Source organism: Heterocephalus glaber, unplaced genomic scaffold, assembly GCF_053883595.1.
Source record: "Heterocephalus glaber isolate CG9 unplaced genomic scaffold, H.glaber_assembly_v1.0 deba00001688, whole genome shotgun sequence".
In the NCBI taxonomy this organism is placed as follows: Eukaryota; Metazoa; Chordata; class Mammalia; order Rodentia; family Bathyergidae; genus Heterocephalus; species Heterocephalus glaber.
Window position 1 is genome coordinate 10018068 of NW_028258413.1, and position 288358 is coordinate 10306425.

Genomic DNA, 288358 nt, shown 5'->3' on the forward strand with positions numbered 1-288358 from the left:
CCTAAACTTCATCATTATTTATAATGATACTAAACCAATAATCAGAATGTGTTTTGACATTTTTCTTGCTTCTTTAAAATTAAGATGTGCTTCTAGACTAATAATCTTTTCTTGGATTTTTCTTTTTGTAGGAGCAAGACAGAAATACGGACTATCCCCCTTTGATCTGAAAGTTGTGTCATGATAAGAATTCATCTGGAAAACTTCTTTCACATGTATAATTCTTAGTATTTGCTTCTCATAAGCTGTGTGTAAATTTATATATTTTCCTGAACAATTCTCTTAAGTCAGTTTTTGTTATTGCAGTTTTAGGAAGGTGATTGATTGTATCAGCCATTTCTTTTGATACTTGAATGCAGGATCTAGGTTTCCACTCCCTCCCCCTCCTGGACTGCTAGGTGGAGACCCCTCCGGGGTCCTCACGGCCCAGCCATGCAACCATGCAACAGAATGAGATGAGTTTTGTTCAAACCAAGACAGCAGGTCAGGCATTTGGATCACAAGTCGCCTTATAGGTTCTGGGACTCAGTCAAACCTGGCCTGCAGAGTTGTCACACAAAGTAGGCACTCTGAGTCGAATATCAGCCAAAGCTCCTCCTTCTCTTGGTTGTGCTCTATCTGTCCTTTTATCTGGTTTAGTGTGATTTCACATATAATTGTGAAAATCAGTGGTTTTAGCTTTTGTGCTCTGTTTTAATTTTTCCTGTTTGTCCATTGCCATGACACTATTTGTTGCCTTAAAATAGAATGGCTTGAGATAGTGAAGAGACAGTGCTTGCACTTAAAATTACATTCTTGGTCTGAGAGAGGTACAAGTATTGTTTTTTCCCTTCAGAATCCAACCTTTGTCGTGACTGTGGAGGTTTATCTTCTTCAGTAGGTCCCTTGGGTTGCGTCTCCCATCCCTCAGGTCATCTGGGGTTGGGTTTGCACACAGTCTGCAGCAGCAGAGTGTGGGCTGGTTCAGGTCCCGGCTCACCCTGCCCCTTTGTCCCAGCAGCAGTGACATAGAATGGCTCCTCACGAGGCAGGCCTGTGAGTCCAGACCCGGGAGTTTTTGCTGACACTGGGTACTGCCTCTGTCATAACCCTCTGAGGGCTCTCTGAGTGCTCCCAGTGCATCCTGAAGAGTTGGTTGAACAGATTCCTACTTAACCTGTCATGATGAATAATTTTGTAGATATATACTCAGCCAACATTATCGAAATACTCTTAATTATTTTCTGAAGGAACAGCCCTTTAAAACCTGAACATTTTCCTAAGAATTCTTCATGGAACTCTTATTTGTTTAAAGCATTCTAATAATTTTTGAAAAGCATTGTTTTGATTTTAGTGATCATCAACGTTTGGTTTCTGCTTAAAATTTCTCCTTGAAGCCACAGAATTTTATGCTACTCCTAAGAGTGAGTTTTGTATGGTTTATATCATTTTATTACTTTGTAATCAGGCTGGCCATCCAGGCTCTTTAAAAAAAAATACTCAGTTTCACTTCCAGGGCCTTCTTTATGGGATATCGCCCTTTAAAACAAACCAAGTCCTCCTGGGTAACGAGAAAGCTCTGAGCAGGAGGAGTCAGCTCTGGTTAGGCCAAGGAGCTCTGACACAGGGCAGAGGTTTACAGAGACGTGAAACACAGTGCTTCATCTCTGTGGGTGGAAAAGATGCCCCTGTGCCGTGTTCAGGAGCACATTCTTTCTTTAGCCTAGAGGTCTTAGCCGGGCACATGAATAGATTCACTCCAGGACGTCCTTGATTTTTCACCACTACTGAACAGCTTTTCCAGCATCAGCATATCCTCATTTTGGAGAGAGATGGGCTGGGTGTAAGGTTACTTCATATTGAAACAGGAAAGTAGAATCCACTGCAGAGATCCTAAACCCATGCCATTCAAACAGCAAGATGAAATCTCAGGTATCTGAACGTGACTCTTGGAACTGTTATAGGGTGAACAGCACTTGAAGTATTAAGTCTGGTTTAAAATCCAGGTCACTTTGGGAAACTCCAGTGGCCATGCTGAGCCCCTTCCTTGCCTAGAAAATGTGGGAGAGTTGAGGGTTTAGGGGCCCATAGGCTATTTATCAGTGTCTATCACCAGCAGATCAGAGCCTTAAATTCTCACACTGAGGTAAACTAGGATAGAAATCAGGAAAGAACTTTCCATTTCTTGGTTTTATCTAAGAGTCTGAGCCCTCTGGGAAGTTGCCAAGTATATAGAAAATGTCCAAGTGGTGAAAAATGTAACTTTAAAAGAGTGTTGTATGTTCTGTGGCAGCTATTGGTATTTTTTCATGGTTCTCTGTACCATCAAACCGTGCAAAGCTGCTAGGCCACTTACTTCCTCAGTCCACAGGGAAGAGCACATTCATGGCCATGAGGTAAATTTCAGTCTCGTTTATCACCTTGTCATTTCTTGAGGCTGCATGGACATTTGAACAAAATAGTTATACCTTCTTTTTTCAGCCAGACCAGAATAAAACAAGTTGATGAAGCCCTGTGACAAAACTATTACCTCAACAATGTTCCTTTCACTACTGAGCTACCCTTTTATGATCTATGTACATAAAACTCTTAAACAAGCATGTCCTCAGTGAGCCTGGAGCTTGAATCTAATCAGATTGCAGAATCCGGTTTTTGTTATTTCCTCTGAGGGATACCTGGGCAGATCAGTCTGCCTAAGAACCACAGGACACTCTGTAGAAATCTTGACCTGTTTTCTCTTTTTCACTAGTGGTAAAAGGTTTATGTTTAAGTAGGCCCTGGTGAGTTTTTCTGGAAAACTGAACACGTGTAACTAGGATGAACATTCAATTCACTGGAGTGTACTTTCTTGAAAATACTCACCAAGATCACCCTCAGGATTTAATGAAGCACAGATATGCAGATAATGACTTAGCATACAAGCTCTTGAGAAACTTGTTGCTGAGTAAATAAGCTAAAACAAATTATACTTTGACAACTTTATGATAACCCTCAAATATTAAACCTGCATTTCAGATCCATCTTTATTTCACTAGGACATAGCTAGTGATACCAAACTCCTTTTTCTTAATTTCAAATTTGACTTTGTCATACTTGCCTCTAAAAAGGCCTAATGTATTTTGAGTCTCTTCTATCATAGAAATGAACATCTGTGTTTGCTCTAAGTAGAATGCTCGTGCTACCTGAAATAATTCTTTGCACTGCAGGACAGTACTGATGCCTAAGTAGGTTGACTGCATGACTCCCATGATAAATATGTATATGTGCACAAGGAAACACATTCAATAATAGTCTGCATTTAAAAGTACCATAGTATACATTTTCCTGTGTGGTGCTTCGGAAGTTTCATTCTACGGTTTACAAAGTGTAGATTTGCACTCCAAATTCTCAGGGTACATTATTTTACCCAAATACTTGAAAGAAAAAGGTGCCCTATATTTTATCAGTACTGTTGAGGGGAAATGTTATGTGTAAGTTTGACAAAACTAGTTACAAAAATCCAAGCCATAAGCTATGTTAGGCTGTTACATAATTTATAAAAAGATATATATAAATAAGATATATTTTCAAGAGAGTGCTTTTATTCTGTAACTCCTCAGTCCTAAGTAGACTTCACAGGTGCATAAACTCATGAGCAAAGCATGTATCATTTGCTAAATGGTGACTTGAGCTTGAATCTAATCAGGACTACAGACTCTGGTCCTCTGGAAAGAAACTGTCTGTCTGTGACATGTGTGACGATAGGGCCCAGAGGAGGATTCTGACAATTGCTCTCCTTTGCGTGGCCCGTGTCTCAAAAGAGAATCGAATGTTCACAGGTTCATTTGTAAGCTGTTGGCATTCAGCGTTTCACGTTGTGACAGGAGTACATTATTAGACTTATTCCTGTTCAATTCATAATGGTGCAGAATAACACACACACACACACACACACACACACACACACCTGGTTTGATTTTTTCTAAGTTTCTGAATTGTTTTTTACAAGCTAGTGTTAATGGCAGAAAGCCCTTCCCAGGGCTCCCTGAAATCCCTACCATACCCATTTTCTAGGAGGTGGTCCCTTTTTTCCCACATCCTTTTGAAGATGTTTGTCCCTGTACCTACATACAGATTATATTATTGTATGGCAGAGTGGTGGCTGAAAAGAATGTGAAGACAGTAGAAGTTATGTATGAGTAGAAGAGAATATATTGTGTGACAAATAATGAAGGACAATGGATAATGCTGAATTCTGTCTCTGACTATGAACAGGGCTGGTGGTGTATGGAGAGAATGTGAAATTTTTAACAGCAGTTAGCATAAAAATTGGTGGAAAAGTCTTTAACTGGCTTTGACATGATTCAGTAATAAACTGCAGCAAGCTTGACTAAGGAAACTTTGGATCCAGCCCACCAACTCTGGAATTGCATTTTCAGGGTGTTGCATATGGAGAAACTACTTAGACAAGGGTTCTGTGAGACTAGCCTACTGAACTTTAATTGCCAACATTTGTAAAGTGATTGTGCAATCTTGTGTACTGGTTTTTTTATTTTGATTGTTTTGAATAAAAGTTTTGTTTTTTCCAATAAAAGTAACTACAAAGAAATCGTTTGTCTTTATTTTGACAAAAAAACAAGCTTCTGAAATTTTCATTTTCTTCTGACTTCCACTTAAAGTCTTTTGTTTAAAATATTCTATTAATGATTACACATCCAGGTACTACTTGTTTTCTATTGTCAACAAATTTAGTGGCTTAAGACAATACAAATCTATCACCCTGTAGCTCTGGAGATCAGAAGTCTGGTGTAAGTTCTTACCTGTACTGAATATCTGACCTGGCTCACCTCTCCCTGGACTCAGAGTGCCTCATGAAATACACTATGAGGAGCATAGTTATGGTTTGCATCTATATGTCCCTCCCCAAAACCTCATGTGCTCAGAGGCTTATGGGAGGTGCTTGGATCATGAGGATGTGATACTCAAAATAGGTCAGCTCATTCATGAGTTTATAGCCAAATGTGACGTTGGGAGGTGAAGTCTGGCTGGAGAAAGTGGAGCAGTGGGGGTGTGGCCTGGAAGGTCTATCTCCCTCCTCCTCCCTTGATCTCTCTGCTCCCCACTGCCATGTGATGAGCTATTCATGCCCCTCTGCCATGCTGCACTGTCTTGGAGCCAGTTGACTCTGGACCAAAACCTCAAACTGTGAGCCAAAATAAATCTTTCCTCCTTTAAGTTGTGTATGTCAGGTATTGTGTCTCAGCAGTAAGAAAGTAAGATGGTCACCACTAAGAGCACACTTCAGTGACAGAATGGGTCATAAAACTTGCTTACTTCCATGACATATTCAATATGCTCAGTAAATTCAATCTGTCACTTCAGGGAAGAGCAACCACTGTGTTCAAGTCCGCAGACAAAGTGGATGCATTCAAAGCCACACTGGAATTATGGAGGTGATCAGTGAATGTGGGGTTTTTTGATATGTTTAGAACAGCTGAGATTTTGGGAGAGACTGAACCAGGCCCTTCTCCCACCTGGTGCATGATCACCTATCTCGGCTTTCAGAAGAGTTTAAACATTCTTCCCAACCACAAAAGACCTCAGAACTAGGAAAGAATGGATCCATGACACATTTGTGATTGCTCCAGGTGAATCAACTTTTGTCTGTGCTAGAGAAGGAGCAACAGCTTGAGGTTACAAGTACTGATAGCCTTCAAAATATGTTTGAGACAATTTCAAATCTCTATATGTTCAGGATTAAAGTTAAGGCAGTGCAATTCTGAGATTGCCACAAAAGCACTGAAAAATCTGCTCCCATTTCCAGCATTCTATCTTTGTGAAGCAAGTTTTCCACAATAACAGAACCAAAACAGGAGTACGGAGTAGACTGGACATCAGCAATGCATTTTGGGTGTCACTGTCTCCTATCAACCCAGATAGGACCAGCTAGTTGTAAGAAAACCAGCTCAGGGCTCCCACTGATTCTGCATTATGCTGATTTGTACAGTTATTTCCTTATATATTACAATGTAAAATAATAGAAATAAATGTACTATCAATGTAATATGCCTGAAACCCCTAACCCAGTCCGTGGAAAAAAATGTCTTCCACAAAATCAGTCCCTGGTGCCAAGAAAGGTTGGGGACTGCTATTTTAAAACCATCATATTCATTAAGGGATATTTCTAAACAAATACTTCGAAAAAAAATTCTATAGTCAGTTGCTGAATTAAGGTAGGCTCAAACATTCCATGAAAAAAAATCTAGAATAAGAATAATCTATAAAAGGCTGGTTGGTGTGTTTTCCGAGGGTGCTGGGCAGTATGTTGGAGTCTAGGGGGCAGAAATCAGCGTTGTGCTTACAGTCCACTTTGGGATTCTCTCCACGTGCTCTATGCTGGGTGGTCTGATTTGTGAGGAGGTGAGGATTTCAGGAAGCTTTACAGCTGGTGCAGATGCCAGAGGTGCTGATGAAGCTGTCTAGTCTAAGTCTTGCCAAAGGCATGGAGATTGGGAGAGGAAATTGGCCAACAGCCAGAAGAAGAGCTCTGTGTAAAGGACCCAGCATGGGATGAGCAGAGGAGTAAAGAGGTCTGGGTGTGGGCAGGACCAGGAAAGCAAGGGGCTGTTTGGTTGTTTAGGAGCAGGGCAGCTACTGAAGGACAGTAAGGGGACAGGTAGGATGATCAGAGTCCTTTGATAGGAGTTCACCCAACAGAGTGGTATGAAAAGATGGTCATTGGAAAACGTACCAGAAACTAATTGTTTTCTTACCCTTGAAGTCATAGCCTGACCCACAGACCATCCCGGAGTATAGTTTACCCTGAAGGGCTGTCTACCATGGGCACTGCTAGACAGAGAGAAAGGATAGGCATAGTCAAGCCAGGAATGCCTGGGTTCAAAACTCACTTTTATTCCTTGCTTTCAAATTGCTTTGATTCCTTAAGCCGGAATCACCCCTTTGTAAAGTTAGCATAATCATAGTACATCCAAATATAACACATCTATCACATATACACACTGAACTATGGCAGTGTAACACACTCACATTATGTATAGTATGTGACATATTGGATATTTGTGTAATATGAGGAGTATAACGAGATAGTACATATTACCTTTAGCTTGTAGTTATCACTCAAGACATAGCAACTACTATGACACACTTCTCTATTTTTGCACTTCTGTTCCTGAAATATTCAAATTCACTTCTACACACGTTGCTTAAAAATAGTGAAAGCATTCATTGGGATTTCTTGTATTCACAAATACAAATTCATGGAAGGAAATTTGGAAAATATTTTTAAAATTGAAAAATAAGAGAATTCTTGTGTGTTTTTTTGTTTTTTGTGTGTTTTTTTTGGTACTGGGGATTGAACTCGGGACCTTGTGCTTGCAAGGCAGGCCGTGGAACCACTGAGCTAAATCCCCAGCCCCAAATAAGAGAATTCTTAAGCAATCAGAGAGACCCACTATGCAAACTGCCTCTAAGAAAATATAGGTATCTGTAAGTGTATTTGATTCTTCACATGTTAGTTTGTAACCTATTTGGCTTCATAATATTGTAAACCTACCTCCATTTTCCCCTCCCCTTAGACAGATGACTTTTAATGGTTGTATCTTGTTTCTTCATATGGCTATATCATAATGTGTTTAAGCATAGTTTTTATAGTTTGGGGCTATGAAAATAATGCTGCAATGAACATATTTGAAAAGAAATCTCTGCAGGCATTTCTGATTATTTCCATGAGATAAAGTTCCCCTTTAGAAGTACTGAATAAAGTGCATGTGCATTCTTAAGCTTTCAATACATACAATTTTGAAACATCTCCCTCTCTCCACCTGCCAATTCCATTGTCCTCAAAACACCTAAGGCACCAATTCTTTAGAAATACTCTATTCTAATGAGGAAATACTGTGTGACACCCTAGTTACAGACCTCTTCCTCAGCACCTCAGTTGTTTGAAACTGTAGTGAAAATGGTAAGGTGAGAGGAATACGGACTTCACGCTCACTTTACATCTGCTTCCTTCCCCTCTGGGTTATAGACTGCAGAAAAGACTATGTTCTTAGGATTTTCCAAGTCTTCCTACTCCCCGGGTCTTGAGCAGGTCCCCACACCATCACTGGGGCCTCAACAGGGACCTGTACCTGTTGCAGCAAGAGCCCTCAGCCCACCCGGGCCTGCAGTTGGAGTGGAGGGCAGGGGCAGCCTGTCTCAGCAGCCCTCTGCCATGCTGCAGCTTGTGAGCAGCTGGGGCCCTGAGCCCTCCTGTCAGTGTGAGGCACCCAGGGAGGCCTCCACTCCTTGCTGTCCAAAAGGACTTTTTTATTGGAAGCTATAAGTGCCTGTCTCAAAGCTTTTGTGAACATTTTTTAAAGATGCTGCATACCAAATAGTGTTTTCTTTCCTTTTTCTGCAAAGTTAATCAAGGCTTTGCTGTTTAAATTTTTTTTATTAGTGTATGCTTGCAAAACCTAGTGATCACATTCAGCTTGGAGATGGATAGACACAGATCACACCTCGCTCACCTGTTCGCTCTAACTCTAAGCCTTTGTGTTGTGACACTTCACTATGAAAGCACTGTGCTGGCCAGATGTGGGGTGCACACCTGTGAACCCAGCACTCTGGAAGGCTGAGGCAGGAGAATCATAAGTTGGAGCCAAGTGTGGGCAACTTAGTGACTTGGATCCTAGCTCAAGAAAAAAAACTTTAATTTTAAAAACATCTGAGGATGTAGCTCAGTGTAAAGACCCTGTAGCACAGGGTCTCTACTGTAGTACTGTACTGCACTGTACTGCACTGAATCCACAGTACCTCAAAGATACACGGTGAAAAAGAGTGCTGTGCTGTCAGCTCAGAGTAAATTTGCTGTGGTGGCTATGGCCCAAACCTGTGCCCGTCGATGGCACCTCGGCTGTCCCCAGGGCACAGGAGATTAGGGACAGGGATGCCTGGCATCCTCAGGGAGTGGGTGAGTAGGCACCAGACATCAACCACCTACTGCTTGGAGGACACTGAAGACAAGACAGTGTTCACCAGCCTGTCTCAAGAAGCTTACATCTTAGGAAGTAAAATATGAAGATAAGAAAAATGAATGCAAACTTAAAGTATACCACACTGGCATGAGGCAGCAGAGAAGGGAAGTCTTGCGGTTGGCTACTTCCCAGGTGGACACTGTTGTGACATTAGTTCCTAGGTGTCTCATGGCACAGGGGTGCGAGGGAGCAGTTTGGGCAGCATGGCCAGCATGGCCAGCTGGCAGGGGAGATCAGAGCGCCTTCTCCTGGGAGAGTGACTGCAGGGCAGAAGGGGCTGATCATGAAGAGTCTGCAGAACCTAACTTTCTCACAGCCCAGTTCTCCATACACAGAGGGTATGGCCACAGTTCCTAACCTGATAGGCTTGTATGGGCAAGGACTTATTTGGCATCTATGGAGTACCCAGAACTGACCACAGCACTTAAACACAATATAAAATGTCTACTAAATGATAAACGTAAAGGGAATCTTTGGTTAGGTATAAATGATTTTAACTTGAGGGACATTTCTAACAATGAAAGTGCTCTGTGTTTTCCATGGTCCCTCAGATCTTGCTAAAGAGTGAATGTTTTCTTTCTTAGTTGAAGAACACATGAGAATCTCCCTATCTTTATATATCCCTGAGTACTGCAATCATTTGAAACTGACTTCTCATACTGAATTGTTGCTCTATGTTTACAGTTACTCTTTAGGCACATGTCAGGGGAAAGTATAAAATGTGGGGGTAGATATTTCAAAACAGAATGGAGTTGACTCACTTTTACTAACAAAAGAAGTCAGGTAATTTACACTTTATGCCCACTCTGGAGAGAGAATGCCTGCACTTATACATGTAATCCTAGAAGATTATGGCCAGCATCTTTCTAGTAAAAATAGAAAGGTGAAGATAGTTTATAGGGTAATATGATATCCAGTTCAACTGTGAATAAATTAAACTTTTATTAATAGGATGGTGGCAAAGGCTGCCATTCTAGACTAAGTATAATTACTGGAAGGTAAATAATTAGCTAAAAGCCCCCACTGCTATCCCACGCTCCTAGGGCAGAGAAGATGAGCCACGCAGGTGCCAGAAGCACTCTCCCTCACCGTGGAAATGAGAAGACACTTAAAGAAGCCTCAAAAACAGACTTCCAGATCACCTACAGCAACCCCAAAGGGAAATGAGATGGAACAATCTGATAACCACCTGGACTCTCTGAACTGGCAACAAAAGAGGATCTGGGAAAAATGAAATCAGAAATAATTACTTAGATAACAGCAAAGATTGTGCTCATAGTGCAAGACATGATTAATAAATCTAGAGAGGACACAGGTGAAAAAAATAGAGGATTTGAGGAACATGATGGAATCCCAACATAGGAAACAAATGGAATCCATGAAACAGATGCAAACAGATTTCCAGGAAATTAAAAACTCCATCAAAAGTCTGTACAGCAGAATGAACCAGTGTGAGGTTAGAATTTCAGATATAGAAGATAAGATTGCAATTAGTGACCAGGAAAAGCAAAATTGCTTTAAAATTGTAAGGGACCATGAGAAATCAATCCAGCAGCTGCTAGACGATGCAAAGAAGAATAACATAAGACTGATTGGAGTCAATGAAGAAAGAGGAGAGAGTGCAGATGACATAAAAAAAACTGTTCACAGAAGTGATGGCAGAAAACTTCCCAAGGAGGGGAAAAGAACTTGACATACAGATAAGTGAGGCATGTAGGACTCCAGCTAGGCTTGATCAAAAAAAAAAATCTACACATAGGCATATAATAGTTAGGATTCCAGAAATCCAACGAAAGAACAAAATTCTACAAGCAGTGAGAGAAAAGAAACAAATCACATACAAAGGAAAGCCCATCAGAATCACAGCAGACTTCTCAATGCAAACCCTCAAGGCAAGAAGAGCTTGGAGTGATGTATTTCAAGCCCTAAAGGAAAACAGCCTCCAACCCAGATTGATGTGCCCTGCAAAACTTTCTTTCAAAATTGATGGAGAAATAAGATACTTTCATGATAAAGAGCACTTCAGGAACTTCGTGAACACCAAACTATCACTCCAAAAAATTTTAGACAATATCCTAGGAAAAGACAATGAGGATCACAACCCCAGGAAGCCCAGGAGAATGAATCCATTGGGTATGACAAATTAAATGCAAAGGAGGAGAATCCAACAAAAAGAAAACGTCATGACAAGGCTTTTAAAACTTTTGACCTCATCTCCCTAATGAGTGTATAATTCAATCTTGTTATTGTACTGATTAGTATTTTTCTGATTCTAGAGTTGCACACCTTTCCTTGTGCTGTACTGGCTATTTATCATCTTCTTGTGTCTACTTTTTAATTGGGTTGTCTGTTAATGAGCTCTAAAACTTCTTTATATATTCTGGTCATAGGTTATATGCATTATAAATATGATCAGTTTAAGGAAGGACTAATTTTCATTTTAACAATGTCATTTAAAATTCTAAATTTTAATGGAATCTCATTTATTGATTTTTCTTTTATACATCATGTTTTTTGTATCCTAGGAAATTCTTGCCTACCCTAAATTCATAAACATTTTCCCTTATAATTTCTTCTTAAAGTTTTATATTTTTAGGCTTTCATATTTAGGTTCATAGATCCCTTCAAGTTATTTTTATGTATGGAAATAAAAGGTTGAGGTTAATTTTTTTATATACAGATACCAGGCGTCCTAGTGCCATTTGCTGAAAACACTATCTCTTCCTCGGCTCTTGAATTGAGTTTATATTCTATAAAATGCTAATGTTAAATAATCTTTCAAAACTCAGTGGACCATATATGTGTGGTTCTATTTCTAGATTCTCTGTTTTATACCAATGATCTATATATCTTTCCTTACACCAATGCTGCCTTGATTACTATAGCTTTAGAAAAAGTCTTAAAATTAGGTACTAAACGTCTTCCAACACTTTTTAAAAGACTTTTCTAGGTCCTTTGTACTCCTACATAACTTTTAAATTTCAATATCCAATTCTTCATTTAGAACAAGTATACATAGATCTGAATTTTTATATATACCTTGTGTTTTCTAATTCTGCTAAATTCAAATATAAGTTCTAGGGGCTCCTAGAGATTTCTTAGTATTTTCTCTGTAGATGATCATTTCATCTACATATAAAGATTTTGCTTCTGCCTTGCCAATCCCATCCAAATTGTGTCATTTTATTGCCAGACTATTTTGGTTGGGCCTAGATTTCAAAGTTTAATGGACAGATAAAGAGTAAGCATATCTGCCCTTGTTCCCCACCTTAAGGAGAAAGCATTGTATCTTCTCCATTCATATAAGGCATTCTCACTGGAAGTATGGAGTACATGTCTTTAATCTGTTGAGAAGGTTCTATTCTACTTCTAGTCTCCTGTTAGCTTTTATCATGAACAGCTGTAGAATTTAGTCCAATACTTTTTCTGTAACTACTGACAGGATCATATGGCTTTTTCCTTTCCTCTCTTTAAATGATGACTTTTGGGGGTGGATCTTCCCATGCTGAACCAACACTGCCATCCCTATAATAAAACCACTTTCTACATACTGCCAGAGCTGACTTCTAATAGTTTGCTTTATTAAACAAATTTCTATCTATGTTCCTACTTTTTTCTTCTATTATCTTTATCCAGTTTTAGGATTAGCACAATGTTGATTTCCTAAAATGAGGGGAGAAGTGTTCCTTCTTTTTTCTGCTTTAATTGTTTGATAGAATTTATCAGTTAAAATGTATATGAGCCTGCTGTTGTCATATAGGTAGGTTTTCAAGCTAGGAATATACTTTCTTTAATAGGTGCTATTCAAATTTTATATTTCCTCCAGAGTTAGTTTCATTAATTTGTCTTCCAAGTTACTTCTTAGAAGTTGTCAAATTTATTTCAAAAAAGATTTTTGTAATATGCTTCCTATATCCTTTTAAATTCTGTAAAATCTGTGGTAATGCCTCCTAGATCTTGATGTTGTAATTTTAAAAATGTATAATTGATATTGTGTAACAGGAAGAAAAGGTCTAAAGGTGCAGGGGAAGTGGGAGGGGTAGGGGAAAGGAAAGAAGGGAAAAGAAAAAATATGAGAAAAGGAAAAAAATGGAAACAAAGTCTTTGCAAATAGGGAAGGGTGGAGGGGGTGAAGGGAGGGCAAGGGAAGGGGGAAAAAATAAGAACCAAGATACTCGTGTAATGGTACAAGTTCCCAATGATGAATGTAACTGTATTTCATACCTAAAATGTACCAATAAATTTAATGGGAAAAAATTAGCTGATATATTTTAATGGTAAAATTTTTATGAATCTAAATTTTTATATTATTTTTTAATCTCAACAAATAGAATTTGCATTTGCACCACAAGCTTTCTTGGAATACAAATTGTTTGTACATTCAAGCTAAAGACAGAGAAGACCCTACCCTGAGATTTTACAGGCCACGAGTATGGAAGGCCAATATCAGCAAAATCAAGAGCCCAGTTCAATGCAAACAGTGTCTGGGTGGGGGTAGAGAACTCATGGGACCTTGTTCAGCATTTCCTCCATGATGTGTTCTTAGTCTTTCCTGCCTGCATGCTCTCTTAGGATTTGGAACATATTTCTTTGATAACATTGTGCCAAATTTCACTTTACTGTTGAGGTGAGGCAACATATCTTGATCTAGCAGACCTTCCCTCTTGTGTGAGACAGATGATTAAATGCATCAACACATTATCCCACTGAGTATGACACTGCATCCAGTGGACCCATCCCTTCCTTTTCTACTGTAAATTTGTACTTTAGCATAATAGTAGCTGGCTGTGCATCTCAGTACCTTTCCCTGAGGGATACTGGAAGCAATCTATGTGTTTACCCACTTGGTATGATGAACAGCAAGGTGTATGTACTTGTGCAAAAGTGGCAAAATGGAATTTTTACCCATTTTATGCTCCATCTAACTGGTTTTGCACGTGTTTTTCCAAGCATCACAGAGGGTCCAATAGATCCACACCACTCCAGAATTGATTTTTTTAAAAGTTTTCTTTTGGTTTTTCTGGTAGAAGTAGCCCAATTCAGTACAATGCCACATGAAAAAACAAATTTGCAAGTTTTGAAGGAGGTCAAAGGTGAATCATCAGATTATTAATGCATGGATGATGAAGATGATCCATTATGGTAAAATACATGTTTTCATAACAGAAGAGCAGTTTGAGTGGATGATGATGACAATGGGATGATGATGATGATGATAACTTTGACATTGGCCACATGGGCCAAAGTTCCTATGACAGTGATGGAGCAAGAATCGACTGATACAGACCAAGGAATGCAGGCTTCCTTGATTCTGATGATGAAGAAAACAGTAATGTGAATACATATTTGACTAGTTGAAATGGTCACACAACCAAATGGAACAATCCAACGTTAGAACTAAGTCTGAAAATATAGTGAGGGTCTTGGCGGGTTGAAAAGTATTAAACAGAGCACCAAAACTGCCATTCAGTGTTGGAAACTGTAATAGACAAAATGCTACATGATGCTGTGAAACACATAAAGGTTGAGATGCAAGTAAAGTGTTCTGTATGCACCAATAGCCGTATTTTAAAATGTATTTATTATGACACCTCACTGACTGAACTGAAAGCATTCATAGGTTTGGTGTACTTAGCAAGAATTTCTCATGGTAATCGTAGGAATGTAAAAGATTTAAGGAAAAATGATGGGTCAAAATAGGGCATAAAAATTTATGCCCTTGTAGATGCAAAGACTTATTATGCTTTCAATTTAGGCATTTATCTGGAACTCAGCCATTAGGTCCTTATTCATATAGTAATAAACCAAATTATGTTGTGAACAAACTTGCTATCCTCTCCCAAACTAATTGGAATGTGACATTCAAGAGTTGGTTTACCCTTGATTGAAGATAATGATGACTTCTGTGCCCCTAATGTGAGACCAGAGCTGCACATAATTTGTGCTCTCTGGCTGCCAACAGCCAGAGATGGTCTCAGGACCATCCAGGTTCTTTGACAACATGAACCTTAAGAAGCCACAACATTCCTGAGGCGTCCCTATACCCTGCCTCTTTATAAAGTTTATTGAGTTCTCAAATTATCTGACTTTGCTTCCAGACAGTGACCTTATATCCTAGATGGATCTTTAAATAAAAAATAAGCTGAGAGCGAGGGAAATGATGACCAGGAATAGGCAGAAGCTTGTACACATCACGGCTATCTTCTGAAGTCCCAAGGAAGGGCAGCAGAAGGGCTGGAAGGCAGCCTTGTCATATTTTCTTCCCTTTCAAAAATGCTACCATTTCCCTATGTCGAAGAGTCTTCTTACTGTCTGCTCCAAGAACTTTCTCTTAGGAATTGTCTATTTTGTGATTGGATTTTAGAATCATCTATGTTTTTTCATGGAGGTATTTATTCTTTCCTCTTAGTAATTATTGGAGACATAAGACAGAGCAAAAGAATTTGGTAGAGAAAAGATCGATGAAATCTGAAGTTGCTTTGGTCGTTTGGGAAAATGCATAGTAGTCTTGTGTTTCACAAAATGGGAAAAATTTTGTAATGGAAAAATAATATTTTCATGATAAACAAAGGAATCAATAAACCTGATAAACTTCTCAGAACCCAAGATGCTCATGAGTAAAAGCATGGAAAATACTTTCACTTTGTGGAGACAGAATATGAACTGTTGCTTTATTCTCAAGTTCTATAGGGCTGTGTATTAAAAGTTGATAGTTGTGAGGACTTTGGGGGTGCCAGATACTTGCTTTTTACCTTACTTCAACTTCACAACAACCTATGTTTTGCAGCTTGTTATGGTTTAAATCTAGAGTGGCCTTTTAAAAGGTGATTGGATTATGAGGTGCTGTACTCAACTGTGCATGGATCTGCTGAGCTAAATATCTGTTAGGAGATGGGCCTTGTTAGAAGAGGTGTGGAGGGCACATCTCTCCCACCCTGCTCCTCACCTCCCTGCTTTCTGGCTGCTATGTGGTGAGCAGTTGTCCTCTGGCAGGCCACTGTGCCATGTAATTTCTGCCTTGGAACCAGCTTACCATGGACTGAATCTGCTGAAACCATGAACCAAAATAAACCTTCCCTCTTTTGAGTTGTGAGTATCAGGAATTTTGTCCTGGGAAAATGATGAATACATTGCTTGTTGTACCAATGCAGAAGCCAAGAGGTTTAAAGGTTTATATAGCAACAGTATGAGGAAGAGGTAAGATTTTAGATATGTAGGAGCAGGAGATAAAGCTCCCTTCATCTCTGTACTTCCCTCCTCTAGTTGCTGGAAGCTGAATGTGAACTGTGTGAATGTTGCACAGCACTAGCCCTGAGCTTTCGAGAAGAGACCACTGTGCTGTGTAGTTATTTACAAGGAGGAAGGACATACAAAATGCAGACAAACCCCTTTACCACCCGACCACCAATAAAAGCACTTCTCAGCAGTCTCCAGAGTTATAAACACCAGTGAAAGCTCCTATGTGGGCATCTGCATCACACACTTCATGTCCAAAAACCTTTACAACAGCACAGTGAAGAGGGTCATCAGACCCATCGGGAAATGACAGTTGAGTCACAGGCCCAAGAGCCCTTGCCCCCTTGGCAGTGGAACTGCAATTCCAGGCCAGATCTCTGTCTTCCTCCCCTTCCCTCCCACCAGGACAAGGACATTGATAAGGAGAACTGAATATGGGGCAGATTCTGAACACCAGGTCTGTGTTCTTTCCTCATGCCAGGAGCATTTAGACTACTTTAAATGTATCAAGCTTTCAAGTAAATTCTCATTAGTTTTTAAGTATGTTACCTAGCAAAAAGAGAGCTACAGCCACAGTCAAGTGATCTGGGCCTCTTTCCTTTTCTGTGGTCCCCAGTGCCTAAATATGTCCCAGCTCTGCCATCCTGGCCATAATCATTCTACCATATCTGTTCACACTGCACAGGAGAGTCCACACCAGCATTAGGCAATGGAATGAAATAAATACATCCAGACCAGAAAGGAAGAAGTAAAACTACCTCTACTCACAAGTAACACAATTTTTTACTCTCACAAAAGATATTAGAACTAAAAAATGAGTTCAGCTGGGTTGTAGGATACAAACATGACAAATATACAAAAACAAATTATACTTTTATACATTTGCAGTGAAGAAACCAAAAACCTCACAATTCCATGTATTATAGCATGAAAATGTGTAAAATATTTGGAATAAATTTAACAAAAGAACTGCAAAGCTTATACTCTGCAAATTACAAAACATCACTAAAAGAAAGATTGAAGTCAATGGAAAGATGTCACGTTTATGGATGAAAAGATAATATAATTAAGATGACTGTAGTCCCCAAATTTATGCACAGATTCAACACCATCCCTAGCGTCAGTCACAGCTGGCTCTGTAGAAATTGACAAGCTGATTTTAAAATTCATATGGATACTTAAGAGTCTAAGAATTACCAGTACAATCTTGAGAAAGAACGAAATATGTGAATTCAGACTTCTCAACTACAAAACTTATTGGAAAGCAACAGTAAGTGAGATGGTATAAGCCCATAAAGATGATATAGATTGAGGAAATAAATGATCATCCAGAAATGAGCTGCCTTTGTCATGGTCAACTGAGTGTTTAATAAGGGTTCCAGAACAATTCAATGGACAAAGAACAAAGTTCAGGATTTCTACTAGGACAGCAGAATGCCCATATTCAAAGGAATGAATTTGGACTCTCTAGTATAGTCATATATAAAAATGAAACGTATGGGTGTGGGACAGGGTGTAAAGTAACAATCATTTGCTTGTCCCCAGAATCTGTTCAGAGCAGTGTGCAGAACGTAATGTTCTTTTGTAAGAAACTTTTTATGATTTTTGAAATAAATTTAGTGAACCGAAAATTTAAAAAAGAAGAAGTTCATCAATAGTCATAGGAAAAAAACAAATCAAGGTCATAGTGCAGTACCAGTTTATACCCATTAGGACAACTATAATAAAATAGAAACCCATGGATTCATAGATGTTGATGAGGATGTGGGAATATTAGAACCCTCACGCACTGTGTTGGGTAATGTTAAATGGCTTGGTTGTTTAACATAGTGCTACCATTTGACTCAGCAATTCTATTCCTAAAGTAGACATTTAAGAGAAATGAAAACATACACCAGGCCAAAAATTTGTACACAAGTATTTAGAGCAGACTCGTATTTATTCATACTAGTCAAAGGTAGAAATAAACCAAATGTCCATTGGCTAAGGAAAGGATATCCAGAGGGCACATGTGTAGAATGGAATATTATTTGACCATAAACAGGAACAGAGTACTGCTACATGGCTACAGCACAGACAAACTTTGAAAACATGGAGGGAACTGGCTCCACTGCTGGGCCAGCTGCTGGGGTAGGCATTCAATCCTTCTACTCTCCCCACTGGGAAGAGGAACATGGAAAGTGAGATATTTGCCAAGCGAAGAATCAGAGAAACTGAAAGCCTGCAAGCAGTACAGGAGAGGACACCAGCAGGCCCTAGAGAAAGTTAAAGACAAGGTCATCACCCTGATCAAGGTCTGAGTGCCAAGAAAACTGTGGCGCAGGGGTTGCGTGAGTGAGCAGTGTCTGAGCAGCAGGATGGAGAGAAGACACCATACTGACCAGAAAGAAGTACATGCCTGTCCCCTCCCCAACAGGAAGCCTGCATGCTGCCCATGGCTACCAGCTGTGCCCAAATGGGAGCATACACCCCCACACACACCTGCTGGGGGCTGCTGACCCCAGGGAGCCCTGGGGCTGCATCAAGCTCTCAGGTTAGAGAATGATGCTGTGAGGAGAGCTAAGGAAAGACCAAGACAGAGTGGTGGCCTAGCCAGTGGGTGGCTGGTGATGCACTAAGAAGAGGGCTGACAGAGGTGACTGCAGGATTTGCCATGGAGGGAAAGAAGTGGGGATTGAGGGTCTTGGCAGAAGTCAGTGGAGAACTGGGTGTGAGCCAGTTACACTGCACCCCCTACCCATGAACTGAGCTTGCTGGATCTTGAGATAGAGAGAAAGGCCTATGGCTAACCCTGCCTGGGCCACCCATTTGGACAAGCTCCCTATGCAAATCACAGGGAGGGGCCCAGAGCAGAAACCTGCAGGTGGAACTCAGACTGCCATGTAAGTGGGACCGCAAGGATGCTTGGATTTAGGGTGTTTGTTTTGGGGGGTTTTTTTTATTGTTAGTTTCTTTTTTCTTTTTGCTCTCTCTTCTTTTTCTTCTCTCTTTCTCTTTTTCTTATCCTTTTATTTTCCCTCCCATCTTTTCCTCCTTTCATCTGCAGTATATATAGGAGGTATGTGTATATGTGCAAAGGAGAATAAAAATTAAGCAGTGCTTTAATTTAAATTGAACCTTCCATGAGCAATTCAGGGCAACCCTCGCCAAAACTGTGCAGAGAAGAATCCAAGCTTAAGCTAAACACCAGCATATCCACAGTTTCTGGGGTTCTCACAGCCTCCCTCCATCTCCAATTACCCTTCCCTCCCTCTGCGTTCCTTCCACCACTCTAACAAATATTCCCGCAGACCCCTTCAACACTAGCCCTTACTCCAGCTATGAAAATAAGTCCAACAGAGTCTGATCTCCTGTCTGCTTTTCACTTATTAGTATTTCTCTTCTCTTCTTACTGACTCATCCCTCTCCTGTTTTCTTTCCCCTGTCCCTCCACACCCACTGTTAGTAGTATAGAGCTATCTACATGGGGCATTAATAAAAGTGTGAAATTGTTAGAACAAGTTTCCATGTACAGGACTGCTGTATGTTTGGAACTGCTGATGTTGATATATCTGGGAGGGATCTCTCCTTTTCAGACAGTAACCTGGTCCCATCTGATTAAAGTCAGTAAGGAGAAGTAGATAAATACAAAAACATAAAGTCAAGATCTCATCACTAACTAAAGAGAACTGCATATTAGCAACAAAGGGTTTAACAGTCTAGTTGATTGTCAACCCTCAGCATATACACAAAACATTAGAAACATGAGAAAACAAGAACACAAAAATGTCTCCAAAAACTCTCAAAGTTCGCAAAGGTGATCCAAAGGAGGAAATAATCAATAGGGAGGAAATCAAAACCCAAAATGATAAAAGGAGAAACAGAAAAACCAGCTCTGTAAGGTGCTCAGCCAACTCAAAGATGATATAACTAAACAGATAATCGATGGAATAAACAAAAAGGTCAGTGAGCTTAAGGAAAATACAAATAAAAACCTAGTTGAACTAACCAAAATGGTTCAAACTGTGAATGATCAGTTTAGCAAAGAATTAGAATCCATGGAAATGCACCAAACAGAAACCTAGGAGATAAAAAATTATCGTGAACTGTGGGTAGCAGAAGTGATGACTGTGAGGAGAGAGCACGAGAATAGGAAGATGGGCCAGTAGTTGGCCACATACTCAGAAATAAAATTTTAAAAAGAGATTATGGAAAATGGAGCCAGCAGTTGCTAGATGGCACAAATAAGAGCAACCTAAGATTAATTGGAGTTAGTGAGAAATCAGAAGACAACGCAAAAGATATAAATAATCTGTTTACAGAAATCATAGCAGAAGACATTTCAAGTATGGGAAACAAACAACACACAAGTAAGTTGGGCATATACAACCCCAAGTGGCTACAAGCAGAAAAGAATCTCTCCATGACACATCATAGTAAAAATCCCAGAATTTCAACACAGGGACAGCATCTGAAGTGCTATTAAAGAAAAGCAACAAAAAATTTGTAAAGGTAAAACCAATAGAATTACATCAGACTTCTCAACACAAAGCTCAAAGGCCAAGAGAGCGTGGAATAAAGTGTTTCAAGCTCTAAATGAAAACAACTTTCATCCCAGATCAATGTGTCCTGCAAAGCTATGTTTCAAAATTGGTGGAGAAATAAGGACTTTCCTTGGCAAAGAACTCCTTGAGAAATTTATGACTCCCAAACCAGACTCCAGAAACTTCTCAAGGACACCCTAGACAGAGATGAGGAAGCCTATCATGCCAAAGATCCTAAAGGAATGAATACATCAAACAGGGTGACTGGTTAAACAAAAGGAAAGAAGGAAGGAATACACAACAAAAAATAATGCAGTGACAGGAATACATCAATGCTGTTTAGTAATAACTCTCCTCGTAAATCATCTGAACTCCCCAGGCAAAAACATAGACATCAGGGCCGGGGATGCAGCTTAGTAGCATAGCGCCTGCCTTGCAAGCACAAAATCCTGAGTTCGATCCCCGGTACCAAAAATAAACAAACAAACAAAAAAACAAAACATAGATATCAATGCAATTATAAATGAAAAGAGGAAATCACAACTGACACTGCTAAAATCTAGAAGACTGTTAGTAACTAAGTATGAAGTACATATTCCATTATGTTGGAGAATCTCGAAGTAACGGATAGAGACCTAGACACATATGAATTATCAAATTTAACCCAGAAGTTATAAAAACCCTGAACAGTTCAATAACAGGCAAGGAAATTAGGCAGTAAAAACAAAAAACAAAGCTACCAACTATGAAAAGTCCAGGACCTGATAGAATCTGCAGAATTCTACAAGTACTTCAGGGAAGAACTAATGCAATATTCCTCAAAATCTTTAATAGAATTGAAAGGGAAGGAACATTGCCAAAATCACCCCTGGAGGCTAGAATTGCATTAATTCCAAAATCAAAGACCCAACTGAAAAAGAAAACTACTGGTTCAGTAAAAACTATTGCTTCAATGAACATACATACCAAAATCCTCAACAAGATACTGGCAAATAGAATGCAACAAGTCATTGAAAAGATCGTAGGTCATGATCAAGTATATTTCATTCCAGACATGCAGAGATGGTTCAACATTCACAAATCAATAAAAGTAACACATTGCCCAGATAGAAGCAATGACAAATATCGCACGATCATCTTAATAGATAGAGAAAAAGCCTTTGACAAAATCCAACATCCATTCATGATAAGAACTCCAAAGAAAATAGGTACAGACAGGCATTATCTCAATTAGACAAAAGCCATTTATAACAAAGTAAAGGCCAACATTATATTAAATGGAGGAAAGCTGAAACTCTAAAATCAGGAACAAGACAAAGATGCCCACTATCACCACTCCTGTTCAATATAGTACTTCGAACTTTAGCCAAACAATCAGGCAAGAGAAAGAAATAAATGGGATACATCTAGGAGAGAAAAAAGTGAAAGTATCTTTATTTGCAGACCACATGAAAGAATCAAAAAATTTCACCAAAAGACTCCTAGAGCTAATAAACAACTCCAGCACGTAGAAGATAGAAAATGAACACATAAAGGGCCAGGAATTTAGCTCAGTGTTTCCACCGGCTGCCTTGCAAGTGCAAGGTCCCGAGTTCGATGCCTGGTACCAAAAAAACAAAACAAAAAGAAAATGAACACATAAAAATCAATAACATTGTTGTATACCAGTAATGAATGCACCGATAGGAAAATGATAGCATTTACAATAGCTTCAAAAAATTACTTAGGAATTAATCTAACCAAGGAAGTGAAAGACCTCTATAATGAAAACTATAGAACTCTGAAAAAGGACACCAAAGAGGACATTAAAATGTTATTGGGTAGCTTGCTTCTAAAAAGTGGTGCCTAACTAAACATTATTGGGTTTGGGGTTGCTCACCTCTCCTTCCAGAGTTGGATTCCAGGTTCTTCTCATCTCAAACAAAGAATTGGATGAAATGAGCAAAAAACAGTCGCAAAGTTTATTCAAGAAAGTAAAAGTGAAGAGTGGGAGAGAAACTGGCTCTGCAGAGTGAGCTTGGGCTGAGGAGATACAAAAAGAGAGTAAGAGGAAAAGATTAAGCACATGCTGCATCTGGGAAACAGTGCGGTCTACTGTGGAAGGCTATGGTAGCACTTCTCCTCTTGGCTGCCTTTCTTTTACACTGTCCAAATCTTGAGGAAACCTGTGAGAACTTCTTCATACAGGTCCTGAGAGGCAGTGCTGAGACCCCGTGCCTCAGGCCTTCATCAGGTCCGAGCTATCTTCTTGAAAACCTGTTTAAGTTCTCACAAGGAGTCCACGTGCAGGGTTTTGGGAACTATTCTGTGCATGTGTCCAGGATCTTGTAGTTAACAGGTCAAGCCTACTTCCTCAGCCAACTTTTCCCACACCCTAAGCTTCCATCTCAGAAAGATATTCCCTTTTCCTGGACAGGCAGAACCAATATTGTCAAAATTGTCATACTACCAATAGTGACATATACAATCAAAATAGTAACAGGGTTCCTCCCATAACTTGAAAAGTAATTCTAAAATGTATATGGAACCAGAAGAGACCCAGCATTGCAAAAGCAATCCTGGGCAACAAGAGCAAAGCAGAAGTCATCGCAATCCCAGATTTCAAGTTATGTTAAAAAGCTAGAGTGACAAAAACACCTGGTACCAGCATAAACCAGACATGCCAATCAGTGGAACAGAACAGTGGATGAAGAAACAACTTCAGGCACATTCAGACATGTGAGCATTGACAAAGGTGCCAAAAACATGCCCTGGGAAAAAGACAGCCTCTGTAACACATGGTGCAAGGAGAGGTAACTATATACATGCAGAAAACTGAATCCAGACCGACCTCTCTCATGTCCTAAAGTAAAAGCAAAATGGATTAAAGACCCAGATATTAAAACAGAAAACCTGAATCTGCTGGAAGATAAAATAGGTAAACATTTTTTGTTTTATTTCGTTTTGTTTTGTTGTTTTTTAAGACAGTCTCGCTATGTAGTTCAGACTGGCCTTGAACTCACTATGTAGCCCAAGCTGGCCTGAAATTCACAGCAATTCTCCTGCCTCAGCCTCATGAGTGCTGGGATTACAGGTGTGAGACAACATGCCCAGCTAAAATAGGTAAACTTTTGAAAACATTGGCATAGGTAAAGACTTTTTGAACAGAGCTCCAATTGCACAAGAAACATCAAGAATTAACAAATGGGATTATATCAATTTAAAAAGCTCTTACACAGCAAAGGAAACAACAAGTAATACACAACCTACAGAATGGGGAAAGTGTTGCCAGCTACTCACTCCAAGGTGGGACCGTTGTGGCAGAAGGATAGGGTAGGGCAAAGCTACTTAGCTCCTGGTGACCAAAACAGAGCAGGGCAACAGTGGCAGAGAGGATGGGACGAGGGACCTGACATAGACCCCAAGGCCACGCTTCCATGGCCCACCAGACACACCCAGAGTGTGCTCTTCCAATCCCTGGCCCAGATCCCGGGCCTGCCAAGTTGGCCCTCCACTCTAACTGCCACATCCCACCCTGGCCACATCCCAGCACAGCCAACACTGGACTGAGAACTTAAGCCAAATTACACCTCCCCTCCTGTAAGTTGTGTGGTGTGGGTATTGTGCCCCAGCAAGGCACTTATATTTGAATCCCAGTTAATTCTGTCCAGGAAGTTACATGTTTTCTGTGCCTCAGTTTCTCCATTGATGTGTTTTGTGTAGTAGCTGCTAAGCCATGTTCCTGGAGCTGGTTAGTCCAAACTGAGAAGTGCTGTGTGGATTAAGGTATGCCACACTTGGAAGGCTCACTACTTCCCCAAAAGTAAAACATTCCACTAATAATTTTGCGTTAGTTACATGTTATATAATACACATTGAGTTAAATATGATACATTATTAAAATTCATTTAACCTGTTTCTGCTTACTTTTTAATGTAGCTATTAGAAATTAAAAACTATTTGGATCACATTATATTTCTCTTGGACACTGCTGATCTATAATGTAAAAATAATACTGCCTGTTAAATATGATTGTTGTGAGGGTTAACTTAGCCTCTGTAAAATGCTTAAAAATACCTAGCATATAATAAGCACTAAATAAGTGTGAGCTTAACAATGCTCGAAGGTGACTGGATTTGGAGAAGCAGGGAGCCACCTGCCCGGGAAGAACTGCAGCTTGGGACAGGGAATGACAGGAGAGAAGTTAGGCTGGGTTCTGAGGGCCTGTGATAAGGAGCGGCCTCAGAGGCCCAGGGACGCACTCAGTGGGCCAACGGTTTCCAGACAGAAAATCCATCTTTGCAGAGGACAGCGGCTGTCTGATGCTCAGAACTGGAGTGGTCAGAACTTGAGGACAGCAGCAAGCAAGGTTTACAGTTACTTTTTTGGCTTCAGTATCTCTTTGCAAATGTGCAATGCGGTCCATCGCTGTTACGTGTCTCCTTTATGTACTTGTTTTGTCCTAGGCTCCTGGTCTCTTCCTTCTCTGTGGCTAAGTCCTCCCAGTCTCCAAGGATGGGCAGACTTTTCGCAGGGGAGGAAGTGGCAAAGTGCTACGTGTAGGGCACCCTGGTTGTCACTTTTATGGAAATGATCATCTTACACTCCACAGAGCCAGTGATTTGCTCAGGACCCAGGCTGAGGCCCTCAGTTTGTGCCCTGGATCAGCCCATCCTCCCTGACCCCTCACCATGTCCAGCCTCCCCGTCCCTCCTCAGGGACGCAGCAGTGAGCACCGGCCTGGCTCTCTCAGGAGACTGGAGCATGGCCTTGAGAGTCGTGCACCTGGCCAGCCCTCCAGCGCATGCTCAGCCACCCAGCTGCCTGGGTCTGGATGGGGCAAGAGAGGACTCGAGAAGCTCAATGCTCCAGGAATGAAAGGCGGGACGGAGTCCAGTAAGATTTCCACACCTTTATTTCATCACACGTCATCTCGGTGTACAGTGTGATTCCTGGGTGGCTACATTTCCACGTGGTGTGTGTGTGTCTCATGGGCAAAGGAGCACCTGTCATTGATTTTGGGGTTTTATCACAGTGAACACATTCGTTTCATTAATAAGTATTTTAAAATATCCAACATGGCTTTTAATTCATACAAATAAAGAGACTCTTTATTTGAGTACATAGTTTTAAAGCCCAAATTCACCTGTTTGTAAAAAACACTGTGTTCTGGCTATCGTGCCACAAAGAGAAAGTGGGGGACTGTGGGGCGTCCCTTATAAAGCCAGTGACCACACTGAAGTCCAAAAGATTCAGCATAAGGACGAGCACACAGTGGTTCTGGAGTCAGGTGTTCTCACCTCTATTTGCCAAGGCCGGCCGAGGCTTCATTGCATGGCCATGTCTGTGTGCCTCTCCCTTAATGCTTGACAAAACCAATAACAGAAGTATAAATACTAATTCTTGAGGTTGGCTAACAAAATCCTTTTAAAAGTCATAGCCACCCTCTCCCTGCACTCACTACCCCCAAGAAAAAGAAGAGAAGAAAAACATGGCCTTTCCCCCCTAATTAGGCAATGTTTCATAGAAAGCGAGCCATACTCAAGGTTCCACCAAAGGCTTTCTATACATTGACTGAAAGTTATTCAGACAAAATCAGATTCTCCTGAGTGTGTGGCTCTGTTTTTCAGCAAACACTGGTTTCTTCCCAGAGCAGCACTACATTCCCTGTGTTAACGGGAGTTGAAAGAGGAACAGGGAAACTAAGTGTCGCATCACATCTTGGAGGTGTCACGAGATGCCTCAAAGGGACACCGCCCAAATCTAATCAACGGACGTTTCTCCTAGCTCTTTACAAAACTCTTAAATATGGGTAAACATGTAAACACCGTGCTCTCAGGGAGCAAGTACTTAGGCAGTTCACATCGTATCCCTGTCAGGGAAAACTGCAAGTGAAACATCACAGGCCGGCCTTAAAACCATCCACTGGAAGAGCTCTCCGGCTGCGGGGCAAACACCATGTTGCACATGTCGGAGTTCTCCTGATGCAGCGGCAGCTCACAGCCCGCCAGCAGCCTCTCTCTTTGCTTCCGGGACACATAGCCTCTGCCGGTGGACAGCCTCTCGTACTTCATCTCAAATTGCCTGAGTGACCACAACATCACATACGTTAAGTCATCCACACCAACACCTGTTCCAAGAAACTCCAGAAAGGGTCCAGTGCCAAAGACCCCAGAGCCACCGCAAGGGTGGTGGCCCTCTTTCCCCTTCTCCCCTGCTAACAGGCAGAGGAGAACATCAAATGCCCAGGAATGGGAATGGGTCTGACTTAGTTTTCTAGGGACAAAGGCTGAATTCTTTTCATCTCTGTTCAGCTCTGCAGGCCTGGCTGTTTTCCACCCCTCTTTCCAGAAGCCTGGCTCAGGCCTCTGCTGAGAATGTGGTCAGGGAAACGATTCCAGGGCTGTGGATCAAGCCACAGTGTCCCGGCATTTTGACCACTGGAAGGTTGATTTTTCTTCTCTTGTCCCTCCCCGCTCCCCCCCTTTTTTTTAAACAAGAAATGCATTTATGGAAGTTGGTTCTAGATATAAGTTAATGTAAGCTAGTGACAACTCCACATAGATTCTGTGAAAAATATAACCTATGTGTAACTTGTATTATTGATGCCTTTCTTATATGCATCACAAAATGTCAGCAAAATTTAAGGAGTATTCAACTCTAGCCTGGCGATCACAGGACATGATGTGAGAAGCGACTTCCTGTTCCTTATGGTTAGATAGTGTCAAGGAGACCTCTGCAGCTACTACGGAAGAGGCAGTGCCACCTGGACTGAAAGGATTCTGTCTCCATGGGGTAGCACTGCTACCCATGAGGGTTACAAGAGCCACAGGACATAGTGTGAATAGAACAGATGTTGGGAAGTTACATGGATAATAATGTATTTGGTTTTTAAGACCCTGAGCATTGAGTTCAAACTTAAACCAAAGGTCAAGTTGTTGTTGTACACAATACATAAGAATTATAAATTCATTGGGCCCTTAGGCCACGGTATGTGGGTGGCCAGGTGTTTTATTTTGAACTTTCTGAATAGCAGACAACTGTGTGAAGATACAGACAGCAAATGAGCAATTCCTATAGTCAAACAAATCCCTTTGTTTCCTTGGAAAGTTATCTCTGGGTTAAATATGATTTGATTCAGTGGAAAATGATCTAGTCATTGGATTTGCATGGTGTCCTAGGAACTTATTTTTCTTGGTTTTATTGATTATTCTTCTACTCTTTTAAAGAAAATTCATCATTTATTTGTTGTTGTCTTTTTAATTCTGAAACTGAATGCAATTTCCTGCTGAGCTGGGTGCTGTCCTGGGCCATCCCCTGAATTACAACTCACCTGAGCGGAGCATCAGCCTTGTCCATCTGCAGGCAGACCAAGAAGGGGTACTGGGAGAACTGCACCGTGGAGACAAACTCCAGGCCTGCCTCCGACTCTGCCCTGGCTTCCAGGCCAGCCTTCACAAAAGAGGAGTCCACCGTGACATCTGCATTTATCACCACAGCCACCCTAAAGATTGAGAAAAACACCTGTTGATGTCGCATCTCACTGGGCTGGACTAATTGATATAATTTCACAGAGCTTCAATCTGTGACACTGACAGCTGGAAGGGAACACTCAGAAATGCAGAGATGACCCCACTGTGCTCAGGGCTGTTGTAATCAGGCCTGTTTGGAGCTAGGGGGCCAGGAAGGAGCCAGGGCTCCTCCTTTCTCTGCCTCCATGGAAACAAAGTGTCTATTAGATATGCATGGCACACAAAGGATCAGCAAGAAAACATGCCTAGAACCTCTTCCTCTCAGGAGGCCAGAAGGACTGAGCTATCTTGAAAAGAAGTATGAACTTATCAAGATGACAACTGCTGTTACTAACAAGTTTCTTGCTAACTATCTCTGATGGGTTTCAGGTAGCTGTTTCTATTCCATTTTATTACATACTAGAGGTGTGTGGCTATTGAGCTACTGGAAGAACCATTCCCACAGGGAGGCATGCACAGCGGGCGCCCCATGAGGGGTGGGGAGGGTGGGTTCGCCCATGTCATCTAGAGAACTGGACAGATAGGACTAGTTGGGGGAATGCAGCTTGAATGACAATGAAGAGGAAGAAGGTTCACCTTTAGGGTCACTCTAAGTAATCCTTTATAACAAAGAAAAGACTTTAACTCAAACTGTGGGAAATTACTTCCACGATTAAATTAGAGTTACAGGTTCAGACTTTTTAAGGTACTGATTTTTGCTGTGCAAACTAAAAACCCCTCTGCTGTTTTTGAAAGTATAAAAGGAGGGTAGAGTTTGTTTTAATTTCTGGATCCCTTATAGTACATTCTAATGTCTTCTAGTCAATGAAAGCTTGAGATATTTTTTTAAACAAATGAGTGAGTAATGAAATGGAAGATAGACTAGTTCCAGTATGGATAATGGTAAATTCCTAAGGATGTTGTGTCCCTTTAGAATACCTAGATTTTGGGGGGGTCAGTGTTGTTGATTTCTCTCTACAGAGAATTCAATATAATCTGGAGAAATTTCTGTCCAGAAAATACTTTAAAAAGAGAAGAAAGAGGATAGATTCAGTGGAAAGCTTCAAATTTATTACTGACTTTGATGTCCAGTACCATTTCTCATTTTTTGGTTTCTTTTAGTCTTACTTTGTGTAATCTTTCACATTAAATATGCCATCTTTTGAGTGTTCTGCTGGTTCACACATAGTTGAAAATAAGTAAGAATTTAAATTTTATCACTATCTCATCATATATGGATATTTTTAAATATCCAGAAGGTAAGAATAAATTATATTTTATTTCATTTTCTTCAGTTCTATAACAAAGAAAAGAATAATTATCTTGATTATCTGTAGCTCCGAGACATTGTTTTATGTTCAAAATAAAACATTTTCATTGGACCTCATGGGCTGATTAGAAAAACTAAAGAGGCCCAGAAAAAGTGAGGCTCATAAAAAACACATAAGAACTCTGACTACTTAAGGTTTTGATTCTGCACAGATGAGATTATCTTTTTATTTTAATCCACTGAAGACAGCAAAAGAGGAAAGGTTTTAAACTCTGACAAGAGGGGTAGGCTGAAAATTTTACTTCAGAGTAAAATTTCCTGATAGTACTGTTAACCACTAAAGTGAGATACCAAGAGAACATGGCCCTTACTCTTCGGCACAAGGTCTATGGGTGTCTCTGGAAGCAGGAAGATTCTCAGTTGACTTGGATTCAATAACTGACCTGCTCCTAAGAAGCTATGTCAGAATGGCTTCCCATGATCACTTCCAACTCTATGATTTCATGATGACAAATAGAAAACATAGACTTTGAAAATCCCAACGGTTAAACAATTCCTAGAGCATATCTCTGTAGGTCTATGCATAGAGTATTGAACATGATATGCTTACCGATTTTTCACTCGGGTTTTTGACTCACGGTACCACAGACTAAACTCCATTGAGCCTGAAATGTCAATAGCTAGACCACCCTGGACCTCTATGTTGGCCTTTAGTCCAGATTGCAACTGAAGCTCCTAGAGGCAAAAAAAAAAGTCACAATAGTAAGTACAATACAGTTGCTATGGATATATCAATGACTTGGGTGGATGTGGGAGCCTTTTCCTAGGCTTGGAAAATTGTGCTCATTTTAATCACCAGAAGTAGACTCTGCAAATTTGACAAGTTAATTAAGACACTAGAGAAGTGAAGGTGCAATTGTGAAGGCCATTTTCCTTCAGGGATTGTGGGCCAAATGGTCCTGGATGTCTGGTCCTCTGAGAAGTAGCGTCAGCATAACCAGGAACCTGCCTGTTCCAAGCGCAGGTTCACAGGCCCTCCAACGCCTACCAGGACTGGCCCAGCAACCTGTGCTACCCTGAGTCCTCATGTGATCCAAACTCCTCTAAAACTGAGGACCATGGCACCAGAGAAAATGAGGGCCCCTCCATCAGAGGTCCCCCTGTGGCTTTTACTTTGTGGGTGGGGGTTGGAGTAGGTTGATCTTCAGCATTCTTCAAATACAGACCACTGCATCCTTCTGACAAATAAAAGGCAACACAATGACCCCTGCTGCAGCGTACAAGTTCTAGGAGCTGCCCAGACCAGGGCAGGAGGGGAGGCAAGCATTCACCTAGGCCTTGCACCCTGCAGTTTGACATCTGAAATGGCTCTGGCTTAATGGTCAGGTCCAACACGAGCTAGACTGAATTTTTCAGGAGCACAGGAATGATTAGCAGACATCGTCCATCCTGAGCAATTTTATGATTGTCTGAAACTCATTGATTCAAATCAGGTTGCCTAGGGATGGTGTTCAGGTGGTAATGATCTGAGGAAAAGCTCAGCATCTTTACTTTTGATATTCCTCCAAAGATCTTAAGTTCTTGGCAATGGCAGCGCAGCAGCGCAATGCTTAAGACCCGTTAGGAGGCACCACTAAGGGTACTGAGAGTCACATGCAGTGTAGAAGAGAAATGTAGGTGCCGTGGACACAGGGGTTGTGTCATGAATCACAGCTAACGTGAAGGGACACAGCTCACCCGGAGAAAACCACAACATCCACACTCAAATGCTAACCCACGCCGATGAATTACCGGGCCTGGATAATCAGAGGCTGCATGTGAACTGCAACTGGGACCGTGTGCTCTGCCTCTCCTCCTCTCACAACTTGAAAATCATAATCTTGGTAGACTCATCAGGGACCTGAGATGCAGACCTTAACTTTCTCATTGATAAAACTTTAAGTAGATGTCAAAATACCTTAAAGTTCACAGAAAGGGCACTTTATAGTATCAGACAATATATCTTTGCAAAAAGTATTTACATTGCAAGGTGCTTTTGAGGAGTCCTTTGACTCTCTTGGAAAATTCCTTTTCTTTCACGCAAAGGGAGCATGGGAGAAATTTTATACAAAGCTACAAAGGAATTTTTTGAACCACATTATGAAGATAGATCACTGACCCATGTAGAAGAACAAACCACTCTTTACCTTATGAAAAGAACTAAACCACATGGTACAGTGGTTCTAATTTTTGAGAGGCATAAAGTAAAATTTTAAAGCACTTACTGTATGCCTAAAGCTCTGCACTGGGTAACTCATTTAATCCTCACACCAATCTTCCATTGTAAATGTTATATTTGAAGATTGAAAAGAAAAATCAGGTTTAGAGGATACACATAAAGCTGGAATAAATATCCAGTGACTTTTCTGCAGTATGAGATGTGATCAAAGTATATGGAGAAGTTTAATTTAAAAATATTTATTACAGCAAAGACACGCTGCCCTCAATCTCCCTTAAAAATAAGTCCCTCTCCCTTTGAACATACTTATCCCATCATTCTTGCCTTTTTCTGAAGCAATTCTAGAACTCATTCATGAGTGTCTTTATGAAGTGTGATTTAAAAACAATACAAGGAGAGGAGCTGCCAAGCGCCATTCAGTGGAAAGGCAGCTCATAAAAACACAACTGTGTCCTCCTCCACCTTATTTACTGGATCTGGTGCTGTGCAACTTCTGGATCTTCCCCAAAGTCAAAATGACCATGAAAAGGAAATATTTTAAATCAATTCAGGACATCAAAGTAGCTATGGTAGCACAACTAAAGACACTCACAAAAAATAGACTTCCAGAATTACTTCAGGAAGTGGCAAGAATGGTGGGATTAATGTATTGGAAATGAATGTCTTTTACTGTAATAAAAAAATTTTTAAATTTAAACATTCACTGTAGTTTTCAATCACACCTTACATATGGCTACCACAAACTCCTAACTCTCTTCTGTGTTCTCTTGTGCAGGAAAGCCTCTGCTGAAAAATTTTGTAAAATGTAAGAGTATAAGCTAATAGACTTGTTTGATTCAGAGCACATTTTGGTTTAAATGTTTACCTGAGAACTAGAGAAACAAGATACTAGGACCTAGCATCTGTAGCTCACATGACCCCTTTGATCTTTCACTTTTGGTCCCAAAGGTTTTTCTTACAGCTCAGATACTGACCCCTGACAACTCATCCCAGTGCAGCCATTTAGGAAGATGGGATCTTCAGTAGCTAAAAAGGATCCCCTTATTAAACTGACTTTATCAGACATCTCTGATGAGTAACCCCATGACAGGGAGAGAGAGAGAGAGAAGTAATTCCACCTTCCCCAGTGCTGAGACAGGCCACCCACGGCCAGCATTTCCTTCCATGGCAGCATGAGACCTCCAGCACATGTGCCTGGAGCTGGGATGGCTTAGCAGAGCTTGTTTGTGCAGTAGCATCAGATCTCCCAAGCACTCCATGCGGACACACACAGACACCGGTTTTACACACAGACAGTGGTTGTGTTCACAGACACTGGCTCTGTTTAACAGCCAGGTGACAATGTTTCTCATAAACTACATCTTTCTGGAGGTGCCTCACTTAATGAACAGAAAAACCATGTAAGGTCATCTAAATCAGGGGTTGGTAAGCGGTGGCCTGCAGCAGAGTCTGGCCCATGAGCTATTTTTGCAAATAAAATTTCCAAAAAATTGTAGGCTGTTCACCCTGCAGTAGAAGAATTGAGTGGTTGCACAGAAACCATGTGGCCCTTAAGGCCTAAAATGTTTACTTTCTGCCCTTTACAGAACCAATCTGCCAACCCAGGTTTAGATTATGACTTATGTTTGCATCTAGTTTTGCACCCTGACCCAAACCATCAAACATTGCTAATGGGTAGCTGAGCACATGCAGGTGGTGCTATCTTGTGCCTTAAAATATGGACTATTCATCAGCACTTTCAGGCTGCATTTAGAGGTCTCCTCCATTAACAGTGGAATAGGATCATGCAGTGAAAACTTCTGCTATAATTTGAGAACTGTTTGTCATGTGTGACTTGAGGGTTAAAGGATTGAGAGCCACTACTCCTTTGCCTCTTTGTCTTGGTTTGCATGAACAGGAACACATTTCTGTTTGCAGTGTGTCTACACCGACAGCAAAACTACATTCACCAGCTTCCCTTGCAGCTAGAAACAGCCATGAGACAGTTTTTGCCAATAACATTCCAGACAAGGCTTCTAAAAGTGTTCTTGAAAAAGAGTAAGACTTTCCCCTTCCCTCCTTCCTCCCTGGGATGAGGAGGCAGTGCTGGAAATGGAGTGGCCATCAGCTTCACAAGGTGACAAGCTTGAGGTCTAAAGCCCCTAGTAAGAGTCACTGAGTGGAAGGAAAAGAGCTTGGATCCTCATATTTTAGAGTTTCCATATTAGCCCGGGGCCACCTACTTCTACATATTTATTACATGACAAAAATCAAACTACTTGGTTAAGTCACTCTTAATTGTTTTTTGTTTTTGTTATATATGGTTATCCTGAACTGATATGAGAAATAATAGAGAACTAATAATATTTAGTTGCAGCTATTCATGCTCTGGGGTGGTTTTAATAAAATCTGATACCTAAGGTCTCTCCAGATCTTAAAAACTATAACTTTATAACCAGAACCTAACAAATGAGAAGCTTAAAATTGTCTGACAAAGAAAGACAAAGTTGGTAAAATCTTTGGATCATCTTTTCCAAATGCTTCAGTTTATTAGCAGGAAATCATGGTTCAAAGCAATGTAACTGACCAAGAGCCTACAGGAAAGATGTAATAAAGGCAAAATTCAAACCTAGGCTATTGACCATGAATTTACTAATCCACAAAAGCAAACATACCAAGTAAGTTCTATAGTCTATAAATTTAAAATTCAATCTCCTTCTATATCTTCAAAATAATAAGATGAATTAGAGTGCACAGTGATTCACCACAAGGTCCTTATTTAGCAACTCACTCTCTCTTCCTTGCTTCCTTCTTTTCTTGTCATTCTGGGGATCAAACCCAGAACCTTGTGCACACTGGGGAAGTGCTCTACCACTAAACTATACCTTCCGCTCACAAATTTTTATAGTTTAGTGTTACTATGCTTATTAAAACAGAAAGTAAATCAAGCCATTAAAGAACAAAATTTTAAGCATGACACATTCACACTCGGGGGCTCTTCAGATTAACCCTCTTCTGCTTCTCAGACAATCCAAATACAAAGATCACTCCTGCCTCTTGTATCTTGGTCACTTGAAACTCTGTGCACAAAAGATAGCATTCCCAGACCTTTGCACAGCATAGTGAGGTTGGGGTCAAGACAAACTGAAAATTACAGTGGACCCACAAGTTACGACTGGCCTGACATTTGAACAACTTGGGTTATGACCAGAATTTTAGTTTTTAACTTACAACCAAAGTCTTGAGTTATGATCTGAATGCCAGCCACTTGTTCTTCCACTCAGATATAGATTTAACCCTTAAAGAGTTCTGGAAGGAACATTACAACATCCTTACCTGTGTGGGGTTAATTGAGAAATCCTGGGCCAATGTCTCTCTAAGGACACTGAGATCTGCCTGTGTAGAGGAGGGAGACTTTGAAGGCTGTGTAGAGGAGCCTGTGCCTTCATTTGATCAGCTTGAGTTACACCCAGCCCTCACGATTGAATTGAGTTTGTAAGTCAAGGGTCCACTGTATTCTGAAGAAGGAGATTTAAGTGAGTGCAAGTACTCCTGTTTTCTAAGAATGGACACACCTTTCTAAGATTCTACAAGGATGAGAATTTGAGGCAGAGTCTCCATGAAACTCCTGGAAATTCATGGCTGGTGACACTGGTTGCTTGTCCTCCACTAATCTGGCAGGGTCAAAATGATACACTTTATAAGTCTTGGTCATCATTGTCAAATGTCACTGAGAACTTATGGAAGCCATGCATTTTGGCTCCTGTGTCCAGGGAAGCCAAGTAAGGTGGCAGTGTCACCTCTGTGCTGCCACACCCTCGACACTCTCTCAACTGGTGTTTCTGTTTATTAGCATCTGCATTTGTTTGCCTCCCAGTAAGGAGATCCTGAATCAGCTAACAAGTGCACAAGGAAATGCTGCTTATTCAAAATAAAGGAGAACAGGACAACAGGCAACAGTACCAAGAGGGTCAAATGCAGAGAAGGTGAGCTCCAAGATAGGCAGAACTTTATCCTGCATCCCCTGGGCATAGAGTACATTTGAGGGACTAATAAATACATGCAGACAGAGTGCAATACCTGAGAATGGTCTATTAGCAGAATAAGTCCTTTCACCACACTGACAGGGTCACTGGTTGCAGACAGCATTTTGGACATCAAATCACTGTAGCCATTGAAGAACGTGACAGGTCTGAGCTGAATGTCGAAGAGGATGGCAGACAGGCCGGCGTAGGAGTCCAGGTCCTCCTCGCCCTCATCCGGAGTGGCTGCGATCAAGGCCTCCAGCCCTTGGGCTTCTATGACCACCTAGGGGAAAACATGAGAACTTGGGGATTATTCTGGCACACGGTCCTGCCTGCTCTGGGTGATGCCGGGCTTCTGGAACCTGCCTAGGGCTCAAAACTTAAAATATCTGCAGCAGCGAGGCAAAACCCAAACCAAACCAAAACAAAACACAAACCTTTCTCCTGAATAAAAGGCAAGTCGGTTTTCTACAGGTCATCTTCACAACCAAGGTTTAGGTACAGATGATTTCACCCATTTTGAGGGCAAGACAATTTAAAAAGCTCCAAGCTTGCTCAGCCAGTGAATGGCAGGGGAGGAGTCAAACCCCTGCAGTGTGTCTACGTGGACCAGGAGCTTTCCGTTATACAACGATGCTGATCCAGAGTCAGTCTCCCCAGGGCACCCCACATAGAATGGACCTGCTATTTCAGGGTGCTCTGAGAGGAGGTAAAGAGGCAGGTGCGGTTCTAAGGCTGCTGCTATCCGTAGATCCAGGACTCTGCACATGTTGAGGTCAAATTCCTCTTCCTTGCCCAAAAGAAGAATGATGACAAGCACCATGGTGGACACCACGAGAACCTCATGCCCTGACTTCTACCACCCAGAGGAATTGCTGCTCATTCCCTGTCCTCTGTACCCAGCCCTGAACCACAGAGTGCCTGGCATTTCAGAGCACGCATCAGAAAACAGATGACGACTGCTGGGGACAGAAGGACCGTGATGGCAGCACTGCCAAAGGGTGTGGTGATGCTGCACTGCTGAGAGCTCAAGTTTCTATAGCACAGGGTGACCCTTTAAAGTTAAAAGACTTCAGTTACACAGAAGGTCAGAATGGGATCTTCATATAAACTAACAAGAAAATGCATTTCATAATAAGGAAGCTTAATAGAACATCACTTAAGTTTTGATAAAACTAAAGGAATGGAAGTTAGCTAGTTGTCAAATGATTGCCCTTTATTCTCTCTCCTCGCAGCACTGAAGCCATGCAGATTGGCTCTTTAGAGCCAATTCTTTTATGCCATTTCTCTTATGGGGACTTTGTAGAGACACTCCGAAAAGACAAATATATCACAGAATGAAATACTTGGGTGGCCCTAAAGAATATCTCTGAATAAAAATAAAATGTCATAAAATGTTTAAGTGAGAAATACTGGCGTTTCAACTTTGTGGATATGTGTACTTTTGAAAAGACAAATGTATACCCAGCAAGCTAGGCAAATCAGGTTATTGAGGTTTCCAACCTGAAGCTTTCTCTGAGACCATAAACCACACAGCCTCTTGCAGTTGATGGACTCATGGGCAACATGTGACAGAGGCCACCATTAATTTGCACCTTCTACACAGCTACCATCCATATACACGTGTACATATTCCACTTTAGGCTGACTTCTTGCATCCTTTATGAAGCAAAATCCGAAGGAAATTGTTACCTGGCTACCATGGAGATCAGCCTTCCCGATGTACTGGAAGACATTCAGGTTGCTCCTCCTTAGAATGCCAGAACCAGAGTAAAGGATGTCGAGGCTGTAAGTGGAAGCTGAGTGGGGGCTACCTAAGAACAAAACAGCTAGGTCACTCAACAGTAGTTCCCCTGTGCCCACTGGGAAGGGGCGGGAGAACGCTTTCAGGTTACGTACGGTCTATGTAGCCAGTAAAGGCAGAAGAGGATCCACTCTTGGAGAATCGGTCATAATTGTGAGGGACCATTTCCTTGAGCACTCGGCGAACCATTTTGCTGCAACATGTAAAAAGAAATGGGTGCACATTCATTGCAATGGCTGTGTCACAAGTCAATTTTGGAAAGAAACCAAATTCTCAGTGAAAAAAAAGAGGGAGCCAAATTTTCCTCATGCCAGTCCGAGACAGGAGAAGGTGCTGGCTGCAGATCAGCACTGCAGTGATGGCTTTCTTTTTCATTCCTCGGATATCTGCAGGCAGCTTGGTCTCAAAATGCCAAGGCAAGGATGCCAGCTGTTACATGCTTCAGCTGACTGTGGCCGCATCTCAGGAGCCTAAAGGACATGGGCTTGGAGGCACGGAGTTCTACTGAAGACTCATCACAAGTAAGAAAAGCTGCACCAAATCAGGAGGCTGTGCAGTGTTTCTTCAAACATTTTCCTACACCCACTAATGTCATCATTGGCTAAAGACGTGTAACAGTCAACTTCCAGGATTTCTTCTATATCTGTGTGGCTTTCAGTTGTACAAACAGCTCAATAAAACCCAGAAAGGAGCCACTGTCTCCTCTAAGTAACAAGTTTTAACTTTTACCCCATACCTGTACAGTATGCCTATGTTTTAATCTTGAGATCTTTCCCTTTCTCATTACATAATCCTAACCTTGTCAGTAATAATAAAATTACAGCAACATAGCAAAAGAGAGAAATAATTAAAGTAAACTGAACTAAGATCTAAGACAAAATTTTTGAGAAGAGGGAGCAGTAATTTTATAAGCCCCCTCAGCCACCATCTTCTGCTGCCACAGGTGCTTGGACTGTAGCCTAGAAAAGTGAGGAGGTCCTGGTCTTGGCAGCTGACCCCCAACTTCCACAGGGCATTCGTGTGAATGGGTGACTAGACTTGGCTTTGCTTTGTTCCAGAGATGGAACCAAGGCTACGCAGAGCTTTCTGTTATACAAAGACATGATGCTGAGACACTGAATACCTGCACAGGATTCCCCAAGGAGGTGAGCTTCCTGTCACCAGAGAAGGCAAGTGAAGCATGACACCACTTGCCGGAGACCAGACCCCCACACAGGGAAGAGACGCAAACCAAGGCAGCCTTCCACATCCCTTCCAGCTCAGAGGGTTTGGTTCTGAGCATCTGTCGGTGATGGCTTCCTTTCTGGGCTGTTCTCTGCCCTCACCCTCTCTCTCCTGTCCCTGAGACTCCAAGAGCACAAGATGAAGGCAGCACAGACACCCAGGGCCTGCCGGAGTCCCAGAAGAGCCACAGAGAAGAAGGAAAATCAATCCAGTCACCTAAGGAACACGAGGCTGCACAGAGGGCTGACTTGCTGCCTCTCTCCCCACTTACCTGCTTCTTTCTCTTTTTTCCTCCTCTACCTGGCTCTTCTCTTGGTTCTACTGACTCCCTGGCTTTTGTTCCTTCAGGCTACTTAGCTCTGTTTCCCTTGGATTCAAGCTTTCACTGTCCTGTCTTCTCATCCTCCCCTGTGCCTGTTTTCCTTTCCTATGGGGGAGACACGAGTTTGAACTTTGGTGCTCTGCATGCAGAGAAAATGTGAATTCCTTCTCTGGCCCTCTCACTCTGGTGAGGAGGGGCTTTGGGGGCATCCTGAAGAGTGGCATCCATGGATTTGGGGCCAAGGACTTGGGAACAGGGAGGGAGGCAGCAAGAGTGGCAGAGAGCGATGTGGATTGCACTTCAGCCTGTGACCTGCCCTCTGTGTGGGCCCCCGCCAGAGGTCTCACTCACAGGCAGATGCACGGAAGCTGTGATGAATGAGCTTTCAAAGATTCCTAACACTTGGAAAGTGAAAGTGAAAGACATCTGATGTGCACTTACATCATTCTGTTGTGCTATTTATAAACGTAGTCCCATTCCAAATGCAATTTTAAAAGGTTACTAACATTTGGTAATAGTGGTGCCTCGCTTCATGAACTTAATTTGCCCCACAATTCTTGAAAAGAGGGCTATGGTCATGTTTGTCACCTGAGGCAGCATTCATGAAGGGAAGCAAAATTTTGCTAAACATTTCTGTTTGTGAACTGAATTGTTTATGACCACAAGTGTTCATGAATTGAAGTATTACTATATATATTTACTAGACTGAACAAAATGCCACAGTAAAGATCATACCCAGAGTTCCAAGCCACAAGTAGCCAAAGTAAAGCTATTTTATCTGGCTCCATAAACAGCCCTCTACAGTTTGTAATACCTAAAAGTTGGAAACAGCCCAATTGCCTATCAACTGGAGACTGGATAAAGAAGATCTGTTGTTGTTTTTTTTATATAAAATGGAGTACTGCTCAGCCATAAAGAATGAGAAACTAGAGACATTTATAGCTAAATGGGAGCACACTGAGGCCATACTGTTAAGTGAAATAAATAGGACACACATGTATAAATACTGAATAGTTTCTCTGGTGTGAAAAACTAAAAGTGTAAATAAGGATCAAAATGTATAATCGATAATGTGAAATAGGAAGAAAAGGTCTAAAGGAGTAGAAGAGGTGGGAGGGGTAGCGGGAAGGAAAGAAGGGAAAAGAAAAATATGAGACAAGAAAAAAATGGAAACAAAGTCTTTGTAAATAGGAAAGGGTGGAGAGGGTGAAGGGAGGGCAGGGGAATGGGGAAAAAAAAGAACTAAGATACATCATGTACAGGTACAAGATCCCAATGATGAATGTAACTGCAGTGTATACCTAAAATGTAACAATAAACTTCATGAAACAAACAAACAAAAAACAGCCCTCTGATGGGAAATTTGTTACTGATTTTATGCAGCACAAGGACCACATCATTATTATATAACAAGTAGAGGCGCCATGTGATGTATCATACCTTGCAGGCATTTCAAAGCGCAGAATGTCTTGAATCACAGCGAGCATGTATTTATTCATTTCTTTGGGAAGCTCCCCGATAGAAAGCAGGATGTTTTTTACCTCCATGTAGGATGGATTGTTCTTTAAAATGACAGCAGCTGCCGTAGTGCGCACAGTCTTTTCGTGAACTTTATGATTCTGATGATATATCCTGTTCAAGGTCTTCTTAACCTGTTTATAAGACATTAGACTTAGTGCACATCTAGATTTTAAGAACTGATACTGTAGCAGGAATAGTGGGTATTTATAATGATGTGCATGTGTTACTATTTTTTCAGGGTCTGTTGCCATTAGTCAGAGCCATGTGACTGGACCATAAACAGAATCAATGTGGATCACCTCTAGGTGGAAGTAATGGAGAGGTAGTCACCTTCCCCATGTTCTCCCATGACTACTATGAACTTGCAGCCACATGCCTCTCACTTACATTAGACACAGCACGAAACATAAACTTTTGATAATCTGCTGAGATTTTTGAGTCCACTTGTCACTGCAGCACAGCCTGGCCTAATTTTCGATCTGTAGGATTCAGGGACACTACTGCCATGTGGCAAACTGGGGAGAGAAGGCTCTCTGAGCAACCAAGGAAGTACTCAGAATTTTTCAACTCCTTTTTAAACATGAATACACCTTATTTTTAGAGCAGCTTTAGGTTCACAGAAAAACTGAGTGGGTAGCACAACCTTCCCTGTGTCACTGGCCTGTGCTATGGTTGCTGGGGTCTGGACGTGAATGTGCTTCTCAGAGGCCTTGTGGAAGGAAATGAGGTGCTAGAAACATCACCCTCCAGAAGGGGTGATTATATGCGCTGGATCGGTGCTTCTAAGAATGGGTTGTTGGGCCAGGGATTTAGCTCAGTGGTTTCGCCGCCTGCTGCACAAGCGCAAGGACCTGAGTTCGATCCCCGGTACCAAAAAAAAAAAAAAAGAATGGGTTGTTGAAGGGGAAGCACACCACGAGCCACCCTTGCCTGTATTTCCTGCCATTTGATACCATTGGTATAAGAGAACGTCAGCACCATGCGCCCTAACCTCTAGAACTTTGAGCTAAATAGATGTCTTTATAAAGTACTCAGCCTCAGTTGTTCTGTTATAGCAACAGAAAACAGACTACAATAAACATCCCTAGTACATCTGCTACCTTTGATGGTCCTAGTTGACACACCATTATCAATCATAGGGCCCATTAGGGCTTCTTTTCTAAAAAAACATTGGCACAAAAGAAAATATGCCATAATAATTGCAATCTGTGGCCAAAAGTAATTTTAGTGGTGGCTGCCACTGTGCAACAATATGTAATGTGTGAGATTCTATAGGAGGCATTTCTAAATATTTCTTTTAATTCTATTTCCTTCCACCTTTTTCTGTCTCCTTCAAATCTCAGCCTTGTTCTCAGGCAGATAGGAGTTAAGTATCTCATCCAAGAACAAACAACGAGGAAAAGACAACCAGAATTTATTGTTAGGCCTGTGTTTTTCAAAATCTTATACCTCTAACCATCATGCCTTATAGCCTATCAACTGCGACACAAAACTGGAATGGTGGGTGCCTTAGTGCAAACTAAAAAAACAAAACAAAACAAAAATTCTCAGTGTTAAACACTCTTCACAGAAAGTTTATCTTGAGGTTTATAAACTTTATCTGCTCTGTGAACATTTTAATTTAGTTGGCTTCCTGAAAATAAAGTTTTGTGAACAAACAAGATCGTCCTTAAATCAGGATATTTACTAAGTGTTGAAAAATTTAACAGCATCTTAAAATTTGTAATAGACAATATGTTTCTGAAAAGAATCTGTTTCTTAGAGTAAGATAATATGCTTCACTCTTTATGTTTCAGGACACAGGACATTATTCAAAGTGTGAGGCACTATGGAATAGCCATAAATATAATTTGAGAGTTATCTCATTCAGGAGATAGAGATCATTGCGGGGAAAGTAGAGAGACTTGGGAGGAGTTTGCTTTTGACTGTTAATGTTGCCAGCGTTTCTGGAGATGCTACCTCATCTGTGATGAAGAGGACATCGTATCTCTGGAGGGTGGTGGTGGCCAGGTGGCTGATGGGCCCTCTGCCGGCCTCTGCATACTTCAGCAAGAGCGGGATGCCTTCCGGGAGCAGGGCGTTCTTCAGGGCCAGCAGGTACATCTTCGTGTCTTCTTTTTTCGCTGGCTTTTCAAGTCCTCCCAGGATTAACTTCTTGGCTTCAACTACTGCCTAAAACATCACATCCCTTAGGCATATGTGACTACACACAAAATTAAACTTGGGGAAGAGAACAAGAGTTTCACAAAACCTTTGCATTGGCTGCCTGGTTGAAATAAACAAGTAAAGTTGGCTAAAGGTGTTGTGTTCTTTTTAAAAATACATAGAGTAACACCTTTTCAAGAGACGGTGAATGTTGTTAATAACAGGCATATTTCATTTTGAACATATCCTGAATGCATACAGCCATTTAAAAAAATCCCTTTGTGAGTGATTATTTAAAAAAACTTCCCATTTATTGAATTTCTGAATGTCTTCATACAACTTTTTTTTTTGTACTGGGGATCGAACTCAGGATCGTGTGCTTTCAAGGCAGGCAGCAGAACCACTGAGCTAAATCCCTGGCCCCATACAACTTTTAAGTAAAAATTTAAGTAAAAGTCCTTAGAGCCCAACATATAAAGTCCAGTTGTTTTATTTTCTATTTATTTTATTTTATTTTTTAAAGTCCATTTGTTTTAAAAGTGTTTATTTTCATTTGACTGTAAATTTAATTAACATTGTCACACAGTTCAAAAATATTTTTAAAATGCCTTTTATGTGGCAAGCCCTTTGCTAGGTACTTTTCAAATATGTTCTGCAATTATCAAAGGCCTTTTCCTGACCCAGACAAAGAAAGAGAAAAAGAAAATAAAAAATAAATAGAAGACAAGTTAATAGTTTAATAGAAAACCAAATTAGATAGAGAGGTATCCAAGTTTTGGTCTTATCTTTGCCACTGTATATGTTTTATGGGCTTGTTTCATCTTTAAACTAGAAGATTCTGGGCTGTGGTTCAGCTATAGGATTTATGAACTCTGAAAGTGAGAGACAGGTACATCCCCCCATCCCCCCCCCCCCACAGGGCCAATGTACTTCAATGGAGCTATGCAGTTCTAAAAGTAATAAATATGCTCAAGAAATAAAATTCAATCAGCTAGAATATAAAATTACTAAAATTCATTTCAAACATAAACTAATGGACACAAATATATATCAAAATGAGAATATAACTTAACAGAAAAGGATAGAAAAGAATTAACTCCAGCAACTTTTGAGCATGAAACTCAGATTATAGGTACTGTCGATGGAAAGTACCCTAAGAACAAAAAGAGCTGCATTGAAGTCTTGAACTGCACTTTGTCTTTGAAGTGACATTGGTGCAGCCCTTCTAAAAAGCATCCTGTGTGTGCTTTAGATGGATCAAGTGAATCAATATACTGACATTCTTGGAAACAAGGACATTCACTGTGGGAGAAAGAGATGCATCTATGTATCACTAAGAAGAGAAAGTACCCAGTTGTGCTGGATTAGCATTAGAAGTAGTAGTTTGAACACACACTTTTGTAAACATGTGTACTTTGTCTACTATAAGTGCTTAGATACAATGGCACACAAGTAACAAGATGTAAAAGTAACAGGGAATAAAATGGTACATGTCTACGACTCACTCCCATGTGGTTAGATTGAAATAAAGCAGAATGAAGCCATGGAAAAAGGTCAATAGATAAAGAATTGGTGAATCTAGATATAGACTACACAAATGTCCATGGCAGAAGGGCTCATTGTTCCCAGGCAGATACTCATGTTGGACCTTTGCATACAATATACTTCTAGACTATCCTTCACTCCATACTATGATCTCTTGACCTAAAAAGTTCTAAACTAAGGTCACATATCATGATTTTGGCAAAACCTTTCCCAGCTCCCTCGAACAGAAAAGGCTGCTGCAGTTTCTGTGTTCTCATTTTGCTTATGTTTCAGTGGTACAGTCATGTTCACTAGAGGTGCAGGAAATTCTGTCATTCACAAAAATATGGATGGACCCAGAAGACATTGTGCTAAGTGAAATAAGCCAGACACAGATGGATAAATACTGCACAATCTCACTTACGGGTGGAATGTATAAAAGTCAAAATCGTGCAAGCATGAAGAGAAGAGAATGGGGGTTACCTGAGGCTGGGGTGGGACAGAGGAGATTTGATCAGGAAAGGGAGATGGGTACAAAGGCTTAGTTAGGCAGAACGTACAGGTTCTGGTGGTCATACAGCATCGTGACCACAGTTAATAAAATCATATTGCATATTTCAAACTACCTAGAAGATTGGATTGTAAATGTTTTCACCACAAAGAAACAATAAGTATTTGAGGGATGGCTATGTTAAAAACCCAATTTGATCATTCCACAATGTGTAAATGTATGGCAATATCACATTTTACCTCACAATTTATCATTTATCAATTGATAATCAAACAAAGACAAAAAATCTGAGTACATAATGAGTACTCAATGAATATAAATTGGGAGAAAGATTAATGGACCATTCACTTTCTAGCAAGTGTTTATGGAGCATCATCTAGCACCAGGCTTCATTTTAAACAATTGGTACTGGACAAAGCAAAGACTTGTTCCTGCATGGGGCACACAAACTATGGCAAGAGAGAAGTAAACAATGAGTCTAATGGAACCCGGATGGCAATAATTGCTACACGAATAGGAAAGCAGGGCAGGGTAGGTGGACTGGGAGAGCCACTGGGCAGTGTGATGAGTACCATGTAGGGTGGTCTGGGAAGACCACATCTCAGGCTAGGCTTGCACTTACTTTGAGTTTGCAGCCTCCATTCTGGCACAGTTTCCTGACAAGGGCGCCGATTATGATCATAGCAGTCTCTCTGATGTCATTGCTCCCAAAAGAACCTTTGAACTTCCCCTGTAAGCCAAGCAGAGATAGCTAAGGTCATCTAGACATTTAAACATTTCCAAGGGGCGCTTATAAAGAAGAAGGAAGGAACCAATACCAGGGCAAAAGGTTTTCACATTCATTACTGTTTATCAGATTCTCAAATAGGCTTATTTTCCAGAAAGTATATGAGCTATTCAATAGCTCACGAATGGATAAGAGTACTTAAAGCATCATGGATTCAAGAGAAATGTAGCTCTTGGTTCCAATATAACATTTAAATATTGGAACAACTGTATCCTTTCAATGTATATGTATAGACACCATGAAAATTTTAAAATCAAAACAAATTTTTAAAAATTGCTCACTAAAGTATAACCTACGCTTCTCCTCTGAAGTGTTGTTCCATGCCACGTGATATGATGGGCAACAATCTTTAAGTTTCCACAAGGTCTGTTTTATGTTAGTTGGTAGGATTGTAAAGACACTAGTGAAGTAATGTACTGCAAACTAGTGATTGATGAATATAAATCAATCTGATAAAATTTGAGTGTGGCTGGCCAGGGATTTAGCTCAGTGGTTCCGGCACCTGCCTCGAAAGCACAAGGTCCAGAGTTCAATCCCCGGTACAAAAAAAAAAATGTAGTGTGGCTAATCAGAAGGCTTCAGTTCACAGCCTTAATTCCGATCAAACACCTTTTAATTACTGCTGATATTCTTGAGAGGTGTTTCGATTCATCATTATCAGCTGAGAGTCTATTTTCCCAAGGTTCCCTTGACTTACGATGAGGGCTCTCAGGAGTTCTTCATCAGGATGGGAGGCAAATCCACAGGCGTAGAGAAACCTCTCCTGGAGGATAATGCTGCTGTCACTTTTGAAATCCAAAAAGTCCAAAATGGCTTCTAGTGAGTCCGGGGTTTGCGCGGAGGTGATGGCATCTACAAGCTGCGGGCTGAGAAGGGCACAGTCCCTCTAATCAGCGCACAGGGCCCTTAGGTGTGCTAACACCTCTGACACCCAACTTTCCACTGCCTTGAGTTTCCTGGAGAAGCATTCCTTTTTTTAAAATGGAACAACAACAGTAAAAAAAGAGTAAGACTTTCCCTCCCTATTTTATTTAAACCTGTCTCTTCACTCTTCTCTCTCTCTGACTTAAACAATGTATAAACAGAATATACAAATTCATTTCACCATTTTAACCTATGCCAAATATAATTTGATATTTAAAATTAAACGAAATTATATGAAAATTATAAAATTAAATGAAATTATAAATTAGGCTTAAATTCTTTTCTATATGAGCAATACACAAAAGGTAGGGTCCCTAAAATTGAATTTTTTCTCTAATTAGCTTTCCAAGTACACATATTTCTCAAATGATAATTTAATTAGAGCAGCATCATTTGATTTAAAAATTATTTTAACTTTACATCCAAGAGAGAAGACTTTGCTATTTTTAAATTGGAAACATTGTGGTATAGTTTTATGTTTAATCACAGTAAATATGTGTGATCAGAAAACAACTCCTAGGGCGCGGGATTTAGCTCAGTGGCTCTGCCGCCTGGTGCATAAGTGCAAGGACCCAAGTTCGATCTCCGGTACCAAAAACAAAAACAAAAAAAAAAAGAAAGGAATTCTTACAGAAAAATTCTAGTTCAATATTCTGGTCATGGAAGATCTTTTGTTGATTGAGTTTGGAACAGTAAAATTTCTGAAACTAGCTGTTACACTAATGAATATCTGTATTTAAATTCTATACACTTCCTCCATGTAAACAGGTCAAAACTATGCTTAATACTTTAAAAATTACATACTTGCACTCTTTTACTTTGATCCTAACAAAACTAATAAATAAAGCAAAGATGGAGAGACAGCGTATTTATGAAATGACCACAGGCTAAGTGCGGCACTAGAAATTTTAGATGGGTAGCCTCTTTTTAATTTCTTCATCTTTAAATGGAGCTAAAAAATTAGTATTTTAGGATTGTTGGGAGGATCGAATTACATAATCAAGGCAAAATTTAGAAGATTGCTTGATATAACTCTAAATGATTAATAAATATTAGCTGTTAACACTGCCACCTCATTAATTCACTGAATATCCTGGCAGTTTAATTCTAATTTCCCCTTACAACTGAGGACACAGAGTCACAGATACCAAGTCATTTGTTCAAGGTCACATAGTGACACAAATAGTGTAGCTGAGATTGCAGCCCAGCCTTTTGTGACTCTGTAGCCCATGAATTCATGCTACACATGCTTGAAAAAGGGATGGGCGACCTCAAAGTCATGTAAGTCTAGAAAATATTCAAGGAGGCTGATAAAGAACATTATCAGATTAAAGATGGTTACAATGCCTGCAGCAATGATAACTATGTAACTTGGCTTCATCCCATATTTTCCAGCCTAGTGACTTAGAATCTTTTGTTCTTGGTATACCTGTTACTGTCTTGCCACTTACTGGAGGGGCGACATAGGCAGCTCAGGAAATGTCACATTACTCCATTCATGCCTCTGACTGTCCTACTGTATAAAGGAGTTATTATACTGTTTCATACATGTTAAAGTGACGCTGAGAGAAATGAACAGGAAATGACTTGCTTAAAGGATACGCAATTGCTGCAAGTCAGAAAATTTAAAACCAGGTCATCTAATTTTAGTTCATTCTGGTCTCTTTACACCACGCTACATGTATATCACATATGATATTGTACAGCACTGGGTAAATCTTTACAAAATACTCCGTGGAGTCATCCAAAGTATTGTCATTTGACAATTTTTTTTTTTTTTTTTTTTGGTATTAGGGATCAAACTCAAGACCTTGCCCTTGTGAACCAGGAGGCGAAACCACTGAGTTAAATCCCTGGCCCCCGTCATCTGACAATTTTTACAGATAAGGTTAAAGGTTAGTGCAATCCCTGTTCTCAATTGATACCTAAATCCTGGACTTCTTAGTATTTTTGCCTTGATATTAAGACAAGTCTCTCTACCAATTTAGTTAAGAGTCTATGATTACAACAGACTTGTTAATTTATACTTTTGCTTTATCTTCCAACTTCTGATTTAAATATTTATTTTCGAGGAAAGTAGCCAATTTGTGATTAATCATATGAATTTCTACCAATTTTTTTTTTTGGTACTGGGGTTCAAACTCAGGTCCTTGGGCTTGCAAAGCAGGCGGCGGAAACACTGAGCTAAATCCCCGGCCCTCTACCAATTTTTTTTTAGCATTCTAAAGGCAAGTTTACAATCACAAGCAAGAATAAATGGGCTTTTCAGAAAAATAGTTAAATTCTCTTCTTCTTGAGAAATTGAGTCTTTTGAATCTGACTACTATTGCTGCTGGGCTCATGAACATGTGTTTGTGTGTGTGTGTGTGTGTGTGTGTGTGTGTGTGTGTGTGTGTGTAACTTGGCCAGTTTCCACTTTCCCATATGTTAGTGACTAATTTTCACTGTTTGTCAAATTAAGTGAGACATGAACTATATGATTAATTAGAGTAATTGGTATCTTGCAGCTAAGTTTGTATTCGCAGACAAATTCTGTATTAATGCAAAAAATCTTCTGTATTTTTTTAAAAAGGAATTTTAGAATTGAATCAATTCTCTTCAGTACACATGAAAATGAATCACACTTTGACCAAATGTAAAATAATATAAGGATTTCTTTTCTCTAAATTCCTTTAGCTACTTAGCTCAGTTTTCAATTTTCTATATAAAATGTGACTTAATTGGATCTTTAGTGAAATCACTTTTCAGTGAAAGTCATACCTTTTTTGTTTACTTTAATCAACTCTGAAATATTTTCCAGTGTGAATTAACAGCTAGGAATACAATGTAAAGCACAGTGAAGCAGCCCTTGGTCCAGGTGCCATGGGAAGCCCTAGCCTGGCCTCTTTGTACCGATGTGGCATCATTTAAACTTGTAAGCACAGAAATGTATACGTGAGTCACTGTTAGAAACACTCTTGGATTTCTAGCCCAGTGACCATCCAGTAACTACACATGGCACAACTGTGGATAAAGATGCAAACAGCAGGATGGCTGAGTTGGAGACAGGGCAGTTGGCATTAAAGGAATCTTTATTTAATAAGAATAGCAACCCAGAGCATTTCCTAACCCCACGTACAGCTGGGGGACTTACAGGACATCTTGACTTGAGGTTTTTAGGACTTGCAGGATGTCTTCTCTCTTTGCATTCCTGAGTTGCTGGACGAAGGCCAGGAAGCTCCTGACGGCCTCAGCCTTGGAGAGGTTGTCCGGCTGCAGGTGTTTCATGACCGACTGCCAATGCTCCGAGAGCTGCAAAACAGGCCACAATCCTGCTCTACCCACAGCACTGAGTACACTGCTTATTACTCTTATTTCCAAGGAATAAAATCATCCTCATATGTGACAAACAGGAGACACCTTTGTATCTTAGCTTGATGTGACTCCTGTCTCCCTGGCCACATCCCAGCCTTTCTGACACCCAGGGGCCACAGAGAGGCCTGCTGACCCCAGTGCCTTCCTGGGAAGGAGGACCACTTTTACCCTTTAGCATGTCCCTGAGGGCCCTGCCAACCATTAACTGAGTCTGGACATATAGGTCCCAGGGTCTTATACCTGACACAAGGCTTTCACTACCCTAGTGGAATTATGCAGAATTTTAATTAACAGCAGGATATTTTAGAGGGGGAAAAATCAGAACTGCTGAAAAGTTGCATGGTTTCTAATTTACCTGTACCTTCCTGAAAATCAATTTCATAAGTTTGAGCTCCCTACCCTGTCTTTGTATTGCATTGTTTGTATGAAATTCAATGTTTTGCTGTTGCAGATGTGTTACTTCATCATTGTTTATATCTGTCTGGTAGAGTAGCAGTTAAATAAAGATAATTTACAAGCAACAGCAATTGTTCTATAATAGTTTTAAAATTAATAATTGTAACTGATGACTTCTCTTGGCTTTGAAACAAACTAAAGAACTTACTTTTCATACTTTACTACTTGTTGCCCAGTTGTACAGAGCACGTTAAATTCCACCAGAGACCTGCACCTGTCAGACTGCAGTAATCGCCACACCTCCAGCTTCTGAATGATTCATCCCTTCTAGGAAGCCATGAGCACTTCTGTTTTCTGTGCTGCAAATCTCCTCTATCTATCTGATCTTAAGAAGACATTCTGGTGCAAAATTCCACCTGTATTTAGCTTGATATTTACTGAGTCCTTTCTGTAAGCAAAACCTACATCGAGATGAATTCAGATCCTCTTACAGTTTCAAGAGTGCCATTGTACCAAAACAGAAGAAGCAAGTTCTCAGTGATATAAACTCTTCTTGTGATAATTAAGAAATAATTATCAAAAATCTTAGATGGCTCACAATGTTTAAAATGATGGGGAGAGGAATGAATAGTTCACAGCGTAAGGAAAATATGTAGTTTCATTAGTCACTTTCCTAAATAGCTTCAGTCTCATTAGAAAAATTATGTTAGAACATTACATGACACATGAAAGAAAAACAAACCAGAAAAGAAATAAAGTTTAAAAATGATGATTTTGTGTATCAGAATGTTTTGGTTCCCCTCTAATTCAGTTTGGTAAAGTTTAGAAATTAATAAGGAATTAGTGTGTGGCACTTTAAGCAAATTGTGGTATCAGTTGCTTATGATTCCAGCTTTCTGAACACCCATAATGCCCATGGGAAGATCATTTTTGAGTAGCTACACATGGAGCTTGAAGCCAAGCGTTTGCTCTCCTGACGAGTGATTAAATATTAGGAAATACTGGCCCTAAAGGCATTTTTATGATCATACATCCAACTGACTCAATCAATGAAATTCTTTTTGTGGAACTGAAAATGTTATGAGATGATCTATACTTTGCCTTGTGGGAAGGGATATCTCATTTCTGGCTGCACTGGTAGGGCACACTGAAGTATGGTGAGAAAGAGTATCCTAGTTTAAGCAAAGAACTTGAAATCCTCTTTTAGTCCTCAACAGCAAAACTCAAAACATTAAGATCAGTAAAGTATTCTACCTATGGAGAATCACTAGGAAGTGGTAGAATGTTCAAGATTCAGACCCTTGTCCCTGCTCTTGGCATAGTATACTTCCCCTGGTTTCATAGGCCCTTTATTTCCTCTGAATTCTAGATGTGATTTTCAAAGGTCTATCCTTAAGTCAGAACATTTTTTATTAGAGATGAGGGAGTGGTAATTATTGTTGTATTATGCATCATCTCACGTTTTTAAGGCTATGATCATCGTAACTGGTGGCTAGCAGCTCTTCAGAAACTTTCACCACAGAATTAGTTGGTGTTTTCACTGGAGACAAAAGGAAAATAAAATTTTAAGCACTATTAGTCCTGTATTCGTTCACACTTACAGAAGGACATTTTTTACATGCGCTCTGGAAGACCTGCCCCACAATGGGGATGGATGTGTACTTTGAATCAACTGCTTTAATTACAGTGGCAACCTGCTTGCCAGGGATCAGTCTGGGGCCTGCTTCAGTTGTCTTCAGCTCTAATTTCTGCCTGCATAACACCAAAGAGAAATAACATCATAAGGATTCATTCTTTTGAGTGAACAAGATACTAATTGCCATTTTGATAGCAAAAACCCTGTATATTATCATATTCAAGTAGTATGAGTTCAAGCTTTGGCATCTCCAGAGGTAACTAAAACTTTGATATAACTGTGAAGACTTCCTGAACAACAATTTTATTGAAAGATTTGAAAATTTAAATCTTAGCTTTCAAAATATTATGACAAGAGAATATTAGAAAGAAAATTTTCCTGGATGCTGAACAAGATATGGGATGTCAGCCCTTCTGAATTTAGCCTAGCTCTCTGGAAACAATATTTCAATACAACCACACATCACTTATTAACCAAGACTGATAGGGGAGCTTAATTTCCAAACTGGCCTCAATATTATTATTGTCTGACACGCTCTTCCAAATTTTGTCTCTCTTTAAAAGGTAGGATCTGGATTCCTCCCCTTGGAACTGGACAGGACTCTGTGATTGCCCCAACTGGCAGAGGAGTGCAGGAGTTAGTTACTCTATGATGTGGAGGCTATGTCATGCAAAGGAATTCAGCTTTCATCTGCAAGCTGGCAGCACAAGTGCCTTTGGAATTTTGACTGCCAGATGAGAAGCCTGGCTGCCTGAGGGGCCAGGGAGAGAGGACACAAAGAGGAGATGCAGAGGAGCTACCTGTGTTTGAGCTACTTAGCTCAAGCACCAGGCAAGTAAGGGACAACCTTTGAATAATTCCAACCTGGCCAGTGACTGCAGCTGCTTAGCAGACATGAGCCAAGGTCAAGTTGGGCCAAGCAAGGCCAGAAATATAAGAAACAATACTACAGTGATCGTAGTGTTTTACACCCTGAGTTGGGGTGGTATAGAAATGGAAACCCAATAGACTTGATAAGTAATTAAATTTTCATTTTGTATAAAAATATATGAAAACAATATATACTGTGAAGTACGGTGTAAAATTCTACTCCAGATGAGAAATTTCAAGTTTTTATGGTTTGAGGAACTTCTCCCATAATTGTGCATTCATTTGGTTCTGACACTAGGGCAACTTCACAGGAAATATTGGGGAGGAAGTGGCATAAGATATACCACATCCAGTGATGAGAAGTGTTCTTCTAGAATTAAAATCGCAAAACAACTTTTAAATCCAGTTCTTCATTCTGTAGGACTATTCTGGACACAGAAATGGTCTCAAGTTGGCACAACAGAATTAAATACTTAAATGCTCCACCAAAAATCACCAAAAATTTATTTCACCAAAAATTCTGTCACATCTCTTTACTATGGAACTTTTGATGTTTCTTAATGATAATTTTTTTTAAACCCCCAAGGAAAGAAAATACACATGCTACTACGTTTTAACCTTAATATTAAAAACATTTGACACAGAAATTAGAAAATAAACTGTAATAAATGAAACAATTGTCATCTTAAAATTTCAATTCAACAAATCACTCATTTTAATGAAATTTTGTTAAAATGGTATTTACTGTATTATAAATGATTGAAGACTAAAGATGAACAGGATATAATCACTACAATATTTCAAGGAACTCACACTTGAAACAAGAAAGCACTGTGTGCACACACACACCCATTTACTAATCAAATATAATCATATATCAACAAACAGCAAAGAAAGTAAACATTTCAGCAATATCTTACTGTGATACTATTCTTCCTTTTATGGTGTTTAGGAAATTCAGCACAAAAGTATGGATTTCTTCTGAAACCACAGCTAACACAAAGCTGTCTTCTATTTTATAGGTAGTAACAGAGGTAGCTTTCGAACTGACACCTAAGACCTAAATAAATAAATAAATGGGTATCTTTTAAACAAATGATCAGTCAGATTTTAGTGTTTGAAATGAGTCAAATAACAAATTATCTTCCTGACCCTCTTCACCCATCCCCACACTTACAACATGTTTAAATGTGTGTTCATATGACACGTGTGAAACTAGAATCTAAGCTAACATTTTTAAATGTTTCCCAAATCTACCACTATTTTATTTTTCTCCTATTTTAAATTAATCTGTACAAGACATAATTATTCAAATGCCTCAAAGAGACTAATACCAATCATACCTGATTTTGGGTTGTAAATCCAGACCTCTCTATTTTACATGAATCTAAGGCCTTAATTTTGACCACTTTATCCTGCTGAGCCTGGTAGGTCACTTTACAATGACCAGAAGCATCTACCTAAAAAAGAAAAGCAAGAACATAATGGGAGCAGGCCTGGATTATTTGAATTTCACTAGGAGGTGGCTTTGAAATTGAGGTCCCTAACACGCCCTTAGGGAATGCTTCTATTTCTCCCCAGGGCTGACAAACCAGACCGAAAGAACTCAAGGTTTCCAATAGCAGACAATTCTTTCTCATCTTCTTTGGTTTAGTCTTATGCAGTTTTCACATTGCCCCACTTTTCTCTCCACCCAAAAAGAGCTGGGCAAATGGGTAATTACAAGTCAAGGAGTGTTGATTCTTAAGGCTGTAGCTACAGTGTGTGCATGTTACTTTGAAGAGCTGAGTATGATTAGACTTTTCAGAAAAAAACTGTAGGATTAATTAAACTCATTATTAGCTACCTCAGCAGTCTGAGTTTAGGCTAATGCATCCATGTGGGTGCTGCTTAGCTTCCCTGAGATTTCCCTTGGGCTTCGGCCAGGACCATCCCTGTCTTATTTCAGCAAGCTAGCCAACATTAGCTATCAGACATTCTCATCCCTTCATGGGCTGGCTGGAAAGGTTGGACTCTAGCCTTAGCCCCAGGTGTGATACTGGGAGAACTGCTCAACTTCTCTGATTAACTTAAGTTCCTGAATTTGCAAAATGAGGGCCACCGGTATAGCTTAGTGGTACCCCATACTGATAATGCATCCAAATTATCTGAGAAGAGGGTTACAGATTCTTGAATAGAGGGGATACAGATTCTTGAATCCAGGGAATCCATTTTTTCCTAAGCTCCCCAATAGGATAATGGTGTCTGGCGATGTCTAGGAACTACTAGAATGATCCCTAAGGTTTTGTGCATATCTAACAATTATCCAAAGCCTCCCTAATAAAACTGATTCTAATTCTCTTTACCCTGAATTTAAATAATAAAACATTGGCATAAATGGCAGTTATTTCATATGTTAATGAGATTTGACCACCCAACTTAACTTGTCTGAGCAATACCATATGAGTAACTCTTCTACCAGAGTTGGATAAGTTAGAATTCTCAAAACAATTTTGCTAACCCTACTGACCAATACAATGCTGAAACCTTAGTAATGTTAGCAAGTACCTCATTGGTGGTTCCAGAGCTTAATTGCATCTGAAACAGGCTGGCCAGGCCTCTCTTGAGATTTTCTATGGCCACTGGCTCGTTCTGATATGAGTAGAACTCTTTGACCTAAGGGAGGAAAAAGAGAAACATAAAGAAGCACAAATGCCTCATTCATCAGATTTGGTTAAATATGTGGTTGGAAAGCTCATATTCTTGCCCCATTAACTCTGGGAGAACGTGATTTGTTACTACAAAACTGTGACTTCTTTTTATTGAAAAGAAACTAAATTTCTCAGAAGCTAGATCATCAGGATGTGAAATTCAGGGGGCTGATGATGAAGGTTCTGACTGTGATCAGCACTGATAAAAATGGAAAGAGCCCTGACAAAGGCTGAGATTTCTATGAAAACAAGAATTGTCCACAGAAGAAAATTTAGGAACATTCTCTTTGAACATATCTCCCTGTTCTTTACCTGTTACCACGCTTGAAACAGAAACTAACCAGCATATAAAGTAACAGAAAATAGGAGGACTCTTAGAAAATCACAACCCTGCAGACTTCTGAACAGCTCATGCTCTATAGGCTCTGACAAGGGCCAGGCAGCCCATGTACCCAGGGGCAAAACTCCTCAGGGGCAACATTTTCCCACTGCATTCACCTGGATTTGGGTAATTGGAGACGCATAGGCTGGAAGACTGGAGGTTGAGATTGTGACCCCAGGTACTGCTGTAAGGTGCCCTTTAGAAGGTGGAAAAAGGTCAAAATGGTGAGGGTGGCTATGGTTTGGCGGCAATAATAAGTGACTCGGCTTTGTTTTATCCCTGACATCTTAGCCACAGTGCCTTTCATCATTTTGATAGGTTAGCTCATGTATAAAAAATAGGATGAAAATACAAAGAGAATTTTCTGGAAGGTGGCTGCTGGTTTTCACTCCATATTTACTCTAAACTTTTCACACAGTTTAGAAATAGGAGATAGATACATCTTCCCTGTAAAAATTCCCAAGGTCTCTGATAATTATAGCTGAGCATTTCTACCAAAATATCTTGAATATTTCTATTTCTATTTCTCTTTAAATACAACTATGACTTTTCAAGTAAAACAGAAAGTTCAGTAATTATGCAATGAATTTAATTAATATCACTATGAATAATTTGGCCTACGCAAAAGTCTCTCATGCCTTAGAAGAAGAAAATATTTTGTCTGCATTACTCAAACAAGTGTCTCGAATCTCTATTTTTACTTCCTTCCATACACTCTGCCTAGTGACAGATTTACTAGATACTTTATTTGGCAATCAATTTTAGCTATTACACTGGACAAACCTATAAATGTTGGAATAGTGCTGTTTGTCCCAGTTAAAAAGGAACTGGAATAATGACCTCAGTGTCTGAAAATCCTTGGGGTCATATTCTCAAACAGATCACCAGCAATTTTCTCAGAAAAGGCTGAGTTCGTGATGTTCTCTATGGTAAACAGGGCCCAATTTCCTTTAGCAGTGAGTGTCACGTCTGTTGCAGATATTTGACGGGAGGCTCTGTCCAGATAGGGTGCCTATCAGGGTTTATAACTGGGTTACTTGAGCCCAGTGCACACATGGGTATGGCCTGTAACTTTTTGGTCTTAGATATTTTAGAAAGCAAGTGAGGAAAATACTATCCTGTCATCATTAGCTTCAATTTCCTTCTAGATTACAGAATATACCTACTTAAAATGTTTCACCTAAAATTTCAGGAAACCCAGTTCTTGGATTTAATTTGGACTATGCAAGTACTCTCCTGTTAGTGACTCACTTCTATGGTGAAGTTTTGATCTTGATCTCTAGATTCGTAAGAAAATGATGTTTGAACATTATTTTTTCCTGACAGGCTGAAAAATGTAAACAAGGAGACACAAAGAAAATTCTTTGTAATTTGTTTCTTTCTCTAGAACTAGAAAATGGACCAGACTTTTTTTTGGGGGGGGGCGGGTACCGGGGATCAAACTTGGGACCTTTTGCTTGAAAGGTAGGAGGTGGAACCACTGAGCTAAATCCCTGGCCCTCAGACTTTTATTTTATATGACTGCTATACCCAGGGCCAGAATTCTGTTTCTTTAGAGCAGAAAAGTGAGATCCAGGGCTGGAGATTTAGCTCAGTGGTTGCGCCACCTGCCTTGCAAGTGCAAGGACTGGAGTTCGATCCCCAGTACCAAAAAAAAGGAAGAAAAGTGAGATCCAAAGTGAAGACAGTTCTTGTGTGTATATTAGCTGTGCATAGCTTATAATAATAAATCTGAACTTTGCAGTTCAATCCATGTGACCATTGCAGCAATAATCTTAAATTCATTGTTTCACAATAGGAGCTGAGTAAGTTTTGTTATACTCAAGCCATAAAGCTGATTACTTCATTCAGTAGTGAATGAGCTCTGAACACCTGAGAGGACACAGCTCTTATCTGAACTCACACTCAGCCTCCACAGAGCAGCACTGGGCACAACCTGGTTACAGACTAAGCTCTTAATGAAAGGAAAGCAAGTCTAGAGGTGTTGGTGTAGGTGCAGGTCAATTTGGAATACAGAGGCCCCACTCATCCGTGGCTCTTAGGAAGGAAATGTTTCTCTACTTGCTCCCTTCATTATGTATATTCTTTAATAAGAGGAGGCAAAGTTACATGAAGTGGACAAACAGCAAAATGAATTAAAAAGATCCCAGCAAAGAATGATAGTCATTTTATCTCTGATATGAACCTAAGACAGAACATAGCTAGGAAATGTCACATTTGGATACAAATGGTGAAGAAAATTCTAAAGCTTTCAAAGTGAGTTTGAAAGATATCATTTGCCCTGTTGGAGATTCAGTGTGTACAGAAGTCACACAGGAGATTCAGAGAGCCAATCGATGGCTGGAAACAGCACAAAACAAGAGGCCCACTCAGAAGCCATTTGGTTAATTTAATTGACACAGACAGTCAAAACCAGAACAGAAAATCTGGTAATTATCTAGTTAATTGGATGAGCATTTCAGGCCCAGTGAGAATTTATGCTATAATTGGAAGTACCTTTCCCTTGTCAGTGTTGATTTAACCAGATAATTGTCACATTTCCAACTTAGTTTGTGATTTTTTAGACAAAACTAGAGTCCTATCCAAAAAATAAAATGTGCAATGATATGTATCCAAGTAACTTGATAAGTTCTCTTTCATGATGTCAACATGGGAGCTTCAAATGGGAGGGGAGAAAGGACCTCTGGAAGTACACTGATACATACAGACAAGCATCCTTGCAATCACAGGACGTTTAAGTAACATTTAAATTCAGCCTAGGATAAAATGCTCTCAAAGACAATTGCCATCAGCAGTTTACCCTGTCTTTGAATAATTTCTGTCACAGTAAGCAGAAACAACAGTTAAAGTGATGATACTCCTGACAACAATGTGGCCAAAAAGTCTACTTGGCTTCTCCATCTCCAGGGTCAAGTTTTTCCAAGGACTTCTTGTATAGTTAAGAGTTACGATGATGTACTTTAGCCTGTGGCTACAGGAAGCCACCCCACATCATAGCTCCTCTACAACTGGCCCATTAATACCCTGAAATAATGATGTGGCAGCTCCATCCCAGCCTTTGAACAGTGAGGGCACCAAGTCCTTTCATGTGTGTAACAAAAGACTTTGTACTCAACTGCCAGTGAAGGAGCTATAAAATGATTTGTTGTCACTAAGATTATAAATGTAACTAATATTTAATGGACTCAAGTGTCTTGCCACATTGCAAGCCCAGACCAAAAAAATAAGTGTTTCACATTGTTAATAAAGTACAGCCATATGCAAATCAAGTAAATGAACACAGATGGTAAAGAATAAAATAAGGAACACGTAAGTCAACTGAAGACAGCATTTTACCAAGTACTTTTCAGGCAGAACACAGTAGCACATAGAAGCTTGAGCATAGACTCTATTTCAAATACCAGCTTTTCTACTTGCCAGTTATGTGACCCTATTCAAGTTTCTTAAGATCTCTTAACCTTGTTCCTCATCTATCACAAGAGGATGATAAAGCACATGGTTCCTAGGGTAATCCCTGGGATAAGAGACTAATACAGGTAAAGACTTCAGTCAGTGCCTCACAATAGTAAGTGTCTGATACACTTTAGCTACAGTTAAATAAACAATAAGCAAACACTCTCTGGAATTCTGAGAATTATTTTAGCTTCAGATAACCTTATCAGTTCATGCTTTGATTTTCATCAGCCCACATACATAGTGCCCAATACTTCACAGAGTATACATGCTTCTCAATTCCAAATATATTAAGACCATTTAAAATAAACTGAACTCAAACCATAAATAGTGCATACTTACAGAACTTTCTGATCAGATTTCCAATGAAATTACAGTGTTCATTCATTATTTCGATATATTAAATGCATTTTCAGTTCAGAGTTCAAAGAATCTCTAATTTTAAAAGAATGAACCTTACCTTAGACATGCCATGCCTTTCTAAAGCTTGAACTTTGTACTTTAGCCAGATCTCAATATCCTCATAAGAGTTTAAAATCACTTATCTAAATTATCATTGCATTGTAATTTGTCTGCATTCTTGAATTTATCTAATTATCCAGTTGACTAGGATTTATCCAGTAGATTTATCCAATAGTTTCTGTGGATAACTTGCTCTGTTACACTATCTTTGTAACCCTTCCTAATTTAATAAGGGATGTGCTGTTTAAATTAAGCCTCTCATCAATAAAGAAATACTTGATTTTCCTAAAAAGATTTTTACAAAAATAGAAAACAAATTGGCTAGAATATATAAAAGAATTTGGGACACTGGTTTACTGTAGAAACATTTAAATTTCAGCTTCTGCTTATTAATTCTTGAAATAATTCCATTTACCATGAAATCAGTGAAAACACTATTACCTTAAAATAATATGTACACAGGAGGGAATTAAATAGGGAATTGGAGAAAAGACCCCCTCAAAGGCTCCTCACCTTTCCACGGATTAGATGAAGGAGTATGGGTCTTTGCAGAGCCTCCAAGTTTTGCTTTCCTAGGATTTTAGGTGAATTTTTTCCTTTGAAGATGCTCTTCTCCCCTCTCTGCTGATTCACATCTTCAACTTTTACATCTGTCATCTACAGTCATGGAGAGAAGCCTATTAGAAAAACTTCTCGAGTCTGTCTCCATCAGAGTTTCTTAGAAAATAAAATGGTAAAGAAATAGACCAACTGAGATTATCATTTTTTTATCCATGATCGTAGGACATTGCCACTCCCTTCAAAAGAATGGAGATGGTATTTAAAAAATTAGATTTTCTAATTAGGCAAAAATACTGTACTTAAAGAACTCTGTGATTTTGGGTTTACAATAACTGACTTAAAGATGGCTCTTTTATGTCATTGTTGAACAGGTGCTGTTCTCTCTGTACAATAGTATTTGTCTGAATGCACTTCTGCTCCATTCAGCTGTATATGGAGCACTGGAAGTAAAGAGTCTAGTTACCGAGAAAGACTGGACGCAGTGTTTTCTGCAAGTTATCTTACTGTTCTGTTGAGAAAAGCCTCAGAGTAGTGGATGATGACTATGGGAGCCAACTTGGGGAAAGAAATGTTAAAGACATCTAGGAAACAAAGATCACTTGTAAATGTTCTGCAATGGACCTCATTATAAAGAACAGCAGTTATTACTTGTTCCAAGTTCTTGGTCCTGCACTGCTATTTCATGCTAACACAAGAAAGAATAACTGACTTTGCTAAAGGAATCTATTGCCTTTAGGTTCTTGAGAAACAAATATGGAACCACCATATATAAAAGTGGAAAATCTTTATAGATTATCTAACTTGGTCTCTATTCCTAATGCATGAATCTAAACCATCATAGCTGACCAAATACTGCCATGAAAGGGAGCAGTTGGTTCTTCCTCAGGGAGAATACGAAATAGGTTCACTCCCTCCTTGGTAACTTCCTGTTCAATCAAGGAACTTCTAATTCACCTTCCCTTTCAGTTACAGCAATATCAGTTGTTTTCAACAGGACATGGAGTGCAGATCCCTCTCTCCTAGAACATTTTGAATGGATTCCAGTTTAATGTCCCTACTAATATTACATATGGAACGGGACACCTTACTCCGGCTACTCACCAACATATACTGTCTACTTGCCTGCTTCAATGATTTGGAAAACTCAGATTGCTTTTGATGAGCAAAAACTTAAAAACTGTGGATCCAGTACTTAAAATTTTATGTCAAAATATAAACTAAATGATTTTATAAACAAGTGCACAGAAGTGCTGTCAAATGTCACATTTCTCAGAGACTTTGCTGACATCCAATCCTATGTGGGGACATTGTTGTCATTTTTGTAGTTGGAAGAAAATGCCCACCTTGATTTGGATTAGTTGGTCGTCATCACCGTCAGGGCTCCTCCACAGCAAGACAGCATCCACACTGGATGAAATTCGGTAGCCCACATTGTCTTGGGGTTTTCCTTTGCCTCCATCAAGAAAAACTTCAGTGGAATATGTGAGCTTATATATCTGGTCATTATTTAGTGAAAGGCCAGTTGTGTGACCTGCATAAAGACAGGGACACAACCACATTTTAACTGGAAGACATCTGTCAGGCTGGGGAGCACACAGTCATTCCACAATTGCTTTCCTCTAGCTTGCAGGGGGCCTCACTGGGAGCTGAGTGTCTGCTGACTTGAGGAAAGTGCTGAAATCAGTAGCTTGAAAAACATAAATAAACTGAGGAACTAGCAGACAAATAAGCTATCACTTCAGAAAACATTAATGTATCTGTCTAATCAATTATTACATTATCCAGTATTACCCTGGTTGAACAATAGGACATTTTGAAAGAGAAATAGCATTGCTTCACATTTTTTCCCCTTGGTGGTACTGGGAATTGAGCCCCAGGACCTTCACATTGAGCTACATCCTCAGCCCTTTTATTTTACAGGGTTTCTTTTTTTTTTTTTGGTACTGGGGATCAAACTCGGGTCCCTGTGCTTGCGCAGTAGGCAGTGAAACCACTGAGCTAAAATCGCCGGCCCTCAGCCCATTTTATAAAGATTTTCTTTTCGAGACAGAGTCTCACTAAGTTGCCCATGCTGGGATTGAACTTGTGATCCTTCTGTCTCATCCACCTGGAGTGCTGGGATTACAGGCATGGGCTACCATGCCTGGCTGTATAGCTTTTCATTGTGTGAATAGGATGAGTTTAAGTAGAGGTCCTGCCAGAAATTGTTTTATAAATTTAATAAGAAAAATTTGTAATTCATAAGAACCATTTGTAATCAACATATTGTTAACACCAACAGTTAGATGCCAATGTAGTTATAGAAGTTAGATAGACAGTTTCCTAATTTGATATTTAAAGAATAGCCTCTAGTGTACTTTATTAATTAAGCAAACTTTTAGTACAAAGGTACATTTCAGGGCTACCCATAGGTAAATTTAAATTAGCTGTGCCCAAATAAAATTATATTTTACTACATAAAATCTCAGCACAGGCTTAAATTTGTCAGGCCAGTTTAGCACCAAATAGAATACAAGAAAAACTGGCATATGGACACATTCACCCAGTTTCCATTTCAGTTCAATTTATCCCAAGAAACTGAAGAAGTAGAATCGAGACTTTTCCAGAACTGACTTGAAGTTTACGCTCAGGTAAATCCTTTGTCTATACTTTCTACACATGGCTCTCTGGAGGGTCGAGGAAGACTTGGTGCACACATTTTTCCTCTGGGTTAAGGGGGCTGCACTGTCGAGGTAACTACTGGTTGACCATTGTGGACAACCATAGCTTTTTCCTTCAGAAAGTGTAGATATAGAAAGAGGAACGGGAGGGATTAAGGTGACTTACTCAAAAGTGAGGAAACTGAAAAAGGGAGAAAAATTACTTTGAAAACAACACATCTGAAACGTTGCTTCCATCTACACAGTGACAAACTATTCCCCCAGCTCTGCCAGCTGCTAAAGGCCCCACTGTTCCAAGGAAAGGATGGTCAGACTGTATCGTCTCTAAGTTATTTGATTGACACTCAAAAATCCAATGAAGATGGACCTATTTTTACTCATTGCATAGATGAGGAAACGGAGGAGTGCAGAGATCATGCAATTCTCATCAGGTCATTAGTGGTGGAAACATGATTTGTACCGTGGCTTAGAAATAACTTATGCTGTATACTTGTAAGCTTTTAGATTGAATTCTTTTCCATTCCTAGGGAGTAAACTAGGAATTAATTCAATCAACAAGATGTTTTGAGTAACTACTATGTTGGGTGGTAGGGTATTTTGTAGACTTAGGCTAAAAACAAAAGAAGACAAAATTTATACCCTCATGAAGTTTATATTTAAGTGAGGTGATGGTGGGCCATAAAAATATAAGCAAATTATACAGCATATGAAAATGCTAATGAAGAAAACTGAGCTGGGAAAGACAGCAGGGTTCTGAGGGAACTGAAAGACTTCCATGAGATGGTGACAGTTTAGGTGGCCACCTAGACCCTTATGGAAAGAACATCTCCTGCCCCTGCTCTAGAAGATGCAGGTGGAGAAAATGTGAGCGCGGGTATCCAACACCACATCACATAGAACCTGAGGTGCAAGGATGAGAAGGCAGAGTCAGGACAAGGTCTGAAGGTTAGGAAATCTGGGGTCCTCCAGCCTCCCCTTCTGCACCCGCTGTGCATTCTGATGCGGGCTCTGCAGCAGGTTCAAACAACGGCTTTTTGGCTGGGAATGATGTTTTGGGCGGGAAGGCCTTTTTCACGCGTCTACGAAATTCCGCATGGGACATAAAGGAAGTATACATTGTCTTTGTCAGTCTTCACAGCAATTCTGAAAGGTGAGCATTGAACAAGAGCTGATAGAAGCCGACTCCGTGTCCAACCCAACAAAGCAGGTATGAAGCAGAATTTGATATGTAAATTTACTGAAATCCAAGCTGTGAACTACATGAAAGTGCTTTTGATTTAAAAAAAACTATGAAAATGTTGCAGGAAGGTAGTCAAATTCCAAAGCTTTTGAAATTTTTGTTAATTTTTTTCTTTTTTCTCTTTCTTTTTTTTTTTTTTGTACCAGGGATCAAACTCGGGACCTTGTGCTTGCACGGCAGGCGCTGGAACCACTGAGCTAAATCCCTGGCCCTGTTAATTTTTTTCTTAGTGTTACTCTACGGGTCAAAGGAATATGAAAAGGTACACAAAAAGATCAGTTCTTAACTAGAACTTGGAGGTGACAAAGCTAGGGGCAGAAAGGGCCTTGTTCATTCAAAGCTTTTTCCTTCCTTGTTCTACAGACCTAATATGCACTCTTTTGCCTAATTCTCACCTTAAGTGGTTCACATAGGTAGTGCATGATAGTGTTGTCCCTGGCATCCGTCCCCTTTGATAAGTATTTCTCTGCTTGCATCATTCAAGGAGCTCAAAACACTGGGGTACTGGGCACATGTTCCATTTCATTAATGACTTAGTTTCCTTTTAGGGTCTTTGGAGCATGGCCTTTTCTTTTCTTTTCTTTTTTGGTAGGGGGACTGATGTTAGATGACACCAAAAGAGAAAGTGATTTTATTCAAAAATGTCAGTACCTCTTCATTTTGATGCTTTAAGCATATTTAGAATTTTAAATGACCGAAAAACAATGACTTCTTAGTTTTGAATGTTTTAAAAAATATTTAGAGATACTGTACTCATCTGTAAAATTTAGATGGTACACTAGCACTGTCAATGGGATTAAGCAAGAAGACAAAACAGAGGGAAGTTGGTGTGTGCTGTAGTGAGGAATGCAATGGTACTAAGAATGAGAGCAGTGGAGATTAATGAATCCAGATAAGAAGGTCAGACGTAAAAGGTTGGGAGGCCAGTCAATGGGCTATAAAGTAAGGAGAGGTTCAGGGACTAAGACTGGAAGTGAAGGAACATTCAGGCTCAGAGGTGACAAAGCTGAAGGCACTAGATTCAGAAAATCTGCACACAGCCCTGAGGACAGACTCACCATGACAATAAAAAACAAACAAACAAACAAAACAGGGCAAACTTCTCTTGAGAAAGTTCACACGCAGCAAGTCATACAAACCCTGTTCCACACTCATCTTCATCCTAAGCCCTCCACCACTGGCCATAACTTCCTACCTGCCCTCAACACTTACCCAGGTCTTAGGATTTCCTAGACAGTTGCATTGGTAATCTAAACTAGACCCCCGGGAGTCCAAAATTTAGAATGGCCTGATTTTAAGGCAGAGTTTTCACATATAATTCACTAGTTAAATGTCAATCGTTATAAGGGCAAAAAAAAAAATCTATCTATCATCAAATCATGCCCCTGTGATCCCAAATGCTATCCCATCTAGGTAGAGAGAACTGTCTTGTACTTTTTATTCATAATATTCAGCACAAGGAATTTAAACTATGAAGCTCATGATGCTTATGATTTGGGGCCCTTCATTCGCCCAGACTACTTCCAAGACTTTGGAAGAAGACACTGCAATGTGTTCATACACCTCAACCTGTGTGTGGAACCTCTGGAAATGTAAGATGTTTTGTGGTCTTCTCTCAAAGACAGCCTCCTAATCATAGGAGCTTCAGGTTCTAGATAACTGGATTTGTTCCTGAGCTTGTATACAAGTTTACTTGTCACTTTCTGAACCACACTTTCCCTCTGTGGCTTTCTCTTGTGTGTGTGTTTGAATTTTTTGTAAGCATATTTGCAGTTTTCTAGTTTATATAATGGGAAAAAAGAAGCCCATAGCAACTGCTACAGCTCAGTTATTTTTCTAAAAATTATCAGGGTATTATGTTATTATGTTATTTATATCACTTGTATTTCAAATAGTCAACATTTTGACAGATAATAAAGTAGTATGTTTTCTATATAACAATTCTTAGATACAATTTACAAATCTACTTTTTCCTCATTGTTTTTCATCCAAGTAAAGATGTATCTTTATCCTTAAATACTAACTATTTTAGGCCCCGGGGATTTAGATCAGTGGTTCTGCTGCCTGCCCTGCAAGCACAAGGACCTGAGTTCGATCCCAGGTACCAAAAAAAAAAATACTAACCATTTTAGAAGATGATGAAAGTATTACCTTTTAAAGTGTGATTTGCTTAGGTGAAATAATTTAAATTCAGTCCTCTATTTATTGTTTCAATAATAAAATTTCCCCTTTCTCTTCATGTAGATATTTTCCACACAAAAAACCTTGAGACAAATTTTATGATCAAAAGCCACATTTACCTAAAACAGGTTTTTAAAATTTAAAGTGAATTGCTTCATATCAGTTGCTTAGAGTTTTAAAAACTGGACCCTATCATGCTAAATTGTTTGTTAAATCAGTAGGTTTTGACAGCATGCCTTAAAAGACTCTACAAAGTGATAATTGTATATAGGGCAACATCCAGAAATCCAGCGACTTTATAATCTAGATGATTTAAGATTCCACATCAGTATATTTCTGCATACAGCCCTCTGAAATCACTCCTCATAAAATATGGGGTTTCTCCTGCTTTTTTTCTAGTATCAATTCATATATTTTAAAATCAATTTCATCTTAAAATGGAAACTGTTACTAGCAACACTATTTTTCAAAGATAATGTCTTATTTCTTAAATCTATACCATGTACTTCTACTTTCTTTAATTCATCAGCTAGGGTTATTCTATTGGTTTTGAATGGTAAGAGAATTAAATACATTTCATTAATAATTCTTTAGCAATTTAAATGCCTTTTTATTGGGTCTAATTCTTGATGTTACATTGCTAAGCAACCAGAAAGAAATTTAAGAGCTGGGATTTTTCAATCCTCTTTTACAATTCAAATGAAGGAGTTGCATTCAGCATGACCAACAGCAGCAGGTAACAATAGCTGGCATCTTTATCCTCCCTTTAAAAATACACTATGATCGAAAAACTGAAGCAAGAAATACACTGGTTTGAGGATCTGAAATGAAAAGAAACTTCTATTTTCATAAAATAGAGTTGGAAATTTGAATTTGGTTTTCATTTCAACATGGTCATGCTTGCACAAACATTCCAAAGTTACATGGTTTTGAAGAGGGTTTAGTTAGATCTCTCCCCGCCCCCACTCTCTCTCTCATACTTCCGCCCAAAGTCTGAAATTAAAGTTTAGGGAAAGGCAAGACAAACTCACCTTTAACAGAAGCTGAGTAGGAGGAGATGAAGCAGAGGAAGAGCACAGCCAGGAGGATCATGCTGAGCAGCTGCCCTCCCTGCACTGGGAGCCAGAAGGGGCCTCTTCCGATGCAGCCAGCAAGGGAGTGAGCTCTCCAACCTGTGACGATAATGTTTATCTCTGGGGAAAGGTCAGATTCCAAATTCCAAAATCAGGACTTGGGTTCACTGAAGGGCTCCTTATTAATGATTAAACACAGGTGGGCTTTAGCTTTCAGTCTCTCACTCTTTTTAATTTTTTTTTTCACTGAAGAAGGAAATCAAGAAAGTTTTCAATTTTGAGAGCTAAGTAGCTTACCTGCCTATAACTGCAGAAGTACTCAGGGATATTCCAAGAGAACCAGTGGTGGACACTCTTCTGCTTACTATCTCGTCATCCTCATGGATACATTAATTGCCTATCTTTACATCTTACCACTGCACGTGAGAGAGTGGCGGAGATTCTTAAACTCAGCTACACCTAATTGAATTTTAATATGCCTTAAATGTTCCTTTTTGAATTTTGCACACTGTATGCCATTACAAAAGAATCACTCTAAATTTTAGACTGTAAATAGAAACTAAGTCATGCCACCACCAATTATTTTAAAATAATACTAAAGTGACTAGAACTTCCGTAGGTGATGCTTCTCCTGTGGGAAACTGTAGGGGGCAGAAGGAAATCCGCCCTGTCTGCCTGCCTGTGCTTTGGACCAATGGAGGATGCTCTAGCCGACCCTCATTGGTCCTGGTGAAGAAAGACACTTGCTTGGGCCCGCAGTTTAGCTGGCTGACCGGGCTCTGGTGCTTTCTGAATTCCATTACCAGGAAGAGTTTCAGAGGGAAAATCCCAGGTCTTTCTCAATTAGGAAGCTCCTCTAAAGTGACCACTCTAGCAGGGCTGAAGCCATGCTAATGGCACCAACCCTTATCCCTGGAGAGCCCCCACCCCAGAGGGACTTGATAGAAACAAAACCTAGGAAGTGCCCTGGGGAGGTGGGACATGGGGCTGCTTTGGCAAAGAAGGTGAACATTGATTTGAATGTACTTGAAAATACTTATGGCCATGTTTCAGTATAAAATGGGCTCTTAAATTTATCCTAGTTTTTCTCAAACCTTTTTTAAGAATCCTGACTTGGAAATTAAATTTTATTTTACTATTTGAGTTATAATCCAATATTGTTATTTTTCATTATTTATTAGTATAGGTTTGTTATCCTAATAATTGCATTCATCTTGGGGAATTGATACATACACATGTCACATCTTGGTTATTTTTTTCTCTTCCTTCCCATCTTTGCCCATTCCCAGGGACAATGAAATTTGTAAGTTAAAAATGTCCAAAGTTTAGCATATTTCCTCTGGAAGTACATTTTCATATAAAGAATTGAAGGCTAAAGTTATTTATCTTCTACTGAGACTACAATTTCATTTGCTATGTATACAAATCAGACTAGATAACAAAATTAGATTAGGAATGTCACATTAAAGTTATAATTACTAAGCTTTTCTGGGTTAAATAAAAAAGGCCACTTTTAGAAAAGCATAGCTTTGTTGGAAAAATATAAGGATTTATGAATAATAAGGATTATGAATACAAGGTAATGTGAAAGTCCTCATTGCTTTCCATTTAAACAAATATCTAAATGTGCCCACAATTTCTTAATTACATACATAGGGATAAGAAACCATTATAACTAACTACTTAAACTTCCCTTACCCATCCTTTTAAATTAAGTGCACTTATTTAATTCTATAACATAAGAAGTGTTGTCATATGTTCATTCGCGTCAGGTACCTAGACTTTTGTTTTCTGATACTGGAGGTGAGTTACATCAGAGACCTTTTCCCTTTCTTATTTTCTTTTCTGGCTTTTTTAAAAAAAAATTTGAGCAGGGTCTAAGTTACTATATTTCCCAGGATGGGCTGAACTTGTGAACCTCTTGCCCCAGCTCCCCAGGGTACTGGGATTACAGGCTTACACAACCACATCCACATAGATACATAGACTTCCAGTTTGTGGTCAGACTGTGTGGTGTGTGATACGTGTCTCCTTGGGTAAAGTACGGCTCGGTGTCAGGTATGTGCCATAGTCCAACCAATAAAGGACGTATCACTATTGCCTAATACAACAAGTGCTGTTTCATTTGAGCATGCGATTTGCACTAGGAAGCTTCTGAGTCCCCATATGAAGTAGTCATTTCAGCAATATTATGTTTAAATAAGACACTTTCTATTGGTTATAATAGTGGCACCCTTTTTAATTTTGCTTATAAATTTTTTCTTTTTTACAAAGACACTTGTAAAAAGACTTCTTAGATTGCTTCCCTGAGATGTAGTAAGACTGCCAAAGCCTTTTCGCATGCAATGAACTCAGTGTTCTTCTGCTGCCCTGTGGACCAGTCTAAACAGGGGACCCCTCTGAAGGTGTAAGAGCTATTTCACAAGGCATGAAAACATGGCAGAAGCACAGTGTACCACAGTGTAAAAATAATCTATAGAACAATTACTATGTAAAATACACTATTTTAAATGTTTTACATTTTTATAGTGTATCGTGCCAACAATCATCTTACATAAAACTTAGGCTCAGATTAATTTATCAAAGTTATTTAAGGAATATAGAAAAATAAACCTTAAAACCTAGGTCTAAATGTTCTTCTTTGCTTAAAAACACTAAAGGTGGGAAGTGCGAAAATTAACCTATACATGAGATGAAATTGTCATTAATTGAAACTTTTTTATTAAGTCTGTCAAAATTTTATGTGGAAACTAAACAAGCACTTGGATTTGTGGTTAGATGTTCCAGGCTGACAATACAGGTGGGAAAATTGATTTGTGCTAGCTAGAATGAAAATCAAATAATACATTTTAAAACAATGCTATTGGCATGAAATCTCTTTGTGGGACATAACACTGAAATATTTGCTGTACTACCACTTTGCCTTGATAAATAAGGGCACTATGAAACAAAGATAGATGCTAATTCCAAAGTACAGCTGTGTTTGTGCTGAATATCATAAGTTGTTAACAGGAGTTAAATCATTTTCCTAGATTAGAATGATAAATGAACTTTACCCCACTAAAGATTGAAAGGAAATGTATGACTTTACTAGATTCAGATATAGTAAGTCAGGATGTATAACTAAATGAGAAGACCAGAAAACTTTGCTCTGTTCTTAGAAGTATAACATAGTTTAAAATTTTTTTTTTAAGGACACTATAAATTATCCTTAAAAGGTCATAATATTTTGAAGTCTAATAGTATTTTCAATTCAAAAAGGGACTGGCATTTTGAAGGAATCCTCTTAACATAAGACTATTTTTATAATATGGTGACATACCAAGACAAAACCATAAAACACTACACACACTATTTTAATAGGTAGTCTAGAAGAATTCTCATCGAGAAAAATAGACTCATTAAATTCTTTCCTTAACAAAAGAAAATGAGGTGGGAATGGTGGTGCATACTTGCAATTCCAGCTACTTAGGAGGCTAAAGTAGGAGGAACATAAGCTCAAGCCCAGGATCATAAGCCCACCTGGGCAACTTGGTGAAACCCTGTCTCAAAAAAATAAAAGGGGATGGGGTTGTAGCTTAGTGGTGGAGGCCTGGGTTCAATCTCTTCCTATTTCTCTGTCACACACACACACACACACACACACACACACACACACACACAGAGTTAACAAGTTTAGGTATAAACCATTTGGAATCTCAGCTCCAAAAGTTCTTTTTTCACAATAGATTTATTAAGCACACTTTTATCATCTCATACATGTACACATGTTTTTGATGACAACAACCAAAAATTCCTTTTGCATCATGTTAGTCAACCTAAGAGGATTCTAATTTAATATTATCTTTGGCCACTCAAATCTGAGTTGCTAGCACTTAAAAGAGAGAATTGATGAAAGCTTTTTCAGAACCCATTGTAAAAAAGAATAAAATTTTAATTTTGATCAAATTAATTTTATTGACATTTTTATAAAAAGCTTTAGAGCCTAAAATAAAATATCAAATATAAATATAATTTTCTTTTTAAATTGTTTATATAACACAGATTAATGGACTAATGATAAATATATACCCACATTTACCTGAGACTAATACCTACCCAGAAAATAAGTTCTATCATGATTTTAGAGGCAACATCCCTTGAAAATGAGCACTATCTGCATCTCAATATTTTATTCTAAAATGTGCAATAGGGCTCATTTTCAGAGAGTGTCTCTTCTAAAATCATGCTAGAAGGGCCAGGGATTTATCTCAGTAGTTCTGCCACCTGCCTCTCAAGCGCAAGGATCCAAGTTTGATCCCCGGTAGCAAAAAAAAAAAAATAGTAACTAGTTTTGGGCCGGGGATTTAGCTTAGTGGTTCTGCTGCCTGCCTTGTAAGCGCAAGGTTCCGAGTTCAATCCTCGGTACCAAAAAACTAACTAACTAAAATAAAATAAAATAAAATATAAAATCATGCTAGAACTTATTTTCTAGGTAGGTCTTATTTTTGGGAAAATGTGGTAGATACAAAAATATAAGTTTATTTGAAGTAGAACCAGAAGCCTACTGTTTTTCAGTAACCACAAAAATAAGAAGATACAAAACATTGAAGAAAAGTCAAGAGGGCCGGGGATGTAGCTCAGTGGTTCCACCACCTGCCTTGCAAGTGCAAGGTCCCGAGTTCGATCCCAGATACCAAAAAAAAGAAAGAAAGAAAGAAAGAAAAAAGTCAAGAGATATAGAAGATAGAGTACAGTAGGGTGAGGGCAATATTTGAAGAAACAATGTGAAGAATTTGCCAAAACTGCTGAAAAATACTGTATGTTATCTGTAGCAGGTGTAATAAATTACTACAAAATTAATGGCTTACCACAAGAAATTTATTCTCTTACTAGGCTGGATGTCAGACTTCTCACAATGGTCTTACTGGGCTGAAATTAAGCTGTTGGCAGGGTACATTCCTCTCTGCAGACTTTAGTGGACAGTCTGTTTCCTCCTGTTTCCAGCTTTTAGCAGCTGCTTGCACTTTTCCCCCATGGAGCCTTTCTCCACCTTCAAAACCTACAAGAGTAGGTCAAGTCCTTCTCACAGCATAGTACCTTGAACACCTTTCCTTCTTTCCCAGTTTATAAACACTTTGGATCACACAGGGTCCACCCGGATAATTCAGGGTAATTTTTCTATCTTGAGGTGAGTTATTTAGTAACCTTAATTTCATCTACAACCATAACATAGATAGTCACAGGTTCTGGGGATTAAGACAGGACATTTTTGGGACAAATTTTTCTGGCCACTAAGGATACCAATCCACAGACTTAGAGGCTCAATAAACTTTAGGGAGGATAATTAAAAGAAACTCACATATAGACACAAAATAATGGAAGTCCAGAATACCAAACAGAAAGAGAAGATATTTAAAGCCAGATAAATAAGACAGATTGCCTTAAAAGAATAAGAGCTATAGATAACCGCTAGTTTATTAATAGCAACAACATAAACTAAAGACTATAATGATGTCTTTACTGCACCACGAGAAAATGATTGCCAATTTGTAAGACATCTTCAAAACCTTACTTCAAGCCAGAAAAAATGTCACTGGCTAGAATCTGAAATTCAAGAAGGAATGAAGACTGAAGAAAAAGTTAAATATGTGAGGAAACACAATGAGTCTGTAATCTTAATAATATTGTCTTGTGGAGTTGAGCCGAATCCTAAGTACACAAGGATAACCTGAAAATGCTGTCACATCATTTTGTGGTATAATGAAAATTTGGAAATTATAATGTTTATTCAACAACAAAAATTAGTTCAATAAATTATGCTACATGAATTCAACTCAAAGCCATTTAACATAATGCAAGTATGTGTATATACGTGTTTACCACATCTTGCAAGCAGACACAGATAAAGTCTGAGATCATTTTTGTTTGAGCACAGGTACACATATATGGGCATAGAAAGGATTAGAATAGTCATTGAACACAGTGATTGTCTCTGAGAGATGGAAGTATGGTTTATTTGCACCTGCATTTTCTTTTTTGCTCTTATTTATAGTTTCTAACATTCTATTATACATCTTATTTTAAAAATAGATTTTATTGTTTATAATAGTTTCACATTTACAGAAAATTTGCTAAGATAGCATAAAGATTTCTCACGTAATCTGTACCCAGTGTCTCTATTGTTAATATCTTATATTAGTGTGGCAGATTTGATAACATTGATAAAGCAATATTGACTTATTGTTGATTAAAAATCATATTTCATTTAGGTTACTTTGTTTGTAGCTGGAGATCCCATCCAGAGCACAACACCTCACGCTGCCTTCATGGCACCTTAGGCTCCTCTTGGCTGGGGCAGCTTCAAGTAATGCTGGTTGGTGTTTTCTCAGATGCTCTTTTATTGGAATTTCTGGGATATTTTTTCTTGCGCTTTGATAGGTAAGTTTTTAGGTGGTAATTTTATTTCTTTCATCAAGCTTTTTAAACTTTCTTTATATAGATCCTGTACAAATGTTATTAGATTTATACCTATTTCTTTTCTTGGGGATCTTGTTTTCAGTTTCAAGTTCCAATTATGCATTGATGGTATATAGGATAACAATTGAATTTTGTATATTAACTTTGTATCCTAACTTTGCTCTAATTGCTCATTAGTTTAGCAAGGGTTTGGGGGTGATTTTTTTTTGACAGCCACAGGTGATTTGGAAACAGTTATTTCTTCTCTCCTTTCATTATCTTATTGCACTGGCTAGGACTTCCAGTATAACGTTGAATATATATGCACCCTTTTATATCTTCATACTGTTTTCTGAGTTGCTACTCTTTTAGAAAAATCTTTTCTTGAGTCATTTTTTTTGAGTTTTGGTTTCTTTCATATCATCCATCACTTAGAAATTTATTCAAATTTGTTTTGAAATGTTAGGTACAGTTTTTCATCTGCTTTCCCTTCTGCTTCATTGCCCCTTTTTTATTACTACCCTAAATGGAATTCAACCACAATCCTTTTCCGTGGTGTAAGTCATTCTGCATGTTTAGGAAAAAGTGAGGATAGCTTCTCTGGCCTCAGGCTTCTAGATCCATTTTCTGATACTTTTATAAAATGACACATATTTCTCTCTCCTCTTCCACTTTCACTGGGACCTGCTTTTTCCCTCTGCCTCTATGGTCCCCATCCTTTGCAATTTGAAATCCATTCCTAGCAGTTTCTCCTTAATCCTGGGCTTGGTCTAAGAATGGAGCACCAGTTGGTTGAGTTTCAGTTTCTAAATGACCCATCACTCTGGTGACTTTAGAACTTCCTGCTCATCCCTTACACTTACATTTTCGGATCTTAAGAGTCAGTGACTTCCTGATCTCATATTGTTCTCCCCTGCTTTTCAGCAAATATTTGGCAGGTCTGGGGTCCTCCCATTCTCAGGGCCTTCCAATGTTCTGTTGCTTTCCCTTCCTTTTCTCCCACAAAGATGCTATTGTTAGTTTCTTCCCACCTGCTCATATTGTGAAGTTCAGTATTCTTTATTTTTTTTAACCTAGTTACTTTGTGATCAGGAAGGGGGTTGTTGTCGCTTGGCTATCCAAGGGGTTCTGTTTTCATTAGGGTATTCTGGAGATTCAGAGACTACATTACCTCCCCAGTCATCTTCCTAGAGTCTTCAATACTAATGTATTACTTGGAAGGATAATTTAAAATACATTTTAAGCCAGGCATGATGGCAGATGCCTGAAATCCCAGCCCTCTGGGAGGCTGAGGCTGGAGGAGTGCAAGGTTGAGCCCAGCTGGGTAACTTAGTGACTGAGTGAGATTCTGTCTCAAAATAATTTAAAAAAAATTTTTTTTAAGGGTTAAGGATGTAGCTTCGTGCAAAGATCCTGGATTTAATCCCTAGTATTGGAAACACACACACACACACACACACGGGTTAAACTTTATTTTTAAAGTCAATCAAAATGCACATCAAAATGAATATAGATGAGAAGCTGAGTCTTCTTTTTGGAAACCTTTCAGGTCATGTTTTAAAATGTCATGTTCTTTTTTGGCTTAGTCTGAAATTAACATACCCACAAATGTTACTCTGCCACGCCCCCACCTCCCCACTCCCACTTGAAGAATACGCTCAGACTTAGTCAGGATTCAATTTACAATAGTTGAATTTGTGATGATTGCCCAATATGGCTAAACATATGGAGAAGTTTTGAGAGTTTGAGTTGTGTTTATTCTCCTGTTTGTGTGTCCTTCCATTTTGATTCTATCTGTAACCTCTTCTTGTTTGACAGTCTGCAGTCCAATTTAACTGGCTGCCAACTGTCTGCATGTGGTTAATAGTGAGTTTTTTTTAAGCTGCTTGGTATTTTTTGTGATTAACTCAGATACTTTATTTCTATTTTTTACATAAATTTTATTTTGTGTATTTAAAAGCATACAACATGATGTTATGGGGCACATACAAGTAAACTGACACATTCTCATTTACCTCCTTTTTATTTTTTTTTTTTGTGGCAAGAGCAACTAAAATGTACTCATTTAATATGAACGCCATCTATAGAACAGTTTCATGACTGACAGCCCTCATGGTGTGCATCAGCTCTCTAGACTATTCACCCTATATATCTGCCACTTCTTTGCTGTCATTGTGGCCAAGGTTTTAAACCTCTTTCCCTTCCTGACATATGGAAAACTATTTACTTTCCAAGATGGATCAAAATTACTAAGTACCTTAAACTATGTCCTCTGCCTCAAGAAGCAGTTAGTTTTGCTAGCAGGATTCCAACTACATTATATATTGGATAGTATTTATTTACTTCTGGCTCCACTAGACCAAGGATTTCTTAAGGATAGGAATAATGATTCAGTCATCTTTGTATCACCAGTAGTAAGAGAAGTAGTAAGACAAGAAGCATCAAATTTACCAAATGTATTTAATAAACATGAATTTTACACGTCAATGAGGATTTTTGTATCACATGATTTCACCTTAAACATTTTATACGTTTTAATCTTTTGCGAAACAAATTTTTTTGACGCTGTTTTGTTGGTGACTCTAGATTGAGTCTAGAATCTTAAAAATTTTGACCATATGACTATAAAATGGCTAAGTCAAAAGTGAATTTGACTCCCTTATTAAAATGTAAGGATTTCTTTGTAACTTAAAATTTGTCTAAATACCTAAGGATGCCAGGTTATTACTTCTCAAAAATGTGTAATTATTTATAATTCAGATCCCACAGGACCAACTGAACAGCTGTTGAGATCTGGTACATCACTGTGCCAGCCTGAATTTAATGACCTACATGTGAAGGGCTACATATCCAATTACTAATCCTCTCTCAGCTACTCTGCCCTGATATGGAGGCAGCTGAAAAAAGATGCCCTACTAATAAATCAGAAATGGATCCAGACTTCATTGCCAATGCTCAATTAAGTGAGACCATTTAGATTTGAAATGAGGTAGAAACAGAGGGGGACCTACAAGTGTTACAGCTCACATAGTTTTTCAAATAAAATTTGAGTTTAAAGCAAGAGTGATTTCAGTTTTGATTAGTTTCAATTCTTTTAGAGACTCTCAAATTATGAATTTAATTTTCTTTTCACGGACTCCTCTAAACATGCTCAAATGTCTTCTACACTGAATAGACTTTTACTCAAAGATTCAAAACTTATTTTTATCTTCAAATTCTACAATAATGACCTGTTAGAAATATGGCCAAATGAGAAACCAAACAGAAAGGAGTCTACAGGATTGTGTTTCATTTCTTTCTCAGTTGACTTGGTCTATATATAGCAAAAGATTACATAAGGTCAGGCGTTGCAAACAATGAAACGTCACTTAAATGTTTTGCAAAAAAGCACTGGAAAAACTGCTCAAGAATGAAGGGACGACGTGTACAGCTGTTATTTAAGCCACAAAAAGACTTAGAAACACCAAATTTTAAATGTACATTTATTTTGAATTTGACTCCTTAAATCTTCCCCTTGAGTTAGGTCAACTCATGGATACTGGTACTCTTTTCTCCGTATAAACCAGAAACGATTTGGCAGGAAACGTTTTCTTGCCTTCAACTGAAGAATTGACCCTTCCGTGTGCTTCGCGTTTTTAACTTTTAAGAGCCGGAACATCTTAGTGCTCTTGCCCTCTCCCACTCGGACACACGAACGAACAAACGCCCGCAGGCGGACGTTCACCTCCTGACGGGGAAAAAACCAACGCCACTGCAGCCCAGACCCCAAACCCAAGACGCCATCTCCACTCAGTACGTAAACCCCACCTTCAGGCCCCGCCCCCTCAAAAAACCCCTACGGAGTCCGGCGTCTGCGCAGGGCGATGACGTCAGGAGCAGTCGCCCAAATCTCGAAAGAGGAGTTTCCGCCTCTGCCTCTGGGAGTTGAAGTTTCCGAAGGAAGACTCGGGAGCGGGATCAAGACCACTTCAGGAAGGCTTTCTGAGCTTGTTGTACATTTCCCATTCATTCCTAAGATCGGTAAATCTCTTGGTTCTCTGGCTTGGTTTCTCCTTGGTATCCTTCGGGGCAAAAGGGGAACATGCATGCCGCCGTCCACTGACAATAAGGGTTTCCGGGGTAGAGGGCAGTGGATCGGAGTGAAGAGCTGCAGCCATCTTGCTCCGGAGGGAAGTGACGTTCAAGGCCCACCCCCGCCCGCCTCTGATTGGTGTACTGCGGTTTAATCCCGCCTCTGGGCTGCGCACGCAGACGAGAGGCGTGGAAGTGACGGCGTTCGTGGCTCTGTCCCTGCACTGAGAACGCTTTCCGTGGCCTGTGAAGAATGTAATTCCGTAGAGGACTTCAGGAGGGCGGAGGGCGGAGGGCAGAGCGCGAGTCGCGCCGTACCACTTGGCGCTCTCCTCCTTCTTGGGGCCCACAACGTGGAGCAAGAGTGATTTCAGGAAGGATGAGGAGGTGCTGCAGTTTACGAAATGCCTGTTTAAAACTTGGCAGTTCCTGCGAGAAATAGAAAAGGGATCGCGTCCCCTCGCCCCCAGCCCAGCCCTCCTTGCTGCAGATTCGGCCGCGCAGTGGTCGCGGTCGGGTCCCTGGTCCCGCCCGGCGGCCGGCGGCGTCTTCCGGCAGGGCAGGCAGTGTCCTGACTGACCAGGACGTGTGTTGTAGGCCGCTTGGTAAAACTGGTTGCGGTTTTTCTTCTGCTTTCTTTTTCTGGCCTTTCCTGGTTTAGGATGTGTCCTCCCTGCCTTGAGCTGTAGTGAGAAACAAATACGTATAAGGAATTTGAGAGGCTGTTCTACCTCTTCGTCTCACACAAAGTGACCTTAGTATTTTCATCCAGTTCTTAGTTTCATAAGCCCACCAGATAACCTGTATCTGAGAATGAGCCCTGGTCCCAGGTTAATTTTATGTTTGAGCAAAATTTCAAACAAACATAGCTGTAAAATACGTTTTTTAATATTTGTTGAATTTGGCTTAATGAATGAAAATGTACTCTGACAACATGCATATCAGAGAGGAAGACAAAACTGCATAGAGACTGAAGTGTGATCCAAACTAAAGCAATTAGCAAGCATACTGAGTTAAGTGCAGTATTTTGTGTAACAGGTAATCCGTATAAGTCCGTCATGAAGTGTTTATGGCATAGATGGTCGGAGTTGTTAGATGGCTTTGTAAAGTGTACTGTGCACAGTAGTTTATATCAAGCTTGTATCATTTTTGCTGCACTCCACTTTGGTCTCAATGACTGGCTTATTTAAAGGTTAGAAAATTCACTTGGTAAAATTCATATTCTTGAGAATAACTTTAAAAATTAACTACTTTGGTCTTTACCTGTACTATTTGATAGGCTGTTAAAAAACACTACCATGCTGTGACAGGTCAACTTAAATTCATCTCTTAGATCGGAAAGGCAAGTGCGTCCCCTGGTGTAGAGCAGGTGTAAAATACTGCTTTACACTGCTTTTTAAATACTAACCTTATAGAGCTAATCAACACTTGCAGTTTTTGTTCTAGCCATAAATGTTGCTACAAATGAAGAGAAATATGCTTTCTTGAAATATTAGTTATTTAATGAAAAGAGCATTTTCCCTCTGAATCGTTTTTTTTTAATTTAAGGGGCTGTATGTCTTCTCCACCCTGTATTGTTTTGGATGCGTTGCTGAATTTTATTTCATGTACCGTGTATGGAAAGGAAGTAAAATAAAATTGATTCTAGGGATCACTATATATATTTTATAAAATTTTCTTCCTTCTGAACTTGTTAAGCTGTTTCTCCCGCCTCCAATTTCTTGAATGCTAACCTTATTTTCTAGCTTAAAAAAATTAATCGAGGGCCATAGGAATAGAACTGGAGCTATTTTTTCTTATGCTTCAGTGGCACAGATCTCAGAGCCCTCTCTCGTCAGGGTTGAAGCAACGCGACTCTGAGGCACCTTGAGGTTCCTGTTTTAAAATAAATGTTTCGTCCTGGCAGTTAGTAGAGTTGGATGTGGGTTTGAATCTTAACTCCATTACTTCATTCATGTATTTTGAGTATCAACTTTGTGCTATATTTGTTTGAGGTAGATTTGTTTGTTTCTTAGGAATTATTTGGTAGCTTTGTAATTCTAGGCAAGTTATTTAGCCTCACTCTTCATTCTTTTTAAAATGGGCATAATGCTTTCAGAGTTGTTTTAAAGATTAAAATAGATAATAAATTCTTTATTAAGCACAAAAAATTAGTAAATGTTCCACTACTTTAAAAAATATTTTGTACTGCCATATTTACTCATTTATTTGTTCTGCCAATATCTAATAAGCATCAAACTAAATACTAGCCACTGTATTAGTACTGACACATTGCAACATTTCTCTTTCAAAGAAAGCAAGAACCATATTATAAAACTACTGCTTAAATTGTATTCGGTAAAGGTTTTGTCCGCTTATTACTTAAATTTTGGGATTTTTCTTCTTTTATTAGTAGCTTCTGTATACAGATTTATTTAGGTAATTCTATGGGAAGGAAAACTCAAAAGAATTTTTCTTAAGGCCAGTAAACATTTAGTAGCATCATGCTTTTGTAGGAATAAATAACAAATATATTTTAAAGCTTTGGTATAATTTATTATAGAGAAAAGAAATTCAGTATTTCTAGTCTTTCCCTAATCTAAAGACAAAGTTGAGTTCTAGTCAGTAGGCTTGAAGATGTGTGTGGTTAAATTCAAACGAAGATATGTTTGAGATGACCCTAAGTATTCTACAAAGCCAGACTGATTACAGAATCAACTTTCATGTTTCATTTTTCAGTCATGACTAAAGTGAAATATTCATATATTTACAATGAAATATACTAGAGGGGAAAACCAAATGTGTTGTCTACTGTCCAAAATCTGTAAATCCCATAGCATCTTTTGTTAAAAGTCTATTGTTAGTGTACAACTAGATAATGAAATGTTCATTCTTCCCTCTTTCTGCTGCATTAAAGATTACAGAAAAGGTGCTTTTCCACCTCTCTCGTTTGTTTTGTTTCCCGACCATGGCTGTGCCTGTCCTGGGCGAGTGCTTCATCTCTGAGCCACAACGTCATCAGTCCTTCTCTTTCTTTTTATTTTGAGATAGTCTTGCTAGATTGCCCAGGCTGGCCTCAGACTTGCAATTCTCAGGCTTAGTCTCTTGAGCAGCTGGGATTACAGGCATGTGCCACCATGCCCAGCTTGCATCTCTTTTTTTTAAAAAGCTTTTTTCTTTTACAAAAAGTGTTTTTATTATGTAAAATAGAAAATGAAGAAAACCATGAGTAAGGCTGAAACATGTTTGTGTGTATACCTTTTAAATAATTGGTGTAATGGATATATTGTTTTTAAATAATTGGAGTAATGAATATATTTATTCAAAATATAACCATTTCCCCTATCATTAATTTTGGAAATATGATTTTCGCTTAATTGCTTAGTATTTTTGGTGCCTGTTATAGATGAACCATAATTTATTTACTCTCCTTTTGCTGACATTTAATTAGTTTCTAACTTTTCATTGCTAAAAATAACATTACAGTGTATATATTCTGGTGCATTTTCCATGTTCATTGCTGATTCATAGGAATTTATTGTAAGAAAATAATTTGGTCAGTGTTTTAAAGTTTTGTTTAAAAATGTTTGAAGCAAAAAATTTTGCTGCTTTCTGAAAAAATTGTATGATGACCACCAATAGTATATGAAAACATCCTGTTTGCTCAGACCTTTACCATCATTGCCAATGTTTGATATTTAATTGGTATTAAATGATAGTAAGGTGATCTTTGGCAACAAATGACGTTGTTTTAATTAACATTTATATTTATTAATGGTGTAGTTGGCCATTAATCACATCTGTTGGTCATTTCAAGTTATTTTACATTATGTGTTTGTAAATTATCTGTTTATGTCAAAAATTGTTTTTCAGGTTTTCAGATACAACAAACAATGTCATCTGAAATGTTACTAGATTTTAGTGAGACTTCTGGTGCTGAAAGAAAGCAAGACTTAAGTGAAGATCAAGAGGAGAAACAGAAACCAAGAGTGAATGAAGGGATTGAGCCAGTATCTAAACGACGAATGAAGAAGCTAAGGAAACAGAAACAATGGGAAGAACAGCGAGAACTCCGCAAGTATGTATTTCAATATATACATTTACCCTGTCCTATTCAGAAGTAATGGAATGTTGGACCTTGCATGGCATTTTGATATATTAAAAGTAATTGCGCTAATTAAATTGAGGTTATCCATATTGTTAGCTAACACTGTCAGTTGGCTGTTAAAGCTGTATGTAGTTTGAATTATTACTTTTTCTTTAAGCAGTGTTGATAAACTTACACTCAACATGTTTCATTTCTGAAACAACTTAGATAAGGGATATAGTTAGTATGTCCTAGGTATGGAATAAAAATAACCAACTCAGATCAGATTTTAGCCTAACATGGATTTTGCTAGAATGGGTTTTTATGAGAACATTTAGGGTGCAGCAATTATTGTATGATGCCGAAATTTATAAGAGAAAATAAACTATAGGTGGTACAGGTAGGAAAAAGTGAGTTTAAAAATAAGTATTTTTCTTTCTTTTTATACCTTATGAATACCGCTTGAAAACTATGTGAGGAATGAATGATGAAAGTAATATCCATCAGGGCTAGGGTTTAGTTCAGTGATGCCGCCGCCTGCTTTGCAAGTGCAAGGTCCTGAGTTCGATCTCCGGTACCAAAAAAAAAGTAAAATCCAGCATAGTCAGATTTAGTATTGTAAAGTTTTCTTAGGCATAGTGTGATGCCAACAGTAAATGAAACTGTTGAGGAGTATCATTAGAATTTAAATAGAAAGCTGTAGATTACTTTGCAAAGCCATTTGTTTCCTCTGTAAAACTACTAGATAAACTGAAAAGAATTGCTAATACTTGACCATTTTTGAGCCACAGAAGTGACAAATCTCATATGGTTCAGCTTTTTTAAAAAGTAATTTTGTTGTTTTATTGAGAAGAGTGTTACAAATATCTAAATATAGAAATAACAAAAAGTTATTTCAATTACTAATTTCAGACAAAAGCGGAAAGAAAAACACAAGAGAAAGAAATTAGAACGACAGTGTCAACTGGAATCAAACTCAGATGGAAATGACAGAAAACGTGTTCGAAGACAAGTTGTCCATAGCACACTCCGCCTTATCATTGACTGTAGTTTTGATGATTTGATGGTCTTAAAGGTATCATGAATCGTTGTCACAAAACTCCAGTAGGTGAACAAGGCTGAATCACTCGTTTTAATTTGTAATGCATGTATTAAAATACGTCTTTAGTCAAAGAAAGCAGAATCTCTGTTCCCTATATTAGTTAATAAATTGCTTTGATATATGCGTGCAATTTATATGTATGTATGTGTGTTTATATATCTTTAGATGGAGAAAGACCACATACATTCCATAATTAGATGATAAAATTCAGTAACTGCATATTAATCATAAAGATCTATAGAGTTTTACCAGTGCCATTGGTAAAGCATGAAAACAGTAATAATATGTCACTAAAAGAGTTTTATTTGTTGTCTCTTAAGTAGATGTTTTTCCTGAGCTAGCATTTTATTTTTTTTGGTTTTTTTTGGTACCGGGAATCGAACTCAGGACCTTGTGCTTGCAAGGCAGGTGCTGGAACCACTGAGCTAAATCCCCGGCCGTAGAGCTAGCATTTTAAATGGATACAAAATATGAAATAGTGGGCTAGATACAGAGTATTAACTTACAGTGACCCTGTTAGTATGTAAGGAAGTCAATGAGAATTATCAGAGTAGTACTTAAGCAAAATTTGTCCTATCTATCCAGTGCTTAGCTTATTTTGTTTTTTTAATGTCCTGGGATGTCCATAGATAATTTCATGTTTTAAAAATTAACACTTTTATAGGATATTAAGAAACTTCATAAGCAGATTCAGCGATGCTATGCAGAAAACCGAAGAGCACTGCATCCTGTGCAGGTATGGCTGAGGAATTGAAAACAGAGCCTCATTTCCTTTTCTATCTTTCATGACAAAAAAACGTAGACAGTTCCATTTGTCTTTGCAGATCATCATTTTGGTTTTTTTTTGTTTGTTTGTTTTGGTACCGGGGATCGAACTCGGGACCTTGCGCTTGTGAGGCAGTCGCCAGAACCACTGAGCTAAATCCCCAGCCCTGGATCATCATTTTGAATGAATATTTGAACGATGTTTCCTTTTTCTACAAAAGTAAAGAGAAATACTTTGAACACGTTTTCTCCCATGTCACTCTCAGGAACACTTGTCCCAGTCATCGTCGGTCTTGTCCAGAGTGCCCTTTCCACCGCCGTCTTGTTGAACGTCTTCATTGCAGGATGTACATGGGTTTTCATTCCACTTCTCAGCTCTCAATCCCATCCAGTGCTGGGAGGTGGGAAAGGGTGGTGGGAGCGCGGGGGCCTCCTTGCCTGGTGGATAGTCTAGTACCTGTTCCATGAGTTTTGTCTGCATAAAGGACTTTAGTTTCCTTTTGGGTCAGTCATAGTTTGAAAAGTGTTTCATAAGCAGGGGTGGGGAACACAGGCTCATTTATGTTAAGATACTTTGTTTTTACCAAGTGATAGTTTTAATTTTTTTGTATTTTATAATGTTATATTACACTTCCATGATAGTCTTTTTTTTTGGTACTGGGGATCAAACTAGGGACCTTGCACTTGCAAGGCAGGTGGCAGAACCACTGAGCTAAATTCCCGGCCCTCCATGATAGTCTTTAAATCCTCATTTTTATCTACAGCCCCTTATAACCTGTGAATCAGATTTAAAATAAGTGTTGGGTTTAAAATCAAAGAAAATTTTAAAGACTTTGGACCAGTAAAGAAAATGGCAGTGGTGGCCAAAAAGAATGGGGACAGTGAAAACTTGTCCTCGAGGCAGTGTTTGCAGAGACGTGATCATTGTGGAGAGCAGATCACAGTGACTTCAAAGTAGGACTAAATGTAGAGGAGCTCTGATGTTAGTGGGTCTTTTTTTTTTCTTCTAGTACTGGAGATAAAACTCAGGACCTTGCGCTTGCCAGCGAGGTGCCAGTGAGCCACATCCCTTTAGATGCACCCACAAAACATGTCATTTCTACCTCACATTTCTTGTATGCTCAAAGTAGCCACAAATTATTTTTTTTCCAGGTCAATGAGAATATATTTTGTGCCCCATTGATGATCAAATGCGTGTACAAGGGAAATGAAACACTGGACTTAAGTGATCATTTTCTCTTTTTCTGTGCCTACCAATCCCTTACCAGTTTTATTTGACGAGCCACGGAGGCCAGCTGAAAAAGAACATGGATGACAATGACAAAGGATGGGTCAACTGGAAGGTAATGAAACAGCCCAGCTGTCCTGTAATCCCAAGTATCTCCACCCGTGGAAAGGCCTACATTTGTACCTGCATTCTAAATAAAGCTACTAAATACAGCACTCTCCACATCCCGTATGTGGCTGTGCCTAAGTGTAAAGTTATATATCAGAAGAGCTGGAGAATGAAATATCTGTTAATTTGTACCTGTTCTCATTAAATCTTACTTGCTGTTTTACTGTCAATTTTAAAACATGCTTTAAAAAAGGAAACATTTTAAAGGCTTTGCTTTTCTCCTTAGTGAACTAGCTATATGGTACATAGAATTAAAATTCGGAAGTGTGTCTGCATTCTGTTTCTTCTAAAGCAGTGCTGTCCAGTATGTGGCCCCTTGGCACATGTGGCTGTTGAACTCTTGAAATGTGATAGTCTGAAATGTTAATTGAGATGTGCTATAAATGTGAAACAGTGGATTTCAGGGATAGCGGGGAAGGTAGACAGAGGGAGAGATAAATCTTTTAACTAACTTAAAACATTTATTATATGTTTAAGTGATATTATGGGCATGTGGCATGAATAAAATATATTATTAAAATTATTTTCGGGCCAGGGATTTAGCTCAGTGGTTTTGCCGCCTGCTGTGCAAGCGGAAGGACCTGAGTTCGATCCCTGGTACCAAAAAAAAAAAAAAATTATTTTTACTGTTTTCTCCCCTGCTTTTTAAATGTAACTACTAGAAGATTTAAATTATAAATGTTGCTTATAGTTTCTTCTTGCTCTGACGGTTCTCCGTCACTTGCATAAATGTAAATAAACTGGCTCAGGACCAACCCCTGAGGGATTCTTCTTGCCAGAGAAGTAGCAGATTCTTACTTCTCACACAAAAACCATTATGGCTATATTATTTTATTAATAACTTATAATATTAACAGTTTCAAAGGCCTTTTAAGTTTACAAGTACAGTGTATTGCCCAAATCTTTTATGCTTGTGCCTTTTTCTAAGAATTATAGTGGTACCTTGGTTCACAAACTTAATTTGTTCCACGATTCTGGGGAGAATGGCCACATTTGTGATCCGTGCAAAGAAGAGGCCATGGTTGTGTTTGTTACCTGATGCACGTTCACAAACAAAAACAAAATTTTGCCAAACCAAAAGGTTGGCAAATAAAAGCATTCATAAACCGAGCCACCACTGTAATGTAGTAAGAATAGGCATACTTTGAGTTATTTTATGTCTTGCTCAATTTATACTTTGTATCATCAGTTTCCCAGAGAAAGAGAAGATTCACTGCTCTCTAGTTATTTATGACCCTGTTGAGGCCCTTGTTAAGTGTAGGGGTAAAATTTATAGTATACTATCTTCCAGAAAAGTGGCTGTTTATTAATAAGTAACTGATGCATTTTATGTATCTATTTCTTTATTGATTTCCTTAAAAATTATTGAGTAGTAGTCACCTGAGCCTGGTCCTACTTCTTGCAAAATCCTGGCTGCCAACTGTTGTCCGATCTTATACCTCCAACCTTATGGTTTTGATAAAGAAGCTTTCAAATACGTATCCATATAAAAATTGACACATTTAAAATTAAATTTATAAGCAGTTTCTTTTTGATGATTCCAGCAGATGGAGAGGAAGTAATTAATTAACTGGAGAAGGAATTTCTTGGCTAGAAACCAGTATGAGCAAATAGAGAATTAAAAATGCATTTGTTTTGGTCAAACACATAAAGTTGTAAAGGTGCCTTAGGAAAGATTTGCTTAAGTTAAAGAGTTTGGATTTTACCTGTCAGAAAAAGGACATTGAAAGTAATATTTTTAGAAATTAGTTCACCATCAACATGTAGAAGTAGATTGGAAGGGTCTAAGGCCAGAGACAGAATGAAACTAGCAGGCTGGTAAGTAACTGAAGTATAAACTGATAAGCATTAAAGGAGAATATTTTAAATAAAGATACTATAGTGATATTCTTTCGAACTTCCTTTCAGATGTTTTTATATGGGTTTGTTTTGGGAAAAGAGGATAATCATTTTTGGCCAACTTTCACAAAATCCTAAGAAATAACGTTTTCTGCCTTGTTCTTTAAAGGATATCCACATCAAACCAGAGCACTATAGTGAACTCATAAAAAAAGAAGACCTGGTATATCTTACATCAGATTCCCCTAATGTACTGCAGGAATTAGATGAGTCAAAGGCCTATGTGATTGGAGGATTGGTAGATCACAACCATCATAAGGTACTACTAAGTTTTCTTATTTTGTTCATACATATGTAACATTTGTATTTCAGCAGTTCCTTATATTTATTGAGCACCTACTACTTTAATGACCCCTCAAGTTACACAAAGAACTTAGGGGTGTTAACTTCCTGACCTCAGTATAACCCAGTGAGGTCAGTGAGGTTACTGTGTTCATTTCACAGATGAGGACTCTGAGGCCAAAAGAAATTAAGCTTAAAATCTACAATGGTAGGTGACAGATCACATTGTTTGAAACAAGGCAAGGTGCTCCCAAGTCCCTATATTTAAGCACTCAGCTTTATTGATGCAAGATGCTGCGCTAATGAATTGCTAAGCCATTGAAATTTATACCAGGTTTTCGTTTGTTTGTTTTGAACCAGGGTCTTGCTATGTAGTTCAAGCTGGCCTTCAAATCACTACGGAGCCCAGGCTGGCCTCAAACTCGCTGTGATCCTCTTGCCTCAGCTCCTGAGTGCTGGGATTACATGAATGTGCCACCATACCTGGCTTATACCAGTTCTTAAGTATAAGATTTTCATGAGATGTTTTTCTAGTCCCTTATACAATATTTGTACCTTTCTCTCTTCCCATCCCACACTTACTCAAATGAAGTTACGGAAATGCACTTTTTAAAAGGAGACATCATCTTGTACTTTGTCAGCTACTCAGCAGCCTGCTGAGTTCACCCCAGCTAAGGAAAAAGCGTGTTTTGTCAGGAGAGTAGTAAGTAGTTCCTTCCACCTGTGCGGGTAGAGCTTCCTGCAGTGCTGTGAGGTTTGCATCTGCCTGAGCGTGGGGGAACCCTGAGCCTTGAGCTTGAGATGTGCACAGTCAGACCGAGAAGCTGAGTTTAAAAATGATAATCAGTTTCAATTTAAGCCTTCAGATGTGCTTCCAGCTGGGACATGTGCAGAACCAGACTTTTTGTCACCTTGTGTGTTTCTCTGAACTAACACAATTTTGTTTCCAAGAGCACTCCTTTGACCTATTATTTGCCTCTAAGTATGTAAGCTCGTAGATAAGAAATACAGCTCTCTTTTCTTTATGCTGTCTTTTGGCCATGTCAGTCCTAGTTAGATGTAGGCTTGAAGGATTTTATTTTTGAGAAGAGATGAAATTCCTGTTCAACAGCTTTTAATTGACAGAAAGGGGAAAAATTTTTATAGTCAAGTTTTTAAATTTTTCCATTCAGGTTGTCATTAATCTGTTTTTATCATTTGTGCCTCTTACTGTTAAGTAATTGAAACTTAATTTTCTTTATATTCACAGGAAGAGTGATAGTGCTTCTTTTAGAATTCAGTTTCAGTTATTTATTTATATCTTGCAGTGCTGGGAATTGAACCCATGGCCTTCACACTGAGCTACCTTCACACTGAGCTACCTTCACAGCCGCCTTTTAAAATTTTGAAATGATAATTTGTATTTTGAGACAGGGTCTCTCTAAGTTGCCAGGGCTGGGCTCCAGCCCTGCTTTGAACCTCCTGCCTCAGCCTCCCTGAGTACTGGGCTTCTATGTGTGCTGAGCAACTACACCAAGCTAAATTTGAATATTTTAAACAGAGAAATGCAGGAGGTAATGGAGAAAACATTCTTTAATCAAAAGGCAAGGGAGCTAGATTTTCTTATAGTTTTCCACTAAGGACCTCTATAAATGGCTGGGAATAGAATTGATTTGGCCTCAGTATTTGTGAATTGAAGAAGTTAAAACAAATGCTCTACACATTCTAATTGTCAAAAGAATGTTTCCAAACTAGCAGTTGCACACATACACACACATCACTTTTTTCAGATAATACCCTCTGAACTAAAAACTTTTTTATAAAAATTATTCATACTGTCATAGAATTTGCAGTAGTCTAATGTTCTTGTCTAAGCCCCAGCATCCTTGTTTTAGGGATTCACGTATAAACAAGCATCGGATTATGGGATTGATCATGCCCAGCTCCCCCTCGGAAATTTTGTGAAGATGAATAGTCGGAAAGTTCTGGCAGTTAATCATGGTAAGCTGTAATAGGGCACCCTGAAAACACACCTGTGAGAAATGTGGACAGATAGAAAATATTACACCTACTGGAGAAACAAAACTATAGAGAGCATTTATAATTCATTCAAATAACAAATAATAGCACATATTTTGGAAAATTTCGAAAATGTACAAAAGTATGAAAATAAATAGGTATAATCTCACTGTTCAGAGATACTTAGTTTTTATTTTTTAGTGTGTTTCCTTTAGTTCTTTTCCCATGCTTATATATTTGTATAATTGGATTCTTACTCTATTACATACAATATTATCAGACAGGGGTGTTTTACCCCCATTTATCATGTTTTTCCCTATAGTTGAATAACTGATTATTAGTGGCTTATGTAACAGTCCATCGTGTAAATACAGATATTCCTCATTTAACAACTGATTTCCAGTACTGCAGTTAGATCATTAATTGAATTGGTAGCTTAATGAGTTGTGTGGAGTATGTACATTGCAATATTCAGAACAAAGAAATAGTCAGAGGAAACTCCAAGTTAATGACTCTGCTTGTATTTGCATAACTTACATGATGCACTGTAATGTATAACGGAACATAAAACTACAGTACCGTACAGTACTATCAGCAAAAATTATACTACTGTATAAACAAGGGGTACTGTACAAAAAAGACATCAAGGCTCTATATCCAAGGTGCACAGAACCGTCCCCCAAAAATCCCAGATGAGTCATAAGTCTGAACAGCGCACCTCTGTCATAAGTTCTGTTATTAAACAGGTAGATTATTAAATGAGAAATATCTGTATTCAATAACCATCTTCCTTTTACTGAAAATTGTTTTTGCTGTCATGAACAACATTGTAATGGACTTTCTTGGACCTAATTCTTTGACCGGAGTTTGACTTTCTGAAACATTTTTAAGGAAAGGTTTTAGTCAGTACACAACCACTTGCTGAACCTTGAATACTTTCTATATAGCAGGCTTTAGGGAATTACAGAAATTATTGATTCAAGGGATGAACAACTTCTCAAACATTTTATATATAGTAGAAATTATTTTTCCACAAAATAATCCAAAATAGCCCTTTGGCACTGTGTTAAAATGAAAGTACGTTAGAGATAGTATTGATAATATTTACTCTTTAATATTAAAACAAATGAAAACAGCTGATAAGCTGCTCAGAGTGAGTGGCTTGTTACAGGAAAGGTAGAAGAAAATTAGATGAATACTAACCATGTGTCTTATATGTTAGTACATAGAGAATAAAGAAATGAAAGGAATAAAAACAGGAAACTGAAAAGCTCTCTGTCCGTTGATCACAGTTGACGAGTGGTAGTAGTGTCTGTGGCTCGAGAGCTGCCTTGAGAAGCTCGTGAGCCTTGGGGCAGGCTGACCTTGACTTTAGAAGACAATACAGTGTTGGGATGAACTTGACCAAGCAATGTATGGAGTGTGTCTTTATTGCAGTATTTGAGATTATTCTGGAATACCTGCAAACAAGAGACTGGCAAGAAGCATTTTTTACTATCTTACCCCAGCGGAAAGGAGCTGTCCCCACAGACAAAGCCTGTGATAGCTCTTCCCAGGACCAGCAGGCTGCTGGGGCAGAAGGTGGATTGGACAGTGAGGCGGAATGCTGCAGGAATCAACTGGATTCACCACATCCAGAGGAAGCGCAGGATGAGGAAACCCACTGAGTCCACATGAGTCTGCCCTGCTAACACTACCTGGTTCCCTTTGAGCTTAGGGACACATTAGGAGGAAGTGGCGAGTGAGGTGCTTCACACAACAGTCAGATTGGAAAAGAATGTTATTTTCTCTTATTTATATTGTGAATTTAAAGCTTTTTTTGAACTAAATAACAAAAAGCCCTTTATACTTTTAAAGACTTTTTTTGTATTTGTGTAAGATTTAAACGTGTATATCTTTGTTGTTGTTTAGCTTTGAATAAGAGTTTTAGAAGATTTTACTTTATTACTGGTAGTATACCTTCATTCTCTTTCATTTACTGGAAAGTATTCTCCAGATGTGCCTTCTGACCTCTCAGTTTTATTATTTTATGTTTAGATCAACACCTTTCTGATCTATGGCCTGTTTATTTGCAGAGGCAGATAATCATAAACATTCTGTAAGTATACTAGAATGTTGTATAGGAGTATTACCCACCATTTGCAGCTTTCATTTTCAACTTGAGTATTGCAAAGAAATACCATAACTGGGAAGAAATGCAATTTGCTGGACTCAACGTCTTCTCTTCTGGGCCGTGGAGCCCTAACCTCTGCCTCCTTTGTAATGTCACCGTGGAAATAATCACGCAGAGCTGAGAATCTTTAATACATTCTCTCAGTTTCTATAATGGTAATAAGTCAGTTGTGCAACTGTTTGCAGGCTTGATTATTGTATAAGGCTGTTATTTTTGAAGGATTTTATCTTTACTGAATTTAAAATAGCTCTTAGCTATCCTTTCTGTACATTTTTAAAATAAAATATTTGTTGGCTTTTAAGGTGACTATTGTAGAGCTTCCTTATCATATACTAAGATTCAAACTAATGTAAATATTTCTATTTCTGTAAATAACAGACATGTATGAAAGTGGACACATGGTTGTATGTACATGTTTGTCCCCGTCACATATAGTTCTCAATTATTAGGTTGTGATACCTACCAGGACTTGTATTGTTTGTGTGAATGGTTGTGTCAGACTCACTAAGAACAACTTGAATTTCATGAAATGTAAACATCTGTTACTGAACATTTGTTTGGAATTGTTGGCAGGGGAGGATGGGATAAAAAGGAAGCTATTTTAGTTTCAAATCAGTAACTAGAGAATTACGTTTAATATAAGGTGATTGTCCTTAGACACAGCTGAAGTAATATTTCAGGAGCCTTTAGAGTTTTGTGAAAATAAATTTCTGTTCTTTTGTATTTTCTTTCTTTAAAAAATACTTGAAAGTTATATTTAAATAGATAAGTTTTAGTACATACATGTTATATACAACTTACATATACACATTTAATACAAAGTTTATTGAGTTTACTATTGATGTTTAACAGCTTCATTTTTGTTCCTTTTTTCTTGGTACCTTACAGTTACCCATTTTAAAGTAAGGTCTGTAAGCCAACTAACTAGCCCTACATTTCTCAAAGAAGAAACCTTGTTGTAAGTTTTATTTTTCAAAGGTTCAGACTTTTGTGAGTATGGTTTACTAGCGTGGAATAATGCCTTTTACTTAAATTATTTTATGTATAATAGGGCACTGTATAATTATGAAAAGTGAAGGGCATCACATAATTTGATTTTCATTAAATATGAAAAGTGCCGTATTAGTTTCTTAACGTTGGCATAAGAAATTACCAAAAGCTGGGTGGCTTAAAAACAAGAGAAATTTATTCTCTCAACAGTTCTGGAGACTAAAAGCCCAGAATCAGGTGTCGCAGGGCCACGCTCCTCCAGATACCCTGGGAAGAGCCTGTCCTGCCGGCTGGCTTTGGCTTGCAGGTCCATCCGCTCTCTGCTGTGTCGTCGCACGGTCTGGCCTCTGTTTCCCACATCTGTGCCCAGATTTCCCTCTTCACCACCATCCAGTGTGACCTCATCCTAGCCTGACTGCATCTGTGAACCTCCTATTTCCAAATAAGGCACATTCATAGGTGCCAGATGTCAGCACCTGATTTGTCTTCAGGGGATACTGTCCCCCCTCTACAAGCCCATACCTTGTGAGAGTGTTGATGACAAGAAGCCAGTGACCACCACCTCTTTTAAAAGAATTTCTGAAGGATTTTTTAATTGGTTAACTTTTCAGTGGTTAACTTTAATTTCAATTGGTATAGAGATGCTTATGTGTTGTCCAGCTTATGACCAGAGACCAGACACTCAGGCTTGGGCGTGAGAGAGACCAGGTCAGCACTGAGGAAAGAGGAGGAAATGGGGCCCTGCTGCATGTTAGTCATGAAACTTCAGGCAGTTTATGGTTGCAGCCTCTCTAACACGGCAGAGAAGAGCGCTTCTGTGAATTTGGACGTAGTCTTTGTATTAGTGGCATCTAGTGCCAGCTGCATTTCAAGCCAGTCACTAAGGCTTTTAGCTGTTTTTCCATAGAATGTAACTAGGTGTAATATGGTTCCTGTGCAAACTCTTTATGAGCTTTCCTTCCAGCTTGAACTCAGTTGTGGGATGTGACTAGGAGCGACTTTTACCATTTCAAGGCTGACTTTAAGCAGATGTACCCTCCTTGTAGAAAGCAGAATAATGCTCCCCAATGATCCAGACCCCTGGGAGCAATGTGCATGTTACATGATGTGGTAAGGTGAAATTTGTGGTAAGATGGAACTGAATTGCTAATCAGCTGAGGGGAAAATCTGATTACTCTGGATAATAGGCTGGCCCTGTGTAATCACCAGCGTCCTCCAAGTGGAAGAGGCAGAAGAGTCAGCATGAGAGTCTCTAGCAACTCCACTGGCCTTTGCTGTCATTGGAAACAAGAAAGCCACAAGCTAAGGAGTGTGGATCACCTCTAGAGGATGGGAAGGTGAGGAAACAGATTTGCCCCTAGAGCCTGCAAAAGGACTGCTGCCCCGCCATGCCTTCACGTTAGCTCAGTGTGCTCCTTTCCAGACCTCCGCCTTCAGAGCTGGAGGAGGATGAATGTGTTGCAGTAAGTCACTAAGTTTGTGGTAATTAGTTGCATTAACAACAGGAACTAATACTTTCCTCTCCTCAGTTTCCCTTTTTCCCAGCTGGATACAAAGGCAGCCCTAGGTATTGGTTGAGCCAGGGGATGGAAGGCTCCTGGGCCTCTCAGTCACCAAGTAAAGAAAGCAGCCAGTTACCGATGATGAGCACACCCTTGGACCCTTAAGTGAGAAATAGACCCTGATGGTGTTTGTTTCAGCTTGTCCCACCCCAATGAGTACAGCTCTGCAACTGTCTTCTTATTCTTAAAATGAGAAGTGATAGTAGCTATCACAATAGTGATTTTGGAAATTGCTACTCTTATCTAAAATGTTTATAATGATTCCTGTCACATAATAAGTATGATATAAATGTTACTGAGATAACATGCACATAGATGGACACACATATACAAGCACATGAAGTTTGTTCTGTTTCTTTTGATTATCAACACAAACATTCTAAATAAAAGACCGATTAGTGGATAGAATCCAGCCCACATAACAATAGCAGCTATGGCCCATAGAGGAGTTAATTTAAAAAATAGGAAAAAATTCAATATTAGCAAACCTGTTAATACCCACCATTACAGCATGGAGTGGAGCCAGCTCCTTTCTGGGTCAAGAGGTAAGGATGATTTTTATCTTTTCTCTTTTGGAAGGAGGGGAGGATTTTTTCACAATAGTCCAACAACATTTAAACCCTGTCAATTGCAAGTCAGCTCAAACGTTAAACTTCTCAGGCTGTTTTCCCTGCCCCCTCTCCATTCCTGCTTTATTCTGATTATGGGTGATTTTTTTATATCAGGGCCCCCTTGCTTAGGTACAAATACTAATAGTGCAAGACTGGAAACAGTGTTTAAATAAACCTTCCTCATTTACATGTAGTAACATTAACTACAAATAGAAATATTATCTCCATTAATATTTATTTGTAATTATATACGGGTGTTGGGAAATTTGTATGTGCCACCAGAACGAGGGCCACTCGATTCTTTGAAAAAACGGTTTGATGTTGTAGCAGTGTGCAGCTCTTGTGTGGCAGATTGGACCTGCCTGCAGTTTCGACCTTTAGTGAGTTAAAGGGCGAGACACTCTTGGAGGACAGAGACTAAATCCTTGTTGCACACTCCTTGCTGACACTGGCTTCACTGACCTGCAGTCCCAAGTGTGAGGCCTGAGAGGAGACTTCGGTTTGCTGAAGTACTCGGTAGCAGATATTTTCATCTTGCTGCTTCTTAGATACAGTGGGGGCTTGTGCTCAGCCCCTGAAATGGAAAGAAATCTGAGTGAGACCATAATTGAAACATTGAGGACAGCTTCTGCCTTGTTTTGTAGCAAATGATATTTTTAAAAATATGAAGTTTAGGTGAATCAGAAACACCCTAAATTCATAAAAGAATATTCTCGTCTTAATTTCTTACCACTTGCTCATCTTCAATGAGTTATTTGTTCTAAATCATACAGCACACATTGTTTCACTCTGAGAAGCAAACGTGTTGGTCAGAGTGATTTAGAACTGGCAAAGGGTAAGGACGATGAGCGAGGAGGGGGGCAGGGAGAAAAAAGAGAAAAATCTGGTTCTGAGAGACAAAATGAAGAAAAACAAGGAAGGTAAAACAAATGAATTGTACTCATAAGACCTTCCCAAAGCCTACAGGGTGGGGATTTGGGAAGATGCTGAAGGTGGAATTAACAATAAAGAGAAAAAGGCATAGTTTGGGGGGATTCTCACACAGAAATCTTCCAGGCATCTAGAGAGGGTAAAATATGCGTGGGGCCACAGGTAAGGCAAGGTTGACTGGAAACCTCCACTGTGGTGATTTTACACTCCTAGGGTGAGGGGTTTGTAGGAGAGACCAGGCCAATAGACTGTGCTCAGAGTCCCAGGGAGGGTGTGGGTGCACTCTCATTTCTAAACTGTACCAGTGCTGGTCAGCACCTAGAGTCATTTTGGGGTATGGTTAAGCCCAGTGGAAACAGCTGGGGTCCAGAGTGGCTTTAAGGAGCTCTGATTACCACATCATTCCTGGTATAAAGTGAACTTGGGGAAACAGGATGGAGTTTGCTTTGAGGCTCCTCTCCAACATTATTGCTAGCTTGTTTTACAGCTAGAAGCTTTTGAACCTATAGGGATGCTTCCATTGGGCTATTTTGGGCCAATGTAGGACTTTCCGGTCATTGATTCTTTTTTTATTCCAAAGACGTATCTATTTATTTATTCATTTGTTTGTTGTTTATTGGTACACTGGCCCAAATTGTAGGCTGGTACCCAGCCTCTGGTGGGGCAGTAAAACTGCTCCTTCCTATTGTATTTCAGCTGCCCCTTAGGGCACCGTCTTGTGGCTGATCCGCTTGACTGTTTTCTCTGGATGACTTTGTTTCCAGCCCCATGACAGTTAAGCAAAGCTCTGAGATGATTGTCCTTTTCTCTGCCAGTGCAGGGCTCCCTTTCTTCGAATTGGCAAGACTGCACCTGTATTTCAAGCTGTCCTGCTGCCTTGCTTCTCAAGGTGTGCGTCCCAGAAGAGGCACTTGCCTTTCAAAATGATGGCGAATTTATGCCAATTTATGTCTATGAGAAATTCTGCAAGTGCTGTCCCTTAAGAGTTGAATTAGAAATCACTTTTTGTGTTTTACTGTTTTTCTTTTAAAAGCACAGATTCTTAAAGTCTATGCCACTAAGTGGTTAGTACTTACTGGTTTCTTATACTGACTCAGTATTTATATCACAAACTGTACTTAACCTTTGGGTAATTCCTTATTTCCTTCTGATCCTTGACTTGACAGTCTAAATCAATTGGAGAAAGAGAAAAAATGAATTTCACAGACACATATTAAAATACATTATCCACAAGCTCTGTGTCCATGTATATTTAATGGGCTATCCTAATTATTTACTTTACATGTATACAGAATTAAATTTACCTCCCAATTAAAGCTTCTTCTTACTTTCAGTAATCATATGCTGATCACTAAACGGGGGGAGACTGACCTTTCTTATCTCCTAGTTTCGGATTTTATGGAAATGTTATGGTAGAGACAAATAACCAAATAAGATTCTCTCTCATAATGCTCCTTAAAGTGACATATTATTTTTTAAATATTAATTTTATTTAAATTTTACCCAACTTTTAATTTTAAAGCAAGGAGATTTTCTTTCCTAGCATTCTTTTATCTTGATGTTATAAACACATATGTATGTTTCTTCTGTTATTGAAATTACATTGTTTAAGGAAAATTTCTTCTGAAATAATTTCCAATTTCCTTAGTGGTTATTTTTTCCTCTCTGAAAACTCCCAGGGCTCTGCCAGAAAAATTTAAGTGAAGCAATTTTTTTATCTTCACTTTTCTACACAAAAAGTTATATTTGTGCAATATGCATTTAATAGAATATGTAAAATATTTACAACTATAACACTACAGTTTGTTTCTTTATGGCTTCTATTTTTAGTTTTTAAAAAATCCCTATTTTATTAGATTTCTAGGTGGCCGCTCTTGCTTTGTCCTTAGTGGGAAGGGGCTTTTTCTCAAAAGAAAAGTTACTGGACAAGGAAGACATGGCTCCTCCCAAAATGTTCTGAACAGTTGAAGTGAAAATAATTCTCATACTACATTTATGAACATGAAAGAAAACATTGCAAACATTTACTGAATAGAGACATGTTTAGCATTTTGGAAGACAGATGATAGAGTTAGAAGTTTTTAATGTTCTGTAGGTTCTCCAGGTAGCCATGTAATTACCTGGCCGGCTCCCTCACTGCTGCCTGCACTTTGGATTCTGCAGATGAATTTGTAGGAGATTTGACAGCAGGAGGGGATTTGGCCTCGAGTGGCTTTGCAGTCCCCACTGTCGGTTCCACTGCCATGTTCCTTCTGCGGCAAGGTAAGTTTATCTCAGCCAACTCAGAGTGAACCAATGCCCAGACCCACTCTTTTTCTGATTAAAAAAAAAAAAAAAAAAGGGTGGGGAGAGGCAAGTTGTCCTTATCAAGTTGGCTGGAAACAAAGATTGGTTCTGTTATTCAGAAAGCCCCCAGGGGCCAGGGATTTAGCTCAGTGGTACTACTGCTTGCCTCCCAAGTGCAAGGTCCTGCGTTCGATCCCCGGTACCCAAAACAAAAACCCCAAAAAATCCCCGTGTAAAAGGCTGTGAGTGTTCTCTGGTAGGCATCTATGGGAGTGGACGTGTTTCTGCTGCCCTGTGATGCTGTAGGTGCCCTGGGCAGGTAAATCACAGAGATGCTCATCCCGAAGGGCAGTGCAATAGCTTTAGAATATGGAGAATAAAAGCCAGCCCTGTACCCTGCTGCTGAAAATGTAAGGACGTGATAGCCAACCCGATTCCATCTTGTGCCTCAATGCCATTTTGTACCTGTGCTTGAACAAAGTGCTTGTGCTTGAACAAAGCACCCAAAACCCCCACATCCTGCTTGGCAGTAAACTTGCTGCAGTTGCAGGATGTTGTGTAGCTTACCTGGTGTGTAAAACTTCCTTGTACCCCCACTAACCTGGCACGGCTCTGCTTCGGTAAGATTCTGCTTGGTCTCCCCTGAGCCCTCCCCAACTGAAAGTGTGATTTAAAAGGAGAGATCAAACTGCTTCCCATTGCCGAGGAAACTTTCTGGGTGCTAGCCCCCCTCAGCCGCCGGCTGTACTAAACGGTCTTGAATCTGGCACGGAGTGTGGCTATCTCTATTGTCCGAACTCACTTGTCCACAACAAGGATTCCCATGCAACATAAAGGTAGCTGCACCAAAATAAGTATGATATGATCCCATTAAAATACAGACTGATAGATAAAAATAGTTATAAGCATATCTAAAAAGATATGCATTAAAATATTCACTGGATATGTGTCCATGATAATTTTACTGATTATTCTGTTATCTTTTTTTTCTGGTTCATTTGTCCTTTTCTTTCAACAGTAAGCATTCATTACCCACATAATTTATTAATTGATATTCTTTAAAATGAGAAAAATAACTACAAAGAATAAAGATCCATTGCCCCCAAGTACAGTACTTGTCAATTACTGGCAAAGGAGCCTTGAGTTCCTGAGGTAAGGTGCTATTTCCAAAGTGGTCCCCATTTTAAAATAATCTGTCCCTAACATGTTGATAGTTACATAGATTAGTGCAGTGATTCTGAAAGAGGGGTCCCTAGACCAGCATCACCAGTGTCACCTGGTACCATATTAGAAGTGCAGTGTGTGATGACCAGCTGAGTTTGAGAATATGTATGTCACTTATGGTTGTCCTGCTTGGGAATGGCAAGTATATTCATAGACCAGGTTGGAAGACCCCAAAGGAGGTGGAGAGGAGACTGAGTTGATGGATTTGGTGGTACGTGGCAGAGTTGTTAGAATCTGGAATGTGGAAGGCTGTGTTACTGCCATCCAAAGGAAATAAATGGGCTCTGTGTTCAGGGTTCAGAGAAAGCCAGAGAACATGCTCAGGGAGGACCTCAGCTGTGTGGAGCAGGAGGAGAAGCACAAACCAGCTCTAGCTCAGAATAAGGCCTTGTCTGGACATGAGGATCACTCCAGTGAGTTCAGTCTGAGGCATACTGCATTTTGGGTTCATTGAATGAGCAGCATGCATATGGTTGGATATATAGGACTACGTGATTCTGATATAGAAACAGTAGGGAAATGATAGTGCAACATTATCCTTCCAAATCCAAGGATTTTGGCAGATTCTTAATTTCTGACAATAACCTGAGATCAGTAGCTACAAATGTTTGCCTCAAGCTCACCTTTTGTACTTGCATGAAGCAGCCACTGTAGAACTTCTGCCAAGGAATCAGTGTGTAAAATGTCACAGAGCTTTGCCAGGATCTGACAGAGAAGAGTAAAGTTATATAGTGAGTATGGAAATGTTACAGGGCTTACAAGGTTTCCTTCACCTTCAGGATCTCATCTCCCCAACATTTGCTCTGTAAGTGACACTCAGGTTTCAAAGTACACAGTGGAATCTTAGCAAAGTGCCACCTGTACAATAACAGTTTAGGCAATGCCGTGTGCATTTCTTGTGTTGCGTCTGTTCCATTTCAGGTCTTCAGACAGGAGAAGTTCACTGCATTTGGGAAATGGATCCTTCACCCTGCATCACGGTCACAGCACAGTTCTGCTAGTCACAGAACTGGCCCTATCTGTACTGCTTCTTTCCATTACATGGATAAGAGTGATGTATCTGAGCTGGATTCATCATTGCACCTCATTTCTTCAAACCTCAGGAATTGATCCAGTGGGGTAGGAATGTAAATCTCTTTAGCCAATCAGAATATATATATATATATATGGCTAGTATGTATAGCTAGAATATATATTATAGCTTAAGTGTGGGTGACAGAGCTGAGAATATGAACTAATTAATAAAAGTGGATTATAAATAAGCATTAACATGAAAGTACAGAATATTAAGCACATGTAATGTAGATTCCAGTTTGAACCTTAATTGTATCTGCTATTAGACATATCTGGGATTCATATCTGTCTCCTAAATTCCAGTCCTGCCTTTTAAATGTATCCACTTAGGTATACTATAGGTACTTTGAACCCAAAATATTTAAAACTGCTGGGGATTTAGCTCAGTGGTTCCACTGCCTGCCTTGCAAGCGGAAGGACCCGGGTTTGATCTCTGGTACCAAAAAAAAAAAAAAAAAGATTGAGTAGGGCAAGGGATTTAGCTCAGTGGTTCTGCTGCCTGCCTGGCAAGCACAAGGTCCTGAGTTCAATCCCTGGTACCAAAAAAAAAAATGTAAAACTAAACCCATATTTCTCTTTCTAAAACCTACTCCAAACTTGCTCTTGCTCCTGATTCCCCTATTTCATCCAGCACACAGTGAACTCTCCAAGCCAGACCTCGGGTTCATCCCAAATATCTCCCTTGCCCTTTTCTACAAAATACTACCAACCAACAAGTTCAGTACATTCCGTCTTCTGAATATTCCTCAAATCTCCTTTCTTTATCATTGCCACCTTGTTCAAAGCAGCATCACTTCTTGCTTGAGCTACTACAACAAACTTTCTCCTCATCTCTCTGGCAGAAATCTTAAATTATTAATTTGATGAATATTTGTCTCAGTCACTGATCTAGACTTTGGAGATAACAGAAGTGTAATGAAAGAGTTGAAAAAGCACCTGCCCTAAAAGGAACTTTATTATAGTATTAACACTTCTGTCTTCAGTAAGACCAGATTCTAAAAGACAACATATTAATTTGCTCTGAATTTTACAACAAATAAACAACCATACCAAGAACAGAGAACAAGCCCTTAGGGCAGTGGTGGGAAACCTATGACACGTGTGCTGCAGTGGGCACACAGAGCCCTCTGTCAGCACCTGAGCCAAGTGTATGAGTATTTTTTTTCTACACTGAAACCTCAGTGTGCAGGTTTAATTGCAGTGTTGGCACTTCATGATAAATAAGTCGGTTTTGGGTTGCAGTTTGGGCACTCCATCTCTAAAAGGACTCTGCCTCTATGCTGTTGTGTTTTAAAAATCAGTATAGTGATAGTACATAATTTCTCACTTCCTCGAATTCATAGATCACCTCCATCCTAGAGGACATAATTATCCATTTAGTGAAAGGAGGTGTGGTAAGTGGTCCTAGGAAACCTGCATGCTCTTTGTTATGGGAACCTAAGCAGGCACACAGTGGACCTCAGGAGCTTCCAATCCTGTGAGGTAAACATTGGTTCTGAGCTTGGACAGAGGCATCTAGGCTGGCAAGTCAGGCTTCCCAGATTCAGGGAGGATGAATGCTCCACAAGGTCTCAATCTAGTGTGGATCAGGTGTGGAGAATTGGAAATGTGTCCAATGAGGAGATTTCTCTGTGAGTCTATCCTTAGAAGTCTATCAGAGTCATTGGACTCTCAAAGAATTTTTATTTCTTTTATTTCCTTTCCTTTTCTTTTTTTTCTTTTTTTTCCCCTTTGGAGACAGGGTCTTGCTATGTAGGTTGGCCTTGAACTCAAAGGGATCCTCCTGCCTCAGTCTCCCAAGTGCTGGGATTGAAGGTGTGTGTACCATGCCCAGCAAGAATTTTTGTTCTGTGATTTTCCTTGAACAGAGTAATCATAAATCCTCAAGGTAACCTAATCATTCTTTTCCCATAGAGTTAACTGAAAAATTGTATATGAAAGTCTGTATCATAATAGTTGGCAAAAACACAGCAAACGAGTGAGCAAGGCTTCTGGAATTTACAAGTCCTCTGTTCCAGGTCCAGAGGGTGAGTCAATCAGCATCAGAAATATCCAGGGTTGTTCAGCAGATAGTCTAAGGACGCCAGCCTTGATAGCTTCAAACAGGTTGTCCTTCTGATGTCCTGTCTTTTGCAGGACTTCCCAGTTCTCAATACAACAATAAAATTCTCCAGACCCTGAGTTCGGAGTGTTAAACATGCTTCATGAAGTAGCAGAATGTATTGTTCATACCCTCCTGTTTTCATTGGCATTTTCCTAGAGAGACAAGTCTGTGGCCTTTAAGGATGTGTTCAAATTTTAGTAGATGTGAGAATTTCTTAATCAGACTGTGAAATGGAACTTTTTCAATTGCTGACATGGGGAAGAAGCTCCCTAGTCCCCGACCTGTCAGATTAGGAATCAAATTCAAGGGTCCACCCTCAGTGTGTGTGTGTGTGCGCACACGCGCGTGCATTGAGGCTTAAAGAGTGAGCAGGGAACATGGTTCAGCACATCTTTAAATTTTGATAAGACCTATCTTTTTCATTCTGTGTTTCTCCTTTCATTTATTTAACAAGTAGCCAACACATATTTGGAAAATGCCATGCTCTGTTTCTGTTAATACTTTCCAAGCAGTGGTGAGGGCTGAGGGGTTGTTGAGGATACAAGATGGCTGCACTCAGAGTTTACATTTTAGTGGGTTTATATTAAGCGAAGTCCAGTTAGATTAATATCTGTAAGACAGATGGTGCTTTTGAGAGGAAGCCCTTTAATAGATGCCCCCAAACCAGTCCTTTAGGGTCTTTCTGGTCCATTGCTGTGTCCAAGGAAGCGAGACAGTGTTACTAAAACTACACTCAGTCATGGTTTGTTGAATTCAAGGCTAATTTTCAATAATTCTACCTTGATCTTGGTAGCATTTTTCTTTTAATTTATTCAACATTCAACAGATCTATAATAATTACTAGATATTTAGCATTCTATGGTCATTGAAGATGAAGTAATAACCAAGTTAGACAATTATGAGCTCTTTCTAGGACTAACATTTAATAAAAGTCTATTGAAGGAAGAGATATTATTGAAACAAATAAATAAATATGAACATTTATATACAACATGCTGTACAAAGAATAGCAAAGGGTGAAAGCATAGAGAATGACTGGATAGCTACTTTACAGTGGGTGGTCAAAGTATTTCTGATGAGTGATCTTTAATCTGAGATTTGAATGAGGTGACCACACAGAGGGTCAAGGAGAAGAGAATTCTCAGTAGGATAAACCTGTAAGGTAAGAATGAAAAAGTTTTTGAAAGGTCACTGTGGCCTGAGTGTAGTGGGTGAGGTAGATAGCGATGCTGAAGACTGGAGAATACAAAATCTTTAGCCAGACTATCAGTCACATCTGCAAAAACATATCTGCTCTTCATTTTTCTTTCATTCTTTTCTCCAGTTTTAATCATCTGCATAAATTATCATACCAAAGCCTCTTTTCTGCTTTACTTTTAAAATAGTTCCTTCTCGGGATTATTTAATGATCTTTATAACACGCTTTGTGATGCGTGATTGATACTACAGATATTAATTACTTAAAATACGGTCAGAGTCATCATTACAATATATTTGACCCTTAGTTTACAGTAGTGGATCTTAGGGTGAGGCCATATGCTATTTATCAAAGGGATTCAAAAAGAAGTAAAAACAGCAGTTGATAAATATGTTGATTGATTTAATCTTCACTGTCATTCTCAGAAATAGCTGTGGCTGAGGAGAACCTTCCAAGAGGCTGACATGATATAATACTATTAAATTACTAATTTTATATCCTCAAGTAGAGAATGCTTGAGTAAATAGTTTGCCAAATATCAGAAGGAGAGATGAGTGTTGATTGGAGAATATCTGTCTTTGTATGTGAATAAACAGGAAGCAGCAAGAAGTACCTCTCATGTATTAGGAAGATGAAAATGAAAAATAGGAAGGGGAGAATAAGGGCAAGTTTGGCAAATGCCAACCTTCGTATAACATCTATTCTAAGCCAAAGCTTGTGCTTATATAAGTGTGACAGAATTCCAGGGAAAAGTAAGACTGGAAATGAAAATAGGAGCAGGCCTTGGATTTTAGGCTAAGTAGTTGTAAATAAATTCATGCATCAATGAGGAACCACTTGTGAGGAGTTTTTATGAATTAGTGCTATGGTTTTTCTTTTTGTTTGTTTGTTTGTTTGGGGTTTTTTTCTGCATGTTTATGCTGCTCCAGGTTACAGATTTGATAAACCTGCCTCTTACCTTTATTTCCTGTTCCAGGTAGTTTGGTATGCAGACAGTCTTTTCTTTGACATCAGGCCTGGGTAGGATTCTCTCTGAAAAGCAGGAGCCAGCAGTAGAGCTTGCCTTGGGAGGTAATGGCAGCTTCTTGGCCTTAAATTCTTCATAAATCAAAGGTATTATATAATCAATATGCATTTGTTTCCACTTATATTTTCTATTCAAATTAAACAAAACCAGTGAGAAACATTGTAGTTAGTAAGCAAGATCTATGAAACCAAAAAGAAGTTAGTTTTAATGCTCCTTTAAACTCTATCAAACATACATATTTGGAAACAAAACAAATTGTGATATATTGTTATTAATTTTTGGAGAACTCATTTAAAGTTCTTGATTAAACACCATGATAATTTTTTTTTTTTGGTACTTGGGATGGAATCCAAAGCCTTGTGCGTGCTAGGAAACAGCTGTATCAATCACTGAACTGTATTTTCAACCCAGTAATTTTGAAATACTTAATGTGGAACTTTCATTTATATTGCAATTTCAGAGGTAACCAACTCCTGATGCATGAGATTTTCTGTGTATTTTGGATGAACCTTCTTTTATGGCCAAGAAAAGAGAGCTGACAGGTTTTATACTTTGGGAAGAGATTGCATCATATTGACTGCTTCTCTACTCTGATAAGTGGCCCCTGAGAGCTGGAGAGTCAAAAGACAAATTAAATTTCTTCCCTCAGTTAGCTGAAAGAGGAAACAGAAAGGCTATTTTCTTGTTCTGGGAAGTGAATATACTGTTTAAAAATGTTTGTCAGAGGTTTAAGACTGGAAGAGGTACAGAAACCTTAGATCTGTGTGCTTGTTCAAGGAAAGCTTTATAACAACTTTCAGATGTGACTGATTTATAAAGCCACACGGAAGTAGTGACTAAATGAGTTAGCAGCCTGGGACTATGTTGACTGGAGTTGATGGAACAATATTTAGCTATTGACGTTTGGTGAAAATAAAGCTATATTTAGAGGCTTTCTTTTTTAAAAGGTTTATTATGTACACTTATAGAGAAATAATAATACATATTTTGGGTTCAGTCCCCTATTGAATATAACTTAAAAACCTAGATAAATTTTTTAAAAATATGGCTGGTTTAGCTCAGTAATAGAATACTTGCTTGGTATGAGCAAGGCAATTGGTTCAGCACTCATTTCTGCTTAAATACGTAAATAAATGAAAGACTCAGAATGAATAAAATAGGGATAAGTAAACTGAATCTGAAAAAGAAGAAGCTGGAAGTCTATCAAGTACGTAGCTGTTTTTTCCCTGACATCATTGTATGATGGTGGAAAATGAGAACTTTCTTTTTGACAGCCATATAAGGCCTGAAAAGCAGGTTTCCTGAACAAGGCCCTAGTGAAGGGCCACCTGGGACTACTCCCTCGCAGCAAAGCGGATGTAGAAGTACAGCAGTGTTTGAAAGTACAGCCACGAGAGCAAGGTGTGATAGCGCCTCTGGGTTCCTACAGAAATAAATAAATTCTCTCTGGAAGAAGGCCTATTTAGCATGGGGTTCAGATTGGTACAAATAATGTTTCATACATAAAATCCAACAACTGCGTTATAAGAAGAAATTGTAATGAGAATTACAAAATGTTTTGGACTTAATGCTAGTGAAAATGTTGCATAGCAAAAACTGAAAGCCGCTAAAGCAATTTATAACCTTAAAGTACACACATTAGAAAAATGTTTGGAGAAGACTGATACAGAAATTAACAAAACAAGAAATACAACATAGAGAATCAAAACAATTACAAGGTCTCTATCTATGAACAAAATAAATTGAATTTATGGTTAAAAATTTTGACCCAAAGAAAACTCCAGGCCTAGATGGTTTCACTGAAGAGTCTACCAAACGTTAAAGGAAAAAGATAATATCAATTCTACATAGAATTTTCCAGAATATTAAAGAAGAGTTGTTACCTTTTCTACATTTGCAAAACATACATGTGTGATGTGGCAAAAGATTTGTATCTAGAGTGTATAAAGAACTTTTATAACATCATAACAAAAGGGTAATAAACCAATTTCAAAAATAGGCAAAGGATCTGAACATCTGGTTTCCATAAAAAGACATGAATGGCAAGAGAATGAAAAGATGTGAACCTCATTAGGTACCAAAATTAGAAAACACAATAAAATACCATTACATACTCACTACATTGGCTAAAATTTAAAAAATAAAAAAACTGACCATACTAAGTTTTGGGAGGGTGTGAAGGAAAGAAACTCAAATGGGAATGTAAAATGATACAACCACCCTGGAAAACAATTTTATCAGCCCTTAAAAATCTAAACATAAAACCACTGTAAGACTCACTCATTACACTCTTGTGTATCACCCAAGGGAAAAAATATATCCAGGCAAAGCTTTGTACACAGATGTCCATATAAGCTTCGTGAAAAATTGGAAACAACAGGTGAGTGGATAAACAGTGAGATAACTGTACAACTGGACACTTCTCAGCAATAAAAAGGAATGAGCTATATATGCACACAAGATGAACATACATCAATAGTGTGCTCATAAATTATCATAAAATAACCATGCTGAGTCAAAGGAACCAGGTTTTAAAAGAGAGCTCACCATGTGGTTTTATTGTATAAAAAATTTAAAAATCCATGCTAATCTTTAATCATATAAATCAGATAAATATTTGCCTCTAGAAGAAGTAGAGTCACAAGGAAACTTTTAGGGTGATAAATATGTGCATTTTCTTGATTTTGGTGAGAGTTTCTCAGCTAAATATATATATATATTTGTCAAAACTCATCAAATTGTGAATTTTGAATGTGTGCATTTTATATCATGTTAATTATACATTAATAAAACTAAAAATACTGTGAAACATGGTGACTTTTCAAGAAGCTATGCAAAGAGAAAGGAAATGATAGAAGTCAAACTAAGTAGACATAAATAGCTATTTCTTTACCGTTTTTATTACGAAGGGATTGTCACTGGAAGTTTTGAAGCACTCATTGAATTTTCTACTGGGCTCTGAAATGAAATTATGGAAACATGTTTAAATTGAGCTGAAAAATAATTTCTATCACATGATATGTGTGTCAGTTGCTGAAATACATAGGAGCATATAATGACTTTAAGATTAACTCAGGAATGTGTTTATAAATATTAAGAATCTTAAAGATGGAATTCCATTATAATCACATAATAAAAGTACATTTATTCTTAAAAATATTCGCAAAATGATAATTTAAAGGCACACGGTAAGTGCTTTCTTGATCCAGTAAAGCTAATTCAAGAGTACACATCTCACTGTAAAACATGTTTTTCTGTTTCATGTCCTCATGCCTGTCATTTTCTTTAATTAAAATGTAATGGATACGTGTTCTTTACCCTGAAGACAGTTTTGCACTGTTATAATTATATTCTTTATTTTGTTTCTTATTTCATCAGCCTCTCAACCCTCCCTTACTTGGTCATCTAAATCCCCTTATATTACCCTAAAACGATTCAAAGATTTGTCTAATTTTCCTTTACATTAATTTGGAGGGTGGTTGAGACACGGTCTCACTATGTAGTTCAGGCTGACCTTGAGCTCACTGTGTAGCCCAGGGTGGCCCCAAACTTGCAGCAGTCTTCCTGCCTCGGTTTCCCAAGTGCTGGGATTACAGGCATTTGCCACCACACCTGGCCTCCTTCACATTAATTTAAAGGTGTATTCTAAATAAGTGATGCTATCTTTTTACCAAAGGCACAGTTAACACAATTTTTCAAAAGATGAAAATATTCTGAGTATATTCTCAATAGTAACTAAATCCAGGGGCTGAGGATTGAGCTCAGTGGATCCACCGCCTGCCTCTCAAGCGCAAGGTCCCGAGTTCGATCTCTGGTACCAAAACAACAACAACAACAAAGTAACTAAATCCATTAGTTCTACCTGAAAAAAATATAGGAAAATAAAGTGGAAGTTACCTCTCACCAAGTAATGAAAACACAGTTAGGAGTAGTAAGTATGTAAGGTCAGTGTTCACTTGTGGAAAGTAGAACTTACTTGATTTCAGCAAGTACGTAAATGATAGGGAGGATTAAGAGATTGTCATAGCACTGGAAGGACTGGTCTCAATCTCACAGCTCACACTAAGAGCCACACTTTGGACCCGACCCACCCTAGCAGGTGCAGCCTTCACCACAATCAGAGGAAGGGGCTGGGAGGCCACTGCCACATCCATGAGGCTCAGGGTAAGCACCGGGAACGCCGCTGCAATCAGAAAGCCATGGTATCTGCAGACTGCCTGTGACACCCCACAACCTAGAATCTGCACATGGACATGGGGATGCTGTCAAAGGAAAATCCAGTGTTTCTAGTCATGCCTGATAATAGAAAAGAGCTAAATAGATGACTGCAGGTCCGCAAATGCCATGTATCTCACTGGATGGTGATGAACATTTCCCAGGAATCAATTCTGGTTCAAAAGTGTAATTTTTCAGTTTCTAGGTTCTATGGGATAAGAAGGGACCCTAGCAAGATGAAACAAGGGGGTTTCGACTCTTTGTTGCCAGAGGCAGGGAAAGAGGAACTCCTGAGAAGGATGAGGTGAGTTAACAGTGTGAAGGCCTTAGAAGATATGGCACACAGTAAGTATTCCACAAATGATTCCACAAATGATTTAGGCAGACATATACTTTACATTCTAAAACAATTCCGATCGGGAAATTTTAGTAATAGTATGCAATTGGTTTTTTCTGTTTGTTTGTTTTGGTACCGGGGATTGAACTCAGGTCCTTGTGCTTGCACAGCAGGGGGCGAAACCACTGAGCTAAATCCCCAGCCCTATAGTATATAATTGTATATGAGAGGAAAAAGACAATTGGCTACAGTGTTTACCATGCAGAATTCCTTTCTTCTATTTTACATTGCCTTTTGGATTTTGGCACATTTTACTTTTGATACGGTTTATCAACTTCAATCCGCATTAACTATCTGGAACCTGGAGAGAAACCAAGGGGATGAAGATCCGCCAGGGAAGATGAAAACATGAAATTCCGACCTGTTCTGTCTCCTGCACTGGCTTTTTGACTGACATAGGTTCCCTGTTGGGGTTGGTGAAACATTCAAATCTGGCATCTCTTAGCTACTTCTGTAGGAATCAGGAACTACAACCACACCACGTACGTCTTGGACACAGTGAAAACAGTAACATATCTATTAGCATAATTGGGCTAGTGAACTAAGACTAGATGGGAAAATTTTTATAATGAACAAACTATTTTATAGTGAGACAATCTCATGACTATTTAAAAATCACTACATCTATTTTAGTAATTTTATAATTTCCCCCCTCCAGTTATTTGTAGGAGGCTAAGGAAACATTCCATCGGCTGAGAGGGACTCACCAGAGTGTGGCTGCGGGGGCGTCTTGACACTGTTTGGGGCTGGTGACACTCCTCGGACAGGGCTCTCTGGGGCAGGTGGGTGTCATTCTCTTCCAGATGGCTGAGCCGGCCACCTTCCTGCAGTGTTCTGAGTGCAGTCTCATCATCCTTCACAGTACAGATTGGAACGTTATTCAAGCCTAGGTGAGTAATGATTACAACAACAAAAAAAGATCAAACAACCAGATTAGATCTTTGGCAGGTTTTCTTTAAATGATCATCACTTTCCCAATCAACTATTGTTAAATATACACAAAGTACTGGACTTCAAATTGTATGATCCAGTGCTGGGTGGAGATTCTTTAACTGTGTAGTCGATTTTGTCTGCAAGGCCTGCTTTTGTCCAATGTTCTGCCATCTCGTCAGACTTGAAAACTAGGTCCAAATCTTTGATCTTGGTCTGGGAGTATCTCGGATTGGCCTCTCAGTTTTATGTCCTCATGATGACTAATGTATATCAGATTTAGATTTTTTTAAGCATTCAGAAAGTCTCTATATAATAAGGGCTTCTGAAAGAGGTACACTGTCTTTTTGTGCTGGCAGATGGTTTAAACTTTAGGAAGGAGGGCTAGGAGGCACCATAAAGTAGATTGTAAGGGAGAGAAGGAAGGAGAATTTGGTACAATGTTCCCTTTATTCTCATGCCAGAGATTTCTGGATTGACTTACTTTCCTGCAAGATATATCAACAAAAATATAGGATTTCATTCAAATATTAAGTCATAGGTAGGCCTCTGTACAGTGTGAACACTAAGTCACGTACTTAGGGTGTAGGGTGTGTAGGGGCACTGCCCTGTGATACCAGTGAGACATGAGAGATCATCAAAGATGGCTAGTCTGTCCCCCAAGAAGCTGGCAGCCTGAGGAACCAGCTGGAAACTGAGAAGGGTGAGGAGAAGCAGCTTTTTGGGTTACATGCTCCCTGGAGGGTGAAGGGTGGGAAAAAGCCAAACCCAGAAATCATCCTGACCCCTTGTGGATCAAAGCTTCCCCACTTGTGAACCTGGGGGATTCAGACTACAATACATATGGGGCAGTGAGGAGGCTCTAATTTTGTATTCTTGCAACTGCGTGGGTCTTTTTGGCTGTTGCTTTTATTTACTCTCTTTTCTTCTTTCTTTTTCCTTTATCCCCACTCTTTTCCTTTGCTCCTTTCATGTATATATGGGAGATGTCTGTTTATGTGAGAAGGGGAATAAGAATTACCCAGTTCTTTGATCTAAATAGCACCTTTCATGGGCTAGTCAGGGTAACCCTCTCCAAAAGTGTGTACAGCAGGTTCAAACCGAAGCCAGCATATTAACAGGTTCTGACCTTGCAGTTTCCCTCAGTCTCCAATCACACTTTCCTTTCTCGGCTTCCCTACTCCTGCCCCCACAAATATTCTCTCCCTCCACTAGCACTCCAATTCAGTTATCGTGTCAACAGAATTTGATCTTCTCTCTTTTGTTATCTCTCTTGGCTCCTCTTCTTTCTGATCTACCCTCTTCCCTTTCCTCCTCCTTATTCCTTCTCCCATCCATCACATTCCACCTTGTCAGTGGTAGCATATTACAGTATTTGTGGGTCACTGAAAAAAGGGTGCGATAGTTTAAAAAGTTTTAATGTGAATATTTGGCATGTGGTTGGATCTGTTGATGTTTATATAACTGGTAAGAATCCTCTCCTTGCAACATAGCAAACAGGTCTGATCCTATTAAGCTGAGTAGGTTGAAGAGGTATAAAAATACCAAAACAATGAAAGCCAAGATCACATAGTTGGGAAGAAGACACTAACTGAAGAGGTCTTCATAGCATCAACAGTTTTCCACTCTAATTTATCCTTAACTCTCAACACACACACACACACACACACACACACACACACACACACACACAGCATGAGAAAACAAGGCAATAAAATGCCTCCAAAAACTCTCAATTCCACCAAAACTGGCCCAAAGTGGTTTGGTGAAGAGGAAGTAAAAAGCCAAATGGCTGAAATGTACTAAAGGATAAAAGAAGAAACTAAAAAATGGATCAACAATTTGTTCAATGAGCTCAAAGGTGATGTAACCAAACAGATAATAGACTTAACTGATAGAATGATCAGTGAGCTTAAAGAAGAAACAAGTAACCAACCAGGATAATACAAGACATGAATGAGAAGTTTAGTAAAGAATTAGAGTCCATGAAAAGATATCAAACAGAATCATAAGTTACAAAAATTCTATTGAAAGTATGGGCAGCAGGAGTGACTAAAGTGAGGGGAAAGTGTCAGAATTAAGATAGGATTCTGGAGATCATATATTCAGAGATATCTTAAAAAAACAAGAGATCATGGAAAATGGATCCAACAGTTCCCAGATGTATCAAAGAAAACTAACCTAGTAATAGGAATTTTAAAAAATTAGAAGATGGCACAAAAGGAATAAAAAATCTACTTACAGAAATAATAGCAAAACTTTTCCAAATACAGGAAAAGAATTCAACATACAGGTAAATGAATCATATAGAATTCTAAATAGGCACAATCAAAAAAGAAACTTTTCACTACACTTTATAGTTAAAATCCAAGAAGCCCAATACAAAGACAGTTTTAAAAGCTGTCAGAGGAAAGCAATATATTACTTATAAAGGTAAATCTATTAAAATTACAGCAGATTTCTCAACACAAGCATTAAAGATGAGAGGAGCTTGGTGTGAAGGTTTTCAAGTCCTAAAAGAAAAAACTTGCAACCCAGACTGATGTATCCTGCAAGACTATTATTCAAAATGGAGAAATAAGAAAGATGGAGAAATAAAGACTTTTCGTGACAAAGAGCACTCTAAGAAATTCATGGCCACCAAACCAGCACTACAAAATGTACTCAGGGATATCCTAGACAGAGTCAAGGAGCCCAGGAACATCAAAGAGACTAAAGGAATGGGTACATCAAACAGGGTGGTCAGTTAAGCAAAAGGAAAAACTAAAGTGATCCTCAACAGAAAAATAATGCAATGACCAGAATCACTCAATACCTTTCAGTAAAATAACTCAATGTAAACGGTTTCAACTTTCCAATCAAAAGACACAGATGTTCACATTGTCTACAAATAGAATAGCTACCTCTGCTATTTTCTGGGTTCCTGTCACATGGAATATTGTTGTTGTCCATCCTTTGACTTTCAGTCTATGAATTTCTTCTTGATTAAATGTGTTTCCTATGTGCCCCATACTGTTGGATCTTGTTTCTTGATCCATTCTGCCAGTCTGTTTCTTTTGATTGGTGGATTGAGACCATTTACAATGATGGTTATAACTGATATGTATTGGCTTATTCCTGTCATATTATCTTCCTGATGTTGGTTCCTTGTCTTTCACCTGTTTAATTGCTTGCCCTGCCTGGTGGCTTTTTTCTATTGGTGATCTTAGAATTGTGATTTTCATTATCTCTTTCTAAAATGCCCTTCAGAGCACTTTGTAAAGCTGGTTTGTTGGTCGTGAGTTTCTTCAGTTGTCTTTGTCATGGGACTATCGTATTTCTCCATTGATTTTGAAAGATAGTTTTGTGGAGTACATCAATCTGTATTGGAGGTTGTTTTCTTTTAGGGCTTGAAATATTCATTCCAAGATCTTCTTGCCTTAAGGGGTTGTGTTGAGAAGTCTGCTGTGATTCTAATGGGCTTTCCTTTGTATATGATTTGTTTTTTTTCTCTTAACAGCTTTTAATATTCTGTTCTTGTGCTGAATTCCTGGGATCTTAATTATTATATGCCTTGCTGTAGATTTATTTTGGCCATGGGTATTTGGAGTTCTATATGCTTCACTTATTTGTATGTCAATTTCTTCTTTCATGTTTGGGAAATTTTCTGCCATTACATCTGTGAACAGACTTTTTATGACATTTGCACTGTCTCCTGCTCTTTCATTGACTCCAATTAATCTTATATTGTTTTTCTCTGTATCATCTTGCAATTGTTGGATTGATTTTTCATGACTTCTTGCTATTTTTAAGATGTCTTTCTTTTCATGGTCAGTAACCAAAATCATGTCTTCTAGATCTGAAATTTGGTCTTCACCTTTGTTTAAATGATTGTGTATACTTTCAGTGGAGTTTTTAATCTCCTGGTTAGCTGTTTCATGGATTCCATTTCTTTCCTGTGTTGGGTATTCATGGTTTCCATCATTTTATTATTTTTTATATCTGTATCTACTCTAGATTTGTTGAGCATGTCCTTCATTTTGATTGTCATATCTTTTTTTACCTGAAAGATTATTTTCTCTATAGCCTCTTCTATTTGTTTATTTACTTCTGCTGCTAGCACTTCAGATAGTTAATGTAGGTGGCTTCCAAATTTCCTCTATTTCATTGTCCCCTAGACTTGTCCTGGGTGGGCTGGATGCCTGGGTTGCATTTTGCTTCTGTTTCATCATTTTCTATTTTTTAAATTTTATTTTGTTTTCTGAGTAGTTGCATGTAGATTTCCTATGACCGATAGCTTTATCACTAATATCGAGGCTTCTCTAGGAAATGCCTATCCCTCAGCTCATCTTGTTAAGGGAAAAATACAAGAAGAAGAGATAACAATTATAAATATATATATGCACCAAATATTGGTGGACCCAACTATATAAAACAACTATTAATGGACATGAGAAATCTAATAAGCACTAACACAGCTGTAATGGGGGACTTTAATACCCCATTGTCACAAATAAACAGATCAACTAGACAAAAAATCAGCAAAGAAATATCAGAACTGAACCCAACTTATGAATAAATGGACTTAGTAGATGTCTACAGAGTGTCCCACTCCAAAACAAAATAAAATTATCCCATGCATATTATCTGACTATAGTTCAATGAAAGTGGAAATCAACAGCAAAAGAAACCACAAAGCCCCCATAAACACATGGAAACTAAATAACATCCTTCTGAACAACCAATAGGTCACAGATGAATTAAACGGTATTTACAATTAAATGATAATGCCAACACAACATACTGCCACTTATGGGATACAATGAAAGTGGTTCTAAGAGGGAAATTTATAGCAATGAACTCTCACAGGAAAACAGAATGAGCTCAAATAATCCAATGATGAACCTCGAACTTCTAGAAAAGGAAGAACAAGTCAAGCCCAAAGCTTGAACAATGGAAGAAATTATAAAGATCAGAGGAGAAATTAATGCAATTGAGACTAGGAAAATAATACAAAGAATCAATCAATCAGAGAGTTGGTTCTTTGAAAGATTAAATAAAATTGATAAACCCTGAGCCAACCTTATCAAAAAAATGAAAGGAAAGACTCAAATTTGTGCAGTTAAGAATGAAAAGGGTGAAATCACAACAGATCCTGTGGAAATCCAGAAGATCATCAATACTTACCTTTGAGAATGAACCTGTACTCTAATAAGATGGAAAACAGAAGAAATGGACAGATTCCTAGATGCATGTGAATTACCAAAGCTGAATCAAGAAGATATAAAAATTCTAAATATTTCAGTATCAGTCAATATAATTGAAAATGTAATTTAAAACCTACCACCACCAACAAAAAAAGACCAGGTTCTGATAGGTTCACTGCTGAATTCTACAGGAAATTAAAAGATCTAATGCCAGTTCCCCTCAAACCGTTCAATGAAATAGAAAGGGAAGCAATCCCCCCAAACTCATTCCTGGAAGCAATTACCCTGATTCCAACCAGAGAAGGACCCAACCAAAGAGGAGAACTAGAAGCCAATCCATCTCCCTAATGAACACAGATGCAAAAATCCTCAATAAGAGACTGGCAAACAGAATGCAGCAAATCAAGAAGATTATACACTCTGACCAAGGATGATTCATTCCAGAGATGAAAGGATGGTTCAACACACACAGTAAATGTAAGACACCGTATCAACAGAGCCAAACAAAATTCACACAATCATCTCAATAGACGCAGAAAAAGCATTTGACAGAGCCCAACACCCATTCATGATAAAAACCCTACAAAAAATTGGAAGAGATGGTCTTTACCTCAATCTAATAAAAGCCATCTATGACAAACCACTTCTGTTTGTACATTTCTCCTCCTGACTTCCTTTTGAGAGCCAGACCCAGCTTTCCACCGAATGAGTGTGAGCTCCAGGACAGTGGACCCCTCCCATGTCTAGAACAGGGGTGATATGTATTAGAGATCAAATAAATATCTGCTGAAGGAAGTGACCCACTGTCTCCCTCTCAGCTTTCTAGTTTCAAGAGCAGCACTTTTTTTGTTAGCCATGGTAACCTCAGGTAGGGAAGGGACAAAGGCAGATTCTTTGATTTGCTTCTCGTTTTCACACCTGTCTAATCCATCACCAGGACCCTTTGCTTATTCCCTACAGACTCTCCAGCTTCACATCCTGCCCTCATTCAGTTCTGTTGCACAGTAGGATGCTGGTCCTTGTGTTTGCATTTTGGTCTTCCTAATTTTCGTCTTTGTTTCCAGGCTTGGCCCTTTTGCCTACAAAGGATGACTCATTTTTATCAGCACAGAGATTTTCAATGTCCCACTTTCTGTCACCTCAGGAATATGATGGCAACGGTATGGTTAATCTTGATTGTCAGCTTGAGGGCAGATTAGGGGGTAAGCAAAGAACACTTGTAGCTGTGTCTGGATGGGTCATGGGGCATGACCTGGGAGACTCTGTCTGCCCTTGGCCCCTTCCTCTCTGCTGTCCCCCTGCTCTGCTTCCTAGGTGCCATGAGGCGAGCAGCTTCCCTCTGCTGTGCTCGCCAGCCACGATCTTCCTGCCTTGGAGTCAGCTGACTATGGATGGAAACCTCTGAAACTGCGACCCAAAGCAGGCATTCTTCCTATGAGCCATGTATGTCAGGTATTCTGTCCAGCAGTGGAAAGTTGATGTTGCTGTCTGCAGGGGGTGAGGGGGATGCGAGCAGTGGCTCTGTTGGGGGACAAGGCAGATGGTGCCCTGAGGGTCTGCTGAGTAAGCCCCCATCCCGGGCAAACCACTGGCTCCTCTCAGTCCCAAGAGATCTGCTTGTTTTCCACATGCTGCCTAACCTTGAGAAAGCTACTCTCAAAACATGTCTCCTTTTTGTCTAAGACCCAAAATATGTGTAAAAAGTATATACACCTTTTTTCTTTAATCCAAGACAGTTTGAGAGAGGATACTGTCATTGTCTAATTTCCAAGAAATCTATTGCATGAAGTTAAAGTAAGAGAAAAGAGAGAGGCAGGAAAGAAGAAAAAGAGAGGGAGCAAGACGGGGGTGGGGGGGTGGCGAAGAGAGAAGGGGAAAGGACAGAGAGGAAGGGATAAAGCGCCTGCCTCCCTAGGGCTTGTACCTGGTAAGTAGGTACTGGCATGGCTGTGCAGGTAGTTACGATATGCAATGCTTTTAAACCCTCTGGTCAGTGCTGTCCTGAGCTCCCCACTTTCCCTGCCCACTCGGGCCCCTCTTCAGTCCCTGTCTTAACCGCCCAGCAATCCCAGGCCAGTGTCCAGCTGGGAAGACCCACAGACCTCTGCCTTAGCTCCAGTTCTGGCCTCTGATCCCAGTCACCAGTACCCACACCCTGTCAGTGGCTGAGTATTGTAAACCCAAATCACCAAGAGGTCCAAGTGCAGAGGAGAGCGACTCATCCTAGGACCTGAGTTCTTTACCTTTGATGTGGCAGACTCTCCTGGGATGAGGGGTATGCCTGACGAGAAAGCAACTCCCGCCTCTAGTGGTAGCGTGGCTGCCGTTGCTCGTTAGCTGCACGGACATCAGGGACCCGAGGTTCATGGCCATGGTGTGATGATTCCCTTCTCCCTGCTGCATTCAGAGTGCTCTTGGGGTCTAGTGTGCTTGACCTTACTTCCAGATGCACACAGGCTCTAGTATAGCTTGTTGGTTTATCAACAAAAATACATTATATTATTATCAACTTTAATATGGCAAATTTAAATGATGACTTCAAAATATGATACCCACAATTGTACTTTATATTAAATTAGCTTTTTCTTTTTCTCTCCTTTCTTTCTGCCTCCCCCTCTCCCAGCCTCTCTCTCTTCCTTTCTTTCTTCCTTTGATTTGTTTTGAGACACGGTCTTAGCCAACTTCCTGAGTTGCCCAGGCTGGGCTTGAACTTATGATTCTCCTGCCTCAACCTCCCAGATACACTTGAGTGGTAGGGAGACACTTTAAACTTTAGTACCGCAAGTCAACAAGAAAACAATGCAGAGGATTCTCTTTTTTGTGAAAAGAGCAATCTACCTGGAATTCTGAAACATATCGTGTATTTATACTTTGAAAAGATGCTTTGGTTTACAGAAAATTTAATATGATGTATGGCTTTTTATTTTTTTACTAATGATGTTCAAGGGATGAAGGCAATAAACACTGTACCCACACATATCATTAAAAATTCTATAAATAGTCTGTGTGCTGTGATCTGAATGTTTACACCCCCACTCATATGCTGAACCCTAATAACAAGTGTGATTGAGAGGAAGACTATCTGGGAGGTCATTGGGCCCTTGGATGGGCCTCCAAGAATGAAATTAGTGACTGGAAAGGGGCCCCTGAGAGCTGCCCTCTCCATCCACCCCATGAGGAAGCAGGGCAAGGTGCATCTTGGAACCTGGCTGCAAGCCCTCACCAGGCCCTGGATCCGCTGGCCATGTCTTGGATTTCCCAGCCTCCACAATGCAGAGCAATACATTCCTCTGGCTTATACCATACCCAGCTTATGGTACTTTGCTATAGCCACTCAAATGGCTAAAGACGGTGTTCTTTTAAAAGTCTGATTTAAACTTCAATTTTCAAGGCTGCAGTAAACAAATAAAATGTTTGTAATGTCCTATTTCCTTAAAACAGACTTATTTTGTTTCTTGTAATTTGAAGATATTTAATAAAATATTTCTAAGAAACAGGTACAGAACTGTTGCTAGAGAAAAATTGTATGATTTTAATCACAGAATAAAACATGACTGATAGCTCATGGAGCGGATGCGTTCTCCTCTGAGGAGGGGAAGCACCCGGACTCCCTGCCTGAGGAAAGTCCTTCCTCTTGAAGGAGAGAGCCGTGTGGGAGAGCAATGGCTCTCATCTAGACTTTTGTTTTGCTTTAAATGTATTAAAAAGAAGATGAATTTGAGGGCCATTAAGTAAATCATACCTTAAAGTATAGAAAAATATGTAATGTTGAATTTAAATTACACCTGTGGATGGTTTTACGAGGAGATGATCTGGTTCACAGGACCCTCCCAGCCTCATAAGGGTCTGGACCAAGTTTTCCTTGCTTCCTCCAGCTTTACACAAACCTGGGAATGTTGATTGGGAGAAACAGACTAATGACCAAAGTCTCCAAAAAAATGTACCTGCCTCCCTCCAGTTTCTCCTACTTTCACTTCAAGGAGCCTCTGTGGCTCCCGTTGTTAGGATACGTGGCACAGCTTAGCAGCAAGGTAACATTCCTTGGGACACCTGAGTTCCAGAATTCTGTGCCTGCCATTCTTCTCTGTTACCTACAGACTGGCGAATCTGTGCAGCAGCAAGTGACTGCCTTAACCTTGGACATATGTTAGCATTGCATCAATTCAATAGAAAGAGAAAAGCAAAGCAAATACAATGCAATTCTGCCTCAGTAACTCAACGTGAAGGAATCCAACTTGGCTCAATGACAAGCCCTGGGGAGATGGTGTGAATGATTTGAAGTTTTCCCAATTACCGGGAATATGCTGTTCTGGATGTCAGGATGTCTGTGCTGACCACTAGTTCAACAACTATGAAGAAGTCCTAGAATGTTAGTTTAAGGTCCTGGAGTCAGGTACACATGGGTGTTGCTATTGGGATTGCTTATACTGGTTCTGCCTAGTATTTTTCTTATAACCTTTGAAAGCAGTGTAGATGACTTCTGAAAGGTAAATATGCAAGGAGAGAGCCTAATGTAGTCTATTTTTGTGACTGGCCCTAAGAATGAAAGACTTTTCATGACTTATGCCTTGCTGCTTTATTGATGAAGGGATTTAATAGATTTTCTAAGGTAATTTTGACATTTTGAGAGTTTCCTTTCTTTACAGAACTAACAGCAGAGACCAGAAACAGTACTTTAAGACAGGCATGTTTTTTCTTTCTTCACACGAAACAACTCAACAGTCACAGGTTGGCATGGAAGATCCATGGTATTATTATGAATCTTGGGCCTGAGGAGATTAAGGTCCCCAGGTTCATATGGCGAACTGTCAGGGTCTAACTGGAATCTGAGGCAACACCTGTGCTGTGACCACGTCTGCCTGGCCACTTCACCTTAAATGGATTGCCTTGAAAAGCAGGGCTAAAGCTGCTTGAAATCCTATGCACCACGATTAACTAGGAAATGTGATGTAGACACTCAGACTTCCAACTCAGTACAAGGTGACCCTGGGGTCACATATCTTTTAAAGAGTGTGGCAGGGGTATCTGCGTGCAAGTGTGTGCATTTGTGTATGTGTGTACAGATGTGTGTACGTGTGTGTAAGAGTCAGCAGTAATCTTAGTGTCTGTTCCCAGTGTTTCCAACTGGAGCCCAGTGAGCCCAGGCAGGTTCCCAAGGCCACACAGAGCTGGGGCAGAACTGTCCCCACAGCAGCCTGCGGATGCCACAGCCCCTCCCACACAGCCCAGACACTGCAAAGGGGTTGAGGGAAGGGTGAAGGAGGGACTAGACATGTGTACTGGACTCCTCTGGAGTTGTGGACACCAGACCACATGCTTGGGACTGCCGACTGGCAGGACGGGGCCAGGAGGGCATCCGGCCCGAGAGTCTGATCGCTGAGAAGTGCCACAGAATGCTGTCCCGGAATTTGAGAACTCACGTGGAGCCTCCCAAAGGCTCTTCCTCTCCAGGAGAGGTGCTCCACTCACTGGGAGGAGGAGGAGGGCTGTCACCTGATACTTCAGTTTTTATTTTAAAAGTTGAAAGAGCTTTCTCTTCCATTTGCATATCCATATTAGGTTTTTCACAGATATTGAGGCGTTAAAATGATAGTTTGCTTCTGTCTTGAAAGAACTTGAAAGGAGAATTGCTATAGGAAGTGACTAAAGAAAAGGTCAGGGCCCTGTCAGGGCTACTGAAGGAACAGCCGACTGCACAATATCCAAAGTTGTCAAGCGCGTGTCTGGGAGGCTTGGGGGAGGGAGGGAGGGTTGAGATTGTCTTCAGATCTGCTCTACCCTTTGCTCTTAACTACAGAGTGGCTGTCCTGAGGGTCATGAGGCTGGCATGCCTCATCCGCCACTGGGTGGCAGCATCCGTACACAGACCTCACTGTCCTCCTGGGAAGAGCCTGGAGCAGGAGCTTTGGGAGGCAGGAACTGCATGACCCTGCAGCTCCCCCCAGACCAGTAAACTCTGGACAGCCTAAGCCAGCCTGGTTTCCCCATCACCCTCCAGGACAGCGCTCTTGACAAAGCAGACACGAGGCCGTCACCTGTGCTGCTGGGCCAGGCGTTCCTCCCCATGCTGGCAACCTGCCTCGGCCACCTTCAGTTTTATCTTCATTAAAGGGAATTGTCAACGCTTATAACTCTGTCTTCCTATAGGCAGAGGGACAGTTTCTACAAAAATGACATAGAAGTGGGAGAGATGTGGGGCCACTGCAGGATGGCAATGTTTAGAAGAGTGAGTCTCACTCCTGGCTACACCAGAGGGTCGCTGAGGGGCTTTGTCCTAGGAGATTCCCCAGAATCATGAATGGAATCATCCTCTGAGAGAGTCGGGGGAATATTTATGGAATGGGTAAGTGAATGAATAAATGGACGAATGCACAGGCGGGGCGAGTTGGTGAGAGGAGAGAAGCTTCTAGAGACTCCTCCAGCCAGATAGGAGCTGGCCGGGGAGGACAGGGAGAGGGCATCTCCAGGCAGGAATAGGCTCTGTGCTTCCACACTGGACTTGGACGCTGACTTTGTGCAGCAGCCAACGGCTTGCGTGTCCCTGACGGTAATGAGTTACGCAAAGCTAGGTCCAGCCTTTCTCCCAGGTGAATGGACATTGCCACATCTGCTCTGGGACTGCAACCCCGCTCAAAGGTCCATGTCAGCCACTGGGTGCTGGGGTTTTCTAGGTCTTTCCTTTCTCTGGAGGCTGATGGATCAGTCCTTCTTTGACTATGAACCAGACCAGGGCTGGCTACAGGGCAGAGCCAGGGCTGCCCCCACCAGGATGGTTCCAGTGCTGGGTCTAGGCCAAAGCTCAGCAGAGGAGGAGCCTGCAGTGTGTGTTTCAGGGTCCCTGGTGGTTGCAGTCTCAGGCTGAGACCAACAACCGTGGAGCAAGGCCTCAGGTGGAGGCTGCACGGCCCAAGGGCTCCATCACTCTCTAGCCCCAGCCCCTGGGCCTCATTGTGTGGGTCCTGGCATTCCAGTACTCTGCTCGTCTGAAATGTGACCGCACTGAATCAGATCTGACAGCCCAGTGCTCTCCTGTGGTCAGCAGGTCAGCAGGGTGGGGATACTGCTCCTTTTCTTGCATAACAAAATTGCCCACATTCATTGACCAGTTTCCATGTTCTAGACTGTGCTGAATGACTTACGTGGCATTATTACACTTAATCTGCACCACCATCGTAGCAGCTAGGAACTACCATTATGCTTATTTTATGGATGAGAGAATTGAGGCTTAGAAAGAAGTTCTGGATGAATCACACCATCACAGAGTTGTGACCAGCACCCATGCCTGTTTGCAGCCAAAAGCGGTGCACAGCCAAATCTCCCTCAGAGGACGTTTCTGTTAGCACTGATGGCAAGCTGCAAGAGCAGTGGGATTGGTAGTTAGATATATAATCTGCTGTTGACACGAGATGTATTAAAGCCTCAAGGCAGCAATAGTAGAAAGTGTAACAGTTACTATTTCTAGCTCTAGCAGGATATAGATGTTGTGTTCAGGTTGAGGTACTGAGAAGAATTTAATTGATTATTAACAGGTACATGGACAGTGATTTTTAAAGGAACAGAGATGGTCTAGTCCCCTGGAGCTGGAGGTGGTGAAGAGGGAGTGTTCACTGCAAGCCTGGAGAGGCAGGTATACATGAAGAGGGCTCGTGAAAGGGGCTGTGATCTTGGGAGAGGGACTCAGCAGAAAGGCACTGCAGTGATGAATCTCACATCTCCACCACCTCATTCTTCTGCTCTGCCATCTCCAACCTGCGGCTGACTCCCAGCTAAAACCAGCCAGGGTACAGGAGAGTCCTTGACTGACAGCCAGTCTCCCCTGGGGAGGAGCAGGTGCAGAGTAGATGTGGGAGCCGGGAGACTTGTTGTAACTGGATGTCTGTCTGTGGGCCCTGTGGCTGAAATGAAAGGTATGGCACTCCAAAATAATGGTTGGTAGTAGAGGCGAGCAAAGCTATTAGAACAGTCATTTTAGCTACAGAGCTACAGAGCGTCACTTTGTTCACCCTTTGTGATGCCTTCTTCACTCTGCTCGGTTCGCTTAGCCCCTGACCACGCTCACATTCCAACCCCAAAACATGTCTCTTTTCACTAGGAAACACTGCACGTGATGAAGCAAGACCTAGCAGGCAGAGAAGAGAAATAAATCATTGATTTTTATAACAAGATAATTCAAGGATAAAAATATCATGTCTTTTCTCATCATTTTCTGTTTAAAAAGAACTTCTCCAGCTGAGGGAACAGCTCAGTGGGAAAGTGCTTGACTGGGGGGCCCTGGGCTCCATCCCCAGCACTGGAATGATAAACAAACAAATAAATACAAAGAACTAGCAGAGCATGATGGTGATGCTTTTGATCCCAGCACTCTGGAAGGCTGAGCCAGGAGGATTGAAAGTTCAAGCCCAGTTTGGGCAACTTAGTGACTTAGCAAGATCCTGTGTCTAAGAAAAAAAAAATAAAAGGGCTGAGGATGTAGCTCAGTGCAAAGGACCTGGGTTCAACTCCAACTACTGGGGAAAAAAGAAAAAAAACTATCCCAACCTAACAGTAAACTCAAAAGATGATTCCTAATGATTCACTCAATGAGTCATTTTAGCCTCATCTGATTTGCTTCATTGATTTTTATACCTCCACAGGCATAACAGAGGGAGACAAGACAGAGATTTACACAGGGCCAGTGATGTAGAAGGCTCATATGCTTGCTCCAAGGGTGCCTTAACGAAGCACACAAACCTGGTAGCTTAACGTAGCAGACATTTTTTCTCATGTAGTGTCTGGTGGCCAGAAGCCCAAAATAAAAACGTCGTCAGGGTTGGCTCCTTCTGGAATCTGAGGTAGAATCTATTCTGTGCCTCTCTCCTAGCATTGGGGGATGTCCCATTCTTCATAGATATCTCTGTCTTGCAATTGGGGGGGGTCACATGCCATTCTCTTCTATGTATCTTCTTGTGGACTTCTTATAAGTCACTAATCATGAAATGTACAGCTCCCCCTAATCTGGTACGACTTCCTCTTAACTTCTTATGTCACAATCACAAAGAGTCTATTTTCAAATAAGGCCAAAATCCGAGGGTCTGATGGTCAAGAACTGTGGAGACATGATATTCGACCCAGTACAGTTCTTCTTTTCTCACCAGGCTTTACAAGAGTATGAAGCAACATTCAGGCTCATTTGAGATTTTATTCACACCCAGACCCTGTATTTCTGTATGCAAACTCATTTATCTAGAAAGAACTAGAAAGCGAGGCTTTGGTTATTTGCATACATGTTTAAGACTGACATCTCAGAGAAAATATTGGACATATAGATTCTCCAAAGCCTGCTTGATAGTACTCTACGAAGGGTAGTTCCACACCCTGGAAAAGTGCACTGTGCAGGCTTATCACTGTGTCAGGAATAATAATGAATAATAATAATATATTGACCACTCACCATTTGCCAGGGGATATGTCAAGAGTTTCAAACATGGCGTCTCATTCATCTCTCCTAACAATTCTGTGAAATGAGTGCTTTAGTAGTAACCTCATTTTACAGATGAGGGGATTAAGATTTCTAGAAAGTAAGTAATTTATCAAAGGTAACGATACTCTTAAATGGATTTCAGAGTCCAAAGATTGAACTGTAAATGGTTTTCAGCATGTTCTCACTATAAGAAAAACATCATCTTCTCCATTGGGCAGATGAGAAGTATGTGTGTTCACGAAACTGAGACATTTGCCCAAAGTCTCATAGGCAGTAAATCTAGAATGCAAGCTTTGAACTGTTTTCCCTTAAGTGTAAATTCTTTTCATAGCTTCTTAGAGCAATTTGGCTTCACAAGGGCCCAGGTCATGATAGAAATGTTGAAAAGTGGGTGGCTGCCTCTTAAAGTGTTCAGCAGATCATAAAAGATGTTGAACGATGGATAAAAACTTCGGTGTTTTCCCCAAGAGTTGGACTGTGCCATATTAGACACGACTATTGGTCATTTCTTCCCTGCCGAGTCTGTGGGTGACCAAGACACAGGGCTGCACACCCCCCTGGATGTAGGGGCTCCAGGCGTGGATAGTGACTCACTCGTCTGCATCCAGCTCATTTCCTTTCCTATTTCCCCCTCTTTTTTTTTTTCCATTTTGTTTAACTACTTTGTAAATCCTTCCATAGCTGACTCTCAGGCTTACTGTCATTCGTGTAGCATATCATTTCCCCTTTAAGATTACCTTTGAAGTTTATGTTAAATTACATCTCAGTCCCTCATTTCTAAAATGAACAGTAATATGATCCACTGTTTTGAAGTTTTATGATCAAGCAAGATAATGATTTACTATTAGTTGAAGGAACAGTCAATTGTGTTGAGGAAGATAGAGTACAGTTTGACTAAGATAATTTCTAGCAAATCACAGATAATAAGAAGTGGGTCATCTACACTCCTTACACATTGGCAGAATTCGGCCATATCGTAAAGTATTCTATTCCATTTTATTGATAAGGCATTGAAATGTTTCAGAAATTCCTACATTGGAATGTACAAATCATATTTTCAAGACTAGGCCTTAAATATGGAAGTGACTTCAACATCAGAGCCACAACTCCTGATCAGAATGCACTGGTTTTTAATTAGGGAAATCAATTTGCCATGTTTTAGGCATAAACTTTTATTTTTAAGTTTGAAGCACCCAGTTTTGATGAAGGAAGGCATAGACTCATTCACAGCTTAGACTTCTCCTGCCGAGTGAGAGCTGACACCTCGAGGTAGCTTATGTGACCCCGGGTCTCAGCCTCAGTTAGAGCTGCCACAGGCTCAGTCTCGTCACCTAGCTTCATTCCCTGTGAAGAAAGCACAGCCATGACACTGCCTGACACAGTTCTCTCTGCTGTGCTCAGGGCTCCGCCCTCTCCTTCACTGTCAGTGAGTAGGACCCCCCCCCGGGGGGGGGCTTTGGACACTTAGTGGAAACAGGCATTTTACAGCCACATTTTCAGGTTTTCAGCTGCATTTCAGAAATGAAGGGGAACACCTATGTCTGCCAAGAGGGTGTGCTTCTCAAATTGTCTCTGGTGAGACCCTTTCCTTCCCTCCCGCAATTCTGTATTGACGGATCCTTTTGTAAAGCATAATAAAAATGAACTAATGCAAAAGCAAAATTAAAATGGAAGCTATATAGAATACAGGCCCATATTTTATATTATGAGACCTACCAGATATAAACTTGTATTGTCAAATTGCTGAGAGGTTTCTCTCCACTCTCAGTAATGACAGCTGCCTCATGAGCCATTAAATGAAGGAAGGACAGGGGCCACACTTGGGGACTCTGTGAGGCTGGAGGGCCAGTGTGTCCCACACCAGCTTCACACCAGAAGCAGCTGGGAGGACGTCTCTATACTGTGCTTGAATGAAGGCTGGGGGCATTTGGGAGTTGGTCTACTGGTTTCTTTTTTTAATGCTTTTCATTAGGGTTATTGGTACATTTCAGGTATAAAATACAGTTACATTTATCATTGGGAACTTGTACCTTTACATGATGTATGGCTTTCCAGGTCTTTCTAATGTGCAGCCAAAGTTGAGAAACATTGTTTTAGAATAAAATGTCATATTTTTATTTCAACTTTATTCTTGACCAAGTACCAACAGCCAGATCTGCTATAAAATTTTAAAAATACTTCAATATATATGTTAATTGGTTTCATTTGTACTACTTGTTTATCTTAGTTCATTGAAAAGAAAGATTTGTTGGGCCGGGGATTTAGCTCAGTGGTTCTGCCACCTGCCTCGCAAGCACAAGGACCCGAGTTTGATCCCCGGTACCAAAAAACCAAAAAACAAGAAAAGAAAGATTTGTTTTATTTCTGTTTCTTTTTGGTAAGAATCTTTGGTTTATGTCTTATATTCTGAGTAACTACTTTGAAGATAAGAATACAGAGTGTAATCACTATTGTTATTGTCTTATTGTTTGATTTTGAAATTTTGTTTTATTTTTTCATAAAATAAAATTTTTTTTAAAGGAATAATACCCTGAAGGTACAGTTTGGGCATTCTAGCCCTATCCACCCAAAACAAAAGTTCATTTTTGTTTTTTAGAGATCATCTTGACATTCATAAGGAAAACTCTTAATGAATTCCTTTCAGGAACACTGCCTTTGCCCTCATACCAACATGTGCCAACCATCTGATCTAAATTTTTTTCCTGTGTGATTTTACCAGGAAGGAGAAGAACATTTTACAGACTGGTGCACCTGAACCCGTGTGTTAAACTGGACTCCACATTTTGCCTCCTGTGGGACCAAGGGCAAGTTATCCAGCATCTCTGAGCCCTTCTTTCTTGCATTCTGCCTCAAAGAATTGTGAACTTTCAATGACACAACCCCCAGTCACCGATGGTATCTTCAGGGGACGGCGTGTGCCCCTCCTGTTTGGAAGTGGCACACAGCTGGCATCTCTCCTGATGGGCTGTGGATCGGCTCTCCCTAACTGGTGCCATTGCCTTTCAGGATGATAAGTTTTTTGAATATTCTTTTTTTTTATACCAGGGATCAAACTTGGGACCTTGAAGTTTTTTTTAACATTAAGTCAGCCATCATGTTCCTTATGCAAAATCTGTTCAAAGTCAGGATCCCAATCTTACAAGTTAATAAATAATTTAATTTAGATAAATTGGTGGCTACTTTATCAAGTTTTCACGAGCACTATTGGTATGAACCATACTGCCAAATCAAATCAAAATCAGGATATGGATACAGTCAAATTTTTTTACTTGAAAGCTGGGAGTTTTCTAGCCCGGATAACTCCAGTGAAGAGCAGATTCCATGCTTCCTGGATCTCCCTCCAACTGTCTTAACCCCAGATATGATCAGCACCTGGGCGGAGTAGCGCAGCACACAGCCAGGGAGCTTGCTTAGTAGAAGGTGACAGTTAGGGAGCTGATGAGAGTCCTGGGGTTGACACCACTTGCAGAATTCTCTCAAACTTTCATTTGTGCTTCCTTTGCCTCTGTCACTTTCCTCACCCACCTTGCAAACATTGCTGCCTTTCAAGGTGCACAGATGTGCTTATCTCTGAAGACCTAAATGTCCAAGAACCTCCTAGGTCAGCAGCAGGGCAGGTTGCAGATTTGGCTTTCTTGGCATCTCTGAGCAGACAGCAATGGCAGTTCATGAGGGTGAATGAGGAAGGCACTTCGGGGATCTGCAGCTGGAGTCCAGGCCTTTGCTGGCTCTTGCATATCCAATGATCAGTGCTTATTCTTTCTGCCTTGGTAACACTAAGTTAGTCTAATGTCTCCAGAAGCGTGGTGGTTGAGTCTTGCAGTTAGCTCTGTCTTTGTAATGGCAAGCAGCTCGGAACTTGTGAGTTAACCCTTTAAGACTGGAAATTTGTTTGAAATTCACCACGTTTGTCTCAGGGGTTTCATGTGTTCCTATACCCTAGCTTCAGAAGATACAAGGAGTGCTTTCCCTCCCCTACAGAGGCCCAGAGGGACTTCCTCAAGGAAAACTGCTTCCACCACACCTGTCTCACCCTGCCACAACGCAGACAAGTCCCCAGCCCTTCAGGTGCTAATCTCCTGGAACCTTGCACCTTATTGAGTGAGATGAGGCATGAGGGGAATGCTGGAAACAGATAAAAAGCGAGCTCACATGGTGGACCTAATAGCACAATGCACATCAACCTTCCAGAGCCTAGGGACCCTGTGATGTTACATCAGTGTAGACCCAGGCTCAGTCTTAGGTCAAGAGCTGTCAGCCATGGTGCCTCAGAGCCATTTGCAATATGTCCTCAGCCAGAGGCACAAAAATTCTTTTCTGTGCTGTTTTATTAGAGAGAGAATGGTGGGCAGTGCTGAAGTTTTTCCCTGTAATTCTCAACCACATACAATTGCAGCTCTCATCAGCCAGCATACTCCGGTGGTGAGCTGGGTGGAACAGAGAGCTTTTGTGGGCAGATGTGAAGCCCTTGCCTTGTTATGAAAAACGTGCTTTGGATTCTTTTCTTGAGAAGGGTTTTCATGACAGTTATGAAACTGCCAAGCACAATTTCACAGGCAAGTCCTAGAGCTGGCTCGGCAGCCTGGGAGAGGATTAGCAGAAGGGCCCATCTAGGGGCAGAGCTGCAGGCCTGACTTGGCCCGACCTCAGCACACAAATCCCTGCACGGCTTGAGCAGCTGAGGGATGAAAGGACCAGTTCCAGCTTGCTTCTGGCTCTATGGTTTATTACCTGAGATTGCAGGGCTGGAGAGAGAAAATGATGGGAACACAGGCTGGAATATAACCCCACCTGCAAGTCTGTTGTTTGCTAAGGCAAGGCAAAATTCAGCAGTGTTTACTGTGATTCTGGGTGAGGAGTAGCTGCAAACCTTGGTAATTACATCCGCATAATTGTTTCTGCCATGAAGAATCATTCAGCAGTAAATGTGTTCCATTTTCGTGCACATACAGGGCCCTTTTCCTTCCTCTTTTAACCTTAGGTTTGTGACCTGCTGTAATTTCCATGTCCCAGGTGCTGGGGAGTTTAATCAGCACTTCCACACTTATGACCTCACCTAGCTTCACAACAACCTGTGGGAACACGGTTTCCTCTTGTGTGGGTACAGGCACTTGGTGTCTTGCTCTAAACCGGGGCTGAGCAGATGCCTCACTCTTCTAGGGCTGCTCAGAGTCCTGACAGGGTGTGAGATAGAGGCTGTCCCAGAAAAGACAAGGAGCAGGGCTTTGAGAAGAGCCCTGAATGCCAGCAGGAAGGCCACCCTGTAGGCCACACACTCCGAAGATTTGAGGGTGCCTGGGAGGATAGGGCGACCAGAGCATAGGGTGGCAGACTGATCCTTACTTGCCTGGGACCCTCCCGGTGGAAACTCTGGGCCTTCTGCCTCCCTTAAGGCTGGGCAATGATGTAGGTCAACCCATGTGGATCATAGTTGGCTGGTGTTTCCACCTGACTTTCCCCAGAGCACCTCCAGGTTCAGAGCACTTTTGATCCCCAAACATTTTGGAAATTCTGGAGGCTTCTAGAAACCCACAGTTAATCTCTGTCTGGATTCTGACATTTTGCCCAAAGTGGTTACATTTGAAATATTTTTAAAACTCCAAACAACAAACCCATAAAAAGAATCCAAGCAACCAATGGGAATCGAGTTGTAACAATGGCATTTACTACTTCGATGAACCAGCCAAGGTGATTCATGATCCTCACCACGTGTCCTTAGGACACCGTGCTGTGTGGCCAGTGCTGTTCCCATTTTACGAATGTGGAGGCTACAAGTACACACATCCAAGCAAGAGTCCAGGCCCCGAACAAGCTATCATCTCCAAAATCTGTAGTCCCTTAGCACACTTCTCCAAGTCCTTCCACGTTTCCCTGTATTTGGAACCTGGCAAATTCGAGTTGTAGCTACACTGAGATAAGCCCTTCTCACTAGAGGCCCCTTAGAACTTGGAAAAGACTCACAGTGATTAGGAGATTCAGTGCCTGAGTCTTGGCACCAGAATTTCATACACATAATGTAATACAATGTACAAGAAAAATTCATACGGGGAGTTCCCCAAACCTAAAATTAGATAGACATGGTGTACAGTCAATATGACCATGACCTTTTGTTTTTTTGGTACTAGGGATCAAACTCGGGTCCTTGTGCTTTCGAGGCAGGTGGTAGAAACACTGAGCTAAATCCCCAGCCCAACCTTGACCTTTTTTAAAAAATTGATAACATTCTAAGCTTCACCTTTTGGCATTTTACCATCCAGGGAGCCCTATTGGGGATTAATTAGTACCATTAAGGCTTATTCAGGTTTAAGCCTCGCTTGATACGTTAATTTTGGAAAACTTTATATTTTATATTACTGGTAATACGAAGCTTTGGAGAGCCCCTGAGAGGAAGTTTGCCAATTGAGTAAGTTTGGACTTGTGCTGACAACACCCAGGTTGGTACTCTTCTGCCTTTGTTCATAAGTAAACTAGTTTTTGCTGCTAAGACAAAATTTGGTTTACTTGGTTTAAAGGTGGAGGCTCAGCATGCCTGTCCTTGTCCACACCTGCTTAGCTCTGAACCTGCCCTTGTTTATGACCTGCCAGGTTCTTCAGCATTCTCTGCTAAAACAGTCATCCTAATGCATTAGCCTGACCAACTGGCAGTGCTTTTCACCCGGGGATTTAATTCAGCTAATGAATTAAAATTATTAAATCTAGTTTTGAATTGAGTTCAGCATAAATATATTTTAATTTGAACCTAAGTGTATTACAATAAGAGATTTGAGGCAAAGTTTGTACCCAATTTTTAATGCAAAGTTTTGTTCTTTTATGTTATCTGAACAATAAAGTCTTGCAAATTTCTTCTTTAGGTTGGTAACAGTCTGTATTCTGGGCTCCATGTTTCAGTGACTTAAGAGGCCTGCCTCAGTGAATTGCTCCAAGGAGTAAAATCTCCTTTGTGTGGAGAGGTTGGGGTTGTCAGTGCAACCACCATTCACTGTCAGAAATGAGATCTATCTTGGATACTGTCCTATTAAAGTGGTTCATAGATCACGAAAATTGTGACATCATTACATTTTATGTTAGAAAATAGAAAATTGTAATGGTTAAGTAGCTATTTTAGAAGATTTAAGCACTTACCCAAGTAAATGAAGCCCTTGAAATTCAAGAGCCCATATGAGGATGGATCCTAATTCCCTTTCAGCCCTACTCTGGGTATGTTTGTGTGCATAGCCTCACAAATGGGAGACAACTCTGTGGGTAATGTGACTTGGGGTCAGATTCTCCATATGCAGGGATAAGTTTTACTTAATTTTCTATCTCCCAAATACCTAGAAACTATAGTAATTCATATTTACATTCCCTGTACTTTCTCAATTTGACATTCTGTTCCAATTTATTTTTCATTTCCTCAGACTTATTTTCACTTAATTACACATTTTCCACAAACCATATCAAGATTATGTAGAGTGAAGTAGAGCATAAATACAAATGTATACATGTAAAAACCAGCTGAGCTTTGCAGGACAGCTTACACTTATGAAGCACATGATGCATCCTGATCTGTTTTTCTAGCCTCCAAAAATAAGGAGGATAAGAATGCTCTCAGCCCTGTCAGGTTTGATTATCCCATTATTCTTAGGTCCCTACTCTTGGTTTGATCATAATAGCAGTGTTTGTTTTCACAGCTCTCTCTGAAAAAGGGTGGGATGCCTGTGAATCATATTGCTGAAGGCGGAACTTTGGTGCCAGACTATGTGAAGGCAGAAGATGCTGTTATTTACAGCACAGTGAGCCGAACATCAATCAGAAAGAGTCCTTGTTTACAGAGTCATAGAACCTGGAGAAAGACAGGATGGGCACTACTGGAAAAGTAAGCAGAACATTTCTGTACACTCGCTGTCACGATCTAATAGTGTGGGTGGTTTTTGAAGACAGTTAAGTGGTTAAATAGTTGGGGATATTTTGACCCCAACCCTGTTGAACAGATACCAGTGGGGAAAACACTGTGTCAGGAGTTTCAGAAAGTGCCAAGTGAGGCAGGTTTCAAGTGAAATCCACACATGGAAGGATTTTCAGGAAGATGGTGGAGGTTTATACTCACATAATTTGCAGTGTGATTTCAAGATGGCTGGGCTTTTTCTTTGGTAAGTCAATGTCCCCTGAAGGGACTTTGAATAGCTTGAGTGGCACTTGCTGCACCCCTTCAGCATTCGGTGGAGACCTGGTCCCATGCGGTTGTTAGAAAACATTTGTTTTGCTGTCAATAGTGGAAAATGCTGATTCCAGAATGTAAAGTGGACAGCAAAGTATCATGTGTTATGGTTTCTTAAAGATGTTCCCTTCTCCTTCCTTAACAGTCTCTCTTCTTTCAGGTCCTCTTTTTCTTGTTTGTTTCACTTTAGTTTTCATGTGTGAGAAAAAACGTGATATTTGTTCTTTTGCATCTGGCTTATTTTACTTTATACAATAACTCTTAGTTCCATCCATTTTCCTGCAAGTGACACGATTTCATTCCTTATGGATGAATAATAATACTCCATTGCATATATGTTCCACACTTTCTTTCTTTTCTCCCACATTTTCTTTATTCATTTACTGACGGGCACCTAGGCTGATTTCTTAACTTGACAGTTATTGATGGTGATGCAGTAAATACAGGTATACAGTTATCTTTTCTGTATTCTGACATCATTTACCTTGGGTGTATACTCAGAAGTGATACAGCTATATTGGATGGTAGTTTTAGCTTTAGTTTTTTGAAGAATCTTTATACTGTTTTTCATTGTGGCTGTAGTAGCTTATGTTCCCAGTAACACTGTGCAAGAGTTACATTTCTCCACATTCTTGCCAGCATTCATTTTCTGTCTTCTTGATAGCAGCCATTCTGACTGAGGTTGGAAGGAATCCTAATGTATTTTTGATTTGCAGTTTCCTGATGGCTGAATATTTTTGGCACTTTTTGTATGTTTATTGATCATTTGCACTTCTTTTGAGAACTCTCTGCACAGATCATTCGCTCATTCATTGATTAGATTTATGGATTAGACCCTGTCCTCCAGAAGCAGTCACTGTCCAGGCCTCGTGATGTCCATGGTTCCTTCATCTCTTACCATCATCATTCTCTAATTTCTTCACCATTGCTATTTGCTTTTATACGACAGTTAATCATTGTCTTCAACTCTTGCAGACAAATTAGCAGCATTTCTGTTTCAGAGATTAGCCCTTTGTGAATAAGGGATACACAGATGACAGTTTTGTTACTCTGTTGCACTTGAAATTGTACCAAAACCCTTTAGTTTATTGGAATATTATGAGAACATCAGCAGAAGTACAGCTCTGACAATATACTGGAAGAAGTACTTCAGTTCTGGCCCAGCCCTGGCCTGTGTACTGTGTGACCATGAATCAATCATTTTATCTCTCTAGGCTGCATTTCTCATGCAAAGGTGCACACAAGATGATTTATGAAGCTTAATGTGCTAGAGTTTACTGAAAATCATTCTGGGGGATATTAGGACATTATATGTGATCTTTGGTTCCTATTATATTATTCAAACCTGTATTTATGAAGACATGATTCGGACCCAGTATAACTCTTGGCAATTTCTTAGGTTATTAAGTGCAAAGCAGCTGTGCTGTGGGAAATGCATAAACCCTTCTCCATTGAGGAAATAAAAGTTGCCCCACCAAAGGCTAAAGAAATTCGAATTAAGATAAGAAAGAGCCTTGGAGTATATAAGCCTATTTTGCAATCACATTTATATCTTTAAAAATTACTGTTATGAGGTTGGATTCTTTGTTTTATCAAGTTTATTGGTACATTTTAGGTATATAATATAGTTACATTCATCATTGGGATCTTGTACCTTCAGACACGATGCATCTTGGTTCTTATTTTTCCCCATTCTCCTACCCTCCCTTCACCCGCTCCACCCTTCCCTATTTACAAAGACTTTGTTTCCATTTTTTCCGTTTTCTCATTTTTTTGCTTTTCCCTTCTTTCCTTTCCCCTACCCCTCCTACTTCCTCTTCCCCTTTGCCCTTTTTCTTCTTATTTCACAATATCAATTATATATTTTGATCCTTATTTACGCTTTTAGTTTTTCACACCAGAGAAACTATTTGGTATTTACACATGTGTGTCCTATTTATTTCACTTAAGAGCACGGCCTCAATGTGCATCCATTTAGCTCTAAATGTCTCTAGTTTCTCGTTCTTTATGGCTGAGTAGTACTCCATTTTATAAAAAATCCACGTCTTCTTTATCCAGTCTCCAGTTGATGGGCACCCAGGCTATTTCCAAGCTTTAGCTATTACAAACTGTGCCGCTATAAACGTGGGTGTGCATATATCATCGTGGTATGATTCTTTTAATTCTTTTGGGAAGATTCCCAGTAGGGGAATAGCTGGGTCAAGTGGGACCTCTAAGTCTAATTCTTCGAGGTATCTCCATACTGATTTCCACAGTGGTTGCACCAGTCTGCACTCCCACCAAAAATGGAGAAGGGTTCCTTTCTCCCCACACCCCTGCCAACATTTGTTATTGGATGAATTCTTTATAACAGCCATTCTTTCTGGGGTGAGGTGGAATCTGTGTTGTTTTCATCTGCATCTCTCGAATAACCAGTGATGTTGAACATTTTTTCAAGTATTTATTTGTTGTTTTTACTTCTTTGAGAAATATCCGTTTCAGATGCTCATCTTTGAATTTGGGAAGTCTAATTTTTTTCAGTTCTTTATATATTCTAGATAGTAGTCCTTTGTTTAAGGTACAGCTGCTGAAATTTTTTTTTTGAACATTATAGGTTGTCTCTTAGCTCTGTTGGTGGTTTCTCTTGCAGTGCAGAAGCTTTTTAATATGATGAGATCTCAGTTGTTGATTCTTTGTGCTACTGAGGTTTTGTTCATAAAGTCTTTTCCTATGCCAATGTCTTCAAGAGTTCTACCTAACTTATCTTCCAGTAGATTTAACGTTTCTGACTTAATATATAGATCTATAATCCACTTCGACCTTAGTTTAGTGCATGGTGATAGGTATGGGTCTAGTTTTAATCTGTGGCAGGTTGAAATTCAGTTTTTCCAACACCATTTATTGAAGAGGCTATCTTTCCTTCAATGAGGATGGTTGGCTCCTTTGTCAAAGATGAGGTGGCTGAGTATATCTGTAGTTGTTTCTGCATCTTCCAATCTATTCCACTGATCCTCAGGTCTGTTTTGTTGCCAAGTACCATGATGTTTTTATTACAGTAGATTTGTAGTACAGTTTCAAGTTGGGGATTGTAATACCCCCAGCCATATCTCCATTGCCTAGAATTGCTTTTGCTATTCTAGGTCTCTTCTGTTTCCAAATGAATTTTTGGATTGTTTTCTTTAGTTCTGTGAAATATATTGTTGGAATTTCAATCGGCCTTGCATTGAATCTATATAGTAGTGTTGGAAGTATGACCATTTTCACTATAGTGGTTCTTCCTACCCAGGAACAAGGGAAGTCTTTCTATTTTCTTATATCCTCCTCAATCTCCTTTTTCAGAATGCTATAGTTTTCAACGTAGAGGTCTTTTGCTTCCTTTGTTAGATTGATTCTTAGATATTTCATTTTTTTTGGATGCTATTGTAAAAGGAATTGTTTCTCCAATTTTTCTCTCAGTGAGTCTGCTATTTGTGTATAAGAAGGCTATTGTTTTTTGAGTGTTGACTTTATATCCAGCTACTCTACTGAATCTGTCAATTAAGTCTAGAAGTCTTTTGTCATAGCATTTTGGGTCTTCTATGTAAAGTATCATATCGTCAGCAAATAATGACAGTTTAACTTCTTCCTTTCCTGTCTTTATCCCTTTTTTTTCTTTCTTTTTTTCTAATTGCTGTGGCTAATGTTTCCAGAACAATATTAAACAGTAGTGGTGATAGAGGGCATCCTTGTCTTATTCCTGATTTTAGCATGAAAGTTTTCAGTTTTTGACCATTTAGTGTGATGTTGGCTGTTGGTTTTTCTTTTCAATTAAATTCTTTTATTGGTACATTGTAGGTATACAACACAATTACATTTCTCATTGGGAATTGTACCTTTACATAATGCATCTTGGTTCTTATTTTTTCCCCATTCCTAGCCCTCCCTTCACGCCCTCCACCCTTCCCTATTTACAAAGACTTTATTTCCATTTTTACCATTTCTCATCATTTTTCCTTTCCCTTCTTTCCTTTTCCCTGCCCCTCCCACTACCCCTACCCCTTTGGACCTTTTCTGCCTATTTTGCATTATTGATTTTTCATTCTAATCATTGGTACATTTTAGGTATACAATATAATGACATTCATCATTGGAAATTTGCACCTTTACATAGTCTCTCTTGGTTCTTATTTTTCACTCTTGTCCAGCCCTCCCTTCAACCCCTCCAGTCCTCCCTATTTACAAAGATTTTGTTCCTATTTTTCCATTTTCTCATATTAATCCCATTCCCTTCTGTCCTTTCCCCTAGCCCTCCCACTTCCTTCCCCTTTGCCCCTTTTCTTCCTATTTCGCATTAGCTATTATACATTTAGTCCTTATTTACACTTTCAGTTTCTCACACCAGAGAAACTATCGGTATTTATACATGTGTGTCCTATTTATTTCACTTAAGAGTATGGCCTCAATGTGCATCCACTTAGCTATAAATGTCTCTAATTTCTCATTTTCTATGGCTGAGTAGTACTCCATTTTATAAAAAAACCACATTTTCTTTATCCAGTCTCCAGTTGATGGGCATTTGGGCTGTTTCCAAGTTTTAGCTATTTAAAAACTGTGCTGCTATGCACATGGGTGCACATATATCACTGTGGTATGATTCTTTTATTTCTTTGGGGAAGATCCCCAGCAGTGGAATAGAGGGTCAGATGGGACTTCCAGTCCTAGTTCTTTAAGGTATCTCCATACTGATTTCCACAGTGGTTGCACCAGTCTACACTCCCACCAGCAGTGGAGCAGGGTTCCGCTTTCCCCACAGCCCCGTCAGAATTTGTTATTGGTGGATTTCATGATAGCAGCCATTCTTTCTGGAGTGAAGTGGAATCTCAGTGTTGTTTTCATTTGCATCTCATGAATGACCAGTGATATTGAACATTTTTTCATGTATTTATTTGCTATTACTACTTCTTTGTCTGAGAAATGTCTGTTCATTTCAGATGCCCATTTTCAGATTGGGTCTTTAAATTTTGGAGGTCTGATCTTTTTAAGTTCTTTATAGATTTGAGATAGTAGACCTTTGTCTGAGGAAGAGCAGGTGAAGATTTTTTTCCCACGTTGTGGGTTGTCTCTTCACACTGGTGGTGGTTTCTCTTGCTGTGCAGAAGCCTTTTAATTAGAAGAGTTCCCACTTGTTGATTGTGCTAGTTCACGGGCAACTGACGTTTTGTTCATAAAATCTTTTCCTACACGGATGTCTTCAAGGGTTCTACCTAACCTCTGTTCCAACTGGTTCAGAGTTTCTATTTTAATATTTAGATCTTTAATCCATTTTGATTTTAGTTTACTGCATGGTGAGAGATATAGGTCTAGTTTTAATCTTTGGCAAGTTGAAACCCAATTTTTCCAGCACCATTTATTAAAGAGGTTATCTTTCCTCCAGTGAGGGTGTTTGGCTCCTTTATTGAAGATGAGATGGCTGAGTGTGTCTGGCGTTGTTTCTGAATCTTCTAATCTGTTCCACTGGTCCTCAGGTCTGTTTCTTTCTCAGTACCATGCTGTTTTTATCACAGTAGCTTTGTAATAGAGTTGCAGGTTGGGGATTGTGATACTCCCTGCCATGTCTCTGTTACCTAGAATTGCTTTTGTTATTTTGGGTCTCTTCTTGTTCCAAATGAATTTTTGGATTGTTTTCTCAAGGTTCGTGAAGTATGCTGCTGGGATCTCAATTGGAATTGCATTAAATCTATATAACAGTTTTGGAAGTATGGCCATTTTCAGTATGTTGATCCTTCCTACCCAGGAGCAGGGGATGTCTGTCCATTTTATGATATCATCTTCAATCTCTCTTTTCAGAATGCCATACTTTTCAGAGAAGAGGTCTTTGATTTCTTTCGTAAGGTTGATTCCTAGATATTTCAGTTTTTTGGATGCTATTGTGAAAGGAATTATTTGCCCTCTTTCTCTCTCAGTGAGTCTGTCATTTGTGTAGAGGAAAGCTATTGATTTTTGTGTGTTGACCTTGTAACCAGCTCCTTGACTGAATTTGGTTTTTAAGTCTAGAAGACTTTTGGTGGAGTTCTTGGGGTCTTCTATATAAAGTATGATGTCATCTGCAAATAATGACAATTTGACTTCTTCATTTCCTATCTTTATTCCTTTGATTTCTTTCTCTTGTCTAATTGCTGTGGCTAATGTTTCCAGAAATATATTGAACAAGAGTGGTGATAGTGGACATCCTTGTCTTGTTCCTGATTTTAGAGTGAAGGATTTCAGTTTTTGACCATTTAGTATGATATTGGCTGTTGGTTTTTCATAGATGGCTTCTATCAGTTTGAGGTAGAGTCCATCTATTCCAATTTTTTGTAGGGTTTTTATCATAAATTCATGTTGGATTTTGTCAAATGCTTTTTCTGTATCTATGGAGATAATCACATGGTTTTTGTCCTTGGCTCTATTGATATAGTGTATTACATTCATTGATTTGTGTATATTGAACCATCCCTGCATCCCTGGGATGAATCCCACTTGATCAGGGTGTATGATCTTCTTGATGATCTTCTGCATTCTGTTTGCCATTATCTTATTAAGGACTTTTGCTTCTACGTTCATTAGTGAGATTAGCCTATAGTTCTCCTTTTCAGTTGGGTCTTTCTGTGCTTTGGGGATCAAGGTGATGCTTGCTTCCAGGAATGAATTTGGGAGTATTGCTTCCCTTTCAATTTCATTGAAGAGTTTAAACAGTAGTGGCAGCAGTTCCTCTCTAAATGTCTTGTAGAATTCAGCAGTGAAGCCATCAGGGCCCGGGCTTTCCTTAGTTGTTAAGTTTTTAATTACAGTTTCAATTTCATTGGTTGATATTGGGTTGTTTAGAATTTTTAAGTCTTCTTCTTTCAACTTCGGTAATTCATATGTATCTAGGTATCTGTCCATTTCTTCTGTGTTGTCCATCTTATTGGTATATAGGTTCTGGAAGTAGGTATTCATGATCCTCTGGATTTCTGCTGGGTCTGTTGTAATTTCACCCTTTTCATTCACAATTTCATGGATTTGAGCCTTTTCTTTCCTTTTTCTGACAAGGTTGGCTAAGGGTTTGTCAATTTTTTTGATTCTTTCGAAGAACCAACTCTTGGCTTCATTGATTTTTTTGTATCATTCTCTTAGTCTGCATTGCATTGATTTCTCCTCTGATCATTTTTTTTTTTTTTTTTTTTTGGTGCTGGGGATCAAACTTGGGACCTTGCACTTGCGAGGCAGGCACTGGAACCACTGAGATAAATCCCCGGCCCTCTTCTCTGATCTTTGTAATTTCCTCCCTTGTATGAGTTCTGGGGTTGTCCTGTTCTCCTTTTTCTAGAAGCTTGAGGTGCAGCATCAGGTTGTTTAATTGGGCTTGCTCTGTTTTCCTAATATGCGTATTCACTGCTATGAATTTCCCTCATAAGACTGCTTTCATTGTGTCCCATAGATTCTGATATGTTGTATTGTCATTGTCATTTAATTGAAGGAACTGTCTGATTTCTTCTTTAATTTCCTCTGTGACCCATTGGTTATTCAGAAGTGTGTTGTTCAATTTCCACATGTTTATGAAATTTTTTGAGTTTCTTTTGCTATGGATATCCAATTTCATCGCACTATGATCTGATAATATACAGGGGATAACTTCAATTCCTTTGCACTTACTTAAACATGTTCTATGTGTGAGTATGTGGTCTATTTTGGAGAATGACCCATGTGCAGCTGAGAAGAATGTGTATTCTGAATTTGTGGGGTGGAAGACTCTGTAAACACCTGTTAAGTTCATTTGTTCAAGATTTCGATTGAGTTCTAGTACTTCATTACTTATTTTTTGTCTAGTTGATCTATCTATTTGTGACAGTGAGGTGTTGAGGTCCCCCACTACAAGTGTATTAGTGCATATATGACTTTTCATGTCCGTTAGTATTTGTTTTATATAGTTGGGTGCACTAGTGCTTGGTGCATAGATATTTATGACTGTCATCTCTTCGTCTTGGATTCTTCCCTTTACAAGAATGTAGTGTCCATCTTCATCTCTCTTAATCAGTGTTGGTTTGAAATCTACTTGATCTGCCAAGAGGATAGCTACTCCTGCTTTTTGGGGGGTTCCTGTCTCATGGAGTATTGTTTTCCACCCTTTAACTTTCAGTCTATGGGTTTCCTTTTGAATTAAGTGTGTTTCTTGTATGCAGCATATTCTTGGATTTTGCTTCTTGACCCATTCTGCCAGTCTATTTCTTTTGATTGGTGAATTGAGACCATTAATATTGCTGATTATAACTGAAATGTATTGACTTGTCATTGCCATGACTTTTTCTTTTTGTTGGGTTTTCACCCTTTACATTTAATTTTTTGTCATGCCAAATGAGTTCATTCTGCTTTGCTTCCCTGGGTTTTGATCCTCAATGTCTATTCCTAGGATATTGTGTAAAATTCTTTGGAGTGCTGGTTTGGTATCCACGAAGTTCCTAAGGTGCTCTTTGTCATGAAAGTATCTTATTTCTCCATCCATTTTGAAAGATAGTTTTGCAGGGTACATCAATCTGGGTTGGAGGCTGTTTTCTTTTAGGGCTTGGAATATGTCACTCCAAGCTCTTCTTGCCTTGAGGGTTTGCATTGAGAAGTCTGCTGTGATTCCGATGGGCTTTCCTTTGTATGTGATTTGTCTCTTTTCTCTAACTGCTTGTAGAACTTTCTTCTTCTGTTGAGTTTCTGGAATCTTAACAATTATATGCCTATGTGTAGATTTTGTTTTGATCAAGGCTATTTGGAGTCCTATATGCCTCACTTATCTGTATGTTAAGCTCTTTTCCCCTGCTTGGGAAGTTTTCTGCCATTATTTCTGTGAAGAGATTTTTTATGTCATCTGCACACTCTCCTCTTTCTTCATTGACTCCAATCAGTCTTATGTTATTCTTCTTTGCATCATCTAGCAGCTGCTGGATTGATTGCTCATGTTCCCTTATAATTTTGAAGTAGTTTTTCTTTTCCTGGTCACTAATTGCAATCTTATCTTCTATATCTGAAATTCTGTCCTCACATTGGCTCATTCTGCTGTGTAGACTTTCAATGGAATTTTTCATGTCCTAGAAATCTATTTGCATCTGTTTTATCGATTCCATTTGTTTCCTATGTTGGGACTCCATCATGTTCCTGAGCTCCTCTCTAGATTTTTAATCATGTCTTGTACTAGGGGCACAATTTCTCCTGTTATCTGAGAAATTATTTCTGATTTCATTTTTTCCAGATCCCCTTTTGTTGCCAGTTCAGTGGGTCCAAGTGGTTGTGTATTAGAGTGTTCCATCTCATTTCCCTTTGGGGTTGCTGTAGGTGATCTGGTAGTCTGGTTTTGAGACTTATTTATGTCTTTTCTCCTTTTAACTGGGAGGCGCTTTTGGCGCCTGAACGGATTGCCTCCTCTGAGCTGGGAGAGGTGGGACAGGGGCCGGGAGTAGCAGTAGGGATGGTGGCCCAAAAGCACTTTCCTGTGGGCTGGGAGCAGCGGGAGGGATGGTGGCCGGGAAGCCCCTTCCTCTGGTCCAGAAGCAGTGGGACAATGGCTCAGAAGCCCCTACCTCTGGGCCGGGAGCAGTGGGAGGGATGGTGGCCCAGAAGCCCCTTCCTCTGGGCCAGGAGCGGTGGCACAGCAGGTGGCCCAAAAGCCCTTTCCTCTGGGCTGGGAGCAGTGGGAGTGATGGTGGCCGGGAAGCCCCTTCCTCTGGACCAGGAGCAGTGGGACAATGGCTCAGAAGCCCCTACCTCTGGGCCGGGAGTGGCAGGACTCAGTACCATGGTCTGGTGGTCTGGTGTCCTCTGCGTCTTTGTAGTGTGGAACCAGGTGGCTGTACAGAGGAGGGGGGTTGGGGGGTCCAGTGGATTGTTTCCGGGGCTCGGGCTGATTCAGCATGTTCCACATGACTCAGGACCTCCGTAGGGTGTGCGCAAACCTGCCTGTCTGCAGCAGGCTGATTTGGCCTCTTCCGCAGGACTTGGGACCTCAGTAGGGTTTGTGCAGACCTGACTGTTGGTTTTTCATAGATAGCCTTAATCAAGTTGAGATAATGTCTTTCAATGCCAATTTTCTGTAGCGTTTTTATCATGAATGGGTGTTGGATTTTGTTGAATGCCTTTTCTGCATCTATTGAGATGATCATATGATTTCTTTCCTTGACTGTTAATACAGTATATAACACTTATTGATTTACGAATGTTGAACCATCCTTGCATCCCTGGGATAAATCCAACTTAGTCAGGGTGTATGATATTCTTGATGACACTTTGTATTTTTTTGCCAGTATCTTGTTGAGGATTTTTGCATCAATATTCATTAGGGAGATTGGCCTGTAGTTCTCTTTTTGGGTTGTGTTTTTCCCTGGTATTGGAATCAAAGCAATACTTGCTTCCAGAAATGAATTTGGAAGCCTTGCTTCCCTTTCAATTTCCTTGATGAGTTTAAAGAATAATGGTGATAGTTCTTTAAATGTCTTGTAGAATTCAGCAGTGAAGCCATCAGGACCTGGGCTTTTTTTGTTAGTAAATTTTTTGTTACATTTTCAATTTCACTCATTGTTATTGGGGTATTTAGAATTTCTGTATCTTCTTCATTTAATTTTGGCAATTTGTATGTATCTAGAAATCTGTCCATTTCTTCTGTGTTTTCCATTTTATTAGAGTACAGGTTCTCGAAGTAGGGATTGTTGATCCTCTGCATTTCTGCTGGGTCTGTTGTGACTTCCCCTTTTTTGTTTTTAATTGCATGGATTTGAGCCTTTTCTTTCCTTTTTTTGATAAGGTTGGCTAGGAGTTTATCAATTTTATTTATTCTTTAAAAAAACCAACTCTTTGATTCATTGATTTTTTTGTATCATTCTCGTAGTCTCCACTGCACTGATTTCTGCTCTGATCTTTATAACTTCCTCTCTTGTATGAGCTTTGGATTTGTTATGCTCTTCTTTTGCTAGGAGCTTGAGGTTCTGCATTAGGTTATTTATTTGAGTTCTCTGTTTTCCTAATATGGGCATTCACTGCTATGAATTTCCCATGTAGAACTGCTTTCATTGTGTTCCATACATTCCTGTATGCTGTACTCCATTATCATTTACTTGTAGAAACTGTTTAATTTCTTCTTCAATTTCCTCTGTGACCCATTGGTTTTTCAGAAGGGTGTTATTCAGTTTCCATGTGTTTGTGTGAGTTTTGTGGTTTCTTATGTTATTGACCTCCAATTTTATTGCACTATGGTCTGATAAAATACAGGGGATAACTTCAATTCTTTTACGTTTATTTAGACATGTCCTATGAGCTAGCATGTGGTTGATTCTGAAAAATGACCCGTGTGTAGCTGAAAAGAATATGTATTCTGATTTTGTGGGGTGGAACACTCTGTAAACATCTATTAAGACCATTTTTTCAATAGCTTTGTTCAGTTTGAGAATTTCATTTTTAATTTTTTGTCTAGATGATCTGTGTATTTGTGATAGTGGGGTATTGAGCTCCCCCACTACAATAGAATTACTGCTTATTTCGTTTTTCATGTCCATTAATATTTGTTTTGTATAGTTGGGGGCATTCGTATTTGGTGCATATATATTTAGGATTGTCATCTCTTCCTCTTGGATTGTTCCCTTCACAAGGATGTAGTGACCATCTTTGTCTCTCTTAATTACTTTTGGTTTGAAATCTACTTTTCCTGCAAATAATATGGCTACCCCTGCTTTTTTCTGGGTTCCTGTGGCATGGAGAACTGTTTTCCATCCTTTTAGTTTCAGTCTATGTATCTCTTTTTGAGTTATGTGTGTTTCTTGTATACAGCATATTGCTGGATTTTGCTTCTTAATCCATTTTGTCAGTCTGTTTCTTTTGATTAGTGAATTGAGACCATTAACATTGATAGTTATAATTGATAGATATTGACTTACACTTGTCATGATATTTTGTATTGTTGGATCTTTTATTTCTTTTTTTCCCCCCATTAAGTTTATTGGTACATTTTAGGTATAAAATACATTTACATACATCATTGGGATCTTGTACTATTACATGAGTATCTTGGGTCTTATTTTTTTTCCCCTTCCCCTGCCCTCCCTCCACCCCCTCCACCCTTCCCTATTTGCAAAGATTTGTTTCCATTTTTTTCCTTTTCTTGTATTTTTTCTTTTCCCTTCTTTCCTTTCCCCTACCCCTCCCACTTCCCCTGCTCCTTTAGACCTTTACTTCTTATTACACAATATCAATTATAGATTTTTAAAATTAAAATATCAAGACCTAGGAGACATTACCACAGATTTTACAGGATTTAAAAGGATATAGAAAGCATATTTCAAAAATCTGTTTTGAAATAAATTTGACAACTTCTAAGAAGTACCTTGGAAGACAAAATAATGAAACTAACTCTGGAGGAAATATAAAATTTGAATAGCGCCTATTAAAGAAAGTATATTCCTAGCTTGAAAACCTACCTATATGACAACAACAGGCGTGTATACATTTTAACTGATAAATCATATCAAATGTTTAAAGCAGAAAAAAGAAGGAACACTTCTCCCCTCATTTTAGGAAATCAGCATTGTGCTAATACTAAACCTGGATAAAAATAATAGAAGAAAAATGTATGAACATAGATAGAAATTTGTTTAAGAAAACAAACTATTTGAAGTCAGATCTGGCAGTATGTAGAAAGTGGTTTTATTATAGGTATGACAATGTTGGTTCAGCATTGGAAGATCGACCCCCAAAAGTCATCATTTGAACAGAGGAAAGGAAAAAGCCATATGATCCTGTCACTAGTTGGAGAAAAAGTGTTGGACTAAATTCTACAGCTGTTCATGGTAAAAGATATCAGGAGACTAGAAGTAGAATAGAACCTTCTCAACAGATTAAAGACATGTACTCCATACTTCCAGCAAAAATACCTTATATGAATGGAGAAGATACAATGCCTTCTCCTTAAGGTGGGGAACAAGGGCAGATATGCTTACTCTTCATCTGTCCATTAAACTTTGAAACATAGGCCCAAACCAAAATAGTCTGACAATAAAATGACACAATTAGGATAGGATTGGCAAGGTAGAAGCAAAATCTTTATATGTAGATGAAATGATCATCTACACAGAAAATACTAAGAGATCTCGAAGAGACCCTATAACTTGTATTTGAATTTAGCAGGATTAGAAAACACAAGGTATATATAAAACTTCAGGTCTATGTATACTTGTTCTAAATGAAGAATTGGATATTGAAATTTAAAAGTTATGTAGGAGTACAAAGGACCTAGAAAAGTAAAAAGAAAAAGAGAAAAGAAAAGTGTTGGAAGACATTTAAGTACCTAATTTTAAGACTTCTAAAGCTACAGTAATCAAGGCAGTGTTGATGTAAGGAAAGACATATAGATCATTGGAATAAAACAGAGAATCTAGAAATAGAACCACACATATATGATCCACTGAGTTTTGAAAGATTATTTAACATTAACATTTTATAGAACATAAACTCAGTCCAAGAGCAGAGGAAAAGATAGTGCTTTCAGCAAATGGGACTAGAACACCCATGTGTAAAGAATTAACCTCAACCCTTTATTTCCATACATAAAAATAACTTGAAAGGATCAATGAACCTAAATAAGAAAGCCTAAAAGTATAAAACTTTAAGAAGAAAGTATAAGGGAAAACGTTTATGAATTTAGGGTAGAAAAGAATTTCCTAGGACATAAAGAACATGATGTATAGAAGAAAAAACTGTTAAATGAGATTCCATCAAAATTTGGAACTTTAATGACATCGTTAAGAAAATGAAAAGTAGTCCTTAAACCGACCATATTTATAATACATATAGCCTATGACCAGAATATATAAAGAAGTCTTACAGCTCATTAACAGACAACCCAATTAAAAAGTAGACACAAGAAGATGATAAATAGCCAGTACAGCACAAGGAAAGGTGTGCAACACTAGAGTCAGAAAAATTCTAATCAGTACAATAACAAGATTGAATTATAAACTCATTAGGGAGATGAAGTTAAAAGTTTTAAAAGAACAAACGTCAGCTTAGGGGTGAACCAGTTAGAACTTACTAATACTGCTAATGTGAATGTACAATGAGAAAACCATTTTGGAAAACAATATAGAAATTTCTTGTATTACTGTTAAGAACCAACAGTTCTGCTCTTAAGTTTTTACTTAAGAGGAATGCAAACACATGCTCACAATAGATTTGTACATACAAGTTGACTATCCCTTATCTGAAATTCTTGGGACCAGAGTGTTTCAGATTTTCATTTGAAATCCACTTGATCTGCAAGGAGGATAGCTACTCCTGCTTTTTTGGGGGGGGGGGGGTTCCTGTCACATGGAGTATTATTTTCCACCCTTTAACTTTCAGTCTATGAATTTCTTTTTGAATTAAATGTGTTTCTTGTACGCAGCATATTGTCAGATCTTTCTTCTTACCTATCCTGCCAGTCTATTTCTTTTGATTGGTAAGTTGAGACCATTAACATTGATGGTTATAACTTACACATATTGACTTACATTGTCATGACTTTTTCTGTTTGTTGGATTCTTCCCCTTTGCATTTAATTTTTTGTCACACCTGCTGGATTCATTCTGTTGGGCTTCCTGGGGTTGTGATCCTCATTGTCTTTTCCTAGGATATTGTCCAAAATTTTTTGGAGTGCTGGTTTAGTATTCATGAATTTCCTAAGGTGCTCTTTGTCATGAAAGTATCTTGTTTCTCCATCAATTTTGAAAGATAATTTTGCAGGGCACATCAGTCTGGGTTGGAGGCTGTTTTCCTTTAGGGTTTGAAATATGTCACTCCAAGCTCTTCTTGCCTTGAGGGTTTGCATTGAGAAGTCTGCTGTGATTCTGATGGGCTTTCCTTTGTATGTGATTTGTTTGTTTTCTCTAGCTGCTTGCAGAATTTTGTTCTTCTGTTTGGTTTCTGGAATCTTAACAATTACATGTCTATGTGTAGTTTTTTGAATCAAGGCTAGTTGGAGTCCTATAGCCTCACTTATCTGTATGTCAAGTTCTTTCCCCTGCTTGGGAAGTTTTCTGCCATTAGTTCTGTGAACAGTTTTTTTAATGTCATCTGCACACTCTCCTGTTTCTTCTTTGACTCCAATCAGTCTTATGTTATTCTTCTTTGCATCATCTCTCAGCTGCTGGATTGATTTCTCATGGTCCCTTACAATTTTAAAGAAATTTTTCTTTTCCTGGTCACTAATAGCAATCTTATCTTCTATATCTGAAATTCTGTCCTCACATTGGGTCACTCTGCTGTGTAGACTTTCAATGGAGTTTTTCATCTTCTGGAAATCTGTTTGTATCTGTTTTATGGATTCCATTTGTTTCTTATGTTGGGATCCCATCATGTTCCTCAGCTCTTCTATTTTTTTTAATCTGTGTCCTCTCTAGATTTATTAATCATGTCTTGCACTATGGGCACAGTCTCTGCTGTAATCTGAGAAATTATTTCTGATTTCATTTTTTCCAGATCTTCTTTTGTTGCCAGTTCAGGGAGTCCAGGTGGTTGAGTATCAGAATGTTTCATCTCATTTCCCTTTGAGGTTGTTTTAGGTGATCTGAAAGACTGGCTTTGGGGTGGTATGGCATCCCAGAAGCCTCCTCCTGTTCACTGGGAGCAGCTCACTTCCTCTCAAGATTTCCTTTTCTAGGAGACAGTTCTTCCGAGCTTATTCTATGAGGCTAGCATTACCCTGATACCAAAACCATACAAGAATACAAAAACAAAAGTATGGACCAATATTTCTCATAAACACTGATGTGAAACTTCTCAACAAAATACTAGCAAACTGAATTCAAAAGGATAGAAATAGTAAGTGGGCTGTATCCTAGATTGGCTGGCAAAACATTCAATATATATAAACTAACAAACTTAATGCATCACATTAACAGAATGAAAGATAAAAACCATATGGTCATCTCAATAGACACAGAAAAACATTTGATACAATTCAACTTGATAACAAGAAAAACTCTCAATAAATTTTGTAAAGAAGGGAGGTAACTCAACACAATAAAAGCTACATATGACAAACCCACAGCCAACATCATATGGAATGGGGGAAAAGCTGAAAATGTTTTCTCCAAGATCTGAAACAAAAGTGTCCACTTCCATATTCAGCATACTATTGAAAATCTTACCAGAAAAATTAGCCATAAGAAACAAAAGCAGCAGAATTGGAAAGGAGGAAGTCAAATTATCTTTATTTATTGGCATAAAAAACCTAATGCAGTAACTTCATAAAAATTCTGTTAGAACTGATAAACAAATTTAGTGAAGTTGCAAAATACAAAATCAATATACAAAAATTAGTACTGTTTCTAAATACCAATAGAGAATTTTCTGAAAAAGAAATTTTAAAAATCTCATTCACAATACCTATAAAAATAAAATACCAGGGCTAGGGATTTAGCTCAGTGGTTCTGCTGCCTGCCTCGCAAGTGCAAGGTCCTGAGTTCAATCTCTGGTACCAAATAAACAAACAAATAAAATAAAATACCTAAGAGTAAATTTAACCAAGGAAGTTAAAGACGTCTACACTGAAAATGATCAAATACTGATACAAGAAATTGAAAAAGATAAATAGAAAAATGAAAAGACACTCCATGTTCATGGACCGGAATAATTAATATTGTGAAACTATTCATACTACTCAAAGTAATCTACAGATTCAATCCAATTCCCACCCAAATACTTATGGCATTCCTCATGCAACTAGAAAAAAATCCCAAAATTCATGTGGACCCTCCCTCAGAAAAAGACACTAAATAGCCAAAATAACCCTAAACAAAAAGAAAAAAGCTGGAGATATCACAATACCGGACTTAAAAACATACTGCATAATCATAGTAACCCAAAGAACATGATACCAGCATATGTACCAATGGGAGAGAATAAAAAACACACAAATTAGTCTGTGTACATATACCCAACTGGTTTTCAGCAAAGTTGTGTCCAGGATATATATTGGAAAAATTTCTTTTAAAAATGTGCTAAGGAAACTGAATATGTATATGCAAAAGAGTGAAATGAGATCCCTGCCTCTCATCAGTTACAAAGATCAACTCAAAATAGATCAAATACCTAGATGTAAGCCGTGAAACTATGAAACCACTAGAAGAAAACAAAGAGGAAACACTTTATACATCAGTATAGGCAAATATTATTTTGGATAGAACCCCTAACACAGCAAAAGGAAACCTAAACAAATGGTATTACATAAAACTAAGATTCTTCTGCACAGCAAATCAACAGAGTAAAGAGATAATCTGTAGAACAGGAGAAAATTATTCAAAAAGGAATTAATACCCAGAATACATAAGGAACTCAAGCAACTCAGACATAAAAATGAATAATCAAATCAAAAATTAGGCAAATGATCTAAATAGATCTCCAAAAAAGATATACAACTGGCCAACAATATATAAAAATCTGCTCAACATCACTAATAATAGAGTATTTACAAATCAAAACCACAATGAGATATTACCTGACACCTGTTAGAATATATCATGAAAAAGACAAAAAATAACAAATGCTGGTAAGGATATGGAGGAAGAGGAAATCATACACTGTTGGTAAGAATTTAAATTAATACAGCTAGTATGGAAAACAATACAGAAAGCTAAAAATAGAACTACTGTAAGATCCTGCAATCCCACTCCAAGGTACATAGCCAATAGTAACCAATCAACACATCAAAGAGACATCTGCACTCTCATGTTTATTGCAGCATTTATTCACAATAGCCAAGATATAGAATCAACATAGGTGTCCATCAACAGATGAATGGGTAAACATAATGTCATTTAGGTACTCGATGCAGCATTTATTATTCCACTATAAAAAAAGAGTGAAATCTTGTCACCAGTGGCAAGGTGAATGAGCCTAGGGGATATTATGTTCAGTGAGGTAAGCCAGGCAGAGAAAGACAAATACCACATGTTCTTACCCACATATGGAAGCTAAGAAGGTCAATCTCATAGAGATAGAGAGCAGAAAAGTGGTCCCAGCAGGGCAGAAGGGAAGGGAGAATAGATAGAAGTTGGCTAATGCCTATCAAAATACAGTTAGATAGGTGGAATATCTAATGTTTCTGTAGCACAGGAGGGTAACTATGGTTCACCATTTACTATTTATCTCAAAATAATAAGAGAGAATTTTGAAGGTCCCCCCAAAAAAGAAATGTTAATTATCCCAACTTGATCATTACTTACTGCATACATGTATTGAATTATCACACTGTGCCTCATAAGTATGTACAATCATTATGTGTCAACTAATTGACACAAGCTTAATTTAGGTTTATGGGAAAAGTAGTTGAAAATACCTGAAAAATGTAAGGAATACATTGATATATCTTCATTATTAGCTAGGTTTAGCTATGGAAATTGTCAAAGCATTCTATAATGACTCCAAGTAGCAGTTTATACAAAAACACACTCACACACAATCTCCATCTAAAAATTATTTGTAGACCTTTCTCCTATCTAATAGCAATGTCTCTTGGATCCAAGAATCCAATTGAAAAAAAAAAAGTGAAGAAAAAAAAAAGTGAAGAAAAAAAAGGGAAGAATTTTTAACAGGAAAAATTTATAAACCGAGTTAAATCTCTCATATCTTTTGCCTCAAATTTTGAGAATATGTAAATAAGCACATCTAAAGTTATGTGCAAAAGGAGGTGCTTTAAAAAAATTCAAGAAGGAAGAAACACTTATATTCTCAGATGACAGGTATTAAAATTAAGACCCCTTTATGCCTAGAACTTCCTACAAGTTGTATTTTTACAGGTATGTTGCATATATAACAACTTTATACATGTAGTATTATGAAATTTTGTGAAATCACTCCTCATTTCTGAGCTTGTTGTGGCCAAATAGGGAACAGGTCTTCGTCAGGGAAATCTGTCAATGACAAGAATTTCTGGTCTGCAGAGAATGTTGATTTGAAACAGGATAATAAACTTGATCATTTTTACATAAATCTTGAGGCCACAGAGCTTTGTCTGACTGAGATCTTGAATATTAAGTCAAAGGATTAATGAGCAAGAAATAGCTACAGGAATATTAAAATATCTGCTTATTTTAAAATAATATTATTTTGCAGTGCTAGGGATTGACGCCAAGGTTTGCTCACGATAGGCAAGAGTACTACCACTGAGCTGCATCCTCACCCCAGCTTCTTATTTAAAAAATAATCCTGACTTTTTAATTATTTAAATTATGGGAAGCACATTGATGAATTAGGCAATCCATTTCCCACCTCTCCCATGTATGCAACATTGAGCTAAGTGCCTGGTACACAGTGATGAATGACACAGCCCATCCCCTCACTGAGCATATTGGAGTCTAAAAGAAAGTACTTACCATTGATGGTATTTGATTCAAAGTGTTAATACATTATCAGATTATGAAGCTGACAAACGCTAACTCTTGGTGGGTATTTGTATACATTTATTTGTCTGAGTAATCAGCTTCCTCCTGTACTTGTCCAGAAAAGAACATGCTTTAACCACCAGTATGGAGATAAAAGGATTTCAACTTAGAGGAATAAAGCGACTGCATCTGCATGGCCCTCCTGGAAGCTCCTTCTCTACTGTGACCTCAACTCCAACTCTGCAAAGCTCTTCCACCAGCATCTTGCTTCTTGCTCCTCTTTCTATGTGAGATTACTTACATTTCTATGCACTAACTGAGGCCTCAGAAGCTAGTTTATAGGTTTCATCTTCTTCATGCATATACATGTGTCCATTGTTTTGCTCTTCAGTCTCTCACAGCATTGCATTTCCTTTATTAAGGAGAGTGAAAAGCACTATTATGCAGGCAGCAGCCTTGGGTTCCAGTAGTTCTTTCTACTACTTCTCTGACATTGTCAGTTGGTCCGTGGGCCATGGAAAAGTGACTAATGGGTTCTCTGGGCATTCAACCTGTGATATGTGTAGTTTTAGAAGACAAGGACTGTGCTCTAAGCTGGGCACTTCCCAGCACTGAGGGAGGCTGAGGCAGGAGAATCACAAATTTAAGTTCTGCCTGGACAATCTAGCAAAATCCTGTCTCAAAATTAAAAAGAAAAGAAAAGAAAAGAAAAGGCGGGTGATGTAGCTTAGTATGAGTGCCCTGGGTTCTATCCCCAGTACTAAAAGGAAAAAAAAAGACTCTCTTCTAAGTTCCTTCTTAGAATAATAGCCAGTGGAAGATTCTGTGCTCATTGGATACTATGCAAACATTCTTGCTGATATAACATTGAATTGAAAAGATTGCACACATCTGGCTGTGTATGTATCCAACTCATTAAGTGAATCCTCCTGTTAGCCAAAGAATTAAGTGAAGTAACAAGGCATGTTCTCGACACCTGTTCTCTCAGGCAGCCAAACATTTTATTTTAAATTTGGGCTTATTTTTCTCCACTGTAAATGAATAAGAATCTCAGTTAAGATTTAAATTCACATTTTTATAAAGTTAATGTGTGTTTGAATATGCAGTTACATGTTTACAAAAACAGATATGGTGGTTGAACTTTGCTAGCATTTTGTAAGTCTCATTGTAAGTTTTGGCAAAGAACCATGTAATTGTATAACACCGTGGCATGGGTCAAATACAGTACTATTCACCCAGCAAAGCCTTTTACAAAACAAACTTTCCTTTCAAAAATGAAAAAAGGAGTGCAAATATTGTATTCTGGATTACAACATTAAGCATGATGAGTGGCCCCATTTGGGCTGGGGTTTGAACCCAGCTCCACCTTTAACTGAAACTTTCAGCACCTGTTTCCTGAGGTCCCACAAACTCCAGCTTTCCAAAGGTCTGACTAGAATGGAGCTCTTGAAGTAGTCATAAAGTTGGTTTCTCCTCACCTTCAAAAAGAATACTGAGTATGTTTTCTTGGAACAAAGGGTTTTAAAACACAGTTTAGTGCTTCAAAACAGGGAACTGGTCTAGTGTGTTAGTTCCACTACATGAGAATCACAGAAATAGGCTTTCACAGGAGCCACCAAAGATCCTGGGAGGCACTTGGCTAAATTCAAAAGAAATGCTGAAGCCAGGCAGCTTGAGCCAGGATTAAAACCCTCAGAAGAGAAAAACAGAGACCCAGTTTGCAGATCTCGGCCCTAGAACTACCAAGAAGCCCTGCTTAATATGATAATCAGTAAGGCAGAATTCTAATCCTGATTTGGACTGCAGTCCATTTAAACTTAAAAATATTATTGTAACAGCTGCCACTTTAAAAGCTAATTTCTCTACATTCTGAGGTTTATTTTGTGGAAAGAATACTCAGTCTCATCTCTTTCCTCAACTTCCCTCAAGTGGTTAAACCGTGAGTTATATTCCATTTGGATTATTTACTGAACTTTAGTGAGGGTAAAACACAAACTGGGCTTCACCTCAATATTGAGACTTTCTGTCAGGAGCACAATTACCCCGTGGTTGCCAGGCCTGAGGAGTTTACAGAAGAGGTTAGATGTGTTCCTTTGGCACTTTCCCAAATATGCATATAGACCTGTGGGAATAGTGTCTAAAGCCATGCTCAAGACGGAGAGACGCTAGAAAAGCGTCCTTCCCTTTCCTCCCACTTCTCCTCATACTCTTCAACCCTGCAGTGACTAAACTCAAGAACCCATATAGCTCCAAGAGGTGGCTTTATCAAAGGTCACTTCTAGAAGACAGTTCTTCCTGAAAACCAACAAAAGGACATTTATATAGGGATTATTTTGCCCAACATAAGTTGGGCATTGGGATTTACTCTTCACTACCCAGAAATATTTACTAAGGTGCACATACAGAACAATGGCTAGACAATCTGGACTCACTTAACAGGCAAAGAATAGCTCCCTCTCTGCACCACTCCCGCCCTCCTTGCAGTGGGCAGTGGGTATTCTCTCCAAGTCGTCATTGCCACAATGCTACCATTCCTTGGAAGTAAAAAAATATATATATATTTAAAAGGTAGTAATTTAACCCTTGGCTTTTACTACATGTTCACTTTTAAAAATCTAGAATGACTAGATGATTCCAAGAAGGACTTAAGTTTCCCACTCTTTGCACAATAGCACTGAATAGATTTCATACATGTACTCGACAAGAACTATAATTTTAAAGTATCTTCTAAATAGGAACCCTCTGGTCAGGGAGCCTTCCCTTCCCATCTCTACCAACATAGCAAACAGATATATGTATATGCAATATTTAGAGGACACTTGAATTTCACTTCCTAAGTACCCCTACCCCCTGTGCTAGGGATCAAACTTGGGATCTTATACTTGCCAGGCAGGGGTGGTGTCACTAAGCTACATCCCCAGCCCCCTAAGTGTTTTTAAAATAATCTTTCTATGAATTCTAACAGAAAGTGGAGAAACTATAGTTTTCCAACTCTACTTTCGTCATACATTGTCAACCTCTTTAATGTCCAGAGACTAGATATTATAAAACTGGGACTCATTTGTCAAGTATATACACAACATATGCAGCCCAGCAAAGTTAAATGAAATGCATGTAATGAAAGGACAATGGGTAAACTGAGAGTTTTAGTATATGCTCACAAACACCTTTTGCAATTTCTTCTCTGCCAGTTCCCTCAGTGAACAAGTACAGACCACACATACTGTTCACAGAGGTGGTTTACAGTTTTGTTTCCTAATACGATATTTCCATCGATTTTTAAAAGCTATTTGTAAAAGTGTTTATTCCATCAATACTACTTTTAAACATATCAAGCACTTCTAAATGAACTGGATTTTTCAGAAAGAACTTGTCCACTGTATACACAACACTGATAAATAAAATTATACACACAGCAATGGCTATAATCTGAGGTACCTGCTAAATATGATCATTTTTCTTTGAACCATTTCCTCCTCACTTCCTCCTCCCTGCTTCCAAACTTGTAGACAAGGACAGGCCTATGTGATGCTTGGAGACAGTTGAACAAATTCATATCCAAAATTCATTTACAGAGGACAAACTTTCTTATGAATCCCAGTACAAATGTATAAGATGTGCTAATTTTATGCAATATTTTGTCATACACTGGCAATCTAACATCTGGGGGTTAGATGTGGCAAAGTTTGAACTACCCATAAAACATGCAGGAAAATGATATCTGAAAATGTCCAAGTACAAGCACACTAGCATCTTACCTTTGCCATCGTTCCTTGCCTCCACTGAACAAGTGCACATGGTACACTATTGCTTCCAGAGGTGGTTTAACAACTCCATTCACAAAAGACAAGGTTTCATATGAATTTCAGTAAGAAGATATTTACAACATGGTATTTTACAACTTCTACACTTAACATATGTCAGGCACTTTCCATAAGAGTAGAAGTTTCCAGTAAGGACTTCAGTTGTTAAACTTCAGTTCAGTTAAACTACGCACAGCAGTTTAAATAAATGGCACACATGTGACAATAGTCACAATTTGAAAGTGTCTTCAAAATATGAGGATTTTGGCCTAGAACCTTTCTTTTCTCCACCAACCCAGTGGGCACAAAGGCTCACATTTTGAAAAGACAATTGTTCCTAGAGAGTCTCAGAGGACTCTTTAAAGCCAGGACAAAAGGTTCAGTATCTAATAACAGTGGACTTAATTGCCTCATGGTTCATCAGGGACAGACTTACTCATACTTGGGGAATCAGGACATTCTTAGAGTTACTTTCTATAAATAAGTTTACTCTGTACTCACCAAAAACAGTCTGTGTGGCTTATTTTTCACTATTCTTTGTAAATTTTGCAGTCCTCACCCTGCCCCAAGGTAATTACAAAGAGAACTTTGGGAAATTCTATTTATTTGGCTTTTATGCCCCCAGATATTCTCCCATCCCCCATCACCATGCCCAGAATGAAGCTTCCAAAATGCAGATGTGGCCGTGCCCATCCTCTGTTGGCAGCCACTCTGCTTTCCTTCTAGGATTAGCAGGCCTCAGAGCCCCTGGAGTGGCTGGGTGGCCTCCCATTTCCCCTGAGCTACCCAACAGGGGCAAGCAGCCCTGCAGTTAGCATTCATGCCAGCCATGCCTGGGGCCCCTTTCTTCCTTGCCTCTTGCTGGTCCTCTTTGGAGAATACCCTCCATTCTGCCACCGTGTCTCAGCAGATTCCCGGTCCCTCTTCAGGATTCAGTTCAGTCTTCATTGCTCCTGCGCCTCTTCTTTCAGTACTTCAGCACCTCCCCATCCTCTCAATAACCTGGGCACGATTTTGTCATTGTGTTTCATTGTGCCATGTTATGGTTTAATTTTCTCTTTATGTCTTTGTTCCTTCGTGGGTCTACTCACCTATTTTCAGCTGCTGGGAGATAGGCTAGCAACAGCAGACACCCAGTAGTGTTTCTGAAATAAATGCATAAATGAAAGATGCTTGACCTGCCAGGACTGGTCTCTGCAAAACTTCTAAGAATCCGAAAGGCGGCAGCATCTGGCTAGCCATAGGAGCAACACGCAAGGTCACAGTTACTACAGGAGAAATAGCTGTTCCCTTTCACTTGTGCCTTGGGACAGTTTTGCAGCTGTCTTGTTGTTTTCTCTTTTCTAGCACAATTCAGGAAAATGAAGCCAAAGTGGAACATTTTGTTCTTGGTGGAGGCACCAAACCCTGAAATCGTGGACCTGACCAGCATCCATTATGACACACATCTTCTCACTTCGTCCTTCAGGGGCTAGGAACTGCTTAAGAAATGAGAGAAATTGCAGAGAAAGGGTCTAATCAGTAGATGAGTTATTTTTCTAGCTTATAGCTTCATAGACTGACTGAGTTATTGGGGAAACTGATTAAATCTCCACTGTGACCTTCTTTTTTATACTTTAGTTCTATTATTCATGTCTAATACTATTGGATGATCCCATTCTCCCATTTTACATGTTTCAAGTATTCCACATAATGCCTCACCTGTAGCTTCTAAAGAAATCTACATTGCAAGAATGTTTTAGAAAGGGAAAGGAAAGAAGGGAAAGGAAAAATTATGAGCAAAGAGAAAAAATGGAAACCAAGTCTATGTAAATAGGGAAAGGTGGAGGGGGTGAAGGGTGCACAGGTAATGGGGAAAAAAATAAAAACCAGGATACCTCATGTACAGGTGCAAACACCCAATGATAAACGTAAATGTACCGTATACCTAAAATGTACCAATAAAAGAATTTAAGGAAGAAAAAAAGAGAATGTTTTAGTTCAGTGATCCTCAGCCTTTATTTTGGAGTTGCTATAAAGCTTCATTTTCTATTCCATCTGTCCTTATTTCAGTGAGCTTTTAATTGGGTAAACCAGAAATTTGAATTTTCACTATATATAGCAGTGCTCATGCTGAATGATCACTGTTTATTGATTTGTCTGGTGAACAGCTTGAGGGCAGGAGCTCAGCATGATCAAATTAGAATTTAAGTGAAGATGTTTTACTGAAGCTTTACTTCCCCCAGAGGTGTAGCCAAGGCAAATCACTCCAGCAAGGGGCAGTGCAGAATCCAGTGTCTTGTTGGCACAGGCAAATCTATAAAACCCAATGGCAGGGATTTCCTTTCTAGCACTAACAGTGCACCCCCTATTCCTTTTTTGAGATGTAGTCCCCTTCTGAACTTCAGATTGAGATCATTTGTCTAGCAAACAAAATTTAAAGCAGTACCTATTTTCTCACTGTTACTAATAAAGACTACATATTATTTATTGCTCAGCTTCTGATTAGCATAAAATAACTAAGGCTACTTGGCTGAGTTTATACAACCCTGGCCCAAAAAAAGAAGTTTGACCTTTGGTTATCCTTGGTGGCTTTACCAAGAAAAAAACATGCTTGCCCAATATTTACACTCACTCTTTGCTTCTGATAAAACTTTTTTAAAGCAGCAAGACTTTCTGAGATTGAGAACCAATGGAATAAGTCTTAAAATTTATAAGCTGGTGTTCTACAGGGGAATTAATGTTAATACGAAATTTGCAATTGACTTGTGTGACCACGATCTTCCTCCTTTGTAATATAAATGCATTGTGTATTTATATATGAATGAGATTCGTATCTTGAAGAGGCAAATTATTGGGACAAAAGAATCTGTTTTCCCTTCCCTAGTAGCCCATTAAAAGCTGAAGCACTCTTGGGTCTCTAAGCAGGGTATCAGGAACCACAGCCACACTTTAGTGTGAAGCTGAAGTGTGTGTGTGTGTTTTCCATTGAGCACAATTTCTTTCCCTGAGAAGAGAAAAATCTTGCTCAAGTTGCAACCTTTCACATTTTTATGGCACTACTTTTGAGTGGCTGTTTTGAGGCAATTGCTTTATAAGACACACATTGGATTCTGGGAACATATAAGGCTGAATAGTTGATAGACATAAGCTGTTAGGGGCCCTACATTAGGTAATATTGTATTTCAAATCTAGTATTGGCTGGTTCTCTCTTGAACTTTATATCTGAACATAGTAGTTTTTATCACTAACTATTAACTTTTAAAGTGTAGTTAATCTTGTGTATGATTAGCTTGGGTTTCAGCTATCTGAAGTTCAGAAATGTGGTAGGATTTATGAGGATAAACTTTGTTAGTTTTAATTAGTAGTCCCAAAGTGAGGCCCCAAGCTACAGTCAGAGATCCTTTGAAAGCAGGGGTGAGTACTCCCGGAGTTGGGAGGAATGTGTGGATGTGGGATTTAAGAAACTCTTCTCAGCTGCCTTACTACTTTATAGAACAAAAGTTATGTTAAAGTTTGTGAGTAGTGAAGGGGTGTTTGAAAGCAGCTGCAAAGCTCTCAACTGACTTGGCACTGCTCTCAGCAGGGCTAAAGGTGTTCCTTTGCCGTGGTCACAGTGGAGAGCAATATCTGCTGATTGTATATGGAGCTGGGTATCTCCACCATCTTGGCTTCAGCTGTTCAGTACATGAGCAAAAGGAACTGAATGCCAAAGTGGGCTTTTTTATGGCCCTTGCATACAGAAGAACTTAACTCCTTCTCCTAGCCAGGGACAAGGGCTTCACTAAGAAATGAGGAGCTCCTTGGGACTACAGAGACAGCAGGAAGCAATGCCTGTCCAAGAAGCAGGGACACGTGCACACTGCGTGGGTGGGAAGGGTAGGACAGGACAGGGGACATGTTCAGACGTCCTGAGAAGGAAAGAGGCAAAGTGAGAGTCGTCTCTTCCTCACAGGTGACACTCAGCTTCCTTTCTATAGACTGTACACTCCCAGGCCCCATCTTCTTGCTGGGCAGGGGGGCATCATGGACTGACATTCTCTTATGGGCAGAGGCAGCAGTAGCTCCCCTGAGAAGTAATGGAGAACTGTGAGGAAGAGGAACTTGGAGAGAGCTTCCTGAGCTTCATAGTCTCCAGAGCTGGGGAGGATCACACAGTTTGCAGTGAAATGCATGATGACACAGGCTCAGCTTCAGGCTGAGCCACTGAAGGGGGAGGCATTCTTCCACGTACCTTGTGAACATAATTACAGCCCTCACAGGCACTGTTGTGAGACCAAAAGGAAATCCATGTCGGCAAGAGGGCTCCTTTGCACACTTACTGTTATTATTTTAATTGTGCATATTTATGGGGCAGGTTGTTATAACTTGATGCATGTAAACAATGTATAATGATCAGCCACATCTTTTCTACCTGTGATGTCTATTTTTATGCGGTCCATCTTCGGGCTTAATTTATATGAGAATGCTCTCTCTTCAGACTCAAATGACAGCAAAACCTCTTGCCACTCTCCTCTTTATCTCTGTGTTCCCTAACTCCCAAGTCACATTCCACTAGCCCTGAGCCTCCTCTGTGACCCACTTGCATGTAAAATATTGAGATATTCACACTTTCCATAATAAGGCTGGAAGACTGCCCAAATTCTTCAATCTGAAAATAAGTTGAATTCAGCAAAACTAAAATACATACTTTTATGGGAAAGAAAACAGAATTAATGATACGTGGTGAGCAGGAGGCAACAACTGCTAAAGAAAAAAGTGTTGGAATTATAAACTGTGACAGCTGGAAATGACTCAAATTTCCTCGAATTTAACACCTTCATTTTATAGGTGAGGGAATAAAGTCAAAAGGCTGGCTGGTTCCAAGCAGAGCTGTGGTTTCTTCTCAGTTTCCTCTGCCCCTCATAGCAGCCGGTGTGCTTTTTCATCATTAAACATCAGGACAGATGGTATTGTTTTCTTCTGCTTGTTGTGAAAATGTCCTGGAACAAAGTTCATCCCATCAAGCCCAATAGTCTCTAATTTCTGGTAAGGAAGAGCTTTAGAAGCCATCCACTGGGCCCACCTCCCATCTGGTGTTGGATGTCTCCCTACTGCTGTCTGTCAAAAGGTTGTGTAATCTGTGCTAGAACATCTCTGAGCCTGGGAAACCATGAGTCATGTCCATAATTCTGCTCTACTATGGACAGCTCATCTGGAGAAATGGTCACTACATGAGACTCAGCTCTCTCGCTCCAGCTGCTCGCTTTGCCCTGACCTTGCCTCACAGGTCCTAGAAAACATTTTCAACACATGTCAGCTTCTTCTCAGATAGTTGAAGATGACTGTCTCTTGTCTTTCTCTGCCTTCAGCCCAAGGCTCCTCCTTTCCAGAGTAAATGCACCTGTTCTTTCAACAACTTGATTTCTTGATTCCACGCAGGATGCAAAAATGGTGAAATATTCCAACACTGCTTTTTTTCCCCTTAAATTCTTTTATTGGTACATTTTAGGTATACAGTACATTTACATTTATCATTGGGTGCTTGTACCTGTTCATGATGTATCTTGGTTCTTATTTTCCCCCCATTTCCTGTTGCCCTTCACCCCTCCACCCTTCCCTATTTACATAGACTTTGTTTCCATTTTTTTTTCTTTTCTCATAATTTTTCCTTTCCCTTCTTCCCTTTCCACCACCCCTACCCCTTTGGACCTTTTCCTATTTCAAAGTATCAATTATTCATTATTAATCCTTTTAATCCTTATTTACACTTTCAGTTTCTAACACTAGAGAAACTATTCGGTATTTACACGTGTGTCCTATTTATTTCACTTAAGACTATGGCTTCAATATGCATCCATTGGGCGATGAATGACTCTAGTTTCTCGTTCTTTATGGCTGAGTAGTACTCCATTTTATAAAAAAAACACATCTTCTTTATCCAGTTTCCAGTTGATAGGCACTTGGACTGTTTCCAAGCTTTAGTTATTACAAACTGTGCTGCTATGAACATGGGTGCACATATATTGCTGTGGTATGATTCTTTTAATTCTTTTGGGAAGATACCCAGCAGGGGAATAGCTGGGTCAAATGGGACCTCCAGCCCTAGTTATTTGAGGTATCTCTACACTGATTTCCATAGTGGTCCACCAGTCTGCACTCCCACCAACAATGGAGAAGGGTTCCTTCCTCCCCACACCCCCGCCAGCATTTGTTATTGGTTGATTTCTTGACAGCAGCCACCCTTTCTGGGGTGAGGTGAAATCTCAGTGTTGTTTTCATCTGCATCTCTCGAATGACCAGTGATGTTGAACATTTTTTCACATGTTTATTTGCTGCTTTTACTTCTTTGAGAAATGTCTGTTCATTTCAGATGCCTGTTTTTGAATTGGGTCTTTGAATTTGGGAGGTCTGATTTTTTTTCAGTTCTTTATATATTCTAGATAGTAGTCCTTTGTCTGAGGTACAGATGCTAAAATTTTTTTCCCACATTGTAGGTTGTCCGTTAGCTCTGTTGATGCTTTCTCTTGCAGTGCGGAAGCTTTTTAATAAGATGAGGTCCCAGTTGTTGATTCTTTCTGTTAGTTCCCGTGCTATTGAGGTTTTGTTCATAAAGTCTTTTCCTATGCCAATATCTTCAAGAGTTCTAGCTAACTTATCTTCCAGCAAGTTTAGTGTTTCTGTCTTAATATTTAGATCTTTAATCCACTTTGATCTTAGTTTAGTGCATGATGATAGGTATGGATCTAGTTTTAATCTCTGGCAGGTTGAAATCCAGTTTTTCCAACACCATTTATTAAGTAGGCTATCTTTCCTCCAGTAAGGGTGTTTGGCTCCTTTGTCAAAGATGAGGTAGCTGAGAACCAACACTGCCATCCCTACAACAAAACCACTTTCTACATACTGCCAGGTCTGACTTCTAATTGTTTTGTTAAACAAATTTCTATCTATGTTCATACTTTTTTCTTCTATTATCTTTATCCAGTTTTAGGATTAGCACAATGTTGAGTTCCTAAAATGAGGGGAGAAGTGTTCCTTCTTTTTTCTGCTTTAATTGTTTGATATAATTTATCAGTTAAAATGTATATGAGCCTGCTGTTGTCATATAGGTAGGTTTTCAAGCTAGGAATATACTTTCTTTAATAGGTGCTATTCAAATTTTTTGTTTCCTCCAGAGTTAGTTTCATTACTTTGTCTTCCAAGGTACTTCTTAGAAGTTGTCAAATTTATTTCAAAAAAGATTTTTGCAATATGCTTCCTATATCCTTTTAAATTCTGTAAAATCTGTGGTAATGTCTCCTAGATCTTGATATTGTAATTTTAAAAATGTATAACTGATATTGTGTAACAGGAAGAAAAGGTCTAAAAGAGCAGGGGAATTGGGAGGGGTAGGGGAAGGGAAAAAAGAGAAAGGAAAAAATATGAGAAGAGGAAAAAAATGGAAACAAGGTCTTTGCAAATAGGGAAGGGTCGAGGGCGCGAAGGGAGGGCAAGGGAAGGGGAAAAAAATAAGAACCAAGAGACTCATGTAATGGTACAAGATCCCAATGATGAATATAACTGTACTGTATACTGAAAATGTACCAATAAACTTAAGGGGGGTGGGAGATGAGGTAGCTGAGTATGTCTGAAGTTGTTTCTGCATCTTCTAATCTATTCCACTGATCCTCAGGTCTGTTTTTTTGCCAATACCATGCTGTTTTTATCACAGTAGCTTTGCAGTATAGCTTCAAGTTGGGTATTGTGATACCCCCAGCCATGTCCTGTTGCCCAGAATTGCTTTAGCTATTCTAGATCTCTTCTGTTTCCAAATGAATTTTTGGATTGTTTTCTCTAATTCGGTGAAGTATATTGTTGGAATTTCAATAGGCATTGCATTGAATCTATGTAGTAGTTTTGGAAGTATGGCCATTTTCACTATATTGGTTCTTCCTACCCAGGAACAAGGGATGTCTTTCCATTTTCTTATATCCTCCTCGATCTCCTTTTTCAGTGTGCTATAGTTTTCAGTGTAGAGGTCTTTTGCTTCCTTTGTTAAATTGATTCCTAGATATTTCATTTTTTGGATGCTATTGTAAGAGGAATTGCTTCCCCAATTTTTCTCTCAGTGAGTCTGCTATTTGTGTATAAGAAGGCTATTGTTTTTTGAGTGTTGACCTTATATCCAGCTACTCTACTGAATCTGTCAGTTAAGTCTAGCAGTCTTCTGGTGGAACTTTTTGGGTCTTCTATGTAAAGCATCATATCATCAGCAAATAATGACAGTTTAACATCATCCTTTCCTATCTTTATTCATTTTATTTCTTTCTCTTTTGTAATTGCTGTGGCTAATGTTTCCAGAACTATATTGAACAGGAGTGGTGATAGTGGGCATCCTTGTCTTGTTCCTGATTTTAGCATGAAAGTTTTCAGTTTTTGACCATCTAGTATGATGTTGGCTGTTGGTTTTTCATAGATAGCCTTAATCAAGTTAAGATAAAGACCTTCTATTCCAATTTTCTGTAGCGTTTTTATCATGAATGGGTGCTGGATTTTGTCGCATGCTTTTTCTGCATCTAGTGAGATGATCCTATGGTTTTTGTCCTTGACTCTGTTAATATGGTGTATTACATTTATTGATTTATGTATGTTGAACCATCCTTGCATCCCTGGGATAAATCCGACTTGGTCAGGGTGTATGGTCTTCTTGATGACCCTCTGTATTCTGTTTGCCAGTATCTTGTTGAGGACTTTTGCATCTATGTTCATTAGGGAGATTGGCCTATAGTTCTCTTTTTGTGTTGGGTCTTTCTCTGGTTTGGAATCAAAGTAACACTTGCTTCCAGGAATGAATTTGGAAGCCTTGCTTCCCTTTCAATTTCCTTGATGAGTTTAAAGAGTAATGGTGATAGTTCTTCTTTAAATGTCTTGTAGAATTCAGCAGTGAAGCCATCTGGACCTGGGCTTTTCTTTGGTGGTAAATATTTTATTACATTTTCAATTTCATTCATTGTAATTGGAGTGTTAAGAATTTCTATATCTTCTTCATTTAACTTTGGCAATTCATATGTATCCAGGAATCTGTCCATTTCTTCTGTGTTTTCCAATTTATTAGAGTACAGGTTCTCAAAGTAGGTATTGATGATCCTCTGGATTTCTGCTGGGTCTGTTGTGACTTCACCTTTTTTGTTCTGAATTGCATGGATTTGAGCCATTTCTTTCCTTTTTTTGATAAGGTTGGCTAAAGGTTTATCAATTTTATTTATTCTTTTAAAAAAACAGCTCTTTGATTCATTAATTTTTTGTATCATTCTCTTAGTCTCCATTGCATTGATTTCTGCTCTGATCTTTATAATTTCCTCTTTTGTGCAAGCTTTGGGTTTGTTATTCTCTTCTTTTTCTAGGAGCTTGAGGTTCTGGATTAGGTTATTTATCTGAGTTCTCTCTGTTTTCCTAATATGGGTATTCACTGCTATGAATTTCCCATGTAGAACTGCTTTCGTTGTGTCCCGTAGATTCCTGTATGTTGTACTGGCATTTTCATTTACTTGTAGAAACTGTTTAATTTCTTCTGTGACCCCAAGAGGGTGTTATTCAGTTTCCATGTGTTTGAGGGGGTTTTGTGGTTTCTTATGTTATTGATTTCCAATTTTATTGCATTATGTTCTGATAATATACAGAACTGCTTTCATTGTGTCCCATAGATTCCTGTATGTTGTACTGACATTATCATGTACTTGTAGAAACTGTCTCCAAGACTGCTTTTGAAGTCCAGTAAAGACTATGTTCTGTTTGGATTCCTGCTGTATGGAATGGAAACAATATTTAGAAATGATGAGCCTATTATGGAATTTGAATTTATAGGATTTATTATAGGTTTAAACGGGTTTTTTAAAAAATAGTCATGAGTTGTAATATAATCTATGTAGAAAAGATTAGTCCAAGTCTTTAAGTTTTTATATTTTTGTGAGTATTTAGCCTTAAATAACAGCACGGCAGTCCCAGAGGAAAGAAAACTTCTTTTTAAAAAATTCTTGAAAACCCAAAGAAGAGCCCAAATGAACATGGTGGAGGTTTACCCTAGAGCTAGGGCCATGGACAGAAGGTGAGATGCTGTGCCCGCCAAGTCTGCATGTGTGCTGGTCCATGGCCAGGGTATGTGGAGGTAATTGTGCTGGAAAAACTTGGAGTCAGCGAAGGGTAATTCCTATATGAGGAGAATTTAATTTAAAAAGAAGGAATATTGGAATGATCAGTAGCAGATGTTCAGTGATGTAAACTGAGAATGTATTAATTCATGGAATGCAAGGAAGGGTGAAGAACAACTTGAACAGAATAGGAAGGTACCCGGACTTTAGCAGTGACCAGGCCCAGTAGCAGAACCTGGTTAGCCTCTGTGCAAACTACCTTTTTGTTGTTACCGGATTCATTCTGTGTTTGCTTCATTTTTTCCCCCCTGTGGTCTGGCTTTCTCCATGTTCCATGAAGCACAGTAGGAGTTAGTGCCATTCCCACCAATGGTCCATGCCTTCTTGATAGTGGGGTTGATATGGAAACAGGGCCTTCAGCACCTCTGAGATGTGCAAGACACCTCGGTGTTCTCCTTCTGCTTCTTTTCTCCCTCTCTGGAGTCATCCATCTCCCGTGTCTTAGCCAACCTTGTCAGCTGACCATGCAATGTGTTCAACTCACTACAATTTTTAGGATTCATACTTAAAATGGCAACATTACTGATAATTATGCTGTTATAAAAGGCATAAACCATCAGGGTCCCAGACATTAGAACACAGATTTGCCCTGCTTCAGCTTTTCATTGTCTGTGTTTCCTCAGAGCTACTCTTAGATGGGCTCTTATGTGAGTCATACCTCTGCATAAATCAGACTGCCTTCTCTCCCTGAGAAGTTTTAAATCTTAACTCATAAGAACAAAATAAATAACTGTTTTCTTTGTGAAGGCGCTATGGAGGATTGCTTGTTCTGTACTTAACTTCATGATGTTTCCAAAAGGTAACTTAATGCCTTTATTCAAAGTTGTTTCTACTTTGACATAGAGGTTCTCTCCCTCTCTCTCTCTCTCTCTCTCTAACAGGACCATGAGCATATCTGAATATGGGAAGATAAATCCAGCCTGATGATTGTTAGAGATGTAATAAAGAATGATTTCTCTGATCAACCTCCTAAGACGTATATTGGTCTTTTAAAAAACTTTTTAAAAATTATAATTAACATATAATAAAGTGCACAGATATAAAGTGTATAATTTGATAAGGTTTTATGCAGATATAATAAAACCTCTTTGTGATCTACCATCGCCACCTGTCCCTGTCTTTGCCCATCCCAACACACCACTGATTTTCTTTCTGTTGCTATAGATTTTCCTTCTGCCTGAATAATCTTTAATATTTTTTATTATAGGTCTGATGATGTTGAATTCTTTTGGCATTCATATGCTGAAAATTGTCTTTATTTTCCCTTCATTTGGCAAAGATATTTTTACTGGGTGTAGAATTCTAGATCAATAGGTGTTTTTCTTTTAGTGGTTCAAAGACGTCATTCTCTTTCTTTGTGGTGTTTTTAACAAGAAATCTGCTATTTTGCTCATCTTTATTCTTCTGACCATAAGCAATCTTTATTCTCTGCTTGTAAGATTTTCTCTTTGGCATTGGATTTGAGCAATGTGATTATAATGTCAGTCGGCATAGTTTCCTCCATATTGTTTGTGCTGGTATTTCTGGGTTTATAATTCTCATCAAATACATAAATTGTCAATCATGATGTCTTCAGATACGTTTTACACCCCTACCTCTTTTATTTGGGCTACAATTAAGCATATACATTCCTCTTGGAGTTGATCAACCTCTCACTAATGTTTTCTTTTTTTTCCTCCTATATTTGATTTTAGATAGTTTCTATTTTTTTAATCTAACCACATCCTTTTTTCCTGCAACATCGAATTTGTTGTTCCTTTCCCATCCCATCTAGTATATTTATCATCCACATTTCTAAAAGTTCAATTTGAATCTGTTTTTCTTATGGTAAAAAATACACAACACAAAATTTACTATCTTAACCATTTCAAAATGTAATGCTTAGTAGTGTTATCTATATTTAAATTATTTGAATGCATCTCCAGAAAATTTTTTGTCTTGCAAAACTGAAATTCTGCTGGTTGTGCCCTTTGATGAACAAAAGCCTTTGTTTCGTATAATCCCATCTGTCCAGTGTTGCTTTTGTTCCCTGTGCTTTTGATGTCATAGCCAAGAAACAATGGCCAGATCTAATGTCCTGAAGCTTTTCCCTTGCCTTTGCTTTGGAATTTTATAGTTTTGGGTCTTACACTTGGGTCTTTAGTCCGTTTTAGTCAGTTTTTTATATGGTGTAGGGTAAGGCCCGACTTCCTTCTTATGCATGTGGATATCCATATTCCCAGTAGCACTTGTTGAAGGCACTGTTCTTTTTTCCATCAAGTGGGCTTGGCATCTTGTCGAGACTGAACTTAACCTTCTCCCCAGTCTGGGGTCTCCGGAAGAGTAACTGTCTTGGTTTATGGCCACTCTAAAGAGAAACACCTCATGACCAAATTAGAAAGAAATCATAGCAATATCACAACAATCTCAGGTGCTACAAATGTTGAAAGACAGGAAGAGAATATAATATGACATAAATGTAATGTGACACGAATAAATTTAATAATTAGGAGAAAATGGGTAAATTTTTTAAAAACACAACTTTAAAGATATACCCAAAAATCAACAATTTAAAAATGTAACTGGGTTATGTGTTCCAGAAATACCTCAGTCGTAGGATATAAGGACCTGCTCCAGGCACCATGAGACCAAAGAGAGAGAGGCAAGCGGATCCTGGGTGGCACAGGCAGTGGCTTGTGGGGACTTCTGGAGGGAAGTGTGGCCCTGGGCTAGATCAGCTGGGTCTCTGCAATTAAGTAAGAATGAAGGACATATATATGGGGTAGGACAAAAGTAACTTCATCCTACATGGAATGTACCTGGGCTATATCTTAAGCTAGTATCAAAGTGCCAAAGTTATCACATTGCTAACACCAGTTTTCAGTTGTAACACTCCACACACCTCTCCAATGGTTTTCTCCACTTATAGTTTGGTAGGAAAGTATGTGGGGAAATGGATTAAAGTTCCTCAGGGACAATCATGGCAGTTAGGACTCAAGATGGCTGCAGTCATGTCAAGCTGAATCCATATACTATGGCCACAAAAACAAACACTGAAAAAGAAAGGAGGTCTCAAAATTCTTCTAAATATTTAAGAAAAAAATAACACCAATTTGTTATAAACTCTTCAAGAGAAGCAAAAAGGGGATATCTCCTGACTCATGTTATGAATCCATAAGAATTATAAGAATACCCAAGTCTGATAAAAATATCACACACACACACTGAGAAATATGCACACACACCAAAACTTACAGACCAATTTTGTTCACAAAAGTGGATAAACAAATGTTTTAAACAAAATGAATTCAGCGTAACATGAGGAAGATAATATATCATGAATAAGTGGATTTATCCCTGGAAAACAAAGTTGGTTTAACATTTGAAAAATTAACAAGAAAGGCGAAGGTTGTATGATGATTTTCATAGTGGAAAAAAATCTTATAAAACTCAATTCCAATTGTGGCAAAAACTTAACAAGATATGATTTTAAAGGAATTTCCTGTTGTAATAAAACATATTCGCATGTCAATCTACCATGAATATTATACTTAATGATTAATTATTGAGCTGGAAAATGAGACAAGGATATTTGAATAAATACAATTTTCAGTTACCATTTACTGGATGTACTGCAGAGTGCTAGAAGACAACAACAAGAAATCAAACATTTAGGAATTGGAGATGAAAAGATGAAGTTTCCATTATCCCAGATGCCATACATGTAGAAAATCTAAAAGGATATTCAAATTATTAAAATCAACAAGTGAATTTAAAAAGATTACTGATATAGTCAACATAAAATTATAATTCAATATACTACTGATGAACAAAAAACAAAATTAAAAATAAAACTACCTTTTACATTAAGAGAGAGACCACTCAGGTGAACAAATTTAGGAAGTCTATAAATAGGTCCAAATATACAGAATTTAATATATGATAAAATTGCCATTTTAATCAATGCAAAAAGGCAAACAGTTCAATAATGTGTATTGAGACATCCTATCATATTCTTATCTTTTTCTATAAATCTAAATAAAAACCAGAGAGACTGGAGTTTAAGAACACAAATACCATATGTACACCATTAGAAGTAGAAGATACATCTAATGATAAGGAAAAGAACACTAAAAAGCTTAACTGCCAATGGCAACTTGGAAAAATGTTGAAAATTAAATATAAATAGTTCACATATCTTCTACAATAATTTCTTAAATATCAAAAAATTTAAAAAGCTCAAAGAAACATTGGTGATGAAATGAATTAAAATTACATGAAATAAAAACAAATGATGAAATAAATACATAAAAATTAACCTCTATAATTAAAAAAAATGAAAACTAAGCCAATCAAATTTAAAATTTTAATTGTGATTGGGATGTGAAAAATGGAGATTCTTACATATTGCTCGAGTTATGACATAGCAATATAATAAAGTTTTCATCAGCAATTTAAAGTGTCATAGAATCAAAGAAAGTAAAGTGTCATAAATGAGCATTTATGAACATGAAACTGTTCTGAGAACTGTCATATGTGAATTTTAAAAGCACTGAACAGTATAAATCCCATAAAATTATTTGTACGAAAATTTTGAAAGATAATACATCATGATATTATTCATGGTTATCTCTGGGATGTTGGATTTTACTCTTTTTATTATCTTGTTATTTTAGAATATTTCAACAATAATGTATACTGCTCTCCAAAAAGTTAATGTTAAATCAACAAAGGAAAATTTGAACTTGGTCATATTTTCTATTGAGGTAAATCCTTTCCAAGAAAAATAACTGCTTCAAATATTTTCTTTGTCAGAAATAGATCATTGACATTATCTGAGAATGTTATCTTTCAGGGACACACATTTCTTTGGAAATTGTGTGCAGTGTGTGCATTCTATTTTTATGGTTGATTTTTCTGGAATTTCTTGCAATAAGGCACCTTTCACAAATAATATTTCTGTTCTTCTTAGATATTATTTTCCCCTTAAGCCATAGGTGTTTTGTTTCTTTGTTGAACAATAAACATCAATAGATTGATGCATTTTTGAATTTTCATACAAGCAGTGCTACAGATTGGTACTCTCCATCTCCCAACCTGCACCATTCATTTATTGAACCCCTAACCATCAGTGTGACTGTTTGATATATAATTAAGGCTAAATGAAGTCATAAGGGTATAGCCCTGATCATGAAGGATTAATGTGTGTACAAGAGCAGTGAGGACTTGCTTGCTTTCCCCACCATGTCTCCAAGGCAGGAAGAGAGTCCTTGCCAGAAGCAGTAAGCCCTTGATCTTGGACTCCACGGCCTCAGACTGTAAGAAATAAATTTCTGTTGCTGTGGCCATCATCTGTGTTACTTTGTTATGGCAGCTTGACCTGAGACAGGTGGTAAAATATTTGCTTGGATCACCATTTATCTGGTTCAGTAACTCTTTAGAATTAGCGCTTTCATGGGGAATAGGATACTGCAATAGTCTGTTTAATAGATATTGTTTGTGATGTGAAAACTAACATTGTGTTTAATTATTGAGGAAGAATATTAACATTGCCTAGAAACTAACACTGACAGGAAATTATTGTAATCTGGTAATTTTTATTACCTCTTTCTGGATATCTCTTAGACCTGTCGCTACAAAAAGAATAGGACACACATGTAAATACCAAATAGTTTCTCTGATGTGAGAGATTGAAAGTGTAAATAAGGATAAAAATATATAATAGATAATGTGAAATAGGAAGAAGAGGTCCAAAGGGGAAGGGGAAGTGGGAGGGGTAGGGGAGAGGAAAGAAGGGAAAGGAATAAATATGAGAAAAGGAAAAAAGGGTAATAGGGAGGGACAGAGGGATGGTGGGGTTGAAGGGAGGGCAGGGGAATGGGGAAAAAATAAGAATCAAGATATAGTGTATAAAGGTACAAATTCCCATCGATGAATGTCATCATATTGTATACCTAAAATGTACCAATAAACTTAGTTTTAAAAAGGCTTCCCGTATTACTCAGATTTCTATCACAGTGACAAAATACCTGAGATGATTAACCGAAAGAAAGAGATTTATTTTGGCTCTAAATTTTAACAGTTTCAGTTCGTGGCCTTTTGGCTCCATGCCTTGGGGCTGTGGTGATGCTGCTCACAGCAGCAGCACATGGTGGAGAAAACCTGCTTACCTCAGGGTGGCCGGAAGCAAACAGAGAGAGGACGCAGCCGGAGGTCCACTCTCCCATGCTCCCAAGCACTTCTCTCCTCCTAGGCCTCTCCTCCTCCTAAGGAAACCAGGAGCAGGTGACTAAGGCGTTAGCAGAGGGTCCCAAGTGACACTTCCGGTCTGAGTGACAGCTCCTTTTTGGAGGGAATTCAGTGGTTCCAGCCCTGTAGTCACCTTTCAGTCAGACAGGTTGCGATTTGGCTTTCCACTCTGCTTCTTTTCCAGTTGTATAACTTTAAGAATGGGACTTAATCAACCTGAGTCCCAATTTATCTGTGGAAAGGAGAGAACAATACAACTTTGTATAAAGTGATGTTGTGAAGGTCCAGTGACAGGGCGTTCGTCACGTACCCATGGTGATTTTAAGTACTTTCCACCAAGCCTGGGGCCTGATTCTCTGTCTCTCAACCTCCGCCCTCCACTTCTTCCATATTGGCAGAAATAGACAAGTGTTGCTGCCTACACCTCCACAATAACATGCACTGATGTTAATTAGGATTTGAGCGGTTTCTGTTCTTTTCCAATCTGATTCCATTTTGATTTCTTGCTCTAATTCTAAATCCTTGTATTTTCCTACATATAGGAATATTTCAACTGAGGCCTCTGGAAGAACCACCTCCTTCACAGGGACACTTAACAATCTCAGACTTGCTAAAGAGTAATTCTTATAAAACAAAATGCTGATGCTTTCACTTTAATACTGAAACCTTTTAATGTTCTCTTTCCTTAGTAAAAAGAAATATACACTCTTTAAAAATTTGGGGGTGGGTGGGGAGAAAACTTGAGATCTACTCTCCCAGCAAGTTTCAAACATACAATACAGTAGTATTAACTGTCATTACCATGCTGTACAACAATTTTCATAATGTGTTTATCCTTTGGACTTAAAGTCTATACCCTTTGACCAACATCTCCCCCCACCCCCTGGGAATTACTCTTCTGCTCTCTGCACCCATGACTTTGGCTTTTCCGCTTCACATGTAAGTGTTGTACCCAGTGAGAGAGAACCAACCAGAGACTGATATTAAATCCACACAGGAGTTTATTACTGGCCGGGACCTGAGCAGAGCATCGGACTCGAGCCTCGACTGGGGGTTGACAAAAGTGTTTTATACACCTTTGAGGCCAACAGTTTCTAGGCCCCTCTATGGGATAGAACTAGCAAAGCAAGCAAAAGGTACAGAAGCGGAACACCCTGTAGTTAGAACATTTGTAAAACAATAGTTGATTAATTGTTGCTTCTAAGAGACTCTCTAAGGGGAAGAGGTTTCTAAGCTTCCTCCTTCTGAGTTCATCTAAAGGGCAGGCAGGTGGGTCAAGCAGCAATATAGAGTCTGTCTTGCTACCTAGGGTCCTTCAGTAAGAGTGTGAAATTTCACTTAGCATGACGTCCTCCAGGTTCATGTCATCATGACGTCAGGACTCCATGTCCTGGCTATTCTGAATAAAGCCACAATGAACATGGGAGGGCAGTTATTGCTTCTATGTACTAATTTCATTTTCTTTGAATAAAACAGAATTGAGATCGCTGGATCATATGGCAGTTCTGTTTTTAATTGTTTGAGGAAACTTCAACTGCTTTCCATAATGAATGAACTAATTTAGGGTGTAGAGGTTCCCTCTTCCCCACACCCCGACCAATACTTGGTATCCTTTGTCTTCATTCTGACAGTTATGAGGTGATAGTTCACTGTAATTTTTGTATTTCTTGATTATTAGTGATGGTGTGAAATTTTTCATATATTTGTTGGTCATTTGTATGTCTGACTTAGAAAATGTCTATTCAAGTCCTTTGCCCATTTTTTGGACATAATTTCAATTTTTTTCTGAATTCTTTATATATTTTAGATATTGATCCCTTCTCAAATTATGATTTGTAAATATATTCTCTCATTCTATAAGTTGCCTCCTCAGTCTATTGGTTGTTTTCTTTGCTGTGCATGGACTTTTAGTTTGATCCAATCTTATTTTTCTATTTTTGCTTTTGTTGTATATAATTCTGTGGGTATATCTAAATAAGCATTGTCCAGACCAATGCTATGGAGATATTTCCATGTTTTCTTCTAGAAGAGTAGTTAGGGCTTACATTTAGGTACTGAATCCATTTTGAGTTGATCTTTGTATATAGTGTGAGATAACGGTCCAGGACTTTGGCTTCCCTGTTTCATATTCTTTGTACTGTATTCTTGGTAAAGATCTGTTGATTATGAGTGCTCTCTGTTTTGTTCCATTTGTTTTCATTCTGGTAACATGATTTTAGTAACTAGTTCTGTAACGTACTTTGCAATCCTGAAGAGTGATGTTTCCAACTTTGTTCACCTTTTCCAATACTCTGGCTTTTCAGGGTCTCTTGTGGTTCCAAATTAATTCTAGGATTGTATTTTCTATTTTTCTAGGAAATTGTGTTGGAATTTTGATACAGTTTTTGGTCTATAGATTGTTGTGAGTAGTGTGGATATTTTAATGATATTATTTTTAAATCCATAAAAGGACATCTTTTCATTTACTTCTGTCTTTTTCAGTTCCTTCCATCAATGTTTTATAGTTTTCAGCATACATGTCTTTCATTTCTTTGGTTAAATTTATTCCCAAGTATTTTGTTCTTTTTTCATGCTACTGTAAATAGGAGTTTTTAAATTTCTTTTTCAAATAGTTTGCAGCTAATGTACAGAAACCCAACTAATTTTTAGGTGGTGATATTTTACTTATTCACTAGTTCTGACAATTTTTTGGTGGACTCTTTAGGATTATCTATACAGATAATGTCATCAATTTACTTCTATTTGGATGCTGGTTTTTCTGTTTTTGTTTTTGTTTTTACCTAGCTGCTCTGGTTATGACTTCCAGCATTATGTTTAATAGAAGTGGCAAGAGTAGACATTGTTGAAATACAAACAAACTTTAAAAGTAATATGTAATTTGATTCTGTTTACCTTTAAGAATTACTTCCTCAGACCAGATACTTTCACACACACTATATCCAGCCAAAACATGCTCCATACATTGTTCTTTCTGGAAAGGTATTCCTCTTCTTGGAATTGTTTTCCCCTTATATATTCACCTGTCAAAATCCATGAAGTCTGGTTTAAATGTCATCTCCTCCACGGACATTTCCCTATTATCCTGGTTTTCTGGTTTTCTTATCTAATTCCTTTTTTAAAAGGATTTACCTATTTTTTTCCTACATGATCTTCTGAAGTTTATGTTCTTTGACAGTAGAAAGCACCTCTTATTCATCTTGGTATTTTTGCATGTGACTCCTGTTGAGCAATATGAATTGTCTGAACCAAATTTGTTAATGTAAGAAAGCATCTCCCTCTTTGTTTCATCCTTTTCTGCTCCAGTCAGATTTCTTATAATTAAAGATACAGGCCCACAGTTCCCAATTGACATCTCCTGTATAGGTCACCATGCCCCTCGCAGAAACACTCTCTGCTAAGCCCCAGCAGACCTGGCTTTCGTCTTGCCATCTTTCACTTTATCTTCTGGCATAACCGTATAATATTTTTATTTCCTTATGAAAACAGACATGGTGAGGGTTTTTTATTCTCTGATATTGTAAAGCAAAGTATGGTAAAGGGGGGCACTTTTCTTGGCAAATATTGAGTAGCCACAGAACAAGAACTAAATTTGTAGTATGCACACATCTCTTCAAAGTTTTCTTTGTTTAGAAAATCACACATATTTGTCTTTCATTTTTCCACAAATTTAATGAGAAACTTGTCCTGTATACTAAATCAGGGCAGAAGAATATTGTGATTAAATGTCACTGTACACCTGGGTTCCTTGCTTTGGGAAAGTAATAAAAGGGGACCAGAACCCTCTCTTCTCTTTTCTTCCTGGAAGACCATCATGTTGTCCAAATAGGGGTTTAACTATAAGTAAATGAAAACTTTCTATGGCTCCCTAATTATCAAGTAAGCAATTTTAACCTTGAGTCTGTGTTTTGGCAACTAGGAATTCTCATTTGGAGGGACAGGGCTGGGTGCAGTGCTATATTAACTGAATAGTAACTTTCTTCTATGCCAGTATGAAGCACAATGACAATGCTATAACTGATGAAAAAATATGATTTATTAGTTACATAAATAAAAAAGTTGATCGAATCAGTTTTGTCACCAGGCAGGTGTATATCAGTTTCTCCTTTTCCACAAAGCAGTTATAATTTTCCAAACTTCCTTAACTTAAATATCTAAATCACAATTTTTTATTAAATGAAGCTTTATCTATGAATACAAAAGACTGCTTTTTATGAGCTGAGATGTAGATAAACCCACTATTTTTAATTTCTTCTTTGAGATAATAGCTTAGGTTGGCTGATTGGTTTAAATCTGTGCAATTAAACCTTAGTCTAGTTTTCCAACTGTATTATGCAATTTCTACTCTTGGACCTAGTAGTTTTGTCTATAGCCTGATTATGCATTTTGTAAGTCTTTCAGGAATGTCAAAAAAAAGGATAATCTGGGTGAGTAGAATATAGCACAAACGGTTTTGTCTCATTGACTCTATTATCCCAAATCATCACTACATATCAAGCAGATGTCTAGTCATGAGTAAATAATGTGCACATGGGCCTCCTCTAGGCCTTGTCAGAGTGCAGGTCCTGACTCAGGGATGCAGGATCGGCTCCCAAGTGCAGCCCGGATTGAGGGCTCAAACAAATCATTTGCAGACTTGGAGGAAAGACATCTTCATAGACGGTCACCCAACTTGTGTTTCTCTCCTGTAATCAGATCACCTTCCCATTGTTTGGGTCTTTCAATTTTTTTGTAATTATAACATTTAAACTATTACACTACTTAATTGTATGGCATGTCTTGACTATGCAGCTTTCCTTTTATCAGTGCAAAAGCAATCCCTTGCCAGATTTCATTCTTCTTTGCCTTGAACTATACTCTAGGATATTTATGAAATGACCTTGATTTCTTTTTTCTTGATTTTGTCAAATATAAGCTTAAGACATAATAGGTGCTCAAAAATACTACTTGAATGAATAAAGCTGTCATCAAGTATTCTATTAGTTTTGAACTTTTCATTGTTTCCACAAGCACCTCTTTTTTTTTTTTTTAGTTCTTTTATTGGCACATTTTAGGTATACAATTCATTTACATTTATCATTGGGTGTTTGTACCTGTACATGATATATCTTGGTTCTTATTTTTTCCCCCATTACCTGAAGTGCCTCTCTTTTAAAATAGCCGATGTAGGTTCTTTGGGTGAATATATAAATGTCTGCCTCACAAGTGCAAGGTCCTAAGTTGGATATCCTGTAAAAAAAAATTCAAAGTTAAATATCTAATTTGTGAGTACAGCTCCTAGTTCATGTTGCATTGCTCAGCAGTGCTACCCCTGTGCCATCTGCCTCTCTTAATTGAACAGTATAACACAGAGACTATACCTTCTCATGAGATGTTCCCACATGCTGTATTGATCTGCATCTGCATCTTTTCCTTAGGTCACCAGACAATTCAGGGTGCCACATTCTCTCTTCAAACTTCTTCCACATAGTATATTGCATTCCTGGAAAAGCTTGGATGGAGAAAGGAGAGCAGTGAGTTTGCAGAGTCTGGCTGGGGACAGTAGCATAATGGCGGGCAAAGGCAATACTGCACGGTTAGTTCAGGAATGGCCAAATTTCCTGGTGGTGAGTAGAGCCCATCACTTTGAAAGTGGGAGGGGGAAAGGGTGGAGAGAAGGGAGAGAGGAAGAAATAGAAGTAGAAAAAGAAGAGAAAGAAGGAGGAGGAGGAGAAATGAGAGGAGACAAAATACTTTCTTTTGATACTATAGAGTTTCAGTTTGTTTCAAAGGGAGACAAATCTTTTGCAAAAGGGAAGGAGACGAGGATGTGAAAGGAGGTGGAAGGCAGGGAAGGAGAAGGGGATGAAAAATAATTGAGATATGTAACTGAGATGTGTTATGTACATGCACCAATGTCCTCCACAAAGGAATGCAATCATTGTATACTGTAAACATGGACTAAAAAAATAAAAATTGAAAAATGCTTCTCAAAACTATTCTGACTATGGCCTTTCTTATTTATGACATTTTTTGTAGTGGTTGTTGATTTTGTTGTGCAGAGGTATAAGAGTCAAGGTTATCTTCTATCAGGTTAACCCAATAATATAACCCAAGATGCAACAGACTACAGAACTAAGAAACTTCCAATCAGACCCCCTTATTAGTAAGGTACACCAGAAAACTCAGCTCCCATTCTAGATATTTATTCAGCAGTACGTGGCTCAAATACATTACATAATCTCAGAGGACTTTTGGTTTTCTCATCTGTAAAAGAATTTAGGCTAAATTATCTCAGCCAGCTGTAAAATTTTGTCAAAAACTTCAAGGTCCCATAGGACAGTAGAAAAGTATTGATTTTTCCTGCAGAGGTTTAAAGTCAGAAAAACCATACAGAACAGAAGTTATCAAACTTGCAAAAAGCATAATGCTTAAAATTCTATGATATTCTGTATGGAATACCTTATAATATTGACATACATTTAGAATAATTACAAACTCAAATTATAATACAAATAGGTAAAAACAAATGTTAAAAGTTTAAGTTTATGGTAGCAAGAGAAAAAAATTACATTTTTTTGTTTAATTCTACTTCCTAATATTTTCATATTCTATAGAATAAGCTTACTCCCATATTTTTCAATTATTTATTTGCTCTTTAAAAAGTTTTACAAATTGACCTTCTAGTTGACTTTTATTGAACTTTCCAGTATCTTATTATTTTATATGAAGTGCCAAAACATAGTCTGTTATGAAACTTTGTTGGTTAATTATTTCAGTTGTGTGATAACATGATTAGAGAGAAACTAGGGAATTCTTGACTCCATGGGGCAAGCTGTTCCCTTGATCTTTTATCTTTTTTCTATTACTGTGTTGGTGTTCCAAATAGACTTTAATCCCATGAAAGAAAGATCATGTATGTTTTTCTTTGTTTTTGTTTTGTTTTTTTTTTTAGGGACTGAGCCTTTGAAACATTAAAAATGTGTTGGGTCATTCTTCCTGGAACACGGCCACATGGAATGATGAACATTTTTTTCCCTCTTTGGGGAGCAGTAGGATCAGGGAAAACATCCTGAAGAAGCCACATGAGGGCTGTGTGTTTTCAGTAGTGTATGTGCGTGTCTGGGAGAGCATGCCTTGAGCGACATGAGCTCTAAATTTATTTTCATGTGGCACCCTGCAGTTAGGTGAGCATTGCTTTACCTCAGGTTCTTCAATGACAGAAAGTGTCCAGGTGACAAAGCAGATGCTCCCGTTCTACAGCATGCCCTTCAATTTTGTGGGAAATAAAAGAGAGATTTGAAAGATGGTGGGATTTTCTACCCACTGCTGGGTGGACTTTTGGATAAGATGTGTTTGCTTCTCTGTAGCACTATCTCCTTGTAAGACCTTCTTCTCAGCATGAAACATGCACATGACTGATGGCCAGAATCATCTGGATCAAGATAGTTTCTGGTCCCTTCCTCACATATAAAATAGGACTTTGAAGTAAGATCTCATGCCCCAGATTAGAAGCTGAGGTTTAGGTGAGAGACTTTAAAAAATTCCTATCACCTCTCCCTCTTGCATCCTCAAGAAGACTCAGATTTCTAACACAATGGAAACACCTGCCGCTCCACCAGTGACAGCCAGCATTGGGATACACTGACAGGAAGAGGCTGTGGTGCCGAGGAAGGGGGGAAGCCAGTCCTTCTTGTCCTAGAGATGATGGGATGGAAAGAGGGAGAGGTTAGGTTAGGATTTGTCTTGACTTTTTCTCTATGTTTTCTGGCAGGATTGGGCGTTAGGAAAGAGCACAGGTGCCACAGCCAAAGGGGAGCTATTGGGCCTTCTTTGGGTCCAAACTCAATCAGAAGCCATGCTGCCCAACCTGGGCAGGGCCACATCAGAGTTTAATTTGTCAACAAAGAGTGACTAGACTGAGATTATCCTTGAAGTTTTGCTCTTCAGGGCAGCTGAAATATTGCTTCATCTTCTTATTGCAAGGCAAAGCCAGGGAGAAAGAGGAGAATGATTGAGAAATCTTGTGGCTTGAGGGCCAGATGATAGATAGTCCTGCCCTTTGGGCTGGATTGGTGAGGTGTAGCATGACCCCAGCCTCAGCCTTGGGTGGGAAACAAGAGTAGGAGACTAGGAGGTCATAGGGTGTGTTGCACCAGTGAGAGGCAAAGTGAGCTAAGTGACCAGAAGAGCAACTCTGGGCTCTACATGACCGGTAAACCAGACCACAAGTCCCAGCAGATGCAGCCCTTTGCAGCAGCAAGCACGGTAGGGGAACAGCATGCAGGTAGAGAGGAATCACCACTGACAGGAAGGCACAAGGAAAGGGGAGTGCAGCTGAGGGAAGGGTCTATCCCTCCAGCAGGGTGGTCATGAAGTCTTCCTTCCCCTGGCGCCCTAATAAAGAATTGGGGAAACTCAGGGAAATCAAACATTTATTTTTTCAAAAGACAAAGAGCATGACCCAAAATGATCATTTAAAATATTATGGTGTCCACTTTATAAAGATAATTTTAAAACACATTTATTGTATATCTGAGAGATAACATACATAAAATTTCAATTCTGTTACACTTATTAAGTGGATGAGTGAATGAGAGAATGAATGAATGAACCAAATAAGATAGAAGAAAAATACAAATATAATCCTTAAGATAATCTCCATTGATAATAGAATTCCCTAGCAAAGGACATACTAAAACCTAGACCACTACTTCAGCACTAAGGTATGGTTCCTTTCCAAGTGTTAGTCACAGTCAAGGATGAGCCTGAGAAAAACATGAAATTATGAAATAGATATGACTTGTCTTTGGTTCTAACAGGACTCAACTTTCTACTCAGCTATCTGACTTACTCTGTATTTTCAAACCTTGCAAACACCTTGCTCTCAGGGAAAACTCTGATTCTCAGTGTGAATTTGTTGATGCTAAATAATGATGTTTCAATAATTAAATGTTACATGAGGACCAACCAAACCCAAGGTCCACAGCAACTATCTTGAATTATGGAAAAGATACAGGAGAGACTAAGATACAAAAAAATCAATGAATCAAAGAGTTTATTTTTCAAAAGAATAAATAAAATCAATAAACCCTTAGCCAATCTTATCCAAAAAAGGCCCCAATCCATGCAAATTAGGCATGAAAAAGGCAAAGTCACAACAGACCCAGAAGAAATCCAGAGGATCAATACCTACTTCGAGAAACTGCACTCTAATACAATGGAAAACACAGAAGAAATGGACAGATTTCTAGATACATATGAATTACCAAAGTTGAACGAATAAGATATAAAAATTCTAAACACCTCAGTTACAATCAGTGAAATTGAAAGTGTAATTTAAAATTTACCAGCAAAGAAAAGCCCAGATCCTGATGGCTTCACTGCTGAATTCTACAAGACATTTAGAGAAGAACTATTGCCACTACTCTTTAAACTTTTCAATGAAATTGAAAGGGAAGCAATATTTCCAAATTCATTCCTAGAAGCAAGTGTTACTTCGATTTTAAAAGTAGAGAAAGACCCAACTGAAAAAGAGAACTACAGGCCAATCTCCCTAATGAACATAGATGCAAAAATCCTCAATAAGATACTGGCAAACAGAATACAGAGGGTCATCAAGAAGATCATGTAACCTGACCAAGTTGGATTTATCCCAGGGATGCAAGGATGGTTCAACATATGTAAATCAATAAATGCAATACACTATATTAACAGAGTGAAGGACAAAAACCATATGATCATCTCAATAGATGCAGAAAAAGCACTCAACAAAATTCAACACCCATTCATGATAAAAACCCTGCAGAAAATTGGAATAGATGGTATTTATCTCAACTTGATAAAGGCTACCCATGAAAAACCAACAGCCAACATCATACTAAATGGTCAAAAACTGAAAATCTTCAAGCTAAAATCAGGAACAAGACAAGGATGTCCACTATCACCACTCCTGTACATTGTAATTTTGGAAACATTAGCCACAGCAATTAGACACAAGAAAGAAAGAAAAAGAATAAAGATAGGAAAGGAAGAAGTAAAAACTGTCATTATTTGCTGATGATATGATACTCTACATCGAAGACCCAAAAAACTGCCAAAAGATTTTTAAACTTAATTGACAGATTCAGTAGAGTAGCTGCATACAAATTTAGCACTCAAAAATCAATAGCCTTCTTGTACACAAATAACAGTGTCAGTAAGAGAGAAGTTAGGGAAACAATTCCTTTCACAGTAACATCCAAAAAGATGAAATATCTAGGAATCAATCTAATGAAGGAAGCAAAAGACCTCTACATTAAGAACTACAGCTCTCTGAAAAAAGAGATCAAAGAGGATATAAGAAAATGGAAAGATATCCCCTGTTCCTGGGTAGGAAGAACCAATATAGTAAAAAGGGCCATACTTCCAAAACTACTATACAGATTCAATGCTATCCTGATTAAAATCCCTACAATATATTTCACAGAACTAGAGAAAACAATCCAAAAATTCATTTGGAACCAGAAGAGAACTAGAATAGCAAAAGCAATTCTTACCAACAGAGACATGGCAGGGGGTATCAAAATCCCCAACTTGAAACTATACTACAAAGCTACTGTGATAAAAACAGCACAGTACTGGCAAAGAAACAGACTTGAGGATCAGTGGAATAAATTAGAAGATGCAGAAACAACTCCAGATATACTCAGCTACCTCGTCTTTGACCAAGGAGCCAACTATCTACACTGGAGGAAAGACAGTCTCTTTAATAAATGGTGTTAGAAACACTGGATTTCAACCTGCCAAAGATTAAAACTAGACCCCTATCTTTCACCATGCACTAAACTGAAATCCAAGTGCATTAAAGATCTAAATATTAAGACAGAAACATTAAATTTGCTGGAAGATAAGTTAGGTAGAACTCCTGAAGACCTTGACAGAGGAAAAAACTAAGAACAAATCCTCAGTAGCACGGGAACTAGCAGAAAGAATCAATAACTGGGATCTCATCTTATTAAAAAGCTTCAGCAGCCCCCCAAGCATACCCACCAGCTGACAGCTTGGCTGAGCGGGGCTGAGCGGGGTGAGTGGGGTCGAGCGGTTGCAGCCTGACTGGGACCTGCATCCTCCGGCTTGCACCACCAGCTTGTGACCAAGACAAGGTGAGGAGGACCTCCCCGGGCATGCCCACCAGCCCCAGCTTGGCCACGCAGGTGCCTCCAACAAAGCCCCCCCCCCCCGGCCTTCTGGCTGTGGAGCTACTTGGTTCCACACTGCAGAGGCATGGGGGATATAAAAGCCATTGTCCTGAGCTGCAGAAGTGAACAACAGAGAGTGGGCCTGTCTTAGGCTCCATGATGAAAACAAGCCCACTGGAAAAGTGAAGAGAATCTGCAATAAAGGCACACCAGACCACTGTGCTTGGTAGGTTGGAGGGATCATCAGCTCCCATCAGAACCTGGACTTTCTTCAGGGGAAAGGCAGTTGAAACCTGCAATAGAACCTTGGAGAATGCAACCCTGCAGGAGGACAGGGAGCTCAACTTGGGACTTGCAGCCAGAAATCTGCCTGAATCTCATGGGTCTGTGATTGGCTTACTGAGACTCATTGACTTATAACTGCACACTGCTGCCCATGTTGTCTATTGTGACAGCAGAGACATACCCTGAAGGAAGCCCTTCATTTTTAAAGGTGATAGATTAATAATTACCACAAATTGTTATTCTCTAATGATGTATTGGATGCTATGGTGCTGCTGATTGTATCACTTGGGCTAAGGTGTTGTGATTGATCTAATCAGTTGTCCTTCCTGGTATAATGAAAATGAGATAGCCTCAGAACCACTAGAGACTCAAAACCTAAAGACCAGCTATATCTGGAAGACATCTCTGAGGAGCAATCATTCCATAAGGGTTCTAAATACATCAACAAAGATACTTACAAAAAGCAGTTTCAAAATATCAACCCAGGAACTAAACCAAGGACAGTACCAAAAACAAAAATGAGAAGACATTTAAGCAAGGCACAAACTCAGACTTCCACCCAACCAAGGGTAAACCTCAGGGAAAATGAGGTGGAAAAGTCTGATAACCAAGCACCTGGACACCCAGACCTAATAGCACAGAAAGTAACAAAACAGATGAATGAGGCTCTAGAAAAATTCAAAGCAGAAATAATCTCCCAGATATCTACAGAGATGGTGAGCAGAGTGAAAGACATGATTAGAGGATCTGGAACAGAAACTGATAAAAAAAACAGATGAACTCAGAAACATGCTGGAAGCCATGAATACCCAGCATAAGAAAGAAATGGAATCCGTGAAACAGATTCAAACAGCTATTCAGGAGATTAAAACTCCATTGAAAGCATGCAGAGAAGATTAAGAGAATCTGAAGATAGAATATCAGATATAGAAGACAGGATTGTGGTTAAGGACCATGAAAACAGAGACTTCTTAAAAATAGTAAGGGACCATGAGAAATCCATTCAGCAGCTGCTAGATGATGCAAGGAAGAATAACATAAGAGTGATAAGAGTCCACAAAAAAACAGGAGAAAGTACAATTGACATTAAAAAAAACCTGTTCACAGAAGTAATAGTAGAAAACTTCCCAGACAGAAGTGGAGAATTGGACACACAGATAAGTGAGGCATATAGAAATCCACCTAACCACGATAAAAAAAAATCTACACCTAGACATATAATAGTCAACATCCCAGAAACCCAACAGAAGAACAAAATCCTACAGGCAGTTAGAGAAAAGAAACAAATCACCTATAAAGAAAAGCCCATTAGAATCATGGCAGACTTCTCAACACAAACCCTCAACTCAAGAAGAGCCTGGAGTCAAGTATTTCAAGCCCTAAAAGAAAATTACTTCCAACCTAGACTGTTGTATCCGGCAAAATTATCTTTCAAAATCGATGGGGAAATTAGATACTTCCATGACAAAGAACACATGAGAAATTTCATGAACACCAAACCAGCACTCCAAACAATTCTAAGCAATATCCTAGAAAAAGGCAACAAAGGTCACATCTCCATGAGGCGCAACAGAGGGAGGCCAACAGACAAGGTAAGAAATTAAAGGGAAAGGGGGAAAAAAGAAATAAGAGCCAACAACAGTAAAGCATCATGACAAGGATGAGTCAATATCTATCAATTATAACTATCAATGTTAATGGCCTCAATTCAACAATCAAAAGTAAACTGAGAGAATGGATTAAGAAGCAAAATTCAGCAATGTGCTGTATACAAGAAACACACCTAACTCAAAAAGAAATTCATAGACTAAAAGCCAAAGGATGGAAAATGGCTCTCCACACCACAGGAACACAGAAAAAAGCAGGGCTAGCAATCTTATTTGCAGACTGTGGGAAAATGTAGGATTTAGTTACTAATTGTAAGAAGCTTGTGAAATGAGAAAATTAAGCAATTCTCAGTGAATGTCCTCAACTCTAGGATTTAGTTACTAATTGTAAGAAACTTGTTAATTGAAAGAACTAAGTAAATATCTCAGAGAACTTCCTCTGGCCTATTTGCTGAAAGGATTGCAGAAAGCCTTAAAAGATGTTGTAAAAGTTCATAGGAAGTAAACATGTTTTCCTGAGCTCTCTTAGTAACCATTGTCTGGGGTCAGAGAATCGCAGCCCTGTGACTCTATAGATGGAGGGAAAGATTGTGGGCTTGATTTCATCAGAAATCGCCCTGCTTTCTTGGAACATCTGATAGAGGAGGGCTGCGATGTACTCTTAGATGTACGGCTCTGGTGAACGGAGACACAAGATGTGTAAACTTGCCTGTGGCTTTATGAGTTACTTGTTAACCTTTAAGACTAAGATAAATGTGACAATGCTGTAATGATAAACAAAGGCCAGAGATGTGCAGGAATGTCACAGATGTTCTTCTGAGAAAACAAAGAATAATGATGTCAGAATTGCCTGTCGAAAATGTATAAAACCTGACTGCTAGACCCAATCTGGGTCGAAACAGAGAACAGTGACCTGAAGAATAAAGTGCTGTTTCGTCCCCCAGCTGTCTCCTTTTCGTTCTTTAAAGGTTGGTGCTCTCCGGGGTCTCCCGGTCTCCCTCTAGAGAGACCAACAACAGCAGACAAAGTAGATTTCAAACCAAAACTAATTAAGAGAGACAAAGATGGTCACTACATCCTTGTGAAGGGAACAATCCAAGAGGAAGAGATGACAGTCCTAAATATACATGCACCAAATACGAATGCCCCCAAGTATACAAAATAAATATTAATGGACATGAAAAACCAAATAAGCACTATACAATTGTAGTGGGGGACCTCAATACCCCACTATCACAAATAGGCAGATCATCTAGACAAAAAATTAACAGCAAAATTCAAGAACTGAACCAAGCTATTGAACAAATGGACTTAATAGATATTTATGGAGTGTTCCACTCTACAAAATCAGAATACACATTCTTTTCAGCTGCACACGGGTCATTCTCCAGAATAGACCACATTCTAGCTCATAGGACATGTCTAAGTCAATGTAAAAGAATTGAAATTACCCTCTGTATATCATCAGACCACAGTGCAATAAAATTGGAGATCAATAACATAAGAAACTGCAAACTCCCACAAACACCTGGAAATTGAATAACACCCTCCTCAACAACCAATGGGTCACAGAGGAAATTAAAGAAGAAATTAGACAGTTTCTACAAGAAAATGATAATGCCAGTACAACATACAGGAATCTATTGGACAAAATGAAAGCAGTTCTATGTGGAAAATTCATAGCAGTGAATGCCCATAGTAGGAAAACAGAGAGAACTCAGATAAATAACCTAATGCAGAACCTCAAGCTCCTAGAAAAAGAAGAGAATAACAAACCCAAAGCTCTTACAAGAGAGAAAATTATAAAGATCAGAGCAGAAATCAATGCAATGGAGACTAAGAGAGTGATACAAAAAATTAATGAATAAAAGAGCTGATTTTTTGAAAGAATAAAAAATCGATAAACCTTTAGCCAACCTTATCAAAAAAAAGGAAAAAAAAGGCTCAAATCCATGCAATTAAGAATGAAAAGGTGAAGTCACAACAGAAACAGAACAACCCAGCAGAAATCCAGAGGATCATCAATACCTACTTCGAGAACCTGTACTCTAATAAAATGGAAAACACAGAAGAAATGGACAGATTCCTAGATACATATGAATTGCCAAAATTAAATGAAGAAGATATAGGAATTCTTCCTAGCACCATTTATTGAATTGGCTGTCTTTACTCCATCGTATGCTTTTGGCTCCTTTGTCAAAGATGAAATAGCTGAATATATCTGGGGGTGATTCTGTATCCTCTACTCCACATGTCTATGTTTTTTCCAGTACCATGCCATTTTTATCACTGTTGCTTTGCCCTATAGCTTGAAGTCGGGCATTATGAAGCCTCCTGCTTTGTATTTCCCAAGATTGTTTTTGCTATTCTAAGTCTCTTCTGATTCCATATGAATTTTAAGATTCTTTCTTTAGGTCTGTGAAGTACACTTTTGGTATTTTTATTGGGACAGAACTAAATCTGTATAACAGTTTGGGGAGTATGGCTATTTTGTCAATATTGGCTCTGTCTATCAAGGAGCAGGGGACATGTTTCCATTTTCTGACATCCTCTTCAATCTCCTTTCTCAGAGTACAGTAGTATTTTTGCTAGAGGTCTTTCACTTCCTTGCTTAGGTTAATTTACAGGTATTTAAATTTTCTTGATGCTACTCTGAATGGTATTGTTTTCATAATTTCCTTGTCATTGAGTTCATTATTAGTATATACTAACACTATTGGTTTTTGTTTGCCGATTTTGTATCCTGCTAAATAGCTGAAGTTGGTTATTAAAGTTAAGAGTTTTTTGGTGGAATTCTTTGAGTCTTCTGTGTAGAGTATCATCTCATCTGCCAATAATGTTAATTTGAGTTCTTCTTTCCTATATGTATCCCTTTCACTTCTTTCTCCTGCCTAATTGATCTGGCTAATGTTTCAAGTAGTATGTTGAATAGAATTAGTGATAGTGGACATCCTTGTCTTGCTCTGTCCTCTATTTCACATGCTCTGTCTTCACATTGGTCATTTCTGATTTCTGCAATTTACAAATTCTATCCAGTTTTTTGTTTCAGGCATTTCTGTCTGATATCTTTTTGGTGATTTTGTATCTTTGGTAACTATGGTTTTAGTAAAGACAATCGGGCCACTCATATATTTACCTATACTACTTCAGACCATTAATTTCTGGTGAATATAGGCAGCAGTGCTAGAACTCAAACATACTACTAGACTACATGGCTTCTTCAGCACTATCCCCTCTGACGATTTCACCCGCCAAACCTGGCCTCCCAGAACAGAATACAAGCCCTGTAAACTTCCTTGTCTGATCCTGTGCCGCCCATGGGGTTCCAGAAGATCCCAGTTCAGCTCTCACCCTCTCCAAACCTATCTCCCAAGGCTGTCTCTCACCAGGACTCTGTGCTAAGGTCACACTTCGGTCCTGAAGAGAAACTCTCCTCCTGGGTGTTGGTCTCTTCTTTGATCCAGTTCATCTACCGGCTGTCACCTCTGTTGTCCTGTGCTGTGGAGACTCCAGGAGCTGGAGTCAATTTTGGCTGGGGCTAGGGCCCATGGTCCTGGGGTTCTCCTGGGTAGGTGCCCTGGTCAGCCCCGGTGGGGCGTATGATCACCATGCAGAGAGATAATGCTTAATGCTGCTGTTGAAATGGCTGCTATTCCACAAGTAGCAGGGCCATGTGTTCCATGCAACTGCTATGGGTCCAGCAACAGATCCTGCATTTATCTGGGCAAGGGTAGATCCTTGTGCTCTAATTTGGCTCAACTGTACACTCCACCCTGTATAGGTACTCATTGATTTCCATTTGCATGGACTCTCTCCATCCCTTTTCCTTCACTTTATATCCTTACAAGAGAAGTGAGTGTCTTGTAGGCAGCATATAGTTAGGCTTTGTTTTTTAACTGCTTAACCACATTATATTTTATGACTAGAAAAATATTAACTCACTTTCATGCAAGGTAATTCATAAAAGATAAGAACTTGCTAATGCCATTTTATTATTTTCTGGATTATTCTTTTCTTTCTTCTCTTCGTGCTGTCATCCTTTATAGTTAAGTGATTTTTCTCCTGTAGATTGTTTTTATTCCATGTTATTATTTTTACTGTATTTATTTTTGTTATTTACTTATTGGTCACCATGAAGGTTATAAACTGTTTTAAAGATGTAACACGTTATTGTAAACTGATGACACTTAACTTTGTTGACCACATACTCAAAAGTGTGGTCTATAAAATGAAGAATATGAATAAAATTATATCAGAACTTCTTGTCTTTATAGTGGGTCTTCTTAGGCCTTAAATATGTACAAGCTGCAGATTTTGGGAAATAGTTGACTATTTTAAACTGTGGTCTGTCCACTCCCTTTTCAAACAGTAGTGGAAAGAGTGTGAGCTTCTGAGTCAGACAGATGTGACTTAGAATTCTGCTACTGCTACTTACCAGATTCAGGACAACTTTGAAAGTTGTCTACACCTACCGAGCCTCATCCCTCTGATTTTAACTGACTGCTTCATGGCCAGACAAAAGACTCTGGCTGGACATCTGAAAACTGAGTGGTAGAGAGTCTAGTTAAAAGGCAGACAAATTAGAGCCCAAGTGGATTCAGAGACGGATCAAGAGAGGTAGAGAGAAGATGGTCATTTAGCAGAGAGCGTCCAGCTGTTCAGGATACAACACTTGCTTCCTCTCCCTTGTTGACCATGTGATTGCCTGCCATATTCACACTATAAAAATCACATTAACACCAGTCTGTGTACAGTTCTGTTTTGGAAGTCAATTTTTCTGTCCTAGAAAGGATTTCTAAGGACCTAGAATATGAGTTTTTCTTACCTTGTCTATGTAATGGGAGTAATAATAACACCTTCATTGTAAATTTTCTCTGAAGATTATATGTGACAATGTTGGAAAAACACCTACTGAGTTCTGGGAACATAGTAGGTGCTCAACCAATTGTGATCAGTAGCTTCCTGCAAATTTATGCTTCATAAATAAACCATCAATTTATTAACAATTCGAATAACATCGGATACTCTACCCTGTTCATCTATCCTCTGTAAACACTGAAATCACTGAAACAAATGAACTCTGTTACCACACAGACTGTTCCAAGTGAAGGCAAGTGGGTGAGAGAGAAGGTTGAAGCACATTTTTTAGAAGTGAATCCTGCTCAAGTCTCTGTGATCACAACGAGATGGAAGACTTGCTTTCCCTTTCGGCTGGCTGGAGTAGTAGACACCTAGCATGGCTCTCTGTGCCTGCATAACTCCAGTTGGACAGAGACAACACTGGCATTTCATTGACAACTCTAGGGAAATACAGAGTTTATGTTTATGTATGTGTGTTGACAGATTGTATTTAATTAAGTAGTTACGTGGACTGTGGCCTTCAGGCATCAGTACAATACGTAAGGTTTTTTTAAAATATGAGAGAAATCATATTCTCTTTATTGAACTCATGACATTAAATACTGGACAAGAGAAATGTTCCAATGAGGTTTTTGGTCAATTTTCCAAAATGATTCTTTAGACTGTAATTCAAATGTCTGCTCTCTGCAAAGCATCTTCTGAAAATTTCAGGCAGAATTCTTTCCCTTGATATAGCACTTCCCAGGTAGGCTGAGTTGCTTCCTGTGTGCCTTTCTCCCCCAGTAACTGAGCTGCCTTTATGAATGGAATTTTAGTTTTGCATTTATCATTTCATCTGTTCTCCATTGTTCAGTAAGTTGGTACTATTACTTATCATCTCACAAATAAAAAAGAAGGCAAACGTTATAGGATAAGTCCAAATTTGCCCAGCTTCTAAGGAAGGAAGAGGGTCTGTCTGATCCCTGCACATGCCATAATCGCTGCCGAGACAGCACCCTGGCAGAGGGAGAGGACTCTCTCTCCATCTCACTTGTCCACCCACTTGTGAGAAGTGTTCAGCAGATTTGGACTGGTATTGTGTAGAGAAGAAATGACAGGGGGTGAGCACCTTTGCATCCAAGGTGTCTGTTTCGCTACCACAAAGAAGGGAGTGCTGGAGCTATCAGCGTCCTCCCGAATGTCAGGGTCTGTCTCACCTCATTCTCCCATTCCTTACAACTTCATCCTCACTGCCCACTGTGGATTCACCGTTGCAGCTTCGTGAAGACAGAGGAGAAAAGAACTGTAATCTGAGTAGGACTGAGGAGGGAAACAACAAATAAGGCAAGATGGAGGGAGGGAGAGAGACAGGAGACACATAGAGAGAGAAAGAGACAGATACACAGAAAGAAAGCGAGCAACAGAGAGGAAGCATAAGGAAGTATTTTACCTAATGAAATCACTTTTTGTACAACTGGTATGTCACTAATCAGCTTTCCGGAGAGCCCTGTTTCATTTTCTTTCTGAATTGATTTGACAGAATAAACTGACAGGTGTGGTTGAAACAACAGATCACGTGTGAAATTCGCTGTTACATAAGCAAGCAGAATGCTTGTGCAACATATTTGCTTTGTGCAGTGCAGCAGGAACGAAACCCAGGGATTCTTTTTCTGGCCTGCAGAGGAGACAAAAGCAACATGAACACTGCAGGAAAAGTAAGCAAAAACATTTCACTGTTGGAAGTATATTCTCATTTATATAATACATAAAATGATACAGATATGATGAATAATCTAAAACCAATATCTGCATTAGACATAGTGTACAGTGAAATACAATATGCAATATATACTATAATATATGAGGAATACTGAACTACAGTAGAAATAAACTTTTCTAGAATATCATTGATGAGAATGTAAAGAATCTGGAACTAATAAATAGTATTTCCTACATTGAATAAGTTTATTAAATGTTAGTTTATTCCAAGCTAATTGTGACTGATTTGTAAGTCTAATGTTAGAAAAACTCTTTATTCAAAGTTATCTTTATATTAAAAAACCTTAATTCAAATGTGTGAGTCTTTGGAATCATATTCTTCCTAAGAACACATGAATATTAAGTTTGGGAGAAGGTATATTTCAGGAATTTGATTGAGAAGACTTTCCAGAGAAATCCTACAAAACAGAAATTTCTCCAAGCAAAAGTCAATCAGATTTTATGGAAAATTAATACTAATAAAACTTGAGTTACTCATTAGCACTGAGAATACTGATATTTGATTCTATTTTTTATGGAACTTATTCGTTTACTGTGTTTAAGGCACAGAAAGTTGCAGGCAGCCATTCAGTATACTTAATCCATGCTATTTAATTGCTTGATTGCAAAAGCCTGGGCAGCCCTTTCCAGGATAGTTGCTGTTTTAGGAGTGGATTGCTCCATTCAGCCCCTGGTTATGTGAACTCTCTTGACAGATTCTCAGGTTTCTAGACGCAGGGTGTGAGAGAACAGTGTAAGACTTGTTGGAAATTATAGAAGTGGCCAGTTGCCAGTGTTCTTATTCTACCTCACATTATTTCACTCATTAATGGATATATTTACAATGGTATTTTACATTTCAAAAGAAAAAGTAGTTATGAAAAATACAAGTTCAATTTACCACTTGAAAGAAATACTGAATCCACAGAGCAAAATATGTAAAGTAAGCCCATTAGGGAAAACAATAACTGAAGTTATAGGCAATTAGTCCTCTCTGATCACTTAGCTCTTTAGTAGCCCTTCCTGTATGCTCCTCTTCCTGCATTTGTTTCCTCCACTGCTAAATGATGATGGAAATACCAATTTTAAAGGGAAGTTGTGAGAATGTATTAAGTTAATATTATAAAGCATATAGAAGAGGATCTGGTGCATAGAAATTAGTCAATATATGTTAGTTATGCTATTATTATCATTGTTGCAGTTATTTAAGTTTTTGTTACATGGTGGTAGAGAAAAGGTAACACTGGACTGATCTCACTTTTCTACCCAGCCAGCTTTTGACTTTGGAAAAATTACTTAGTTCTTGAGTCAATTGAGCCTCAACATTTTCATCTATAAAATAAGGCAATAATTCACCATCACTTTCCCAGAAGCACAGGATATAATGTGCCTGCCAATTTTAAGGTCCCCAATAATTAGAACCTCCCCACTATTAGTATATCACATGTAAGAATCTCATTTTCATTGTGGCATTGACCACTGTGTACATTCCATAAGGTAAACAGATTTGACAAATAAATAATGAAAATCAATTGTCAGAAGAATAAATTCCAACTGAATTTTTCCTATCATATTTGCAATTATGCTAATTCTCTCTAAAACTGCCCTCTTAGCTGCACATATTTTACCATAGTGAAACAGATTTTATGGTTTATTTCCAAACACTGAAAATGTATATTCATCTTTAATTTGAGGAGCATTTATGTGGAAGATGAGATATCTAGAAATTCAAATATATAGTACTCAGGCCGGGAATTTAGGTCAGTGGTGCTGCCACCTGCCTTGCAAGCACAGGGTCCTGAGTTTCATCCCCAGTACTAAAAAAAAAAAAAAAAGGTATTGTTGAAAATACATAGTTCTCCAGTTTTGAAATAGTTATGTGTAGATGAAAACTTATGTGGACGCACACATACACGCATGCGCACACACACACACACCCTAGTAGCTTTCACTTCTGTAATTTTAGCTTAAGTCTAATCTGGAAGAAGCCCTAATATATGAAGTACATATCAAACTAGGCTGTCAAAGCTGTTTCACAGGAGTAGTATAAACACAAGTCACACAGAAGTGGCAGAGAAAGAAAATTAAAGAGGAGACACAAACAAATAGAAAAGGAGAAGTCATTCTTGGCAGAAAGGTTAGTATGAGATTACAAAATCAGGTCTTGCCGGGAATGATGGTACATGCCTATAATCCCAGCACTTGCTAGGCTGAGGAAGGAGGATCGCTGAGAGTTTGAGGCCAGCCTGTGCTACTTAATGAGTTCAAGGCCAGCTTGAACTACATAGTACAACTCTATCATTAAAAAAAAAAAGAAAAGAATCAGATCCTTTTGGCTTAAGCAGAAAATTTTGCAAGGGGATAAATATGCACAGATACTGACACTGACACTGACATTGTCAACAAAATAATGGTAATTAAAACTTCACGTAGGGGCAGGGATTTAGCTCAGTGATTTCGGTGCCTGCTGCGCAAGCTCAAGGACCCAAATTCAATCCCTGGTACCAAAAAAAAAAGCCCAAAAAACTTCTTCATACATAAGTCAACAGTTGTGGATAAACAACTCCAGGACAAAAATAGGAAGTATCAAGAGTATACACCTTCTGAAAACAGGAACAACAGGGCTAGGGATTTAGCTCAGTGTTACCATCACCACCCTCGAAAGCGCAAGGTCCTGAGTCTAATCCCAGATACCAAAACAAAACAACAACAACAACAAGCAATTTGGGCCAGGGATTTAGCTCAGTGGTTCTGCTGAATACCTCGAAAAAAGGAACAACGTAAGTATGGCCTAAAAGAATGTGTTCTGTTTAGTCTTGATGTTTTATAAAGTTAGTTGTGTTTCCATCACTCTGCTATTGCTTTGCACATTTTTAAAAGGTATTTTTATTCTTGTAAACCAAAAGACTTCATTTCTACACAGAACGTGTTAAGTATGAGACATGGGGCTAGAGGTCGTATGTACAAAGGTGAAGAGACACAATCACTGATGGCAAGAGCTTCATCTTTCTGTCTGCTTTTCCAGGTCATAAAATGCAAAGCAGCTGTGCTATGGGAGATAAATAAACCCTTCTCCATTGAGGAGGTGGAGGTCGCACCCCCTAAGGCCCATGAAGTTCGTATCAAGGTGAAAACTTTTCTACTTCTATTTCATTTTAGGTCTAAAACCTGAGAACTTCTCAAAATCAGTAAACATTAGATGTTTTCTTGGTGTTAATCTGTAATTTTTGCTTCCGTAAAAAAATATGAATTCTTGCATATAATGTAAAACAAACATTTCAGGATCAGTCATTTAACAGGATTCATTATTCTAAATTGCTTAATCCAGAAAAGAAAGGTTGAGGAGAGTTTTGGATATTATTGAGGATAAATAATTGTTTGGTGTTTGGAAGGGAGGTGGATTATTAAGAAGACCTTGGAACTCTTTAGAAGCAAAATTTTGGGAAACTGAGGATGTTAAATCTTCTGAGAGTCATGGTTGTTTCTGGATCTTATTATCTGCCCTTCCATCTGTAGATGGTGGCCGGAGGAATCTGTCGCTCAGATGACCATGTGGTTAATGGACACCTTGTAGTTCCTCTTCCTGTGATTCTAGGCCATGAGGCAGCTGGCATCGTGGAGAGCACTGGAGAAGGGGTCACTTCAGTAAAACCAGGTATAGAACTCACATTCACTAAACATACTTTGGTTCATGATGCCAGGATCATCCAGGCTAGATCAGGGACTGCAGCACCTGGAGATGGAAAATCTTGCGGAAGGTCCCGGATGAGCTGGGAACACCCAGGTGGCCCCTTTTCCTTTCTCTCTGCCTGTCTCAGGCATGCTGCATGCAAAGGATCATGTATTTTCTCCTTCAGCAACTATTTATTGCATTTAGTCTTGATTCCAGGCACCAGGTTAGAGCTGGGTATACAAGGGGATCCCAATCACACAGTGCCCTCCGGAGTGCAGTTCATAGTCTAATAACTTCCTTGTTAGTGTGGCAGCACTGGCTCTATCAAGATCCAAGCAGAACTATAAATGGGACAAGGAAAAAACATAAGCCTACATCCCAGTCTCTAGATCAGTGTATGAAACTGCTCTGTGCTGACTTCACAAGATGGGGCTGCAAGGCTCTGACTGAGTCAACAAGATCTCCTGTCAGCTCAGGTGCAAAGCCTGCTCACCAACTTCCTCTTCCAAGATGGCGGCCTTCCTGATCATGAAACCATTACAACAGAGCAGAGGGAAGGAAATGAAAGACACACAGCAGGAAGCATGCAGCCACAAATGTCACTTTTAAAATGTTAGTCATGATTAAACTTGACTGGTTACAAATGAATAATTATTTCATTTTACTACTTAATCCTAATTTCATTATGTAGCATTATCATTTTGTAATGAGATGTGAGTTAACAAAACATTTCTATGCCCCGTCATCTTCACATAATGTTTGTTCATAAGATGTAGCCCAATAATTTTTCTTGGTCAGGTTGAAAAGATAGTCATATGATTTAAAAGACAAACTATGTTTAAATCTAAAACATCACTTTAGCCAGTAGATTCATCCTCCATCTTTTCCAAATACATTGTTAAACTCTGAACAGAAAATAAAACAAAGAGCATAGTTTTTGGTTGAGGTCATGTTATTTCCTTTAGGTAGAAAAAACTGACAATACATGACAATTTTTCTTTTGCCCTACCCTATCTACAGGAGAAATAATCGATTATTTTCAGAAATCACTAGCTAAAATTATTTGAATTTCAGTTACTATTCTAAAAGAAAGTACTTAATTCATTGTTAAGATTTTCAGTGGAATTTCTTGAATTCTTTGTGCCACTTTTGTTAGTTTTAGCTTTAAAAAACCATGATTTTTAAAAGCTTTCATTCACAATGAAGATAAGCTCTTGAAATCTGAAGGATTGATGATCAAACTTCTCATTTTTTAATGTAACCAGACGGAATCTGTATTTTATGGGAATAATAGTTATTGTTATTTAAATATATTGTAACTTTATACAAAACAACCCATCTTCCCAACATCTCATAGAAACTAACATTCATATTTATACATGCAGTGATCATACTTTAGCTTTCATTAAAAATTTAATGTGATGATGTGTAAAGTTCCCAGGAGAAATTAGTGTGCACAACAACGTTAACTATTAATATAGTGGAAATAATTTTTAATCCATGTTGTTATCTACACCTTCATGTCCTCTTTGGATATCTTCAGACACATAATCCAAATGGATAATAGTGCTGAACGCAATGACCAGTGATATAATTGCGAATGGACTGTATTTCTTGGAGAAATTTTCAAAGACACATGCCTCTATGAGTAAGCTTTATGTTCTTTATTTATTACTTCTTGGGTAGAAATTGAAAAAAAATTTATTGTATTTCCCTTTCAGGTGATAAAGTCATCCCATTGTTTATTCCCCAGTGTGGAAAATGCAGAAATTGTAAACACCCAGAAGCCAACCTCTGTACAAAAAATGAGTAGGTGTCTTCCCTCTCCTTGCTCTGCTAATGAAGTTGTCCATTAGTTGTGCTCCATCTCATATCCTTTGTGTCTCTGTGTCTCACCAACCAGTTTGTCACAGCCTATGGGCACCTTGCTGGATGGAACCACCAGGTTCACCTGCAGAGGGAAGTCCATTAACCACTTCCTGGGCACCAGCACCTTCTCCCAGTACACAGTGGTGGATGAGATCTCCGTGGCCAAAATCGATGCGGCTGCACCGCTGGAGAAAGTCTGCCTCATCAGCTGTGGATTTTCCACCGGTTATGGCTCTGCAGTCAAAGTTGCCAAGGTAGGGTTGGCAGTGGTCAATGACACCAGGTACACTCGGCCTGTCAGCAATCATGGAGAAGAAGTTTTTTCTAGGGATCACGGGTTATTTTCATAGCTTTGTGGGATTGATAATTTACAGGAAAGTAGACCCAGAAAGAAAGTGAAAAACCATCCTATGAAATTCACTTGTTTATCACAAATGAAAATGCTGTTGATACTTAGGTAAAGAAGAGTAAAGATTTCATTTTCAACACTTAGTCTATATTTGCTTTCATGAGAATACTGAGCTTTAGATCTGGGGACTCGTTTTATTCTACACTTGGAGTGTACAGATACACACATCAGGACAATAGATTTCTCTAGGTTTGAGGGAGCCAATGTAAACAAAATGTAGGGTTTTTTTTTCTATTTCAACTTTTAAAATACAAACAGCTAGGCACCAGGTCAACCTATTTCCTCCCTATCTAAGTTTCCAGAGGTGAAGGCTGAAGATAAACCAGCCTCCTGTCCCTGGCAGCCAGGAACCAACAGCTCTGACACACCAGACATCAGATGAACAGTGGCCCTAAAGGGTTGTTTTTAAGGACAAATGTGTCTGTATTCACCATATCCAGGATTCAGGTCAACAGTGTATTCCAAACCTTACTTGAAACAACCTCACACCAAGGGTCACCCACTCTGTGAACATAATGAAGCATCACATTTCTGCCACTCCTTAGGGGATTTCAGTACCACATCTCCCTTGCCACAACACACATACATCAGAAATGGTATGTATCAGTAGAAATTCATTATAGACACCTCTTCCCAAGTGCTATAGCATGGTTTGTTTTATAAAACTGAGGTCGAGCCACATAAAGTTATTTGCCTAAGGTTTTAAAGCGACTGAGACTGGAGTCTGAGACTGGAGTCTCCCTTGAGATTTTGATCTGAAATCATGGTACAAAATTAGTAGCACTTTTGAATTACAACTGTGAGCCCCATGTATCTTAAGTTGCAAATGGTGTTGTGCTTCATTGCGCTTAATACCATTTGATGAAGGAATGACTGAGTAAACACCCTTAAGGAAATATCCCGATGAGCTTGCTTGGGACAGGTATATTTTGTCTACTGAAGGCTGACTAGAGAAGATTGGGCTTGTTCAACAGCCACAGCCAGTTAAGCCATGTAGAGCACGTGAAGAGCATCTTTTCAAGTCAAATTGCTGTGACTTCAGCCTAAGCCCAGTTAGTCCTTGTTCAGTGGCCTTGTCGGTTGTAGCAGGTAGTCTAAATGAGGCTATACACAAACAGAATCAGAGGACGGTCAGGGAAAGGGTTTCAACATTACTAAAATCTAGACTAATTATTTTTGCATTACTATTCATTAATTTATTTTAAATATGGGGATAAAGACCTATACACATCACATTGGTCTCGTGTTCTTTTCTTAAGATTTGTTAAATTTTGTCCTATTGTTTAAGCTTTTTGTTACAAGGATGAATCCTACATGCTTCAGAGCTATTTTCTGTTCTCATTGCATTGCTCATGACTACTGAAATTTACTGAACTAAGCAAGGAGTTAATTATTGATGGTTTGATTAGACTATAGTTAACTTTCCTGGAGTAACCTCATCCCTTTGTGTCATATCCCCAAAATTGTTTTGTGTGTGTATCAGAAACTGAAGCTGGTTGTTAATGGATCAGAGAGTATCATCATGATTAGAGTCATTGGTACTCAGAGCTGAAAGCTTATTCAGCCCACTGGTTCTCAGGGCTTTCCATCAGAGTACACTGGAGACAGAGTAATACCTGCAGGTAACACCTATTTCATTGGCATGGGTGTGGCAGGAACAATGTGAGTTTTGAAAGCTCCCAGATGAGCCTTGAGTATAGCCAAGTTTGAGAACCACTGGTTTAGTTCAGGTCCCTCACTTTAAACATGATGTAACTGTAGCCCAAAGGGGCTCGACAGCAGGTTGACACAGAGTCTGAGTAGCTCCTGAGAAGAAACAAGGCTGGCACTTTAAATGCCTTAGCACTTTCTAACAATCCCTATCAATCCACTCTTGAAAAACACAGGTCACCCAGGGCTCCACCTGTGCTGTGTTTGGCCTGGGAGGAGTTGGCCTCTCTGTTATCATTGGCTGCAAGGCAGCTGGAGCAGCCAAGATCATTGCAGTGGACATCAACAAAGATAAATTCAAAAAGGCCAGAGAGGTGGGTGCCACTGAGTGCATCAACCCCCAAGACTATGACAAACCCATTGAGCAAGTGCTACAGGAAATGAGCAATGGAGGTGTGGATTTCTCCTTTGAAGTCATTGGTCGGCTTGACACCATGGTATGTATCAATATTTGCTTTGATATCTCACCTTCTGCAACCTAGAATATGCTTCTAGGCAATCAAATGTAAATATTATGAGTAAATATATTTTAGAAATATACTTTTCCATCTCCTGCTTGTTACTTGGATTGTTAAATTTGAGGTTATGAGAAATCCTTCATTCCATAAGGTAGGTGATATTACATGATATTTCTTTACTGATGGAAACTGTTTGTATTTTAATTGAACCATTACCAATTAATGTTCTTGATTTGTAGCAAAAATAGTTTAAGAAGGAAATATAAATAATACAAGTTCTGTACTTCAGGAAGCAAATTATTTTTCCCTCTATATTATTAACAATTATTGTTTAAAATTTTTATGTTTCAATAAATTCTGAAAACTATCCAAAAAAGTAGTGGACCAAGTATTATCTTATTAAGTGAAAACATACCCTAAGGAAGGCACTTGCTTTCGAGTGTCGCTGTATTTTACCACAAGCACACCCCCATGCATGGCACACAGCAAGCAGAAAATGCTTTTTAAAAAACAATGAATAGGGCCTGGGATTTAGTTCAATGGTTCCAGCGCCTGCCTCATAAGCGCAAGGTCCTGAGTTTGATCCCCGGTACCAAAAAAACAAAAACAACAAAAAAGAAAAGAAATATCACCCCGCAAGTATAAGAAATGTTTATCTCACAGCACTGTTACAGAGTATATGAGTTAATGCATGTGAAATACTTCTCATGGTGTAATCTGTCATGGGGTAAATTCTGAATGAAAATCAGCTGGTGTCATTAATATGAAATACTATTTCCAAGCTTGCAGTGCTTACATCATGCTTAGAACTTATGGGATATTACTTTCAAACTATTTCAAATATCAGTTGCCATGGAGAGAACACCTCGCCATTCATATTTCACCTAACCAGAGTTCTGTAAATATCTACTGAATGTTTGGTGCTAGGGACCAACACATCCCTCTCTTCACAGGTGAGTCCCACCTGTGCTGCTAATGCAGAAACATACCTCAAGAGAAAAGGTTTTATAACCTTGGCCTGGGACAATATACCACATATGATGGCTAGTCTAAGAAAGTCTATCTTTTTCCAAGGCTTTAGCTTTCCTTGTTATATTCTTTTTTTTTTTCCTCATGTGGAACCGCGTTTGTCTATTATTGAAGATACCAAAAGAGAGATGTGCTCTGAGGATATCTGCTCTTCCATATTTCACACTTCAAAATCAAAGCCTAATTATATATTTTGGGGAATTGTAAACTATTCTTTTCCAACAGAACATGTTTAAAATACTGCCTTGAGCTATCTGTGAAAAACCAACAGCCAACATCATACTAAATGGTCAAAAACTGAAAACTTTCATGCTAAAATCAGGAAAAAGACAAGGATGCCCACTATCACCACTCTTGTTTAATATAGTTCTGGAAACATTGGCTACAGCAATCAGGAAAGAGAAAGAAATAAAAGGAATAAAGATAGGAAAGGAAGAAGTTAAATTCTCATTATTTGCTGATGATATGATACTTTACATAGAAGACCCAAAAAACTCTACAAAAAGATTTCTGGACTTAATTGACAGATTCAGTAGAGTAGCTGGGATATAAGGTCACCACTCAGAAAACAATAGCCTTCTTATACACAAATAGCAGGCTCATTGAGAGAGAAATTAGGGAAACAATTCCTTTTACAATAGCATCCAAAAAAAAAGAAATATCTTGGAATGAATCTAACAAAGGAAACAAAAGAACTCTAAGCTGAAAACTATATCACCCTGAAAAAGGAGATCAAGGAGGATACAAGAAAATGGAAAGACATCCCTTGCTCCTGATTAGGAAGAATCAAAATAGTGCAAATGGCCATACTTCCAAAGCTGCTATATAGATTCGATGCAATGTCCATTGAAATTCCAACAATATACTTCACAGAGCTAGAGAAAACAATCCAAAAATTCATTTGGAACAAGAAGAGACCTAGAATAGCAAAAGCAATTCTGGGCAACAGAGACATGGCTGGGGATATCACAATCCCCAATTTGAAACTATACTACAAAGCTACTGTGATAAAAACATCATGATACTGGCAAAGAAACAGACCGGAGGATCAGTGGAATAGATTAGGAGATGCAAAAACAACTTCAGACATACTCAGCCACCTCATCTTTGACAAAGGAGCCAACCAACCTCATTGGAGGAAAGATAGCCTATTCAATAAATCGTGTTGGAAAAACTGGATTTCAACCTGCCAGAGATTAAAACTAGACCCATATCTATCACCATGCACTAGACTGAGATCTAAGTGGATTAAAGATCTAAATATTAAGACAGAAACACTAAACTTGCTGCAAGATATGTTAGGTAGAACCCTTGAAGTTATTGGCATAGGAAAAGACTTTATGAACAAAACCTCAGAAGCATGGGAACTAGCAGAAAGAATCAACAACTGGGATTTCATCTTATTGAAAAGTTTCTGCACTGCAAGAGAAAACACCAACAGAGCTAACAGACAACCTACAATGTGGGAAAAAATTTTTTAGCAGCTGTAACCCAGACAAAGGACTACTATCTAGAATATATAAAGAACTGAAAAACATCAGACCTCCCAAATTCAAAGACCCAATTCAAAAATGGGCATCTGAAATGAACAGACATTTCTCAGACAAAGAAGTAATAGCAGCAAATAAACATGAAAAAATGTTCAACATGACTGGTCCTTTGAGAGATGCAGATGAAAACAACACTGAGATTCCACTTCACTCCAGAAAGAATGGCTGCTATCAAGAAATCAACCAATAACAAATGCTGGTGGGGCTGTGGGGAAAGAGGAACCCTTCTCCGCTGTTGGTGGGAGTGCAGACTGGTGCAACCACTGTGGAAGTCAATGTGGAGATACCTCAAAGTACTAGGGCTGGAGGTCCCATTTGACCCAGCTATTTCCCTGCTGGGTATTTTCCCAAAAGAATTAAAAGAATCATACCATAGAGATATATGTGTACCCATGTTTATTGTGGCACAGTTTGTAATAGCGAAAGCTTGGAAACAGCCCAAGTGCCCATCAACTGGAAACTGGATAAAACAGATGTGTTTTTTTTGTAAAATGGAGTACTACTCAGCCACAAAGAATGAGAAACTAGAGTCATTTATAGCTAAATGGATGCATATTGAGGCCGTACTCTTAAGTGAAATAAATAAGACACACGTGTGTAAATACTGAATAGTTTCTCTAGTGTGAGAAACTGAGCGTGTAAATGAAGACTAAAAGGATTGATAACTAATAAATGATACTTTGAAACTGGAAAAGGTCCAAAGGGGTAGGGGTGGTGGGAAGGGAAGGGGAAAGGAAAGAAGGAAAGGGAAAATTATGAGAAAAGGAAAAAAATTGAAACGAAGTATGTAAATAGGGAAGGGTTTAGGGGTGAAGGGTGTACAGGTAATGGGGGGAAAATGAGAATCAAGATACATAATGTACAGTTACAAGCACCCAAAGATAAATGTAAATGTATTGTATACCTAAAATGTACCTATAAAAGAATTTAAGAAAAAAAATAAAAAAAAAATACTGCCTTGAGAGGAAGGCGTTGTAGGCTGCCTTTTGAGGCTCTATAAAAATGCAGTTCAAAATTCAACCAGGATACATTCTAGGGAGGTAAGGTATAATTTAAAACAGATCCTTTATAGAAATAGATAATAGAATAGAAATCTCTTATAAACAAAAATAACCAAAAAGAGAGAAATTGTGAGAATGTACTAGTTATGTCTTTTCCACCATCTAAAGACATGACTGAGATAATGAAAAATGAAGTAACTGACTTTCATATTATCTGCAAATTATGATAAAACCACCAGCAACCTCTCTGACAACCCAGACTTTATACATCTTTAACAATATTTGCCTCCTTATATATTTGTAAGGAAGAAATTCATGCATTCATTCATTCAAATAGTAATTTCTAGGCATTTTTCCAAGCCACAACACAGTGCTAGACTCAAGGAAGAATGAAAAAGCAAAAGTGTACTTTTTTGATCCACATAGTTACAACCTAGTTAACTAAATTTTACATGACATGGTGTACCATGAGTATGGCAACCAGGGAATCTACTTGGAGGGTGCTAAATATTTATTCATGCTTATTCCAGACTTCTGCCTTGCTCTGCTGCAATGGGTCATTTGGTGTGAGCATCATTGTCGGAGTCCCTCCTGATTCCCAAACCCTTTCAGTGAATCCCATGCTGCTGTTGACTGGACGCACCTGGAAAGGGGCCGTCTTCGGTGGTAGGTAGCAAAGTGTGAGGACCGAATTGGTATTAACGTCAGAATTTCTTCCCTTTTACTAGTGACAAGGTCATGTTTGGAAAACCATCATAGTCAAAAAAGCAATTAAAATTCCTGTTGTATTTATAGCATCCAAAACAATTAGATAAGGAATAAATGTAGAGAGAAAGTTCCAGGACAGACTTCTCTGGCATCCCAGCTCAGTAAGGAGGGATTTTCAGCACCAGGTCTTTTTATACTTGTGAATGCATGGGGCACCAAATTTCCTAGCAGGACACACACAGGAAATGTACAGCAATAGTCAGTGTCTACACTCTTTACTCACTTTATGACTCTTTACTCACTTTCAAACTTTCTCCTTGACTTTGGGCAGTCATATAATTTCTCTGTGAAAGAGCTAATAAGGACTCTACAGCTAGTTATGGGCTCTAGTTTATTTGGGGCATTGAAACACAGGCAAAGCACTGAAAAATGATGTGGAAGGCCTCCATCTTATACTGTCTTCTGCAGTAAAGTCTGCAGAGGGTAGCACTTTTTATAACTTTTTATTTTACTTTTACTTGGAAGTCTTCTCTCCTGTTCTCCTGCTTATCCCTGTTGACTCTAACAATGCTGTCTTTCTTTCAGGTTTTAAGAGTAAAGATTCTGTCCCCAAACTTGTGTCCGATTTTATGGCAAAGAAATTTCCACTGGATCCATTAATAACCAATGTTTTACCTTTTGAAAAGATAAATGAAGGATTTGACCTGCTTCGTTCTGGGAAGAGGTAGATTTTAAGTTTCTGTTTATCGTAGGGAACTGGCTAACAGAGAATGAGAAAGTAGAGGTTTGTGTGAAACCTGAAGAATACCTAAAATCACATTGTGGGAAGTTAAGTACATTTGCGTAGTATTTCCTATCCTGCTAAAGCCAAATCATGTTGCTTTAGAGCAAATCTGAGCAATTAGAGCCAGCCAGCTTTGCATGAGAGCACACTCAGTTTTTCCAGAGAAATCTTCAGAGACACCAAATCATAATAAGATCATGGGGTCCGTGAAGCCTCTCAGTGACCACTAAATGCTAAACACAAAGGGCTGTAATTGTTGTAGAGTAAGTCCCCAACATATAAATATTCGAGTTGTGAACTTTCACAGATACTAACGGACCTTGCATTACAAACATCACGTGTCTGCTGGACATTGTCACAGTTGCGTTGCTGTGTGCTTACTGCACAGTGCAATAGTGTACAGTAGTACAGTACAGTCAGGGCCATACTGTATTTCTGCGTGCGTGTGTTTATGCTTTACCTTATATATTTGTGTCAAAGGTGTGTAAGAATCACTTTGGCAGACTTAACGAATGAATCTGACTTATGAACGTTCTCCCTGAAAGGCAGTCTTTCATAAGTCAGGGGCTTATTTTCAGGACATCCCTGAACTTTTATTGTAAGAGCAGGGAGGACTACAGTGATTGTTTTCAATTCATATACTACTAATTTTTCCTATAAGAGTACATTTATTATTTCTTTTTGCAGTTTACAAAGAAATTTTCACAAAGAAAGTCATGGTTCAAAATGCTATTCTAAAAGCTTACGTCTCCCACTTGCTCCAAAGATTAGAGCAAAAAGCCAGTGCATTCTACTTCTGACATTTCACACTTACAGCCACCTAATCAAATGAATTTGGCACCTGCATTTGCATGTGTATAGGTAGTAGCGGTTACATATAACCCTCTTTGTCTAGCTCCATTGTACAGACATTTCTGCTAGCATCCTTCTCATAAGTTTTAAGTATGAATAGTATTTTTAATGCCCTTACATAAAATATTGTATCAGATACCTCATCTTACACACATTCCTGAGGGATGGCAAAGAGCATTGGCTGTTCTTCTCATGGCATTACCTCCTGTGATTATCAAACAGTGATGGTGTACGGGCCTCAGTTGCACCATCTTTGGGGAAACTGAGCTACTGTGAGAATATGACTTGGCTAGAATCATGCCAACAGTAGTCAGAGGAGACACAATTCAAAGTTGCTGTAGTTGGAAAACTCCACTTGTTTTTCATGAAACCATACAGCCTTTTGTTGGTTGCAGAGCTGCACATGGTAGTCATCAAATGTTAGTGGTTATCATCATCTTCAGGATGAAAAGAATGATGGATATACATTAAAAAAATCAGAGAGATGTGCTGAGCAACAAATTAATTCATTAAAATGCCTCAATCTTCTTTATGAGAATCCTTGTATTCAAATATGCATATTTAAATAAAATAAACTGTATGAATTAGCAACAATTAAACATTATACTATATAGAATTGGTAAAGATATGATGACCTGGGCACTTTCATGTCCTGCTTAAAGGAATATGATTTTTGTAACTTTTGGGAATATAATTTTTGTAACTTGGGAAAACAATTTTTAAATTTTATCAAAAAAGTCCTAGATTTTTTGTCCAAATAATTCTATTATTTAAGAAAATCTATTAGGGGCTAGGGATTTAGCTCAGTGGCACCAAGCCTGCCTGGCAAGCACAAGGTCCTGAGTCCTATCTCTGGTACTGAAAAAAACCTATTATACGGAAATAATTATGGAAATATATATGTGTGTGTTTACATATGTTTAAATGTTATTATAACGTCAAATTAGAAATATCCTAAAATTCCAACATTAATGGAGCACTTAAATTCCAACCACATATTAGAAATTAATGAAGACATTTAAAAATGATTTTACTGCATGGGAAATTCTCACAGTATTATATTTGACACATAAAACACAAAAAACAACACTATAGAAAATATAACCACAAATTTCAGTAAGAACATATAGAATAGATATATGCCTAGGAAAACATTGATAAAAATGTAAGAAAATAACAATAGAACAATGTTATCTCCAAATTGTGTAACAATAGGTTATTTTTACTTTCATCTTTACACTGTCCTGCATTTTTAATTATCTGCATGTATTTTTATATATGTCTAAATACACACACATATCATCTATATACATAGAGAGAGATCATATATTTATCATCTATTTCAAAGAATAGTATCCATCAGGAGGTGCTTCATAGAAAGGGAGTTATTTCCTGTATAAGTGTCAATTTCTAATTTACCTTAAGGATGAAGTTTCTTAGAATTATACAAACCAACTTCATTTTCTAATTCTGTAAGTCCTTAAACATCTCCGTATCAAAGCTTTGCTAAGCCTTCAACATGATCTCAATTTTATTAAACTATCAGTTTTTTCAGACAAATTATGTATTGTCTTATAATTTGGACAACGTTTTATTTGGGTTTTGATCCCAGGATCCACCTATCCTAGTTGTGTGACCAAGAACAAGTTTCAAATCTCTTAAGGCTCACTTTTTATAATCTTTAGCATGGAATGAATATGAAGGCCTACCTCATACCATTGTTGTTTAGTTTGACTTTTAAAAGAGATGATATTTAAAAAGCATCTACAAAGAATATGACAAATAGTATAACCCATTGTTGTTTTATATTCCTTATTATGCTAGGCATGTAGGATCTAAAAATGATTTTTAAAGGATGATAATGTAGAATTGAAGTCTAAATTGCAGTCATATCAGGATGTTATGAATGAGTTTAAGATTGTAAGGAACACCAAGATTGAAAAGAGATCGAAAGAGAACCAGAAAAGTAAAACTTGCCCTTATTCTGATTTGGCTTTAATCCACAGGGATAGGAATGGGGTGGATGGGAACATGGATAATTTTCACTGAGATACAGCAAGTGTTTCCTTCACTTGCATGGAACACTGTGAAGAGTCTAAATGTTAAAACAATATGTTTTATTCTCTGTTTCAGTATCCGCACAGTTCTGTCATTTTGAGATGAACCAGATGCCTTCTCTTACATCGATCCTCTGACTCCTCCATGCCAGATTATCTGAATCACCAGGAAGACAACCTTATTAACTATTCTTCAGCAATGTAATCAATAAATTTCTATTGTATTTGTCATTGTGTTTACTTTATGGATACCGTGATTCTAACAAAAATTTCTTTAGGATATGATAGATTATTTTAAGCTTATAACACTCGGATCACACACAAACTTAAAACTGCACATGAACTCCATTATGCCCATTTTGATTTTTTGGTGGTACAATTGACATCGTTTTATACCGTCTATCCTTTAGCAAATTATTGTGGTTGATATTTTTAATAGTTTTGTCATTTGTGCTTCAAAATAAATGCATAATTTATACATCTCCATTACAGTGTTAGAGCATTTTGTTTTGTTTTGTTTTTTTGGTACCGGGGATCGAACTCAGGACCTTGCACTTAAGAGGCAGGTGCCAGAACCACTGAGCTAAATCCCTGGCCCATGTTAGGGTATTTTAATTTGAATGTGCTCTTACTTTTACCGGTGACTTCTTATGCGTTCAGATACTGTTATGTTACTCATTAGCATGCTTTCTTTTGATATGAAGAACTCCATTTAGCAATTTTTGTAAGGCAGATCTGGTGATGAAATCCCTTAGGTTTTGGTTATTAGGAATTCTCTTTATTTTCTTATTTTTGAAGAACACTTTGCTAGTTATAACATTCTTGGTCACCAGTTATTTTCCTTTAACTCTTTAAATATACACTCTCACTCTAATCTGGCCTCTAAGATTCTGCTGGGAAATCTGCTGGTAGCCATATTGAAATTTCCTTGTATGCTATTACCTCTCTCTGTGTTCATGGTGCTTCCTTTGCCTCTGAACACTGATAGCTTTAGTATAATATACCCTGAGGTAATCTTGTCTAAACTGCATCTGATTGGAGACTTTCGACCTTTCTTAGCTGGATATTTGTATCTTTCTCCAAGTTGGAAAAGTTTTATGCTATAATTTCTTTAAATTTTATACTTCTTTATCATTCTCTCCTTAATCTTGAAATTCTATGACTTGAATATTAGCTAGTTTAATGCTGTTCCATAAATTCCATAAGCTTTCTTTATTATTTGACGTTTTTTCTCTCACTGCATATATGCCAATAACTTCTCTTCAGGGTCACAGATACTTTCATCTGCTGTTGATGCTCTTTTGCATTTTTCACTTCACTTATGGTATTATTTTTGTTTCTCTGTTAAACATCCTGCTCTGGTAATTTATTGTTTGTGTCATTTGGTTGAATGGATTTTTCTATATTTTGTTCAAATTTGCTGGCTTCCTTGCAATAGTAATATTGAATTCTTTGTTACACTGTCCTAAGTCTTCACTTCCTTAGGGTTAGGCACTTTAGTTTGCTTTCTTCATGATGTTCTGTTCCCCCAATTGTTCTTGATATCTGTGGTTGTGGATTGGTACATGTGTGTCTGAAGAGCTATATAGTCCTTCTAGTCTTCACGTAGTGGCGTTTTCTGGGGAACTCCTTCAGAAGTCAGCCCCCTCAGAGATTCTAGGTAGCCTGCCTAGTACAGAGTGTGTAAATTTCAAAGTTTAATGTATTATATGTAGGTCTTTCATTCACTTTTAATTGATTTTTATACAGTGTGAGAGATAAGGATCTACTTTTAACTTTCTACATATGAATACCCAGTTTTCCTAACCCCATTTATTAAAGAGGGTGTCCTCTCTATAGTGTGTTTCTGTCTCTTGTCATGAACTAGATGGCAGTCTGTTGGATGTTTCTCTTTGCCTGTGTCCTCTGTTCCATTCCGTCTGTCCACACAGCCATTTTACATCAGTATGATACCATTTTTCTCACTATGGTTTTGTAGTATATTTTGAAATCAGGAATTGTGATGAGTCCATCAGTGTTCCTTTTCCTCAGGATTGCCTTGGCTATTCTAAGTCTTTCGTGCCTCCAGGAAAATTTTTAGGATTGTTTTTCTTCTGTCAAGTATGTCCTCAAATATATTGATGAATATTTTATTGAATGTGTGCATCACTTTCAGTAATATAGTCATTTTAACAATCTTAACTCTACCAATCCATGAGCATGGAAAGTCTTTCCATCTAGCACTGTCATCAGTTTCCTTCTTTAATGTTTTGTAATTGTCATCAAAGAGGTCTAGCACTTCCCTGTCACATTTATTCCTAAGTTTTTTTGGTACTGGGGATCGAACTAGTGTCCTTGTGCTTGCAAGGCAGCCACCGTAACCACTGAGCTAAATCCCTGGCCCCCTAAGCTATTTTTAATGGAATTGTTTTCTTGATTTCTTTCTAACCAAGATCATTATTGGTATAGAGAAAACCTATTGGTTTTGTATATGGGTTTTGTATCTGTCACTTTGCTGAATTTAACAGTCCTAAAACTCCCTCTTTTCTTAGTTTGGATGAGATCTTAACAATAGTATTTATCTTTTTAAAAGATGTACTCTTTGATTCCTTCTATTGTTCTGTTAGTCTCCATGTTACTAATTTAAGCTCCAATCTCAATTTTTTCTTTCTTTCCATCACTTTTGGGTTTTATTCTTGTTTTTCTAAGATTTTAAGATGAATCATTTGGTTACATTTTTTAATCCAGGGATATATAGCTATAAACTTTGCTCTTGGAGTGGCCTTTTCTGCATCCCAGATTCTGGTATGCTATGGCATTTCATTCTATCTTATTAAAATTTCCCACTGATTATCTCAATGAGCCACTGGTAACTCAAAAGTATATTATTCTATCTTAATGTGTTTGTGTAGTTTCTGTGGTTTCTCTTCTTTATAGTCAGTTTCATCCCGTTGTGATTGCATAGGATGAACATCACTTCTCTTTAAAATATAGTCAATTTTAGAGAAATTCAGTGAGCTGCTGAAACATATGCGTATTCCACTGTTGTTAATGACATCTTCTGTAGATGTCAGTTATGCTTGTTTCATCAATAGCGTAGGTTAAGTCTGATATTTCATTGTTAATCTTTTGTATCCTTCTTTTACAAATTGACCTATTTGTAAAAGTGGGATATTAAAGTAACGGACTATTATTGTATTGGTATTTATCTGCTTCTTTAAGTTTGTTTCATGAAATTTCTGTGCACCAATATTTGGGGCATATATGTTTGCTATTGCTATATCTTCTTGATGAATTGTTCCCTTTACTGATATGTAAGAGCATTTTTTGTCCCATCTGACTACTTTTGACTTGATATCTGCATTGTTCAATATAACTGTGTTAGTCCTGCTTGCTTCCAGTTTCCATTTGCATGGAATATCATCTTCAACCCTCTACTTTCAGGCTATGTACATCTTTGCAGGTGATGTGTGCTTCTTGCAGGCAACACACAGTTGAGTCTTACTTTTTATTCAATCTACCAATATGTTTCTTTTAATTAAACAATTAAGACAATTTACATTCAGAGATATATTTTAAAACTATGTATTTATTCCTGCCATTTCCTCTTTTTTACGATGCTTTATTCACTTCTAATACTCATTGCTTAGTCTACTTTTCTTCTCTGTGCAGTGGTGCTTAAAGTATCTTTTGAAGTGCTTGCTTAGTAGTCACAAATTCTTGTAATTTCTTCTTATTTTGGAAGATCTTTAATTTTCCTTCAATTCTGAAGGATAAGTTTGCTGGGTATAGTTATTGTTTTCTGTGGTTGAAAACCATTACTTTATGTCTCCCTGGCCTTTAGAGCCTCTGCTGAAAAATCTCCAGTAATTTCTATGTGTTTGCATTTGTAAGTGGCTTGGCATTCATAAGTGTGAGGAACACCTAACAAGTATGTGGCACTTGCTGTGCAACAAAGTGATTTAAGTTCCAAATGACTTAAGTTATGTATCTCTCAAATGATTCCTATAAAGTAGATATTTTTGATATGCTTTTTATAGGTGAAGAAACCAAGACACAGGAGCAGGTACCCCAGTCAGTGTATGACGGAATCAAGTATACCTAAAATGTACCAATAAACTTAATGAACAACAACAACAAAAGATTAGAAAGCAGCCCAGGTAAGCAGGTGCATGCAAATATCCTCATATTCTGAAGCTATGGCAGGGTGATTGTGATTTGAGCCCATCTGGGCAACTTAGCAACTTAGACAGATGCTGCACCAAAATTTAAAACAGGAAAAGGGGTTGGGAATGTACCACAGTGCAAAAACCATTTGTTCCCTGCCTAGTACAAAATCAAGCAATCAATCTAGCAATCTCAGGATGAGAATAGTCTAGCTCCAAAGTGTTCACACTCATCTGTTTACTGCCCTACTTCTAAGGTTTATAGGAAACAAAGGAAGAACAAAGAAGAAAGAAATATTTTAAAACAATTTTAAATTCTTGTGAATACATCAGAACAACTGGAAAATTCCCTCCTGTGTGTATGGGAAAAAAATGAATGAAGCTGTTCACTTCCTTTTTATTGACTACAAAGGAAGATTGATTTGAACATATCAAAGTTTATGTGCTATATCCAATGGGTCTGGGGTCTAGGAATCCCCAGACTCACCCTTGCCCAGTTCATCTCTTTCTCCAGCATAGAAAGAGGAAGAGGAGTCAGAGAAGACTAGATTGGCAAAGCAAAAGTGCTTTATTAAAGATATTGCAAGAGGAAGCCTTACAAAGCCACTCCAATGGGGGCGGGGGGGGTCGTCCAGAACTGGAGCACCTGTGGTTCCGGGGCTGCAGTTCTTCCTGTTTTATAGGGTAGGGGTCTTGTCCCCACTCCCTCCTTAGAGGGTCACTACTCGATTGGTTATTGGACTTGTTGCTAGGGACCAGGTTTTGGTGGGCCAAAAGGGGAATTATTTTTCTGTATCAGAGATAGAACTCAGGACCTTGCGCTTGTGGGGCAGGTGCAGTGCCACTGGGCTAAAGCCCCAGCCTAAAATGGGGAATTTTGGGGGAGAAGTAATCTACTTAAAGAGGAGCTTATGGGGGACAGTGTAGCTACACAGAGGAGGGTTTGAAAACTGATAGATTTCCCTCACCTTAAGATGGCTGCTATTTATAATAGCTGCCTTCTTCTTCTCATAATACCCTGCTTCCCACCAAAACCCAGTTCCAAGATGGCTCCTTTCCTGCCAAACTGGCCTTCTGCTTCCCACAATACCCTGCTCCCCACCTATAACCCAACCCCAAGATGGCTTCACCAAAAGACAAACTTCTTCTTCCCAAAATGCCCCTTTTCTTGCCAAAAGAGTAAGCTGATACTTGCTGTCTTCCCAGCAACTAGTGATGTCACAGGCTCCTCCAATTCCTGGTCATGCACCTTTCAAACTCTCCAGTCCCTAATCATCGCATCCACAAACCCCACCCTCGCTCCCATAAAAGCTTTCCCTACCCGGGCCACACTGTTGCACTTCTTTGTTCAGAAACAGCATGGCAGATTGTCCCTGAAATGTAGGCTTGTGGTTCTGTTCTGGTCTTGGTTTTTGGCTCTTTTACCTGACATATCTGGTGCTGAGAAGGTGGTTCATTAAGTGACAATCCCCCCTGGGTTGGGGTTGATTAGCCTTTTGGCCATCTGCTCCTGACCACATCTGCTGAGCCAGGAACTTCTTGGGGCTTTCTGCCTTTGCCATTGCCAATGCTACACAACCACACTGGTCACTTTTCTCTGGGTGAGTGGCCAGTTCAGCCTCCCTCTCTTTGGGGCCTCTGTTTCATTCTCATTCTGTCCCTCTGGGGACTTCTCAAAAACCCCAGTGCTTGGTCAGAGTTCCCTTGGCCTCTGAGCCCAGGACCATGCTCCTGAGGGATGCCCCATCAGCCTGGTTTCTCTCATTCTCTCCCTGCAGAGACTTGCACAGAGACTGTCAAAAGGGTGGAGGACATTGTTCCCTTTTGCCCTTCTCCTAGGGAGCTGCCTCCTCACCTGTCCTAACATGGGAGCCCAATAATCCAACCACCCCCCACCCCGCCCCTGCAATGTCTCTAGGCTGCCTTCTGACACAACTCAAGCCCCTTGGATTGTTGGGACCAGACGTTAAACCAAAAAGACTCATTTTCTATTGTAAACAGGCTTGGCCTCAATACAAATTAGATAACTGGTCTCATTGGCTCAAAAATGGTACTTTAGATTTTAACATACTGTGCTATTTACGCAATTTAAGTCAATGCCATGGAAAATGGTCAGACATCCCCTAGCTACAAGCCATCTTCTATTTATGCTCTCCACCCTCTCTCTGCCAAACCTGTTCATCTTCTCAGGTACTTCTAGCCCAAACTCTGCCGTCCACCCCTCCCAACTCCTACATGTTCAACCCTGCTGATTACTCACCATTCACACTTCCCCCACCTTATAACCTGCCCAGGTCTTCTTCCATCTCCTAGCACCCTTCTTCACCTCTGTCATCTTGTGACCCTCCCTCATCTCCACCATCTTGTGCCTCCCAGCCCCCCTCCTCAACAGCCACCTTCACCCACACACTCCCCACCCCACACCCATTTTATCTGTTCCACCCTTCCAACATCAGCCTCAGGCACACAGATGCCTCTCCAAGAGGTTGCTGAGACTGAGGGCATTGTTAGAGTACATGTCCCCTTCTCTTTCTCCAATCTTTCTCAAATTGAAAAATGCTTAGGTTCTTTCTTCTCCGATCCTGATGTCTATACTAAACAATTCCACTACCTTACTCATATGACCTGGCAAGATATTGACAAAATTCTCTCTGCCACTCTCTCCCCAGAAGAGCAGCAGAGGGTCTGGAGGGCAGTCCAGGCAGCAGCAGATGATTTCTATGCCACAGACACAACCAAGCTAGTGGGTATACAGGCAGTACCAGATAACCAACCTGATTGGACTTACTAGGATGATGACCCAGGCAGGGACCTCTGGGACTATATGATTGTCTGTCTCATAGAAGGCTTAAAGAGGATTTCCCCAAAGATAGTTAATTTTGACAAGATCAGAGAGATAACTCAGGGAACCCAAGAAAATCCAGTGCAGTTTCTTTCCCAATTGGCCTATACTCTCCAAAAATATATCAAAATTGATCCTACATCTCAGGTGGGCATGATTGTTATTAACATTCATTTTATTTCACAGTCTGCCCCTGACATTAGAAAAAAACTTTAAAAGGTCAAGGAGGGCCCCGAGGCCACACAAACTGAGCTCCTCAACATCACCAATTAAACAACCTGATGCTGAACCTCAAGCTTCGAGAAAAAGAAGAACAGGACAACCCCAGAGCTCATACAAGGGAGGAAATTATTAAGATCAGAGGAGAAATCAATGCAATGGAGACTAAGAGAATGATACCAAAAGATCAATGAAGGCAAGAGTTGGTTCTTTGAAAGAATCAACAAAATTGATAAACCCTTAGCCACCCTTGTCAGAAAAAGGAAAGAAAAGGCCCAAATCTATGCAATTAGGAATGAAATGGGTGAAATTACAACAGACCCAGCAGAAACCCAGAAGATCATCAATACCTACTTCCAGAACCTATACGCCAACAAGATGGACAACACAGAAGAAAGGGACAGATTCCTAGATACATATGAATTACCAAAGTTGAAAGAAGAAGACCTAAAAATTCTGAACAACTCAATATCAACCAATGAAATTGAAAATGTAATTAAAAACTTATCAACTAAGAAAAGCCTGAGCCCTGATGGCTTCACTGCTGAATTCTACAAGACATTTAGAGAGGAACTGCTGCCACTACAGTTTAAACTCTTCAATGAAATTGAAAAGGAAGCAATATTCCCAAATTCATTCCTGGAAGCAAGCATCACCTTGATCCCCAAAGCAGAGAAAGACCCAACCGGAAAGGAGAACTATAGGCCAATCTCACTACTGAACATAGATGCAAAAATCCTTAATAAGATAATGGCAAACAGAAGGCAGAAGATCATCAAGAAGATCATACACCCTGATCAAGTGGGATTCATCCCAGGGATGCAGGGATGGTTCAATATACACAAATCAATGAATGTAATACACTATCTCAATAGAGCCAAGGACAAAAACCATATGATTATCTCCATAGATACAGAAAAAGCATTTGACAAAATCCAACATGAATTTATGATAAAAACCCTACAAAAAATTGGAATAGATGGTCTCTACCTCAAACTGATAGAAACCATCTAGGAAAAACCAGCAGCCAATATCATACTAAATGGTCAAAAATGGAAATTCTTCACACTAAAATCAGGAACAAGACAAGGATGTCCACTATCACCACTCTTGTTCAATATAGTTCTGGAAACATTAGCCACAGCAATTAGACAAGAGAAAGAAATCAAAGGAATAACGATAGGAAATGAAGAAGTCAAATTGTCATTATTTGCAGATGACATGATACTCTATATAGAAGACCCCAAGGACTCCACCAAAAGTCTTCTAGACTTAATAACCAAATTCAGTCAAGGAGCTGGTTACAAGGTCAACACACAAAAATCAATAGCTTTCCTCTACACAAATGACAGACTCACTGAGAGAGAAAGAGGGCAAACAATTCCTTTCACAATAGCATCCAAAAAACTGAAATACCTAGGAATCAACCTAATGATAGAAATCAAAGACCTCTTCTCTGAAAGTTATGGCACTCTGAAAAGAGAGATTGAAGATGATATCAGAAAATGGACAGACATCCCCTGCTCCTGGGTAGGAAGGATCAACATACTGAAAATGGCCATACTTCCAAAACTGTTATATAGATTTAATGCAATTCCAATTGAGATCCCAGCAGCATACTTCACGAACCTTGAGAAAACAATCCAAAAATTCATTTGGAATAAGAAGAGACCCAAAATAACAAAAGCAATTCTAGGTAACAGAGACACGGCAGGGAGTATCGCAATCCCCAACCTGCAACTCTATTACAAAGCTACTGTGATAAAAACAGCATGGTACTGAGAAAGAAACAGACCTGAGGACCAGTGGAACAGACTAGAAGATGCAGAAACAAGGCCAGACACACTCAGCCATCTGATCTTCGATAGAGGTGCCAAACACCCTCACTGGAGGAAAGATAGCCTCTTTAATAAATGGTGCTGGAAAAATTGGGTTTCAACTTGCCAAAGATTAAAACTAGACCTATATCTCTCACCATGCACTAAACTAAACTCAAAATGGATTAAAGCTCTAAATATTAAAACAGAAACTCTGAACCAGTTGGGACAGAGGTTAGGTAGAACCCTTGAAGGTATCAGTGTAGGGAAGCATTTTATGAACAAAACCTCCGTTGCCCGTGAACTAGCACAAACAATCAACAAGTGGGATCTCTTCTTATTAAAGGGCTTCTGCACAGCAAGAGAAACCACCAGCAGTGTGAAGAGACAACCCACAATGTGGGAAAAAATTTTCACCTGTTCTTCCTCAGGCAAAGGTCTACTATCTTGAATCTATAAAGAACTTAAAAAGATCAGACCTCCCAAATTTAAAGACCGAATCCAAATTGGGCATCTGAAATGATCAGACATTTCTCAGACAATGAAGCAGGAATAGCTAATAAATACATGAAAAAAATATTCAACATCACTGGTCATTCGAGAGATGCAAATGAAAACAACACTGAGATTCCACTTCACTCCAGAAGGAATGGCTGTTATCATGAAAACAACCAATAACAAATGCTGGCGGGGCCGTGGGGGAAAGAGGAACCCTGCTCCACTGCTGGTGGGAGTGTAGACTGGTGCAACCACTGTGGAAATCAGTATGGAGATACCTTAAAGAACTAGGACTGGAAGTCCCATTTGACCCCGCTATTCCACTGCTGGGGATCTTCCCCAAAGAATTAAAAGAATCATACCACAATGATATATGTCCACCCATATTCATAGCAACACAGCTTGTAATAGCTAAAACTTGGAAACAGCCGAAATGCCCATCAACTGGAGACTGGACAAAGAAAATTTGCTTTTTTTACAAAATGGAGTACTACTCAGCCATAAAAAATGAGAAATTAGAGACATTGATAGCTAAGTGGATGCACATTGAGGCGATCCTCTTAAGTGAAATAAATAGGGCACACATGTATAAATTCCGAATAGTTTCTCTGATGTGAGAACCTGAAAGTGTAAATAAGGACTAAATGTATAATAGGTAATGTGAAATAGGAAGAAAAGGGACAAAGGAGAAGGAAGTGGGAGGGCTAGGGGAAAGGACAGAAGGGAATGGGATTAATATGAGAAAATGGAAAAACAGGAACAAAATCTTTGTAAATAGGGAGGAATGGAGGAGTTGAAGGGAGGGCTAGGCAAGGGTGAAGAATAAGAACCAAGAGAGACTATGTAAAGGTGCAAATTTCCAATGATGAATGTCATTATATTCTATACCTAAAATGTAGCAATGATTAGAATGAATAATTGATAATGCAAAATAGGCAGAAAAGGTCCAAAGGGGTAGGAGTAGTGGGAGGGGCAGGGGAAAGGAAAGAAGGAAAAGGAAAAAATGATGAGATATGGAAATAAAGTCTTTGTAAATAGGGAAGGGTGGAGGGGCTGAAGGGAGGGCTAGGAATGGGGAAAAAATAAGAACCAAGATGCATTATGTAAAGGTACAATTCCCAATGAGAAATGTAGTTGTGTTGTATACCTACAATGTACCAATGAAAGAATTTAATTTAAAAAAGAAAGAAAGACAGAAACAGAGAGAGGAAGCATAAGGAAGTATTTTACCTAATGAAATCACTTTTTGTACAACTGGTATATCACAAATCAGTTTTCCAGAGAGTTCTGTTTCCTTTTCTTTCTGAATTGATTTGACAGAATAAACTGACAGATGTGGTTGAAACAACGGGTCACGTGTGAAATTGGCTGTTACTTAAGCAAGCAGAACGCTTGTGCAGCACATTTGCTTTGTGCACTGCAGCAGGAACGAAGCCTGAGGATTCATTTTTCTGGCCTGCAGAGGGGACAAAATCAACATGAGCACTGCAGGAAAAGTAAGCAAAAACATTTCACTGTTGGAAGTTTATTCTCATTCATATAATACATAAAATGATACAGTTTTGATGAATAATCTAAAACCAATATCTGCATTAGACATAGTGTACGGTGAAATACAATATGCAATATATGCTATAATATATAAGGAATACTGAACTACAGTAGAAATAAACTATTCTCTTTTTTTTGTTAAATTCTTTTATTGGTACATTGTAGGTATACAACACAATTACATTTCTCATTGGGAATTGTACCTTTACATAATGCATCTTGCTTCTTATTTTTCCCCATTCCTAGCCCTCTCTTCACGCCCTCCACCCTTCCCTATTTACAAAGACTTTATTTCCATTTTTTCCATTTCTTATCATTTTTCCTTTTCCTTCTTTCCTTTCCCCTGCCCCTCCCATTACCCCTACCCCTTTGGACCTTTTCTGTCTATTTTACATTATCGATTATTCATTCTAATCATTGGTACATTTTAGGTATACAATATAATGACATTCATCATTGGAAATTTGCACCTTTTCATATTCTCTCTTGGTTCTGAAATAAACTATTCTTGAATATCATTGATGAGAATGTAAAAAATCTGGAACTAATAAATAGTATTTCCTACATTGAATAAGTTTATTAAATGTTAGTTTATTCCAAGCTAATTGTGACTGATTTGTAAGTCTAATGTTAGAAAAAGTCTTTATTCAAAGTTATCTTTATATTTAAAAACCTTAATTCAAATGTGTGAGTCTTTGGAATCATATTCTTCCTAAGAACACATGAATATTAAGTTTGGGAGAAGGTATATTTCAGGAATTTGATTGAGAAGACTTTCCAGAGAAATCCTATAAAACAGAATTTTCTCCAAGCAAAAGTCAATCAGATTTTATGGAAAATTAATACTAATAAAACTTGAGTTACTCATTAGCACTGAGAATACTGATATTTGATTCTATTTTTTATGGAACTTATTCGTTTACTGTGTTTAAGGCACAGAAAGTTGCAGGCAGCCATTCAGTATACTTAATCCATGCTATTTAATTGCTTGATTGCAAAAGCTTGTGCAGCTCTTTCCAGGATAGTTGCTGTTTTAGGAGTGGATTGCTCCATTCAGCCCCTGGTTATGTGAACTCTCTTGACAGATTCTCAGGTTTCTAGACGCAGGGTGTGAGAGAACAGTGTAAGCCTTGTTGGAAATTATAGAAGTGGCCAGTTGCCAGTGTTCTTATTCTACCTCACATTATTTCACTCATTAATGGATATATTTACATTGGTACTTTACATTTCAAAAGAAAAAGTAGTTATGAAAAATACAAGTTCAATTTACCACTTGAAAGAAATACTGAATCCACAGAGCAAAATATGTAAAGTAAGCCCATTAAGGAAAACAGTAACTGAAGTTATAGGCAATTAGTCCTCTCTGATCACTTAGCTCTGTAGTAGCCCTTCCTGTATGCTCCTCTTCCTGCATTTTATTTTCCTCCACTGCTAAATGATGATGGAAATACCAATTTTAAAGGGAAGTTGTGAGAATGTATTAAGTTAATATTATAAAGCATATAGAAGAGGATCTGGTGCATAGAAATTAGTCAATATATGTTAGTTATGCTATTATTATCATTGTTGCAGTTATTTAAGTTTTTGTTAGTTACATGGTGGTAGAGAAAAGGTAACACTGGACTGATCTCACTTTTCTACCCAGCCAGCTTTTGACTTTGGAAAAATTACTCAGTTCTTGAGTCAATTGAGCCTCAACATTTTCGTCTATAAAATAAAGCAATAATTCACCATCGTTTTCCCAGTAGCACAGGGTATAATGTGCCTGCCAATTTTAAGGTCCCCAATAATTAGGACCTCCCCATTATTAGTATATCACATGTAAGAATCTCATTTTCATTGTGGCATTGACCACTGTGTACATTCCATAAGGTAAACAGATTTGACAAATAAATAATGAAAATCAATTGTCAGAAGAACAAATTCCAACTGAATTTTTCCTATCATATTTGCAATTATGCTAATTCTCTCTAAAAATGCCCTCTTAGCTGCACATATTTTACCATAGTGAAGACAGATTTTATGGTTTATTTCCAAACACTGAAAATGTATATTCATCTTTAATTTGAGGAACATTTATGTGGAAGACGAGATATCTAGAAGTTCAAATACATAGTTCTCAGGCCAGGAATTTAGCTCAGTCGTGCCACTGCAGCCTTGCAAGCACAAGGTCCCAAGTTTGATCCCCAGTACCAAAAATATATATATATATATTGTTGAAAATACATTGTTCTCCAGTTTTGAAATAGTTATGTGTAGATGAAAACTTATGTGGACGCACACATACACGCACACACACACACACACACACCCTAGTAGCTTTCACCTCTGTAATTTTAGCTTAAATCTAATCTGGAAGAAGCCCTAATATATGAAGTACATATCAAACTAGGCTGTTAAAGCTGTTTCACAGGAGTAGTATAAACACAAGTCACACAGAAGTGGCAGAGAAAGAAAATTAAAGAGGAGACATAAACAAATAGAAAAGGAGAAGTCATTCTTGGCAGAAAGGTTAGTATGAGATTATTATAAAATCAGGTCTTGCTGGGAATGATAGTACATACCTATAATCCTAGCACTTGCTAGGCTGAGGAAGGAGGATCGCTGAGAGTTTGAGGCCAGCCTGTGCTACTTAATGAGTTCAAGGCCAGCTTGAACTACATAGTACAACTCTATCATTTAAAAAACAAAGAAAAGAATCAGATCCTTTTGGTTTAAGCAGAAAATTTTGCAAGGGGATAAATATGCACAGATACTGACACTATCACTGACATTGTCCACGAAATAATGGTAATTAAAACTTCATGTAGGGCCAGGGATTTAGCTCAGTGATTTTGCTGCCTTCTGTGCAAGTGCAAGGACCCAAGTTCAATCCCCAGCACCAAAAAAACAACAACAACAACAAAAAAAACTTCATGTATAAGTCAACAGTTGTGGATAAACAACTCCAGAACAACAATAGGAAGTATCAGGAGTAAACACCTTTAGAAAAAAGAACAACAGGGCCGAGAATTTAGCTCAGTGATACCATCGCCAGCCTCACAAGCGCAAGGTCCTGAGTTCGATCCCCAGTACCAAAACAACAACAACAAATCTGCGTTGGGGATTTATAGCTCAGTGGTTCTGCTGCCTGCCTCAAAAAAAGGAATGGCATAAGTATGGCCTAAAAGAATGTGTTCTGTTTAGTCTTGATGTTTTATAAAGTTAGTTGTGTTTCTGTCACTCTGCTATTGCTTTGCACATTTTTAAAAGGTATTTTTATTCTTGTAAACTAAAAGACTTCATTTCTACACAGAACGTGTTAAGTATGAGACATGGGGCTAGAGGTCGTATGTACAAAGGTGAAGAGACACAATCACTGATGGCAAGAGCTTCATCTTTCTGTCTGCTTTTCCAGGTCATAAAATGCAAAGCAGCTGTGCTATGGGAGATAAATAAACCCTTCTCCATTGAGGAGGTGGAGGTCGCACCCCCTAAGGCCCATGAAGTTCGTATCAAGGTGAAAACTTTTCTACTTCTATTTCATTTTAGGTCTAAAACCTGAGAACTTCTCAAAATCAGTAAACATTAGATGTTTTCTTGGTGTTAATCTGTAATATTTGCTTCCATGAAACAGTATGAATTCTTGTGTATTATGTAAAACAAACATTTCAGGATCAGTCATTTAACAGGATTCATTATTCTAAATTGTTTAATCCAGAAAAGAAAGGTTGAGGAGAGTTTTGGAGATTCTTGAGGATAAAGAATTGTTTGGTGTTTGGAAGGAAGGTGGATTATTAACAAGACCTTGAAACTCTTCAGAAGCAAAATTTTGGGAAACTGAGGATGTTAAATCTTCTGAGAGTCATGGTTGTTTCTGGATCTTATTATCTGCCCTTCCATCTGTAGATGGTGGCTGGAGGAATCTGTCGCTCGGATGACCATGTGGTTACTGGACACTTTGTAGTTCCTCTTCCTGTGATTCTAGGCCATGAGGCAGCTGGCATCGTGGAGAGCACTGGAGAAGGGGTCACTTCAGTAAAACCAGGTATAGAACTCACATTCACTAAACATACTTTGGTTCATGATGCCAGGATCATCCAGGCTAGATCAGGGACTGCAGCACCTGGAGATGGAAAATCTTGCGGAAGGTCCCGGATGAGCTGGGAACACCCAGGTGGCCCCTTTTCCTTTCTCTCTGCCTGTCTCAGGCGTGCTGCATGCAAAGGATCATGTATTTTCTCCTTCAGCAACTATCTATTGCGTTTATTCTCGATTCCAGGCACCAGGTTAGAGCTGGGTATACAAGGGGATCCCGATCACACAGTGCCCTCCGGAGTGCAGTTCATAGTCTAATAACTTCCTTGTTAGTGTGGCAGCACTGGCTCTATCAAGATCCAAGCAGAACTACAAATGGGACAAGGAAAAAACATAAGCCTACATCCCAGTCTCTAGATCAGTGTATGAAACTGCTCTGTGCTGACTTCACAAGATGGGGCTGCAAGGCTCTGACTGAGTCAACAGGATCTCCTGTCAGCTCAGGTGTGAAGCCTGCTCACCAACTTCCTCTTCCAAGATGGCGGCCTTCCTGATCATGAAACCATTACAACAGAGCAGAGGGAAGGAAATGAAAGACACACAGCAGGAAGCATGCAGCCACAAATGTCACTTTTAAAATGTTAGTCATGATTAAACTTGACTGGTTACAAATGAATAATTATTTCATTTTACTACTTAATCCTAATTTCATTATGTAGCATTATCATTTTGTAATGAGGTGTGAGTTGACAAAACATTTCTATGCCCCGTCATCTTCACATAATGTTTGTTCATAAGATGTAGCCCAATAATTTTTCTTGGTCTAGTTGAAAAGATAGCCATATGATTTAAAAGACAAACTATGTTTAAATCTAAAACATCACTTTAGCCAGTACATTCATCCTCCATCTTTTCCAAATACATTGTTAAACTCTGAACAGAAAATAAAACAAAGAGCATAGTTTTTGGTTGAGGTCATGTTATTTCCTTTAGGTAGAAAAAACTGACAATACATGACAATTTTTCTTTTGCCCTACCCTATCTACAGGAGAAGTAATCTATTTTTTTCAGAAATCACTAGCTAAAATCATTTGAATTTCAGTTACTATTCTAAAAGAAAGTAGCTAATTGATTGTTAAGATTTTTAGTGGAATTTCTTGAATTTTTTGTGCCACTTTTGTTAGTTTTAGCTTTAAAAAACCATGATTTTTAAAAGCTTTCATTCACAATGAAGATAAGCTCTTGAAATCTGAAGGATTGATGATCAAACTTCTCATTTTTTAATGTAACCATACTGAATCTTTATTTTATTGGAATCATATTTATTGTTATTTAAATATATTGTAGCTTTATACAAAATAACCCATCTTCCCAACATCTCATGGAAACTAAAATTCATATTTATATTTGCAGTGATCTTATTAAAGCTTTCATTAAAAATTTAATGTGGTCATGTGTAAAGTTCCCAGGTAAAATCAGTGTCTGCAACAATGTTAACTATTTTTTTGTTTGTTTGGTTGGTTTTTTTTTTTTTTGGTACCGGGGATCAAACTCGGGTCCTTGAGCTTGCGCAGCAGGCAGTGAAACTACTGAGCTAAATCCCCAGTCCAACAAGGTTAACTATTAATATAGTGGAAATAATTTTTAATCCATGTTGTTATCTACACCTTCATGTCTTCTTTGGATATCTTCAGACACATAATCCAAATAGATAATAGTGCTGAAGGCAATGACCAGTGATATACTTGTGAATGGACTGTATTTCTTGGAGAAATTTTCAAAGACACATGCCTCTATGTGTAAGCTTTATGTTCTTTATTTATTACTTCTTGGGTAGAAATTGAAAAAAAATTTATTGTATTTCCCTTTCAGGTGATAAAGTCATCCCATTGTTTATTCCCCAGTGTGGAAAATGCAGAAATTGTAAACACCCAGAAGGCAACCTCTGTATGAAAAATGAGTAGGTGTCTTCCCTCTCCTTGCTCTGCTAATGAAGTTGTCCATTAGTTGTGCTCCATCTCATGTCCTTCATGTCTCTGTGTCTCACCAACCAGTGCATCACCGCCTATGGGAACCTTGCTGGATGGAACCACCAGGTTCACCTGCAGAGGGAAGTCCATTAACCACTTCCTGGGCACCAGCACCTTCTCTCAGTACACAGCGGTGGATGAGATCTCTGTGGCTAAAATTGATGCGGCTGCACCGCTGGAGAAAGTCTGTCTCATCGGCTGTGGATTTTCCACCGGTTATGGCTCTGCAGTCAAAGTTGCCAAGGTAGGGTTGGCAGTGGTCAATGACACCAGGTACACTCGGCCTGTCAGCAATCATGGAGAAGAAGTTTTTTCTAGGGATCATGGGTTATTTTCATAGATTTGTGGGATTGATAATTTACAGGAAAGTAGACCCAGAAAGAAAGTGAAAAACCATCCTATGAAATTCACCTGTTTATCACAAATGAAAATGCTGTTGATACTTAGGTAAAGAAGAGTAAAGATTTCATTTTCAACACTTAGTCTATATTTGCTTTCATGAGAATACTGAGCTTTAGATCTGGGGACTTGTTTTATTCTACACTTGGAGTGTACAGATACACACATCAGGACAATAGATTTCTCTAGGTTTGAGGGAGCCAATGTAAACAAAATGTAGGGGATTTTTTCTACTTCAACTTTTAACATACAAACAGCTAGGCACCAGGTCAACCTATTTCCTCCCTATCTATGTTCCCAGAGGTGAAGGCTGAAGATAAACCAGCCTCCTGTCCCTGGCAGCCAGGAACCAACAGCTCTGACACACCAGACATCAGATGAACAGTGGCCCTAAAGGGTTGTTTTTAAGGACAAATGTGTCTGTATTCACCATATCCAGGATTCAGGTCAACAGTGTATTCCAAACCTTACTTGAAACAACCTCACACCAAGGGTCACCCACTCTGTGAACATAATGAAGCATCACATTTCTGCCACTCCTTAGGGGATTTCAGTACCACATCTCCCTTGCCACAACACACATACATCAGAAATGGTATGTATCGGTAGAAATTCATTATAGACACCTCTTCCCAAGTGCTATAGCATGGTTTGTTTTATAAAACTGAGGTCGAGCCACATAAAGTTATTTGCCTAAGGTTTTAAAGCGACTGAGACTGGAGTCTGAGACTGGAGTCTCCCTTGAGATTTTGATCTGAAATCATGGTACAAAATTAGTAGCACTTTTGAATTACAACTGTGAGCCCCATGTATCTTAAGTTGCAAATGGTGTTGTGCTTCATTGCGCTTAATACCATTTGATGAAGGAATGACTGAGTAAACACCCTTAAGGAAATATCCCGATGAGCTTGCTTGGGACAGGTATATTTTGTCTACTGAAGGCTGACTAGAGAAGATTGGGCTTGTTCAACAGCCACAGCCAGTTAAGCCATGTAGAGCACGTGAAGAGCATCTTTTCAAGTCAAATTGCTGTGACTTCAGCCTAAGCCCAGTTAGTCCTTGTTCAGTGGCCTTGTCGGTTGTAGCAGGTAGTCTAAATGAGGCTATACACAAACAGAATCAGAGGACGGTCAGGGAAAGGGTTTCAACATTACTAAAATCTAGACTAATTATTTTTGCATTACTATTCATTAATTTATTTTAAATATGGGGATAAAGACCTATACACATCACATTGGTCTCGTGTTCTTTTCTTAAGATTTGTTAAATTTTGTCCTATTGTTTAAGCTTTTTGTTACAAGGATGAATCCTACATGCTTCAGAGCTATTTTCTGTTCTCATTGCATTGCTCATGACTACTGAAATTTACTGAACTAAGCAAGGAGTTAATTATTGATGGTTTGATTAGACTATAGTTAACTTTCCTGGAGTAACCTCATCCCTTTGTGTCATATCCCCAAAATTGTTTTGTGTGTGTATCAAAAACTGAAGCTGGTTGTTAATGGATCAGAGAGTATCATCATGATTAGAGTCATTGGTACTCAGAGCTGAAAGCTTATTCAGCCCACTGGTTCTCAGAGCTTTCCATCAGAGTACACTGGAGACAGAGTAATACCTGCAGGTAACACCTATTTCATTGGCATGGGTGTGGCAGGAACAATGTGAGTTTTGAAAGCTCCCAGATGAGCCTTGAGTATAGCCAAGTTTGAGAACCACTGGTTTAGTTCAGGTCCCTCACTTTAAACATGATGTAACTGTAGCCCAAAGGGGCTCGACAGCAGGTTGACACAGAGTCTGAGTAGCTCCTGAGAAGAAACAAGGCTGGCACTTTAAATGCCTTAGCACTTTCTAACAATCCCTATCAATCCACTCTTGAAAAACACAGGTCACCCAGGGCTCCACTTGTGCTGTGTTTGGCCTGGGAGGAGTTGGCCTCTCTGTTATCATTGGCTGCAAGGCAGCTGGAGCAGCCAAGATCATTGCAGTGGACATCAACAAAGATAAATTCAAAAAGGCCAGAGAGGTGGGTGCCACTGAGTGCATCAACCCCCAAGACTATGACAAACCCATTGAGCAAGTGCTACAGGAAATGAGCAATGGAGGTGTGGATTTCTCCTTTGAAGTCATTGGTCGGCTTGACACCATAGTATGTATCAGTATTTGCTTTGATATCTCACCTTCTGCAACCTAGAATATGCTTCTAGGCAATCAAATATAAATATTATAAGTAAATATATTTTAGAAATATACTTTTCTATCTCCTGCTTGTTACTTGGATTGTTAAATTTGAGGTTATGAGAAATCCTTCATTCCATAAGGTAGGTGATATTACATGATATTTCTTTACTGATGGAAACCGTTTATATTTTAATTGAACCATTACCAATTAATGTTCTTGATTTGTAGCAAAAATAGTTTAAGAAGGAAATATAAATAATACAAATTCTGTACTTAAGGAAGCAAATTTTTTCCCTATACATTATTAACAATTATTGTTTAAAATGTTTATGTTTAAATAAATTCTGAAAACTATCCAAAAACGTAGTGGACCACGTATTATCTTATTAAGTGAAAACATACCCTAAGGAAGGCACTTGCTTTCTTGAGTCGCTGTATTTTACCACAAGCACACCCCCATGCATGGCACACAGCAAGCAGAAAATGCTTTTTAAAAAACAATGAATAGGGCCTGGGATTTAGCTCAGTGGTTCCAGCACCTGCCTCGTAAGCCCAAGGTCCTGAGTTTGATCCCCGGTACCAAAAAAGAAAAGAAATATCACCCCGCAATTATAAGAAATGTTTATCTCACAGCACTGTTACAGAGTATATGAGTTAGTGCATGTGGAATACTTCTCATGGTGTAATCTGTCATGTGATAAATAAGCTCTGAATGAAAATCAGCTGGTGTCATTAATATGAAATACTATTTCCAAGCTTGCAGTGCTTACATCATGTTTAGAACTTATGGGATATTACTTTCAAACTATTTCAAATATCAGTTGCCATGGAGAGAACACCTCGCCATTCATATTTCACCTAACCAGAGTTCTATAAATATCTACTGAATGTTTGGTGCTAGGGACCAACACATCCCTCTCTTCACAGGTGAGTCCCACCTGTGCTGCTAATGCAGAAACATACCTCAAGAGAAAAGGTTTTATAACCTTGGCCTGGGACAATATACCACATATGATGGCTAGTCTAAGAAAGTCTATCTTTTTCCAAGGCTTTAGCTTTCCTTGTTATATTCTCTTTTTTTTTTCCTCATGTGGAACTGCATTGGTCCTTTATTGGAGACACCAAAAGACAGACATGTTCTGAGGATATCTGCTCTTCCAGATTTCACACTTCAGAATCAAAGCCTAATTAATTATATATCTTGTAACCTATTCTTTTACTACAGAACATAGTTAAAATTCTGCCTTGAGAGGAAGGCTTTGTAGACTGCCTTTTAAGGTTCTAGAATAATGGGTGCAGTTTAAAGTTCAACCAGGATACATTCCAGGAAGGTAAGGTATAATTTAAAGCAGATCCTTTTTAGAAATTGACAATAGAATAGAAATCTCTTATAAGCAAAAATAACCAAAAAGAGAGAAATTGTGAGAATGTACTAGTTATGTCTTTTCCACCATCTAAAGACATGACTGAGATAATGAAAAATGAAGTAACTGACTTTCATATTATCTGCAAATTATGATAAAACCAACAGCAACCTCTCTGACAACCCAGACTTTATACATCTTTAATAATATTTGCCTGCTTATATATTTGTAAGGAAGAAATTCATGCATTCATTCATTCAAATAGTAATTTCTAGGCAATTTTCCAAGCCACAACACAGTGCTGGTCTCAAGGAAGAATGAAAAAGCAAAAGTGTACTTTTTTGATCCACATAGTTACAACCTAGTTAACTAAATTTTACATGACATGGTGTACCATGAGTATGGCAACCAGGGAATCTACTTTGAGGGTGCTAAATATTTATTTGTGCTTATTCCAGACTTCTGCCTTGCTCTGCTGCAATGGGTCATTTGGTGTGAGCATCATTGTTGGAGGCCCTCCTGATTCCCAAACCCTTTCAGTGAATCCCATGCTGCTGTTGACTGGACGCACCTGGAAAGGGGCCCTCTTCGGTGGTAGGTAGCAAAGTGTGAGGACCGAATTGGTATTAACGTCAGAATTTTTTCCCTTTTACTAGTGACAAGGTCATGTTTGGAAAACCATCATAGTCAAAAAAGCAATTAAAATTCCTGTTGTATTTATAGCATCCAAAACAATTAGATAAGGAATAAATGTAGAGAGAAAGTTCCAGGACAGACTTCTCTGGCATCCCAGCTCAGTAAGGAGGGATTTTCAGCACCAGGTCTTTTTATACTTGTGAATGCATGGGGCACCAAATTTCCTAGCAGGACACACACAGGAAATGTACAGCAATAGTCAGTGTCTACACTCTTTACTCACTTTATGACTCTTTACACACTTTCAAACTTTCTCCTTGACTTTGGGCAGTCATATAATTTCTCTGTGAAAGAGCTAATAAGGACTCTACAGCTAGTTATGGGCTCTAGTTTATTTGGGGCATTGAAACACAGGCAAAGCACTGAAAAATGATGTGGAAGGCCTCCGTCTTATACTGTCTTCTGCAGTAAAGTCTGCAGAGGGTAGCACTTTTTATAACCTTTCATTTTACTTTTACTTGAAAGTCTCCTCTCCTGTTCTCCTGCTTATCCCTGTTGACTCTAACAATGCTGTCTTTCTTTCAGGTTTTAAGGGTAAAGATTCTGTTCCCAAACTTGTGTCTGATTTTATGGCAAAGAAATTTCCACTGGATCCATTAATAACCAATGTTTTACCTTTTGAAAAGATAAATGAAGGATTTGACCTGCTTCGTTCTGGGAAGAGGTAGATTTTAAGTTTCTGTTTATCGTAGGGAACTGGCTAACAGAGAATGAGAAAGTAGAGGTTTGTGTGAAACCTGAAGAATACCTAAAATCACATTGTGGGAAGTTAAGTACATTTGCGTAGTATTTCCTATCCTGCTAAAGCCAAATCATGTTGCTTTAGAGCAAATCTGAGCAATTAGAGCCAGCCAGCTTTGCATGAGAGCACACTCAGTTTTTCCAGAGAAATTTTCAGAGTCACCAAATCATAATTAGATCATGGGGTCCGTGAAGCCTCTCAGTGACCACTAAATGCTAAACACAAAGGGCTGTAATTGTTGTAGAGTAAGTCCCCAACATATAAATATTCGAGTTGTGAACTTTCACAGATACTAACGGACCTTGCATTACAAACATCACGTGTCTGCCGGACATTGTCACAGTTGCGTTGCTGTGTGCTTACTGCACAGTGCAATAGTGTACAGTAGTACAGTACAGTCAGGGCCATACTGTATTTCTGCGTGCGTGTGTTTATGCTTTACCTTATATATTTGTGTCAAAGGTGTGTAAGAATCACTTTGGCAGACTTAATGAATGAATCTGACTTATGAGCGTTCTCCCTGAAAGGCAGTCTTTCATAAGTCAGGGGCTTATTTTCAGGACATCCCTAAACTTTTATTGTAAGAGCAGGGAGGACTACAGTGATTGTTTTCAATTCATATACTACTAATTTTTCCTATAAGAGTACATTTATTATTTCTTTTTGCAGTTTACAAAGAAATTTTCACAAAGAAAGTCATGGTTCAAAATGCTATTCTAAAAGCTTACGTCTCCCACTTGCTCCAAAGATTAGAGCAAAAAGCCAGTGCATTCTACTTCTGACATTTCACACTTACAGCCACCTAATCAAATGAATTTGGCACCTGCATTTGCATGTGTATAGGTAGTAGCGGTTACATATAACCCTCTTTGTCTAGCTCCATTGTACAGACATTTCTGCTAGCATCCTTCTCATAAGTTTTAAGTATGAATAGTATTTTTAATGCCCTTACATAAAATATTGTATCAGATACCTCATCTTACACACATTCCTGAGGGATGGCAAAGAGCATTGTCTGTTCTTCTCATGGCGTTACCTCCTGTGATTATCAAACAGTGATGGTGTACGGGCCTCAGTTGCACCATCTTTGGGGAAACTGAGCTACTGTGAGAATATGACTTGGCTAGAATCATGCCAACAGTAGTCAGAGGAGACACAATTCAAAGTTGCTGTAGTTGGAAAACTCCACTTGTTTTTCATGAAACCATACAGCCTTTTGTTGGTTGCAGAGCTGCACATGGTAGTCATCAAATGTTAGTTGTTATCATCATCTTCAGGATGAAAAGAATGATGGATATACATTAAAAAAATCAGAGAGATGTGCTGAGCAACAAATTAATTCATTAAAATGCCTCAATCTTCTTTATGAGAATCCTTGTATTCAAATATGCATATTTAAATAAAATAAACTGTATGAATTAGCAACAATTAAACATTATACTATATAGAATTGGTAAAGATATGATGACCTGGGCACTTTCATGTCCTGCTTAAAGGAATATGATTTTTGTAACTTTTGGGAATATAATTTTTGTAACTTGGGAAAACAATTTTTAAATTTTATCAAAAAAGTCCTAGATTTTTTTGTCCAAATAATTCTATTATTTAAGAAAATCTATTAGGGGCTAGGGATTTAGCTCAGTGGCACCAAGCCTGCCTGGCAAGCACAAGGTCCTGAGTCCTATCTCTGGTACTGAAAAAAACCTATTATACGGAAATAATTATGGAAATATATATGTGTGTGTTTACATATGTTTAAATGTTATTATAACGTCAAATTAGAAATATCCTAAAATTCCAACATTAATGGAGCACTTAAATTCCAACCACATATTAGAAATTAATGAAGACATTTAAAAATGATTTTACTGCATGGGAAATTCTCACAGTATTATATTTGACACATAAAACACAAAAAACAACACTATAGAAAATATAACCACAAATTTCAGTAAGAACATATAGAATAGATATATGCCTAGGAAAACATTGATAAAAATGTAAGAAAATAACAATAGAACAATGTTATCTCCAAATTGTGTAACAATAGGTTATTTTTACTTTCATCTTTACACTGTCCTGCATTTTTAATTATCTGCATGTATTTTTATATATGTCTAAATACACACACATATCATCTATATACATAGAGAGAGATCATATATTTATCATCTATTTCAAAGAATAGTATCCATCAGGAGGTGCTTCATAGAAAGGGAGTTATTTCCTGTATAAGTGTCAATTTCTAATTTACCTTAAGGATGAAGTTTCTTAGAATTATACAAACCAACTTCATTTTCTAATTCTGTAAGTCCTTAAACATCTCCGTATCAAAGCTTTGCTAAGCCTTCAACATGATCTCAATTTTATTAAACTATCAGTTTTTTCAGACAAATTATGTATTGTCTTATAATTTGGACAACGTTTTATTTGGGTTTTGATCCCAGGATCCACCTATCCTAGTTGTGTGACCAAGAACAAGTTTCAAATCTCTTAAGGCTCACTTTTTATAATCTTTAGCATGGAATGAATATGAAGGCCTACCTCATACCATTGTTGTTTAGTTTGACTTTTAAAAGAGATGATATTTAAAAAGCATCTACAAAGAATATGACAAATAGTATAACCCATTGTTGTTTTATATTCCTTATTATGCTAGGCATGTAGGATCTAAAAATGATTTTTAAAGGATGATAATGTAGAATTGAAGTCTAAATTGCAGTCATATCAGGATGTTATGAATGAGTTTAAGATTGTAAGGAACACCAAGATTGAAAAGAGATCGAAAGAGAACCAGAAAAGTAAAACTTGCCCTTATTCTGATTTGGCTTTAATCCACAGGGATAGGAATGGGGTGGATGGGAACATGGATAATTTTCACTGAGATACAGCAAGTGTTTCCTTCACTTGCATGGAACACTGTGAAGAGTCTAAATGTTAAAACAATATGTTTTATTCTCTGTTTCAGTATCCGCACAGTTCTGTCATTTTGAGATGAACCAGATGCCTTCTCTTACATCGATCCTCTGACTCCTCCATGCCAGATTATCTGAATCACCAGGAAGACAACCTTATTAACTATTCTTCAGCAATGTAATCAATAAATTTCTATTGTATTTGTCATTGTGTTTACTTTATGGATACCGTGATTCTAACAAAAATTTCTTTAGGATATGATAGATTATTTTAAGCTTATAACACTCGGATCACACACAAACTTAAAACTGCACATGAACTCCATTATGCCCATTTTGATTTTTTGGTGGTACAATTGACATCGTTTTATACCGTCTATCCTTTAGCAAATTATTGTGGTTGATATTTTTAATAGTTTTGTCATTTGTGCTTCAAAATAAATGCATAATTTATACATCTCCATTACAGTGTTAGAGCATTTTGTTTTGTTTTGTTTTTTTGGTACCGGGGATCGAACTCAGGACCTTGCACTTAAGAGGCAGGTGCCAGAACCACTGAGCTAAATCCCTGGCCCATGTTAGGGTATTTTAATTTGAATGTGCTCTTACTTTTACCGGTGACTTCTTATGCGTTCAGATACTGTTATGTTACTCATTAGCATGCTTTCTTTTGATATGAAGAACTCCATTTAGCAATTTTTGTAAGGCAGATCTGGTGATGAAATCCCTTAGGTTTTGGTTATTAGGAATTCTCTTTATTTTCTTATTTTTGAAGAACACTTTGCTAGTTATAACATTCTTGGTCACCAGTTATTTTCCTTTAACTCTTTAAATATACACTCTCACTCTAATCTGGCCTCTAAGATTCTGCTGGGAAATCTGCTGGTAGCCATATTGAAATTTCCTTGTGTGCTATTACCTCTCTCTGTGTTCATGGTGCTTCCTTTGCCTCTGAACACTGATAGCTTTAGTATAATATACCCTGAGGTAATCTTGTCTAAACTGCATCTGATTGGAGACTTTCGACCTTTCTTAGCTGGATATTTGTATCTTTCTCCAAGTTGGAAAAGTTTTATGCTATAATTTCTTTAAATTTTATACTTCTTTATCATTCTCTCCTTAATCTTGAAATTCTATGACTTGAATATTTGCTAGTTTAATGCTGTTCCATAAATTCCATAAGCTTTCTTTATTATTTGACGTTTTTTCTCTCACTGCATATATGCCAATAACTTCTCTTCAGGGTCACAGATACTTTCATCTGCTGTTGATGCTCTTTTGCATTTTTCACTTCACTTATGGTATTATTTTTGTTTCTCTGTTAAACATCCTGCTCTGGTAATTTATTGTTTGTGTCATTTGGTTGAATGGATTTTTCTATATTTTGTTCAAATTTGCTGGCTTCCTTACAATAGTAATATTGAATTCTTTGTTACACTGTCCTAAGTCTTCACTTCCTTAGGGTTAGGCACTTTAGTTTGCTTTCTTCATGATGTTCTGTTCCCCCAATTGTTCTTGATATCTGTGGTTGTGGATTGGTACATGTGTGTCTGAAGAGCTATATAGTCCTTCTAGTCTTCACGTAGTGGCGTTTTCTGGGGAACTCCTTCAGAAGTCAGCCCCCTCAGAGATTCTAGGTAGCCTGCCTAGTACAGAGTGTGTAAATTTCAAAGTTTAATGTATTATATGTAGGTCTTTCATTCACTTTTAATTGATTTTTATACAGTGTGAGAGATAAGGATCTACTTTTAACTTTCTACATATGAATACCCAGTTTTCCTAACCCCATTTATTAAAGAGGGTGTCCTCTCTATAGTGTGTTTCTGTCTCTTGTCATGAACTAGATGGCAGTCTGTTGGATGTTTCTCTTTGCCTGTGTCCTCTGTTCCATTCCGTCTGTCCACACAGCCATTTTACATCAGTATGATACCATTTTTCTCACTATGGTTTTGTAGTATATTTTGAAATCAGGAATTGTGATGAGTCCATCAGTGTTCCTTTTCCTCAGGATTGCCTTGGCTATTCTAAGTCTTTCGTGCCTCCAGGAAAATTTTTAGGATTGTTTTTCTTCTGTCAAGTATGTCCTCAAATATATTGATGAATATTTTATTGAATGTGTGCATCACTTTCAGTAATATAGTCATTTTAACAATCTTAACTCTACCAATCCATGAGCATGGAAAGTCTTTCCATCTAGCACTGTCATCAGTTTCCTTCTTTAATGTTTTGTAATTGTCATCAAAGAGGTCTAGCACTTCCCTGTCACATTTATTCCTAAGTTTTTTTGGTACTGGGGACCGAACTAGTGTCCTTGTGCTTGCAAGGCAGCCACCGTAACCACTGAGCTAAATCCCTGGCCCCCTAAGCTATTTTTAATGGAATTGTTTTCTTGATTTCTTTCTAACCAAGATCATTATTGGTATAGAGAAAACCTATTGGTTTTGTATATGGGTTTTGTATCTGTCACTTTGCTGAATTTAACAGTCCTAAAACTCCCTCTTTTCTTAGTTTGGATGAGATCTTAACAATAGTATTTATCTTTTTAAAAGATGTACTCTTTGATTCCTTCTATTGTTCTGTTAGTCTCCATGTTACTAATTTAAGCTCCAATCTCAATTTTTTCTTTCTTTCCATCACTTTTGGGTTTTATTCTTGTTTTTCTAAGATTTTAAGATGAATCATTTGGTTACATTTTTTAATCCAGGGATATATAGCTATAAACTTTGCTCTTGGAGTGGCCTTTTCTGCATCCCAGATTCTGGTATGCTATGGCATTTCATTCTATCTTATTAAAATTTCCCACTGATTATCTCAATGAGCCACTGGTAACTCAAAAGTATATTATTCTATCTTAATGTGTTTGTGTAGTTTCTGTGGTTTCTCTTCTTTATAGTCAGTTTCATCCCATTGTGATTGCATAGGATGAACATCACTTCTCTTTAAAATATAGTCTATTTTAGAGAAATTCAGTGAGCTGCTGAAACATATGCGTATTCCACTGTTGTTAATGACATCTTCTGTAGATGTCAGCTATGCTTGTTTCATCAATAGTGTAGGTTAAGTCTGATATTTCATTGTTAATCTTTTGTATCCTACTTTTACATATTGACCTATTTGTAAAAGTAGGATATTAAAGTAACGGACTATTATTGTATTGGTATTTATCTGCTTCTTTAAGTTTGTTTCATGAAATTTCTGTGCACCAATATTTGGGGCATATATGTTTGCTATTGCTATATCTTCTTGATGAATTGTTCCCTTTGCTGATATGTAAGAACTTTTGTCCCATCTGACTACTTTTGACTTGATATCTGCATTGTTCAATATAACTGTGTTAGTCCTGCTTCCTTCCAGATTCTATTTGCATGGAATATTATCTTCAACCCTCTACTTTCAGGCTATGTACATCTTTGCAAGTGATGTGTGCTTCTTGCAGGCAACACACAGTTGAGTCTTACTTTTTATTCAATCTACCAATATGTTTCTTTTAATTAAACAATTAATAGAATTCATATTGAGAGATATATTTTAAAAGTATGTATTTATTCCTGCCATTTCCTCATTTTTACAATGCTTTATTCACTTCTAATACTCATTGCTTAGTCTACTTTTCTTCTCTGTGCAGTGGTGCTTAAAGTATCTTTTGAAGTGCTTGCTTAGTAGTCACAAATTCTTGTAATTTCTTCTTATTTTGGAAGATCTTTAATTTTCCTTCAATTCTGAATGATAAGTTTGCTGGGTAGTTATTTTTTCTGTGCTTGAAAAAGTTCAGGTACAAACACCCAATGATAAATGTAAATGTATCGTATGCCTAAAATATACCAATTAATATATAAATTTTTAAAAATGAAAAAATAAAGAAATAAAAAAAGAAAAACATTACTTATTTCTCCCTGGCCTTTAGACTCTCTGCTGAAAAATCTCTAGTAATTTCTATGTGTTTGCATTTGTAAGTGGCTTGGTATTCATAAGTGTGAGGAACAGCCTACAAATATGTGGCACTTACTGTGTACCAAAGTGATTTAATTTCCAAATCATTTATGTCATGTATCTCTCAAATGATTCCTATAAAGTAGATACTTTTCATATACCTTTTATAGGTGAAGAAACCAAGACACAGGATCAGGTACCCCAGCCAGTGTATGACTGAATCAAGTATACCTAAAATGTATCAATAAACTTAATGAATAAAAATAGATTAGAGGGCTGGGGATTTAGCTCAGTGGTTTTGCTCCCTGCTGTGCAAGTGCCAGGACGCGAGTTTGATCCCTGGTACCAAATAAATAAATAAATAAATAAATAAAAGTTTAGAAATCAGGCCAGGTGTGCAGGTGCATGCCAATTATCCTCATATTCTGAAGCTATGGCAGGGTGATTGTGACTTGAGCCCATGCTGGGCAACTTAGCATCTTAGACAGATGCTGCACCAAAATTTAAAACAAGAAAAAGGGCTGGGAGTGTACCACAGTGCAAAGACCATTTGTCCCCTGCCTAGTATAAAATCAAGCAATCAATCTAGAAATCTCAGTATGAGAATAGCCTACTTCCAAAGTGTTCACATTCTTCTGTTTACTACCCTAACTTCTAAGGTTTATAGGAAACAAAGGAAGAACAAAGAAGAAAGAAATATTTTAAAACAATTTTAAATTCTTGTGAATACATCAAAACAACTGGAAAATTCCCTCCTGTGTGTATGGGAAAAAAATGAATGAAGCTGTTCACTTCCTTTTTGTTGACTACAAAGGAAGATTGATTTGAACATATTAAAGTTTATGTGCTATATCCAATGGGTCTGGGGTCTAGGGGTGCCCAGACTCACCCTTGCCCAGTTCATCTCTCTCTCCAACATAGAAAGATGAAGAGGAGTCAGAGAAGACCAGACTGGCAAAGGAAGAGTGCTTTATTGCAAGAAGAAGCCATACAAAGCCACTCCAATAGTGAGGGTCCAGAACTGGAGCACCACTGATTTTACAGCTGCAGTCCTGTTTTATAGGTTAGGGATCTTGTCCCCACTCCCTCCTTAGAGGGTCACTACTCAATTGGTTATTGGACTTGTTGCTAGGGACCAGGTTTGGTGGGCCAAAAGGGGAATTTCTTTTTAAGTATCAGAGATAGAACTCAGGACCTTGTGCTTGTGAGGGAAGAGCAGTGCCTCTGAGCTAAAGCCCCAGCCTAAAAAGGAGAATTTGGGGGGGGAGAAGTAACCTAATTAAAGAGGAGCTCATGTGAGACAGTGTAGCTACACAGAGGAGGGTGTGAAAACTTATAAATATCACTCACCTTAAGATGACTGCTATTTATAATAGCTGCCTTCTTCCCATAATACCCTGCTTCCCACTGAAACCCAGTTCCAAGATGGCTCCTTTCCCGCCAAACTGGCTTTCTCCTTCCCATAATACCCTGCTCCCCACTTAAAACCCAACCCCAAGATGGCTTCTCCCACCAAAAGACAAACTTCTTCTTCCCAAAATGCCCCTTTTCTCACCAAAAGAGTAAACTGATACTTGCGTTCTTCCCAGCAACTAGTGATGTCACAGGCTCCTCCAATTCCCAGTCATGCACCTTTCAAACCCTCCAATCCCTAATCATCACATCCACAAACCCCACCCTAGCTCCCACAAACGCTCTCCATACCCAAGCCACACTGCTGCCCTTCTTTGTTAAGAAACAGCATGGCAGATTGTCTCTGAAATGTAGGCTTGTGGTTCTGTTCTGGTCTTGGTTTTTTGGCTCTTTTATCTGGCATATCTGGTGCTGAGAGCCAGGACCTTCTCGGGGCTTTCTGCCTTTGCCATTTCCAATGCTACACAACCACACTGGTCACTTTTCTCTGGGTGAGTGGGCCTCCCTCTCTTTGGGGCCTCTGTTTCATTCTCATTCTATCCCTCTGGGGACTTCTTAAAAATCCAAGTGCTTGGTCAGAGTTCCCTTGGCCTCTGAGCCCAGGACCATGCCACTGGGGGACACCCCATCAGCCTGGCTTCTCTCATTCTCTCCCTGCAGAGACTCACTCAGAGATTGTCAGAAGGGTGGAGGACATTGTTCCCTTTTGCCCTTCTCCTAGGGAGCTGCCTCCTCACCTGTCCTAACATGGGAGCCCAATAATCCAACATCCCCCCTCAATGCCTCTAGGCTGCCTCCTGGCACAACTCAGGCCCCTTGGATTGTTGGGACCAGACTTTAAACCAAAGACTCATTTTCTATTGTAATCAGTTTTGGCCTCAATACAAATTAGATAATGGATCTCACTGGCCCAAAAATGGCACTTAAGACTGCAACATTCTGCACTATTTATGCAATTTCTGTCAACATCATGGCAAATGGTCAGACATCCCCTACCTACAAGCCTTCTACTTATGCTCTCAACCCTCTCTCTGTCAAACCTGTTCATCTTCTCAGGTACTTCTAACCCAAACTCTGCCGTCCACCCCTTCCAACTCCAACACCTTCAACCCTGCTGATTCCTCACCATTCACACTTCCCCCACCTTATAACCTGCCCAGGTCTTCTTCCATCTCCTAGCACACTTCTTGATCTCTGCTATCTTTTGACCCTCCCTCATCTCCACCATCTTGTGCCTCCCAGCCCCCCTCCTCAACAGCCACCTTCACCCACACACTCCCCACCCCACACCCATTTTATCTATTCCACCCTCCCAACATCAGCCTCAGGCACACAGATGCCTCTCCAAGAGGTTGCTGAGACTGAGGGCATTGTTAGAGTACATGTCCCCTTCTCTTTCTCCAATCTTTCTCAAATTGAAAAATGCTTAGGTTCTTTCTTCTCCGATCCTGATGTCTATACTAAACAATTCCACTACCTTACTCATATGACCTGGCAAGATATTTACAAAATTCTCTCTGCCACTCTCTCCCCAGAAGAGCAGCAGAGGGTCTGGAGGGCAGTCCAGGCAGCAGCAGATGAATTCCATGCCACAGACCCAACCAAGCTAGTGGGTACACAGGCAATACCAGATACCCAACCTGATTGGACTTACCAAGATGAAGACCCTGGCAGAGACCTCCAGGACTATATGATTGTCTGTCTCATAGAAGGATTAAAGAGGAATCCCCCAAAGACAGTTAATTTTGACAAGATCAGAGAGATAACTCAGGGAACCCAAGAAAATCCAGTGCAGTTTCTTTCCCAATTGGCCTATACTCTCCAAAAATATATCAAAATTGATCCTACATCTCAGGTGGGCACGATTGTTATTAACATTCATTTTATTTCACAGTCTGCCCCTGACATTAGAAAAAAACTTAAAAAGGTCATGGGGGGCCCCCAAGCCACTCAAACCAAGCTCCTCAACATCACCTTTATGGTGTTCAATAACCGTGAAGAACTCACAAAACAACAACAAGTGGCTAATTACCAGATGCTGTCAGCAGCCCTATAAGATGAACCACCATCCTACAAGAGGACATTCACTCATGATGATCCCCCTTGGGCTTGCTTTAAATGTGATCAAACTGGGCACTGGGCTAAAGAATGCCCCAATCGAAAGACCCAACCCAAAAATGAGAACTACAGGCCAATCTCTCTAATGAACATAGATGCAAAAATTCTCAACAAAATACTGGCAAACAGAATACAGAGGGTCATCAAGAAGATCATACACACTGACCAAGTCAGATTTGTCCCAGGGATGAAAGGATGGTTTTATATTCATACATCAATAAATGTAATGCACTATATTAACAGAGTCAAGGATAAAAACCATATGATCATCTCACTAGATGCAGAAAAAGCATTCAACAAAGTCCAACACCCATTCATGATAAAAACCCTACAGAAAGTTGACATTGAAGGCCATTATCTCAAGCTGATTAAGGCTATCCATGAAAAACCAATAGCCAACATCATACTAAATGGTCAAAAACTGAAAACTTTCATGCTAAAATCAGGAACAGGACGAGGATCCCCACTATTACCACTCCTGTTCAATATAGTTCTGGAAATATTAGCCACAGCAATTACAAAAGAGAAAGAAATAAAAGGAGTAAAGATAGGAAAGGAAGAAGTTAAACTGTCATTATTTGGTGATGATATGATTCGCTACATAGAAGACCAAAACAACTCCACCAAAAGACTTCTAGACTTAATTGACAGTTTCAGTAGAGTAACTGCATATAAGATCAACACTCAAAAAGCAATAGCCTTCTTATACACAAATAGCATACTCACTGAGAAAGAAATTAGGGAAACAAATCCTTTTACAATAGCATCCCAAAAAAATGAAATATCTAGGAATCAATCTAATGAAGGAAGCAAAAGACCTCTACACTGAAAACTACAGCACCCTGAAAAAGGAGAAAGAGGAGGATATAAGAAAATGTAAAGACTTCCCTTGTTCCTGGGTAGGAAGAACCAATATAGTGAAAATGGCCATATTTCCAAAACTACTATATAGATTCAATGCAATGTCGATTGAAATTCCAACAATATACTTCACAGAATTAGAGAAAACAATCCAAAAATTCATTTGGAACCAGAAGAGATCTAGAATAGCAAAAGCAATTCTAGGAAACAGAGACATGGCTGAGGGTATCACAATACCCAACTTGAAGCTATAATAAATACAAAGCTACTCTGATAAAAACAGCATGGTACTGGCAAAGAAACAGACCTGAGGATCAGTGGAATAGATTATAAGATGCAGAAGCAACTACAGACATACTCAGCTACCTCATCTTTGACAAAGAAGCCAACCACCCTCATTGGAGGAAAGATAGCCTATTTAATAAATGATGTTGGAAAAACTGGATTTCAACCTGCTAGAGATTAAAACTAGACCCGTACCTATCACCATGCACTAATCTAAGACCAAAGTTCATTAAAGATCTAAATATTAAGACAGAAACACTAAACTTGCTGCAATATATGTTAGGTAGAACTCTTGAAAACATTGGCATAGGAAAAGACTTCATGAATAAAACCTCAATAGCATGGGAACTAGCAGAAAGAATCAACAACTGGGATTTCATCTTATTCAAAAGTTTCTGCACTGCAAGAGAACCACCAACAGAGCTAACAGACAATCTACAATCTGGGAAAAAATTGTTGGCATCTGTACCTCAGACAAAGGACTACGATCTAGAATATATAAAGAACTGAAAAAAAACAGACACCCAATTCAAAAATGGGCATCTCAAATGAACAGACATTTCTCAGACAAAGAATTAAAAGCAGCAAATAAACATATGCAAAAATGTTCAACATCACTGGTCATTCAAGAGATGCAGATGAAAACAACACTGAGATTCCACCTCACCCCAGAAAGAATGGCCGCTTTCAAGAATTCAACCAATAATAAATGCTGGCAGGGGTGTTGGGAGAAAGGAACCCTGCTCCATTGTTGTTGGGAGTGCACACTGGTCCAAGCACTATAGAAGTCAGTGTGGAGATACTTCATAGAACTAGGGCTGGAGGTCCCATTTGACTCAGCTATTCCCCTGCTGGGTATCTTCCCCAAAGAATTAAAAGAATCATACCACAGAGATATATGTGCACCCATGTTTATAGTGGCACAGTTTGTAATAGCTAACGTTTGGAAACAGCCCAAGTGCCCATCAGCTGGAAACTGGATAAAGATGTGGGTTTTTTTTAATAAAATGGAGTACTACTCAGCCATAAAGACAAGAAACTAGAGTTATTTATAGCCCAATGGCTGCATATTGTGGCCATCCTCTTAAGTGAAATAAATGGGACACACATGTGCAAATACTGAATACTTTCTCTAATGTGAGAAACTGAACATGTAAATAAGGTTTAAAAGGATAAATAATGCACAATTGATACTTTGAAATAGGAAAAGGTCCAAAGGGGTAGGAGTGGAGGGAGGGGATGGGGAAAGGAAAAAAGGGAAAGGAAAAATTATGATAAAAGAAAAAAAATGTAAATGAAGCCTACATAAATAGGGAAGGGTGGAGGGGGTCAAGGGTGCACAGGGAATGGGGAAAAAAATGAAAACCAAGATACATCATGTACAGGTACAAGCACCGAATGATAAATGTAAACGTGTTGTACACCTAAAATGTAACAATAAAAGAATTTAAGGAAAGAAAAAAAGAATGCTCCAATCACAAGCCACCACCTGGTCCTTGTCCTGACTGCAAGTAGATGGGTAACTGGAGGGTTGACTGTCCCCTTCGCCAAAAAGGTAAGAGGCCATTCTCTCCTCAAGCCCAGGCAGCAGGTATGGAGATGTCTCTGTCAGAGCTCATCAGCCTGGTGACAGAGGATTGATGGTGCTCAGGGTCATCTGCAGTCCCCATGGCCATCACTTCCAATGAGCCCAGGGTAACTGTCAACATCTCAAGTAAGCCTATCTCATTCTTGCTTGAGGGCTACATACTCAGCCTTACCACAAAATTCAGGCCCCACTCGTCCCTCCACAGTAACCATCATGGGGGTTCAGGGGATACCTTCAAACCCACTAATCACAGCACCCCTAGCTTGTTCCCTATTAGGCAGTACATTTTCACATAGTTTTTTGGTTATTCCTAGCTGTCCTACCCCCATCTTAGGGAGGGACATTCTAGCTAAATTCAACACCTCACTCATTCTCCACCTGACCAATTCAGACCCTACTGGCATCCTGATGCTCCTGGCTGCTGCCCTGACTGACTCAATTCCCAACCTGACCTCACCTTCTTCCAAGGTGCCTTATATTGACCCCTCAGTCTGGGACACCTCCACCCCTTCTGTTGCTAAACATCACCCTCCCATTCAGATCTCTCTGAAGGATGTCACTCAGTTCCCAAATGTCCCACAATTCCCTATAGCCTAAGACACCTGAAAGGATAAAGGTCTATAATCACTGGCCTAATTGATAAGGGACTACTCAGACCAGCTCACTCCTCCTACGACACTCCTGTCCTTCCAGTCCTGAAAACAAATGGCTCCTACCAATTGGTACAGGACCCAAGGGCCATCAATTCCACTGTACTTCCTATACACCATGTTGTTCCCAATCCCTACACTCTGCTGTCCCACAGCCCCTCCTCCTCATGCTATTTCACCATACTAGACCTCAAAGATGCCTTTTTCACCATTCCCTTATACCCCAACTCACAAGACCTCTTTGCATTTACAAGGACTGACCTTGATACGGGACACTCTCAACAACTTACTTGGACAGTTCTCCCACAGGGTTTTTGAGATAGTCCACACCTCTTTGGAGAGGCCTTGGCTGCTGATCTCTTAAAATTAAATCTGTCTCCCTCTAAGCTACTTCAATATGTAGATGACTTGCTCTTGTGCAGTACCACTCTTGAACTCTCTCAACAACACATGGCCTCACTGCTCAACTTCTTGTGTAAAAAGGGGTACCAGGTCTTGAGAGACAAAGCCCAACTCTCCCAACCCACAGTACAATATCTCAGGGTTAAGATCTCATATCAACAATGAGAGATCACCTTAGACCAGAAACAGCTTATTCAGGACCTCCTGGTCCCTTCCTCCAAAGCTGAGATCCTAGAACTTGTGGGCTTTCTTCACTTGTGGATAGCCAATTTCAGTCTAGTTGCTAAACTCCTGTATGAGGCTTTCAAGGGAGACTGAAATGAACCTATAGATGACACATCCATCAAGAGACCCTTTCTCAAACTTCAGGCTGCTATCCTCTCTGCCCCAGCACTAGCTTTTCCAGATCTCCAAAAACCATTCACCCTCTATGTCACCGAATGAGTGGGACTGGCATTGGGGGTCTTGGGACAAAACATTGGGTCACATTTTGTCCTGGTTGCTTACCTATCTAAGCAACTCAACCACACTGTCCGGGGCTCGTCCACATGTTTACATGCCTTGGCAGCCACCTCTGTCCTAGCCAAAGAGGGCTTTAAACTAACTTTTGGTCAACCAATGCTAATAAAGTCACCCCATCACTTGCAGGACTTACTCACTCACTATAGCCTTTCACATCTGTCCCTCTCTCAGCTACAACTCTTCCATGCTACTTTCATAGAAAACCCATCCTTTTCTCTTCAGTCCTGCCCCTCTCTTAACCCAGCCACTCTCCTCCCCGAGGCCTTTCAGACACTCTCCCACTCGAGCACAGAAACAAATTCTCCCTTCCTAATGTCTCCTCAGAGGCCATCCCAGATCCAGAATTCACATGATTCATTGATGGTGGCTTGATTCCCACCCATGTGCCTGGCCAGAAGAGGTCAGGATATGCCATAGTTTCTTTTACACAGACAATTGAGTCTAACACACTCCCACACAATACTACCTCCCAACAAGCAGAATTAATTGCTCTCATTTGAGCTCTTACCTTGGCCCACAACAGGCAGGGAAACATTTATGCTCATTCCAACTATGCATACCGCATCCTACATTCTCATAATTCCATATGAAGAGAAAGAGGCTTTATGACCACAAAGGGAACCCCCATCGTGAAAGGGAGTCTGATACAGGCCCTTCTCTAAGCATCCACCCTTCCAACACAAACGGGAGTCATTCACTGTAAGGTACATCAATCTTCCTCTTCTCCCATAGCTCAGGGAAACAATAGGGTCAATCAAACTGCCCACAAAATGGCACAAAATCTTACTCCCCAAAACTAAAACCAAATGCTAATCATTCCACCTCTAAAACCTAGCTACACCCCTCAGGAAAAGGCCAATTACATAGAAAAAGGCTCTGCACTGAGGGATGATTGGCTTCTGTATCAGGGATGTCATGTCGTACCCGATGATCATATAATACCTCTTCTCACTGACCTACATAACTCACTCCACATAGGGACTCAACCCCTCCTGCACCTTCTCAGGACTTTTCTATACCACCAGTCTCTGACAACACACACACAGACAATAAAGCAGGCTTGCTCCATCTGCTCAGCTACCAGTACCCAAAGTGGCCTTCAGACACATACAGAAACTCACTAGTCCCAGGGACAACTACCAGGGGAAGATAGCAAATTGATTTTACTCACATCCCCCCTATCAAAAAGGGCAAATATCTTCTGACCCTGGTACATACCATCACAGGGTGGATAGAGGCATTTCCATTTACATCAGAAGGAGCAGCCTCTGTAATTCATATACTCCTAACTGAGATCATTCCTCAATTTGGGCTCCCACGATCCATCCAGTCCAATAATGGACCTGTCTTTGTTTCCCAGATCACCCAACAGGTAACAGAAGCACTCAACATACAATGGAGCCCAGCCCAGAGGAAGGGGATTCCTGGCCACCATCCATCTCACCACTCCTGGCCCAGAGGTAGGGGCTTTTGAGCCACCATCCCACAGCTGCTGGCCCAGAGGAAGGGGCTACCAGACCACCATTCATTCCACCACTCCTGGCCCAGAGGAAGGGACTTCCGGACCCCATCCATCCTGCCACTCCCAGCCTGGAGGTAGGAGCTTCTGAGCAACCATCCATCCCACCCCTCCTGGCCCAGAGGAAGGGGCTTCAAGTCACCGTCCATCCTGCCACCTGTGGCCCAGAGTTAGGGGCTTCTGAGCCACATCCCACCTTTCCCATCTTAGAGGAAGGGGCTTCCATGCTGTTGTCCTGTCACACTGATCCCAGCCCAGAGGAAGGGACTTCTGAGCTGCTGTCCCACTGCACCTGGCCCAGAGGAAGGGGTTTCCAGGCTGCTGTCCATCCCACCACTCCTAGGCCAGAGGTAGGGGCTTCTGGGCCGCCATCTGTCCCACTGTTCATGGCCCAGAGGAAGGGGCTTCTGAGCTGCTGTCCCACCTCTACCAGCTCAGAGGTGAGCCACGCAGGTGCCAACAACAGGCCCCCCCACACCAGGTTGAAAAGAAAAGACATGTAAATAAGTCTGAAAACCAGACTTCCAGATCACCTACAGCAACCTCAAAGGGAAATGAGATGGAGCACTCTGATATTCAACCACCTGGACCCACTGAACTGGCAACAAAAGAGGATCTGGAAAAAATGAAATTGGAAATAATTTCTCAGATAACAGCAGAGATTGGGTTCATAGTACAAGACATGATTAATAAATCTAGAGAGGAGCTGAGGATCATGATGGAAACCCAACATAGGAAACAAATGGAATCCATAAAATGGATGCAAATAGATTTCCAGGAGATCAAAAACTCCACTGAATGTCTACACAGCAGAATGAACCAATGTGAGGACAGAGTTTCAGATATAGAAGATAAGATTGCAATTAGTGACAAGGAAAAGAAAAATTGCTTCAAAATTGTAAGGGAACATGAGAAATCAAACCAGAAACTGCTAGATGATGCAAAGAAGAATAACATAAGACTGATTGGAGTCAAAGAGGAAAGAGGAGAGACTGCAAATGACATAAAAAAAAACTCTTCACAGTGTGGGACTACAAAACCTTATAATCTTAGAATTCTTGTAGCCCTGACTGCAATTAAATGTGAGCTAATGATTAAGAAGCTTGTTAGTTCTGAAAAGCTAGATAAAATTTGTAACAGATATAGAGTTTTAAAGGTAAATTACTCAACTCCTTGTTTGCCCGGAGATTGGACGTTCCCAGACCCACTATCAGTACGTGACAGTTGTGACCATTAGTGTGTGTGTGTCTGTCCATCAGTACGTGACAGTCGTGACCATTAGTGTGTGTGCCGACCATCAGTACATGACAGTCGACCACTAACCCTTGTTTCTTTTCTCTTAAAATCTACATGTTAACCTCCCCCTCAACCCCCTATAGAAACAGCCCCGGACTCTGAGCCAGTTGCCTCTCTAAGCTACTTTTCTTTGGGAGTGCTGTCTGGCCAGACTAATAAAGGTCTGTTTTACTTTCCAACTTGTCAGGTGTGTTCCTTCCCGGGTGTTCATTGCTGCAGTCAGCTCCTCAGAGGGTTTGATAAGGCCCTCAGTCTTACATTTTGGAGGCCCCAGCGAGATCCCCAGGCAGGAACCCCGATTCAGCCGAGACTCTATAGCGGGATCCAGCAGGAGACTCTCAGGCACAGACCTCAGAAAACCTCCGGATGTAAGTTTTTGTGGCCGGTTGCAACCGTTTGTTAAGTCAGGAGTGAGGTGGCTGATGAGCCAGGGAGCCTCCCCTGACCCCAAGGTTCCTGACGAGGAACAAGGGAAGATTTAGTTTCACTTTTGTTGTGACGCCTGTTCGTCCTGTCATTCATTCGTTAGTGTTCTGTCCGTTGTGTGTTTAACCTTGTATTTCTTTCTAAACTATCAAGGGCAGAGATGGGCAGATCCTGCTCCAAGGTTACCCCATTAGACTGTTTTCTTACTAATTTTAAATTGGCTTTTTCCCCTGAATAGGAGGACAAATATAGGGTTAAATTTTCTCTTGGAAAACTTCGCTCCCTGTGTCAATTGGAATGACCAGCTTTTGGAGTTGGATGGCCAGCAGAGGGCTCTTTTGATCCTAGCCTCTGTTGGGCTGTATGGAATAAGGTCACTGGTCACCCTAGTCATCCTGATCAATTTCCTTATATAAATATTTGGGTCCAGGCTTGTCAGGAGCCTCCGGTTTGGTTGCAGCGTTGTTCCCTGTGAACAAACACTCGCATTCTGTTATGGCCCCAAGAGAACCCCGAGAGGCCAAAGCCCGGGCTCCCAAGCCAGTGCTCTCACAAGATCCTGACCCCTTAGATCTTGTCATAAGACCTCCACCCTATGTGGAGCCATCCTCCTCCTCTGATAAAGCTGGCCCTAAATCTCGAAACCCTTTCTACCCTCCCTTTCCCGAAGAGAAAAAAATCTCCAGATTCTGTAACCTCCCACACGTGAACAGGGGCTGCTTATGGTCCCAGTAGGGCTCCCACTGAAGGGACTGGTTTGGTTCCTCTTTTACCTCTTTGGGAAATAGAACAGGGTCATTATGTCTATATCCCTTTCTCTACCAGTGACTTATATAATTAAAAACATCAAAATCCCTCTTTTTCAGAAAAATCTCAGGCTTTGATCTCCCTCCTAGAATCTGTTTTTCATACACATGACCCAACCTGGGATGATTGTCAACAACTTCTCCAAGCCCTTTTCACCTCTGAGGAGAGAGAAAGGATCCAAGAGCAAGCCATCAAGTCAGTGTTGGGAAGAACAGAGGGCCCACTTGATGAACAACGACGAGCCCGTATTGAGGCACAACTTCCTTCCACCCGTCCCCCGTGGCAAGTTAATTCCTCAGGTGAGAGAAAAGCTCTCCAAAACTACCATCAGCATCTCCTAGCTGGCTTGAAGGGAGCCACTCAAAAGCCTACCAACTTGAACAAGGTAAGTGAGGTCCTTCAAGGGCCTGAGGAATCCCCTTCTGCCTTTCTGGAGCATCTATTAGAAACATACCGTACGTATACTCCAATTGACCCAGATGCCCCTGCAAACTGACAGGCAATTAATTTGGCATTTGTTACTCAATCAGCCCCAGATATTAAAAAGAAATTACAGCAGATGGAAGGATTTGAGGGAAAAAATTCTAAAAAGTTGATGAGTGTGGCAATGAAGGTGTTTAATAATAGGGATCCTTTTGATGACAAAATGGCTAAAAAGATAAGAAAAACAAATATTACAGGCTTAACAGATGGAGGTTTCATCCAAAAGAAACACAGAGAAAGTAAAAAAAAAAAGGCAGATGTTTCAGATGTAAAAAGATAATAAAGGGGGGACTAAAACATGGGACAATCTCTTTTAGCCCAAGCAGGCCTACAGTGTTAAAATAAATGCTACAAAAGATAGTTAAATATATGGAACTTAAAAAACAGATAAAAAATAACACCCAGACAGCTTAACAAAAAAAAAAAGTTCTCTCCCTTGAGATTTTAATTAAAGTTGACAACTTGGAGCCCTGTGCACTCTGTTTTGTGGCCGAACAACTGAGCCTGGGAGCAACTCAAGCTCCTGCTCCATGACAATCAGCTGCCTGTGAAAACTGTCTAGTTTTGGTCTTGCAACAACTGCTCACCAAATCTGCTGCCTTTCACAGAGCGGACTCACCTCTCAGATAATGTGACTTTGTTACAGACAAACCCCAGTGCTTCTGCTCTGGAAGAGGTAAAGCTGCCTCTCTCTCCACTTGAGTTGCAAATGCATGAAGAGATCATGAGGAGAACAGCTTGGCTTCAAGGCACTGGAAGGTGCAGGCTGGGTGCTGTGGTCAGACTCAAAGAGGGTCAAGCAGGGCTTACATTCAGATTAAAAAGAACTAAAATAATAATAATAATAATAAGTAATGGATTAAAAACAGCTAGGAAAGCTCTAAAAAACTTAAAGCAAAATAAAAAACACTTCTGGCTTTGAGAGCCAAGGCCAGCGCTGTGTTATCAGCCTGATGTGGCTACAAAGGTCTGAAATCCAAAACAAAGCCAGAAAAACTACAACTGTGCTCTACCAGACATCAAGAGATTTTACAAAAAAAAAAAAAAAGAGAGACACTTTAAAATTTTAACAGCTAAAGACAAGTTTGTTATAGAAGGTTTGTAGTAAGTAAGACAAAAAAAAATTTTTAAAAGCTATAAGTAAAAGAGATATACTTTTGGTATGAAAAGATTTTGTATTTTGTCTTGTTAAAAAGATAAAGAGAGATATACAAGACCAAAAGGCCTAAGTACATCGAGAAGGTGTGCGAAATGATTTATCAAAAAAAATGTATGTTTGCTTGTTGGTTTCAAGTTTGTTATAAAAGGTTTATATTTACAGACATAGAGACTTAATGGACCAGGCCCTCCCCTGCACAGAGGCAACGTTATACACTGATGGATACAGTTTTTTTTCATGATAATGTACGGTATGCTGGAACAGCGGTGGTCAACCAGGACCAACAGGTAAAAGGGGAACAAGGGCTACCTCAAGGGACATCAGCGCAGAGGGCTGAGCTGATTGCTCTAACTAAGGCTCTGGAACTGAGAAAAAAAAAAAGATAAATATATTCACTGATAGCCGTTATGCTTTTGCCACCGCCCATGTACAGGGGAGATTTATCAAAATAGAGGGCTGCTGACCTCCGAAGAAAAGAAAATTAAAAACAAGGCTGAGATATTGACATTGCTACAAGCCATCTGGTTGCCTTGAGAGGTCGCCATCATCCAATGCCGTGGGCACCAAAGGGGTTTAGCCCCGAGGTGATTGGTAATAATGCTGCTGATCAGGCAGCAAAACAAGCTGCCCCAAAATCAGTGGGGAAACAAATGGTTCTGCTCCCCACACCAGTACTCCCAGAAAAACCTAAATACATGGATAAAAAAGTAGCAGAAATAAACAGGAGACACTGGACTCGAGGAAGACATGGGTGGTGGACGACCAATGATGGAAAGGTGGTGCTCCCAGCTGCTGTAATAGATATGTTACTGTGAGAACTACATGAGTCCACCCACCTTGGAGAGAAAAAAATAATGGCTGCCCTGCGACCTCATTTCGTCAGCACGGGATTAGCCCAAAAGGCCCAGGACATGGTCAGACGATGCCCCACCTGCCTCAAGGTAAATGCTAATCGGGTAACTGGGCCCCCTGGGGTCTGACACAGAGGACTAACTCCAGGAGAACATTGAGAGTTGGACTTTACTAAAATAAAGCCTGACATGTATGGGTACAAATACTTACTGGTTTTTGTGGACACTTTTTCAGGATGGGTAAAAACATATCCCACTAAAAGGGAGACAGCTAAAATAGCAGTCAAAAAGCTTTTGACAAAAACAGTTCCCTGTTTTGGTTTACCCTTAGCTCTGGAGTCCGACAATGGTCCGGCCTTTATGGCTAAGATATCTAAATTAATTAGTAATATCCTTGGAATAAAATAAAATCTACACTAAGCCTATAGGCCTCAAAGCTCAGGACAGGTAGAAAGAACAAGTCGCACTTTAAAGGAGATTCTGACTAAATTATGCTTGGAGACTGAACTAGGTTGGGTAGAGCTTCTCCCTTTTGCCCTCCTCAGAACGAGGTGCACTCCCAAGCCTCCCCTCAATCTGTCCCCCTTCCAGATTGTTTATGGACGATCTCCCCCAATCATTCCACTAGTAGATGTAAAATTAAAAAAAAAGATTTCCCACCTTCAACTACTTAAATCCTTAAAAACATTTAATCAGCTTCAGTCAGAACTACATGATAAATTACAGAAGACAATGCCTAGTCTCAATAAAAAACCTTTACAACCTCTACCCTATAAGCCAGAAGATTTGGTTTTTATTCGCAGGTTTGATTCCAAGACCCTGGAACCACTTTAGAAGGGACCAGTTCCTGTTGTCCTGTCGACTCCTTGGACAGTAAAGGTAGCCAGACATTCTGCCTGGATACATCACAACCATCTAAAGGCAGGACCCCCCGCAGACATCACAAAGGACAAATAAAAGGTTACCAGCCAACCAGGTGACCTAAAACTGAGACTGGAGTGGGCTAGAGGTGTTTCACATTCATGATAATGTTCTCTGGGACACTGGCAGTTTTGCCCCCAAGAGGACTAGATCATACAAAAAATGTATAGATTCAATTGACAAACTCCCTTAATCTGTCCAAATTCTGTCTGAATGTTAATGTAAATTTCCATTATGTGCTGAGAAGCTGTCTTATTCTGGTATACACCTCTTTAAAATTAATACGACCCTATACCCTGTTCAAAAACTTCCCAGAAAAGAACCTTACTTATATAGATAGTTATAACTGGGGACATGCTTCATGTCATAAACCTAAAAATGCTGTCAAATTATATACACCCAAGGTAATCATGTCAAATAAGACTCCATGTGCTATGTATAAAAATTGTACAACTAAGTGTCTGAGGATAAAACAATCAGAAGAGATGCCCTGCCATATAAAACAAAAAATTGTATATAACAATTGCCATATCTCCCTGCCAATAGGGTGGTTTTATACCTGTGAAGGAATAACCTTCAATTATATTCCAGCAAATTTAACCAAGACCCATTGCTGCTTGAGTCGTCTAGCTGTAGTATTGCCAGATAGAACTGATTTGATTGTGCCTAATAGAGCTAAACGTTGGTCACCTTACACTGTGCCAAGATGTGATGATGATGTAGGTCTGTTAACAGATGCTAAAGTAATAACTATGATAACATCCTTTGTTGCCCTGCCTTCCATAGGGGTCCATGCCGAAAGAACAGCGCAAAAATTAACGTACAAGGTGGTCAAAGGGTTAAATACTACCTCAACAGCTTTGACATTAATTAACCAAGAGTTACAGGAACAGAGACAGACAATCTTAGATAATAGAGCAACAATAGACTATTTGTTGCTCTTCCACCACCAAGGTTGTAAAAGGATAAAAAATATGTGTTGTTTCAATCTTACCGATAATAGTCCAAAAATCAAAGAAAAGGTAAAACAATTAAAAGATCTGGCTCAAAGAGTACATGACGAAGATGACAGGGATTTGTTCAAATGGCTAACTAAATGGTTGCCCAACCTAAAATGGTTAAAACAACTTTTTCTTGTCATCATAGTTGTATATATATGCTTATTATTGTCATGTTGTTGTATACAATAGATGCCTGTATTTATGCGTAAGATTACTTAGGTTATAAAAAAAATCAGTGGAGAATGTGAGACTACAAAACCTTGTAATCTTAGAATTCTTGTAGCCCTGACTACAATTAAATGTGAGCTAATGATTAAGAAGCTTGTTAGTTCTGAAAAGCTAGATAAAATTTGTAACAGATATAGAGTTTTAAAGATAAATTACTCAACTCCTTGTTTGCCCGGAGATCAGACATTCCCAGACCCACTATCAGTATGTGACAGTCATGACCATTAGTGTGTGTGTGTCTGCCGACCATCAGTACGTGACAGTCGTGACCATTAGTGTGTGTGCCGACCATCAGTACATGACAGTCGACCACTAACCCTTGTTTCTTTTCTCTTAAAATCTACATGTTAACTTCCCCCTCAACCCCCTATAAAAACAGCCCCAGACTCTGAGCCAGTTGCCACTCGAAGCTACTTTGCTTTGGGAGTGCTGTCTGACCAGACTAATAGAGGTCTGTTTTACTTTCCAACTTGTCAAGTGTGTTCCTTCCCAGGTGTTCGTCTCTGCAGTCAGCTCCTTGGAGCGTTTGATAAGGCCCTTGGTCTTACAACAGAAGTAATGGCAGAAAATTTCCCAAGCAGGGAAAAAGAACTTGACATACAGATAAGTGAGGCATATAGGACTCCAAATAGCCTTGATTAAAAAAAATCTACACAAAGGCATATAATTGTTAAGATTCCAGAAACTCAACAGAAGAACAAAGTTCTACAAGCAGTTAAAGAAAACAAACAAATCACATACAAAGGAAAGCCTATCAGAATCACAGCAGACTTCTCAACACAAACCATCAAGGCAAGAAGAGCTTGGAGTGACATATTCCAAGCCCTAAAAGAAAACAGCCTCCAACCCAGATTGATGTACCCTGCAAAAATATCTTTCAAAATTGATGGAGAAATAAGATGCTTTTGTGACAAAGAGCACCTTAGGAACTTCATGAATACCAAACCAGCACTACAAAAATTTTACACAATATCCTAGGAACAGACAATGAGAATCACAACCCCAGGACACAAAGGAGAATGAACCCATCTGGAATGACAAGAAATTAAATGTAAAGGGGGAGAACCCAACAAAAAGAAAAAGTCATGACAATGATAAGTCAATATGTTTCAGTTATAACCGTCAATGTTAATGGTCTCAATTCATCAATCAAAAGAAATAAATTGAGTCACGCAGAACACACCAAATCAGCCCGCTGCAGACAGAGAGGTCTGCAGAAGCCATACCAAGGTCGTGAGTCAGATGGAACACGCGAATCAGCCCATGCCCAGGCAGCAATCCACTGGACATGCCCCCCCACCCCTGCTCCTCTGGCCTCTTTCTGTACAGCACCTGGTTCCACACTACAAAGACACGGAGGACACCGGACCACCAGACCACTGTACTTGGTAAGCTGGAGTCATCTTCACCTCCCTTCAGAACTGGGACTATCTTCAGGAGAAGGGCAGCTGGAACCTGCAATACAACTCTTCAGAGTTCAATCCTATAGGAGAACAGGGAGCTCAACTTGGGACTTGCAGCCAGAAATCTGCCTGAATCTCATGGGTCTGCAACTAGCTTGCTGAGACTCACTGACTTATATCTGCACACTGCTACCTACATTGTCTATTGTGACAGCAGAGACATACCCTGAAAGAGGTCCTCCATCTTCATTATTATTTTTTATTCCCAAAATTAGTATTATTAGTTTGTGTTTTTTTCTTTTCTTTTCTTTGGCTCCTCTTACCTTTAATTTTTTTCCTACTGTTTGCAAATATTTGTTTTTCTCTCCTTTTTTTTCTTTTCTTTTCTTCTTTCTTTTCTCTTTCCTTTCTCTTTCCTTTATCTCTCTCTTACACTCACTCTCTTGCTCTCCCACATTGTTCATCTTCCCTTTTTGTCCCTGTTTTGGTCCTCATTCAGAGTTCTTTATTTTCCTATTATTCTCTTTTTCCTTCTCACCTGTGTCCTCTGGCCACAGTGCTAACCTTCCCCTATCCTTCTTCCCATCTCTCCCTCCCTCCTCAACCCCTTCTAACTCCCCATCCCAAAGGGTAAAGTTATTATATTGAAGAGTTTATTCACTATATGTTGGATTGGTCCTCGATCTCGATTTAATTCACACAGCTAAAGGTGATAGATTAATAACTATCACAAAATGTCATTTTTGAAGATTACTTGATGCAATGGTGTTGCTGATTGTATCACTTGGGCTAAGGTGTTGTTATTGATCTAGTCAATGAACCTTCCTAGTATAAGAAAAATGAGATAGCCTTAGAGTCATTAGAGACTCAAAACTTAAAGACCAGCTGTATCTGGAAGACACATCTGAGAAACAATCATTCCATAAGGGTTCTAATTACAAGAAACAAAGATACCTACAATAAGGAATTTCAAACTATCACCCAGGAGCTAAACCAAGGACAGTGCCAAAAACAAAAATGAGAAGACATTTAAGCAAGGCACAAACTCAGACTTCCACCCCACCAAGGGTAAATCCTGGGGGAAATGAGATGGAAAAGTTCCATAACCAACCACCTGGATACCCTGAACTGATAGCACAGAAAGTAACAAAACAGATGAATGAGGCTCTAGAAAAATTTAAAGCAGAAATAATCTCCCAGATATCTACAGAAATGGTGAGCAGAGTGAAAGACATGATTAGAGGAACTAGAACAGAAACAGATAAAAAATAGAAGAGCTCAGAAACATGCTGGAAGCCATGAATACCCAGCATAAGAAAGAAATGGAAACCATGATCACCCAACATAAGAAATGGAATCCATGAAACAGATTCAAACAGATATTCAGGAGACCAAAAACTCCATTGAAAGTATCCGAAGCAGATTAAGGGAATGTGAAGATAGAATATCAGATATAGAAGACAGGATTGTGGTTAAGAACCATGAAAATAGAGATTTTGAAAAATAGTAAGGAACCATGAGAAATCAATCCAGCAGCTGCTAGATGATGCAAAGAAGAATAACATAAGACTCATAGGAGTCCATGAAAAAACAGGAGAAAGCACAATTGACATTAAAAAATAATGTTGACAGAAGTAATCAGAAGTAATAGTGGGAAACTTCCCAGACAGAGGTAGAGAATTGGACATACAGATAAGTGAGGCTCTATATGCCTCAACAAGCCATGATTTAAAAAATCTACACATAGACATATAATAGTCAAGATCCCAGAAACCCAACAGAAAAACAAAATCCTACAAGCAGTTAGAGAAAAGAAACAAATCACTTACAAAGAAAAGCCCATCAGAATCACAGCAGACTTCTCAATACAAACCCTCAAATCAAGGAGAGCCTGGAGTGAAGTATTTCAAGCCCTAAAAGAAAATAACTTCCAACCTAGACAGTTGTATCATGCAAAATTATCTTTCAAAATCGATGAGGAAATTAGATACTTCCACGACAAAAGAACACCTGAAAAATTTCATGAACATCAAACCAGCACTACAAGCAATTCTAAACAATATCCTAGAAAAAAAGCAATGGAAGGTAACGACTGCATGAGGCCCAAGGGAGGGAAGCCACCAGGCAAGGTTAAACACTAAAGGGAAAGGGGGGAAAAATAAGAAACAAAAGAGTGAACAAAAGTAAAACATCATGACAAGGATAAATCAATATCTATCAATTATAACCCTCAATGTTAATGGCATCAATTCACCAATCAAAAGAAATAGACTGGCAGAATGGATGAAAAAGGAAAATGCAACAATATGCTGTATACAAGAAACACACCTAACTCAAAACAGACTCATAGACTGAAAGTAATAGGAAGGAAAACAGTTCTCCACGCCACAGGAACCCAGAAGAAAGTAGGGGTAGTAATCTTTTTTTTTAAATTCTTTTATTGGTACACTTCAGGTATACAACACAGTTACATTTCTCAATGGGAACTTGTACTTTTACATGATGCATCTTGGTTCTTATTTTTTCCCCATTCCTAGCCCTCCCTTCACCCACTCCACCCTTCCCTATTTACAAAGACTTTATTTCCATTTTTTCCATTTCTCATCATTTTTCCTTTCCCGTCTTTCCTTTCCCCTGCCCCTCCCACTACCCCTACCCCTACCCCTTTGGAACTTTTCTTCCTATTTTGCATTATTGATTATTCATCCTAATCATTGGTACATTTTAGGTACAATATAATGACATTCATGGTTAGAAATTTGCAACTTTACATAATCTCTCTTGGTTCTTATTTTTTGCCCTTGTCCAGCACTCCCTTCAACCCCTCCAGTCCTCCCTACTTACAAAGATTTTGTTCCTATTTTTCCATTTTCTCATATTAATTTCATATCCTTCTTTCCTTTCCCCTACCCTTCCCACTTCCTTCCCCTTTACCCCTTTTCTTCCTATTTCAGATTACCTATTATATATTTTAATCCTTATTTACACTTTCACTTTCTCACACCAGAAAAACTATTTGGTATTTATACATGTGTGTCCTATTTATTTCACATAAGAGTATCACCTCAATGTGCATCCACTAGCTATAAATGTCTCTAATTTCTCATTTTTTATGGCTGAGTAGTACTCCATTTTATTTTTAAAAACCCACATTTTCTTTATCCAGTATCCAGTTGATGGGCATTTGGGCTGTTTCCAAGTTTTAGCTATCACAAATTGTACTGCTATGAACATGGTCGCGCATATATCACTGTGGTATGATTCTTTTAATTCTTTGGGGAAGATCCCCAGCACTGGAATAGTGGGGTCAAATGGGACTGCCAGTCCTAGTTCTTTGAGGTATCTCCATACTGATTTCCACAGTGGTTGCACCAGTCTACACTCCCACCAGCAGTAGAACAGTTTTCTTCTTTCCCTACAGCCCTGCCAGCATTTGTTATTGGTGGATTTCATGATAGCAGCCATTCTTTCTGGAGTGAAGTGGAATCTCAGCGTTGTTTTCATTTGCATCTCTCGAATGACAAGTGATGTTGAACATGTTTTCATGTATGTATTTGCTATTTCTACTTCTTTGTGTGAGAAATGTCTGTTCATTTCAGATGCCTAGTTTTGAATTGGGTCTTTAAATTTGGGAGGTCTGATCTTTTTAAGTTCTTTATAGATTCGAGGTAGTAGACCTTTGTCTGAGGAAGAGCAGGTGAAGATTTTTTCCCACATTGTGGATTGTCTCTTCACACTGCTGGTGGTTTCTCTTGCTGTGCAGAAGCTTTTTAATAAGAAGAGATCCCAATTGTTGATTGTTTGTGCTAGTTCACGGGCAACTGAACTTTTGTTCATAAAATCTTTTCCTGCACCAATGTCTTCAAGGGTTCTACCTAAACTCTGTCCCAACTGGTTCAGAGTTTCTATTTTAATATTTAGATCTTTAATCCATTTTGATTTTAGTTTAGTGCATGGTGAGAGATATAGGTGTAGTTTTAATCTTTGGCAAGTTGAAACCCAATTTTTCCAGCACCATTTATTAAAGAGGCTATCTTTCTTCAAGTGAGGGTGTTTGGCTCCTTTATTGAAGATAAGGTGGCTGAGTGTGCCTGGCGTTGTTTCTGCATCTTCTAATCTGTTCCACTGTTCCTCAGGTCTGTTTCTTTGCCAGTACCATGCTGTTTTTATCACAGTAGCTTTGTAGTAGAGTTGCAGGTTGGGGATTGTGATACCCCGTGCCATATCTCTGTTACCTAGAATTGCTTTTGCTATTCTGGGTCTCTTCTTGTTCCAAATGAATTTTTGGATTGTTTTCTCAAGGTCCATGCAGTATGCTGCTGGGATCTCAATTGGAATTGCATTAAATCTATATAGCAGTTTTGGAAGTATGGCCATTTTCACTATATTGATCCTTCCTACCCAGGAGCAGGGGATGTCTGTCCATTTTCTGATATCATCTTCAATCTCTCTTTTCAGAGTGCCATAGTTTTCAGAGAAGAGGTCTTTGATTTCTTTCGTTAGGTTGATTCCTACATATTTCAGTTTTTGGATGCTCTTGTGAAAGGAATTATTTGCCCTATTTCTCTCTCAGTGAGTCTGTCATTGGTGTAGAGGAAAGCTATTGATTTACGTGTGTTGACCTTGTAACCAGCTACTTGACTGCATTTCATTATTAAGTCTAGAAAAATTTGGTGGAGTTCTTGGGGTCTTCTATATAGAGTATCATGTCATCTGCAAATAATGACAATTTGAGTTCTTCATATCCTATCTGTATTCCTTTTATTTCTTTCCCTTGTCTAATCACTGTGGCTAATGTTTCCAAAATTATATTGAACAAGAGTGGTGACAGTGGACATCCTTGTCTTGTTCCTGATTTTAGTGTGAAGGATTTCAGTTTTTGACCGTTTAGTATGACTTTGGCTGTTGGTTTTTCATAGACGGCTTCTATCAGTTTGAGGTAGAGTCCATCTATTCCAATTTTTTGTAGGGTTTTTAATCATAAATGCATGTTGGATTTTGTCAAATGCTTTTTCTGTATCTATGGAAATAATCATATGGTTTTTGTCCTTGGTTCTATTGATATAGTGTATTACATTGATTGATTTTCATATATTGAACCATCCCTGCATCCTTGAGATGAATCCCACTTGATCAGGGTGTATGATCTTCTTTATGATCTTCTGCATTCTGTTTGCCAATATCTTAGTAAGGATTTTTGCATCTATGTCCATTAGTCAGATTGGCCTATAGTTCTCCTTTTCGGTTGGGTCTTTCTCTGCTTTGGGGATCAAGGTGATGCTTGCTTCCAGGAATGAATTTGGGAGTATTGCTTCCCTTTCAATTCCATTGAAGAGTTTAAACAGTAGTGGCAGTAGTTCCTCTCTAAATGTCTTGTAGAATTCAGCAGTGAAGCCATCAGGGCCTGAACTTTTCTTAGTTGATAAGTTTTTAATTACATTTTCAATTTCATTGGTTGATATTGGTTTGTTTAGAATTTTTAGGTCTTCATTCAACTTTGGTAATTCATATGTATCTAGGAATCTGTCCATTTCTTCTGTGTTGTCCATCTTATTGTTGTGTAGGTTCTGGAAGTAGGTATTGATGATCCTCTAGATTTCTGCTGGGCCTGTTATAATTTCACCCTTTTCATTCCGAATTGCATGGATTTGGGCCTTTTCTTTCCTTTTTCTGACAAGGTTGGCTAAAGGTTTGTCAATTTTGTTGATTCTTTCAAAGAACCAACTCTTGGCTTCATTGATTTTTTTGTATCATTCTCTTAGTCTCCATTGCATTGATTTCTCCTCTGATCTTTATAATTTCCTCCCTTGTATGAGCTCTGGGGTTGTCCACTCTTCTTTTTCTAGAAGCTTGAGGTTCAGCATCAGGTTGTTTAATTGGGCTCATTCTGTTTTCCTAATATGCATATTCACTGCTATGAATTTCCCTCATAAGACTGCTTTCATTGTGTCCCATAGATTCCAATATATTGTATTGTCATTGTCATTTAATTGAAGGAACTGTCTGATTTCTTTTTTAATTTCCTCTGTGACCCATTGGTTATTCAGAAGTGTGTTGTTCAATTTCCACATGTTTATGAAATTTTTTGAGTTTCTTTTGTTGTGGATCTCCAATTTCATCACACTATGGTCTGATAATATACAGGGGATAACTTCAATTCCTTTGCACTTACTTAAACATGTTTTATGTGTGAGTATGTGGTCTATTTTGGAGAATGACCCATGTGCAGCTGAGAAGAATGTGTATTCTGATTTTGTGGGGTGGAAGACTCTGTAAACATCTGTTAAGTCCATTTGTTCAAGAGTTCGATTGAGTTCTAGTATTTCATTACTTAGTTTTTGTCTAGTTGATCTATCTATTTGTGATAGTGGATTGTTGAGGTCCCCCACTACACTTGTATTAGTGCATGTATGACTTTTCATGTCCGTTAGTATTTGTTTTATATAGTTGGGCACATTAGTGTTTAGTGTATAGATATTTATGATTGTCATCTCTTCCTGTTGGATTGTGCCCTTTACAAGGATGCAGTGTCCTTCTTCATCTCTCTTAATCTGTGTTGGTTTGAAATCTACTTGATCTGCAAAGAGGATAGCTACTCCTGCTTTTTTTGGGTTCCTGTTGCATGGAGTATTGTTTTCCACCCTTTAACTTTCAGTCTATGAGTTTCCTTTTGAATTAAGTGTGTTTCTTGTATGCAGCATATTCTTGGATTTTGCTTCTTGACCCATTCTGCCAGTCTATTTCTTTTGATTGATGAATTGAGACCATTAAGGTTGATAGTTATAACTGAAATGTATTGACTTGTCATTGCCATGACATTTTCTTTTTGTTGGGTTCTCCCCCTTTACATTTAATTTCTTGTCATGCCAGATGGGTTCATTCTCCTTTGCATCCTGGGATTGTAATCCTCAATGTCTGTTCCTAAGATATTGTGTAAAATTTTTTGGAGTGCTGGTTTGGTATTCATGAAGTTCCTAAGGTGCTCTTTGTCACAAAAGTATCTTATTTCTCCATCAATTTTGAAAGATATTTTTGCAGGGTACATCAATCTGGTTTGGAGGCTGTTTTCTTTTAGGGCTTGGAATATGTCACTCCAAGCTCTTCTTGCCTTGATGGTTTGTGTTGAGAAGTCTGCTGTGATTCTGATGGGCTTTCCTTTGTATGTGATTTGTTTCTTTTCTCTAACTGCTTGTAGAACTTTGTTCTTCTGTTGAGTTTCTGGAATCTTAACAATTATATGCCTATGTGTAGATTTTTTTTGATCAAGGCTATTTGGAGTCCTCTATGCCTCATTTTTCTGTATGTCAAGCTCTTTTCCCCTGCTTGGGAAGTTTTCTGCCATTTCTTCTGTGAAGAGTTTTTTTATGTCATCTGCACTTTCTCCTCTTTCTTCATTGACTCCAATCAGTCTTATGTTATTCTTCTTTGCATCATCTAGCAGCTGCTGGATTGACTGCTCATGTTCCCTTATAATTTTGAAGCAATTTTTCTTTTCCTGGTCACTAATTGCAATCTTATCTTCTATATCTGAAATTCTGTCCTCACATTGGCTCATTCTGCTGTGTAAACTTTCTACAAAGTTTTTCATGTCCTGGAAATCTATTTGCATCTGTTTTATGGATTCCATTTGTTTCTTATGTTGGGATTCCATCATGTTCCTCAGCTCCTCTCTAGATTTATTAATCATGTCTTGCACTAGGAGAACAATTTCTCCTGTTATCTGAGAAATTATTTCTGATTTCATTTTTTCCAGATTCCTTTTTGTTGCCAGTTCAGTGGGTCCAGGTGGTTAAGTATCAGAGTGTTCCATCTCATTTCCCTTTGGGGTGGCTGTAGGTGATCTGGAAGTCTGGTTTTCAGACTTATTTATGTGTTTTCTCAGTTTGACATGAGTGGTGGGGGGTGCTGTTGGCACCCATGTGGCTAACCTTTTCTGAGCTGGGAGAGGTGGAACAGTTGCTGGGAGTGGTGGTGGGGATGGTGGCCCAAAGCCCCTTCCTCTGGGCTGGGAGTGGGGGGACAGAAGGTGGCCCAAAAGCCCTTTCCTCTGGGCTGGGAGCAGCGGGAGGGATGGCGGCTGGGAAGCCCCTTCCTCTGGACCAGGAGCAGTGGGACAGGGGCTCAGAAGCCCCTTCCTCTGGGGTGGAAGTGGTGGGAGGGATGGTGGCCAGAAAGCCCCTTCCTCTGGACCAGGAGCAGTGGAACGGTGGCTCAGAAGGCCCTATCTCTCCTCAGAAATTATTCTTAAGGGTGCTAACATAGAATTAAGTCTTAGTTGCAGTTATATTCAGGGTGTTATGAGTGAGTTTACCATTAGAAACAGACAGGAGAGAAGCAGAAAAGGATGACTTGTATTGACTTGACCTCAATGGATTGGGATTGGACTGGAGTGGGTGAGGTAAAAGACTTTCACTGAAACACAGCAAATGTTCCTGCACTTGCATGGAAGATAGTGAGTGGTCTAAATGTTAAATCAACATCTCTTACTTCTATTTCAGTATCTACACTGTTCTGACATTTTGAGATGATCCAGATGCCTTTTCTTACAGCAGCTTTCTGAGACTGCCAGCTACGTCATCTGAATCACCAGCCAAACAGTATCATTCCCTACATTACTTACAGAAGCTTTCCAAAAGAAACAAAAATTCTTGTAAAATCATTTTTCAAGTAAATATTTAAAATCAAACTGAGAGCTAATAAACATCTGCTGAGTGATTGAGGCCAGCAAACATTCCTACTTAATCATTGAACTTATGTCATCCTTTTATTGAGGAAAAGTATTTCTAATGATTTCTTGCAATGTTTGTATCTTTTTAAACATCAGTCTTTTAAGAATCTTCCACTTGCCCCCAAAATGCACACATTTATTGTGCTTGAAGACTTCTAACTCTGGCTGTATTTCTGCTATCTGTGCTTTTCTTGGTATGAAATGTGTCTAAGCATAAAAATTACAAAAATACAGTGGTGTATTAGCTACATTTCTTGTTCCTGAGAAAAAAATACTGACATTCAATGTTAAAGGGTAAAAGGTTTATTTAGATCATAGTTTGTAGAGGTTTCAGTCTGTAATTAGCTGGCTCCAAGGCAAGGTGGCATGGCAGACAGGACTTGCAGAGGAGAAACAGCTCATGGCAGCCAGAAGGTAGCAAAAGCAACAAAGGAGCAAGGGGATATTAATGGCATCTTTCTGCACCTTTTATCTTATCCAGACTATTGGGATTAGGGTGGTGCCAAACCAGTCAGTGCAGTGGTTTAGTAATCGCAAGCCCTTAACCTCAGCATCACATACTTAAGATTCAGCCACTTCTGAAAAAGACACCTATGACTATATGAGGCTTTGGGGACATATAGACTCACCAAACCATAACATATACCATGATAATAATAGGCTGGTTTAAAAATGAAGATAATCCAAAATGTTTCAATCCAGGCACTTCTTGAAACTCAAGAGAAATATTACACATTTTTACACAGAAAAAGGAAATTTTTTTATTACTGTGTTAAAATATGTAATATTTCTCTTGAGTTTTGTTTGGAGTGAATAGAGAAATGTTCCCTTAACAAAATCAAGTATGTTTAATGTGACAAATATGAAGTTCAAATATGAAATGCAGGAACTATTCTTGGAAAAATGTTTGCAACTTTTACTCATGAAAGAACATCCTGGGTTAGGCAGCCTTAGTAGACTATTACAACTGCCTAAGATATGACTACTTTTTGTTGAAAATATTGTGGCAGCTTTCAAAATAAAGGGATTGGATGGAATGAGCTTTGACTGTACCACCATAGATGGATAAATAAGACATGGTACAAACACCCAAACTGTGCATCTCTCAAATATATAGAATATATATGTTTGCAAAAAAATTATTTTCACTCTAGAAGTTTGCTGTGCACTATCATGTGTTAAATAGAGTCTATAATCCTGGAAGTAGCTTAAAATTTTTAATATGTTAAAGTAAATTTACTCATGGTGCTTTTCCACTTTTTTCTCTAGATGTGTAAAAAGAGCTTCATTCTAATCTAAGGAGATAGAGCTATCTCCAAAAGGGCTGTTTCTCTGTTGCTCCACATTCTGTTTGACATTGTGGAAAGGACACTGGAATTAAATAAACAATCTCCATGAACTTTAAAAAGCCACTCAACCACTCTGAATATATTGATTCTTTGATTAAAGGGTTTATTTTACCAATACAGCTTTATCACCATTAAATGGGATGGTGGAATTGAAAGAACTTTACCAACTGTGAAATTTCATGGAAATGAATGGAAAGATTAATTACATTGTCAGAAGAGCTGAAGGCTATAATAACAATAGCGCCCCCAGCCTCTGGCCTTTTAGCTGTGCAGCTACTTGGTTATACACTGCAGAGGCACAGGGGGACAAAAGCCATTGTCTTGAGCTCCAGAAGTGAACAGGAGAGTGCCTATCTCAGGCCCCCTGATGAAAACAAGCCCACTGAAAAAGTGAAGGGAATCTCTGCCATAAAGGCCCACCAGACCACTGTGATTGGTAAGTTGGAGGGATTATTAGCTCCCATCGGAAACTGGACTTTCTTCAGGGGAAAAGCAGCTGAAACCTGCAGCAGAAACTTGCAGAGTGCAACCCTGCAAGAGGACAGGGAGCTCAACTTGGGACTTGCAACCAGAAATCTGCCTGAATTTCATGGGTCTGGGACTAGCTTACTGAGACTCATTGACATATAACTGCATACTGCTGCCCACGTTGTCCTTTGTGACAACAGAGACACATCTTGAAGGAGGTCCTTTATTTTTTAAAGGTGATAAATTAATAACTACCACAAATTGTCATTCTTTAAAAGGTATTTGATGCTATGGTGTTGCTGATTGTATGACTTGGGCTAAGATGTCATGATTTATCTAAACAGTTTTCCTTTCTGGTATAATGAAAATGAGATAGCCTCTGAGTCATTAGAGACTCAAAACCTAAATACCAGCTATATCTGGTAGACACCTCTGAGAAGCAGTCATTCCATAAGGGTTTTAAATAGACCAACAAAGATACTTACAATAAACAACTTCATAATATCAACCCAGGAACTAAACCAGGGACAGTACCAAAAACAAAAATGAGAAGGCATTTAAGCAAGTCACAAAACCAGACTTCCACCCCACAAAAGGCAATTTCTGGGGGGAAATGAGGTGCAAAAGTCTGATAATCAACCACCTGGACACCCTGAACTGATAGCACAGGAAGTACAAAACAGATGAATGAGGCTCTAGAAAAATTTGAAGCAGAAATAATCTCCCAGATAACTAGAGAGATGGTGAGCAGAGTGAAAGACATGATTAAAGGCTCTAGAACAGAAACTGATAAAAAAATATATGAGCTCAGAAACATGCTGGAAGCCATGAATACCCAGCATAAGAAAGAAATGGAATCCATGAAACAGATTCAGATATTCAGGAGATTAAAAACTCCACTGAAATCATGCAGAGCAGATTAAGATTATCTGAAGATAGAATATCAGATATAGAAGACAGGATTGCTATGAAGGACCATGAAAACAGAGATTTCTTAAAAATAGTAAGGGACCATGAGAAATCCATTCAGCAGCTGCTAGATGATGCAAAGAAGAATAACATAAGACTGATAGGAGTCCATGAAAACACAGGAGAAAGTACAATTGACATAAAAGAACTATTCACAGAAGTAATAGTAGAAAACTTCCCAGACAGAGGAGGAGAATTGGACATACAGATAAGCGAGGCATATAGAACTCCATCCAGCCGTGATCAAAAAAAATCTACACATAGACATATAATAGTCAAGATCCCAGAAACCCAACAGAAGAACAAAATCCTACAGGCAATTAGAGTAAAGAAAGAAATCACCTATAAAGAAAAGCCCATCAGAATCATGGCAGACTTCTCAACACAAACCCTCAACTCAAGGAGAGCCTGGACTGAAGTATTTCAAGCCCTAAAAGAAAATAACTTCCAGCCTAGACTGTTGTATCCTGAAAAATTATCTTTCAAAATCGATGGGGAAATTAGATACTTCCATGACAAAGAACACATGAGAAATTTCATGAACACCAAACCAGCACTCCAAACAATTCCAAGCAATATCCTAGAAAAAGGCAACAAAGGTCACAATTCCATGAGGCTCAACAGAGGGAAGCCACCAGACAAGGTGAGAAACTAAAGGGAAAGGGGGAAAAAGAAATAAGAGCCAACAACAGTAAAACATCATGACAAGGATGAATCAATATCTCTCAATTATAACTATCAATGTTAATGCCCTCAATTCACCAATCAAAAGAAGTAGACTAACAGAATGGATTAAGAAGCAAAACCCAGCAATATGCTGTGTACAAGAAACACACCTAACTCAAAAAGAAATTCATAGACTGAAAGTAAAACGATGGAAAATGGCTCTCCACAAAACAGGAACCCAGAAAAAAGCAGGGATAGCAATCTTACTTGCAGACAAAGTAGATTTCAAACCAAAACTAATTAAGGGAGACAAAGATGGTCATTACATCCTTGTGATGGGAACAATCCAAGAGGAAGAGATGACAATCCTAAATATATATGCACTAAATATGAATGCCCCCAGCTATACAAAACAAATATTAATGGATATGAAAAACCAAATAAGCACTAATACAGTTGTAGTGGGGGACCTCAATTCCCCACTATCACAAATAGACAGATCATCTAGACAAAAAATTAACAACGAAATTCTAGAACTGAACCAAACTATTGAACAAATGGACTTAATAGATATTTACAGAGTGTTCCACCCCACAAAATCAGAATACACATTCTTTTCAGCTGCACACAGGTCAGTCTCCAAAATAGACCACATTCTAGCTCACAGGACATGTCTAAGTCAATGTAAAAGAAATGAAATTACCCCCTGTATATCATCAGACCACAGTGCAATAAAATTGGAGATCAATAACATGAGAAACTGCAAAACTCCCACAAACATCTGGAAATTGAATAACACCCTCCTGAACAACCAATGGGTCACAGAGGAAATTAAAGAAGAAATTAGACAGTTTCTACAAGTAAATGATGATGCCAGTACAACATTTAGGAATCTATGGAAGACAATGAAAGCAGTTCTATGTGGGAAATTCATAGCAGTGAATGCCCATAGTAGGAAAACAGAGAGAACTCAGATAAATAATCTAATGTAGAACCTCAAACTCCTAGAAAAAGAAGAGAATAACAAACCCAAAGCTCACACAAGAGAAGAAATTATAAAGATCAGAGCAGAAATCAGTGCAATGGAGACTAAGATAACAATACAAAAAATTAATGAATGAAAGAGTTGGTTTTTTGAAAGAATAAATAAAATCGATAAACCTTTAGCCAACCTTATCAAAAAAAAAAAGGAAAGAAAAGACTCAAATCCATGCAACTAAGAACAAAAAAGGGGAAGTCACAACAGACCCAGCAGAAATCCAGAGGATCATCAATACCTACTTCGAGAAACTGTACTCTAATAAAATGGAAAACACAGAAGAAATGGACAGATTCCTGGATACATATGAATTGCCAAAGTTAAATGAAGAAGATATAGAAATTCTAAACACTCCAATTACAATGAGTGAAATTGAAAATGTAATAAAAAATTTGTCAACAAAGAAAAGCCCAGGTCCTCATGGCTTCACTGCTGAATTCTACAAGACATTTAAAGAAGAACTAACACCATTACTCTTTAAACTCATCAAGGAAATTGAAAGGGAAGCAAGGCTTCCAAATTCATTCCTGGAAGCAAGTGTTACTTTGATTCCAAAACCAGGGAAAGATCCAACCCAAAGAGAGAACTACAGGCCAATCTCCCTAATGAACATAAATGCAAAAATCCTCAACAATATACTGGCAAACAGAATACAGAGGGTCATCAAGAAGATCATACACCCTGACCAAGTCGGATTTATCCCAGGGATGCAAGAATGGTTCAATATTCATAAATCAATAAATGTAATACACTATATTAACAGAATCAAGGACAAAAACCATATGATCATCTCAATAGATGCAGAAAAGGCTTTCAACATCATACAATGCTCCTTCATGATAAGACTTTGAAGAATATGGATATAGAAGACCATACCTGAATTTTGTAAAAGCTATTTATGACAAGCCAATAGGCAGCATCATAATAAACAGGGAAAAACTAAAAGCCTTCCCCTGAATTCAGGAACAAGACAAGGATACCCACTATCATTCCTTCTATTCAAAACAGTACTTGAAATATTAATCAGAGCAATTCAGCAAGAGAAAAAAATAAAAGGGATACATATAAGAAAGAAAGAACTCAAATTATCATTATTTTCAAATGACATGATGCTCTACATTGAAGACCCAAATAACTCCTCCAAAAATTCTTAGAATTAATAACCAACTTCAGCAAAATAGCAGGATACAAGAAGAATACTTCAAAATCATTACCATTTTCATGCACCAACAATGACTGGGTTGAGAAGGAAATTATGGAAACAAAACTATTCACAATAGCTCCAATAAAAATGAAATATCTAGGAATTAACCTAACCAAGGAAGTGAAAGACCTCTACAAAGAAAACTACAATACTCTGAAGAAGGAGATTGAAGAGGATGTCAAAAAATGGGAAGATATCCCCTGCTCCTGGATAGGCAGAAGAAATACCATCAAAATGGCCATACTGCCAAAACTGTTATACAGATTCAATGCCATCCTAATCAAAATACCAACAGCATACTTTATAGATCTAGACAAAACAATCCCCAAATTCATATGGCTCAAGAAGAGACTCCAGATAGCAAAAGTAATTTGGGCAATAAGAGCACAGCAGGTGGTGTAGTAATACCTGACTTCAAGCTATACTACAAAGCAATTACAATAAAAATGGTATGGTACTGGAACAAAAACAGACAAGTGAATCAATGGAACAGAACTGAGGATACAGAAACCTCCCCAGACATATTCAACTATTTGATTTTTGACAAAAGGTCCAAAAACATATGTTGAGGAAAAGACAGCCTATTCAACAAGTGGTGTTTGGAAAACTTGTTATGTGTTTGAAGAAGAATAAAATAAGATCCTTATCTCTCACCAGATAGTAAATGAAAATAAATTTTGATCAAAGATCTAAATATTAGAAAGCAGAAACATTAAACCTACTGTAAGATAAAATAGATAAAACACTTGAAGATGTAGGTACAGAAAAGGATTTTCTAAATAGAATCTCAATCACACAAGTAATAGCAGAAAGAATCAATAAATTGGATTACATCAGACTAAAAAGCCTCCATACAGCAAAAGAATCAATCAGTAGAATGAAGAGAGTACTTATAGAATGAGAAAAAACATTTTCCAGCTACTCCTCAAACAGAGGACTAATATTTAGAATATTCAAAGAACTAAAAAATTAAACTGCCTAAAATTAAAGACCCTGTTAAGAAATGGGCAAGAGAAATGAACAGATACTTCACAGAGCAAGAAATAAAAATGGTCAACAAATATATGAAAAAATGTTCAACATTTCTGGCCATTAGAGAAATGCAAATTAAGATTCTACCTTACTCCAAAAAGAATGGTAATCATTAGGCAGTCAACAATTACAAATGCCAGCCTGGCTGTGATGAAAAAGGAAGCCTTCTGCATTCTTGGTGGGAATGCAAACTAGTACAACCTTTATGGAAATCAGTACAGAGATTTCTCAAAAAACAAATTAAAAATTTCATACATCTCCCTGTTTGGTATCTTCCCTAAAGAGTTTAAGTTATACTACAGCAATACATGCATACCAATGCTTATAGCAGCCTAATTCATAATAGCTAAATCCTGGAAACAGCCTGTATATCCACTAACAGATGATTGGATAAAGAAAATGTGGTATTTACATGTAATGGAATACTACTCAGCTATAAAAAATGACACTATTGAGACACGTGTAGGAAAATGAATGCACTTGGAAAATATAACATTGAGTGAAGTAAACCAGACACACAAAGCTTAAACACCATATCTCTCATTTGAGTGAGGCAAAGTACAAACAAAGAAAATGATGAATAAAGAATTATAGAATAGGACTAAGAGACAGACCTCTTGCAATAGAGAAGTGGTCCAAGAGAACAAGAGCAAGGGGTGAGAAGGAGGGAAAGGGAAATAAGAATAAACACATACCATGTACAGGAACCTAATAACTCCAATCAACATGAACAATATATGCTATAACTTGAACTAAGACAAATAATATAAATAAGTATGAAAAATAGGATACCAGAACAGGAGGAGGGGAGAGTAGGAGAGAAAGAGATTTTTAAAAAAGAAACAAGCTAGGGCCGGGGCTTTAGCTCAGTGGTTCCGGCACCTGCCTCTAAAAGAGAAACAAGCTGTAATATGTACATATAACCATATAACCACTCCCTAAGATGACTGAAAACTCTATGAATTGCCAACATGTACTAATAAGAAAATTTAAAAAAATTTTAGATCTTCAACATAAAAAAAAGAGGTGGCAAGAAGCCAAAAAGCAAGAAAAATCATAAAGGCAACTCAGGGAAAAGTAATAATAGTTCCTAGTGACAACTCCCAGCTCCCTAGGCAGACAGCAATGACTCTGTAGCACCAGACAAGCCTAGAGAGTGCAGGCAGCCCCCATTGTAAACAATAGCCCAGCAGATCTAGCCCTAAGGGAAACACACAGTTACAGCAAACCATAAATCCAGTGGGGTGAGTTAGTGAGAAAGTAACTCCTTTTGCATGGCAGATTAGCTTTGGAGAAGAAATCCAACTACAGTGATTTTCATATACTAATATGCTAAAACTAGGATCCACCTTGAGAGGGACATTTTGTTTAGGACTGAGCTACTATGGGGATTAGAGATTATGGAACAACCAGAATTCAGCGTCACTGGGGACACATTGATGGTGTGTTTGGGTGGAAGATGGCCATAGACTGTTATGGAAAAGGGGAAGATCAGTTGCAAATCTACTGAGAAGTGTAAGCAGCAGGGGGCTCAGACCATGGAGGACACAGTGGTCAGAAACACTGCCCTCCATGGTGAGGAGCAAGAGCCACCACACTGGATTTTGTTGGAAGCTCAGTCTGAAAGCACAAGGATTGAGGCCAGCTGATTGCTCAGTTCTTGGCTGCCTCCCTTCAGTGAAGAACTCAGTGGTCTGTTTGCTTTCCCCACTTGCTGATGTAGTCATGGCTATGCCTCTGCTTTGGTGTTTGTCACATCTCCAGGTCCATAGATGGGTTCTTTGAAGCAAATGAGGCGCCTAAGGAGCCTCCATGTGTGATGTTACTTGGAGCTCATAGCAGTTCTAGGTGGAAAGAAAGAGAAGGAAAGAAAGAAAGAAGAGAAGGAAAGAAGGAAGGAAGAGAAAATAAATTATAAACAGAATATACATGATTTCTGAGACATGATTAAGAGACTAACACTATGAATAATCAGTTTAGATGAAGAAGTTGAAGTAAAGGATAAAGGTGTTTGCAAATTATTCAGTGAAATAATAGCAAAAAATTCCCAAATCCTGGGAAATGTTTGGATACTCAGGTATAGGAGGCATGTAGTAGACATGGTCATAAAAAGTTCTCATCATCATATTACAATTAAACTACCAATATACAGAACAAAGAAAGAATATTGAAAGCTCCAAGACAAAAGTTCCAAGTTACTTACAAATACATGCCCATCTGATTAACAGCACACTTCTCAGCAGAAATTCTGAAGTTCTGTAGGACATGCAGTGCTGTATTTCAAGTTCTGAAGGAAAATATCTGCCAAGATAGATTACTATTTTCAGTAAAGTTATATTTCAGAACCAACAGTGAAATGAAGACTTTCCAGATAAGCATAAACTAAGATAAGTTTGTGATCACTAATTCAGCATTTCAGAATATTCTTAAAGGAATCTTGCATACAGAAGAGAAAACAAGACCAACACAATCATAAGGGCATATGAGAGAATAAGTCTAACTAGAAGATAAACTAGCAAAAGAGAATTAGGAAAAAATCAACATGGTTAGTTAAGTACATCATCTAAATTTCACCAGACTTTTAAAGGAAAACAAATACATTGTTCCTCAAACTGTCCATAAAATAGAAAAGGAAGAAAATCTTCTAAGTACATTCTCTGAAGCAAATATTACCCTGGTACCAAAACCTCATAAGCATACAACAAAAAAGAAAACTATAGATCAATATGCCTGATAAATATAAATACAAAAATCCCCAATAAAATACTTGTAAATAGAATTGAACAACACATTTAAAAGATCAAACATTATAATTGAGTTGATTTATACCAGAGATGTAAGGTTTGCATCAACATATGCAAATTTTTAAAAAAGCAATTCACCACATAATTGTTTTTTGCCCAATAAATTTATTGGTACATTTTAGGTATAAAATAGTTAAATTCATCATTGGGATCTTGTACCATTACATGAGTATCTTGGTTCTTTAATTTTCCCCTTCCCTTGCCCTCCCTTCACCCCTCCACCCTTCCCTATTTGCAAAGACTTTGTTTCCATTTTTTATCTTTTCTCATATTTTTTCTTATCCCTTTTTTCCTTTCCCCTACCTCTCCCACTTCCCCTGCTCCTTTAGACCTTTTCTTCTTGTTACACAATATCAATTATACATTTTAAAAATTACAGTATCAAGATCTATGAGACATTACCACAGATTTTACAAAATTTAAAAGGATATAGAAAGCGTATTTCAAAAACCTGTTTTGAAATACATTTGACAACTTCTAAGAAGTAACTTAGAAGACAAATTAATGAAACTAACTCTGGAGGAAATATAAAATTTGAATAGTGCCTATTAAAGAAAGTATATTCCTAGCTTGAAAACCTACCTATATGACAACAGCAGGCTCATATACATTTTAACTGATAAATTATATCAAACTATTAAAGCAGAAAAAAGAAGGAACACTTCTCCCCTCATTTGAGGAAATCGACATTGTGCTAATCCTAAAACTAGATAAAGATAATAGAAGAAGAAAGTATGAACATAGACAGAAATTTGTTTAACAAAACAAACTATTAGAAGTCAGATTTGGCAGTATGTAGAAAGTGGTTGTGTTATAGGGATGGCAGTGTTGGTTCAGCATTGGAAGATCCACCCCCAAAAGTCATCATTTAAACAGAGGAAAGGAAAAAGCCATATGATCCTGTCACTAGTTGGAGAAAAAGTATTGGACTAAATTCTACAGCTGTTCATGGTAAAAGCTATCAGGAGGCTAGAAGTAGAACAGAAACTTCTCAACAGATTAAAGACATGTACTCCATACTTCCAGTGAGAATGCCTTATATGAATGGAGAAGATACAATGTTTTCTCCTTAAGGTGGGGAACAAGGGCAGATATGCTTACTCTTTATTTGTCCTTTAACTTTGAAACCTAGGCCCCACCAAAATAGTCTGGCAATGAAATGACACAATTAGGATAGGATTGGCAAGGTAGAAGCAAAATCTTTATATGTAGATGAAATGATCATCTACAGGGAAAATACTAAGAAATCTCTAGGAGCCCCTAGAACTTGTATTTGAATTTAGCAGGATTAGAAAACACAAGGTATATAGAAAAATTCAGGTCTGTGTATACTTCCTATAAATGAAGAATTGGATACTGAAATTTAAAAGTCATGCAGGAGTACAAAGGACCTAGAAAAGTTAAAAATAAAAACAAAAACAACAAAAAAAACAGTGTTCTAAGCCGTCTGGCACCTAATTTTAAGACTTCTTCTAAAGCTACAGTAATCAAGGCAGTGTTGGTGTAAGGAAAGACATATAGATCATTGGAATAAAACAGACAATCTAGAAATAGAACCACACATATACGGTCCACTGAGTTTTGAAAGATTATTTAACATTAGCATTTTATAGAATATAAACTGAATTCAAGAGGCGAGGAAGAGATAGTGTTTTCAGCAAACGGCACTAGAACACCTGGTATCCATATAAAAATAATTAACCTCAACCCTTTTTTTCCATACATGAAAATAACTTGAAAGGATCTATGAACCTAAATAAGAAATCCTAAAAGTATAAAACTTTAAGAAGAAGTTATAAGGGAAAATATTTATGAATTCAGGGTAGGCAAGAACTACCTAGGGTACAAAAAACATGATGTATAAAAGAAAAAAAATGATAAATGAGATTCTATCAAAATTTAGAACTTTAAATGACATCATTAAAATTAAAAGTAGTCCTTAAACAGACCATATTCCCAATGCATATAACCTATGACCAGAATATATAAAGAATTCTTAGAGCTCATTAATAGACAACCCAATTAAAATGTAGACATAAGAAGATGATAAATAGCCAGTATAGCACAAGGAATGGTGTGCAACTCTAGAATCAGAAAAATACTAATCAGTACAATAATAAGATTGAATTATACACTCATTAGGGAGATGAAATTAAAAGTTTTAAAAGCCTTGTCATGACTTTTTCTTTTTGTTGGATTCTCCCCCTTTGCGTTTAATTTGTCACGCCCAATGGATTCATTCTGCTGGGTTTCCTGGGGTTGTGATCCTCATTGTCTTTTCCTAGGGTATTGTCTAAAATTTTTTGGAGTGCTGGTTTGGTATTCACGAAGTTCCTGAGGTGTTCTTTGTCATGAAAGTATCTTATTTCTCCATCAATTTTGAAAGATAGTTTTGCAGGGTACATCAATCTGGGTTGGAGGCTGTTTTCCTTTAGGGCTTGAAATACATCACTCCAAGCTCTTCTTGCCTTGAGGGTTTGCATTGAGAAGTCTGCTGTGATTCTGATGGGCTTTCCTTTGTATGTGATTTGTTTCTTTTCTCTCACCGCTTGTAGAATTTTGTTCTTCTGTTGGATTTCTGGAATCCTAACTATTATATGCCTATGTGTAGATTTTTTTTTGATTAAGGCTAGCTGGAGTCCTATATGCCTCACTTATCTGTATGTCAAGTTCTTTTCCCCTCCTTGGGAAGTTTTCTGCCATCACTTCTGTGGACAGATTTTTTTTATGTCATCTGCACTCTCTCCTCTTTCTTCATTGACTCCAATCAGTCTTATGTTATTCTTCTTTGCATTGTCTAGCAGCTGCTGGATTGATTTCTTGTGTTCCCTTACAATTTTAAAGCAATTTTTCTCTTCCTCCTCACTAACTGCAATCTTATCTTCTATATGTGAAATTCTGTCCTCACATTGGTTCATTCTGCTGCACAGACTTTCGATGGAGTTTTTAATCTCTTGGAAATCTGTTTGTATCTGTTTTATGGATTCCATTTGTTTCCTATGTTGAGATTCCATCATGTTCCTCAGATCCTTTATTTTTTTTATCTGTGTCCTCTCTAGATTTATTAATCATGTCTTGTACCATGAGCACAATCTTTGCTGTTATCTGAGTAATTATTTCTGATTTCATTTTTCCCAGATCCTCTTTTGTTGCCAGTTCAGAGAGTCCAGGTGGTTGAGTATCAGATTGTTCCATCTAGTTTCCCTTTGGAGTTGCTGTAGGTGATCCAGAAGTCTGTTTCTGAGGCTTGTTTGTGTGTCTTCTCATTTCCACGGGGGAGGGGGGTGCTTCTGGCGCCCACACAGCTCACCTTCTCTGCCCTATGAGCTTGGGATGGCAGCGGGGGAGCTTCCTTCCAGGTTCTGGGCTCACCACATAATTATAATCAAGAGTAAAAATTATGTGATCCTCTCAGTAATGTAGAAAAATCTTTTGATAGGATTTAACATTCCTTGATGATAAACTCTGAATAAATTAGATATAGAGGGATCATACCTCAATATAATAAAGGCTACTTATGATGAACCCATCGGGAGTTCATTCTGGCCACTCTTATTCCATAGAGTACTGGAAACTTTAGCCAGAAAATTCAGGAAAGAAAAAAGTAAAAAGGATACAATTATAAAAGGAGGAAGTCAAATTACCTCTTTTGTCAGATGAGCTAAATCTATACTTGGAAAACTCTGGAAACTTCACCACAAGATTTTTAAAACTAACAACAAATTCAGCAAAGTAGCAAGGTAAAAAATCAATATACAGAAATCAGTAGACTTCCTATACAACTATAATGGACTCGGTGAGAAAGAAATCAGGAAAACAAACCCATTCACAATAGCCTGAAATAATAAAACACCTAGAAATAAACCAAACTAAGGAAGTGAAAGACATTCAATGAAAATTATAAAACACTGAAGAAAAAAATTAAAGATGACACTCACTTTATTTAAATATTCATTTCCTGTTTGACACTGATTGTTGACTACTGAATTACAAATGAGATAGAAAAATTATTGGCAAAAGAAAAATTAAATGCACAAAAGCTTGGCAGAAAAAAATCAATGAAGAACTCATAAAATAAAGAATGTAGACTAATCATACTAAAGAAAGAGTTGCTAGTCAACCTAGTCCACATTGCATGTGCATGGTTTTTGGGAAGATTTTTTTGTTTTTGTAAGAAACTGCAAAAGCAATTTCCAGAGTGGCTGTACCATTTCATTTAGACAAAAAAAAATGGAATCCATGAGACAGATTCAAACAAACATCCTGGAGATTAAAAATTTCATTGAAAGTATATGCAATAGATTAAACAAAATCAAGGACAGAATTTCTGATCTCAAAGGATTGCAGTTAATGACCATGAAAAAAAAGGTATCTTAAAAATAGCAAGGGATCATGAAAAATCAATCCAACAGCCATAAGGTGATACAAAGAAAAATAATGTAGGATTGATCAGAGTCAATGAGAAAGCTGGAGATAGTGAAAGTGCCATAAAGAGCCTGTTTAAAGAAGTAATGGCAGAAAATTTCCCAAACATGGAAAAAGCATTTGACACACAAATAAGGGAGGTATATAGAACTCCAATTAGCCATGACCAAAATAAATCTACACCAAGACATATAATAATCAAGATTCCAGAAATTCAGCACAAGAACAGGATATTAAAAGCTGTTAGAGAAAAGATCACCTATAAAGGAAAAGCCATCAGAATCACAGCAAACTTCTCAACGCAAACCTTAAGTCAAGGAGAGCTTGGAGTGAAATATTTTCACTTCTGAAAGAAAACAACCTCCTACCCAGCTTAATGTACCCTGCAAAACTATCTTTCAAATTCAGTGGAGAAATAAGATACTTCCACAACAAAGAACAACTGAAGAAATTCATGACTACTAAACCAGCTCTACAAAATGCCCTGAAGGGTATTTTAGAGAGAGATAATAAAGACCACAATTCCAAGAGCACCAATAAAAAGAAGCCACCAGGCAGGGCAAGCAATTAAACAGGTGAAAGACAGGAAACCAGCAACAAGAAAATAATATAATAAGAATAAGCCAATACATTTCAGTTATAACCATCAATATAAATGGTCTGAACTTACCAATCAAAAGAAAAAGACTTGGCAGAATGAATCAAGAAGCAAGATCCAACAATATGTTGCATACAAGAAACACATTTACCTCAAAAAGAAATTCATAGACCAAAAGTCAAAGGGTGGAAAATAATACTCCACATGACAGGAACCCAGAAAAAAGCAGGGGTAGCTATTCTATTTGCAGACAACATGCATTTTTAAGTCAAAACTGATTAAGAAAGACAAAGAAGGTCACTACATCTTTGTAAAGGAAACAATCCAAGAGGAAGAGATAACAATCATACACACACACACACACACACACCAAATACCAGTGCATCCAACTATACAAAATAAAAATTAATGGACATGAAAAATCAAAGTCACTAATACAAATGTAATGGGGGAACCACAATACCCCACTGTCAAAAATAGACAGATCAGCTACACACAAAAAAATCAACAAAGAAATATCAGAACTGAACCAAACCTGTGAACAAATGGGCTAGTAGATGTCTATGGAATGGTCTACCCCACAACATCAGAATAAACATTCTTCTCACCTGCATATGGGACATTCTCCAAAACAGACCACACATTAGCCCATAAAACATGTTTAAGTAACTGCAAAGGAATTGAAATTATTCCATGCATATTATCTGACTATAGTGCAATGAAATTGAAAATCAATGGCAAAAGAAACCACAATAATCCCATAAACACATGAAAATTAAATTACACCTACCTGAACAACCAATAGGTCACAGATAAAATCAAAGAATAAATTAAACAGTTTGTACATTTAAATGATAATGCCATACAACATACTGGAACTTATGGATGCAATGAAAGCAGTCCTAAGAGGAAATTTTATAGTTGCAAATTCTCAAATCAGAAAAACTGAAAGAGCTCAAATAAACAAACTAATGTTGAATCTCAAGCATGTTGAAAGTCAAGTGCAAAGCTTGTATGAGAGAGGAAATTATAAACATCAGAGCAGAAATTAATTCAATTGAGACTCAGAAAATAATATGAAGAATCAATGAATTGAAGAGTTGGTTCTTTGAAAGATTAAATAAAATTGATAAACCCTTAGCCAAGCTCATCAAAAAAGGAAAGAAAATATTCAAATACATGCAATTAGCAATGAAATGGGTAAAACCACAATGGATCCTGTAGAAATCCAGAAGGTCATCAATACCTACTTTGAGAATCTGTATTCTAATAAGATGAAAAACAGAGAAGAAATGAACAGATTTCTAGATACATATGAATTGCCAAAACTGAATCAAGAAGATATAAAAATTCTAAATAACCCAATATCACTGAATAAAACTGAAAACATAATTAAAAACTTACCAACAACAAAAGCCCAGCACCTGATGGTTTCACTGCTGAATTCTACAAGAAATTTAGAGAAAATCTAATGCAAATTCTCCTCAAACTGTTAGTGAAATAGAAAAGGAAACAATCCACCCAAATTCATTACTGGTAGCAAGTATTACCCTGATACCAAAACTAGAGAAGGACGCAGCCAAAAAGAAAATTAGAGGCCAATCTCCCTAATGAACATAGATGCAAAAATCTTCACTAACATATTAGCAAACAGAATGCAGCAAATCATAAAGAAGATTATCAACCATGACCAAGTAGATTTATCCCAGGGATACAGGGATGATTCAACACATGCAAATAAATAAATGTAGCACACCATATCAAGAGAGCCAAAGACATAAAGCACATGATCATCTCAATAGATCCAGAAAAAGCATTTGACAAAGTCCAACACCTATCATGATAAAAACCCTATAAAAAGTTGGAATAGATGATTTTTATCTCAATCTAATAAGAAGCCATCTATGACAAACCAAAAAGCAGCATCATACTAAATGCTCAAAAACTGATAACTTTCACTCCAAAATCAGGAACAAAAGAAGGATGTCTGCTATCACCATTCCTATTTAATATAGTTCCCAAAACATTAGCCAGAGCAATTAGACAAGAGAAAGAAATAAAAGGAATAAAGATAGGAATAGAAGTTAAATAATCACTATTTGTAAATGACACAATACTTTACATAGAAGACTACAAAAACTCCACCAAAAGACTTCTAGATTTAATAACCAAATTCAGTAGCATAGCTGGATACAAAGTGAACACTCAAAAATCAACAGCCTTCCTGTACACAAATAACAAACTCATTGAGAGAGAAATTAGTGAAACAATATTTTTCACAATAGCATCAAAAAATGAAATAACTTAGGAATCAATCTCACAAAGTAAGTAAAAGATCTTTCCATTGAAAACTACAGTATTCTGAAAAAGGAGATCAAAGAGGATAACAGAAAATGGAAAGATATCCCTTGTTCATGCGTAAGAAGAAACAACAGTGAAAATGGTCATACTCCCAAAATTGTTATACACATTTCACGCAATCCAAATCAAAATACCATTAGCATAACTCACAGAACTAAAGAAATCATTTCTAAGGTTCATTTGGAACCAAAAGAGACCTAGAATAGCAGAAACAATTCTGGGCAACAAAGGCAAGGCAGGGGGCTTCACAATTCCTGTTATTTTTGGTACTGGGGATTGAACTCAGGACCTTGCACTTGTGAGGCAGGTGGTGGAACCACTAAGCTAAATCCCCGGTCCCACAGTTCCTGACTTGAAATGATACTAAAGCTACCGTGATAAAAACAGAACCAGTGGAGTAGATTAGAAGACACAGAAAGAACCCGAAACACGCTCACATACCTTATCTTTGACAAAGGGACCAAACATGTTCACTGGAAGAAAGATAGCCTCTGTAATAAATGGTGCTGGAAAAACTGGTTTTCCACCAGCCAAAGACACACTAGACACATGGCTCTCAAAATACACTAACCTAAAATTAAAATGGATTAAAAATCTAAATATTTAAAATAAATCTGCTGTGAGTGTGAATAGGTAGAACACTTGACGACAAAGGAATAGGCAAAGATTTCATGAACAAAACAGACCATATGGGAAATACTACAAAGAATCAACAACTGGGATTTCATCATGTTAAAAACTTTTTCACAGCAAAAGAAATCACCAACAGAGTGAAAAGATGACCCACAGAGTGGGGAAAAAATTTAACCAGTGGTTCCTCAGACAAAGGACTAATATTTAGAACATACGAAAAATTGAAAAAAATCAGCCCCCCAAATTTAAAGGCCCAATCCAAAACTGGGGATCTGAGATGAGTATACACCTCTCAGATAAAGAAGTAGAAATGGCAAATAAATTCATGAAAAAAATGTTCAACATCACTGGTCATTCAAGAGATGCAAATTAAAACAATGCTGAGAGTCCATCTCACTCCAGAAAGAATTGCTATTATCAAGAAAGCAACCAACAACAAATGCTAGAGGTGCTGTGGGGAAAAAGAAACCCTTCTCCACTGTTGGTGGGATGCAGACTTGTGCAACCACTGTGGAAATCAGTGTGGAGATTCCTCGAAAAACTAGAATTAGAAGTTCTATTTGACCCAGATATTCCCCTTCTAGGAATCTTCCCAAAAGAATTAAAAGTATCATACTACAGTGATCTATCCACACCCATGTTTATAGTGGCATATTTTGCAATAGCTAAATCTTGGAAACAACCCAAATGCTCATCAACTGATTAATGGATAAAAAGATGTGGATTTTTAAAAAATATAATGGAGTACTATTCAGCCATAAAGGAGGATAAACTGGAGACATTTCTAGGTAAATGGATGCACCTTGAAACCGTACTCTTCAGTGAAATAAATCAGACACACATATGTAAATATTGCATTGTGTCTCTGGTGTGAGAAACTGAAAGTGTAAATAAGGACCAAACAGAATAATAGATATTGTGAAATAGGAAGAAATTGCTCAAAATTATACCAAGTGTGAAATAGTTTGTTAATAACTAAAATGTTCTATCCAAAAAAAGTATACTATTATTAGGAAATGAGAGTTGGATTAGTAAATGAAAATATATTCTTTTTAGATCATGAAACAGTGTATTTACCATTGTTATTCCCTAATTATTTTTGTTATACAAATTATTTTCATAGAATGGCTTTTATACTTTCATTATTAATATCTACTTGTATTACATTAAAGTAAAAATTTTAAAAATTAAAACTCAACTAGGTATATGTGTATGGATCTCTTTTTGGATTCTCTATTCTGTCCCTCTTATTCTCTATTCCTCAACTAATATCGCACTATCCTAATTGCTGAACCTATATAGTAACTTTATATTAAGTAAAGAATTCTTCTTTAGTAGAGTGTGGTGGCACATGCCTGCAATCCCAGCACTCAGAAGGCTGAGACAGGAGGATTGCCATGAGTTCGAGGCCAGCCTGAGTTATATAGTGACTTCAAGACCAGCCTGAACTGCATAGCAAGATCATGTCTCCCCCCCAAAAAAAAGAAAAGAAAAACTGAATCCTTCTTTTTCAAACATGTTTTATTTATCACAGTTCTTTTGACAGTGCATAAAAATTTTAGATAAGCTTGTATGCATTTACATAGAGTTGCTGAGGTTTTGAGGGGAATTTTGTTAAATATGTGGGTCAGTTTGAGAAGACGTAACACCTTTATTATATTGCCTCAAAATTTTGAAATTCAGTTTTCATCCTATAAAGCCCATGCAAACCTTCTTTAGGGCCAAGGATTTAGCTCAGTGGCACTGTGCCTGCCTCACAAGCTCAAGGTCCTGAGTTCAATCCCAGTACTGGAAAAAAAAAAGAAAAAGAAAAAAAACCACTTTATTTCTAAAATGGATATTTTTAAAAGAAGGTTTTGCATTTCTGATTCTCGACCCTTTCTTTGTAAACTTTTTTTGCATATAATGAAGTAAGCATACACAATAAAATTTAGCATGCACATCACTGTAAGTCTAAGCATACATTTTTTTAAAAAATCAATAATTTCTGTTCATAAGAATATTCAAAACAATCATTTCCATGCTGTCTAAATCAATATAAAACACTAGCTTGTCCCAAAAACTGTTAGAACTTTGGAAGCCCACCTATAGCTTAAAACTACATAATTCTGAAATATGTTGAGAATATTTGAGATTTGTATTTAAATATTAGATAAAATCATATGTGTATAGGCATTAACAATTAAATTATTACAATAACCACTCAAGTAATTATAGGTATTAGTAGCAGAAGGAACAATAAAAGTTCATGTCCTTTACACATTGGCACTCTTGTTTTGGAAATTTAAGGCAATAATAAAACAACTAAAAATGACTCTGACAGGCAATAGCAACTAACATGATATGATCTAAACACAGTTTAGATATCTAAACCCAGAGAGATTTTCAAAGACACTTATCCAATACACAAACAAGAGCTGAACACTCTTATTCTGCTTGTTCTATAATTTCAGCAAAACTTGTTCATGAATGTCTTCTTTTAAAATTTGGGCTGTTGCTTATTACTTACTTAAACATGTTATTTAGGCTGGTTTTGTTCATTACCAGGAGAATTCTATAATTTTATCAACTAAGCAATGATTAATTTCACATTTCATAAATGAAATTTTCTTTTCAATAGTTGTTTTTATGAGTTCTGATGTCAGACAAGTAAGTTTTCTGGTTTATTCTTCTTCAAGATTGAATTGGCTATTTTAGGTCATTTTCATTTTTACATAAACTGTTTACTAACACACTATTAGCTTTAATAGATAAATGCCCATTATGTCTACATATTCATATCTATTGTAATTTATGACCCAAGAATTCCACTTCTTAAGCCTTACTCAAGATAAAAGAGTGCAGTAGCCACTAAAAGAGATGTACAATGATGTTCTTGGCAACTTCATTTATCATAATAAAGTACTGGAAACAACATAGTTATCCAAAATCAATAAAATGAACAATGAAATATAGATGCTCCTAATGTTACAATGGGATTACATCCAGATAAGCCAATTATCAATTGAAAATATCATAAGTAAGAAGAGATATTTAATACTCTTAACCTACCAATACTTTAACAACATGGCATAATGTAAAATGCCGGTTGTTTCTTTATGATCACACAGCTGATTGGGAGCTGTGATTCACTGCTGCTGCTCAGTTTTATAAGAAAGCATATAATGTGTGTCAATAGCCTGGGAAAAGATCAAAATTAAATATTGAAAATACAGCTAGTGATGTTGAGCATTTATTCATTATTCATTGGCCATGTGTACTACTTCTTCTGTAAAGTGGTCTATTCACTTGCCTATTTTTTTAACTTGGTCTTTTCATTTGAGGGGTCTTATCATTTTTTAGGTCTTTTTTGTATTGTAGATACTAATTCCCTGAGGAATCATCGGTAAAATTTTTTTTCCTATTCTGCGGGTTGTCTTTTCACTCTGTTGGTTATTTCTTTTGCTGGGCAGAAGTTTTTAAAAAATATAATACAATCCCATTTGTTGATTCACAGGTATTTCCTGTGCATCTGGGGATCTGCTCAGAAAGGTCTTGCCTACTCAGGTCTTCAAGAGTTTTAGCTATCTTGTCTTCCAGCAGGTTAAGTGCTTCTGTTTTTACATTTATTTCTTTGACCCATTTTGATTTTAGTTTCGTAGATGGAGACATATGGGTCTAGATTCAGTCTTCTGCATGTGGATAGCCAGTTTTCCCAGCACCATTTATTAAAGAGGCTGTCTTTTCTCCCTTGTGTGTTTTTGGCCCTTTTGTCAAAGATCAAGTTGAATGTACTTAGAGTTGTTTCTGCATCCTCTATTCTGTTCTATTTATCCTCATATCTGTTTCTGTGTCAGTACTGTGCTGTTTTTGGTTGTTTTTTTTTTTTTTTGGTACCAGGTATTGAACTTGGGTCCTTGCGCTTGCACAGCAGGTGACGAAACCACTGAGCTAAATCCCCAGCCCCAGTACTATGCTGTTTTTATCACAGTAGCTTTGTAATATAACTTCAGGTCTGGGTTGGTGATGCCTACCACATTGTTCTTTTTACCCAGGATTGCTTTTGCTATTCTAGCTCTCTTCTGGTTCCATATGGATCTTAGAATTCTTCTGTGAAGAATGAAGCATTTTAGTGATTATATTTCCTACTTAATGGAAAAAGTAAATCAGTAGTGAGAGAAATGAAACAAATGTTGTGAGAGACATCCTAATAATACCAGAAAACACTCATATACAGTTCCTAATATGTTCTAGGCAAAATTTCATTTTCTATACTGTAACTCTCTGAGAGCTCATAACAAACCTATGAAGTAGGTACTAGCATATCCATCCTCGTCGTATTAATAGGGAAACTAAAGTAAAGAGAGTTTGGGTTCCTTGATATATATTGCATCACATAAGATCTGAGCCCTGTTAATGCTGGCACCCATGGTCTTACCCACTGTGCTTCACGTAACAAAGAAGTCTTGTTGAAGTTGAACTGATTCAAGTTTCTTCTTCATTTGCATTCCTACCTTTTTCCTTGTTTGGTCATTTATTCCTTTTTAATTTTATGTTAATCAAACATTTTACCATTTTCATAAGCTTTTTATATTGGGTTTTCACAATTTAGAAACAAGAGCCTTGAATAATACAAAAATTGAGTCCCAGAAGTTATATGCTTCACTGACATCACTCAAAAACCTTACTCCTACCCAAATTACCCTCACCTTATACCTACCAAGTTACCCTGAAGGTAACAGGATCACAGCAGAAAGGGGAGCCTCTGCAAGATGCTGGACAAATGTTATCTAAGGGATGTGAGCCAGGGGCAGATAAAGTCATCAGCCAAAGAGCTCACACTCTCAGTCTTCAAGTTAACAAATGAGTGTTTTTTGATCTAGGCTTACTTTAGTATCTTTATTCAGTGGGAGCAGAATCTCAAATCAGAGAGCCTAGAGTGACAGACTTTTGACAATTTTCCCTTGGAAATTCTTATTCTTTCCCTTATTGAGAAACTCCACGTGAGTCAATGAAAAGAAACCATGATGATCCTCCATCTCTCCATCATCATTACCATTAGCATTACCATTGCTCTCAGTATTTACCATTCCATTTCACCTTATCTTAATTGGCCTACCTCCTTATCTTGAGTATGCTGTGCATTCCTTCAATTTACATAATTTCTACCTATATTTGAGATGTGACCAAATTCTCAGCTGAATAAAACTCTCTCTAATCATTCACACAACCTTCAGTGACTTTGTTTTTTTAGCATTTATCACTTTATAATCTATTTCTGTCCTTAAAACAGTAGTTCATATCATTATTTGTGCTTGTCCAACTCTTTAACTTCTGAAGGCTCAATCTTACACCTTTATCACCTGACTTAGCAATGCCTTTCATGTAATTGACACTAAATTCTTACTTTTAGCTAATTAGTAGGTGATCTTTCTCCTTTCTCCCTAATACTGTATTTAATTTTTCTAATCCCTGTATTGCCTTTTCATACATTGCTTACTCTTAAACTGCTTCTTTGTTCTCAACCTCCTTGTTCAACTGTTCCAGTTGTTAATTATTTCAATTAGCATCCTTGTTCTCAACCTCCTCTCTCAACATCCTTTCCTGCTCTTTCACATTCTTTTCTGACTTTTATGTTTATGTATTCACCCACTACACTTCTCTGGCTTTCCCCATGTTGGTGTGTGATGGTGAAATGATTTTTAATGACTTTGGATTTGTGAATACTAAAAATATTTAGTGCAGTTTGTCAAACTGCAAAGTTGAAGATATTCATTTTGGTATACCAATAAGACCAAAGGAAGCTGGAAAATTTATCATGGACACTTCAAGAAAAGTAAGTAAGCTATCTTCAAAGTACACCTATATCATCTTTATTAGCTATCAGAGAAGTGACCACTAAGACTATTTTCTCATATCAGATTATCAATGGCTCTCAGTGACAATATCTAGTATTTCCCACTGGTGCAAACTCATGTGTCACTTCTTGGAGAATAACTTGCTAAGAAAGGATGATAATTTGATAATATTGTATCCAAAGTCTTAAAACTGTGTTGATCATTTGACCTGGAAACTTATTCCAGTAAAATAGTTATATATGTTTTAACAGTACTATTATTTTTAAGAGTGTACCACTGGAAGAATCATATAGCAAATACTAGGAAACTGAGTAAATTACACTATATCAGTCAATGAAGTAGTAAGTGGTCACTAAAAATTACCTCCCAAATACTTGTAATGTTAAGTGGAAGAGCGGGCTCTAAAATAGCACACACAGTATGATCATACACCACACATTACTTGCACAGAGAATATTGGTTGGAAGGACATACCCTAAAATGCTAACCACGGTAAAGCTAGGTGTCATTTCTTCCTGATTTTCCCTGTACATTTGTCTGAGTGCTCAGCATTTTGTGTTGAATATGTATTGCTTTTGAAATTAGTAAAATATTTTCATGAAATATGTCTTTTATGTGAGCTTGGTAGATACTGTATAAGCAAAAT

General features: G+C 38.6%; 6 protein-coding genes and 1 long non-coding RNA gene across 20 annotated transcripts in view; 5 read left to right on the forward strand and 2 right to left on the reverse strand.

Annotated features, from left to right (window-relative positions):
- Positions 1 to 4567, forward strand: part of CUNH4orf54 (chromosome unknown C4orf54 homolog) — a 17220-nt gene extending 12653 nt beyond the window's left edge. The window contains exon 2 of the mRNA XM_087198690.1: positions 132 to 4567. The gene's annotated coding sequence lies outside the window, so the exon portion shown is untranslated. The remainder of the gene's footprint in view (positions 1 to 131) is intronic.
- A 21064-nt stretch (positions 4568 to 25631) lies between these two features.
- On the reverse strand, positions 25632 to 67584 carry Mttp (microsomal triglyceride transfer protein). The gene is made up of 18 exons (XM_004866282.3): positions 67416 to 67584; positions 61647 to 61834; positions 60256 to 60399; positions 55303 to 55410; positions 54099 to 54215; positions 53676 to 53815; positions 51851 to 52001; positions 49633 to 49790; positions 46273 to 46441; positions 45411 to 45518; positions 42568 to 42780; positions 40528 to 40739; positions 37637 to 37734; positions 37430 to 37551; positions 35793 to 36020; positions 30126 to 30250; positions 28068 to 28238; positions 25632 to 26818 (listed from the first exon to the last, which is right to left on the reverse strand). Exons 1-18 carry the CDS (start codon positions 67474 to 67476, stop codon positions 26647 to 26649), a joined length of 2685 nt encoding a protein of 894 aa, XP_004866339.2. The 5' UTR covers positions 67477 to 67584; the 3' UTR covers positions 25632 to 26646.
- A 10169-nt stretch (positions 67585 to 77753) lies between these two features.
- Trmt10a (tRNA methyltransferase 10A) lies at positions 77754 to 92370 on the forward strand. 5 transcript variants are annotated; one of them, XM_004866283.4, is made up of 8 exons: positions 77754 to 77915; positions 81819 to 82023; positions 82945 to 83107; positions 83799 to 83870; positions 85168 to 85242; positions 87304 to 87453; positions 89351 to 89456; positions 90912 to 92370. In XM_004866283.4, the coding sequence occupies exons 1-8, from the start codon at positions 77759 to 77761 to the stop codon at positions 91139 to 91141; spliced, it is 1158 nt and encodes a 385-aa protein (XP_004866340.3). In that variant the 5' UTR covers positions 77754 to 77758; the 3' UTR covers positions 91142 to 92370. The 5 variants fall into 5 exon arrangements, with proteins under 5 accessions (XP_004866340.3, XP_004866343.1, XP_004866341.1 ...); XM_004866286.4 differs by lacking the exon at positions 77754 to 77915 and adding an exon at positions 78106 to 78221; XM_004866284.4 differs by lacking the exon at positions 77754 to 77915 and adding an exon at positions 78139 to 79158.
- A 2656-nt stretch (positions 92371 to 95026) lies between these two features.
- CUNH4orf17 (chromosome unknown C4orf17 homolog) lies at positions 95027 to 119469 on the reverse strand. The gene is given in 10 exon segments (XM_087198862.1): positions 95027 to 95384; positions 96864 to 96907; positions 97861 to 98056; positions 99874 to 99955; positions 104585 to 104730; positions 107549 to 107611; positions 109973 to 110053; positions 110056 to 110151; positions 117625 to 117849; positions 119326 to 119469. Coding segments are annotated over 9 exon segments (1065 nt in total). The 5' UTR covers positions 117785 to 117849; positions 119326 to 119469; the 3' UTR covers positions 95027 to 95187.
- Positions 119470 to 122241: 2772 nt separating this feature from the next.
- On the forward strand, positions 122242 to 208809 carry LOC110345985 (alcohol dehydrogenase E chain). Of its 4 annotated transcripts, none has more exons than XM_087198752.1 (11): positions 122242 to 122423; positions 132512 to 132696; positions 192006 to 192180; positions 195249 to 195350; positions 195740 to 195878; positions 197618 to 197705; positions 197800 to 198019; positions 200061 to 200321; positions 204453 to 204588; positions 205216 to 205354; positions 208400 to 208809. In XM_087198752.1, exons 3-11 carry the CDS (start codon positions 192163 to 192165, stop codon positions 208422 to 208424), a joined length of 1128 nt encoding a protein of 375 aa, XP_087054878.1. In that variant the 5' UTR covers positions 122242 to 122423; positions 132512 to 132696; positions 192006 to 192162; the 3' UTR covers positions 208425 to 208809. The 4 variants fall into 4 exon arrangements, with proteins under 4 accessions (XP_087054878.1, XP_087054879.1, XP_087054877.1 ...); XM_087198753.1 differs by lacking the exons at positions 122242 to 122423; positions 132512 to 132696 and adding exons at positions 159553 to 159601; positions 177993 to 178181; XM_087198751.1 differs by lacking the exons at positions 122242 to 122423; positions 132512 to 132696 and adding an exon at positions 159554 to 159601.
- A 10355-nt stretch (positions 208810 to 219164) lies between these two features.
- On the forward strand, positions 219165 to 234199 carry LOC147821913 (alcohol dehydrogenase 1-like). 3 transcript variants are annotated; one of them, XM_087198755.1, is made up of 9 exons: positions 219165 to 219340; positions 222793 to 222894; positions 223284 to 223422; positions 225285 to 225372; positions 225467 to 225686; positions 227727 to 227987; positions 229842 to 229977; positions 230605 to 230743; positions 233790 to 234199. In XM_087198755.1, the coding sequence occupies exons 1-9, from the start codon at positions 219323 to 219325 to the stop codon at positions 233812 to 233814; spliced, it is 1128 nt and encodes a 375-aa protein (XP_087054881.1). In that variant the 5' UTR covers positions 219165 to 219322; the 3' UTR covers positions 233815 to 234199. The 3 variants fall into 3 exon arrangements, with proteins under 3 accessions (XP_087054881.1, XP_087054882.1, XP_087054883.1); XM_087198756.1 differs by lacking the exon at positions 222793 to 222894 and having other exon boundaries at positions 219221 to 219340; XM_087198757.1 differs by lacking the exon at positions 225285 to 225372 and having other exon boundaries at positions 219235 to 219340.
- Positions 234200 to 248061: 13862 nt separating this feature from the next.
- Positions 248062 to 271026, forward strand: LOC110347578 (uncharacterized). Of its 5 annotated transcripts, none has more exons than XR_015446427.1 (4): positions 248062 to 249852; positions 251358 to 251482; positions 251629 to 259145; positions 264098 to 271025. It is a non-coding gene; the product is annotated as an uncharacterized LOC110347578 (long non-coding RNA). The 5 variants fall into 5 exon arrangements; XR_015446424.1 differs by having other exon boundaries at positions 251358 to 252136; positions 252850 to 259145; positions 264098 to 271024; XR_015446425.1 differs by having other exon boundaries at positions 248062 to 248688; positions 249613 to 249852; positions 251358 to 259145; positions 264098 to 271022.
- Positions 271027 to 288358: the final 17332 nt, after the last annotated feature.

Bases quoted from the DNA above. Each gene is read 5' to 3' on its own strand.
- Trmt10a (XM_004866283.4), top strand. From the start codon at position 77,759: ATGACGTCAGGAGCAGTCGCCCAAATCTCGAAAGAGGAGTTTCCGCCT. The intron at 77,916-81,818 runs GTAAATCTCTTG...ATTGTTTTTCAG, and splicing joins CCCATTCATTCCTAAGATCG to GTTTTCAGATACAACAAACA. The intron at 82,024-82,944 runs GTATGTATTTCA...TACTAATTTCAG, and splicing joins GAACAGCGAGAACTCCGCAA to ACAAAAGCGGAAAGAAAAAC.
- LOC110345985 (XM_087198752.1), top strand. The intron at 195,351-195,739 runs GTGAAAACTTTT...TTCCATCTGTAG, and splicing joins CCCATGAAGTTCGTATCAAG to ATGGTGGCCGGAGGAATCTG. The intron at 198,020-200,060 runs GTAGGGTTGGCA...TGAAAAACACAG, and splicing joins CTGCAGTCAAAGTTGCCAAG to GTCACCCAGGGCTCCACCTG.
- Mttp (XM_004866282.3), bottom strand. From the start codon at position 67,476: ATGATCCTCCTGGCTGTGCTCTTCCTCTGCTTCATCTCCTCCTACTCA. The intron at 49,791-51,850 runs GTAAGTGTGAAC...CCTGTTTTGCAG, and splicing joins CATGTAAAAAATGTCCTTCT to CTCTCGGAGCATTGGCAGTC. The intron at 42,781-45,410 runs GTAAGTGCAAGC...GTGATGTTTTAG, and splicing joins ATGGAGGCTGCAAACTCAAA to GCAGTAGTTGAAGCCAAGAA.
- LOC147821913 (XM_087198755.1), top strand. The intron at 222,895-223,283 runs GTGAAAACTTTT...TTCCATCTGTAG, and splicing joins CCCATGAAGTTCGTATCAAG to ATGGTGGCTGGAGGAATCTG. The intron at 223,423-225,284 runs GTATAGAACTCA...TTTCCCTTTCAG, and splicing joins GGTCACTTCAGTAAAACCAG to GTGATAAAGTCATCCCATTG.